At 43.6% G+C, this 236,006-nt stretch overlaps 2 protein-coding genes and 1 long non-coding RNA gene across 15 annotated transcripts; 1 reads left to right on the forward strand and 2 right to left on the reverse strand.

Moving 5' to 3' along the window:
• Window positions 1–257: 257 nt before the first annotated feature.
• Window positions 258–51,534, reverse strand: CREB3L1 (cAMP responsive element binding protein 3 like 1). Of its 3 annotated transcripts, none has more exons than XM_074867752.1 (12): window positions 51,350–51,534; window positions 21,610–21,838; window positions 16,720–16,880; window positions 14,955–15,033; window positions 13,866–14,023; window positions 13,116–13,265; window positions 12,254–12,312; window positions 10,300–10,368; window positions 7,879–7,978; window positions 3,677–3,797; window positions 2,993–3,239; window positions 258–2,592 (listed from the first exon to the last, which is right to left on the reverse strand). In XM_074867752.1, exons 1-12 carry the CDS (start codon window positions 51,455–51,457, stop codon window positions 2,556–2,558), a joined length of 1,518 nt encoding a protein of 505 aa, XP_074723853.1. In that variant the 5' UTR covers window positions 51,458–51,534; the 3' UTR covers window positions 258–2,555. The 3 variants fall into 3 exon arrangements, with proteins under 3 accessions (XP_074723853.1, XP_074723854.1, XP_074723852.1); XM_074867753.1 differs by having other exon boundaries at window positions 3,683–3,797; window positions 13,866–14,026; XM_074867751.1 differs by having other exon boundaries at window positions 13,866–14,026.
• A 2,846-nt stretch (window positions 51,535–54,380) lies between these two features.
• LOC141943107 (uncharacterized) lies at window positions 54,381–67,396 on the reverse strand. Of its 2 annotated transcripts, none has more exons than XR_012628849.1 (2): window positions 67,250–67,396; window positions 54,381–59,454 (listed from the first exon to the last, which is right to left on the reverse strand). It is a non-coding gene; the product is annotated as an uncharacterized LOC141943107 (long non-coding RNA). The 2 variants fall into 2 exon arrangements; XR_012628850.1 differs by lacking the exon at window positions 67,250–67,396 and adding an exon at window positions 62,742–62,868.
• A 28,561-nt stretch (window positions 67,397–95,957) lies between these two features.
• On the forward strand, window positions 95,958–229,717 carry PHF21A (PHD finger protein 21A). Of its 10 annotated transcripts, none has more exons than XM_074867762.1 (18): window positions 95,958–96,402; window positions 128,319–128,359; window positions 132,928–133,063; window positions 137,736–137,768; window positions 139,888–139,974; window positions 201,448–201,648; window positions 205,303–205,557; window positions 207,346–207,432; window positions 209,664–209,960; window positions 211,724–211,822; window positions 212,918–212,969; window positions 213,807–213,886; window positions 214,323–214,383; window positions 216,729–216,751; window positions 223,914–224,069; window positions 225,704–225,779; window positions 226,099–226,202; window positions 228,130–229,717. In XM_074867762.1, exons 3-18 carry the CDS (start codon window positions 133,010–133,012, stop codon window positions 228,382–228,384), a joined length of 1,920 nt encoding a protein of 639 aa, XP_074723863.1. In that variant the 5' UTR covers window positions 95,958–96,402; window positions 128,319–128,359; window positions 132,928–133,009; the 3' UTR covers window positions 228,385–229,717. The 10 variants fall into 10 exon arrangements, with proteins under 10 accessions (XP_074723863.1, XP_074723856.1, XP_074723859.1 ...); XM_074867755.1 differs by lacking the exon at window positions 216,729–216,751 and adding an exon at window positions 216,826–216,989; XM_074867758.1 differs by lacking the exon at window positions 216,729–216,751 and adding an exon at window positions 216,826–216,989 and having other exon boundaries at window positions 207,349–207,432.
• Window positions 229,718–236,006: the final 6,289 nt, after the last annotated feature.

Below are 236,006 nucleotides of genomic sequence, written 5' to 3' on the forward strand. Positions count from 1 at the left end.
AGTGGTATTTCAGAGGGGGAGAAGAAACTGAGGCAGGAGAGTTCTGACTTGTTCAGAACTGCAGAAGAAATCACAGTGCTGCTGGAAATAAAACACGCAAATTTGTTTCTAGCCCCTGACACTGAGCACGAGGTCTCAGCACTGAACCAATTCTACGCGCGGCCAGGGAACGGGACATTGGGGGAGCAGGTGAGGGGCTGTGCGTGTGGGCTGGCGTGACAACCATGCCTCAATGAAAGGACCTGTCAACCCAGGGCTGATGCTGCATCTTTTTATTTTATTTTTATTTTGCTTCACTAAGCAAATGCAGAGCGAGTGATAGGAGGAGGGGAAAAGGTGGCTTGAAAAATCAAAACAAAAAAACCCAAACCAAAACAAACCAGGAGGGTAGAGGCAGCAGCTGGAGTATAACGGGAAAGTGAGCTGCTAACAAGAAAGAAGTTCATAGATGCCAAGCCCGCACTAATTCTTAATAAAATACAATACTGAAAATAGGATCTGAGAGTCTCCAAAATACAATATCTTAAGGGATCGGCAATAATACAAAATAAGGTTCATTATGTACAAACGAGTTCTGCTCTTGGTCTCTGTACAACGGTGGGAGTGGGAGGCACGGGGACATGCTCGGTGGAAGTGTTGGGGTGGAGGAGGGCGTGCTTGGACCCGGCAGTGGTTCTTTGTGCTGGGGTGGAGGTGGAGGATGGACAGTGCAGTGGTATCTGGTGACCAGCGGGTCCTGTGGGAACCTCGAGAAGAGCAGAGCTATGCTGAAGGCCTTCCTCTTCCTCACCCCACGGGCCACGCATGTATGGTTGCAGCTAGCTGTGTTCAAATTTGTCCTAAATGGCTTCAGGGGGCAAAACCAGTTTTCAAAAGGGAGAAAAGAGGGATGTGAGGGCCTTTCCCTCACTTCTCCCTGTCCTTGAGCAAAAGCCATCCCATCCTTCCTCTCCAGGGAGCCCTCTCCACTCCCAGCCTGGGGGAAGAGGAGAGGCTGGGGCAGTGCAGAGTGAGTCCAGGGTGCTTGAAGAGGAACAAGCCAAGGAGGAGCCTGCTGTGAGACCTGGCAGAGCACACAGGGAATCCTGTGTACAAACACGGGGCGACCTGCCACATCCCAGATCTCTGACACTCATGTCCCCCAGATTGTCCTTCTATCAAATGGCAGCTGAGGGAACGGAGCGAGGAGACGCCTGAGCCTTTCAGCAGGGCTTTTGCTGGGAAGGAAGAAGGGTCAGAAATGGGTGTCTGGGTGCTAAAGAGGATGGCATAGGCTTGAGATGAGGTCATTTCAGCACCAGACTTGGCAAGTCTGACCTGAAGGGTGGTAGGGCAAGAGTTTGCTACCTTTGGTGCCAGCACTTAGAAGGAAGAGGTCTAAAACAGTCTTTGGTGACCCTGGCCAATTCCAATGTGCCACCTCTTTCCTGACAGACGTACCTGTCACCAGAGATGCCAGTATGTCCTCAGTGGCTTTCACAACACTGCTGTGCCCAGGGAGGATGTGAGGGGAACGATTGCTACCCGACAGCCCTCCGATGGGCTGCACAGCTCTCCTTGGTGGTTCCTAAAAAGACCCCATTTGGCATGAAGCAGAATTGAGGATGGAGAGCTGGGAGGGGGATCAGGTTACGGGAGCGGGTTTCTCTCGCCCACCTCAAAGCAGGAGGTCTGCAGAGTGGAAAGTGAGAAGGTCACTGCCCTGGTTAGCACTGCACTGTGGGGCCCAAGCTGGGAACAGAAAGGGAAATACCACCCCTGCCAAAGCAAGAGTGCTGAGGGTGGGGAGAAGTGGGTCGTGGGGGAAAATTGTTCTCTATTTCAGAGCTCTGGTTGCCCAGAAGCTGCTGGCTAATTTTTACGGTGGTTTAATCTGTCTGGGATCTGTCCCCCCCACTCCGTTTGTGTGCAGATCTTTGCAGATAGTTGGCGTGGAAGTTATGTAGGCATGTCCATCAAGAGAAAACTAGAGCAAGGGAGAACTAGGTTTTCTCTCAACAGAAGCAGAAGTATACTAACACAGATGGAGGGGAAGAAATGAGCTCAAACTCTCCAGAGCCATCTCTCCAGCACCAGCATCACCCACTCCTAAGCCCCCCAGGCAGGACAGTAAATCCAGCACTCTCTCTCTCTCTCCTTCAGGTGCATCTGATGTAGCCAAGGGGTACACACCTGGGGACAGCACCCTTGATCTGAAGGCTTTGTGGAGTGAGCTGAATAGTTTGGGGGCTTCCCCTGATCTCCCTCTACTCCAAGGTGAGCCCACATCCATAGGGTAGCGCTCATTTAAGCAGGAGATAAGGCCAGGAGAAGAAGACGTCTGAGGGCTTTGCCAGACATTTATTGCTGGTTCTGGCAGTCCTGCCACTCCCCTCAGAGAGCTCAGTACTAACGGGGGGGGGGGGGGGGCGGGGCAGGGGGAAGGGGAGGAGCTGAACCCAAGGCCAGTTTAGGAGTGTCTGAATGCAGCGTCCTCTCCCGCCAAGTCCCATCAGTTGCTCGGTGAGGAGGGAATCCTGCAATCAGACAGATGAGGCCTTGAGGTCCAGCAGCTGCTACAAGTATTCAGCTGTCTCACTGGAGCTTGTCTCCCTGAGGAAAAGAAAAGACAAGGCATCAGTCAAGGTTCATTGCAGCCTCCTATGCAAATTCACCTCTCTGTGTGCCCAGCTGGTTTGCTCTGACCTGGATGGAGCCCTTCCCCAGGGCACTGAATGACCAGCAAGCCTGAGAACACCTGACTCACCCAGTCCTCCTCAGCTCTGTGCCAGTGGGACACAGCTTTATGGAGTCCCAAACCTTTGCTCGAGGAAATAAACTTGGTCTTATGCTCCCTGTCAGCATTGGCCTCCGCCAGCCACTGCTCTTGAGCTAATTGCCTGTTCCAGGCACGTCACTGTCCTTAGCTTGCAGCAGAGGGGATGTGCCTGTTGCTCACTCCCAGACACCATGCTGTGTTTTGGGGCTCAGAGGGTTGCCCCCACCTGCTTACCTCTCATGGAATTGCTCTTTGAGGTCGGTGAGAGTTGGGTCAGTTCGGTTCTGGCCAGGACCCTCCAGCTGGGACTTGCTCAGATATTTGGCCGTCTCATGTGTCCTGGCCAGATGAGGCCTTCCCTCCTCAGACTGCCCTTTTTCGGCCTCCCACCCCTCAGGATGGTCCATGGTTAGGAAGGAGCTATAGCTCTCTTCTAAGGAGCCAGCACCCTCATCATAGAAAAGGAGGCTCCGTGACTGAACTGGAAAAAAGGAGAGCATTGGTTAACAATGAGGACAAGGTCTCCTGCCGTGGGTGTGGGTCATGGTGATGGTTTCAGTGTGCGCTCACCCAGCTATGGCCATGTCCATGTGTAATGGCCTGCTCTGCGGGATACCCACCTCCCCCCAGCTCCAGGAGGCAAAGGACACACAGCCTCTTCAGAAGACAATCAGTCTGCTCTGGGACTTTTCCCTCATGTTCCTTCCTTTGACACTTGTCATGTTTTGGGACAATGGTTAGCAGAGAACAGTGACAGGCCCAAACAAGGTGCTGTTATCAGAGTCTGTACCACTGAGAGGCCAGGAATCTGCCCTTGCCAGAAGCCCACCATATGGGGTAGGCACTGAAGGAAGAGTGTCGTGAGAAGAGCTGGAAATGGTTTGACAGGGTAAAATGGAGGAACCACGTTAGACTCACTCTTACTAGTTGTGTAAATGTCTGGTGCTGGTGTTGCTTTCACTGTCTGTGATGCTGAAGAGAACTCAGGGAGACAGGGCATCAGGGATCCCAGGATCAGAACGAAGCAGAGTGCCAGCACCTAGGGAGGAGATCAGCACAAAGTTAGCATCGCTAGCCATGAGGAAACACTCCCCCTGCAGCACACAAATGCGAGGCTGTATGAGAACATGTGGTCAGGCTGACAACTGGGTTGCTGTGGTCCCTCAGGAAGGGAAAGAGCTTGTTCTGCTAACCTCTGCTGCAAATCTAAGAAGGGAAGTCAGAAGCGTCCTTGTGTTGCTTTATTTGAAGTATTTCTGGTTCAACAGTAAGAACTTGCCCATCCAGTTGATAAGAGATGTGGAAGGCATATCTGGGAAACAAGTTGAGAAAGAGGGAAACTCAACTGAAGGGACAAACTCTGACTTGACCAAAGACAACCTGACCATTGGCTCAGTAGGAGCTGCAGTGGGCTGTAAGAAAACAAGCTCACTCGGAGAAATCTGAGAGGTACCACAGCACATAGCAAAGTGAAGCTACTGTCCATGCAAGGACAGAAAAGACAGCAAAACTGCAGCCACCTAACACCTGATAGCAAGGGCAGAGAGTCCAAGGAAAGGGTTACATTTATGGTTGACATGCACATATGCAGGACCATGTGTCCATGACTTCTGCTGTCAAGCAGACCAGTCAGAGCTACTAGGCAGTGATAAAAGGAGAGAGGCAGATGAAAGCTCCCTGGAAATCCCCCTCTGGTAGATCTGCACCTGTCTGTAAATTCCACCATAACAGTAAAGCTTCAGAGTGAGATGCCAGAGCTGATCGTAAGGGTCTCTATAGCGTTTAGGGAACTACCAGTACAGAGCAAGAGGGAGCACATGGGAAATGATACAGAGCCAAATGCTTATTACCTGAATACCCATGTGCCACGGGTGGTATATAACTAGCTGCTGCCAGCTTAGCGCTCAGGCTGAGCACGTCAAAGAGGTGATGCATCTGTTGGTGATTTCTACTACCTGTGTGTAAACTAGCTAGGTTTGACCTGTGGGGACACTTGGGGGGACAGCCAGCAATCACTTGACTGCTTTTCAGAATAGCCACCTATTTCGGAATAGCCATGCCAAAGTAGTGCACAGAAGCTGGTACGTCAAGGTAAATTTGACCACCAGTGGATTCCAGGAGATGTGGAAGATCAAATAACAGCACGGGGATACTATGCTATGTAAAGAGGGATTTTAATTGTCCAGACCCTTCATGTCTGGTTTTAAAGTAAGGAAATTATATGTGAACAGCATAGATGCTGTCTAAGCACATCATACAGGCACATAAGGCATTTAGAACTCTTATTCCACAAAAATGGGGGAAAAAATTAAATTCTGAATAGATGTTGCTTGGAGTTATCACAGCCAAACACACAACTTCCAGAAAGGGGAGCCAGCCCTGTGAAACCTGTTCTCTTCTGAAATAAAACGGCTTTATGGGCTGGGAAAGAGCAGTATACTTAATATCTTGCTTTAACATGGCTTTCAACTGGGGCTTTGCAAACCAGCATTGTTTTTACGCTGTTTTGTTTCAGGTTAACTCTGATTGATGCTCTGATTTGGCTCCAGTTCAAACTCTATAACACTTCATAACAATAACTCTTGGTTTGGCTCTGAGTACCATTCATCTCACAGCTTCTGATCATCTCACCATTTTGACCTCTTAAAAAGCAAGGGAAACTAAGCTAGAGGAAACTACTGCAAAACCAGTTGGAAAGGTGGAGGCAAAATTAATCAAAAAAAATATGTCCTGAGAGTGTACTTATCAAATGGTTCACTGTCAAACTGGGAGGAAGTAGCAGATGGAGTAGCAGAGAGATCTGTTATGGCTCTGGCAAGATTCAACATTTTTAAGCTTGACTTGGATGATGGACTGTATCAAATGTGCAGATGGGAGAGACTACAAGCAGACTGGCTTTTGGTCAGGATTCAAATTCAGAATGATCTTGACCATGGGGAGAAGTGGTCCAAGAGAACAGTGGGCAGATCCATACAGACAAACGCCAGGACCTGCTGAGACCTGTGAGGTGGCAGGGCTGATTAACAGAGGAAACACGTCAGCGACTACATGGCCAGGCAGCTGTTCTGGGGGTTAAAATGGAGCACCGGGTGGGCACAAGTCAGTGTCACTTTGCAAAGGGCAAGTCTCAGCCCAGGCAATATGAACAGACTTTCTGGATGGCTGGCTCTGCACTGGCCTTCAGGTGGAACACTGTGTCCAGCTTTGGGCCCTGTACTTCCAAAAAGATTCAGGGCATTCAGAGAAAGTCTGGATGAGAGCTCCGGGAACAAGCAGTGATTCAGTAACTCAGCCTACAAGGGAAGACTGAGGAAATTGTGGTGATTTAGCAGAGCAGACTGAAGGGAGTAGCTCGAAAACAATAGTTTTCAAATATGTAAAATGCAGCTGCACAAAGGGAGGGTAAACTGATCTTGCTTACAGTGGGCAGAAGAAGTTGTTATAGGCTTAAGCTGTTGCAAGAAGATTGAGATGAGATAGCAAGAAAGCATTATCTGGGAAAGATAACAAATCACTGAAATGGTTTGCCTTAGGAGGCTGAGGACTGCTCACCACTGGAAGCCTCAAGAACTGGCTGGACAAATATCCAGCAGGAATGACACAGGGCTAAAAAAAGGAGGGTATTCTGCTCCACTCCCATGCTTCAAGGCATGATGATTCTACATATCTGTCATGATAAAGAGTGCTGTATTTGAAAATGGAAAACAGGAACTCAGAGGCCTGTGAGAGGAGCTGGCCAAAGATAGAAAAGCAAATTACAAATTCTTGAAATGCTTCAAAGCTAGGAAGCCTGAGAGAGTTGGTGTGTGGGCTGGGATGCCGTGAAATGAAGGGAGCAGCAAGGAGAGATAAGACATTGTTGGGAAGCTAAATTAGACATTTTATCAGCCTATAGCACAGGGGATGTCCGGAAGGCACCTCTTCTGGACTTGCTCATTCCAGGTAGCAGCAATGAAGAATTGCTGGAGCCAGGGGTCCTCTGATGAGCTGCTGCATTAAGGAGCAATGAGTCACTGGGCCCAGCTGGGTCACACCCGAAAATGTGGAAAGAATTTGGGAATGAAGCCACAGAGCAGCCAACAGAAAAGACAGTCAGTCATTAAAAGCTGGTGTGACATGGGGGCAGCAAAGAGTAGCAAAAGTTTGAGCAGATTTTGAAAGGAAAAAGTGCTGGAAATTACAGAGCAGGGGCTCTGGAACCAAGGAAACTGATTGAACTGAGAGCGAAAAACAACCCCTCAGGACACTGAGGGTGCTGAGAAAGTGGGGCAAGCACCTCACCATCTGCTTGTATTTCATGCCTGTTAACAGTACAAAAGTGATAACTAGATATAGATAACCAACTTTGACAAATTTATCACAAGCAGCTACTATGATAATCCTGCAAAGACATCACAGGGTTGAAGGTTATATTTTTACCATGGATCAGAAACTTCCCCCCCCCCCGGCAAAAAATGAGATGAAGAATAAGCAATTGACTCTATTTATGGCCACACACTGGCATGTCCCAAAAATCCACAGTGAAGCCAATATTGCTTAACCATGATCCTCCACTATGAGAAATGAGAGGCAAACAGGGATTACCAAAACCTACAGACAACCCCGAGTCATTTTGGTTAGTCAAAAGGGCAAATGAAAAGAATTCCAGCTCGATTTAACAAAGCCTGATGTGCAGGCATAGCAAGAACAGATGCCATTTCTTGCTGATAAACACAAGGTAATGCCCACTGGGAGGAACACTTGGCCTCTTTGTCCACCCTGCCGAGTTAAACATTAAGCATTACCAACCTTGCAAAAGAAAACTCTGCCTGTTACAATGGAAGCTCACCGAAGATTTTTGCTGAATGGCTGATAGCTAACGAAAAGCAGACAAAGTGCTGTTTTGCCCAAAGAACAAGATAGTGAAAATGCAGGAATTATTCTAATGCTGTTGCACAGACAACTGACACTACTGATGTCTGTGTGACGCAGGGCCCGGTTCTGGTGACTCTAACACAAAAGGAGAGAGCAGATGTAACTTGCAACAGATCTGGGCATCAGGGAAGAGGGCAGAGACAGGCAATCAACAAAGCTGTCTGGGGAAGCATGGCCAATAAGGAAGATTGAAATGAAGCTTATACCATTAGACAGGTCCCGGTCTGCGTAGAAGCCATTTTGTAAGGTCTGGAGACTTTCCCAGCTACCAGAGCCTGCAGCTTCTGTAACTGCTGGAGCAGAGTTCTGGAATAGGAAACAACCCAAACCAAAACTTGATAAGGAGGTAGCAGCCGATAAGTGATGCAAGAATACCACTAACCCCTTCATATTTTACCCTGATTTTTCCTTCTTGTGAAAACAACTATCTCCCCCTTGCTATATCTTGCCCAAGCTCTCCGACCAAACAGGCTTGGGAAGCAAGAAACAAAAAAGGCTGATATTGAGACATGTGCAGGAACTGCGGTAGGAACGTCCCAGGGTGCTGCTACATTGAGGTAACACCCTCCATCTCCTCAGCAGTAGATCCACCACAACCTTCACTGCAACTACCCACCATTACGAATGCCCCACTCATTTAGGACTCCTGGGTGCCTCAAAGCCTAGCCAGTCATCTCCCAAAGCAATGGAGAGGCAGGCTACCATGAAAGCCAAGCTCTGGGGTGGAGGCTGAACTCTGTAGTCAGGTCAGACCTTGAGCACAGGCCCGCCTGCTGCCACTTCACTCAGGAGACATGCACTCTGTCGCTCAACCTGTGCCCTGAACCATATGGTGGAGACAGAAATAAAAACCAGTTTTGATCCCCTCCAGCTTCTTCAGTCTTGGCAAGCTCTGCAGAGGGATGTGGGCAAAGCCAAATCTTGAGTTTAACAATTAATTCATTCTCTGGCTGCCCCATCTGGAACATGTGCTAAGGTCTCTCTGCCCCATTTAACTGAACATGGGCATCGGCACACATAAACACAAAACAGTGGAAGGTGTGTTAGTAAGACACCAAACCCTTCACTGGGCTGGTGAAGAAATCTGGGATGAGGGAGACTACAGAGCACACAGTTCCCAAGGGCTGCAAATTACTGAAATGCAGACTACTGCGTGTTTCCCCCTGGGAGCACTGACTGTTTTACACAAATATGTTTGAGCTTTTATAAAATGCCAGGTCCTGGAGCCAGGAGATTGCAGGAGAATCCCAGCTTTATCTCTTTCCAAATCCTTTTCTGCTCTTTGTATATGTGGAGAGGAGCACAGAGTGTCCCACTGGCAGTGCTCAAAAACCAAACCCAATTAGAAAGAACACAATGTGTATCTTTAAAAAAAAAAAAAATCTCCTGGCTCTTAGGCCAATCTCCTGATTTTGCAGGGTGGGGCTCATGCTTTTTCAGCAGCAGGGCTGCCCGCTCTCCCAGAAATGCCGGGCGGCAGGCAGGCTGTGCCTCGTGGATGAGAGCAGCTGGGCAGCCATGTCCCTGACAGATGGGAGGCTCTGGCCGCTTGCACACCTCAGCCAGATCATGCCTGGCAGCCCCCACGCCGGCACCCATGGCTGGCCTGGAAGCTGGGACCACAGCTCTCCTGTCATGGATGGCAGGAGGGGTGAGTGGTGGGACTGGCTCTCTGGTTCTCTCCTTCAATTCGAGCTGGGGGTGACAGAAATGGGGCTATAGAAGTGAGTGTCCCCCTGACCAGCCCTGCAGCTGACCCTGCCCTTGCTCACACCTGCTGCACCCAGTAAGAGGGAGCAGAGCTGGGCCCTCCTCCAGCTCCTGCTGCCCATCCCCACTGCAGGGGTGGGAGTCTTCGTTATTTGGGAAGTAAATTCCCCTGGTGATCAGACGGCCAGCTCTGCATATTAGGAGCACAAGCGCTCACCAGATTCTTGGGCGAGGGAGCCAGGGGCCTGCTCTGGGGCTGCAGGAGCAGCTTGTTCCTTTCAGATGAGCAGCACCAGGAGACGGGAGGGAGATTCTCCGGGCTTGCTTTGCAAAGGGAAGAGGCAGGGCAGGGGCTGGGGTACCACATGCACAGGGAGTTGCCCTGGATTTGGTGGGAGCTGGGATCTCCACCTTTATTAGAGGAATGGGCTTTCCCTGTATTCACCAGCTCTTTCTCATGAGAAACCTGAAACAGCCACATTATGCCCAGGGCCTTGTATTCCTCCAGAGAGCCCAAGAGCAGAAACAGTGGTTCTGAGAGACTGGTGTGAGGGGCCTCCCTCGATGCAGCTGCCCTGGAGACAGCCAGAGGCCTGGAGAGCACTGAGGAGGGCAGCATGAGCCCAAAGGGCTGCAGGGAGAAGGAGGAAGAGATGTGAGAAACATGCCTTCCCTCCCTCCCCTTGCTGCGGCGCGGCCTGGCTGTCCCAACACAAACATTCCAGGCTCGCTAACCAAACCCAGCTGCTTCGCTGCTGCCACGGGCCGAAAACCAGCGCCTGGCCAAGCAGCGCTGTCCTGCCAGGAGCCGGGGGAGCCTGCCTTTCTCTTCTCGCCCCGCTGCCCCAGTGCTCCCCTGGCTTCCCTTCCTGTCCACCCCACCCTACCTGCAGTGGGTCAGCTCTAGCCCCTCTCACCTGTTTGCGTTTTCTAAGGTCTCCACTTTTTTCCAGAGTTCATTGTTTTCTGTTGTGTATGTCTCAACCCTGTGGGAATAAAACCCATAGTCCATTAGTTATAAGGGCTGGACAGATAAAGAAAATGTAGTCCTTGCCTCTCTCGGGGTGTGGAGGCTCACTGGCCTCATCCGTCTACCTGGAGCCAGATGTTCCTGGCCTGTCTGGTTGCAGCCAGCCCCAACAGACCAGGAACCAGGGATGAGGTTGCAGGTGGACAGTTAGGTGTGACAGTTCCCCGTTCAGGCTTTCCCGAGGGCTGGGAGAGCCAGTAGCATCCACTTACAGGCAGGTCAAGTCAGGACAGCCCCAAAGTTATGCAGACATTTCCATCGCTTCCAAACCCCCCTAAGGAGCATGGAAAAGGAACAGGGGGACAAATTCAAACCTCTCCCACTCAGACTAAGAAACCTGCGCTGGCTGAAAACCAAGCAGTTCTGTGCAAACGCTGGGCCAGCTCCGAGTGCGGGCACTTGAGGGCAGCAGAGAACCTGCAGGCTCCTTCCCACTGCCTCGGCAGGGAAAGCGGTTAGGCTGCAGATGGGACAAGGGAAGGGGAATGTCTCCAGGCCCCGAGGAAGGCAGGCCAGGGACACAGCCTGATCCTGCTGGAGGTTTCCAGCACAGCCTCCGAAACCAGGCGTTCCGTGTAAAAACTGGGCTTGCAGCAAAGGTGTCAAACTGGATGGTGAAGGGCTCAAGTACAGGTTTTGACAAACCAGCTCTGACAGTAAGCCAAGTTGACCAAAGACTTATTCCATTAAAAAAATTCCCTGAATGCTGCTTTTGGTTCACATTTAAACCTGGCATTGTTTGAAAGCCATCTGTCACAGCAATGCACTAGCGTAACAAACCGCTGAGTACATACAGGCACCAGAGCCACGTCTGGGGAAGAGGCCCCAGCACAGAAAACCCTGGACCTGCCACTTGAGCGAGGCCAGCCAACTCCCCAGCCCCAGCTTGAAGGATCTGGGTGTCAAGGTGGGACACTAGCTGGAGGCAATGTGCTCGGATGCCTGGACACACTCATACACGTCAAGGTGCTGCTTACGGAAGGGCACGAGAACTTGAAGGTGCCTTGAGTCATCTGTTTTTATTCAGCATTTCTCCACACTTAGAGAAGATAAACAAATAGCATCAGGAGGAAGAGTTAACTGAAGTTGAGTTTGAGGGTTGGTTTTTTCCACTTTGCTGATCTCAGGTGGTGTTAATAACAGGGAAGAAGATGGTATTTAAACAGAAATGTGAATTTGCACCTGGATCCCACCGTTCTTCTTTGCCTGGGAATGCCCATCAGGAGCTGCTAGTACAGAGGGGATCACAGGATCAGGCCCTCAGAAGTTATTTTCTACCCTGTCAGTGTCATGTGATATCACCTTAGGCTTATGCCTGCCATACATGCAGGGTTGCCTCAGGGTTGCAAAGGAAAAAACAAAGCTAATGCAGGAAACTGTGGAAAGGGAGGGAGTCTGAGGAATAACTGTAGTGCAAGCTTTTTCTTGCTATCAGATGCTTGTGTGTCCACCCTCATGGGAGGAGAGGGGGAAAGCCGTGGTCAGTGCCCACAGAAGGCCTGCTGCTTACGGGACAGACAAAATAGAAGCAACTTCTAGTGGGGAAACATGACTCTTACCCAAAATCCCACCTTGTTGGCAGCCAAAATGGCCTGTGTTCTGCAGGGGACCAGCCAAACTAAGCAGTTGGAAACACAATGTTTCTAGAGCAATCTTCATCCTGAAAGAGGATTTCTAGGAGGGAGGGGAGTAGGGGCAGGATCCCAAACCAAACTTCTGTGCAGCCAGCCTTGCAAGGAATCGTACTCTTTAAGCAATTCAGAGACAAAAACACTAGAAAGGGGGGCTGTGCATAGACCGGGTTTCTTTTTCAAAAGTATGACTGAGAAGGAGAAACTTACTTTTTCTCTAGACACTCCACATATTCTTTCTTCTTCCTGCGACTCTCCTGAGCGGAGATCTGTGAGGGGGGCAGCCATTAGAGAGGAGTCAGTATCATAAGCCTCTAGACATTTCTTTGCAGGTTCCTCATCTTGTCTGTTCCCTGCATACACAGCACCCTAAAGATAAATGGGGAAGTCGCCTTCCAGTCTGCTATTCCTACTGGTCTCCAGGCCAAAACTGGGAGGGACAGATGCTGTAGGCATGCAGCCTTCTTTAGCCCGTAGGCCACAACCATGAGTTGCAGTATGCCTGACCCCCTTGCTGCTGAGAGCATCTTTAGGGTTGCTTTGAACTCCTCTGACTCACATGGGTACGTGCTGTGGCCATCTGTGCAGATTCTGCCCCAGACCACCTCTGAGTCACGGGGTGACTAATTCAGGGTCTCACCATTTCTCCCGTGAGATACTTTCTAATCACAGTCTGAAGTCTCACAGCCTCTGCCTGGCTAATGAGCTCTGTGCATCACCCATCCTGCACCGCACAATGGATTGTTTCCCTGCCTCCACAGCAAGGCCTGACCAGGCTGGTTTGTCTGATCTGTGATGCCTTAGCTCGTGGGCCCCATTGCAGGCCACACACTCCCCAGAGCTGGGCTAGAGGCCACACTTCCCAGATACGGCTGCACGCGCAGCATGTGTGCAGAAGTGCTCCGTGGCACCATTTCTGTGGGTTGGAAGGCTCATGCCAGTGTACCAAAGGCAGGATCCCACCTTTTCTGAGCTGCACTGCAGCTGAGGAGGCAAGGCTAACTACAGCACTAGTCAGCTGAGGATGCTCTGGGAATCGTGGGGACTGCATGGTTACATTTTTTGCAGTCACCTTGTTCTTGATTTTCCTCCGGACCCTCTTCAGTGCTTTCTCCTCTGCTTTGGTGAGAGGCAGCTTGGTAGGAATGGGGTATCCCTCGGCAATCAAGGTGCGTTTCTCCTCTTCAGTCAAGAGCAGCGGGCCAGAGGTCCCTTGTAACTTCTGAAACACAGAGAGAGCAGCCGTCAGCGTCAGCAAGGAGTTCTATCCCAGTGATACTCCTCAAAGCCTTGCAGAGCAGCTAGGGGCTCAGTACAGATTCTCTTTCCTGCTCTCAACCTGATCCTGGGGGCACAGCTCAGCAGGTGCCTTCCTCTTTTACTTGGGAAGGCATCTGCTCCTTTGTGGTGAGGCTGGCTACACACTTGCACTGCAGAATCCCACCAAATAACTTTTGGACAATGGTTAAAACACACCCTGATTAAAGTGATTCTCAGTTATTCTTTTCTCTTCCATTAACCTCTTCAGAAAGTCCTCCAGTGCATAGGGCACTTCCCAAAGTATGGGGTGAAAGACAGCACTTGCTAAAACAAGGTAGCTACTGGTAGGCATCATGCAAGACTCATTGCACCTCTCCTCACTCCTGTGAGCACCGTCCTGTCCCCACATCCCTGTGCTAAGACATTACATTGCCTTGCCAGAGCATTTCAGCTTGGAGATCTAAACAAGGGCAGGATCCTCCACATGAGCCTTGGAAAGTCTCCAACCCCCTCTGAGCACCAAGGAGCCCTGTGTCCCAGCGATTTCCTGCTGCCTCCTTACGTGTGGTGCTGTGAGGAGAGGTGAGGAGGAGATGGCAGTAGAAGAACGAGCAGCAGGTCGGGCTGGGCTGGAGGGAGGCAGGGAGCGGGGACTCTGAGATCCATCGCTGTCACTGCCATGGCTGCTGGGTGGAGTTGGAGGCATCTGCACCAGGTCATCTACTGAGAAATAAGGAGATCAAGTCAATGGCTGCCATGTCAGCCTGTTGGTACAGGCATAGGGCCCCGAGTAGCAACAGGAAAAGGCACTGCCATAACAGGACTGAAAGGAGAGGGTGATGAGTCTTACAAGACAGGGTGGGTCTGAGAACAAGGCTGGACTGAGGTGAGGCTGACCTCAAATGTGCTAAACTAGGAACTGCAGGAGTCAGGGCGCTGGCAGGGGCTTTGCCAAGACACTGAAGGTATTTACAAAGCAATAAGGTACTCAGGTGTCAACCAAAAGGGAGTACAAAGCCTGTGATGTTTTGCTCCATAGTCTGTTCACAAGTGCAGGAAGCTCTCTAAGAGAAGAGCTCTTCCAAAAGCACCGCAGGGTTCACACACTTGCCAGCACACTTGATCCAAAGGGCCCCCAGTCACCCAGTTGGTTTCCAAGCACTTGAAAACTGTCCCCACTTTGTACTGGAGAGCCCTGGGGGCCTTAATGGAGGTGGGAATATGCCTAAGGAATGTCTCTCTGCGGCAGTGGGAGTTCCTATAGTGCTTTCATTTGTGCATCGGCAGATTTTCAGATGCTTGGGTTTCTTTCAAATTAAACTGGATCCTGAATTTCCTGACTTTCAGATGGTTGTTTTTGGATAACACTGCAGTCTCTCTGAGGATTTTAAAGGCACTCTTGCATATTTCCAACTCTGAAGTAGCCTGTTTTGCCTGGGAGTCCCTGTCTGAACGATTCTGATCAGTGGCTGCTGGTCCAGACACTGATCTAGGTTGGAACAGTGCAGTGCTCACTCCTTTATTGATCTGTGCATCAGTGCTACCTTGTATACATGGTTCTGCTCTCAGGTGTTGTCTTTCCTCCCTGTAATGATCTATATCCGAGTAATATAGAGGGATGTAAGTCAACCAGCAAATTCTATGTTCTTACCTGCAGGTACATTTAGAAACTGGTTCACCTCTTTGGGTTCAGCTTTGATCACAGGTGCTGGAGTCATTTCTATGGGAGTCTGGAAGAGAAGCAGAAAGAGCTCTTGGGTGCTGCCACCTTCCCAACCCAGTGGACTCCCACCAGTTCTGTTCATAGCCACTGCTCCCCAGCTCTCTGTCCTGCCCCATCTCACAGCTCTGCCCCAAAGCAGCCTCTTGCCACACATAACAGAAACCAAGAGTCCAAACATAAGCCCCCGAAATCTGCGTCGCTGGGCACACAGAGTGCAAACACATGTTTGCAGAGGAAAAGGCAGTGGTGGATGGATACCCTGCCAAGCTGTGCACCCAGTACCTCCAAAAGGGAGATGACTTTTATCCTTGGCAATTCTTCTCTCACTAGACCCAGACAGTGCAATTTAAACCAACCCATGTATTACCATGGGAAGTCCATCTTTGATCTGCCTTCATTAAAAATGGGAGTATAGAGATTGCACAGAAACAGAACCAGAACAAAACCCCTGTCCTGCTCACATGATTTGAACCAGTGGCCCACTGGGCAGCTGTTTCCAGTCGGAGGGGACTGAGAGTTAAATAAAGAGTAGATTTATTCCCATCTGGACTATGCTGCCCCTCAGCTCCCCTGGCTCGCCAGCCACCAGCCCACCAAAGGCTGGGGGAGTTTTTACACTAAACAGACACATTGCAAACTCCTCCAGACTGTAAACACAGCTGAGAGAGCACCATGGTATGGCTGCTGAGCACACACAGCAGAGCTTTGAGGGCACAGCAAGTTCAAGCTGTGTAAATAATGGAGGAAGTTTGTGCACAGTTTTGGCTGGAAGTACCCATTTGTTTTAGATGGTTGTTTAAATGGGAAGATGTTCAGCATGAGTGAAAAAAGGAAGTGAACCCCAGAGATGCTCTACTGTTATCTATTGAGTTGCTACAAGATAGCCAAGGTCTGTGTGAGACTGATCAGACCTTCCCATCCAACACAGCTGGACTCAAGGCCAGCCAACTTATACCCACATACCAGTGGCAAAAGTGAGCGTCCTTCAGACAAACAGACTTCTTAAGAACTTAGAGATGACCAAAGGACTTGGCCCTTGTTCCTTCCTGCTGCTTCAGGAAAAAGCAAGCAGGACCTGGAGTGGGACTTCCATTTCCAGTGAGCAGCTGAGAAAAGTGAGAGGCCATATGATAAGCCCAAGGCCATGAAAAAGACAGTGGCAGAGCAGGGGTCTATACTCGGGAATAGTGGGGTCACTGGCATCACATTAGTTGATAGTGTTCTCTGAAAAATGAAAATAAGCCAAGAGTGGCTATAGAAATACTGGCAGATTGGAGGGGACAGGCCTCCAGCACGTGCCAGCTTAAAAGCCTTTGGCTTTTGTGCCAAGGAAACATGCTTGTATTTAACTTACATTGGGATTGTTATATTGAAATTTAATTTACACTGAGATTGTAAGTGCTGGAGAAAACCCTCCTTCCACCATTTTCTCTGGAAGGATCAGCTGTCTTGTAGCTTCACTGCAGGAATCAAGAACACAGTTCTAGCTAGCATCAGGCGTGCTGCTCCTCTGACTGCCATTTCAAGAGGAGAATGACAAGTAATGCAGTTTCTGGGCTTTGTATCACCTTCTCCTGTCTGTCCAGTGGCTAAATCACCTAGCACGACCCTGCAGTCACATGGCTGGGTCCACATCACCAGGGGTGCCACTGTGTGAGAGCCCAGGTTCCCGATGGATCTTAGATGGGCTCACCTCCTCGGGGACTGGCAGTCTCTGCAGAGGGTTGAGGTTCAGCACTGGTATGGAGCTGGCAGCTAGCTGGGACTCAGGCAGGTCTAGAGCCAGGTTCTGTTCCTGTTTCACCATGATGGAGCAGAGCTTGGGCCCCAGCGACCACACTCCATTCTCCAGCTCTGAAACATGCACAACGTGAGAGTCAAACTCTAGCAAGAACAGGACAAGAAAAAAAAAAAAAAGCCATGCAGACAGCTTCCCCCCATCTGGGGAGGCTGCCTTTCCAAGTTTAGTACTGTCACCACACAAGCATGTGCAGGCCCACAACACAGAGTACAAAAGGGAACAAACCCCCAGCGTGTGGGGAGCAGACAGGACAGAGCTAGAGGCATTGTGTCTCTGCTCCACTCTGACTGTGCAGCCCGAGCGCTGGAGGACAGCTGCAGGGTGTCTTCCCCCAGTGATGTCTCAGTCTCATCCTCTGGAGCTTATTTATATTTAGAGCTCAGCAAGAGGTGGATGCTGGGCTCTTGCTCCTTAGGCGGCGTGGCCAGCATCACAGAGCTGCCAGGTGTGTCACCAAGAACAGCACCATCTCTGTGCTAGAGAGCTGGTGAGAGGGCAAGCACGATGACAGTGAAAGGCTGACAGTGCTGCCTCGGCCTCCCGCCGATGTTGTGCCAAGTACCAGAGCTTTGTTGCCTGACAGGAGAGGAGGAAGGTCCATTTCTGTGGAAGGAAGTCCGATGTGGCACCTGCTTGTGAGGCTGGTCCCAGGGCTGCTCCCCTCAGCCTGACCCTGGAGGCTCCCTCTTCCACACCACGCTGCTCAGGGGGACTGCTGCCTATAGCCGTGCCCCGCTGCCATTGCTGGCAGGGAGAGAAGCAGCAGCAAGGGAAAGGAAGTGTCTGAAAATAACTGAATGGAGCCGTGTGGGCACGCTCCCCTCACCCCCTGCCTGCTCTGTCCCGTGCACGTCTCTGGTGGGAGCCTGGCTTGTCACTGGAAGCAGAGATCCCGGGAGATGGGATTCAGGCAGTGGTGGGTAAGCTGCAGCTCAGACAGGAAAAAAATCTTCTAGGCACGAAAGCCGCCTGGGCTCTGCTCTAAAGTTTTGGTCCCCTCGTTGCTCTTCAAACATTTCAGCTTGCCAAAAAGCTACTCCTAGCTGGCCTGGAGCCTGCATCCTCCTCCCTAATCCTCATCCCTTCTCTTCCCCTTTGTATCTGACAACCAGAAATGCATTTGGCTTGACACAGGACAGACTATTGCTAAGTTTGTTACCAGATAGTGCTCCAGTTGGCTCAACATGAGGCCACAGTTGGGCTCACTCCCTGACCCCTCTGCACTGCTCTCTGCATACAGCACTCACAGACCCAGGGATGTTGCCTGGGTCTCAGTCTAGAAGATGTCCTGGCAAGGGGAGTAGGGAAGAAAGGCCCTTCTCAGCTCCAGAAAAGCCTGCACAAAGAACAATACAAGCAAGCAGCTGTTTGTGTGGGAGCTGCCATCTGAACTACACTTAAAGGTAACTTAACATCATCTTTGCCCAACTCACTCTCTGTTGCCCTCAGGAGAGGACAGGGCAGAATCCTGCCTCTGGCTTTCGCTTGGACACAGTGGTGTTAAAGCCTGGGCAAGAATTGTATCAGTTAACACAGTGTCACCTTACCAGCGGAATATGTTGTCTTCCTGTCTTTGGTCTAGCACTTCTTATTTTGCTGCCTATATAGGTCTCTGTAACAGAGGCTTACTCCTTCCAGCTCCCTGTGTGACTGGACACCTTCAAGCAGAGACACGAGTTCCTGTGGCTGCTCGGTGTGCGTATCAGCGGTGTGCACCGCTCGCAGTGCTGCTGCATCACTTCCTAGAGCTTCCCACAATGGCGCGGGGCCAGCATCCTCAGCAGCCTCTCAGGCAGGGCTGCACTGCACCGCTGTGATAACGGCGAGGCTGCTGAGCAGACACGGACTGAATTGCATTTTCTCTGTCCTGCTAAGAACACCAAACCCACAGCTGGCAGTGAAGCCCCAGAGAGAAGCCCTTTCTGATGGAAGAAGGCAAGGTGTTACACAGACAGCCACAAGTGTTCGCAGCCAGAAAACTTGGACTGATTTCTTCTGCCTAATCACAGCCTGTCACAGAGATGAGGGACTTTGAGCAGTCTTCCAGTCTATCCCACTGCTCTAGGCAAGTTCAACTAACCCTATTAGATGGTTGTCTGACTTGATCTTACCCCTCTGCAAAGTGACAGAGTCCACAGCTGCCCCCATTAAATCTCTTCTACGGTTTCACTACGCCCACTATGGGAAGGTTTTGCCTACTGGCTAATCTGAAGTTCCCTTACTGTGATCTTAAGCCTCATCTTCTTCATCCTCTTTTTCTGTTGCAAAGCTCTGCATTTCTCTTTTTCTCAGAGGCGTGCGGCACCCTCTGTCTGGGAGGGCTGCTGCTGAAGCAAGTTACCAGACAAGGGCGAGCAGACCACCAAGGGCTCTCCCCATTCAGACTTGACTCAGCCAAAGAGCAGCCCCCAGTGCTGTCAGGCCAGACAGCCCAAGGAGCAGACACCCAAATGAGTATGCACTGTCCTCCCATTTCCTGTCTGCGTGCTGACCCTGCTCTCTTTCCCACCCTCGGAGATTTATCTGGGGAGCGATTGGGTTACAGAATCAGAAACACATAAACCATCAGAGGGTCAACGAGATACTGAGGAGGCAGCATTTTGTGTGGACACATCGATGTTCTGCTGCCTGAGAGGACGTTTCAGAGCTATGGCCAGCCTGTAACCACTGCAGATTTCACTGTATGTTGGTGGGTGAGGCATGCCAGGAAGCTCATCCTCAGCTCTAGATACTCTGTACGCAATGGGAAGAAGTACAGCTGAAAGAAATCCATAGCTGCCCTGGTTTGAGGAGGTGAGGCAAAGAGCAGTGAGGAAGCAGGACCTGTACAGGAGTGCGGGCACTAGCCCGAAGCTGGTCCAGCACCCGCTGCTCTGCACAACCCCGGCTCTCCCTGCTCCAAATCATGCCCCACAGAACTGAGGGCCAGTACTGAGTACTGAAGCAGCCAGTCCGTGTGCACAAACCATCTGGAAAGCAGACTCCACTGATAAGCAGGGTCACAATGCACCCAGTGGCTTGCCCCAGCTGACCCGAGTTAGTGGGAACCATGTGGGAAGGGGCAGGATTTGGAAGTGTTTTGGAGATCTGCAGAAAAGCTGGGAGAAAACTGATAAATAGCAAGCCTCAGCCAACTCCAAGCCTAGACGGAGCCCGGGCATTCCTGAGGAGCTCTGCAGACCAAGCAGAGCTTGCTTAATGTTAAAGAAAAGCTATTCCTGGGTAATTAATTTGAAGTGAATGTCTAAAAGGACGGAGACTGGATGGAGCTGTGCCAAAAGGACTGCACAGTGTTGCAAATACTGGACCTGACTCAGGGCTACACTGGAATATGACTCACATCTAATTACGAGCCAAGATAGCCCTGGAAAGATGGGTTGAATTATCCCACTCCAGGACTTGGTGCATAAATACCCCCATACCTGCCACATTAATACTAGGCCTTACTCCCTATATAGAGCCGATCTGCACTCTCAGAGCACAAGCGCCAGGTCCATCTCAAGCTCTCCTGGGTTATGTGCTGTACACCCTGGCCTCTGCCTAAGGATCAGTGTCACACCCTGATCTTGCCTTGGAGACACTGCAGCCGAAGCAGGGGCATGTCCAGACACAGAGGAGAGGAGCAGAAGTGGTGACAAGTGTCTCAGAGAGGAGTCCCTGAGGGTGCTTCATGCAGGCAGACTTCATTTCACTGCTTTCTACAGACTCATGCTTTTTGCTTCTCTCATTCCCAAGCCTCACCTCCTCCTATTCATTTGCAGGGGAAAAATAAAGATGTGTTTATGTGCTCATGCTGGTTTGTTTTTTGTTAGTCGCCCGGTTGCCGTTTTGGGCTGAGTGCCCTCCAAGACTGTACTGGGGTTAAAGCTAAGGGAAAAGAAATGTAAATGGAAAGCTTTTTTGATACAAGGCAGAGCTTGCTTGGCCTGCCATGAGCCTCTCTCCCAGCACCTCTCTGAGTGGCCCCTAAGGAACATGGCACTGATGTCTGTGCCCTTTGCAGGGACCAAAGAGGCAGCAGAGGCCAGCTCCTCTCCTCCTGCCTTGGCGTTTGTACCAGAGAGCTGGGATCACTCCTGGCCGTGAGAGGGAAGTCTCTGTCCCAGGTCTCACTCTCGCTCAAAGCAATGCCTTTCTTCTGTGTATACTGAGCCTGTGCCACTGCTTTTTCAGGCAGCCTGGTGTCCATCAGCTGTTGGGACACCCACACAGTCCCACAAATTACAGGACTCTCTGCAAGGACGGCTCTAAAAATATCCAGCCATCATAAATTATCCTGAAATGAATTGTTTTAAAAATAGGTTTTGAAATGACTGTTCCTCTCTGTCTCCTGCTAAAAGATCTGCTGGTAAAGAAGCCACTTAGCTTTCCACATGTACCAGCACTGGTTGCAGCCAGAGACTCATGCTTTGTCTGTTCAAGCCAAAACCCTGCTGCCTGACGCCAAAACAGACCTGGGTCTAGGGCATCCACACCCAGGTTTGCAGGGTCCTAAAGAAACATCGCCTATTGCTTGCTAGAAGCTGGCAGCACACCGAACCACAACCAATTATCATCCTCGTAAATAACAGTTAGCCCGGCAAAGGAGCAATGTGACTGTAAGAGCACAAACTGAAGGGAAAAATGTGGACTGTACTTGACAATGGCAGATCAAATTCTTCCTTGGATTAGCCATGCGCAAGCCCAGGGGAATAGCCAGTTTGCCCTTATATATGGGAGCCAGCCAAAGCCGCTGCTAACAGATGTGCCCGAAGCTGTGCAGTGTGCGTGTCTCATGCTCACCGTTAGCATTATCTTCAGTCTTGACAGCCACAAGGGGGCTCTGGGGAGCAGAGTCTCCACTGAGAGAGTAGCTGTGCTCTGCCTGGATGCCTGGAGTGGGTGGATCCAGGTCCATGTCCAGCAGCGGGTTCTTCTCAGCCAGTACTGGGTCATCGAAGAAACTGCTGAAGAGGTCGTTGGAGAAATCCTCCATGTTGTCAGAGAAGTGATCCAGGTTCTCTGAAAAATGCTGAGGAAATACAATGGGAGAAAGACTGTTAGTGTCAACTCCCAAGAGGATCTGAGAGCGTTCCTCTGCACTGAGAGCCAAACCTCAGCAACAGCCCTTTTGGATGGTGTGGTGGTTTAGTCCCTGCCGGGGTCTGAGACCACGCGGCCACTGCCCCTCCCCCACAAAGGGAGTGAAATACAAAGCCCGGGGGCTGAGATAAGGAGAGGTTTGATACAACAATTGCGACAGCAACACAACAAACAACAACAATAACAATAACAGTGATAACAATGAACAGAGCAAGATATCTACCAATACAGCAGTGAGAACCGAGCGATGGCATAACACACGTGTTAACCGACCGTCTGGCTTCAGCGCCAGGATGTGATGTCAGCATGGTATCTGAATAACCCGGCTAGAGCCCCCCCCCCACTGCTGGGGAAACTTAACCCTACCCTGGCTAAACCAGGACAGATGGGAAAAAGCAGTTCCTATCCCTTGCCTGCATCAGTTTGATAAAAACACCTTGAATTAAGACAGAAAGGGCCGTGGTGCTGTACATCTCCTCTGCCTATTTATCTATTCCACAAACGCTTGTGAAACTCTTCTACATTCTGACATCTGCCCCTTCCTCTTGGGTACCTGTCTTCGGCTTCCTAGCATCATCTCACTGGGACAACTAGCCAAACAGAGCACATGGCAAGAAATCCCTGCGATGACAAAATGCAAGTGTGGCAGAAAATCACAGTCTTCAGCACCTGTCCTTGGTGACAGGCACTTTCTCATGTTCTCTGCCAGCAGCAGTAGGCACTCTGATGCCCCAGAGAACATCAACCCGGCTGCTGATTTCTATCAGAGAAAAAAAGATCAGTTGGATCAACATAACAGGAAGGCCCCCTGTTGTATTTAATTTCCTCTGGGATTTCACAGTCCCTCTGTGGACCATATGAGGCTGTCCTCAAGCCAGATAATGCCTGTGAAATTCGGCTCCCCGATGAAGTTTAAACACTACAGATGGGCTGTTAACAACAAACAATCATTCCACTAATCATTCCAGTAACAGTCAGTAAATCTGGCCAGTGCTGCTGCAGAGCTGGGCTCCTGATGCTACAGGGAACCTGTTTCCTTTGAGGCATATCCTCCTATTCAGAAGTCAAATCACTAACTTTTCCATTTGCTACAACAAAGCATTGGTTGGGCAGGGAGAAAAATGATGGTTGCCAAACACCAGCTGAAAAATTATCCCATTTGTTGGCAGATTGAGGCTACTGGCTCAGGGAGAGGAAAGAAAAGACAGATACATTCAAGTGACTATATTACACAGACGGAACTGTGTAACTTAAATGAACTGGAGAGAGCTCAGCAGTCAGACTGGGTCCCCCCCGCCTGGAAAAGCATCTGGGTGGGCAGAAAGGCATTGAAAGCAGCATACTGAAATACCAAGAGCAACAGGGTATGGATGAGAGAGAGTGGGAGAGAGCACGCAGGTCCTAGAGCGGAGACATGAATGCCAATGAATTCCAGCATGAGAGCTGAGCTCAGGAAAGAGCCCAGCTCCTAGAGGAGCATGAGGTGCGTGCCCTCCGTCCTTCCATCAGCACTGAGGGAGGAGTTGGCCAGAGGACCCCGGATGCTGGAGCCTGCAGGTTCCTGCTCCCACAGGAAGGTGTATTTGTTTTACCAGAGCACAGTATCACTCTGTCAACATTACACCGACTGTCAGAGGGTTGGGGTGAGGCTGGGGAGTGAAGTAGGCTCCAGCTGAACAGACTCACACTTCCCACCAAGTGGGGGAGGGAGACGGTGAGCTGCAGCAATCTCCAACATGCCAGCGCCCTTCACCCTCCAATATCATCCCTCAGCCACTCAGGTTAAAAACTCAGATCATGCTGGAAGGCGGAGGGGGGGAGTCCCTGCCACCTGCATTCTGCCTGACATGAGGTTTCTCTCCCTTCTCTTGCCCTGTCCTCCCACTGCCTGGAGTGACAGCCTGACCCACCACCCCCTGAGGCTCCCCTGGGAGGGCAGACACTGCATGTGCAGGTAAGGTGAAGGCACACTCGTGCTAAACCCCAGTGTTGAGGCCCTCTCTGGGATGTCTGGGCTGAAGTTTTCTCCATTTGTTCCCATACCGGAAGCAGAGTTGGCGGGGTAGCTTGGTAAAATCTACCCGGCCATTTCCAAGTTGCCTAGAAGCATTTCTGCACTTGAATCAAGCGACAGAAAACACCTCCCATCTGTGCTGAGCATAACTGTTCTTCAGAGGGAGCTGAGTCAGCAGATGGAACTGGGTTAGATATTTATCTAAAAAGCACTGGAAAACTGAGTTTTATCCTAACCTACAGCATGGAGGGGTAAAGCGTTTGGAGTCCTGATCATTAACCCCAGAGAGTGCCTGCTCATGTAACAGCTGTTCTTTGTCTTGCTTTCTCTAAACAACACAAGCAAACACAGGATATGAACACAATAGCCTTACGGTAAGGGTGAGAATGTAACCACAGAAAAGTGAAGGGATTCAGAGTTCTGGCTGCCAATGCACCACAAGGCAGCACAGCAGAGCCAGGATCCAACAAAAGGCACTCAAATCATATATACTGTTGTAACCATCAAAACTAGAACCACCATCTAACCCTGGGAGAGAAGCAGAGCTGGATGGATGGACAGCTGTAGGGAGAGCTGTCTGTGACTCTGCCACGTGCTTCAAATTTCTTTCACAACTCTGCATTAACAAAGGCAGAGGTGGGAGTGAAGAGAGTCAAGAAGATGCATTTATGCAGTAGTTCCACTCACTATCTTTTAGCAGCACCCCACCCGTGCTTAGAACAAGTATCTCTTGGTCAGTCAACAGTCTTCCCATTGTAGGACAAACCTACCTGGAGGGAAGAGGCGGAGGTGCACCTCTGGTTTTATTCTGAAGCCAGAAAGTCTCCCCAGCAGTGGCTAAGGGGTGAGAGATGAGTCATGAGTGCAAGGGGCCGAGTATCAGAGCCTTAACACGGGCACCAACATTGGCAGGAATAATTGCAGATTTCTGATTCTTCTTTTAGACACCACACAGCAGGCTTGCTGGAGGACCTCGCTGCTTGGAAGTGAGAATGAAGGCAACACTGTTCTCCCAGAGATGCAGGAGTTTAGGTCCCCAGGAGACCATTCTCTCCCAAGAGATAGACACCTACTGCAGAGCAGGGGAAAAACACAGGTGATACGCAGTGATACTCACACCCTCCCTGGGAATCCAGAAATGTTGGGGCACATACCCCTCTCTGGGCTCCTGGGTCTTATTCTCCAGCACAACTAAATACTGGCAAAGCCTTCTTATCAAAGCAGCCCCCTTTCAGCTCTCACCAGTCATACACATACCAGTCCAACATCTCCAGACGCAGATGGTGGAGAGAAGGGAGCTAGCCTATGAGACTGGGAATAACTATGGTTATTATCAGAGGGGGCACAAAGGATCAGACACCCTCAAAGAGGGAGAGCACCTAGAGCTGTCCCAGCTGGATATTGCTATTTTACTCAAAGAAGGTGGCAAGAGGCAGAGAAAAGCAGAAGGAAGGGTAAAGCAAAGACAATGGCATGGCTTTGTAGATGGCTATATTCACACCAGACAAGCAGGATGTGAAGCCACCACATCCCAGGAAGACTGCTGTGTCCCTTGGGTTGGCTCTGTTCTCTCCTGATGCCAACAGGTATTGTTAACTTTAGATTTCTGATTAGTAAAGACAGCCATGCGTGAAACCACATGGCAACAGGAAAAAGTGCCCTCTTGCCCAGATCCAACTGTGATGGGCCCAGTGAGGAGCAGCCCAGAGCTTATTTCACAGAATCACAGGATCACCTAGGTTGGAAAAGACCTTGAAGATCATCCAGTCCAACCATTGACCTAACACTGACAGTTCCCAACTACACCATATCCCTAAGCGCTATGTCAACTTTACTCTTAACACCTCCAGGGATGGGGACTCCACCACTGCCATGGGCAGCCCATTCCAACACCCAACAACCCCTTCTGTAAAGAAATGCTTCCTAAGAGCCAGTCTAAACCTTCCCTGGCGCAATTTGAGGCCATTCCCTCTTGTCCTATCACTTGTTACTTGGTTAAAGAGACTCATCCCCAGCTCTCTGCAACCTCCTTAGGTAGCTGTAGAGGGCGATGAGGTCTCCCCTCAGCCTCCTCTTCTCCAGACTAAACAACCCCAGTTCCCTCAGCCACTCCTCGTACGACATGTGCTCCAGACCCTGCACCAGCTTCATTGCCCTTCTCTGGACACGCTCGAGTAATTCAATGTCCTTTTTGTAGTGAGGGGCCCAAAACTGAACACAGTAATCGAGGTGCGGCCTCACCAGTGCCCAGTACAGGGGTAAGATCACTTCCCTGTCCCTGCTGGCCACGCTATTTCTGATACAAGCCAGGATGCCATTGGCCTTCTTGGCCACCTGGACACACTGCTGGCTCATGTTCAGCCAGCTGTCAACCAACACCCCCAGGTCCCTTTCTGACTGGCAGCTCTCCAGCCACTCCTCCCCAAGCCTGTAGTGCTGCTGGGGGTTGTTGTGGCCCAAGTGCAGCACCCGGCATTTGGCCTTATTGAAACTCCTCCAGTTGGCCTCAGCCCATCACTCCAGCCTGTCCAAATCCCTCTGCAGAGCCTCCCTACCTTCGAGCAGATCAACACTCCCACCCAACTTGGTGTTGTCTGCAAACTTACTGACGGTGCATTCAATCCCCTCATCTAGATCATCAATAAAGATATTAAAGAGAAGTGGCCCCAAAACCAAGCCCTGGGGGACACCACTCATGACCGGCCACCAACTGGATTTAACTCTGTTCACCACAACTCTTTGGGCCTGGCCGTCCAGCCAGTTTTTTACCCAGTGAAGCGTGTGCCCATCCAAGCCGCGAGTAGTCAGTTTCGCCAGGAGAATGCTGTGGGAAATGGTGTCAAAGCCTTACTAAAGTCAAGGTAGACAACATCCACAGCCTTTCTCTCATCCAATAAGTGGGTTGCCCTGTCATAGAAGGAGATCAGGTTTGTCAGGCAGGACCTGCCTTTCATAAACCCATGCTGACTAGGCCTGATCCCCTGGCTGTCCATTACATGACTTTTAATGGCACCTGAGATGACCTGGTCCATGACCTTCCCTGGCACCGTGGTCAGACTGACAGGTCTATAGTTTCCTGGATCCTCCTTCCTGTCTTTCTTGTAGATGGGTGTCACATTTGCCACCCTCCAGTCCAATGGGACCTCCCCAGTTAGCCATGACTTCAGGTAAATCATGGACAGCGGCTTGGCAAGCACATCTGCCAACTCCCTCAGCACCCTTGGGTGTAACCCATCCGGTCCCACAGACTTGTGTGCATCCAAGTGGTGTAGCAGGTCTCTGACCACCTCTTCTTCAACTGTGCTGACATCAGTCTGCTTCCCCTCCCCATCTCCCAGCTCGTGAGGCTGGGTGTCCAGGGAACAGCCAGTTCCACTGCTAAAGACTGAGGCAAAGTAGGCGTTGAGCACCTCAGCCTTTTCCTCATCCTTAGTTACCATGCTTCCCTCTGCATCCAGTAGGGGAGGGAGATTTTCTCTAATCCTCCTCTTGCTGTTAATGAATTTATAGAAAGATTTTTTGCTATCCTTAACAGCTGCAGCTAAGTTGAGCTCTAGCTGCGCTTTGCCTCTCCTAATGTTCTCCCTGCATAACTTCACTACGACTTTATAGTCGTATATAGATATAGATTCTCCTTTTGTTCTTGAGATCCAGCCAAAGATCCCTGTTTAGCCAGGCCGGTCTCCTTCCCCTCCTGCTTGTTTTTCGGCATACGGGAACAGCCTGCTCCTGTGCCTTTAAGACTTCGCTCTTGAAGTATGTCCAGCCTTCCTGGACTCCCATTTCCTTCAAGGCAGCCTCCCAAGGGATTTGGTTAACCAGTCTCTTGAACAGGTCGAAGTTAGCCCTCCAGAAGTCTAAGGTGGCAGTTTTACTAACCCCTCTCTTTGTTTCTCGAAGGATCAAAAATTCGATCATCTCATGATCGCTGCACCCTAGACAGCCTCCAACCTTTACCTCACCCACAAAGCTCTTCCCTGTTCACAAGAAGCAGGTCCAGGAGGGCACCTTCCCTGGTCGGTTCACTCACCAGCTGTGTGAGGAAGTTATCCTCCATACATTCCAGGAACCTCCTGGATTGTTCCTTCTCCGCTGTGTTGTGATCCCAGCAGATATACGGGAGGTTAAAGTCCCCCACAAGAGGAACGGCAAGTGACTGCGAGATTTCTCCCAACTGTTTGTAGAAAGCTTCATCCGCCTCACTGCTTTGGTTGGGAGGTCTATAGCAGACTCCCACAGCAAGATCTGCTTTATTGGCCCTTAACCTGATCCACACACTCTCAACCCCGTTATCACTATACTTGATTTCCGAGCTATCATAGCATTCACTTACATACCGGGCCACTCCACCACCTCTCCTTCCCTGTCTATCCCTCCTGAAGAGCTTGTAGCCATCAATTGCAGCACCCCAGTCGTGTGAGGCATCCCACCACGTTTCTGTTATAGCTACTGTGTCATAGTTCTCGTGCTGCATTATGGCTTCAAGCTCACCCTGTTTGTTGCTCATACTGCGTGCATTGGTATAGATGCACTTGAGATGAGCTAATGAATCCAACACCCTCTTGTGAGCATGGGCCCCATTCCCTACCAGACCCTTCTCAGGTGCTTCCACGGTTCCTGAACATCTTTCCCTTCTCTCAAATGAAGTGGCAGAGGGAGAGCCCTCACCAGTCCACCATCCTTCAAGCTTTGGCACGTTTCCCTTAAGCTTGTTCCTAACATGCCCAGTTATCTCCCCATCCCCCCTCATATCTAGTTTAAGGCCCTGTCAATAAGCCCTGCTAACTCCTGCCCCAGAATCCTTTTCCCCCTCAGGGACAGCTGCATCCCACCCGTCTCATTTGTCGCCAGCAGACCAGGTGCCTTATGAACCTCGCCATGGTCAAAGAACCCAAGATTCCGATGGTGGCACCAGTCTCTGAGCCACATGTTAATCAGATACGTTTTCCACCCTCTATCAGTGGTTTTCCCTTCCACTTGAGGGATTGACGAAAACATGACCTGAGCTCCCGAGCCTTCAATTAGCCACCCCAGTGCTTTGAAATCCTTTTTGAGTGACTTAAGACTTCTACCACCTCATTGTTACCTGCCTGGATAACCAATAAGGGGTAGTAATCTGAGGGCCGCACCAGACTAGTGATTTTCCTTTTAATGTCTCTGACCCGAGCCCCAGGGAGGCAGCAGACCTCTCTATGGTATGGGTCTGGTTGACATATGGGCCCCTCTGTACCCCTCAGAACAGAGTCACCCACTACAATTACCCTCCTTTTCTTCTTACTTGAAGAAGTCGTAAGTCTTAGGGCTGAGGGACAAGCAGTGGATGACTCACCAGGTGGGTCCTCATTTCCATCTTCAGTTGGCTGGCTGTCTAGTTCCAACACCTCATACCTATTGTATAATGACAGCTGGGAAGGTGAGGAGGGTGGAGGAGGTTTTCTCTTGCCTTTCCAAGCAAGGACCTGACTCCATTCCCCCCTGCCCTCCACATGCCTTCCTTCTGCCTGGTGAGAGGAGGGGAGGGAGTCATGTATTTCTTGTAGAGCCTCTACCTGTTGTCTTTGACTCAGAGTGTGGCTCCACCAGTCAATCTCATTTTCGCACTCTTTGATTGTTCTCAACCTTTCTACCTCCTCCCTCAATTCAATCACCTGCCTGAGCAGATCGTTTACTTGATCACACCGCACACAGACGGTGTCTCTGACTTCTTCCAATTCAAGTGCCAGGCTCAGGCACTCTCGGCAAGCAGAGACCTGCACAGCCACCTGTTTGTGCAGGACCTCTGTCTGAGTTCCCACATTCTTCATCACTTTGCCGCTGGGTCGTGTTGTGACCATGGTCCTTGGCCGGGAAGAGAACCAATCCCTGTGTGCTGTTTCCCACACGCAGTGCTCTCACTTCCATGCAGAGCTGTTCCTTCCCTCCTCTCTCTCTGGTACTGATCAATTGTTTGCAGGGACCGAATGTACCTTGTCCAGTGGCAGGGTCTCAGCCCTGCCCTACAAGCTGCCTAGATGCACTCCCAGTCAAGTACTATCTGATCACCCTGAGCTCGGTGGGCAGTGACCTGGTCGCTCCCACAGGGTTCTTATCACCGAATTAACGGTGGATGGTGCTGGTTCCGCTCACGCTAACTCAGAAGCCCACCCAGCTCGTTACCGAGGGGTGGGGTGTGAGCTGGTCTCCTCGGCGAGTGACCGTTGGTGTGTTTACACCTCGTTCAAAATAGGCGCCACCGGCCCTTGGCTCCGCCCACAGTCCACACCTCCTCAGCTGCCCGCCCACCGGCTTGCCAGTCTCCTTACAGCCGGCTAGCCGCCTTTGTCTCCAAAAAGATTCAAAAGTCCCCCCAAAAAAGCTCCTTTCCAGTCCCTTTTGCCACAAATCCCCCCAGTACAGGCTTACCTGCACTGGAGCTGGTCTCCTCGGCGAGTTTTTATTTATTTCAGATAGATGCCATCACAATCACTGCTAATTAGTTTAGATTGAGCCTGCTAACCCAGAATACGAAAACCCTGTCCCACCCAGCCTCGCTGGGGGAGCTGGACCTATCTGGCAAAACTCAGAGAAGGCTTCAGCCATGCTCTTCCTTAACGCATGTGAGAGAGAAGGCTCCGGGGAACTGCAGGTCTCAGGGTACAGTGTCTCAGGGCTGTGTGGATCATGGCAGGGTCAGTGCTCCAAGTTTCTGAGTGGCAAACAAACAGGTTTATCACCTGACCAAATGGAGGGTAGCTTTATCCTGGCTTGAAGGTCACATGCCGAAGGAGGTGCTGGGCAGCCACTAGCCCTCCCTTCCCACCCAGACTGGGGCCAGCACAGCTGAAGGCTTTCATGCACTGCCACTAAATGAAAACTGTGCTGGGTTTTGTGAAGACTTTTGCCGACGCTGTGGCAATGAAAATCTCAGCAGCCCAGAAGCATGTGTTGGTGGAAGGTCCAAGAAAGAGTCCCCAAGACTCAGATGTAAATGAAGGTGGGGTGGACAGAGATGCACAAGCAGGGGAGGCTCATCCTCTCACAGCCTCTTCAAGGCCTAGGCTCTTTCCTCGAGAGCACCTTCGAGCCAGGATGAGATCAGCCAGCTCCCGCTCCTCAGAGAACTGGTTAAGAATTTCTGATTGTGACACTGAAGGACTCTGCAACTCTGCTGAGATTCTCCTTAAGATATCTCAAGTAGCTTTCATGCAGATGGGCCTGGCTTGAGCAAGGGCGACCAGTCAACTGGGAAACGTGATCCTTTACCATCCTGGCCCAGAGGGAGCGGGTGTGAAGTGTACTGGGGGAAAACAGCTTCCAGATGGGATACAAAGCTCACAGCACAGTCTCATTTTGCATTATTCGCTCCTGCTATCTCCCCCTCCCTTTCACACCCTCCTTCCTTCTCCTTCTAACTATGCTCCAAAGCCAAGAAATAGCACGAGATGTGTTTCCAAAGCTGTATTACCAGTGAGCGGTCAGGGAGGGGGCAGCCAAGGGACAGAAACGCAATGGTGAGGATGTGCCGGATTTCTTGATCCAAACCCGGTTTCTGGCTGTCTGTGCCCCCACCACGGTTCTGGGAGGACGGGGAGGCAGCGCCTGAAGGGGATGAGCCAGCTTGCGCAGGTACCGGGGAGTCAATGACCGCTGCATCTCCAGGCCCTACCGAGAGCCTGAAGCTGCTCTGATGCCACAGGAGAATCTGCTCGGGCTGAGGCCACCTCAGCCGCGGGGAGAGAGTGTGAATCTGTCAGCTGCTGGCTCCTGCTCCCTCCCACTCCTGGTGATCGACATAGGCACTGACTCTTCCAAACATATTTCCACCACATGTTTTCATCCTGACCTCATGCTTAGGGTTGTCTAAATAGCGCACTGTATGTGCGTGCGTGCACTTCTCATTCGAACACCCTTTCCTGTTGTACAACAGTTATCTTGGGAGCTAATGTAAGGCATCCAGACATCCAAATGCAAGCTCTCTATTCCCCCCCACCCAGAGCTGGTGTTAGATTTCTGGGGGCCTCAAGCAGAGACTGAGGCATTAAGCCTTTTCCCTGCCCGGGTGTGCATGGGATGCCTTAAGGTGCCACTCTTGTAGCCCAGTGGCACCATGCATGGCTGAGGAGGGGACAGTTTCCTCTCCCTGGATCCACTTCTCCTCTGTGGTCACCCTGGCTTCATCTGTCTCTCCTTTTCCCTTTCACGCTTCCATCCTTTGACTGTGACTTTCCCCTTCCCACCTCCAGCTGAGTTGTTTGGAGACAATCTCCCTTCAGGATCAGCCTGGTTCTCACAGCCTCCCTGTTCCCACCACAATGGTCTCGCTCCAAAGAGAAAGCAGTGAGGGGCTAATCCAGCTGGGCGGCAGCCCAGGCCCAGGAGACGAAGGGCCTTTGCAGGTTGGAGGTTCTGCTCATGCTGGCAGGCAGTGCAGATGGGGAGGGGATTCTTCTGAGTTTTCTCTTTTCTTTTTGAAAGTATTTTTCCTCTTTGCTTGCCAAGATAAATCTCCTGTCCCAGCTGTGACATCTGCATTTCCCTTCTCTGCTTTCACTAAGGAATGAAGCCCCCTGCACTCCAGCTGCACAGTCAAGGTTTCCTTTACATTCCAGGAAAGAAGAGCCCATACACTCCAGACAGTCCTTCTGCTCTCTTTAAAATGCAGTGAATTTTAGACCTTATGAAAGTGAAGATCTTGACGGCGTTAACAAGATCCAGGCAGGATGGACAGATGCTGTGCACACTCCTCCTCACAGTCTAGTCGGTGCATGTGCACCCCAAGGAGCACAAGTGATCATCCAACCACCTCTTGGCTCTCTCAAGCCCCTCTGGTGTCCCTCCATCCTGATCCATATTGCTCTTGGTCTCTCCCCTCAGGTACTGCAGCTCCCGCCTGCTCCATGCCTGGTCTGCCCAGGCCCCCGGTCTGCCTGGAGAGCTTGCCACTGACCTGCTACCCCCTTGCTGCTCCTGCTTCCCTGCAAGGCATGGCCAAAGCACTTCAGGCCAAACCATCTGCAAACCCCACTGCTATTTCCCTCCAGCAGCAGGACAGCATCCTGACCAGCAGCACCCCTTAGTCTTTCTGAGAGACCGACGGCAATGCCCAAGTCACCCATGATTATTTTCAGCATCACGACCTTGGACTGTATGGTGAACCAAACACTGCCCCGACACCCAGCCCCGACGCAGTGGAGGGTTTGACTGAACCTGATCTGAAAGCAGGCCCAGAATTTATTGCTGTCTGCAGAATGACAGGAAGATGGGGGCTTACGGTCACTGGAAACAAGGCAGGTGAGCTGCTTCCCCTCACACCAGGGGCGCCATCATCTCCCACCCCACCGGGACTGCAGCCCCTCAGGCCAAAGCCGCCACACGCCATTACGCCTCGGCAGCCGCCGCCATGTCCCCGGTGCCTTGCGAAGTCCCAGCAAGGCTCAGGCACAGCTCGCCGCGGAAACCTCCTTCCACCGCGCATCCGTGCCAAGGACCTGGATTTACAATTTCCAGCACTAGGCGCCACAAGACCTAGGAGGGACGACAGAGGCTCAAGACACAATCAGGGGAAGGCGATTGCGGGAGCGGCGCCAAGGCAAGGCGCTACCCTGAAGCGAGGGAGCAGCTGCAATCGGGGCCGCCGCGCTCCCCGCCCGGGCCCTGGGTGCCCGCAGCCGCTTCACCCCCCGCCATGCCGTCAGGCGGAACGGCCCGAGCCTCCCGCGGCGGCTGCGGAGCTGCCGCCGGGTCTGAGGGGCGGCCGGCGGCGATCGCCCCCCCCCGCCGGCGGCGGTTAACGGTCGCCGCGGCACGTTTCCAGCGGCCGGCAGCGGCGGCCGCCCATTGGCCGACGGCGCCGAGCGGCGGCCAATGGGAGGAGGCTGCCAGCGGCGCGCGCGGGCGGGCGGGCGGGAGGAGTGCAGGGTTAGGACGGAGCGGACCGCGGCCCGCCGCCCGCCGCCCCTCACGGCCCGTCGCGCCTCACGGCCCGGCCCCGCCCCGCCGGCTGCCTGCCCGCCCGGCGGCCCGGACCCGGCTCCCCCGCCGGGCCCGGCTGCCTCAACGGCTCGGCGGGACGCTGAGGCCGCAGGGGACGCGGAACTTGAGGGGCAGAGCGCGCGGGAGGGGGGCTGTGCCCGTGGGGAGGCCTCGCCTTCATCCCCTTCATGGCTCCTTCTCCTCCTGGGATGTCTTAATGAGTGCCTCAGAGGACATCGTCCCAGCCTCTCCGACCTCTTCGGGTACATACTGCTCCCACGGTTTGCAGCAACCTCCGTGGCAGGCTTTGTGTTCCCCCCTCTCCCCTCCAACCCTAGTTGGGGGGGCAAAAAAAATATCAGCTGACAGAATGGGTGATGTTGTTAAAAGCATACGCACAATACAGACCACATCAAAATTCTGTGGCTCTGATTGTAGCTGTGTAATATCCAGCTCAGAGTTTGCGAGCCTGCTGTTCACTGGGAAGGAATCTTGGGAGGCACCCAGGCGTGGGGGGAGTGGGCGAGTTAAGTCTTTAACTTAAATGTTTTTGCTCCCAAAAGGAAAAAAAAAAAAAAAAAAAGGAAAGCTGAAATCTGCCAGCCTGTGACTGGGTTTCCCAGCGACCCTGAAGGAGTCACTGAAGGCACCTGCTGCCTCAATGGCAGAAGAGTCATGGACACTGGTGTACCCACACCTGGGTTTAGTGTGCCCAGCATAAATGGGATTAGCAGCCGGCACGGGCAGTGGTGATGTGGGAGAGAGCAGAAGCGCCCTGCAAGGGCAATGACTGTGGGGTAGGGCAGAGCCCAGGGTGGGGTGAATCAAAAGACAAGCAGCATCATGGTATGGCTGCAGCGGTGTGGCCACCCACATGACCTCAAACCACCTGCGGATGCCAGGGTGCAGAGCAGGTACGTGTGTGCTAAGGCTGAGGGGAAACATGTCAGCGTTCCCTAGGGCAAACTGGGCTCCACTGGCCCTGGGTGGAAAGCAGCTACAGCCAGTTTGCCTCTTGCACGAGACTCACTGAATCTGCAGAGACAGAAGCACCTCTCCTCCCAGCAGCAGCACCCTGGAGGATAAAGAGGAATGCCTCTGCTTTCCAGTGAGCTTTTGCTGCGTGTATGCTACATAGGCAACGAATGTCCCAAATTTTTTTGGCTTACAACTCCCTTGCAGCCGACTGATAAAAAAATTAGAGCAGCACTTGAACTATATGCACAAGTGGACACAACCCTCTCAGGATGAAACATTTAGATCAACTGCTCTTAACCTTCATTTAGCAGAAGATTTGGGGGCTATTTTTAGGGGTCTGTGAAAGACAAATAAAAAGTTTGTCCTTCAAGGCCTTTCTTGAGCTCAGAGAACTGAAGACACCTGCTTGCTACTAAACAAAGCTGCCTTTATTTCTGAACTGTCGTGGTGGCAGCTGGGCTGTGTTCGAACAGAGATGCATGGGAGGTGTTCTCCGTGGGAATGCAGGTACCCCTGGGCAAGCTGGTAGGGGTCTCTTCCTGTTCTTTACTCCTTCCCAAGCCAAGGTCAGTACAGTCTCCGGGCAGAGACTTCACGTGAGCAGTAGCTCTGAGAAAAAGAAGCTGTAATTGTCATCATTGCCCCCAGGTCTCTGCCCTCTTGTCTGAATTGGTGCTTTACCTCTTTGTGTTAACTCGGCAGCCTCAGCTGAGCTTGCAGCAGGCTCCCAGTGACACCCTAACTCCACACCATGTCAGGGGCCAGGAGTCTTTCAGCTGCTGTAGCATCGGGGGGAGGGGGTTCATGGGAACTTTTTATCTCCTTATGTGTGAAAATATAACCCATCCTCTTTGGGAAGGCCCTACCTGCTATGTTACCCCAATCCACCTCCACCCGGATGTGTGCTGTGTGGAGCCCAACCATATCCATCCCTTCTCAGTCCTCACAGAGGCACAGCAGCCAGAACACAACTGGGTTTCCATAGCCATGACTGTTGGCGTGAGGCACCCCTGCACAACCTAGGGATGCAGCTGTGGTCCAACCCTGCAAATCTAGAGGCAAATCTACCCTGAAAAAGCCTACATGGATTTAATTGTGTGTGGCATGTCTGCCGGGACAGTTTAGGGAAAAATTCTGCTTGATGGAGAGGGACACGTGGTGTGATGAAAGGCAGCAGGCAGGGCAAACGGAAGAAAATACTGGTTTACTCTGCATGACCCTCTGAGAACTATACTGTCATGCTGCAGTGAAGCCGGGTCACAGTATTGCCAGAAGACATGAAATACAGCATGAACGTTCAATACAATGAAAAATAAATTAGAGAGGTGCAACTGCTCAAGCCAGTCACCAATGAGTGGGATGAGAAAGTTTATTCAATAACCAAAATAAACCGGAATAAACGCCACTCCACCAATTCTTCCATCTTTCTTGGAAGCTTCTGGCCCTGCCCAGTATGGGGTTGGAGCCACCAGAGGTGGCAGATCTCTGCTCTTACACAGCTTGTCACCCCAATGCCATTATGGGCCTTTTTTCTGCATCTTGCAAGAAAGGCAATCTAAGCAACGAGAAAGGCGCCCTGGGAGACAGAGGAAATCTGCTTTGGGAGGTAACCAGAGAAGGAGGAAAGGTCTGTATTATATTTACAATCAGCTTAATTTGTCTCATTGAAACTGTTTCTCTTTAGTGCTCAGAGAGCAAAATCGGAGATAATTCACATTTTGTCCCCTGGCAGGTCCCTGGAGACCCATAAAGAAAAGCAGGCCTTGGAAGAGGAAGATAGCTGTACTCTGTTCAAGTCCAAAAGCTGAGGCATGCAGCTAATACCAAACATTACTGGTGGCTTTCATTCTTTGGGCCTTTGTAAAGGGCAATTACAGAGCAATGAAGTCTGGACCAGCTGATTCGTGACTCAAGGATGTGAGGGATTTTCACGCAAAATCTTGAGAGAGCAAGAGCTGGGACTCTCTTCAGTGGCCAGGCTAGGAGGCAAGAGCTGGGTTTTGCAACCAGCAAACTGAATGGGGTCCGGCACCAGGACTGTTTTCAAAGCAATTCAGCTTGGAATGCAGATTTCTGACCTGCTGCCAATATCCCAGTGGAAAATCTGTGCCCTGAGCAGCAGATAGGAAATTAAACTTCAGCTCCAATGCTGAGGGTATCATTTTCACCTCAGCGGTGGAGCTGCAGAAACCAGAGCCTCTGGAGAATGGGGAAATCCTTCCTAGCCCACAAAGGGCAGTAACACCTCTCAGACCATTCGTCACTACTGGAGCAGCCTGGATTAACACTATCCTGGGGAATAACGAAGGTGTGATGTTGGTGAACAAGGGGGCAAAGCCCTGTGTTTCCAAAGACGAGGATGGAGATCTGACTGGTCAGAGATAATGCAGTCGCTTCAACCATGGGATGAAAATCAAGGCTGAGGGAGAAAGGCAGCCTGTGAAAACCCTTTCCCAACACCCAGCTCTCCAGCTATCCCCCCTCCAAGCTAGACTTCTCCACAAGGTTCAGTGGCCAAGTACCCTGTAGGTGGTGAAAAGAAGTAGAAACGTGAAGATACCTGGAATCATCTGCTCAAGTAAAGTCAGAAGCTTCTGGGAGGAAAAGATCCCATGTTCCTTAGGAGACAGGAAACCTCTCATGCCCTGAAAACCTGCCCTGAAAGCTCCTGTGTCTGAGATCAAGCAGGCATCTGCACCCCACCATCAGAGGGGTGTCTGCAGAAACCGGTGGATTTGGGAATCCATTCTCTGGACATCCCTGGAGCGGTACAAGGAGACGATGGATGGCTTCATGGGTTTTAGGGCCTGGAGGAACCAGTCTGGTAATCAAATATGGTTCCTTACATAGCTGAGTGCAGCAGCTATATTCATACAACTGAGCTGCTCAGAAAGAAACATCTCGTCTCAGTTTAAAGGCTTCAGTTAAATCCACCCCTTTCTATAAAAAAAGCTGCTGTAGAAGCTAACTACAGTCAGCAAACATATGAGTCATTGCAAAGAGAGACTCTAGCTTAAGCCTCTGAAGTGTTTCCTCGGGCTTTTTGCTTTTAGATGAACAAGTCCTTACTACCAGAGGTCTTCCTGAGAACAAAACCAAGTTACCTTTTAATATGTGGAGTGTGGTATGGCATGGCCATGCTACCAGGTTATCCTGCAAACAGCAGAAACAACACTGGTCTCATTGCAGACAGGGAGAACGTGAGGACTTACTTAATGATGGCAGGTTGTAGTCATGTATCTCCACATTAGCAGCAGATTCCAAGATTAAATTATCTTTCTATATAATTAATTGCTAGATTTTAACATAATCAAATCACAGGTGGAAGTGAGTGATTCCTGTGGCAAAAGAAGTTACAGCCCTGCCATGGTGGCCAGTGGTGCAAAGCAATAATGAAGGCTGTGCGAGTCCTAGAAAATCAAGATAAAATCTACAGTGGTTTGGCTTCTGGGCATCCTTTCAGACATGGCCTTATTATGCAGTTTTGTAATCCAGGACCAGAAGCAACAATAACCTCTTGGTATCCATCAAGGTTTTATGTGCAACAAAAAAGAAAAAGCACCAGTGAGATCTTCCCCTTCTGTCTCTTAATCCTGATGCCAAGTGAATTTTCCTAAGTATGGAGTTCTTCGTATATGTGAAACCCTTCACAAGTGCCCAGGGTGTGTCCCAGCACAGATACACCCAGCCCCTGTTCCTGCCTGGATGCCCACAGCACCAGACCTTCTCATGCCACCCTCTTCCCTCATGCCTCTGCTGACTGATTCTCCCCTGCTTCGCTCCTCCACCACCTTCCTCCCATCTCCTCTCCCCGAAAGGGTGCACACATCTGGCTTGCCTTTATTGTGTGATAAATCTCACCCTGCATCTTGGGTTCATTTTCTGAAAGTTTTGAATGGTGTCTTGGAAATGCTGTTGGACAATAGGAGCTCTTTGAACCCAGGCCAGCTGGATGGGACTCCTTGCATTGCAGCTGACATGCAGGCTTTGGCGGTCTTTCTCGACTCTTTCCTCTCTTCTCTTTACTTTACAGCATTTGAATTGTCCTCAAACTTTATTTTTGGAGTGGGCAGTGTGTTTCTGACTCTTTTCATCATTATATTATTATTAATTATGGTCATGACTATTTCTCTTTCTCCTGGCACTCCTGCATGGATCTCTCCTCTCTCCCTTAATGTCTTGGGTAAGACTACCTTGGCCGCAACCCACTTCAGCAGTGACTCAGAATCCCTGGCCTGCTCCCAGGAGAGATGCAAGAGTTTTGCCAGTTAGTTTATAAAGAGGCCATCGTTTTCCTCAGCTACTCTCTCGCTCAGCAGAGCTGAGTCGGGTGGAAAAGCTCAGCTCTGTGGTTCCAGTGAGTCCATCCCTGGTGGACAGGCCGTCCCTGGGGTGTTACGAAAGCAGAACCCTGCTCCCTCCGGGTGCAACCAGGACAACCTCTGAACCAGGCGGTAGAATTCTCCACTGAACAAAATTTTGATCCCTGGGGGTCATTGCACTAAACTTCCCTGTTCCCAAGCCCCTGGAGGAAACAAAGCTAAGCGAGGCATGTGGGCAGGATGAGGCATCATGAGGGAGGGAGCACTGTGTGCTGATGTCAAACTGTTGCCTAATGCCTCATCACACAGCTACCCACATCTCTTGAGTCAGCGGAGAACAGCGTACTCTGAAGCAGGCCCCTTATATTGCTGGGTTTGAGGTTTGCTTGCAGCAGTGGTACTCTGTAGAGAAATCCCATCTTCATCCTCCGGCATCTCAGACTTTTCCATGTGGGAGAGTGGGAGTTGCTCTGTTTCTGAAGGCAGGAGGGGACCTATGGCTCTACTTTTTGCCCCTCAACACATTGAATTTATGTAGTGAAAAAGACCACTTTGCTCCTGGGTGGCTGCTGTAACTTAAAGACGTTCAGTGTGCTTTTATGGAGGTGGACGTGCCAACCCTCTTCATTTCATGTGCTGGGAAGGACTCAAGACAAAAGAGATGGCTGGTTTGATGAGGCATGGCTGTCTCCTACAGACCATGGAGGGAACACGAGTCTGAATCCTTCCCATTAGACCGCACTGCCTCCTGGCAATGGCACTGAGTGATGGAGGGAAGGAGGTCACAGGCCTTTCCTTAGCAAGGGTGGGCGCTTGGCAGTGTCGGGCCACGTCCTCCCCAGCTGCCCTTCCCACATGCTGGGAAGCCCACCTGCTGAGAGCCCTGGTGCTCCCCGGTGCTGCCGTTAGCGACGGAGAGGGACTGAGATCATCGGTTGCTTTTTACTCACACCTACCAAAGGGAAGAACAGGTCTCGGGCCAAGTAAAATTCTTCATCCTCCCATTCTGCTGCAAGACCCAGCAGGGCAGGGAAGCCCACGAACGGCTGGGAAGAGCGGTCCCGCCAGCCCTTTCTGTGCTGGTGTTGAAGGCTGAGCCGATAGCTGAGCTCAGCTTGAGCGGCCCAGGCACCAGGCAGAGGTGTCACCCTCTCTCCAGCCACGCAGGGTGCAAACCACAGCTGGTTCCCCATGCAGGGCTGCCCCTCCCCAGACAGCAGGCTGGCCGCGGCTGGCCCCCGCACTGCTCTGGCGGGGTGGCATTGCTTCTTCAGCTTGAGGAATGCAAACCGCCCGAGCTGCTCTTGAGATTCGGCCAGGAAAAGTCCACAAATAGCAACAGGAAATCAAAATGCCCGCTCCAGACATGCACCAGATACGAGGCCATCCAGCGCGAGGAGAAAAATCAAACGCTGGATGATGGAGATTACATCATGCTGTGGATAAACCTGTGAGCCCGTCCAGCTGGGGCCATGCCAACAGGTCCAGATGGCTCAGGAATGCTAACTGCATAGCTACCTCTCTCTTGTCTTTGCTTTTTCTTCCCTCTTTCTTTCCCTGTTCTCCATCCCTCCTGGCCTCTTTCCCTCTTCCCTTTCCCAGAATAAATAAATAAATCATCTGGAAACTATACATAATCCAGTTTCATCAAAAATCAGAAAGGCATCTGAGACCAGTGGATGGGGCACTGGTCTGGACATGGGTCTCTGGCACTTACTTGTCGATATCGAGGCTGCTGGGTGACCTCACCACACTGCGTAGCTGCTGGGGTTGACATAGTAATGTGTGCCTTCAACTCACCTGGGACTTCAGCCCCTGGCTACAAAGGAGGAGGTTGCCAGGGCTGCTCCCCTGGAGCCTGAAGCACACAGGAAAATTAAGAAATGAGCATTGCTCCTGCTCTGCTGCAGCTCACCCCAGCTGCTTACAGCTGCCACTGACTGCTCGCTGTGGCTGTAGTTACAAGGGGAGGGAGAAAAGAGTTTTGCTCTAGCAGCTAGCAGCCTCTAGCTACCACCTTGGTACTAATTAGCAACAAAGAAAGGAGTGTAGCACCCTCTGTTCTGTCCCCAGCAATGACCAGAGCAGCATCTGGTCCTCGGCTCTCTCCCAGTGTGATAAAAACAGGGCTCAAAGACATGTAAGGAAAGAATGAAAGGTGTGTGCTTTGCCAGTCTGAAAAAGGGCTGCGGGCCATTTGCTCATTATTTAATGCTAATCCAGCTGCTGGACTGCTGCCAACTATGTTTGACAAATCCTGAAGAGCAGGAGAAGCATTGGAGAACAGGAAAGCAACCTTTGAATCGCACTTCCCAGTGGACGATGGCGATCCTAACTTTACAACAGGCCAGGCAGACTTACTGCAGGGAAAAGGCACCTCCGAAGAGAAAGAGAAAGCGCAAAACCAAGCGCTGAGCAGAAGGAGGGACTGACATGGGTCTTGAATGCCCTGCTAGGGCACTCTGGTACTTCCAGCTTGTTACCTCCTTCTCAGATACAAACCAGATGAGACAGGGAGCCTGGGAACTCGGCACAGCCCTGACCATGCAGCAATTTCAGGCAGAAATGTAACAGGGTGCTCTCAGCAAGTTGCGCCAAACCCAGGGAGAAGTTAGGTTTTGCGACTGAGCCAGGATCTGGTTGTGCAGTGGAGGATGAGGTATGAGTACAGCCCATTCACCGGATTTATAAAGCACAAATTGTTTGGTTTTCAGTAAGGCCCAAAGAGGTCAGGCCAGCAACTGCATGGGCCAAGTACTTTAGTTTAAATCCTGATGCTGACCAACGCAGTCATTTAGACTGACACAGAAAGATTACTCTGGATTAGCTTGAAGTATCTGAGGTCAGAATCAGACACGTGCAGTCCCCAGGGATAAGGAACAGGAGAGGTGTGAAGCATAGCTGGGACATCAGTGGAGGAGGGACCTGTCAAACTGAAAACGTTGCAAATATGTTGTATAGCTGCAAAGTCATTCAAAGAGACTCTAAATAGCTCCTACGGGCATTTCCTGGCAGATATCTACTAGCAAAACCCCACCCCAGTCTAACTTTTCATTAATCAACGTCACCCATTGATGGCACTGCCCCATGTCAGTAAGAATAAGGATGCGTACCATTTTATAACGAGTAAAAGCTTCATCGCTGCAAGTGTCACCCTGAGGATCACACCAGCAGAACTGGGACTAAAACACAGTTCTCCCATTCCTGACAACCTCACTGCACCACTGTCCATAAGCAGAGAAAAAACACAACAAAAACAAACCCAACATCATTCAACTGGCAATTCAATATTTGTAGCTCAACAGCACCTCATCAACTCTCAGAGTCTGCCACATTTGCTTGGAAAGAAGAGCCAGATTTCCAGCACTCCCTGGGCAAAGAGCTCTCAGATCGAGAGACTGAAAAGGCTTTGAAAGAAACCTTCCATCAACAATCTTTACAAATGTCAGAGCTGGTTTCCTCCTCCCTGAGCTGCCTGGCTTGCAGTCCCTCCCCCAGGACAGCAGTGAGCTCAGCCGAAAGCACCTGCCCAGCTCCTTCCTTCAACTGTCCTGAATTTATGGGACTAATTTAACATCAAGCTGCTCTGACATGCAACAATTAACTAATGAGGCTCTGGACCCGGGTCCTCTTCTTCATCCTGTTCTCCCTCTGCCTCAGCTACCCCTTCTGGAGGGAAAAGCTCTCCTTCCAGGAGAGGGGGGGCTGCAAATAGTGCCGAGCCAGGAGCAGGTTTGCAAGGTAGATCCCCTGCACCTCGGCCAGGAGAGACGAGTTATTCTGGTGCTGCAGTGCTCCCACCCGGACATGCCATGGCATTGGGAAGATAAGCCACTGCCCCTGTGACACTGTGGTGGGGAGCTCAGCACACAGGAATGTCTTTGGGCATCGGTCTAAGGAAGCTCACCTGCAGGAGGGGTGCTGACAATCCAATATGAGTTTCCAAACCCAATGTTGTAACGTGCTTGGTGTCAGGCCCAAGCTGTATTTCTCCTGCAGCCTCGGCTGCCAGGTGCCTCCCAAGGGAGCTCTGACATTCCTCTTGCAGGGGAACTCCTGACACAAATCGCTGAGCTGAACGCATTATGTTGCATCTATTCTAGGAAAAATGTTAACTGCGTTTTGAGCAGGCTTTGCTAATCGGGTCAGCCAGACTGACCTAAACGAACATTTTTCCTAATCAAGACAAAGTCATAGTGTAAAGAAGCCAAAAGCAACTTTGCTGAGGTAGTCAAGGGTGAGTTTCCTCTGGAACAGGCTGGACAGTGATTGTAATGAATGATCTCACGTAAGGCATCACCTTTGAGCCCTAAAGATGGTACTAATTACCCCAGCACTGGTTTAAATTACATACTAGCTTCAGGGAGAATAGCCATGCACATTGCTTCCATCCTATATGAGGAAATTCTGCAATCTTAGAAAGTGAGAAGATAAAATAGGAAGAGAAAGAAAGGAGCGAAAGAGTTTGTGGGTATCTGCAGTTCCAACCTTCACGAGATCTTGTTCTGGCTGAACAACCTGTCAAGATCAGTGTCAGGCATCTCTCACTTGGACACTGATCAGACCAGAGCAGCTCCACATGATTTCAAAGGCAGACAGCCCTGGAGAGATTTAAGAAAATAGGAGTAAGAGGAGAGATGCAGAGAAAGAGAAGAGAAGGTGGGTAAGGAAGTCAGAAAGGGATGGGCGAGAGGGGAAGGCTGGGGTGTTCAGGTTGGCTCAGAAGACTACGGGAAAGGAAAACCTTAAATGATGTGACCCGACAGGAAAGCAGATGCAAAAAAATTTGTTTTCTGGAGCAGCTGGGAATAAGTTAGATAGATGTAAACACTGCATGGCAGACATGTGGGGAGCAACTGGGCTGAAAGACACAGCCTGCCTTTCAGCATGTGACTTGCACTTCCCAGCCACTCTGGCCGTGCCCTCGGCTCTTCACAACCTTTCAGCTATTTCTGCTCTGAGGGACGATGCAAAAGATGCAGGCACCAACCCCAGAAAATACCTAATAACTCACAACACAAGTTGAGCTCCGAAGACAGGAAAGAGTAAGAAAAGGGCTCCGTGCAAGCACCTTCACTGTCCTATTGCCAGCCTGAAAACAGGATTGATTACTTCAGCCAGAGAATACCAAACTACGTCAAAGTTGCACGTGCAGAAGTCACCCGCTGCAGCGGGACAGCCGTGGTGCCAGCATGGGGGTCAGCCAAGAAACACGGCTTTTGTTCCACCCTTGCTCTCACTTCTGATCTCCCACGTGGAGACATGAAGTCCCAGCAGTTCGGATGTGTAAAGGAGAATAAATACAGTCCCCAACAGCAAGCTGGGATCAGTGGGATGCAGTAATCCCAGGACTGAGGTTGGCCTGGAAGTGAGGACTAACACACTTGGCTCCTCCAACAGAAACCTCTCCTGAAGAAGAACAATGCTAGCCCCAAGACTGCCTGTGAAGCATAGGTGATTGCACCTGACCTTGCAGCACAGGTCTGGAATTTCCGTGGGAAATCTCCCAGCCAAATCAGGCCAAGAGACATCTCTTGGCCATTTCTTAGCTGAGCTGTAACGGTCTGCTTCATCCCTGGTGCCCTACCTGTTCCCCTGTAACTCTGCTGCAAGGAGAGTCACCAACTGACTTCTGTGAACCATCTGATTTCCTGCAGTGGACTGTCTACAACAGGACAAGGACACACAGGCTTTAGTGGGTTGACTCATCCCTTCCTTGAAATGCACTGGTACAAGCCGAGTCTTGAGAATCAAATCTTCACATTAAGCACAATCCTACCTGTGGCTATGAGAAGAGGACCTGCCATATGGCCTTCACAAAGACAACTCCAGAGAGTTAAGCGTTTTCATTTGCTTCCTTTAACACTGAGAATTCTTTAAATAGTAAATAAGTAATGCACTAAGTGCTAATTAAATACTACAGTCTTAAAACCTACAGGGAAGTGCTGAGAAAAAATGGAGCAAGTGCAGGAGTAGACCTTTCTCAGAGGAAACACAGGAGTATGTTGCAGAGGTGTCAGCCAGGCTGCATTTTGAATAGTGGAGCTGCACCTGTGACTATGAAATCCCTACTTCTAAATTTTCCTTTAAGGGCCTGCTTCAGAAAACACTCTTCTTTCCAAATTTCTCTCTGTTAACAGAGACAGCTCCCACTCCAGGCTTCAGCGAGACCAGCACAGCCCCAGATGGGACCAGCGCAGTGCTGGATGAGACCAGTGCAGCATCAGATGGGCTCCTAGGCAGCAGAAGACACTTTGCATCAATGAACCCAACACTTGTCATAGGATTCAGAAGTCGCCATGCTTAGGCACTTGTAGTGGTACCAGGAGGAGGTTCAATGGGCCAGTCTCAGAGGCTTTCTACAGTCTCATCTGTAGAAATGAGACCTCAGGCTTCCTCTCTCTTGTGAGAAAGTGGTGGTGGCATTGAGTGACTGCCTTATGCCAGAGGGGATGGGGATCACCTGGCAGACATGGCCCGAGCTTTACACAACTCCAGCATCTCCCAGCTGGTGCTGCTGACACCTCCCTCAGCGGGAGTGGACTGTATGCACAGATGTACTTCCACCTCCTGCCAAACCCTCCCTTTGTTTACTCTACAAGCACTTCACCAAAGTCCTTCCTGCTTCTCCCCACCAAGATGATGGCTCTGTCTCCTGTGTTTAACCCTGGTTTGGATGCATGCCTTCCAGCACCCCTCCTCCACGTTGCAAGCTCTCTTCTAGCTTTTCCCACTTCAACTGAGATGAGCATTTAGGCCAGTGGATCCCCAAAACACGCAGGCAGTTGTCCAACAGATGAATGTTTTTATTTAGGAAGAGCATCCCAACTGTTTATCAGTTTCTTGGCAGCTAGGAGGTACACAAAAATGATCCCCAGTCTCTGTGGAGAAAGTGACCTAGAGTCTTCCAAAGGAAGTTCAAGTCTCTCCTCCTCTTCGTTACCAAAATGGAACTATGTTTCCTGGTGATGACACTGCGGTGATGATGCTGTACGCTCAAAGACCCATGAACTTCTGTGTTCAGCTCTGGTTTCATCCTGCTGCTAGCACTTCTGCAGGTGTAAGTCTCGCTATGAGACAGTAAGGAGCAGCGTGGACATGAAGTGGAGGACCCACGAGATGGATCCAAAGAGACTAAGGAAATAGGAAAATCTGGGAACTATTATTTTAGGATTCATTTCCATCAGGCCAGTTCTGATGGCCCCACCAGGTCTCTCTGTGCTCCAGATCCCACAGGAATCTCTGACTGGCATATTCCAAGCAAAATTTAAAGAAAAAAGTCATGCCTTACCCAGCACTCGGCTGACTAACCAGGAATGTGTCACTGACCAAATTTTACTAGGTGTGGGAATAGAAGGCCAAAACGCTTGCTGCATGTGTCCCCATGAGGGACTACTATCGGTCCCCGAGACCCAGCCTCCCATTACAGCAGAGCTCCCCTGTCTAGCAACCGGAAGGGATGAGAACCGGATGACCAAAGCTTCTTTGTCCTCACTGTGCGCAGAGATGGTGAGAGGGAGCTTACGCAGCACAAAAGTCGCTCAGACCAAAGGTCAGTCCAAGACCTAAGCACTACCGAAGTGCTATTTATGTCCCTGTAGTAGGCATAGGAGGAACAGAAGTCTGTACAGGTTTCTTCCAAGAGTGACGGTCATCCATGGTGAGTAGCCTCTCTTCATCTTCAGGGGAAGCTCCCTTACAAGTTGCACCAGCACCACTCTCAGCCTGCTCACTACATACAGTCCTGCTACTCTCTTCCCTTCTGTGGGCTGGGACAGTATTAAAGGAAAGAGCACACGGTAGACATAAAAGCCAGTTTTCACTCAAGGAGCAACCCACAGAGACAAGCAGTTCTCCCATTCTGCTGTCCCCCAGTAGGCTCCAGAAGATGTTGCTTGTTACGTTGCCTGGGCATATAGGATCAGAGAGTGAAAGAGCACCTCACTGTGCATTCCCCAGAGGAGCTGGGTTAGCACAACTGAGGCAGCCTGAATTGCCATTTTGCAGCTTCTAACAGTGGAGACCTTGACTATCATGTAGACTGTTTTTTTGCCTTAATGTCTCTCTTTTAGAAGGAGGTAAAGAATATGCTTTGAAAAGCATAGAATCAAAATAGAACTGTGTTTACATGAACAGCCAAAGTCATCCTTGAAGGTATTTTTCCTACTGTAAAACACAGAAGCATAGGGAAGAAACAAACCCTACTGGGTTAAAAAGAAATACATGACTCCTGTTTGGCTGGTTTATTCTGGCTTCATTCTGACACCAGAATGTCACAAACCCAGTGAAGCACAGTGGTGAATCTGACACAAAAGATAAGGCTTTTGAAGAGTTTCACAGCACTGATAAGAGCTGAGAGAGAAAGTAAGAGCTCTCTGAGTGCAGCTGTAATAGACTGTAAGGGAAAAAATGGGTGCTTGCAGGAACGACCAGAAATGCTGGACTGGGCAGGAGACAGCCAGGTGACATTGATAAGCAGGCACTGCATGAAGGATTAGCTTCACTTATGGTAGGCCCTTCTGGCAGAAAAAGATGACCAAAGTTGCCTAAGTTCAAGAGCAGCAGGTGGCCTCCTGAGCAAACAAGACTGATAATGCTGTTAGTAGTCATCGTATGTAAGTCTGGTTAGCAGAAGCTACGTGAAGTAAAAGGAAGCATTCTGTGTCCCTTGGAGATTTCCCCTCTGAGTACCAAGCAGATACCACTCTCCTTAGGATTTTCAAAAAAAACCCCCAAACCCATCATATAATCACAGACTCATGCAGGTCGGGCAGGAGCTCACAAGGTCTTTAATCCGATCTCCTGCTCAGAGCAGGACCAGCACTAAATACAGGTTGGTCCAGGGCTTTGTTCAGATAGGTCTTGGAAACCCCCAAGGAAGGAGCTTCCACAGTGTCTCTGGGCAGCCTCATCCATTCCTAATTCTCCTCACAGTGAGAAATTGTTTATTTATACCCAGTCTAAACCTTTCCCATTCCAATTTATGACCACTCATCCTCCTGCCATGCACTTATGGAAAGAGCCTGGCTCCATCTTCTCAGTAACTTCCTCCCCAGTGCAGGCGGGTTGCTGCTAGGTCCTCCTGGAGCCGCCTCTCGTCCAGCTGAGCAAGCCCAGCTCCCTCAGCCTCTCCTCACAGGAGAAATTCCCCAGCCCCCAGCTATCTTGGTGACCATCCCCTCCGTGTGCTCAGATTTATCAATGACTTTCTGGTACCAGGCGGTCCAAAACTGGAGACTGTATTTCAGACACAGTTTTACGATTGTCAAGGGGGATAATCGCTTCCCTCTGTCTGTCTCCCAACGCCCTCCTGTGTGAGCCGCTGGCTACCTTTGCTACCGGGGCACAGCGCTGCCCCACGACCCTGGGTGGGTCAGCTCATCCGTCCCAGGGGCAGGAGTTGGTATTTGTCCTTGATGAATTTTATGAGGTTTCTGCTGACCCATTCCTCCAACGTGGCCAGGTGCCTCTGAGTGGCAGCCTGTACACGTACTCAAATTAATATTTTTTTTTTCTGTTCCAAGTACACATACCTTTTTGAGGATGCATCTACAGACATGCCTTCATTACATCTTTGTCACAACTTTAGATGAACAACACAGAGAACCATTTTTGAAGGACCAAGATGACTCATTAGGAGTGTCAAAGTCCAGGAAAGGAGAGTAGTTCAGAGACATGTAATTCTTGCCCCAAAGGAGCACAGCCTCTGCAGTAAGGTTCATCCATCTTTTCTTTCTGCTTCCTTTCTGAACAGAAGAAATCATCCGCAGAAGAAGTTTCATACTGGCATTTTATGGCCAAAATTCCTGGCCTGCTCTAAGAAAAATGCTTGCTGAACAATATCTGGAAAAGTTTGCCCATCTTTGAAGCAAAGGCACTGGCAACTTTGTGAGCTATTGTGCACGGTGATGCTTTGCACAGTTCAATGTAAAAAGAACTTCTCAGCACATCTCAAGATCCCAGGAGATTTGCTGGATTTAGTAAGAAAATGTAAGTGTATTCCTTCCCCCCATGTTGTCATGCAGAGTGCGAACAAAGAGGCTGATGTATTATGTTCTGGCTCTTGTATCACCAACAGATTTGGTAGGCTAGAAGTGGCTACAGAATCACAGAATCTCTTATACTTATCATCTGCTGGAATAGAAGGTATCAACTTGACTCTCACACTCCAGCAGAAGTTTGTGGTGCTGGCAGTTGGGAAAAAAATCCACAAAAATACCCCAACACCTTTTCTACTTTTAAGCTGAGCACAACAGTGCCTGAGTCACTGCAGCCTGGTTAATGTGAAGGCAAGGGCAGGCTACTTCAGAAACAGCTCTCCAAGCAGAAAGGCCATTTAAATGAGGCAGGACAGAGCCAGCCTGTGCATGGCCACTGCACACTTTAAACACACTGTCCTGGCAGGTGGCACCAGATGGCACTCTTACACAAAAGCTTCATTTTTACAGGGTCTGCTTGCCGGCAGAATTTGTATTTAAGCTATGAAGAGGTACCGCCTATATTGGTTGGGGGTTCCCTGGCTTCTGACAGCAGCCCATCTTGCACCGAGGTAAAAGGGCTGGTGCCAATACATATTATTTTCACTTCGGTATGGGAATAAACGGTCCTGGCATAAAGCACTTCATATCAGCATAGCTCCATCCACACGGGATGTACATAGAATTAGGGAAAGCAGAAGACTCCTAACAACGGGTCTCTCGGATATGAGTGGGCAAGGCCTCGCAGTGCATGTGAGCGCTCAGTCTTGGGGTGATGTGCTGCTGGAAGGTCTGCCTGAACACAGCGGGACTCTGCTGCCGCCCGTAGAGCCCGACCGGAGTCAGTCCTTGAGGCACAGTGGTATCTTAGAAATTAGGAGCTGGCGAGGTTTCTGAGAGATGGGGCTGCCTGCGCGTGATCTCTTTCCCAGACTCAGTGCGTCTCCACACACCAAGTGTGTTGCTCTTAATGTTTATGCAAATTCTGCATCTCTGCTGTCTCCTCCGCAAGGGAGGCAGCACAAAAGGCTTTAGATACCTTTTGCGTAGCAAAGGAGAGGTGGATTCATCAGGTGTTTAACGGCTGCAGCCCTCCCCTCCCTGTCCCCTGTTTCGGTGTCAAGGTGCTGGCATCTTCCCTGCTCCGGTTGCAAGGGTAGTCAGTCCTCGGAGACACCCACAGTGCTACGCCGGGAACGCGGGAGGTGCCACTATTGTGACAGGGGAGTAACAAGCCGTGGCTAAAATCTCTCTGTCTGGGACAAGCACGTTCCCACGGCTGCAGCTGCTCAGAGGCCGGTGGAGCCTTGAGTGCAGGCAGTGCCCTGCTGCCCGGCGTGGGATGATGCCCTCACCCCAAACCACCTCTGGGGTGGGGCCCTTCCGCTTCTGCCTCCGGGCTGGGCCCTCCCTGGCAGAAGGGGGTGCAGGATTCGCAGCACAAACTCCCGCAGAAAGCTCGGGCAGGACAGCCAAGAGCCTGTGCGCGCTCCTCTGGGGAGAGCGGCTGGACTGGGGACTCGCCTGACTCCTCGGAGAGGCTGGGCAGTTTCCCTGGAGCTGAACAATGCCTCTTTGGTTTCTTGGGACTGGCAACACATTTTCCTCCCAAGTCACTCTTCCCCCTCACCCTCCTCTCCAAAGTAAATCAGCCCAGCCTTAACGCCAAGCAGGAGATGCTTCATCTCCCAAATGCCACTCGGAGGAAAAGTTACGAGCGAAGGAGAGCGGAGGCGCTGAGCCCGAGGGTCTCCCGGCTGTGCCCCCGGGGCTGCCCGGGCTGAGCCACGGCAGGTTGTGCGCTCCCCGCCCGGGACCGCACGCTTCTCCCCCAGCCATCGGTCTCAAAAAAGCGCGTTGTAAGAAAAAAACCAAACCCAAACCCTGCGATTCCCCAGCGGGGTTTCCTCGGGGTGCCCGCGGCAGGACGCCCGCGGGCGGCGGGGCCGGTCCCGGGGGAGCGCCGGCCGTGTGCGGCGAGGGGCACCCGGGTCACCTGCACCCCCGGGGCACCCCGCGCTGGGGGTGGGGGGGGGGGGGGCAGGACCCCGGCAGACGCAGCCCCAGGGCGGGCGGGGGTCCGCGGCGAGCCCGCCGGGACGTCCCGTCCCCGCTGTCGGGGCTGCGGCCGCCCCGCCGGGGAGACGGTGCGGGGGGCGGTGTGTGTGCGGGGTGCGGGTGCTGCGGCGGTCCCTTACCACATTGCTGAGGAAGTCCGCCTCGCTGAAGTCGCCGAGGTCGAGGAAGCCGGTGCCGGCAGCGGGGAAGAGCCGCTCGGCGGGGAAGGGCTCCAGGATACTGTCCATGGTGCCCGCGGCGCGGGGGCTCGGCCGCCCCCCGCGCTCCGCCGGCCGGGCTCACTGCGGCGGCACGCTCCCGCCCGCCCCCCGGCGGCGGCGGCGGCGGCGGCGGCAGCAGCAACAGCAGCAGCGGTCCATGGGGCGGCGGTCCATGGGGCGGCGGCGGCGGGGAGCGAACCGCCGGCCGGGCCGGGGCCGGGAGCGCGGCGCCGGTGCCCGCCCGGGGCAGCTGTCAGTGCCCCCGCTGCCGAGGGGCGGGGCCAGCCGGGCGGGGCGGGGCCAACCCGCCCGCGCCACGCCCCCTCCCGCGCGCCGGCACCCGGCGGGGCGGGGCTCCCCCTCGCCACCCCCCCTCGCGGCAGCGCTCCCGCCCCGCAGCGCCCAGCGGTCCCGCGGGGGCCCGAGGGTGACGCTGTGGCCCCCGGCAGAGCCACTGGGGTGTGATGACTGGGACAAACCCCCCCTGCAGGCGGTGTCGCCGGCAGAAAGGCAGTGGCCGGTCTCCGGGGGCCCTCGGGGAGCGGAGCCGCAGAAGAGGGGTCTTGCGGGGGGTCGGTGCCCCAAAGATCTCCTTGCCCCCTCTCCCCACAGCGGGTTTGGCGGTCGGCCTGGCTGCGGCTGCTCTGTAATTAGAGTTGGGCACCATTAAAGAGCTTCAGGAAGATTATATGGCTGCAGATAAATAGGATTATGGATCCCTGTCCTCTCTGATCCTTACTCCAACCAACACTCAGGAAAACCACTTATAATAATCCTGTTGAAGAAGCCCTGATGTTTTATTAATCTGTCCCTGCTTTCATGGCTCCACAGAATACGGACTGGAGACCCAGCCCCTAGCACAGGCTTCCTTGGTCACAGCCATATGGAGGAAAAAAGCCCCAAAGACAGCGCTGCAGCTATCCTGGAAGAAACCTGGCTGAAAGTTGCCAACAGCAAGGGTCCTGGGGGAGAAGGGCTGATGTGAGGCTGGCTGGAGCCTGTGCTTGAACCAGACACCGGGTTTCCATCCATCCGGGCTCCTGCTCCATGCTCCCCAACGGGTCTCAGGACTAAGAGCACAACCCAAGGTGGCAACTCATTGCACAAGCAGCCCCGTGCTACCTCCTGCACACAAAAGCCATTATACTTGCACACACAATGGGCTCTTTCAGTTACATTTACTTTTACCTTACGTTTCAGTCAAGTGTAAAGAGCCTTTGGGTAAAAGGTCAGAGACATAAATTCAGGCAGGATGGAGTTGTGCTGAGAAAATAATGCTGTTCCTCCTTCCTTAAAGGTAAGGAAACCTCTTTGTCAGTGTGGGTGTCAGGGGATTTAAAGGGGGGGACACAGAAACCTTTTCCACTGTAAGATGGGGAGAGGAAATATGTCCAGACCCTTCAACAAGAAGCAAACCTCTATCTCCAAGCAAGGGGAAAGGCATCTTTCCTTTAACACCCCAGGCAGGAGGGCTCTCAGCTGTGAGGAGCAGAAGGACTGAGCCCTGTGATAGCAATGGGGTGACAGCCCAGGGACACGGAGCACGGGCAGAGCCACAGCAGGGGCAGCTTCACCTCCCGCCACTAACCAAACACGGATATCGCTTCCCTAACTGCGAAGACTCACCGCTGAAACCAGGAGTTTCTGGTTCAGTGCCTCGCCCAAGTTAACAGAAGGAAGCCTCTTCTCAGGACACATGCTGTATTTACCCGCAGCGCCAGGCCGAGGAAGCCGAGATGGTGTCAGCTCCAGCGCAGCACGGGTGGCAGTGTCATCAGAAAAGGTCAAGCAAAGTAAACCTCTCTTGTTTGCCTGCACTCTGAAGGAAAAATGCTTTGGCACATTCAGATAGGGATTGTGAAGTGCATTCAGGAGATTAAAATATCTCGGAAAAAATGAAACTGCCTGCTCGGAGACTCTGCTTCTATTTCATACTTCTAGTACTGAGCATAACTGTCTGGCCACAGCTCCCCTGTCTATTGCTGCTGCATCTCTGCAGGCAAGGAAGGATTATAACAAACCTCCCTCTTTGGTGTTGTGCTGCAAAGCTGCTCTGTCCCGTCTTGGAGAGCTCTGATAGGGACCCCCATCCCTAGCACCGAAAGGGACATTTTCCCCATGTCGGGCACAAGTGCAGTCCATTAAAGGCAACACAAACATTACCTCTGAGTTCAGAGAGTGTCACCGCTGACCCTCTGGAGCCGAAAAGGAGAGGTATTTCTGCAGGTGAGCAGTTTTGTGCTCCAAAAGAGACCCGGGGACAGGGAAAGTGTCGATGGGGTGAGGGAAGGCGATCACAATTCAGGAAGACTCGGACATGCTGCTGCAGCTGGCAGGGGGTCTCTGCAGCGAGGGGGGACAGGACAGGCTGAGCGGCACTGCCGCAGCAGACGCCTGGCAACTACAGCGCTTGCAACACCTGAACAGTGTTAACAGCATCACATGGCTGTGAAAAAGGCAAATGCCACACCGGGATATAGATGCAGGAGTCCTCCTACAAAACCTTTACGGTGTGAAGTTCCCCTTCTGCTCTGCAGAAGACCGGTGCAGAATATGGCGTTAGCCAAAATACCCTGCCTATCTAAGTGCCAAACCTTGAGCAAGATAGGGACTAACTGGGCTGGGTCCAGAGGAGGGCAGTGGGAATGACTGCAGAAAATGTGAACCCTAAGAAAGGACTGGGGGAATTGGGCTTCTTTGGTCTAAAGATGATTCTCACGTCAACAGACTTTCAGCACTCAAAGAGCTGCAGGAAATAGAAAGGCAAGAATTGCTCTCCGTTGCCACACTGGAGGGGACAAGCAGTGACAGACAAGTGCCTGGGAAGTGGCAGTGTCGCGCTCACCGGAGCATCTTTAAAGCCAAGTTCTGCAGCCGATATGGCAGATCAGGAGGCAACCTTGGGGCAGGGGCTGAATCACGTGATCGCTCAAATTCCTTTTCAACCCTATTTTTTCCAATTTTATATTTAGATTTATTTGCAATCTGATCACAGCAGGAGACTGAAACAGCAGCCGAGTATGTTTAGATTGAACAAGTCTCACGCTGACAGCAGATAAGCCTTCCTGGCCTCACAACATTTGGTACTGCCAATGCACATGTATGACCAAGCTCATTTGATCAGTGCTGAGAAGTGAATCATCATCCTGGTTCTCGTAAGAAAGGGATCCCGCTCTCCTGTGCTCCATCCTGCCTTGCCTTGCTGCCACTGCCTGCCTTTACGCCTACGAGAGGGAACCGCAAGTCTCTCATCGTGCCATTTTGCATTCACTCTGCCTTCACCCTGCACTGCTGTGAGCAAGACATGCGGGACGAGGGACGCGGCCCCTGGGCTTGAACACGTGCACAGCGATCCAGGCCATTTTGCAGCCCACAAAGCTGAAGCTTTTGGTTCCCCCCTGCCCCAGACCGAGCCAGGAGGTTTCACAAACTCATCGAGGATGAGTGTTTCTCGAGGAATGTGGGGTAAATTGCCTATGTCGGTGATTTTTGGTTTGCTGCCTGCCTGTTGTTACAGGAGGGGTCTTCTGCCTGGGGTTTGCCCTCATTTGCAGCCGGGTGTGGGGATGATTCACGCTGTTAGAGCTGCTTGCTTTGCAGGTCAGGCTGGCTCTTTAGGAGTGCCACCACAGCAGAGCTTTTACTTCAAGTCTGGCAAAAGATACCATTTGTCCTGTTTATTTTTCCAGCTTTGGTGTTCATATGGATGGAATAGCTGGTTTCTGCCACAGGTCATCTTCCTAGCCACGAAGGCTTCCTGGAGCCGTGTAGGCTCCATACTTGGGCCCTTCAGTAGCTCTTTATAGCAGTCCTGCCTTTATTTCTCTCCGGCTTTTCTCTGGATTCGCTTATCTCCCAGTATATAGCTTGTGGGTGGTTTTGCTCGCTCTTTTGTACAACACAGACAGGGGGGGCAACTGCTGCATTGCAGGTCCCCTCTGCTCTTGAAGTCCCACTGAGAACAAGGTGAGGATGGAAACTGGACTTTCAACCTAGTTCAAAGAAGGGGCACTGCAGCCCCCAGACAGTCCCTGAGGAGTCAGGCTGTGTGCCATGGCACAAGTAGTTACATATCCAACACTCGGGCTGCGATTTCTTCATTTAGGTTTTGTGGGTACAATTCAAAGCCTGTGAAAAAGTCAAGATAGAGGGGAGGAATCCAGTAAAACATCCTCTAGCAAAAAGTAACTTCCAAGGAAGGACTTGCAAATGCTGGAGCTTTTCTCTGCCCTCTGCTCCACAGCCCCGCTTCCTCCGGGAAATCTGGCTCCCTTTGGATTTCCTTCTAGCGGCTGGTTTAAACTCTTTCTCACACACACTTCTCCATCCAGCCAGCTTCATCTGCTTTCCATTGCCTTCTTTCCGGGTGCTGGGTCTCCCAGCCAGGTACCCAGCACACCACCTCCCACCGCCAGTGAGCAGCAGCGGGACAGGGAGGGGAGCCAGCAAGGAGATCACACCTATCTCAGCTCCCTGCTAAAACCAGAGAAAGGGGAACACACCTGTGAAACCAGAGTGTACACAGATCTCCTGCCACAGCTGAAAGAGGAAATGAGTTGTGTCCTGTGTGTTGCTTTGCATGCAGCTATACAGAACTGGTGCCGCACCAAATTAAATGCCTGCAAGCAGACACATTTCATCGGTCACCACCAAGCCCAGATAGGGGCGAGCCATGCTGGAGCACTTGAGCGAGGTGCAGACACACACGTGTGCGCGTGCTAATGGAACGTACACCACAACTTGTGCTTTTTTCCCCCCTCTTGCTTGGGAAGTAGCAGGGAAAGTGAAGAGCATATTAATTGCATGTTTGCATATGGCAAGGATCCATGAATGCTGTGGTTTCAGTGAGCACCCTAATGCTATGTGGGGAATGAAAGGGAAGCCACAGAGCTCAGCGCTGCAATTATTATTCTTTCTGGGGTGAACTTTGGGCCCTCGGATAGATCTAAATAGGCCTTGCAAACAGGGAGTGAGTGACAGGCAGAGAAGCTGGGAATGCAAGACCTAGGGAAAGGAAAGCCTTGAATGCAGGACACCAGACCCTAGGCATATCCCTCCGTGGAATCCATTCAGCCTTCTGGGAAAGTGGCTGAGCTGCCTGCGGCAGGATTAGGTATGTCAGAAACGAAAGCCCCAAAACAGTAAATGGGTATTATAACAAAAGATGAGAACTGAAAACTCACCACTTTGAAGCTAACTGATAAAGGGGGAAAAATTTCTTTGTACCTCCTTCACTTCTTCATGGTGGGCTAGGAACGTTTCTTTGCCTTGTCACACACAGCCTGCCCTCCCTGCTCTACACCTGGGAAAGAGCAGAGACTCTCCCTGCCTTTTTTTTTTTTTTTTTTTTTTGTTCCTGTCAATCTCCCTGGAGAACCAGACAACTTTCAGGGTGACTAACCGAATGAAGAGTAACTTCAGTATGAGGGCATCTCCTTCCAGCAGTTTGTTAGCATTTGAAGATGCTGCAAATAACTCCCTTTCAGGAAACTCAGGTGAATGGGAAGCTGCAGGACAGCAGAGGAGGGTGGCTGCCTCTGCTTCCCATGCACTAATTTTTATTTGCTCTACTCTACTAGGCCAGCTTGCAAAAGGGACCCAGGCAGCCTTCAAGGGGCTGAAGACAGCCTGAAGAGTCATTCTGAGGGGGCTGTATTGCCTCATTTCTGTTTCCTACATCTCAAACCTTTTCCTAGGAAGGATGAGGGGTATAGCTGCACACTCCGTTTGACTGAATTTTACCCCAAAAAGATGCCTTGCATCAAGGAACGGGAAGCAGATGGCTTTGGTGCAGAAGGGAGCTGAAGAACTGCTGGAACAGGGCTAGCCAAGTCGGGGCAAGGAGACTGCAACAGCTCTGCTTTGCCACACTGCATGTGCCATACGGAGTCAATCCCAAACCCCCAGTTACCCGCATGATGACTAGGGGACAATCCCCAATGATTTGTGCTGCTTGACTCCTCAAGCACGGTGGAGAAGTCAGATGCTCCCACCTTGGCTACGTCCAACAGGATCTGTCCTGATGGCAGCCAAGCAGATCCGGCGCATGCAGGCTGATCGGGGGCATGGGGGGACAGCGTTCCCTGCCCTGCCAAGGGTTAAAAGCAAGGTCCGGATCCACAAGCAGTCCTGTAAGGAGAAAAGCACAACCCAGCAATTCAGGCATGTCTCACCCCTGTTCAAATGACATTGTTTCAGTGCTGTCTGCCTCGCCCCTCAGTGGTAATTACAGACTTTCACTACAGGGGAAAAAGAGACACGGCGGAGGAAACCTTCATTACAGACTTATCTCCTAGAGCAAAAGCAACCCCAGTGTAATGTCTGGGGCGCGTTGCCAGGATCAGCCACCAAAGCAAAATGCTTACATTTAGGACAAAAATAAAAGGGGGAGAAGTGTTAAGTGATTTGGGAAGATCAGAAGCCCACCGGGTTGGCTGCTGTACAGTGCTGGGTGTGGGGAGCACTTTGGAGGAACTGGAAAGCCGCCCTGGTTTTAAGTGGTGCGGTTTGCATCTTACATTCTTCCTTCCTTCCTCCTTCTCTGCATGCTCATGTCCCCTGCTGTCTGTGTGTGTCCCTTTGTCACCCCGGGTGAACACCAGCAGGCCGGGAAGGGATGTTTTTTCCCTGGGCCTCCCAGCTTGGTATTCCTCAAAGGGGCAGATAAAGCTGTAGGTGTCCTTGACTGACCCCTCTCCCCTTTGCACACCTAACTTATGATATACACTCAAGAATGGAGTTCTTCTCTCCAAAACTGGTGGCTCCTCCGCACCTCGTCCATATCATGGGGTGTCAAAGTGTCAGCTCTGTTAGAAAGGATGCAGGAGGGGTTTTCTTCCCAGTAGGACATGCCGCTGTTACATCCCACAACCCCTTCCTGTTGCTGTGGTGCATCTCTCGGGGTTGGCGTTGACCTGCCCACAGGTGGCTGACACCTCTGGCAAACGTGGTCTGATTCCTGCCGCTTTCCTCCTCACCCCAACTTTCTGTCTGCAAGTGACATCACAGGTCCAAGCTAAGTTGCTCTTCTTACCCCTGGGCATTCACACGCGTGAAACTGGGAACAGTCATCGCAGCACGGTTAGCTCAGCGTTTGTGGGAGAGATCATTTCAGCGACAGTTTTCCTGCAGAGCCCATTTTTGCTGCCGGTGGTAACACCTTGTTCTTGCAGGATCTGGGGTTTGATGCTGCAGTAGAAAGATCCTTCAAACCAATAGGCCTTGTTCCCAGGCAGCTAACGGCAAGGATGGGAGAGGACCAGGAGGAGAAAAGCATTCAATCAGATCGCTATTAAGATGTGTCTAGGGAACTGGCTGAATTTTAATTGTTCTTTCCTAGCCGGTGAGTGAGCACAGGAAAAGATTTACCTTCTGGCCTTTCCATTTGGGCATGTTGACATTTCCAGGCGGCACTTTCCTCTGATGGAGACGTTTGACGTCAGGTGGGCTGATTAAAGCCTGCAGTGCCTCTGACTCATTTGGCCACGGCCTGCGCAAGGGGATTTGTAACGTGTCTCTTCTCTTTCTATCACTCGTTATGGTTGGTTTTAAATAAATAAAGCTAAACTCAATTCACAACTTCAGGGAAGATGCAGCTCGGCTCAGGCTCAAATACGCATTGCCATGGCAACAGATGCTGTCACGCACACGCAGTCATGTCACTCTCCCCCTGCCCAAGCGGCGCACGGGGCTGGGGCTGGCTGCAGGAAGGCAGGGTGAAGCTGGCACTGCCTGTGCTGCTTGGGCATGCAGCCGCTCTTGGGAGTGGCCTACGCTGGCCTTGTGGCTCTCCCAGCCTCAGGAGAGCTCACCTGAGCCAGCTAGCCGCCCTCTTGCTGAGCAAGAACCACTTTGGGTAAGCGGGGTTTGCAGAGCTCCCTGCTTGACCGGCATTTCCAGGCTGAAAAGCCCTAGTGTGGCTTTTTTAACCTGCAAAAAGGAAGAGAGGGACTTCCCGGGTCAACAAGTCTCATACAGCTGCAGCCAAGCATGTAACGCAACCCTCTTCATGCACTGATTGAGCTCTGAAATAAAGAGATAAAAATTATCAGCTGCCTTCCAGAAGCCCCACTGAGCAAACCTCTCATGCTTGCTAGATAGATGCCTAGCAAGCAAACAGAGATGCAGAGAGATGTGGTTTCTCCAGCTGACTGGGGGGTAGATAGATGAGGCAAGGTAAAGCAAGGCAAAGCAAGGCAGTAGAGTCCCTGGTTCCTCCGTCCCAGAGTACCTGTCTCCTTGGCATGCCAAGCATGGTCCCTTTGGTGCTGCCGTGTCCTGTACAGCTCTTGATTCATCGGGAGCTTGAGTGTGGCAGCAGCCCAAAATGTGAAGCATGAAACGTACCCAGAGGTAGCAGCACTAAGGAAAAGGCTCTTTGAAGTGCTCAGGAACTCACCGCCCGCAGCACTGTGCCTGTGCATCTCTAACAGCCACTGGTGTACAAGAGAAATGGGAGGTTCTGGTTTGTGTGGCAAACGGGGCCAACAGCATTGCCAGGTCTTTCTTCCTCCAGACATCTCAGGACATTTACTGGTTTTCTTAAAGCCTGAGCACCTGGAGTCCTGGCAACGTGGAAGCTTCTCACTTCTCCTGCCTTTTTCTTAGGTGACTTCTGATGGTTGCAGGGAACCGGCTGAAGGGGCACTCCCCTGGCTAGGACACAGGTGGGCAAACCTAAGAAAACCATCATTTCCTGGTTTCAGTCCTATTATTTTTAGACCACCCCCATTGACCAAGCTCTGAATTACGGTTTTCGTTTTGGATCATGGGTGAGCACAACACACATGGGGAGGTACTGGGGTGCTCTCCCGCTGACCTGAGCTGCACCAAGAGGCAGCATATACGTTGGATACTTTGGAGGGGGCAGAAAACAACTTGAGCCAAGAATGCCGTCTCCTCACATAGATCACTAGGATTGGGGAACGATTCCTAGATGAATCGTCATTTTGTAGGTTTAATGCTTCCCAAGCTGGGGCACCAAGTCATTTTTCTACCACAGCTGATTTGAAATTAACCTTACCTCCTACCATCACTGGTAGGTACCCTGCCGCATCGGGGAAGTTAATAGCATGAGAAGAGTTTGAACATATGAAATGTTTCTATGACTGCATAGATAGAGCCACATTTCCATGACAAATCACTGAAATCTGAGAAATCTAATTTACAACACAAATTCCTCTCTTTTGTGTGTCTTTCCCAACTCAAATTCAAGTCAGAAGCAGTCTGGGTTCTGCAGTAACTCTAATCTAGCAAAACTGTGGGTGTAAGAGAGATGAAAAACAATTGCATGAGGTCTCCAGGGCTGGTCCACAATGACTCCAAACCCTAAATTGCTCATCCCTTGAGCATGGTTTACGACTGCAACAGATCCTGGCGGAGCTGTGTAACCAGCACTTAAAGAAAGGGGAGGCAGCAAGCCCTCCTGAATCAGTGGCATCTGTTCTGGGAAGGGCTGACTCAGAGACAGCCACAGCAAGAAGGTACTGAAACCCACTGTCTCCTCCTAGAAACAGAATTGAAGGTCACAAACTAAAGACCCCTGCAACCAGCGCTGGCCTCTGATTAAAAATAAATCCCTTTCATGCACAGACAGTGGTTTGAGAAGGGGACATACTGAGCTGTGGTGAAAGCTTGGAGAGCTGATGGCTGGGCATCTTGAAATGGAAACACAAATGGCATCAAGTCAGGTACAGCTCTATACCCTCAGACATTGGCATCAAGGTACAGGCGTGCTCCCTCCTCTTACACGTAACTTCTTTCACAGTAAAACTGATTTTTATGGTGCTTTCATCTGGGAGCAAATGTGAAAGCAACTCAGTCTTAGGAATGACGGAGATGAAAGGCTGCTTGGTGTCCTACCCATGCCACCTCTGGAGCCAGGAACATCATGGTCCTCTGTGGACAGTTGGTGCTTTGCCGCAGTACAAGCATCAGCATAAACCCCCCCACAGTGGGGGCTGCCACTGTCTCTCGCCAGCATGATAAACAAAACCAGCACCATGGTGTGGTCCTGCTACCCCTGTATTGTACTCTCAGGCTTATCAGACACCAGAAATATTTGGGCGCTTACAAGGCTCACTTCTTCATTTAAAATGCACTAGAGTAAATATTGGTAAAATACATTATATGGTTGGCTGACGTAACTTACTGCTGTCAGTTATAACTGAGAAGGAACTGCGAGGAAAGGATCCAACATTTATAGGGTGAAAACATCCTCTGTTATACCAAGCAAGGGAAGAGTATGGCTTGCAGCCCCCTGAACCCTTTGAAAAAGACAGGTTTTCATAAAGTACCTGAAGCAGGGGATTGAAAATGGAGAACTGTTAAAAAACCTCAGCACCCTAAACTCCAGACCAAACCAGAAATGTTCCTCATGAGCAGGTTAATATATAAATATACTTCACATCATATCTGTATTTCAGTGGAAGACCATTAAATTCCTGGGAAGCACCCAGTGCCAGCCCCTGGGATTGAGGCGAAGAGAGGCTGTGCCCTGAACAGCAGCTCTTACGATCCCATCAGAGACAGAAAATCTTGCAATATCCTACACAAATATTAATCCTGCTGCCTGCAGGTAGTTTTGCCTGGTCTTTTGCTGTCTGATCAATCCCATGTAAGTCACTCTTCCCTCACTGCAGGCTGCCATCCTCTTCTCCTTGACCAGATACCCAGTGGATTATTTTTGTCTTGGATCACATAGTCCCAATGTTACAATTACATGCTGACCTCAAAAACTTGCTTTTAAAATTACCCTTCTTTAGCAAACCCTCTGTCTAGTGGGTTGGGTGGTTTTCTTATTTTTTATTTTTATATCTAAATGGTTAAATAGTGGGTGTGGTTGAGGAAAGAGGAAGAGAAGAAAGAGAAAGAAGCAGACAGAGCAGGCAGTAGCAGGGAGGGTTGTGAGGGTCACAAGTGTCCTCCTCAGGATGGGGAAGTCCATGTGCTCCAGAGAGGAGACACTTGGGCTTCCTCTCTTTCCTCAGCAGCATCTTCTTCTGGAGGGTCGGTTCTCCTTGCTGACAAATGTCATTTCACCACAGAGACAGTGGCAGTCCGTCTTCCTCATCGCTACACCTAGGGACTTATTCCTGCAGCCACTACCTAAATCCAGAGACCCAACAAACCAGTGTCCTTCAAACATGGTGTGTAAACTCTTACTGATGTTAAACATTTTCTAAACAGAGGAGCCAGAAAAGCAACTCAGAAGTGCTCTGAAGGGCTTAAAGGCAAACAGGCCTGGACGGGGATAGGCAGCCACGACTGTAGAGGTGTATTCTCAGTAAAACCCATGTAGGATGGGTGTTACCTGTCCATGTTGCTGCTCAGCTGACAGTTCCATCAAATCCCTGCAAAACTTCACAGAGTGCACAGAAACCTCTTCAGGAGAGATGAGCATCATCTTTAAGGATGGAGAGTAGGAGGGAATAGGACACCAGACTGTCCTAGTGAGGAAAAAAAAGGAAGCAACTCACAGGCTGACAGGAGAAACTTCAAATCTGCAGCGACATCTCACACCCAGGGTGCACACACACTTTTTCAGTTTGCTACACACAGGGGTTTCCCTCCATGCTCTAAATAGCTTTAAAGTCCTGCTGAAAGGGTTTTAAGGCTGGCTGGAGCCACAGTGAATTGGCTCCAAGTGATACAAGGAGCTTTGGCTGGGCTGGGCTGGTTGTGAAAGCTGGCCTTTCGACGGCCTTCTGTCGCCTGGCCAGTGGCTGCTCTTCCAGCCACCTTGTGCTCGTAATGGTCTCCGTCTTCAGGCACGCATATTGCTTCCACACTGTTCTGCATACCTTATCTTCCTGTAGCCCTTTCTGCACACTGGCTGTGTCTCAGTCCCGACAGGGTGAGCTTCCATCGTGTCAAACCTCACCAACGAAAAGCCAAGAGTAGTACTTGCAGAGGAGACCTGCAAACAGTGCCCTGAGCTGTGGATATTTGAGAAGAAGGCATCTGTCACTCAGGTGAGTGAGCCTGTACCCCTGCTCTGGGTGGGGGTTCAATTGCATAAGACAGATCTGAACACTGTCAGACTGGACATGATCTCAGCATTTTTGGTAAAGTCAATGTTCCAGACGTTTGGGAGGGGACGGGCCTTTCCCCTTCACTCTTCCTGCAGCCCCCCTTGGACATAGCATCTTTTCCTCTTCTCCACTTCTACATGGTTGTGTTGGGGTGTCACAGAGCTGGCCTCACCCATGCCTGCAGTGCCTGCATCTTATGGTGGTTGAACTTATTTTTGGTTTGGTGAGGGGGTTTTTTGTTTGATTTGTTGAAATGCTTTTGAAGCCTGTGAAACTGAAATGGATGTGACACCTACTGGAAGAGACTACAGGCTGGTTAGCACAGCCCAAGCTGGGGCAGAAAGTAATACCAGAACTCCAGTTAAGTGGTACCTATAAATGCTGGCAAGGGACACGATGATGATGAATAGGCATCTGAGGACTCACCATTTCTCTCATTTGGATTTAAAAAGCCAAATCCACCTACCAACATTTGCTGAATAGTGTTTGTTTCACTGGTATCAGTCAGCAAAGACATCAGTCACAGCTATTCATCGCTGAAATAAAAAAATTCGAATTCCAAACTCTGCTCTTTTAATGAGCTCTGATAAATTTGCTCCCTTTTGCAGTCCTGGGGTCAATCAATTAGCAACTACCTAGGGAGAAGCTTAATTAAGCTCAGGTAACACAACAGAGGTTTCACCCCCTTGCCCTCCCTCTGTACACATCCTCCTTTACACATCTGGATAAAAGCTTCGCTGCAAAGCCTGGAGAGAGCAATCACTTCAAGCAGAGTCCCTGAGAGCACGTCTGAGCTCCCAAAAAGCATTGCAAACTCTTGCATCATGCAGATGCAGGAGAAGCCAGAGCGGCTAGGAAGTGAGAAGATCCACTCTGGCAGCTGCTGCCACGGGGATAGGGTGTCACTGGGAACAACAAAAGGTGTTTTTACTGAGGAAACGTGGTGCCATGAGTTATTAATCTTCTAGCAGAGGCAGGAATCCTAGGGCTGCTCTGATGGTGCTGCTCTTGCAGCAGGAGCGAGCCAGCCATTCAGGACTAGTCTGACAAATCTGGCTCCAGCTGCTCGGCTTTATTAACGACAGAAGCCCTCGAGGGGTGGGATCCAGAGGCATCACAGAGATTTTTTTTCCCCTTTCCTAAGCACAAAAGACAGAAGTGGAATGTAGCTGAGGAATGCTTTGCCCTTGGAAGGGATGTAATAAATCTCCTTGGATGTGATATTTGGTTTATTTTGTGGGAGTCATTCAAAAGGAAAATGCAGATTGTGGGGCTTAGTGCTCAGCCTATGCTGGCAAAGGATCCCCGACAAAGAATGTCCATTGGCAGGGAATTTCCTGACTTTGCAAGTGAGCAAACGCCTCTCTCTCGGTTACTCTAAAAGCTGCCTTGCTATTATATAAAAGGTTGCTAAAAGGCAGACTGTGATCGGTTCTTCTCCAGATCCACCAGAAGAAGGACAAGTAATAATCAGCTTGATTTGTGGGAGGAAAGATTTGGGCTGCGCTCAAGAAAGTGCTTTCTTCCCAGGAAGGTCTCCTGGGCCGCAGGGGGCTGCTGGGGAGGCTGCGGCATCCCGATCGCTAGAAGCCTTTCACGCACGCATCAGGCACTGCTTCTGGGTGACTCCACCTTGGAGAGGGGGGGATGGATGGCTTCAGAGACTTCCTGAAGTCCCTGCCAGACCTCTGGTGATTATTACTGTATGATTATTATTTAACAGTGGGAGTGCTGCCTTTGGGATAGGCGCTTAAGGAGGATTATTCCTGCACTGAAGGTCACTGGACCGAGGGGTAGGTTAGCAGGCAGAGGTCAGGGAAGAAGAAAACAGAAGGGAAATGATGCGCAGATGGACTTGATCTACTGCAGCAGCATGACAAAGAAAAAGCCCAAAGGTGACTTTGGACCTACCACAGAGCAAGATGAGGCTAGGCTCACTGACAGAGGTGGGCAGGGAGGAGGGAAGAGAGGAAAAGGGGGAAAGCCAACCGTATCCTGGGTTGCAAGAGCAGTGTGGTGAGCAGGTTGAGAGAGGGGATTCTCCCCCTCCACTCCGCTCTCATGAGACCCCCCTGCAGCACTGTGTCCAGCTCTGGGGGCACCAAGATAAGAAGGACATGGACCTGCTCGAGCGGGGCCAGAGGAGGCCATGAAGATGATCGGGGGGCTGGAGCACCTCCCCTGTGAGGACAGGCTGAGAGAGTTGGGGGTGTTCAGCCTGGAGAAGAGAAGGCTCCAGGGAGACCTTACAGCGGCCTCCCAGTGCTTAAAGGGGCTACAGGAAAGGTGGGGAGGGACTCTTGATCAGGGAGTGTAGGGATAGGATGAGGGGTAACAGTTTTAAACTGCAAGAGGGTAGATTTAGATTAGATATAAGGAATAAATTCTTTACTGTGAGGGTGGTGAGACACTGGCACAGGTTGCCCAGAGAAGCTGTGGCTGCCCCCTCCCTGGCAGTGCTCAAGGCCAGGTTGGACGGGGGTTTGAGCAACTGGTCTAGTGGAAGGTGTCCCTGCCCATGGCAGGGGGGTGGAACTAGATGATCCTTAAGGTCCCTTCCAACCCAAACCTTTCTATGATGACCTCTGGGGCCTCAGGTTTATCAGTGAACTCCTTGGGGAGGTCACGCCGGAGGCCAGTCTGATGGCAATAAGCCATCTGGAATCCCTAAACCAGGTTTAAAGGGGACCTGGTGGAAGAGGAGCACGCTGCATGGAGCCAACCACAGCTGCCTGTAGCAGTTCCACCCTTAAGGGAATCACCACAGTGGAAGGCAGAGGGGGCTGTCAAATATTCAAGATATTTTTAAATGGTAGAGACTTAGTTACTGCCAGTGGTGGTAAAGCCCCAGCTACAAAAAGCCCAATGCCCTTCCACCCACCTGTTCAGACAGGAGTGGGGTGTCCTGAGCCAGCAGAGCTGCCGTTAGAGCTGCAGGACGCCTGGGGAGAGGTGGAAGTGTGGTGCCTACACACAGAAACTGCCCAGGCTGCGCCCTTCTAAAAGCAGCTGAGTGGTGGCATCGCTGACGGAGGCCACAGCTCAGAGGAGTCAGCCACAAGCCATCGTCTGGTCACTCTGTTTATCGTCCAGAAATGCAATTTCGCTCACTCCGTCACGTTACTAGAGATTCCCCTTTCTCGTGTGTTTGTGAGAAGAGATGAAGAAAAGGCTACCATTAATGAGGAGATGTTTGTTAAGATTTTAATTTCCTAGAAGAGGGGGTGTGTTTGCAGCGCTCAGTGGAGAAGATAAGGCCCCCACCATAGATTTTAAGAGTCCTTCAGGTCCTTGCCTGCCATTGTCACCTGCTGGAAATGACATGTTTTCAATGTTTCCTTTCTTGTCAGGGACCACAAGTATCTTCTGCTCTGCTCCCCATGTTTTCACAGGGAGAGGAGGTGCCCGTGTAAAGTGAGTGACCTTATCAAGAAGTTAGCAGGCTTGGGTTATTACCAGAGCTGGACTAAGCACTTTGCTGCTGTTATCATTGCTATTGATTTTACATTTATAGAGAGCTGCAAATTTACACAGTGCTTAATAAACACAAAGTTTCCTGGACTACAACTAGTGATAGGAGAATTGGAAGGCCTTTTTTAAAAAAAACCCCACAATTTAAAAAAAAACAATTACATGATATTTCTACGTTATTTTTTCCACTACAGTAACAGGCTGAAGATTAAAGGAGTTGCTGCCACACTCCTGTACGGCCACACACATCAGGACGTTGCGAGAGCAAATGGATCTAACAGCCTCCCAGACAGAATGGCAATTTTATACCACTTACCCCACTGACATCATCCAAAGTTTTGGACCAGCAGGCGACCTTGGGTTCTACTCCTGCTGTGCCACTTAAAATCTCACCCAAGTTTTCCAAAGATGCAGCATTTTCCTCCTGCAAGAGTATGGCTGTGAGTATCAGACTGGGCTAGTACATGGGATATCGCTGGACTGAGAGGTACCTGTGAGCAGAAAAGTCAAGTAATGTAAGATAGGTGAATTAATTCCCTCAGGGCACAGCACCATTATCAGCACATATATTTTGACTCTAGAGAAATTGTTTGTTCATCAGGTTAAAAATGAAAACCTTTAGGCTTAAATCTTTGTGGGCGTTTAAAGAATGTTTTTTCTAAAGGGACCTCTGAGAGCAGGATTAATGTCCCCTTGTCCCCCCACTGTACATCCAAAAGTATCACTTTGTGCAACACTTTGTGGCAGAGACATAAAAGAAGGAAAAGGAACAGCAAACAACCACAGGGACAGGGAGGTTGGAAGATGCAAGGAGAGTGGAAGTCATGCAGCCTTGAAGAAAGGGAACGGAGCACACGCTGAACCCAAATAATCTCTGACGAATTAAAGAGGTGGGTTGAACGATTCCTGGATGAAAGCACTGGGTTAGGCCTCAGGAGGATCCGAGTCATCACATATTGGTGCTCAAAGGGGACTAGAGACAGCAGTGAGGTTAAGGCCAGTGTTTGGGAAGCACTCAGGTGAGTGGAAACAAACACCTGAAGGTGATTTTTGGAAAATAAAACAAAACAAAAAAGACTTTAAATGCAGTGATGACATGTGCCCAGGCCGTGCTATGGCAGAAAGTCTGGCAGGAAATTCCCGTGAGGTACACGCTCCCTGGAGGTGGGAATATCCTCCAGGAGTTTGGGTCCTCTGCTACGAGTTCTGTCTTCAGCTCCTCACAAGGAGTTAAAGTTCTGCCACTCTTCGCTCACTGCTTTTGCTCTAGGTCTGGCTGTAAACCGAGGCATACTGCTCACGCAGTTTACCTTGGCAGGCCACGAACGTCCTACTGCTGGCTACAGGGTGTGGCCGAGAGTGCCCAGGCCCTTTCTGCACAGCTTCTCCAGATCCTCGCGAGGCTGGCGTGGACGAACAGCCCAGCCTTGGAAAATATTATCATCTCCCGGAGAACACTGGTTCTGAGCTGTACACAAAGGAAGCCACGCTGCACTCGGGGAAAACTGAAATGAACAGCTGCGTGAAACTCCCTGGGCTCTACACATGGAGAAAATCTCGGCTTTTGAGTTCACCTGAGAATATTCTCTTACATCTTAGCCCTGACACTCTGCTTTCAGCCCAGTACCTGCCTGTGTGCCATAGTGTTCCCTGATTTCTATTTTTGGAGTGCTGGGCACATGTGGATGAAGCATATTTATTTGTCTCCCTCTTCCACCAGACTATCCCAAAATACCTGACAAGGCATTAACGGCTTGAGACTCCAGGGTCCCACAGCAGTATTTTCTCACCAAGTATTGCTTCGAGCGAGGACGCTGAAGCAGGTTTGAAGCCCTTTGGCCTCACTTCAGGCACACCCAAGCACAGCTCTGCAAGGCCACCTGTCCCGGTTATCTTCCTGAACCTCTCACACAGAGGCCAAAGGCATTGTCTGGTTCTACGTCAGGATCACTCAGGGAATTACATACTGATATGTATGATTTTTTCCTCTCTATGCTGCTGCAGCTCTTAGCAAAACAATCGTGAGGGCTAAGCCACGGTGGTTCTGCTGTGCAGAGTGTTACCGCAGAGTCCTTGCCAGTGCTCTCCACAGAACATTTCAACTTCACTTTAACCCACCATTGCTCCATCTGTACATCTCAATGCATCTGCCACGCACATATAATGTGATTCAATTTCATCTTGGAGTTTTTCTACATGGGCCAGTAGATATCAGAGTCTGAGTATACGAGTTATTTTCAGCTCGTCTGTGACATCCAATTCCACCCACCAGGCTTGCAGAGATATATAAATCATGGAGGTGTCTAAAATAACAGGCCCTGAGGAAACATCTGTCACCTCCAGAAGCTTGTGAGGGAGGAGGATGAAGCATTCAACTCAGCAACTTACTGAATTTTCTTTTAGCTCCAAGAAAGCAGAGCAGCAAGACTCTCTGACACAGCCCAGATGCCTTGGCAGTTACATTTTCACATTGCCTTCACACTGCATTTGACCTGTGAATGTAACGCAGGCAATACAGAGATGCTCAGCAATTTGGATGACATTTGTGCCACCTCGCCTTTATCTTCAAAAGGAACTGACTGCTTCAATTCCTTTTTGTTTCTGGATTTTTTCCCCAAAATTGACTGGCTGTTTGGCCTGAAAGAGCTCAAACAAATGAATTCATGACAGTCCTTGATTAGGACTAAACTGTGATACAGGAAAGCTTTGCTTGTGTTTTGCTTCATTTGTATCTCTGTTCCCCCAAGACTCCCTGTTTCCCTAGGCCTCTTTGTCCTTTTAGGTAACATTAAGACGCTTGTTAGGCTTCCTACATAGATCACTGATAACCAAGACTCAAGACCTTCAATGGACCCTTAGACAATTCCTGGAATGTGCAAACTAAGATAGGAGGGACTCAAATAAAAGGATACAGAGACCCTGTAATGAGGAGGATGATTTTTACTGATTTCAGAAGAAGATGACACATGGACTTTACTTCACAGCACATGCTCTAGAAAGAAGGTCAACTAGTGAACACCATGAGGAAGACTATTTACTTCTTCCCTCGACCACCAAAGACCCCCAATAAAACTTAAGACACATACTCAAAAGGGTGTCAACTTATGTAAATGAATTCTGAGAACTCATTATCATAAGACAACCCTTCCCAGGAAATCTAATGAATATATATGATTTTTATGTGTGTAAACTGATGTCCCTTACTAACTCGGGAGAGCCCTTATGGAATCCCCAGGGCGACCCCAGCTCTGCTAATTAAGAATACCTGCTTAACAGTAAAAAACTTTACTGTTGAGTCAATTTGTTTCAGGCCCTTTGCACCCGATCTCTTAATCAAAGGAACACAGAATCTGCTGTGCTGGAACCTACTGATGGCTGCTCTAGTCCTGAAACCTGCCACCTCCCGCGCTGGTGAAGAACGTGGGCCAGCGCCTTGCGTATCCTACAGCTATTAACCTTTTTACACAAAAAATCAGGGAGCTGAGAAGTTATATTTGCGCTCTCCTCCTCTCTTTTGAAGTGATCTCATCTTCTCTCTTGGATCTCAACTCCGCTCGTTTTTTGCTGCTCTTCATAGTGGAGAAAACAGCAATGGGGCAGCGGAAGAAGAAGAAAAAAAAGGCAAATTACACTGTATGGAGTGCTACTTCCAGGGTGAATGTTGGCAATTTGTGAAGCATGTAGGTTTTGGAAAAAGGAAAGCAGAAGACAGATGGTGCTGCTCTCCTTATGCTGGCAGAGGCAACCACTGGAGAGGAAACAGGGCCTGGCTCGGCTCGCAGGGCTGGGGAAGGCAGGATCCATCTTGGCTTGCCGCACTCACCTCGCTCTGCACCAGGCACCTGTTCTCCCTGCCCCGGGGGTGCAAATCGCGGAACCCAGCCCCCTCCCACCTCACCTGACAAATATTTACGGTGCGTGGAAATGTTACCGCGGGCGAGCGGGTCCAGCGCACGCCGCCGGGCAGACCGCGGCCCAGCTCAGCCCAGGGGCCTGGCCCCTGCCAAGAGGCCGCTTTGCCCCGGGACTGCGGGCCGGGAGCTCGGCCGGCACCCCCTGCTCCCGCCTCCCCTGCCGGGGCCCAGCTCCCTCAGCGCCGGGGCCGCCATGAGGCACCGCCCGCCCCCGCCCCGCACGCGCTGACGCGGCCGCGGCGCCGCGCGCGCAACGCCCGGCCCGGCCCGGCCCGCGGCGGTGCTGCCCCCTGGCGGCGGGCGGGCGGCGCTGCCGCGGCGGTGCCCGCGGCCGTGCCCGTGGCGGTGCCCGCGGCGGTGTCCGTGGCGGTGCCCGGTCTCCGCGCCGCAAGCGCCGAGCCGCGGCTCCCCGCCCCGCACCCCCTCCGCCCTTGTCTCTGCGGCACCTCAGCACCGGGGAGGTGATGGCAAACCTGAGGGGGGGGAAGAGGGGAGACGGCGCCGGGCGGGCCCGGGCAGCACCGGCAGCGCGAGGCCGGCAGCACCCCACACGGCCGCCAGGGGGCGCCGCCGTCGCGGCCACGGGGGAGGAGGGCGGAGCCGCGACCACCGCCATGAGCCCCGTCCCGCCGGCCGGTTCGTTCCTAGAATAAAGGAAGGGGGCCGGTTCCCATTGTTTTTCCAGGAGGAAAGAGTTGGCCAAGTCACGTAAAGCTGCGCCGCCTGCCTAAGGCCGGGAAGAGCGGTTTTCTCTGAAGGGCCCGAAGCGTTTGAGCTTAGCGCCTCGGAGGTGAAGAGCCGGGCTTAAACCTGCCACAGCCCTCCTCCCGAATTGGCCGTTTCAGCAGAGAGATGCTCCCGCCGGGGATCTCCTCCCCTGCATTTCAAAGCAATGTAATGGTAGAAAAGTCCTCAAATGCTTGCTCGGGCTTAGGGACCAACTCTTCAGCTCAAAATTTACTGGTTTTTACTAAGCCATCCAAGAGGGAAATTGTCCTTGGGGGACGCAGGACGGAGGTGATAGTAAAGCTGCCTCTCATAGCAAGAGGTTTTTGCATAGGGGATCCTATACATCTTTGTATCATTGTACGGATATATGGGCACCAGCCTTATATGAATGCCAAGACATGTCCAAGATGCAAATCACAGAATCATCTCGGTTGGAAAAGACCTTGAAGATCATCCAGTCCAACCACTAACCTCACACTGACCGTTCCCAACTCCACCAGATCCCTCAGCGCTGGGTCAACCCAACTCTTAAACCCCTCCAGGGATGGGGACTCCACCACTGCCATGGGCAGCCCATTCCAACACCCAACAACCCCTTCTGTAAAGAAATGCTTCCTAATATCCAGTCTAAACCTTCCCTGGCGCAACTTGAGGCCATTCCCTCTTGTCCTGTCGCTTGTTACTTGGTTAAAGAGACTCATCCCCAGCTCTCTGCACCCTCCTTTCAGGTAGTTGTAGAGGGCGATGAGGTCTCCCCTCAGCCTCCTCTTCTCCAGACTAAACAACCCCAGTTCCCTCAGCCACTCCTCGTACGACATGTGCTCCAGACCCTGCACCAGCTTCGTTGCCCTTCTCTGGACACGCTCGAGTAATTCAATGTCCTTTTTGTAGTGAGGGGCCCAAAACTGAACCCAGCCATCGAGGTGCAGCCTCACCAGTGCTGAGTACAGGGGCAAGATCACTTCCCTGTCCCTGCTGGCCACGCTATTTCTGATACAAGCCAGGATGCCATTGGCCTTCTTGGCCACCTGGGCACACTGCTGGCTCATGTTCAGCCAGCTGTCAACCAACACCCCCAGGTCCCTCTCTGACTGGCAAATATGGAGGAAGATCTTGAAGGAAGAGTTAACTGAAGTTGAGGATTAGCTGTCCAAGCTGGCTGTTTCCTACTGAATAAAGCTGACTCTTTAAGTCAGATGTAACAGCAGTTCATATGGTAGAGCTGGTTTTCACCGACAGCTTGGCTACTAACCAGTATGTTGTGAGCAGCGTGACGTTTCATGCCAACTACAAGCTTGCTGAGAGGCTGGGAAAAGACCCGGGCACTGTAACCCCAGTAACCACGACTATACTGGTCGGAGTTGCTGGCAGCTGGCTCCGGTCTGTTGCCACTGCCCTGGCAGCAAGGTGGCCGTGCAGTGAGAAGCACTCCTGCTCGCTGTGCGCCAGTATGTTGATGGTGTCATGTCATCTGTTCCCTGCAGGAGCTGGGGGGTTGCAGTGCAGAAGGATGGGATAAGTGAGGAATTCATTCTTTCCACTTTTGCAGGCTTTTGCCTCATGTTCTGAATTGCATCAAATACCTACCTTTTGCCAAACCACCTAGTATTTAAAACAAAATGCAAACAAAGCTAGGAAACAAAAGATAAGTGCAGAGTTAACCCAGGTTAGCTCCCCGCCCTTTTAAAAACTAACATTTATAAGGGGTTCATAGCACTTGGCTAAAGGGAAAACTCTATATTCAAGAAGTGATCAAACTTGTAACAGGTAGTGGATAATTATGAGAACATGAAAACTTTCACAGACATTAATATTCTTGCTGACAGCAGACTGAACTGGCAAATATATATACATTTGGCAAAGTGATGCAAGCGGTAGCAGATCACATTAATCAGATGGATAGAAGAAGGAGGTGCATAAGGACATCCTTACAGATTCTTCACACGTGCGAGGGCTGATCGCCAGTGCCATTGCTGTGTCAGTACCTTTAATGTTTTATCTTTGATGTTGGCTCAGCACACTCTAGGACCTGCGGTCTCTGCATAGCAGTGGCTCCTTAGGCTGCCTTGGGCTGCCAAGCTGTCTCCAGGTCATGCAGAGGAAGGAACATCCACAGAAATGGGAGTGGAAGTCAGTGGAAAATCTATAAAGGGATGCTAACTTATGAAAGATCTGCTAGAAAAAGGGGTTCAAAACATGTCAGTGAAGCTGAGCACAGTAAGTTTGTGTGTTGCATTTGGTAGGAAACTACACAGAAAATTGTCTGTGGACTGAAAGCACAGAAATATAAAGGATTATAAAAGGTAGGTCAGGGCTGAGCTGTCTGCTCCGTGGAGGGCATGGGCAGAGCTTTCCCAGCCACAAGGCACTGCAGAGACTGCAGCGAAGTGCAGCAAGTGGAGTATCGGACACGGAAGACTTCAGTCTGAAGTCCAAATCGTGGACGCACAAGCTGACAATCTGAAAGAAAGAACCAGGAAGCTGCTCAGGAACAGCTTGTCCTGGAGCATTTCACCAAGCATAGCATCCCTTTTCACAGATATTCCATGAGCACTTTCTCTCTCACACGTAGTGCATGCTTATTTAAAGGGGGAAATATCTGAACAATTGGCCAGTTCTTCAAGAGATGGCAACAAAGTTCAAACAAATTATATACTGAGTAAAGATGTAGATTTCACTGAGCTTCTAGTGACTGTGGATTTTGATTTGGTTAAAAAGTTGTCAGAACCAGAATCTGGAGATATTTAGCCCTGGAAGTTGTTTTTTTTTTCTGTCTACCACAGTACCTGATTATTGTTTCTGATATTATCATCTGCTTTAATAAGCAAATTCCCTCAAACAGCAGTTGGCCCTAATATATCCCTCTTCTATTCCCATCTCTTCGGCCACATATTGCTTACTGTGCTAAGTGCTAAATGGCTCTTGGAAAGTGCTAAGAAGGTGTTGTGAAAGGGCTAAGCCCAGTTTCACAAACAACTGTCTGTACAGAGAAATAGTCCCATCAGTAGGGTGGTGCCAGGAGGCCCAGCAGCAGTCTGGTTGAAGACCCCTGTTTTGACAAGGCTGGAGAGCTGTACTTCACGGTTGCCTTCTTAAGATATTTTAAATGAGACATTTCCACCTTGTCGAAGTGAAGTTTTTTTGACCTTAACTGAAATGAAACCACGGGATACTTCATCAGAAATATTTGACAAGATCAGTATGCTCCTGCTAACCAGGTCAAGTTCATCTGCTCTGCCTGCTCCACCAGAAACCACCTCAGTCAGCAATCTCAGCACTCGATAATTCTCAGAAGTGAAGAGTGGTTCCTCGAAGACGATGGAAACAAAGCCCCAGGCCCACTGGCCCCAGCGTGAACTTGGCTTCTGAGGCCCCAGCCAAAGTCAGAAAGAAACCCAAAGCATCCATCCTGCAAAGAGGCACTGAGTCGCCAACGCAAATTCAAACATTCCCCAACTAATCACCGTTGTCCATCCATGGGCAGAAAATAAAATGGACCAATATTTTTTATCTTCTCCAAGAAGGGGCAGCATATTGGGGCCACCAAAAATCATTGGCCACTGTATAAAGTTCAACCTGCAGGTAGAGAAGCTTCACCATATGAGAAGGCACTTACTTGCAAGAACGTTTCAAGAAAGGAGATCGGACGGGGCCTTTTAAGTGAAGCAATTTCCTAAGTGAACCAGCTCAGTCTGTGGTCGCAGCTTGTTTATCTGCTTAACTGTTGGAAGATGTGGGTCTGGCCCTGCGTACACATGAACTGGGATCACAAGACCCCTCTTTGCCCCATTAGTCACTGTCACTTGGGGGATCTCTGTTATGCTGGGCTGTGGCATGTGTGTTTAATCCAGTGAGTGCTGGCATGGACTGGCTTCCAGACCAAGTAAGCAGTCACTCTGGGACCAATGGGTAAAGTTACTTGTTTTAACTCTAACTCAAAAGGTTTGCAAAAAATCTCATGTCTTTAGTTAGTGATTATTTTGTTTATAGGATGATTCAGATACTATCAATTTCTGTATAAAATAGATGTAGTATCATGAACATTGAGGGCTGCCTTGCTAATTGTTTTAATTTTGCAATTAAATTTTTGCAGTTTAATTACTGCAGGTTAGATGCTTGCTAATACATTTAAACCAGTCCAATGAATTGGTTTTTTATACTAACAACACATTTTGAGAGCACATGTTTCCCTTAAGAAGCATAGCATCTGCAACTGTTTTACTGAGCTATTTGGGTTCGGAAATGTGTTTATTACCAAAAATGCCACAGAGCCTGTTATGTCCTATGTAGTATTTGCCATGTAAGCTATTTATAAGGCAAGTTATAAATAAGGAAAGTAATTCATAAGGAAAGTTAGTTATTTATAAGGAAGAGCCAGGCTCATTATCTCATTTTATAGTTGGAGATGTAGCACAGGGACAGGTGAAACAGTTTCCCCAGTGTCATGCAGCAAGTCCAATTAGTCCCAGCTCCCGCTACCTGCCCACCCAGCCTTCTGCCCGCTGAACCACACACTCCTCCATGGTGCTATTTGTTCTTCTCCCCCCTACTCCACAGCAAACAGAAATGTGGTGAGCAATGAGCACCCTAGTACGTACATGAAGTTCCACTGCCAGTTTCGTTCTGATAGTCATAGCTCGCATTTCTGGCATAAATCTCAGGCTTCTTTAAAGTCATGAAAAACTGCTTATTTTTCAGACTCTCTCTCTCCTGTTCAGACTTAAGCATACATAGTCTTAGGAAGGAAAGAAATCTGTGGTAACTGTATAATTGAATGAAGTTCTCAGTTAGTAAAGTTGAAGAGTTTCTTCATTTTATCATTTAGGGCAAGCAGAGCTTGTTGTGTTGCATCCTTCCAGCTCTGGGTCTACTGCAGAGAGGTCTACAGCTTCCTCAGTAATGATCTCCATAGAGCTCCCTAACTTCCCAACTTTTACTAGAACCCTATGTTTTCTGATTGATTTTCAAGACCAGTATACATCTGCTAATCCCATTTCATCCAGAAGAAAGGAGACATTAGTCACTAGATTGGCCGGTGGAGGTTAACAAACCCATATTTGCCACTCACCGTTGGCTATGCTTTCCTTCTCCTGGTTGAGAAACAGGGTGACAAACTCAGTGGGTTCCAGAATTGTTCTGCGTTTTTGGTTGTTTTATTTCCTCAATGAAATTCAAAGCTCTGGTATTCAAAGAAAGTGCAGCCAGCTCTAGGGAGAATCGAAAACGCAGAGGAAAATGTCATTTTTTTTCCCAGCTAAATGACAACAGAGACTAGCAGCTACTGAAACGCAAAATGTCCACATGGATGTAGGCAGACAAGCAGAGACTGCCTGCACTGACAAGGGCTTAGGCACTTTATATTACCTCCTGGAAGCCTCCTGGGATCTCCTCACCAAGATGTTCACAAAGAACTCAACAGGAGAGGCCGGGGACATAATTCATGGCCTTTTTCCATCAGCTGCCACAGGGTTTCTCTGTAACTTGGTAGGTAGGAGGAAGTTGCTCTGCTTTCACTGTCAAATCAAATGTTGGCATCTCAGGGGTTTACAGCAAAATAGGTAATTTTGTCTTCATTTTTGGGGTGGCAGAGTTCAGCTGTGGCGGCTCTGAGCAGATGCCTTGAGCACGTTTCCATCTGCACCCTACATTCACTGCCCACTGGCAGGCCTGACCATACCTACAGCATCCCTGGATGAAGTTGGTCACAACATGGTGAAAGACACTGCACGGCCACCTCGGTAGCTCCACGACTTCATTCCCTTCTGCCTAAATGGCCAGGGTTTTCATATCTTCCCAGGCTCTCTGTTTTGAAGCAGAAACCTCTTCTTGTCCTGCTCCCAGCAGTCAGTGAGAACATTTCATCTTTACAAGCCAACAGCTATCACATCATTCTCCAGTCTTGCCCTTCTTAAACAAACCTTCTTAATCTTCTTCGCAGGAAGTGGTTCCAAAGCCTCTTCTCAGGTTTGCTGCTCAGCTATGAAACCTGCAGTTTGTGGCTGGCCTTCCCCATGCCAGGAAGAGCAAACCGGTCACCTGCTGCATTGTGCACCCAGCACCCCACATGAGCTCTGCCTTTTTTTTGGAACAGCATCATACTGTTGACTCCTATTCAGTTCATGGCTCACACCCTGAGCTGCTTTTCTGCAGTACTGCTGCCTGGCCACTTATTCCCCATTTTCTCTTTGTGCTTTTGATTTCCTCCTCTTAAGTGTAGCACTTTGCACTTTTCTTTACTGAGTCGTTGATTTTCTCCAATTTAGCAAGATCATTTTGAATTCTCAGTCCATCCGCCAAACTGTTTGCATCCTCTCCCAGCTAGATGATGTCTGCAGATTTTATGAGTACTCTTTATTCCCTCGTCACAGGTTGTTAATGAAAATACTGCATAAAATGGATTCCACACAGATGTTGGAAGGACCCCGTTCAAAAACTCCTTTAAGTCTGACAGAGAACAATTGATAACTGGGTTTTAAAGATATTTTTTTAACCAGTCATGCACCTACTTTATGAGGATTTAGTCTAAACTATATTTTCTTTGTTTGCTTAGGAGAATGTCGTATGGAATAGTGTCAAAACCTTGTAAGAATCAAGATGTATGGCAACTGTTACTTCCTCCTTACCTGCAAAGAAGGGTGTATAGAGCCCACACTGACCTAAGCCAAGAAAGGTATTTTTACACAGGCTTGAACTGCTTTATCAGTTTCCAATCTTCAGTTCAATCGCTGCAATTTTGTGTTTAGCTGTAGCCCGAGTAATTGTCTCCAGTATCTCAGAGATTAAAGCTCATTCAAAATTTCAGCAAGCTTCAATAAAACATTTTCCTCCCTCGCTAGGACAATATATAGTCAGAGATCGGGGATTTTTTTATAATTCCAAATTCAGTGAGGGAGAAGTTGGCACTAATACATGCTTAGCAGTGAAAAACTCCTTTGCAAACCCACGAAGATGTAGGTAGATTCTTGAAGATATTTCCTCTTTGTAAAATCCACATTCAAGGAAGCACACTGATGTGTGCTAATCGTTGTGTATCCCATCAGTCTAACGATTTTAATTTATGTACTGTTCTGCACTACTATGAAATTCCTGATGCAATCAGTATCATTGCAAGAAAGTAAAGCTGTTCTTACAGATGAGTTACAAATCCTCATTAGCCATCAGATGTTACATTAGACAAGCGTTTGCTATATCCTCAATATATTATGCACTTTTTAGTGCTGTTTATTGGTCACCTCTGTACTTAATAGCTTCCATCACCCCAGTATCTAAGCAACTTGATCCTGCATACCCTTGTGTTAAATAGTGGCCCACCTCTCAGAGATGCTTTTCTTTTTAGGGAAACTAGTACTTCATCTGAAGGAATGAATGGTTATGATTCTGTAATATTGGAAGTGACTAATCCAGTGTTGTAAATGGGATAAAGGGAAATGGAATGTATTTTGAGAACAAACAGTAATCATTGACATAGTAATTTGCATCCCTAGATGTTATAATAATGACTAAGTATCACTTCCCCTTGTTTGCATAAGGAAGAGTAGGCAGAGAAATCCAGTGATTTGGCTAGCACACCACCAGCAAGCCACTGAAAAAGAGAAGATCTGAACGTAGATCGCTTTTCTTGCAGCTTATTTTCCTGTTCTCTGCTACTTGTTTGATACACAGTGTTACAAAAGGTGTGATCCCTTCCGGTACTAAAAACTCTGTAAGATCTTCACTAGTTCGTGCCAGAAATAGCCAACAGGAGTTGGTCAAGACTTGTGTCAGATTTGGGAGAGACGGGGCACAGTGCATTGCCTTCAGAAGAGCTGGTTTGGATGGGTGACTTGGGATTCCTGACAATTTACATATATTAAGTGCCAACAGCCTCAATCTGTGCTGTCTTGCTGATGGAGCTAACATATTTTTGCTGCCTAAGGAAACTTTCTGCTCTTCAGAAATTGATTGCAATTGTAAGGACCAAAGTATTTTCAGTGACCCTTCTGCTTCACGACAAACTTATGTGGATTTAAATGGGGAGTACTTGCTATGAGTGGATCCTAAAAGTGTATTTGTACAGTGAGCAGCTCTGCACAAACATTTCTAGACAGGCAGTCCCCAGGAAGTCAGAACCACTGCAACAGAGGGATGGAGTGTTCGCAAGCTGAAAAGCAAATATGTTTAATGTCTTAATTTTTTTAGAAGAAAATGAAGCACCTGAGGTATGATTTGCTTTGTACTAAATAAAGGGAGTGCAAAATACCATCAGTAGGACAGGTGACAGCATTCTGAATTGTCTTTGGATTTCACATTGGCTGCATACCACAGGACCAGGGCAAATAGCAGTTAATACAACCTTTACTTAGCTTCTCCTGACAAATATAAAGTACAGAGTGAGGCAGTCTCGCACTGACATATGGCCAGATATAGGCAAGACGTACCTAGAAAAGGTAATCACTCTTTATCATAACTATTTATTTTCATGTGGTTATGGGTCCAAAGAGAAGACCAAAATGGGTAGATCTTACAGACTTCACAGTCCAAGCATCTGATAAGCTTTAACAAGGGTCAGTCTAGCACTTCTTTCTAGTTCGCATATCTAAACACAGGAGTTAAACTTTACAGAATACGCAAGGTAAGAGTTACTGGGAGTGTGTAGGGCTCAGTTACTGGAAGCAAAGGGCAGAGGAGCAGAATGTCTTGCTGCTGGACATCTCTCGGGCCAAAGAGGAGTACGAGAGCTGGTGAGGACCAGGCTCTCCTGCCAGAGGGGTCATCCTGGCTCATCTGTGGGCAAGCACCTTCATGTGTTTCAGGGTTGGTGGAAAAAAATGAAAAAACCCAACCAGTTACTAACCCCCCTGCCTGACTCTCACCTGACAGCTTTGCAGGTGTACTGTACCCTACTCCTGCTCTTTGCCTTTGTCTTACAGCAAAAGTGCCGCCGAGGTTGCAAGGTCTCTCGTGTGCGAATAACCCTGCTGTGCTGTGGGTTGATTGGCACCATTTGGGCACCACTGCGATAAAGATGAAGAAATATTTGTTTACATTTGAATAGGAGATCGGAAACTCAGTGATTCTGACTCACTTCTACAGTGCCAGATAACTAGGAACACCCTTATCTTTTCTACTGCATTTTCCAGCTGTTTTGGAGGGGTTTTTTGTCTCTCTCTCCCCCTGCCATGTCCAAGTGTTTTCATGACTCTTAGTTCTTCTCTGTGGTTTTGCCTCCGTGGTCTCATTTCCCTTCCTTTACTTTCTTCCTACACACTTCGCTTCTTCTTCAGCCTTCCTCGTGGCTTGTTCTCCTCAAGTTCTCATTGTAAGTCCTTTTCAGGCTTGTCCCTCTTATAGGCTATCCCAAGCCTGACTTCTCACAAGGAGAAGGAGAGAGGGAAACATTTGGGCTGGAGGGGGGCACTGGCAGGAAAGAAAAGCTGGGCGCCAGGGGAGCAAGGAAAAGGATGGAGGGAGAGGAAGGCAGGAAGGGACACTCACCGGGATACAGGCAGGAACAAAGAGAGGAAAGAAAAACATCAAGGAAGGATGAGGAAAAAAGATGGGAAGCTAGGGAAGAGCATATGCAAGAGCAAGAGGAAGTAAGAGGATGTGAGAGAGAATATGCATTAGGAGGCAGGAGAGAAGGGAGATTTCATGGAGGGGAGTAATTAAAGGTAGAATTACACTTGCAATGAGAAAAGCACTTAGGGCCGAAGGGAAAGAAAGGGGGAAAAGAAGGAGTGAAAAAAAAAAGAAATTCAAATCCTAAAATAGGTGAGTCCATGAGAAAAAAAAAAAAGGAGCTAGAAAACAAAAGACAACAGTAATTCTAAAAGAAGGTGAAGATTGTTTGAAACATAGGGGAAGACAGAAATATGGGATGAAAGGAGAAGAGCCTCAGAGTATTTCAGAATTCCTCCCTAAAACAGCTCTAAACGGAATCTTTATAAAAATATCACAACAACAATAAGAACACACACTTTCTTAAGCATTGAAACATTTTCAAGCACAGTCAGTCACCTTTCCTGATCCCAGCCCTTACTTCACTGTAAAATCCTTGACATACTGTAGAGCCCTTCCCTATACAAAGGACATAATGTAAAGCCACACACTTGTTACTGCAACAGCAGTAGGGAGGCAAGAAGATCCCTCCATGTGTAAACCCCATTATCCTCCCCATTACTTAACATAATTTGCCTCAGGCAGCAAGTCAAATCCTCCAAACATTCAGTGCGGTGAGAGATAGGGAGTGAGGAACTCACTGATCTTCTCAGGTGGATTTCACAGTCTGGTTTTCTCTCTTTGTTCTCACTTTCTTCCTGGTTGTGTTGTTTTTCTTTTATCTTCCCCTTTCACATTTTTCAGCCCAATTTCACTTTCTGCCTGCTGTTGTCAAGCAACTTACTCAGTTTCAGATTGCATTTTCCTCACCCACCTTATTCTGGTGCCCTCTGGGGGTCCTTTTGTTGCCCATGCCTCCTCTTCATCTCTCTCTCCAGGTGCCCACCTCTAGAAGCCATCTCCTACCTGCCGCTGTCAACACACGTGCCCTGCACATAGCACCAAGACTGGGTACTCTCCTTGATGATCTCATGCAACTTCCCCAGGTACCTTCAGTATTTCATTCCTTCTCATCAAAGGGAAATATCTAAAACATTACAGTTCCCCTTTGAACATCAGTAGAAAGGACTATCCCCCTCCCTCATGTGTAGGCCCATGACATGTTAATTCTCTATTCACTTTCAACAACCTCATGGTCTCTGGTCCCCTCTGCTTCATAGTCAAACATCCCTAATCTAATTTGACCTTCTGTTCTGATCCAAATATTTGATCCAAATTAGGAGAAGTGCAGGTTCCTTTTTCTCTTTTTACCCTGTTATTGCTGGCAGGTCTTCCCCCACCCTGGGGTGCTCTGCCATGCTTTTCAACTGTTATGAATGGTAAGGCTGGAAGATCAGGAGCCAGGCAGGAAGGACAGTGCCTCACCCAGACACTTTCTGAGCCTCACCGTAGCTTGCAATGCAAGCCCCCGCCTTGCTCTGCAGCACAGAGACTAATGCACAGCAACCACCCTCTTGGCTTTGACCATGGCGGTGCTTGCCATACCCAAGAGTGCTGCTCAGCCCAGTGTTTCCCACCCCTCGGCCAAGCCCCGACACTAGGCCTTGGGAAGCCCATATAAATTTAGACTTGGATATTTTCCTACACTCCTCCCATCAGCTGCATAAAGGTTGCCAGAAGTACTGTTTGAACCAGGTGTTTCACAGGGGATGAAGGCACAATGGATCCTCCCAAATTAAGAAGCCAGCGACACAGTGGAGATGGTGATCAGTACCATGTGTGCCTTCCAGCTGAGTTGCCTGGTACCCTTCCAAATCCAGACACCCTGAGACCTCCAAGCTCTGCTCTTCTGACACCCACCATATTCAGGTATCCTGGCAGCACCATGGAGGTGCCCTTGGGCAACGTCTTCTCCACAAACTGAGGTTCTCTGGTTCTCTATCACACAATCCCGGACTCCAAAAACTGGCATGCCTTGAGCTAACTCCCCATCCAGTTGGTTGTATCCTCAATACCAGCATATTGAGGCCAATGGACTGGGGTCTGGAGATCTCCCTGAATGTCAAGTACCCGCTGCGTGCCCCTCAGAAAATCAATGCACTGCAGCGAATCTGAGATGTCCTGTCAACACCAAACTGAGGTGTCCTACATCACCCCAAATGGAGGCTTAAGGGACACTTCTAAATTGTGGCAGCCTGGGGTCTCTTTCCGGAGGCATCATCCATATCCCTGGGACTGAGGAACCTCAGCTGGTCCCAAACGAAGCATCCCAGTCCCCTTGTAATTGAGATGACCAGTCCTCACCTTAAAATGCTGAGGAATCTCAGCCTCCAAATTACTCTCTTCTGGGTCCCACTGCATGGCAGCACCCTGGACCACTCCAGATGCAGGTGTACCTCCCAGGCACCATCCTGCCCCAGCCCACACACTGTTGAGATATCCCAGACCCCCACAGACAAAAGTGTCACAGGGACCTTCCTCACCCCACACCACTTGGAGTCTCCCTCAAAGTGATTGAAGTGCTAAGGCTTGGACAACAGGCCCAAGCCAGAGTTGACCTATAGATGAATCCTGTATATTTTATAACTGATAACCATTGTGCTAGTAGGTATTGTACTAAGTTATAACAACCCACTTATGCTGATGTAAAAAGTGCTAAAGCGTTGAAATACTGAAGCCTGAACAACAGGCCCTGAGCGGAAGCTGCTAACCTAGTATGTAATCATTAACAAAGTATGTAAGTTCACTAGTGAAAGATGCGGCTTAGAATGTAATCAGTAGTGAGGATGAAATGCTGTGAGAATGTGTATCCAACTTCCCTTGTTCAGCCTTGTTCAAGGCTGAGAACCCAAGTGTTTGGTCTTGTTAGAAACTCCCTTGGTCTCCCCCCCCCGAGCCCTGGTCAGGCTTTGGATGGAATCCAACAGGAGAATGAAACCAGAAATTTTCTGCTCAAAACAAAGGTGCCAGCTATTCTGGCTTGCCAATCTCTGGTATATAAGGCTGGACCCGCTCACAGCGACTTTGGATGCCTCACCTATGGGTGGACGCACCGCGTAGGATTTCCCACTTGCCAGGACAGGCTCTCCAAATCCTCACTGTAACCGGGGCTCCCCAGCGTCTGCGGGTCTGGATGATGGTAGAGTATGCAAGTGGTGATGGATCTTTCTTAATCACTATTCTCTCTCCTGTGTAGTAATGTTTTGATGCATTACCCTGTATTTTCCTGTTTGTTGCTTTAGGTGCACTATTCTGCCTTTTCTTACTGCATGTTTTCTGTATTACTCTGTTACATTATTTGGTTATCACCAGTAAAATACACCTACTCTTTTCACTCTGGTGTCTGAGTTTAATTGGTATCCTTAATCAGCAAAACAGTGATACAACCTGAGATGCCCCCAGCTGAAGAAACAGAAAGGAGCTTCCTGCGTGCACTGAGCTGTGGCAACGTGGCAAGAAGCAGCCAGCAGTTGTAGAGGACTCCTTATTACTGCATTCAGTTTCTTCTTCCAGGTGAAGATAAGGACCATATCTGAATAATCCTAACACTGCACGCTCTGTTCTGGCATAGGCATATGCCCTCTGCAGATGTTAAGCCCAGGGTTAGGGTGGCAGTAGCAGTAAGACATGTAATGGCAAAGGGCACATTTTCTCACTGCATGCAGGTTCAGACAGAGATAAGGGCTGGAGTTTGTTAATGCCGATGCTGTATATTATGTTTTCAGGGGTGGAAATAGTCGGTCTTTTGCTTAACTGTCTGCACAGTGCCCAGAAACCATGATTCTCATCTGAATCAGATGTTGGTGTTGCCGTGCCATGACAAGCATTGTACATCTGGGACAATCCCACCTTGCTGCGGAGGATCCCCCTGCTTCCCAGCACAAGCTCCTGTGCCTGTATCATTTCAAAGCACATCTAGGGGGCAGCTGTATCTTGAGCCAGAGGATGCAAAATGACACTATTGTTTATCTATCTAATCACACCATTTTAGCCTCAATATTGAAACAAAGAAGGAGCCTCTAAACTTTTCAGATGCGTAGCAGAAAAGCAGGACAGACTGGCCTCAGAGGCAGATTCCCCACCAAGCAGTTCACACTAGCAACCAAAGGAAGAGACACAATGAACTAGGAAGCCAAAAATCAGCAAAAAAAATCTCTACTGCTTCTGCAGCTGCCTGATGGTGAAAAGGAGCCATCTCGATGCCAGAAGGAGATAATCCGCTGACAGCCGGTTATGCTAGTAAAGATAAATAAACACAAGCTATTCGATCCTCTCTAAGGACTCCACCGTAGAAGGGGTGTAACTTCCCCTTAGCTCTTTACAAATAGCAGAGAAACATTTGTTTCTGGGGAATAATTAATTTCTTTCAGTTCTGGATGAAAGTAGAAGTGCTGAGGGGCGTGGTGGGCTGGAAATAGTCTTTTAGCACCTTCACTTACTTTGACGTTTTCCTTGAATTTCTCCCTAAATCTGTAGAGAAGGCATTTCTTCTCCATGAGGGCAGGCAGAGTTTGAGGTCTCTCATTTTATCCATCAAGGTTAATATTCCTCATACAGTCTTCTCATCTCTGCCAAGAGGGATTCCCTAAAGAATCTTAAACTTTTGAGTGAATTCCCCAGAAATATCCATTGATATAATTACTCCCTGGCCCTGTAAATTCAGTTTTGATCGTACTCTAGAAAGCAGCAAGCATCCCATGCAAGTGAGGGAAGACATGGTTCATGTGAAAGCAGGGAGTTAAAAATATTATTTTGCCGAGTCTCAATATTATATGTAGTAGTGCTGTCATTGCCATGGTCTAAGGATAAAGAAGGGCAAGTCTTGAAGGTAATATGCATACGTATAATGAGACCAATCAGTATTGCTGGAAAACACAAACAAGCTTTTAGGCACACAAGCCATTCTTTAAGTCCAAACTGGAAGCTGCAAATTTCATATACATATTTGTAAACAGAACTTCATTGTTGTTATAGCATGCATTTCTTCCTCTCTGAAGTGCTGTTCTGTAGGACAGTTCACCTTCCCGACTTCAGATGTCCCCTCAGGAATGAGGGATCTGCTGCTCCTCTAAGTTCACATGGTGCAAGGAGAAGGGTTTGGAAAGAGGGGTGCCTCTTCAGCCCTTGCTAGTAACATCTGAGGTGGAAACGGAGCAGCCCCTGCAGCTCCCAGCGGCCATCCCTTTTCTCTTGTGTGCCTCAGCAGAAACAGTAGTACTTCATACACATTTGCCAAGCTGGTTACAAACAGATGTCCTCACGCCTGGAAATAAAGCCTCAAGACTGTGATGCTTTCTGAACTCTTCCCTCTCCTCTTCCTCCTCCTCTTCCTCCTCTATGTAGCAGTGGCCTCTAGTGGAAGCTGCTGGGTGGGTTGACCCTGGTTTCCATCTCTCCAGGGAAGAGGGTGGCTGCGATGGGAGTGTGCTGGGGGGCGGCCGCAAACCCACCGCAGGGGCCCAGCAGAGCCACACCGGGCACCGGTACCACCGGGCACCACCGGGCAGTCCCCCGGCCGGCTCCTGCCTGGCACTGGCTGCCTGAGAACAGTATTTCTGGCGGCAGAGCAAGGATGCTGGTTTGGTTTAGTAGGGACATGTAGCCTATTTCCTCCACGGCCTTCACACAGCCCCCTTATGTGATTCCCGTTTGAACAGTGTGTTTTTATTAAAAGATAAACTGCCTCTCATTCCAATAAATGCAATATGAATGACAATGTAAGACCTGCTTTCATTCTCAGAAGAAAAAAAACAACCCACAGTACAAGAAGTTTCACTCTATTCAAGTAAAGAGCGAAGCCTATATACCATTGGCACGCATGAATAGAGAAGAAGGTTCTTGCACTGATTTTTTTTCTCCTCCACCAAAATATTACTACTTCCTTTATTGCTGAACTCATTAAAGTGACAATACTGAAGGAGACCAAAGATGCATCATCTAGCCCAGCCTTTCTCTGATAATGTCCCAACTTGGGTACTTAAGGAGAACTGTAAGAAATGGGTTGCATCCAGAAGGATCTTCTTCCTGGAAGCCTCTGGCAATCAGTGGTAAAAGGGCTTGCTGAGTCAGATGATGCATACTTCAGTAGATTTGTTTCATGCCTTTCTGGACAGATTTATACTTTCAGGCTCCATGAAACCTTGCAGCAATGAGTTCCAACTGTAATTATACACTGAGCAAAAAAAACCCTGCTTTTTGTTTGTTTTAAACAGTGCCTAATCCTTTCACTCAGTGCCACTTACTCTCGCATCTTGAGGAACGGTGAACAATCGCTCCCTATTCTCCTTCTCCATGATGCTCTCCATCTAGCAGGCCTCTTATGTTCCCTCTCAGTATTCTCTTATTTCATCTGAGAAGTCCTAGTCCCCACGTTTTTTTTTCTCAAGGTGAAAGTTATTCTATCCCTTCTGTTGCCTTTCTAATTCTAGCATATCTTTTTTGAAACAACGTCCTTCAGCTTGCTCTGAGGGGGCGGACACGCATTGGCTTCATAAATAGGCAAAATACAAGCTTCCATTGAATTTTACAGATTTCAGATAACTTTGAACTCCTTGTTTAACTAGCTGGCTGATGGCAAGCACTGAGTTGATGTTTTCAGGGGCCCCACTGATATTACCAGTGAGACTAAGATGACCTGGAACTTTGCAACGTTTTCAAACTATGGTAGGCTTTTATTCAAATTCACTGTGGTGTTTCCAAGTCCACTGCAAGAGCAACTAATCAAATTATGTCATGTTTCCACTTGATCGCCTAATAGAGTTTTGAAAGAAACAGCCTTTTCATTCTGTCCCTCCTAGTGAGAGAAAAATATGTTTATGCTTACGTGTACTATTCATATAGGGAAGCGATGCCAATGAGATTTGTGAATATATTGACATTATCTAACTGTCTTAGCTGAAAAGCATGATGTTGGTATATCTTACTGTTATTAATCAATTTTGAACACAAAGAATGCACAAACAGGCTTAATTGCTGAATTCCCTAACTCCTGAGTGATATATTTTGCAACTTGCCTATCACTCAAACAACAGAAGACTTGGGTGGAAGATATTAAAATCCATTATAAATAAAATATCTGTGTAGACATCTCTCTACATACATGTGTCTCTGAATTTATGATGCGGTAGCTGTATTGTAAGACATAGCTAAGTAAAAAGGGCATTGTCTCACTGTGCTGATGCCTTCCATGTCCATCAGGTTTGTTGACTCTTTTTTGATCTTTACTTTGCCCCTTCCCACGCCGTTCAAAACGCAGCCGCATTAAAACTCTGGATTATCCGAGAAAGCAGCAAGACGAGATGACGCAGCCAAAGCAGAAACCCAGAAATAGCCAGAGCTGCCCAGGAAGCTCGGGGAAGAGGGTGTCACGCCGTCGGGAAGGACTGGTGACTGCAAGGGCTGTGAAGGGCAGGGGGCCACAGCTCCTCAGAAGATGCAGTGTGTGGCACGGTGCTGCATGAGCACAGCAGCGCTCCCACCAGCCCACGCTAGTTCAGCACCGGTCACCTCGGGGCTATCTGCACCCATGACACGCTTAATCCCAGGTAATCTAGAGTTGACTAACACTATTTATTGTTAGGCCATGAAAACCCACTCTGAATCCCTGCACTGGCACTGACCTCTCTGTCCACTGAGTCATTGTTAACTCTCTTATTCTCGCATGCAAAGCCAGGCGCAGCTCCGCTCCTGGATTCCCCTTCCACATCCCTCCTTCCTAACAGTCGTTTCACAGCTCCTCTTCTCTCCCCCATCCCTGTGCCTATGTTGGGCTACTTTTCAGCATAGTAAAGTCAGGACAACATGTCATAAATACACAGGATTCCAGTAGTTTAATATTTCCCCTAGCTTACTACTTCTGCACTGCTTTCAAACACTGATATTCTTCTTGTTACATCATTCTATAGGAGAAGATGCTGCTCAGCTGGTAGTCCCAAACTGGCAGCTCAGATACATGCCTGGTTAAATACTTAGAGAGAACTGAATTGCTTTTTAGGTGCTTCATCCACTCAAACCCCAGGCTCTTTATGTATCTAGTGATATGGAAGGGTTTAGGGGCTAAATTTATGCAAATATTTTTGAAAACCACAATCAGTATTTATATTTCAAGTACTTATTAGCATCCTGAAATTATCATCATCATCTAATTGTCCTAAGGCACGTTGGTTCGCAGCCTCTGCCCTGTAGTGACCTTTTACGTTGTATGTTCCTCAGGGCAAGCTCTGCTTTATCATGTGTCTCCTGCGAGGTGCCAAAGAACTAAACAAACATGATGGCCTGTCTACTGGTGTTGTACTGTTTATAGGAATGGACTTTTTTTTGTTGATGCTGTTTGCCGCAATGTCTGATTTCTCTGCATGCGGGAGGTCTACCTGTTGAGATGTCTAGGTGCCTGCGTTACAACCTGGTAGTTGCTGTCATGGTCTATGGCTTGTGTCCTTGGTCTACCACTCTGCACTTCTATCTGCTTATCGCGTTAGTGGCACAATGAAACGCTCTGTTATAAAAGTTGTCATTTTCTTTCAGTGGGTCCTTTCTTTCAGTGGTTTCATTTCCATGTACAGCTTTCCAGTTCTACTAAACTTTCTCCCCTCTGAGCTCCTCAAAAATAAAAGTGAGAGAATTCTGCTGAAGGCAGCTGGAAAAGGGTATTTTGATGGAGACTAGATATCCCTAATGCCTAGTGGTCCAACAATCTCCAGCTAAAAAATTTAGCAGGGTTACTATGTTACAAGAAAGCAGCCTGAATTTCGGGGCATGACGTTGTTTAACAAAAAGGGCAATGAGCCAAAAAGAGCTTCTTTTACCCGATAATGGAGCTGCAATTGCTCCTAGGATACTTCATACCGCTGGCTTAAAAATGAGAAACTGTTCCCTGGACCGTTTGCATCTTGGCACACAATTTCTAGCTCATTGTGATTCTAAACAGTGTACGGGATCCGTAAGCGTGCTTAGTCAGCCTGGCCAGCCACCTGAGAGCCATGAGCAATGTCCCCTTTATGACTGCTCGCATCTACTTAAAGAGAAAAGATTAACAAAGGGCAAGGAAACCCATTCCCCTCGATTCCCGGAGACAGTATCGCTGCTCAGATCTTCCTTCAATCTGGAAGCGGCCAGACCACCAGACTCTCTGAAAGCAGATGCACCTCCAGAAGCAGAAAGCAATGGCTTGTGAAGGGTAAGATACACTCTGGCCTCCCCAAATTGCAGATCTGATACAGAATTACTGGTTGAAATAGCCAGCATTTTGCTGGAGGTCAGATCAGATAAGGAGCCGCCAGGCTTCTTGACTTTACATACCAAAACGTTAACATGACTGAAACCCTAAGAAGGGAGCCAAGGAAGAAGAAGAGCTCTGGGAGCTGCTGGCAGGTTCGAGAGGATGGTGGGTCTCACAGGTCCCCCCTGCTCTCTGGTGCAACAGGCCAGGCTAACCCCTCTGAACTACAGTCCTCTACTTTCTGTATGAAATAACCAGTATCTCCGGTAAGCAAAACAGTAAGTGATCAGGGGAAGAGAAAGCGAGATGGCTTCATCCTTTCAAGGCTAACCTCAGAAAAGCTTGCATCCCCAGTGAAATCCCACTACAGGCATGATGCTGTGCTGCGCTGACAGGCCTTCTCTGGCTCTGCTGCTGGGTGCAGCCTGGAGAACAGGAATTTTGCATGGGGACCAGGGCAGCCCGAAGGCTGAATTACCTTTCCTAGAACATAGATCCCAGGCAATGCGCTCCTATGACCGTTTTTAGCTCACCCAGTCAACCGCTGCCTCCCAGGCAGAGCATCAGAAGAGCAAGGTTTGAGGCCGCACTGCTCCTGGCTGGACCGACCGACAGCTGCCGAGTGAGCAAGTGCTTTCGGATGGGGCAGGGTAAGCAGGGGTCTGCTTCATTGGCTGCTGTAAGCAATACCTCCTATGTAAGGCAATAATCCATGGTCGAAGTCGGAGGTTGTTGCGTTAAGCAACACAGTTTGTACTTCTGCTGCTGTCCTTAACGGCGAGTGTCTCGTGTGTGTCATGTTTTCAGGCTCTGGCCTCAACCGGTGGTCTAAACCGCCTGCTTAATTTTCCTTATCGCCTGGAAGTGAGTGATGCCCTATCATTCCCTGACCCTGGGAAGAGGAAGGCATTTGCTTGTAGAAGCAGCTCTTTGCCTGGATCCTGCTGGAGAGATAACCCCGTGTTCAAACACCGATGAGAAAAACAGGCAGGTTCCCGACTGTTTTCTTAGGCTGGGGTATGTCTTGCCTGAAACGGTCTTATGGCTTTCTCTTTTAGGCACGGCTGCACAGGCTATCTCCCCTTATTTGCAGCCATCTAGCATCCCTGCCAAAAGCACACTGAAAAACAGCAATAGGCAAGTAACTAACTCCTGGTTTATTTTTTAAGGTAGTTTTGTTGCTGAAAACCAGGGGAAGAGAAAGTGCTGTGTGGCTACTCTGCTGTCAATTTAATCTGTGACCTGTGGTTTAGGAGCCTTTGCGCTTGCTGTTAATTCCTTTTAACGTGAGTGGCTACAAGAGTGTTTCTGCGTGTTAACTGATGTCTTCTTGGATTTTGCTCTAAGTATTCTCAGCAAACAGCACTGTGAGATGGGCTGGCTATAGCAAAGTTAGCACATTATGATGTAACTTGTTATTTTGAATGGTTAGTACAATAATTGTCAGTAATGACAACTGATTACTCTTGAGATGCCCCTGCATTACGACTTCACATGGGTTTCTTTCTCTGAAACTCACCCAAACTGGTGAAATAATATTCAATGAGAAACATCATCGAGCACCTGCTTCCAAGTTCTCATCGAAAGCCTGTTGATTTTTGTGAGTTTTGCACTAATTTTGAAAAGGCACCAGACTTGCCTTGTAAATGCTTTTAGGAAACAAACGTGGCAAAGGGTGAGGACTGGGTGAGCATCCAGGGGGATGTGATCAAGCAGAAAGGGGAAAATCTCAACAAACCGAACCATGACTCCCGATGAGCAGCACAAACACCACATTTGGAGGCGGAGGTGTGGAGGGCAACTTTGTGCACAAAGACTCAGCAAGCAAAGGAGGGAATTTTTTCCCTAGGCTTCTAGCAAGATTTCCTTTCACTGCAAGGAAAGCATGCTAGGTATCTCTGTATGAAGCCAACAAACCAACCCAGCCAGTTTATTCAAGCATTTAACTGTGCATCTGATGGTACTGTTGCTTCCAATTTCGTACATGAAACCAGTTCTGATGCTACTAGAAGGTGAATGCTACACCTGTGGAGGCCCTTTTTGCTGACGTGGAAGTGAAGCTAAGTAGCACAGAGGCTGGGATCACTCCTCTTCATCGTCACAAGACTGAACAAAGGAGTAGTGCGTGTGTGCTGTTTTTAAAGGAAAAACTTTCCACTTGTCTGTGATAATCAGGATCTGTGGCTTAAACAGCTGAGTTCAAGGTATAAAATGGTCCGAGCCACTCTACCCGGCTGTGACTCGAAGATCACTGTGGGTAGCGCGCCCTGAATATAAGCAGTATCACAACATACTCATCACGGTCTGAGTTCTAAGGCAAACCATGTAAAATTTCTTTGCACATCTACGGTAACAGCTAATGATTATTTTTTTCTTTGAACTTTGTCCAAAGTTCATCTCTAAAACAAACTTTAGTCAAACTGCGCGTATTGACCCCTCAGCAGAATAAACATCCCGAATCTCTAGTAACGCTTAATCACTCATTCTAGCTTCTTTTAACTTGCTTGTTAACCAGAAAGATAAAAACCGGTGAAATAAACAGGTTTTACTTGGTATTTATTTTTCTGGCGCCTCTATCAAAGGGCAAAAGCAACTCTGGTCTGATTGATTTCAGAGTAAGCCGACTCCTCTTCTTGCTTCAAACCCTAACTGAAGGTAAAATCCAGGCTGCTCTTTGGGTTGTAACACTTGGCCTCCACGGCTTGAATTGCCAGTAGTAAAAGTTTATATGGAGGGGGAAAAATCTGAGCATTGGGGCTGGGATTTTCAGAGGGGTTTAAAAATTGGTTACGGACTGGAGATTAGAGGGATGAGAGAAGGGAGGGGGCTGGACGGTGCGAATTGCAGCAAACTAATGTGCAGATCTGACAGTAACCAACCTGATCCCAGTATGACTTGATCTATTGAGTGGCTGTAGGAGTAGAAAGAAGTATAAAAAGCAAATAAACATTTATTTAAAACTGTGTAATATTTTTACTGTACTAACCACAATACTGCCTGTCACAGTTGGACACATTAGAAAACCTACTGGGATAAGATTTTTTGGTTAGTCTCATGCACGTGACCTTACCTGTTAACCCATGAACTGTGCACCTATCAGTCACTATTTGATGAGCACTCTGATATTTTCTGTGATTTTTTTAGTACTCCATTAACCCTGCTGTTCAGAATCACACCCGGCTTGCAAAAAAAAAAAAGACTGCCTCAAAAAGCTGAACAATGTGACATTAAAAAAAAAAAAGGCAGGCATTTTTGGATGACTATTTGCTTCATACCTTCTTTTTGTGCCTTTAAGGTTTGTGTCTTCAAGCTCATATCTACAAACCCACAGGCTAGAAACTTAATTAAAAAAAAATAAACCCGTGTTTCTTGCATAATTGTATGAGTCCAGGAGCTACAACTTTGAGAAAGGCACCAAATGTTGTAAAGTTCACAATTAAATCACACAGAACTTGGCAACCAAATGATGGAAAAGAAGTGGAAAATTAACAGTAATTAAATAAACAATGGCTTGGTAGGCTAATTTTTTGACAGCTGAGAGGGAACCTTGCTGTAAATCCCTGCTCACATTGAGCACACCAGAATCCTCCAGATGATAAAACTGTGCATTACTGCCCAATTACGACGAGTCCCTGAGTTACTCATCATGACTGCTTTATGGATTTAGTTTCACAACATAATAATGAGTTCATCGTGGTTTCCTGAAGCATCTGCAGAGATAATGCAAACACTTACTTTTCTTCCCAACTTGTGAACATTTTGAAGAAATAAAGCAATGCGAGAGGCTGTTAAAAAAAAAAATAATCAGTTTTGCACTGCATCAAACCCCAGCTTTCTGTGAGAGCTCATGCAAATCCCGCAGCGTCCAGAACATGTCCCACTGTTTTAGCAATGATGGCTCCGATACACAGGTGAGGTTTTAAGTATTTCTGAGACTCTGGAGACTTTCGGAAGCCGGAGACGCACAGGGGGTGCGTGCCATGCCTGTAAGTTAAGCTAGTTTATCGCAGATAAGGACTGATCCTCCATGGGTTGGCTGCTTGTGTTTGGGCAGCCCCCAGTAGCCTTTTGGCTGGAGACTGCGGGGGCCGAGGGTCCCCAAGCTGCCTTCTCACGCAGCCACCAAAACGTACGTGGGTCCGAGTAAGTGAGGAGCCTCGCACGCTCTAGTATCTTGATCCCGTTATTAGCGCCCCCCCCCCCCCCCCCCCTCAAGTTGAATTCACGTTTATTTGCCTTTCACGTCAACGGGCACCGCAGAACCGTTCAATTCATGATCTGTAACTTCACCGCTTTGAACCTGCCTGTGAAACTTTCTGTCTCGCCACGGTTTTTTCTTTTGGGAGGGGAATTAAAAGAGGAAGGTATTAGAAAAAAATAATAAAAGGGGAGCAAAAAAAAAAAAAAAAGGCAGGGAAAGCTGATGTGCTGCCGTTCCCCGCTGCTCGCACGAAAGCAAATGGCAGCATCACCCGGCAGTAGAGTAGTAAGTTAATAAATAAATAAGCAAACCCCATTGCACGAACGGCAAGGCGGAAAGCAGCGGCGGAGCGAGGAGGAGGAGGAGAGCGGAGGGCAAACCCTCCCCGGCCGCACGGCGAGCGGGTGCGCTATTTCTGCGAATAACATGGCAGGGCCGGCGATGCGCCCGGGAGGAGGGGAAGGAGGGGAGGGGAGGGCGGCTGTTCGCGGGAGGCCCGGCCGCGCACCCCGCCGTGGTGCATCAGCGCAGCCCCTTGCATGGGGATGAGGATGCCGCGCTTCCTCCCGCCGCAGCGGCTGCTTCCTGCGCCCCCCCCCCCCTTAGCCTCCCCCCCCCCCCTTTTCCCGCGGCCCTGTTGCATCAACTTCCTGTGCGCAGCCCCTCGCGGCGGGGCCCCGCGCGGCTCCTCCCGCCCGCCCCAGCTTCCTGCGCGCGGCCCCGCGCCCGCACGGGCGCGCGCCCGCCCCCGCCGAGCCCCGCGCGCCGGCCGGCCGGGCGGGGGGAGGGGACGAGGCGGGGGGGGGCGCCGGCCGAGACCCCCCCCCCCCCCCCCCCCCGCCCCATCTCCTCATTCCCTCCCTTCCTCATCCGCCCCCCCCGCTCCCCCGTCCGGTGGTGGCGGCGCGGCGGCCGCCCGCCCGCCCGGTGCCCCCCGCCGCCGCGGCCGGCGGCGCCGCTCCGGCAGAGTTTGGTGCCCTACTTCACTCTACTTTAGTTTCACTCACTTCACATCCGGGCTTTTTCCCTAGGCAATGGGGGCCGCAGCACAGCCCGTTCCTTAGGCAAAGGGAAATAAATTCGCCGCACCGACACGTCAAGTAGTCCCCCTCAGGAGAAGCCGCCGAGCCCGCCCTCCCGCCCTTCCCGGCTCCCCCCGGCCCCGGCCCGGGCCCGGCCGGCGGCTCCCCGCCGCCGTCGCGGGTGGGGGGGAGCGGGGAGGAGCACGAGCGGGGGTCCGTCGGGCCGGGCTCCCCCCTTCCGCCCCCCCCCCCCCCCCCGCCGCCTCCGCCACCCGCCCCGTTCCCCCGCGGGTCTCCGGCGGCGGGCCGGGCCGGGCCGGGGCGGGCGGGGGCGCGCGCGCGGCGGCGTGTCGGGAGCGCGCCGCAGGCAGGCAGGCAGGCAGGCAGGCAGGGAGGCCGGCGGCGGAGGGATCCCGGCGAGCGGTGCTGCGGCCGGGCCGGGTGAATGGGATTGAAGAAGAGTTCAGCTTCTCGGCTTGTTTTTGTGTCACAGTTTCTCTCCTCCTGCGCCTCTCCGGCTTCGTGCCTCCCTCCCCGCCCGCCCCCTCCTCCCCGCCGCAGGAGGAGCCCCCCGCGGAGAGGGGGAAGGAAAAGGACCCCACAGAGGCGAGAGCGAGCGAAGAGGAGGAGGAGGAGAAGGGAGCAACCTACCATCTTCCACTCCCCGCTTAGCTTAAAGAAAGTGAGAGGAGGAGAGAGAGAGAGGCGCCCAGAAGAGGGGGACAGGGAGGCCCAGAGGAGCGGCGGCGCCGGCACCCTCCCCCTATGAAGAAGAGTCCTCCCCCTCACAGAGAGGTCCTGCCAGGGGGACCCCGGCCGGCCCGCAGCAGCACCGCCGCCGCCAGCAGGGTGTAGTATCCCACCTTTCGGATTCGCCTCCTCCTCCTCCCTGCCCCCCCCCGCCCCCTGGGCGCCGTCCCCCCCCCCCCTTCCCCCCCCCCCCCCCACCCCGCGCCCCCCCCTCCCTCCTCCTCCTCCTCCTCCTCCTCCTCCTCCTCCTCTTCCTCCTCCCCCCCCCGCCGCCGCGGGGCTGGGGGCGCCGAGGATGGCGGCGGCTCGCCCCGCACTCTCCGGCCAACTTGGCGATGAGGAGCAGCAACTTCGCCGCGGCCCCCCGGCCCCTCCCTCAGGGGGGGGCGGTGGAGGGGGGGGGGAAAGAGCGGAGCGTCCCGGGGCGCCGCCGCGGCCCCCCCCCGCCCCCCCTCCGGCCTCCCCGGCGGGCGCCGGCAGAAGTTTGCGAGCGGGAGCGGGAGAGGTGGAGGAGGGTGACACTTGGGGTAAAAGGAGGAGGTGACACATTGGGGTTGGGGGGAGGAGCAGGGGAAGGAGATGACACATTGCACTGGGGATGGGGTGGGGGAGGGAGGCTTATCCCCTCCCCTCCGGTTTCCTTCAGGATGATTATTTCCAGGCCCTTTTCTCTCCGTCGGGTCCTTCGCCGCGATGCTGTCGGGGAAGTTTTATTATTATCTGGGAAATGATGCTGCTTTCGGTGATGGATAATTCGTAGTAAAGCCGCTGCTGCGGTTTTTTTTGTGTGTGTGTGTGGTTGTTTTTTTTTTTTTTTTTTTTTCCCTTCCCTCCTTCCTTTCATTCGTCTTTGTGGCCCGAGCAGCGCCGGGAAAATTCCGTTTCTTCTGCAACTTGTTATTCTGGAGCCGGGCCTGCCCCCCTCGCCCTGGGGCTGCCCTTCCCGCACAGGTACGGAGCTCGGGGCCGGGGCGCCGCCGGGGTTTCCCACTCCTGCTCCGGCACGGCTGCCGGCATTGGGGACGGCTACTTCTTTATTTTTGTTTTTTCCCTCCCGCCTGCGTCTGTGTAGGTGGAGTGGGGCTCTATGTGGGACTCTGCCATTTGGTCTAGTCCTCTTGTGCATGTTCCTTTCTTCACTCGCCTTCCTGCGGGATTTTTTTTTCTTGTGGTGGTGTGTGTTTTGTTTTTTTCTTTTCTTTATTATTCCGATCTTCGCTGTTGGTAGAGCTTTTCCCCCAGCTACCTCTGCAGTTTGGTGGGTGCTGGCAGGATTGTACGCCGAGGTTTTTAGGTGGATTCGTATTGGATTAATGCATGGAGCTCTTCATTCAACTTCTCCTCAAGTGTCAAAAAATGAGGCTATGAACAGATGTGTTTCAATATGGAGAGATTTCCAAGTTCCTAATTCTTGGGGGTGGAGGAAAGAGTGCCATTGGAGAGTGGCTTTTGTTTTCGATTGGTGAACAAATGTCATCACATTTCAGTCACGTGCTGTAATATTCTTTGTTCAGCTATCAAAGTATGGTATCTGCTACACCTGTTCCCACTTTTTAATTGTAAGTAACGGTGATTGCTTGCAAATCTTTTAATTGTGGATAGGAGCACTTCCCCTCTTTCTCCCCCTCCTACCCCCTGGATGTTTGTTTGGGCCCAAGTGCTGAGCTTGACAATGAACTTTTGTTCACTGTGGAGACTGCATGTAAAAAGGTCCCACTGGGGGTAATAACTTGTGTGTCACGAGAAAGTTGTGTGCTGTGATGTACGGTGAGGTCTGAGCATAGAAAAATCAGGTGGGGATGTGTGCTCAGCAATGGCAGGGCTCTAGTAAGGGGTGGGTAGGCTCCACTGGGCCACTGAAGTTTTCTTAACTAGGTATGCTGTTGCTTGTTACCAGGTTAAAGGACAGATACTCCTATACAGCCGTATAGAGAGATAGATGCATCTTTTTGGCTTAGCTGTCGATTTTCAGGTATGGGAAATAAAAAGGATTTTGGCTGTCTGTTTACCTTTTTTTTTTTTTTTTTTTTTGCCCTTCCCATTGTGCTCACTTCCAACAATGTAGGCACCTGCTTAGTTTCAGTTTTGTAAGTCAGCTTCCTCTGGCTTTCCTGTGCTTGCCTGGAGCTATCTGGTGAGGCTGGATGTGCTACAGAGCAGGGGAATGTTTAACTTTGATGAAAAGAGCCATATTTTGGGGCTTAATTCGTGAAGAAAATAACATGCTTCTTCAAAGCCTTGGAAAAAAAAAAACCCAACCAACCCTAAAAATCTAAAATTCGTGACTTCTGCCTGGCTAACATGTAATGCTAAAACTTTTATATTAAGCTTATTAGTGATTGTGTATAATATAACTTTAAATAGTGATGTTAAATTACTAGTAAGAACAGGTTCTTGAAAGAAAGAAACAAAAATTGTGCATAACTACCCATTTTAGATGGAAGAGTTAATTACCACACTTTAGCAGAAAGATCACAGGCTTTGGGAATTTTATTTATACCTGCGCACGTTTCACGATAGCTAAATGAAACTTTCTTTGGGGGCATTTTTTATTTTTATTTTGTAGAAGGGAATTCTGTAGCTCAGTAAATGAAACTTTGTACTAAAAAAAAAAGATGAAGTGCTTCTCGCATGTTTTTAAACCTCTCAACCTTACTGTGGTAGAGAAATTAGATTATTTTATGATAGTTACATCAGCTAGAAGCTTGAGCTGACACAGAGGGAGTATGAAGCGACCTCTTTATCCCTCGATTTCGTGTTGCATAGTAGCATGTATAGAGTCTCACTTCAAGGTCTTAAGAGACCCGTTGTCCAGCAGTAGGTAGGTGCTTGCTCAGTGAGTACTTACCACCAGCTGGATGTCAACTCTGGCATTACCCCCAGTTTTTAGCCATGCTGACCTGAGCGACAAGGAAGTTGGAGTGGATCCCATTATGGGTTTCAGTGATTTTTCAGTTAACTAGTAAAGCTAACGTGGTGTGTAATTCAGAATGCCGTGTTAAGCGATATTTTGTTTTTAATAATTATTTTACCATTAGTCATCGTAAGATTTCTACCTGAAAGCTTGTAATCTTTGCTCTTCTCTATGTGCGTCCTGAACTGGATTTGTTGTGAGGCAGAAGGCGGCATTTGAAAGTGGTTTTCTTCCTTTAGGGGATGAAAATGTAAAACTTTCCTTCAAAGAACTTAAATAAAGCAAAAGTAGGAAACTGAAACTTATGCTGCTCAGAGAAAAATGCTGTTGTGTTTTCTAGCCTCAACAGTAAGGTCACTGCTTTCAGTTTAGGTTTTGTAAAGATTTCTCTTCACCCTAGGCCATTCAGCTTCAGCTGTGTTTCAAGTATTGGGCCTAAATAGCTCTTATTCCAACACTACTTCTCTTTTTTAGAGACGAGGTTTTGTGTGTGTCTGTTAAACTTCACTGGAGAAAAATTCTAATTTAAAAAAAAATTAAAAAATCATTGGACTAGATTCTGTAAAAAGGAGACAATTTGCATGCATGTTTGGTTTTTTTAGGAAAATTCTAATGGCTCCTTAGAAAGTTGTGGAATTCTATGTGCAGTTGGAAAGCTTTAATAGTGAGCCCAGCTATCACTTGGGTTGTTCATGCAGTTTGTTTATAATGGTCATAATTGCATATGAACGCATTGTAGCTGTTTCGTTCCTTTCTACTTACTCTCGGAGCCATGAAGAACTTCATTCCGTCAAATGAATTGATACCATTGGAATTCATTTACAATGGAGATTTCTCTTTCATTTCAACACCAGTTTGTAGGAGCCTCGATGGGCTATCTTATTTCCTATGTTATGGGTATATTGCGCGGGTACCAGAAACTCAAGATGAACATCATGTGAGAAACACATGTTGGTGACTTAACCTTTTTACTATTGTTTCGGGTTTTGTTGTTTGTTGGTTTTGCTTGTTTAAAATCTTCCAGAAAGAACTTACTAGTGTGAGAGGGCTTTGCTTTTCGGAGGGCCATCACAGAGTGATATGAGCTGTAAAGCAGACCAGCCTTCAGGAGAGGCTCCTTGTGTAGAAGGGGCAGCGCTAAAAACCTATTATTATGCTTCTAATAGTATTTCTTCACTGTCCCCTTCAGCCTTTATGCTCACAACTGTGCAGTCACATGCGTAGCTGTGTACTAGAAGTGTAAGACTCCACAAAAGGCCTGGCTCCTGTACGTTTGTGAATTGCCCTTGTTCAATTACTCTGTGCCAGAAAGCAGCTCACATCCTGTTTCTGATGTATTTTAACTGCACAAAGGTTATTTAGGAACAAACCATATACTGGAAAGGTGGGGCAGTGTGCAGAGGGGTTTTGAGATGTCTGTGAATGCAAGGGGCAAGATATTTACTTCTGTACCCTGTAAATAGAGGGTGAACTGAAGGATAGTTTTTATAGGTATCTTACATTAATATTTCATGTTCAGTATAGCACAAAGCCAGCGTCTGGCTTGTGCTGGTGGTAGGGATATGCATTATGCAGGCAAAAAAGAAGTTTATTTACATTTGGCAGGGGGAACTTTGTATTTTCCTTTCTTCTTTTCTTATTGCAAATACAATCTGGTTTTGTGTTGTTTTTTTTTTTTTTTTAAAAGCCCCTGTGTTTTTTTTTAAATAATTTATGACTCCTGCACCTTACCAAGTTCCTCACTAGATTAAAATCAGTAAAGTATGATTTTAAGTTTGTTTGACTCTGCCTTTGTTACGTCAAAAACTCACAGAAGCAAAGTGGCAAGTGTAGATACTGAATGGCTATAAAATGTACAAAAATCACAAGAGTTTTTAAAAATGTACTTAGTGCTGAGAAATGGTGTACTCGCGTGACAATCGGACTTTACAATTAGAATCACCTGTCCTTAAAATAATTTTTAAAGATGTAGAAAGTTCTGAAAGGTCCCTTCCTTTGGTCCAAGAGGATTGCCTACTGCCCTAACAAAGCCCCAACTTTACCACAGAATCTTTTGTTTTAATACTTTGATCATCCCAGGCTTTTGAGGAAAGAATGCACTACTTGACACAGGCTTTTCTGCAGCATTTATTTTCTGTTGCACTGTTAACGTAATTTTATTATCTCTGTTGGAATTATCAAGTACCCTGTGCCTTAAAAGCTGTTTGCCTAAATGATTTGACCTATTATTTGTTCCCTCTTACCTGAGATTTCTTGTTCACTGTCATTGCAAACGCTCACTCTTTGGTTAGAGATTGTATGTTCAAAGCATCCTTTAAAAAAACCCACAGCAGAAAACACCCCCCCCCCCCCCCCCCCCCGCAATACTACTACCCCCCCAGCCCATGCCTAATGTTTGTTGTTACTGGTGGGAATGCATTTTCAGCTAGCACATGAGGAGTGAGGCTCTGCTTAATGTGAACTCCGTGGCAGGCTGTGTTCACACAGCTTCTATGCTTTTTTTAATGTCGGATTTCTTAAAATGTGTGTTTTCCAGATTCTGCCCTTCCACCTGACAGTACTGTGCCTTTAGGACAAAAGGGAATGTTACCAAGTTCACTTGCTACAGAAATCGTGTTGCGTGCCTCTTAAGCGAGGGGCTCTACCATTGCGTGTGGAATTAGAAATATATTTTGAAAATGTAAGCGGTGTGTTTCTTGAATGGGAGTACGGATACGTGAATGGTTAAAAGAGATGAGGGCAGATTTGAGCCTGTGACTCTAAGATGGCCTGTGCTTAGACTCGGTCTCCAGGCCTGCGAGAGGAGAACTCTAGCAGAGCAGCCGAGCTTACTGTTGGTTCGGTTTCGTTGTTTCTGCCTGTGAAATACAAGCTGTCAGTATGAAAGGGAGAAGGAACATTGATTCCTTGCCTTGTTCCCCTCCAACCCTGCAGACCCAAGCATCGTTAACTGTGTGGGTCCCAAAGGCAGTGTAGTTGCAAACAGTTAATTGAAGAGCTCAAGTGGTATCCTATTGAAGCTTTAAATTGTTTTAACAAAACTTCTGAGTAATCGGCAATAATTATTTTCTGATAAGCTGGCTGATAGTAACTATGGCAACAGCTGTCTTTGGCCTATGGACAGTATTGCTGTATTGACAAAACCTTTAGATGCTCCTGAGGCCTCTTGCCTCTATAGGGAAGTGCATGAGGATGACTTTCAGGTGACTGAAGCATCACTGTTTGTTGTTCTGTTGTAACGGGATGCTGGCTTTCTCTTGGGTCAGAGTCTTGGTCCTTTTTCTTTTGCATGTTTTTGCGGGTGCTGCCTGCTAGCCTGGAAACGCTGCAAAGGCTGTCTTGTTCTACAAGGACTAGTGAAACATATAAGTACCTAGATGGAATTATATATGCATGTTGGGTTTTTTTAAAATAATAATAATAATCCAGAGCTCGTGGAAAACGGAGGGAAGAGAAAGGAGGACTTACTCATTTTGATCCCTGGTTGTTTCCTTCCTCGATTAAAACCTTCTTAGAACAGACTGGTAGGGGGAGCTGCCCTTCCCTTTAGTGAACTGAAGTACAGCGTATTCTTCTCTGAGGCCTACGCTGAGATACAGCTATTTAATTTTCAGCTAAGCTCTGCTTTTTGAAAGAGAGGCAAGCTTCTGCTTCAGTACATTGTAGCAATGGAGGAAGAGAGTGATTTGTTTCCAGATTACTAAATTCTGGACAGGGGGATTATGCCCCTCACCAAACACACTTTTCCTATTGATATTCAGAAGTACACTCTTCAATGTTAATAAATGTAGCAGTCGGGGGGGGAGGGGGGTGTAAGGAAAAAAAATCTTACTGCAGTTTAGTATAAAGATGTTAAAAAGCTGTAGCCTATTCTGCATGTTTGAAAGTAGCTGGACTGCTGATTATTCTTTGGGAATTAGTGGTTAGCTGTTTATTTTTACTGAGATCTTTGTCCCCGTAACTTTGATGTGTGAGAGCTGGGTATCAATCCAGCTTACCTGATGATTACTGGCAGCAGGCTCCCTGTATGGTATGTGTATGTTGTGTGCTGGCCCGTGGAAGTGTGCAATATGGCCTACATCTGGTCTCATCTTCAGTAAGAATGTGGCTCGTGGAAACTACAGGCCCCAGTATGCAGTGCTGTGTTTTTATCTGAATAGCCTGCCTGGATCGCGATATACTAATGCATCCTGGGGCCTGTAGTTTTCATGAGCAGAAGTTGGAGATTCGGGGCTGTAGTGTTCCAGAGGCCGAGTCGTCGATACCTGATGCGGTTCTTAGTTGGTCAGCTTAATCCTGTGCTGCTGTTACTGTAGAGTAGCATGTATTTTTATTTAAAAGTCAAAAACAGTTTATAGTTGGGTAGTATGTTCAGGGAAGAGCAGTCGATGAAAGAAGTCTTCCAACTGCCTATGTGTTTTTGTACAAAGAATATATTAATAATTGCACTAATACCTTGCTTCATCTGTGATTGCAAGTATCCTGGTTGATATTCTGGATATTTTTAATCTTTTGAGGCAATGTTATGGGTGGAAACATTCAGCAGAAGGAGTTTAGCTCCATTAACTGGCAGTATGGCCACCATGTTTTCCTTTAAAGTTGCGGCCCAACTGTCACCGTGGGTTTCTGTCAAAACAAAATGGGATTTGAACAGCTTTTTACCTGCTGAGATCTCACTTCTCTGCTCTGTGTCTTGAGGCCGAGCGATGATTGGCTGGGAGCTGGTCTGTGGTCCGTTAGTGACAGCATCGCTGGTTCCCACGGAGACGCAGGGTCTCAAACTCAGGTGTTGGCAGTTGCAGCCAGAAGCAGAGCACATCGGGTGGTTTTTGTCCGGTGTTTGAGCCCTGACCACGACATTTGAACTTGCATCGAACTCGCATCAAAGTAGGTGAAGGGTTTCTGGAGTAGGGATTGAGGAATAGTAACTTTTAGAATGCTTATTTTTTTTATATCCATAAGAACTGTCTTTTTTCGTGCAAGACGTTAACTAATAACGTTCAGTGGGATTTGCTAAACTTAACGTGGACGTTAATTTGATTTCAGCTGTTAGGCCAGTAGCAAGTTTAGTATTTGCTGTAGTCTTGTGTGCTATGTTTTGGGTACTGCAGTTGTCTTAATTTTTAAGTGAGCAAGCACTTAACTTTAACTGATCCCAGTCAACTTCTTGTTTCTTCAGTTTGTGTGAGATAATAATAAAGAAGGTTTATATTTATGTGCCAAACAATATGGAATAAGCCTTTTTGATGTTTTTTGAAAAATTAGAGCTCCGATCCTGCAAAAAGTCACATGTATTTTACATTAAGCTCTGCAGAGGTCAGAGGGAATATCTGAATGCCTAAAATTGGAACCTATATAAGTAGTATCAGGATCAAGACCTCTGAACTTCTAATGTTGGAAAGTAGCTTCTTTATGTTCATTGTAATTAGCTTCTATCTAGGTCTGTGTGGCAAAATTCTTCTTTTAGTAAGTGTCTGGAAATTCACTCAATATAAATTTAGAGTTCATATTTGCTTCATAGTTGTGAAAAAACAAAAAACAACACAAAAAGTTGTTCTTCACCTGCACAGATTATAAATATCACAGATATTTAGGTGGTAATAGCTTCTTGAGTCAGGGAATGTTATTTTGTCAGCACTGATGCATTGTACACACTGTACATTGCTGACACTTTCTGTTTAAAACTGATACAAAAAGGTAAATCTATACAGAGAAAACCTTACATATGCTGGAACTGTAATAGAGTTTGTAAACAGTTAGTAATATAGTTTTCTTTAACTGTTCCCAGCTCCTTCACAGCCCGTGTGGAGCAAATTGCTGACAGGACACATGGTTAGCTGAAGTAGTTACTATTAGTATATTGACGTGATTAGAAAGGCTGTCATTGTTGCTGTGCGAGGATGAAATTCCCTTTCATTGGCTGATTTGGCCTACACAACAGGCAGGAGAAGAAACCAAGATAAATCTGTATGTAGTGGAATGATGATGTATCTTGTCTTTCAAGGACGTTTTACCCTCTGTAGAGAGTCTGCGACAGTGCCCTTTGTAACGCTGCTGTATCAGGGTATTCTAGATAAGGAATGTGGGTAATAGGGATGTACAAAAGGGTTTGATGCATAGTTGTAAAGAAAAACTCCTCTATAAGTACTTCTTATCTCATAAGAGCAAATGTGTCCTGATCTGGGAGGAAATCCTGGCACTGCTCTAGTGGATGGGAAGCTTCCCAGTTGAATTGAGAGTACCAGAATTTCATTCTTTTCCCCCAAAAATGGTAGTTTTTAGTGGATTTTGCAGGGCTGAGGCACTTGACAAAGTTTGAAGAATCCGGCATCTGTTTAAGATGCTGCTGCAGGCCCTGGAGGGGATCTTGCACCAGGTTCGTCGTCTCCTAGTGTCTTTGCTGTTCCTTTAAAAAGTAGATAGTATTGAGCTCCTGTAACGCTTTGTAAGAACTTGGAATCTATTTATTCAGGCCTTTTTGCTTAATTTGCTAACACGACAAAATTTTACATGAAAGCTAGAAATTAGTCCTTGATGTATCCAAAGAATGCTTTTTTTGTCTCTGTCTCTTCCTTCTTGCCAGTGTGACAAAACTGTCCCAATTGAGATGTTCAGTCTGAAATTCTAATAACCTGACTTGAGATGGATTAAAAATCAAGACAGACAAAACCCCAAGAAAAAAAACCACCCCCCTCCCCAACTAACAAACCTTTTTCATAACTTTATGAAAGGACTACAGTGCCCTATATTACTAATAACAAAGCCTTTTGCTAATTTGCATCTAGCTGGAGCTCCAGATACCTTACTATTTCACTGCTGCTTAGCTTGCAGTAATTGCTTCCGATAAGCATCTTTATCATGTAAATCTATTGTTGTCTGTAGTATGAATTTGCTGTATTAAGGATGCTCTTGTCAGTGACCCCAAACGGAAAGGATGTGGCTACCTGAGCTTCCCTTATTACCCTTTCAGAGAGTACATTCTGGTCAGGAATAAATTGGGAAGCACTAGCAAGGTTTGTGCTGTTTCTGAACACCACATATCTGTCCTTGAGTCAACTGCAATTCTCCTCCCAAGCGGATTCCCACCATACCGTACCCCTTATTTTGCATTCTCGGAGAACCAGCTGAAATCAGTGGATTTGTCACCATGAAACTTGTTTCGGAATCAGACACTTAGTTTCCATTTCCCATGTTCATTTTGGCATGTTTCACCAGCTCTACTTTTTCTTTGAATTTCATGCTCTAAAGTAAACATGGAAATCTACCCCCGTCACATAATTCTCATCCCTGTATGGCAAGTCCTTCTTGGCTTAAAACTTGCAGTGTCTTCTCCCGCCTTACTTCTTGCAGGAATTCTATTTGGGTGCCTGGTTGTTGATGCAGAACTCTATTAGATTGTGCAGTGTTTAATTTAATCAAACGGTTTTTCGTGTGATGATGAGCTGCAGTTTTTGCAGTCAGTCAAAACCTGATGTCGTTGGCCTGTTAAATGCATGCTCCGGGTTAGTTCCTTGCTGTAGTAACAGTATCTTCTCAGCTGCAGAGTTGATTACATCAGCATAGGTCTATGACTGTGGGAATACCCACTACCTCAAGTTGTTTTGCACTGACACTGTCATTCCTGCAAAATTGTGTGAGCTAAAATACTGATTTTACAGTTTGCTCCTTTGTGATGTAAGATAAACATCTATGATTTCTCAAAACTTGGGACCTTCTTTCTGGTTTCTGTTTTCTAACTTAATCTGAATCTGCACTTCTGTGCCTATGATTGTTTTTATCCAAAATTGCTGATTTTTCCTTATGCCAAATATATTGTGAATATAATGGATGATTTCATCATCATGTCTGTAAGCTGTCTTACTCTAAGGTTTTTGAAAACTTAAACTAAGGAAGGTGACAAGTATCTGTTAAATTCCTGTTTGTTTGTGTGTAGATAGTACTATATAGGAGAGGTGCCTGTTATTTTTCTCTTGGGTATATTAAACTCCTGCAGCTTCTTCAGAAACTCTTATGTAATAGGGGAAAGGTGGTAAATACTATCTGCATATTTTTTCCATAATTTTTCCCATTTTCCCACATATGCAGGATACATTTTAAGTCTTCAGCTATGAAACCTCCATTGTGTTATGGTTAGTTTTTGTTTTCTCTACATTGCTTTCCAGGCTGTGGTCTTTGGTGGTCCAGTAGGCAGTAAGACTCATATTGGCTTCTTGGGGATTAGAAGTTGTATTAGAATTGGACTTTAAAATCACACAATAAACTTTCATGTATGTTTCTGGTCCTCATATGGCTTCCCCCAACCTGCCTCCCTCTACTCTGTAATAACCAGAGTCTAAATTGAGAGGAGCTGGCATTTTTCTCAAAGGCATTTTAAAAGGAGGGGGGAAAAAAAAAAAAAGCCATCCTTGAAACAGCAAGGAGAGGAATATGTAAGGATGATGTAATGAGAGGAGTGCATGAGAATTTCTCTGTGTGTTTGTGGAGAGAGATGTGTTTAAACACCTTTTCTAGCACAGCAATAGGACCATTAAAAATCAGGGCATTACTTTTTAGATAACAGAATTTGTTTAAAGAGTAACTTTGCAAAGAAGTTACTGTAATGATGGGCACTACACTGGTATCACAGTACTACCGTGATTGTAAACATATTATTGCAAGTGTCGGTCTTGATACTACTGTGGCATATGCAGTAGTAGTTTAGTGCCCTGCACTGTTTTATCTCATCCTAGTCTCTGCTGTTCTGGTAAGCCTTCTTGCCACACGGTGCCTGTCTCCATCTCCTAGGACGGTGTTGGAGTGGGGCTGCTGTGTGCGTGGAACCAGTAGGTCCCAGGAGGGCAGGTGAAGGCTGTGGTGAATTGGTGTGAGAGGAGGGGATGTGGAAGAGGAGTGTCCCTCAGCAGCACCTTACTGCCTTCTCTGGGTGAAGCGCCCTGGGGATAAGTCCTGGCTCATTGGGAACAAAAGTAATTTGAGGGAGAGGGAAAATTGACTGCCACCAGCAGCCTCCTTCAACCTGCCAATCCTTTTGTTTAGAAAGTGTAATCATACCATGCTCCACCATACCCTTTCACTCTGTCAGCATTGTGGAAGTAGAAAGTGGTATTGCTTTTCAGTTGGTTATAGCAGCCACTAAAAATGAATAGATCTGCAATTTAGTCTTCCTAGTTTAAGTAAACAATGTTAAAAATCCATGGCAATCAGTGCAAGTAAAAATGTTTTGGACGCTTTGTTTTTCTTGTAGCTGAAGTCTCCTTGTACAGCAGTCTTGCACTCGGCTTTTGCATTAAGTGCTAATTGTATGTGGTTCCATGTTAGATTGGCACAATGATTCAGTGTTATGTTTATGTGATATAGTGTGTAAATCTTTTTACTTATATTGAATAATCATGGTTTTGAGAAGAAAGAACTTCTATTAAGTGTATGGTTACTTGAATTCTTCCTTTCAGATTAGTGACTACCATCAGTACTCCCACACTGAGTGTGACTACCCCAGCTACAAATACCATTCTCCAGATGCTACAGTTCCCATTTGTGTGCTTTTGAGGAGAAGGAAGAAAAAAATAAAAAAGGCTTTTAAGGGGTAAGGAGGGAGAATATAATAAAAGGGGAAGGGAAGACAGAATTTGAGGTTGATAACTGCCTATATATTTACAGGGAACAGCGAGAGTGCCAGCTGACTGGAATGTAGGGGAAGGAAGATCAGAGCACATCAGTGTAATAATTTTGGAGTGCTTCCTGTTGACTTGTTAATACTGCATGGAATTTGGCCCAGGCAATCTGCTGTTGTGAATCAGCATAGTTTGAGTATAGGTGTGCCTGTTGTTAGTTGAGAATCTGCTCCACTTGAAAGATAACAGGTCAGTCTGGTAAGTAGCATTATTCCCATGTTTTGGATTAGAAACTGAGGCAGAGAGAAATTGTTTTATTCTGCATTGTGATAAATTTATTGAAGACCTTAACTAGGAATGGAGGACCTCGCTTATGTGTTTAATCCAGTAAACTGCCTCCTTCCTGCAGGTCCTGAACGTTGCTACGTTGTAAACAAAAACGAGCCTAAAAATGATTTGCTGATTAAGTATGGGTGGTGTACAAATAAGTAGTGCTTGCCCCAAAGGAGGTGAGATTCTTGTAAGACTGGTTGTACAAAATAAATAGGGTGCTTTGTTTTTGAAGTTTTGGATATATTTTTTTTATTAGGTTATCTTGGGCTGAAAGAAAAGGAGAAGTTTGAATGGGGATGGGAGACCTTCTGATGCATAGGGGAGGTAATGATTGATAATGTGAATTTGAAATCCAGTGGAATCTGAGTTGCATGGATAAGCACTGATGCCAAGAAACAGTCCTGAGTTAAGTTCTGCAGAACCTGAAGAGGTACAGAAAGATGGTGGTGGTTGTTGCTACTGAAATTTTTTTGGTCCACTTTTCTAGCTCTGTTGCATCATACTATAATTAATAGAAGAAATCGCATATTACCGTGTAGGCATGATTATGTTTTTATAGATACTGTTACATGGGCACACATCCTAAGTGTATCCAGATGGTCAGAGTTAAGGTTAGTGCTTACATTTACCACTGAAACATCTCCAGAATGTACTTTGTCTATGGCTGCTGTGTGAATGAGGTTCCAGTAACTTTACTGAATAACATCACTGTTTCTGTGTCATACTTCCCGAGTCTGGTACAAAGGACTTAACATAGCTAGTTGCGTGGAACGGTTCAATGCACAGCGAAAGTAACACTGAGTTACTAGTGTCGTCAGCACTCAAGTCTTAACCGCTTGTTAAAACTATTCTGTGTACAGCTTATGTGAGCGGAATTCTCCAAGTCTCCCAAGTGGGTTCTGTTCAGGGACAGATACCTTGTTCTGTTAATTTGGACAAATGCCTTTTCCAAGTGGAAAATCAGCAGAGTCAGCAATACCCAAATTTCTGCATCTGTCCCAGTTGGCTGGGTCCAGCGTTGCTTCCACTAACTCTTTTAGTGCTGCTTAATAAGGACACTATATTCCAATACGAACATGAAAGGTATGGCTCCCTTTTTGTTACATGCCTCGCTGTCTACTGTAAATAGGTCACTTAAAGGTGTGAGTCTGATGTTTAGCACTCCCATGTGTTTGATTCTGTGACTACCCATGGCATTAGGCTCTTGGGCTCTGGTGGGATATTGAATCATGATCTTTTAAATGCATGTCTCTTGTTCTGGAATATCTTGAGGTACAACCGTTAATGTCACTGTTTCTGGCATCTGCTGGTGTCTTAGTGTATTTGTGGAGCTTGGGAGCTTTGGTATACGCCCCTCTAAATGTTTCATTAGAGTCGTTCATGTTTTGAGACTCTGGTTCTGCATAGGCCTGGGGTTGACTTTCGTCAGTAAGCTGGTTTAGTAGTCTCTTTACTGAAGTGTTTTTATGTTGCGACGTCACAACTCTGTAACTGTGGAGGCAGCTTCAAGGCCAAATACAAGGCAGCTTCAGTAACTACCGCATCTCATACTCTACGATGTGACTTCTGTGAAGCAGAATTCTGGTTTTGGTGATTTCTCGATTTATAGATGGATGTAATGAAACTTCCTGGAGTATCTTCTTGTGTTAACAATTCAGTGATTGGCGTGCTTCTCCTGTTCATGTGGTTTGTCCCAGTTATATCATCACTGCTTAATGAAATGATGTTTCTAAAATAATTTTCTGATATATTGCCTTCGCATTAAAGACCTGAGATCCAAAGAGATAGTGTTGGATGGCACTGCATTTTTCGGAGAGGTGACTTTCAATTCTTGTTCTCCATGTTGCCAAAGGAAGCAGTTCAGCTTTGTATGCAAGTGTCACGGAAATGTGGAGTAAACCAACATGAGAACTGTGGTGCACTGGGAGGGTCAGCCTGCCTCATCACTGAGACCAATGGCTTGAAAGTGCAGGCAAATGGGCGTAAATCTGGAGACATCCATACAGTTGTCCGGTTCTTTCTCCGTCTCCATGCAGCCTAACGTGTGAGAAGAGGATGTATCAAAATCATTGCCTGTATTTTGGAATATATTGGAATCAACTGAGTTTTCCTGTGTAACAGTTGAAGTATCAGCACATACGGGGGAGAGCAGAAACTCCCCGTGAACTCAGGAGAAGAGCAAGAGGATAAGCGTTTGTTTTTTTTTTTTATTGTGAGAAAAAAACATGAATGAGATTTGAGAGGTTTCTTGGTACTGCTTGGAGTGGAGCTCTTTTATACCTTGCTTATACCTACAGTGAGAGATGGGGCACTTACATAACTGGAAAGTTTTGTTCTGATCTGGAAGACAAATTTCACATCTGTGATGGGCTTTACTGGTGGGATGGAGAAGAGAGAAACGTTGCCCTGTGGATGATCAGCAGAAGCACTGGAGCACGAATAAACTTGGTGTACACACACACGTTATGATTAAATCTTGTGGTTCTCTTGGGGATACCAACAAATTCAACCTGAAACGTTCAGCCTATGACAGCACGGGGTGAGAAAAAGATCTAGTAAATCTGAAGTTCCCAATTACAAATAAGAGTGCCAGTTTCTTTGAATTGTTAGTTTGTAGTGCTATTTGTTGTCAGCGTAGTTTGCACAAATGATCTTTAGGATGACAAGGGCATTATGTTGCTGTTTTCTTTCAGCAGGACCAATTTCAATGCTATTACTGGCTTAGATATCAATTCCCCCCTCCCAAAACAAAATGAAAGAACCTCAAACCAACCTGTGTGATTCTGTAAGCAGAAGGTTATTTAAATAACAAAATGATACCACTCCCTATGTGAAATGAAAACAAAACGTAGCGCAGCCTGAAATTCTTACTCTGTTGTCTTTTTGTGTGATTTAAGAGATTTCTCATGTAAACTGGATTGTGGTCAGCTTTCTCACCAGTGTAGCTGAGCAGTAATTTTATTGAGGCAATGTCTGTGTCTTCATGAAACTGATCACAAAGCTTCTGCTCTTTTTTTATACTTTTTTATCCTTGATACTTGGTTGTTCCTGATAAGGATGATAAGCTTATTGGGTACATCCATCTTCATCTTACTGCCTACAGCAATACCGAAAGGTGGTGTATACCGGACGCTTGCGTTGCTTCCAGACCCGTTGTAATTTGGGCTCTAGAAAATGGAACTTCTGTGTTTCTCACAGATTGAGACCTGCTTGTTTATCCTACATGGCTTTCAGCTTGGCTATCTTCAAAAGCTCATCTGTCAGAAGAGAAGGAAGCTGACAGTGATGAGAAAGCAGACATTCACCAAATTGTTTAGGCAGTGCTTTCTAGCAGGATTAGCAGTACTTCCTAGCAGAATTCTGTTCGATGTTTGTCCTGGGCCTCAGCTTGAGGTTACGCATTTTCTGCGACAGTAGTACTTCTTCAGCTAGACTTCCTTATTAAAAAGTAGAGCATCCAGTACTGCTCCAGGGTCAGACAGGACCTGATGACTTTGGCAAGTACTGTTTTCTTGGAGAGGAATCAGACATTCATCTACATGTTCCCTTTGAATCCATTGGTTCAGGAGATCTTTCCTCTGGTCAGCTGGGAGGAAGCCAAATTGTTGCCAATCTTAAATGGGTCTTGGCAGTTTTTCCAGCAAACATCCATAGCTTATGTTTAGTGCTGCTTTCCAACTTTCTGGGTCTTTCTCGGTTAGGAGAGACTAACTGCCTGAATCTCCTTGGGTTGGCATCCTGATTAGTGAGGGGCTTATAGGAGAATTTTTCAGCAGTCTGGGTTCTGGAAACACCCCACACCCTTGAACGTTTGATCATGTCTTTATTGCAGTGTTGCATTATATTACACAATACGCATACACCAGTTTGATTTCTGCTTCAGAAGTTATAATTTCTGCTTTTAACATTACATGCTTGAATTACGGCCCGATTTATTTACCAGAAGATCCAACCTCCAAAACAACCCAAGACATATACTGGTATGGCTGCTCAATGTGATTAAATGTAAGAACTAACATACTGTGCTGGACCAAATGTCCATCTAATCCAGCATCTTGCCTTTATCAGTGGCCAGCAGCAGCTGACTGAACAGCGTAGGAAATGGGTGAATTCTGTCAGCTGCTGAAATATTAACAGTAAATTTCTGACAGACACTTGTTTAGCCGCTGCCTGAGATGGAAGCTACATTTGGGCTATTGCACTGTGAATAACAACATCAAACGATTTATAGGTGAATTTGTTTGCTGCCTTTTGGAACTCATTTATATTTGTGGCTTCCATAGTGTTCCACAGCAGCAAGTTCCATGCAGTTTAACTGCATTTTCTGTGTGTGTGATGGGTTGATGTGAGAAAAATAGTTTCATTTGTTTTAAATGTGCTCCCTAGTTGTCATTCCTCTCTGTACCATTTCTGGCTCTCCCCTTTTTGAGGTGGAGCAGCCAGGATTACGTGCAGTGTGCATCACAGCAGAATGTTCCCTGTTTGTTCTCTGTTCTGTTTCTAATACCTTCTGAGATTTTCTCTGACTTCTTTCTGCTGGGAGTTGAACTGTTTGCTTGCAATAATCTCAAAATCTTTTTCATAAGTAGTAATGCTTAGTTTAGATTCATTGTTGTGTATTTATAGCTAGGGTTATTTTTTCCTCTGAGTATGTTACTTTGTACTTGTCGAGACGGGACAATAAAATGACAGATGAAAATCAATCATTTGGTATTATCAGATCCCCTGTAACTCTTTGAAGTTTGCTTTAATTTTAACTATCTGGAATAATGGAAAGCATCATAATGTCTGCAACCTCCCTTTTTGCCAGATCAGTTAAAAGTATGTCCACAGACTCAACCCTGATCCTTGTAATGGTAACTCCCCTGCTTTTTGACTGGTTAGTGTTTTCCTTATTTTCAGTCTTTTAATATATTCTTAAGAAGGGGAAGGCCCCCTCAGGGATTTTGCTCTAAGGTGGTGTGAGGTGTACAAATGGGTTCATCTGCCTTTTGTTTTTGATGCCATGTGGTGTATGAACCTTTTGCTGTTCAAGACTCACATATTCCAGTGTCCCTTTTCTTTTGCTTTGAAGTTGGATGTCCAAAAGCTTCATTTCATTAAGATTGCAATCTTCTTTATGAATGCTTAGAAGAGAGTGTTCCTCAGAGATGTGATGATTTTTTTTTTTTATGATAGTTTAAATGGCCAGTGCTTTGTAAGCTTCGTACCATGAATTATATCCCCTCCAGTAGGAAGTGGCGTTCCCTGCCTATTTTTTCAGTTCTTTCCTCTTCCAGTTTGTGGAAGTCCCTGTCTTGCCTTTTTAATAAAGTCTGTCATGTTTTTGCTATGACTAGCTGTGAGTTTATTTTTTGAATAAATAGCAGGAATCAACTGCTTATCTCTTTTTGTTATCTTAGTAGGATTTTCATAGTTTTTATTTGAAACTCTAGTTCAAAAGCCAAAACTTCTCACTCACCCAGCATTGATCTCAGTGAGGGATACTATGATCAGTTTTAAGGCAGCTTGACTGTCAGGCAAAGGGCAGGTGTTAACTTTTCTAGGTTTAATCCTTGTTTAACTAGAACATCTCAGTTTGATTTTGGGAGGAGTTTGTATTAACTAGTTGAGTTTTTAGGAATGTGGGAACAGACACTTTTCAGAGAAGAAATATTGCTAGAAAGTAATGCTTCTTTTGATTATTATGCTTCTACGTGTGAAATTACCTCTCCCTTGCTGCTCTAAGTATTGATTGGGGTTTAAATAATTAGACTGACAGAGTAGTACATGTGTTCGTTCTTACCGTATCTGAGGGGTAGGAAGAAGGGCTGTGACGGACACTTCTGTCCAGAAGACTTCTAGCCTGGAGGACAAGAAGACTAATGCTTCATGTATGAACATGCAGATGTGACATCCAGGCTGTAACAATTTACCTGCTGTAGGAATTGCATCCTTTACTTCAGCTTTGCTCAGTGTTTATGGATTGTACAAATTTTCAGATATTTAGGTGGTTTAGATCATTGTTGGGGGAATCAGCCCCCTTTCAACTTCCTTGCTATTTGTGCATTTGGTAATTTGAATTATAATTTTACATTATTATATTCAGCTCTTAGCAGCTTGTGCTCTTGTGTGGGTGCATACTTGTCATGCTTTGCAGGTTGTGGAAAAATTTATTTTTTTGGTTGGTTAGTATTGTTGTGGAATTAGAACAGTCGCTAGTGTACTGTGTGACTGCAGCAGGTACTTAATAACTGCAAAAAGTTTAATTTGTACAAATGAGTGTTATCTCGACTCCTTGTATAAGAACTTCTATGCAGATTTTGAAAAAGTAAGATTGATGGCTTTAGATCTTCATGAATGAGAGCTCTCTGAATGATGTGTTTTGTTTTTGTAGCATGTGTAACCTAAGCAGATGAAGCTTGCTTTGATTCTCTGTCTCTACCTGGACAAACCATTATTTTGTGTATTAATGAACTTTATTGAGATGCTTCTAAAAAACTATAAGAAATGAATACTTGCATTTTATAAGCCAGGTATCGCTATTGTGTGTGTGTATTTGGAAGATGAAACTCTTTAAGTGACTTGACAGAGGCTGTTCAAATAAACTAGTTCTGAAATTGGCAACATGTGCTACTGCAGATCCCAGGATCCTTTAGTGTGTTCACTAAACAACCATCCTGTCCTCTTCAGGAAAAAAAAAGTACTTCTTAGCATTCTGCCGCCTTCCAGGACTAAAGCCTGTAGTGTGTATGAAAGGATGATATACAAGCCACTTCCCCCACAGAACCTGTGCCAGATATTATGTGCTTGTTAATGCAACTTGAGAAAATAGAAAGGGCTGAAATAATTGAAATTCTTAATGTTTCTTCAATACATGGTTCGAAAATATACCATTTAGCACAGTTTAAAATGACAATAGGGACTATTATTCACTAGGAGTGACTTCTGAGACATTAAATTCCTCTTGTTTTAGAATTCTTTAAAATGCTCCTGTTTGCTTTGGGAACTTAAATACCTTCTGCCTGGTACAAGGATCTATGTTTTCTTGTAGCAGAGGGGACTGAAAAGAGTGTGGAGACTGGTATCCTCCTGCTTTTCCTCCCTTCTAGGGCAAGTGTTTCTTAGAAGACAAGGGACTGAAATAAACCCTGTAACCAGGTATATTGTGCAGAATAGAGAGGGGGAAACAGCTGCTCAGATTTTGAGATCAGAAAACAAATCTGTAATGGGGAAGAGAAAACAGGCCTTTCCAAGGTGCATATATATAAACTTGTTCTCACGCATCCATCTTTTTTGTGTTGGTTGTTGTCTAATAGTGAGTTCTTTAGGACTCTTGTCATAAATGTTTTATGTATCAAGTGTTTTCAGGGTTTCCATTGCAATGAGCTAGTTAAATCAGTGTTTAAATAATTATATATAAAAAATAAAAACAAAACCACATTGCAGGTACTCTGGATTGTTTGGGAAATCTTTTATTTTTGAATGGCTGTGAACCGTTCCCTGGAAGGAACAAACTGTGGTGATGATTTCGGGGGAGTGGAGTGGTTTTGATTTTTTTTGGGTTTCTTGTTTGTTTTTTGGGGTTTTTTTTGGTGTGTGGGTATTTTTTTTTTTTTTTGTTAAAAAGTACAATGAAACCATTTTTTGCCTTCAGTATTCAGGTAAGGTGTGTATTTCTGTACTTACCTCTAATTCTTAGCGTTCTTTAAAGTTTGTGTTGGTTTTGGATGTGTTTTGGTTTTTTGGGGGGTTTTTGGTGTTTTTTTGTTGTTTTGTTTTGGTTTTTTATAATGTAGTATTCTGATATGTTTGACCTCCAGAATATTACCCCTTTTTGTTTGGGTTGGTGAAGATGAATTTGGAGACTACTTCTATCTATACCATAGTTCATGCTGTTGTGTTTCCCCAGTAGTTTTGTGTCAGTGTTGTATGACTGTGTTGCATCAAGTAGTTTACCCAAAATGTCATTCAGGGTAAAGCTATTAGAAAATGTGGGGTTTATCTCAGTGTTGTTCCATCTTGCCTGGATGGGAAAGTTCATGCTATATAGAGGCAAAACTTTTTTTTTTGTCCTGAACCTGGGTGTTGCAAAGCTACAAGGTAGATTAGAAATCCTAAGAGCAGAAAAATGCTGAATTAGGTAAAGTAAAGGCTTAAAGCAGTTGTCAGAATGGGATTAACCTGACAGAGAAATAAAGTTCTCTGTAAGAGAACACTTCGAGGTACTTGGGCTACCACTTAATTGCACTTTTATTTAATAGGTTTGTATGAAAATGAATAAGGGAGTTAGGAATTGGTGTTGAAAGAGAGAGAAATATGTGAATATTGACGCAGTGTTGGACTTGTGTATCTGTTGAGAGAATGGGAAAATCTGAATGTTCAGAGCCCAGCAGGAAGCAAGCAAGAAGGGATTTCTTCCCCTTAGAGGTATGCTGTGAAAATGGTGATGCAGCCTGGCAGGCTAAGTCCTGTTGCATTCAAGGAACAAAAAACAACAGCTGACGATGGCTCAGAAGCTGCAGGGTAGCTGGTGTAGTAAAGAAGAAGAAAAATTAGGGCCAAATCTTGCACAGTAAACTGTGATTCCCTCGTCTTTTTAAATACAGACACCATAGCTAAAGGAAGCAGAGTAAAAAAGCTGATGCTGGAATGATCTGGTAGTTTAAATCTGAAGGGAAATGGGGAGAAGGGGTGGACTCCTGCTCATCTGCAGCAGCACAGCACACAGAGCCTACCTGATTTAGGCCTAGCGACAGTTGCGTTGGAGGCCTTGGGAAGGCAGATAGCTCGGCAAGCGTGTTTTCTCAGTGTGACGTACTTGGGAGTGTGTACAGCCTGCATGCTAAATGCGAGTGGCTGGATTTGACTTTGCTTATAACAGTTCTAAGAATGTAATGAAATCCCTTCTCACTCACGCTTTTATTTTGGGATAGAGGGGGAGAGAAAGGAGCTTTCAATATCCTGTTTAGTTCAGAGTTTGAAACAAGTGTGTTTTACCTAATTCTGTTTACTGCCTTTTTATTTAGACTACTTGTAAAACATGTTGATGTCTTTAAGTGCTCTATCATAATTTATCGGTACACAAACCTAGAAACTCATGAACACCCTAATGCTGTTTATTTTCTTTATTTAATCTATACACGGAGCATACTGTACTTACTGTTAGAGGGTCTTAAGATGGGCTTCCTTGTTTGTTTGTTTTTTCGTGGGGCTCTTTGCTCAGGAGATCAGGAATGCCAAAATGACAACATAGTATAATGAAATAATAGCTGGTGAAATAAAATGAGTTTGACTAAAAAGCAAATCAAATTAAACTGTAGAATGAGAATGTTTTTTACTGAGTGTTAGAAGGCTGTACTTAGAACAGGTGTTGTATTTATTCAAGAGTAGAGGAAAATGTGATACCTTTCTGGTAGCAGCAGAGGGTCCCAGCTGCCTTTTACAGGGTTCAGAGCACCCAACAGAATCAACAGAAGTCCGAGACTTTTTTGCATAGAACTGTGTGGAATTAAATTGCTGGTATTTTTTTCTAGAAAAAAAAATAAATTCTAGCAGGTGAGAAGCATTACCTTTTTCATCTTGTTCTTAAAATCTGAAGACAGATTAAGAAACAATTGGTTGTACTTTGATACTTTTGTCATGTGAACATCTGTTCACTAACAAATCACTTTCATATTGTCTTCTGACAATTATTCAGAAGCCTGTGACATAATAGAGCTAGTGATCCGTAGTGTTGTAAAGGCAAGAATTTATGTATAGTTTCTTGTTCTGAGCAATCTCACTTCCTGTGGAAACAAAAGTTCTACGAAAGATAAAATGAGCTCCTGTATTATTTTTTTTCAGTATCATAAAATACAGAACACAATGTATATTAGCAGCTAATTTTCAAATTCATGCTGCTGTACTTTATATACATGAAATAGTTTATTTTTAATGCATGTGCTAAAATAATTAAATTGAAGATGCGAGTTTATTATAAGAACTGTGCCAGACAGGCAGCGCAGACCAGTACTTGTTTCAGTATATCGACATGAAAGTTGACCCATAGCAAAACCAGCACAGGTTGGTTTAATTTTAGTGTTTAAAGTACGTTTTAAATGATGATTTTTCTCCTTGACCTTTTTACAGTCTTTTCCCGGACAATATAGTAAACAAGTAAAGAACTCTTATTCCCTGTGCCATAATGAGGATAAGCAGAAAATAATAGTGATTTCTATTCTGCCTGAGTAACAAGCAGAACATACAGAATTCAGATGCCTGGCAAACTCGGATGCCTCTTTTTCCCCAGTCGTTCTGTAGGTCTTCCAGTCTCAAAATGAAAAGAATGTGTCTACGTGACTGGATCACTGAAAACATAACTTGTAAGCCAAACTTCTAACCAGGTGGGGAAAGTGAAGGATGGCTCCTTGATGATTGCTTTAGTTAAAAAGGAAAGTAGCCAAGTGCTCCATCTCTTGCCCACTGTAGCATGCTGGAACTCCATGACTGCTGAAGGAGGGAAGGAGGGCTCCCTCCTGCTGCTTAAGTTTGTGCTTGGTGCTCCCCAGACCCATCTGTGAATCGCTTCAACTTTCTGTGGAGTGTGACACCCCCTCACCCTCCACTCCCCCCAGAAAAAGTGTGGGGACTGCTGGTGGTGGGACTTCACAGCTGGAAGACAACATAAAGGAGAGCACCTTGGTCAGATTAGCTGCCTGTGGGAGTGTTGCAGCTGCAGGATAGATTAAACTAGAGAAACTGGAGGTAGAACTATGCACTCTGAGCAGAACTGGGATTTAATTAAACCTCTTGATGTACTGTTAGTCTAATCTTTCGTTGTGCATGCTTGAAGAACTATCATTCAGTTAGCAGGTTTCATGGACACACTGAGGGAAGAGCTTTACTGAGAGTACAGCATCCAATTTTTGAAAGAGCCTTATAAATATGGAAGTATAAAAGGTTACCTGTTGTTGTAAGGTGCCCTACCATACAATCACTAATCACAATTTATCTGCATTTTTTGATGTTTGCTTATTAGTGCATGCGTACCTAGCTTCTGTCTGATATTTGTGGGAAGGTAACATCAGTAGAAACTTGTGTAGCTAATATCTGTAAATCTGTCACTAGAAATTTCCCTGTTGCTCCCTGTGATTCTTGGCCTCTGATGCTTTAAACTGAAAGTCCTTGTGATTGCAGGGTCTTTCTTTCATTGTAAATGCATGTTAGATTTTTGTTCAACAAATTTTCACATTTCGGTTTTCTATTTCTTAATTTTAAAATGCATTGTGTAATTGTGTCTGTTTCCTGCAAGTTGCCCTTCATCAAAATGTTTAACACAGATTTATTCCCTTAACTGATACTCCCTTTAAGTGGTTTTCACTATATTTTGTAACCATGGAAATGGTGTACAGATAATATTTATAAGGTAGAAGGAAAAACAGGGTGTCTAATGGGACCCCTGCTGTTCTGAAATCTCTTCAGCAAAAAAAAGTCCAGACTCCTGGGATTCTGTATAAATGTAATAGGAAGTCTTCTGTAATGCAGAATGATTTTCTAGAATATATGTATTCACTTTAAATAAATTAGTTCATATGTTCATGTTGGATAGTCCTTTAAAAATTCATCTTCACCTCGGTTCTCCCAGTTGTGTAACCACAAAACTTTGCTCTTCATTGAAACGCTAGATTTGAGAAAGCTTTAATTGATTTGCAGTCACTCTGTGCTAACACCGAAACTGAAAGCATGTTTTTGCTTGCTGCTGCTGTTCTTAAATGCTGATATTTTGGACGAGCACTTTCACTGTTTCCTCTCTAAAGCCTGGAAGAATGAGCAAAGTACTCATTACTTTGAGTCATATGTACTTCCTTTATCCTGCCTCCCCTCTCCAGGAGCAGAATCTTTCCTTTCCTTAACCGCTGAGGATATGTGTGTGTTGGGGAGTGGGATTGGTTTGTTTTGTTTAATTTTATTCCTCATCTTTAGTGTTTTGCTCTTTTAACTTTTTTTTTTTTCACTTGTTTGGCATTTCCCCCTGCTGGCAGATTGAGTTAATAGCACTTCTTTCTGCTGTGGAAATGGAAGGCTGTAGTTGTCCTTGAATGTCACTGTTTTGTGGTTGAGGTGTTGGCTGCTTTTCTCATTTTTTTTTTTGTTCTCTGAACATCTCTGGTACAGAGGTAAAATTCAAAGAATCGTTTGAACAAGCAGGGGATGTGCACATACCTGAAGTTCTCCCCATGAGAAGTGCAGTAGCACTTCCAGTGATAGTCAGAGATACCTCTAGTTCTGCATTTCATGCCTGCAGTCTTGCAGCACTACTCAGATCGTCTCCTTTTGTACTCTGGACCTCTTCCCAAAACTCTTAAGGCACTTCTGCCTCACTAACGCATCGTTCCCACAAGCCAGTTCTTTCCAAGATAAAGTGGATTGCTAGAAGGGGAAAATAGTTTGGCACTCAATATGAAATTTCTCCTCATGTTTAAAAGAATAAAATTTGAAAAAATTTTGAAGTTTTTGAAAAATCAGAGATCCCTTCGTTCTTAATGGAATTTGGTGGGGGGGGACGGGGACTTCAATCAGTATGGGAGTTGAGTTTTTCTTAAGTTTTTTCTTATTCCTTACATCTTCAGTTGTTAAACCAATTACTAGGATTTACTCTGTGTGTTCTTTCTAGAAAGTAGTCCTCCTTTTCACAACTCCTTCTCTGTCTCCTTTTCCCCAAATAGTCCTTTGCCTCTGAAGTAGAAGGGAAGGCAGAAACTTCTCAGTTAAAAAAAAAAACTCAAACAAACAACCGGAACACAAACCTCTAAATAACTTCCCTTTGAATTTCTTATAAATTTTGAGACAAAACTGGGAGTGGGCTAGTATAGCTAGGAGGGGATGACAACTGCTTTCTATTGACCTTCCATCTTTTTTTCCTTCCCAGCTTTATGTATACTTTGTAAATAAGTTGAAAATAATGAAAAAAGAAAAATTGCAGTTTTAAGACTTAACAGATGAACTGACATTTTTTGAAGTTTAATTGATAAACTTTGTTTACTAAAGAAACCAAACCCCAAACCCCGTTTCCAGCAACCCTATGAAATGTGGCAGAATTCAGCAAAAATTTTTTAGAAACAAACGCCAAACCCTGCTTTCCACTGATTTATATCTTTACATCATGTAAATCTCTTATTTTTTTTCAAAAAATTCCCTAGCTCCCTGCTTCAGCTGTGAAACTTTACTGTTGCACTGTTACTAAAGCATAAATTTACAGACTTAATTAGGATTGGGGGTTCCTCTTAGTGTATTGTATAGATTAACAGTCCTTCTAAATAATGAAGTAATTAACTAAAATAAAAGTTCAGGTCCCCCAGCTTTTTACCTGAGCAGGAATTTAGCCACGCTGTGTAGAAGGTGGGTTTGTGTTTATCTAAAAACTGATGAATGGTAACTCACTGAGCAAAGTGAGGCTTAGTGTTCTTGTTCATATTTCTCTGTATGCAGTACCAGAACTTTTGAATGAAACAATGCTGTAAAACATCCCCATACACTGGTTTCTGGGTACAAAAAGCAGAATTGTACTGATGATAATTTTACGAATGTTAGAAGGGGTTAGATGGGGAATCCACTGGGCCCTTGGTATTAAGTCAGGAAGAAATTCTGCTGGGCTTACTAATGGTCATAGGTTAGAGAGGCAGGCATTCTGTAATTTTCTAGTTTAGTTTTTATTTAAAGAAAAAACCCTGTTTCCCTGAATGCCTTATTTATTGTATGGAAGGAAATAGAAAAGCAGAGAATTGAATTTGTTGTGTGTTGGTTTGTTTTAAGTGGCAGCACCTTTCTCTTTTTCCTTTAGAATGAGGGAAAGTATATGTGTTTGAGAAGTGGGAGGATGAGTGTTTTATTTTAAAGATGGCTTAAATGGTTAATCCTTGGTGAGTTAAATTATGCAAACTTTTTCCCTTTCAAGTTAAGTGGCTTTAGGACATGCATGCTTCTCTGATTCACGAAATATGCTGAGACTGTTCAAAGAAGAGGGGTTTGTGCGTGGGCAAAATGTGCAAAGCCACATACCTTAAATCTGCTCAGGTGAGAGGCATTCCTGAGATTTTAAAACATACTTGTGCTAGCTTTCCACTAGGCCAGATGTGGTTTTTTATTTTGCTAGAGAGTGTGATCTCATCCCCCACCCCACTCCCTAGATGCCAGGAAAGACTGCGTTCAGGAAGAGTTACTAATGCCCATTAGAGCTGTAGTCGTAGGACAAGCAGAGCTAAGAGGGTAATCTTTGTCAGCCTGCGTGCGTTTGACTGCCGTGGCAAGTTTTGGCTGATACTTTAAAAATCAGCTTATGAAGTGGTTTTGCCTTTACAATAGAGATGGTCTTTTTAGCTGTAATGAGTCTTTTAGCTCAGTTTCTATATGTTAAATATAGTACTGCTTCTGCAAAGACGAATGATGGTGTCACACACTCCCATTTAAACTTAGTTTGATGGTTTTATAAACTGTTTTAGAGAAGGTGAAGCAATCTATTCCCAAATGAAATCAGCTTCTGGTGTCTTAAACTCCAAATTGCATCTGTTTCATGGCTAATCATAGCAGCAGAAGGAACTCGAAGGCAGAACTGAAGTTTGTAGTCTGAATCTTGTGAGTTGTCGGCATCCATCAATAGAAAATCCAGGCTCCTTGACCATTTTAGTGGGAGTTATTTACCAGTATTGCGTGGGGATAGGGAGGAGGAAGAGAGAGAAGTTATAAAGGAGTTGTGCAGACAGACAAACTGGAAGGCATGGCTAGTACACTTCAGTGCAGTCTCAGTTATCTTGGGCAATCCTGTTGGCCCCTTTACCCCCTGCCTGGCACGTGTTCCTGGGGCTGACTGGGAGTTCTCCCAGCAGCAGCATAACGGCAAGATCAGATTCCCTGTGCTGGCACACGGGAGGCTTGTTTTTAGTCGTGGAAGCAACAGCACCGGCGCTGCTGTCAACGGTCATGGAAACGTGAGCCTTATAATAATGTCATTTGAAATAGCTTGTATACCCCCTGTCTGGGCAGTGTTTGGTCTGTCTTTTTCTTGAGATTGCAGAAATCCTGTCCTGTTAAGGAATATGAATTGTTTCATTTCTGACTTGAAAATCACAGTAAAGTAACTGTTATGAGTTGTTTTCCTAGAAGATACTGATAGAATGCTCTCTATATACATGATGCATTTCAAATGTAGGAAGGAGAGCTTTTGCTTTGAGGAGTTCACATCTAAAGACAGAGGTCCAGAGGAAACTGTTAATCCCTTCTGTGTGCAGTGTATTTTGCACCAAAAAACCCCCTAATTTTAATTAATGCTTTACCCTTAATACTGTCAGGCAATGCTCTGAAATATGAAAGAATGTCAGGTTCACAATTGCCTGTGCACAGCAATTAGTCCTTTTTCATGAGTCCATCCTGTGCACTGAACACCATTGAGTTCCTATTGGCAAAAAGTAAAAATTACATAATTAAATATTATAATGTGATATGTCACATAAAGTTCCTGATTAAAATTACATGGTCTAACAGTAAACATGCTAGCTTCTAGAGTTAGGAAAAATGCTAACTAAAAATGGCTAAACATGACTTCTCATTTGGAAAAAATGGGAGAAATGAATCTCTGGTTACAGTAGCATAAGCTTTATTGTATAACTTAAAGGTAGTAATAAGTACCTCATTGATGTAATCAAACATCTTAATGTACAGATGCTTAGCATTTAAGTAGTCTTAAACCTTCAGGTGCTCTATGTTAAAATGTTTAACCACCATGTGTAGTTCTTCTGATGTCCTCAGGGGCTACCAAGCCTTAAACACAGGAGTTTTGTGTTTGACGTCTTTGTTTTCATAACAGTCCCATGAAATTAATAACTCTTCTCCTTATTTACAAACTTCAACAACAAATTTAAAGTTGATCTGCAGAATATGATTGTTTTGGTAATGGTGGTGTATTTTTCCTTATGTATATTGTATACAATTGTTGAAAAGTTTAAGAGCCTGGTTGGTTGGGGGGGGGTGGAATTACTTCAAGTGTATGTATATATCAAACTACCCTTCCTGTTAGTAACATTGACATCAGATTCTAAAGTCAGTCTCACTAAGAAAAATGTATTTCTAAAACTTTGATGTTTTATTTGATTAATGCTAATTTTAATGGGTTTTTGTTTTTAGCTTGTAGTAAACATAGGTAGGCATTGCTCAAGCTTTTTTTCTGTTCGTATATATGTTTTCAGAAGAAGGCAGTGTTTTTAATATAAAGCAGAGGTGGGTATAGAAATATGACTCCCAGAGCTGGGGTTTTAAAAACCCCTAAATATTGCAGAATTTACTGTAATAATCTGAGAGTTAGCCATGCAGACTCCTATCTGGGATAGGTTACAGCATGTGTTTCTAGAGTCTTCAGAAGGCAACCTCGGTAAAATGAATAGCTGAGATTTCATGATACATTTCTACTTGCTGAAGTTTTTCTTAAGAAATCCTGCAAAATGCTAAACTCTTCAGACCTCTGTTGATATGAGTGATTGTGAGCTGTCTAATCTTAACTTTCTAATCTGTTTTGTAGTGAGAGAGGCGGTGTGAGTTTGTGTATGTACTCCTGCTGTGAACAAGAACTAATCTCATTTCATCTATAGAGGGATTTTATCTGGTACCTTTTTCATTAATACTATTCTGCGTTGGTTCCCAGTGCAGAGAATTGTCAAGAACTAAAGCTACAGATTTAGTTGGTCATAAACTGTTCTTTACTATATAAATGTTAAGAGCAATGGAAAACCTAAGTCTGTTTAAGATGCTTGAAGTTACCAATCTTGGATGTTTGTTCTTCATTCCTCTGTCTCAGTTCCTTATCTGAGAAAACTTGTAGGTATCAGACACAAGTTTTTCTGTGGCTCTCATTAGCGTGTATGAGGAAACCAGTTGTTTATTTGTTGTAGAGCTTAGATGTTGTATTAAAAACAGCATGCAAACTGGAAACTCAGAATGAAAAGAAATTATTCAACTGATACTTCATTCTTTAAGGTTGTCCTCGCTGTTAAATGAGGCAGAGATGCCAGTAAAAATACTATACTTGCATGAGGGTAGAATTAAAGTATTTTGTATTTCCAAAGGCTTTGCTTTCAAACATTAACCTGTTCTAAACACTTCAGAAAAAGCCTGTAGTAAATTATGTACAGAAGAGGATGCAAATGTATTTCCATTCTCTGTCTAGCTCCTCTGTAAGTGACTTCTCCAAGGCAACACAGCAAATCACTCGGATAGTCACGATTAAACTCCTGGTGTTCCTAACTTTGTCCCCGGGAGCCCCTGGGTTCTCAGCCCGGGGTTGCAGCCCTACAGTGTAGTTAAATGCAATCCGAAGGTTTGTAACTGTGCAGCTTTTTTGTGCACAGTTCAGCCTTGATGAAGCTAGGGTCCTGCTATGGAGGCGAGTCTCTACGTAGGGGGAAATAAGGAAGGAAGGAACGGTTAATCATGCTGTTATTTTTAAGTGACAGTTTTCAGTTTATGTGTGTACTTGTGCTACAAGTAAATGGATACTTTTTAAAATAAAAATCACACTTTTATTCAAAGCCTGTATTTGCAGATGCATAGTACTGACTGTTTTGTTTAGCTTTCCAGAGTCATCTACAGCAGTGAGATTTTTTTTTTTAAAATTATTTTTTATTAATAGCATGGAGATACAGTTGTAGTTGCTTGTTGAAGAGGGATGGTTAGTGCTTGCATGATGAAAGAGCTTCCTTTATAGATTTTCTTTTTAACCAATTAAATAACTGATTGATAGTGGGAGGTGGTGGTGACAACTAAGGTTTTAGTATCAAAGAAGAAACAACTAGAGTTTGAGAATCACACCTGTCTCTTGAGCACCCTCAACAACAAGGTTATTTCAAATTCTGTATCATCCAGAGAAATGTGCTTAATTTGTATATAGCCTCAAAACAGTCCATACTCCCCAGTTCCTAACCTACCACTTTAACACTTGGATGTTATTTAAATTAACCTGAAATGGCTCTAAAATTAATTTAACTTCTGTAATATTTTGTTGCTCAAAATGCACAATAACATTTGAGACTAGGAGAGCGATGATACAGTCACTACCAGCAGTAGACTTCCTGTTTTCTGTTCTGTTCTTGCTGTTCATCAGTACCCTGGTTCTGCTGGTTAGTAAATGTAAACTCCTCCACTTGCGCTGGTCTCTCCACTGAGTGAGAGATGATTATGTGGCTTTCTGCTGCTCTGTCTATTCATCAGGCTGGGGCTTAAACTTCAGCTCTGTGATGACTTGTGTGTGGATAGAAATGTTTCTGCAAAGATCTTGTTAGCTGTGAAGTTGAAGCTTAAAATATACTAATATTCTAGTATTTCACTAGAAAATTAGAGTATTTTGGAAGCTTTTTTTAGCTTCAGGAAAAGTAATTGAGCAAATGAGTTATTACTTATATTTTAGCTATCTTTTTAGGACTATGACTCAAGAGCTTTTTATGATTCATATGAGGATGATTTCAGAGGTACTACCTTGCTCCTCGGCTAAACGTTGTTCTTCCCATGACACAGGCAGCGTAATGGGCAGTGTATCTTCTCGGCCTCCACAGTTCATGACCTAGCATATTAGCTTAAACTGCCATTGATTTCAGTTTACATTAGTACTCTGGGATTTGAGCTCCAGTGACTGCACTGACACACCACCTGCTCTACCATCTTTGTTGCATTGCTATAACCACTAGTAGAGGTGGTGGGCAAATGTCTGGGGTGGATAACCTTGTCATATTTGGTTGTAGCAGCTGGCAGGGCTTGTGATTTGGATGTTAATAAATGTGATGGAGAGGAGGTATTTCCCCCATACAGGCCTTGCTCAGATCTAGAAAATCTTGTACCTATCGTCTCTTCTTCCCCTGGTGACAGTAATAGTTTGTATTTTAATCCAGGTTGGATTTGCAGCTCTCCTTAGTTTTCCCTGCCATGTCAAACAGATTTTCTTTCCAGGTGGTATTTTATAGTTAACTTCAGCATTTAAAAAAAAAATGCTAAAAACCAAATGCCCAAACCCAAAAAAAACCCCAACCAAAAACCCCCTCCTCAAAACCCAAACTCCTACCCCCTCCAACTTTCCAAATATTTGAATTTTATTTTTCTGTTTCAAACTGTAGTTAAACTGTATGTAATCATATTTTGTTGTTGTTGTTTCTCTTTTGTAGGAGGGGGTAGAGAGCTGAAGGGAATAACTTTCTCAAAACCGGTAAGTACTTCTTTCCAGGGCTAAGATGGTTTTACCTAAGAATAGATGATACGAAGAGCTTGCATCCATTCCTGGAAAAGTTTGATGTTTACTGAAACTGAAATCCTATCCTTAATGTCAGAAATCAAATCTTAAAAAGTAAGTGTTACTGATGGAAGCCCCAGTCCTATAAATAAAATCACTGTAGGGCTCAGATTTGGACCCAAGAGTCTGTAAGTACAGTGGATGTTTAAATTCATCCACTCAAAAATAATAATGTTAAATTTTTTTTCTGTGTAATGTGAAAAACAAATTTATTTGAAGGGATTTTTGGCACAGAAATACTTCTGCCTAAAATTCTAAATTATTCAAGAGTCCTTCCATACACGTAGAAGTCATTCATGGCTTTTGTGTGGCTCCTACCTTTGTTTTCATATATATATATATATACACACATATATACACACACACACACCTTGTCAGCTGTGTTTCTAGTTTAGTTTCCAAAATAGCTGTAGTTTAAATAGCTTTGTGATATTTTAGATGTTCTGATGTGGATTGTATTTAATTGAGATAATAATAGAGAAGTGCTAATGCACTTATGTGATTACTGTAGAATTTAAGGCTTCATTCAGTCTCTGAATATTTATATAGTATATAAACATCTACTGCCTTAACTGTGGTGCATTGGGGTACTTATCTAAGTATGAAATTTTAAGTCTTGAAGCAACCACATAAGAAATAAGGGATTATTTATAACAAATGTGTGCCAGCAAGAAAATGAATGGAAGACTGCTGCCTCCAATAGCTGAAATCAATCCAAAGAATGGCAAATTTACCTCTTGTTCTCTGTGCTCTGTCTGGCTGAGCTTTGGGAGTATGTCTGGATGTACAAGAGATGCATGTACTCCACAATCCTCTGCTTTCCTTTTGGAAATCACTGATTCCAGCATTGAACAAGGCAGTTGCATGATTTCCTTCAAAAACTAATGGGATGAAGGATGTTTGCAGACCAACCCATCCATGCAATTTCAATCATCTACAACCTTTTTAATTAAAATAATTCCACTGTCATAAGGGTAGGGTGGAAAATGCAGTATGTTTTATGATTAATCCAGGGATGGCTTTATACATCTTTGGATGTGGTATTCTGGGTTGTTTGTAATGCCACTGGACTTAAGTTTTTTAGAATCTTCGTTTGAAGTTCAGTGTAAAAGAATAAAGGTTAAAAATATTGAAGACTTTTGCTCTCATAAAATGTGTGGCCACTTGCTTATGTAGTTCTGTACCTGCTTTCAAAGGAAATGCTAGCTATATTTAACAGCTACCTTCATAATTTCTAGACAATATTCTACATAAAATAGAAAAATACAGTCTAGGATTTGTTGGATGGAAGGAATGATCCCTTAAAAAAAAAAAAAAAAACGGATAATTATTCCTGCTTGGGAAGGGAAGGTACAAGTGCATGTTCCTAGAGTGTTTCAGTTCTAGGGGGGTACAACCAAATAACAACTGTATATATTTCATATTCAGCAATCAGCAACTTGACCAGATTTTTAAATGAACATCTTAATGTTTTCTCCCACCCACCAATGATTTGGATTCTTAGAACACTTCAGAACCTCGTAATAAATTCTTCACCGTCCTTTGCCTGTTTCCTTGTCTTTAAAGTGGTGGTGATGCATGCCTCAGCAGGGATGGCATGCCAAATATACAGTATTTTATTTGTAATTTAACAAAGTTCTCATAATTGCTTAACCAGCTTCACTTTTCACTAGGGAGAACACTGGTGCTACTAGCTGACAAATACAGCAACTGGCAGAGGTGATTGCAAGAGATCGTTCTTCACTGTGTAGCCTTCGCTGATGAGGCAGTGTTAGTTTCTCTTTACATACCAGACACTTAGTTTTTGAAGCGGAGGTTGCTTCCTATGTTTAAAATGTGCTTCAGTGTAACTTTGCTGGCAGAAGGTAACTGGAAGTAAATGATACTGCAAAGTGAGTTGCTCTGAGGCTATAATGGGAATGCTGGAGGAGGGGAAGTAGGAAGGAGTCAAGAGTTAGAAAACCTATAAAAAAAAAAAAAGAAAGGTCAAAAGTTTGTTAATTTCTCTTGCCTTTTCTTGGAAGCTTCAGTCTTAGGAATTGAAAATTCTTTGGGATGTTATAGTATGGCACATACTTCAAACTTTATTAAAGGAATATATTTTAAGGAATCTTAAAATCTGCTAACTTTTTAAATTACAGTGAAAGGAAAATCTGAAATTGTAACAGATATTTTGGGATGGAACTGAATGATTGGTGTGTTACTAGAATTGTTTTCGGTTTTTTACTTGTCACAATATATGTTCCTCAGTACAACAGTGAATTACATCTGTTCATGTCTTCAGCCTGTAAACATGGCTAGGCTGAGCAACCAGTTGCTTCTGCAAAGCGCTATCACTTTTTTCTTAAACATCTTAAAAATTAATTTTGAAAAATCTTTCTAGCTGTTCAAGTCATCTATGAAATTAGGTTGGATTAGTTTTTATGAACCATCAATACTACGATTTCTATCTGTCAAATTAAGTTCTGCATTAATAGTAGTTGCTCAATCTCTGTATGTTTTTTTACAGAAATACAGAAGTGTCATTTTTCCCGTGAACTGGGCTTTACCATCACATGTATTAAAATTATGGATATTGTTTATATTCTCAGTTGAGTTAACTGTCTCTTCTGCTTTTTTGCACTCAGCTTTAATAGTATGTAGTTATAGAGTGATACTAGCCATTCATCATGAGTGCCTTCTCATTCATTGAAGACACACTGAGAAAGAAACTATGGCCACGTCTGCCTGCCTTTTTCCTCCAAAATTGAATTTCCAAGGCTTCTGAAAGACTTGTTGCCTCTGCAGCAGGTTCCAGTTTTCATTAGCCAAGTCTCCCACGTGGTTTTCTGAACCATGGTTTCTTTTAAAACTGCAATGGTAGGAACTTAATGCAGGCTATAGTTGTTCTTGTCAGTGAGTGGAAGTAATAATCCGGGATTCTGTTTTCTCATTACTGTTTGTGGTAATAGAACAGGGAACTATATGTAATTTCCATGTCCCTTGATACAAATTACAATTTTATAGAGAGTAGTGCTGCAAAGGCAGCTGTTTTTGCTCGTCTGTGTCACATGTGGGAGAGGCCCTTGCAGAAGGTCATTTCATGTGTTGACTAGAAAGTCTGATCAAACCTTTGTTATTTAAATAAGTAACTTTAAGCTAACAGCAGACAGCCCTGACAAAGAATGAGTTTAAATGTAATGCTTTTTAAAACCCCTTTATAGTCTTCTCTTTTTGTAAGGTATTTCTGTTTGGAAAGAGAAACAATTAATTTAAATAAACAAAACAACACACTCTCTTTTTTTATTTTCTGGAGTTCACAAACTTGTCCAGCACTTCAGTTTACTGTAGTGAGACAGTAAAATAAAACTCACTCACTTATGGGAATTACTGTCTTTTTACAGCCTACATGTCTAATCCAAACTGTCAGTATCCTTTTTGAAAACAATGAAGTCCCATTATGAAGGCCTCTGAGCTGGCTACAATACCTATGCAATAATTGAGAGCAATTTTCAAAAAATAAAAAGAATAGGAACTATTTTAACACTCCAGCGGTTCTTTAATGTGTGGTGTCTGGATGGAAAAGTGACTGGAAAGATTGCTATATAATGTTTTCCGATGGCTTTTATGTGTATGTATTTATAGATGTTTTTACACCGGTTCCATTGTGATTTGAGTTATATGGGATGGAGACAGGAATCTTAATCCTGTTTCAGAAGCTGATACTTTTAACATACTCCTGAACAAAAAATCTCTTGTCCAACTTTCAAGGCTTTTAGAAGCATGGCTGATAATGCTTTTCTATGTCAGAGGTTGGGGGATTTATTTGTTTGTAGTACAAGTGAAGAAGGTAAACTCACTCATATTCTACAAGTAGAATTCCAGGATTAACAGGATTTTAAAATTAATGGTTTTGAAGAAGTCCTGTGCTGCTTTATATCAGTCTTGTGTTCCTTCAGAATAGGTTTCAACTGAAATGACTAACTCAGCACAAACTTTAGGCAGTGAGTTATTAATATATTAAACGTTGTTCTGTCAAATTGCATGCAGACCATCCCATCTAAGAACAGCTCTATAGTATCATGGAAGTATGTTAATGCTGTGCATTCTGTTTAACAATTTATTGCTGTTCGGGTTGCAGAATTTTAGTCTCCAGAATATTTTCTCATCTACACAGATTTTTAAAACATTCTTGGTAGTTAAATTTTCTAATTTAATATGCAACTGCAATAGGATATTGGTAGGAAATAGCAGCCTGCAAACTAAGATAAGGGACAAGTATGTCAACTTTGGGATATGTGGGAAGTAACAAATTTGGCTAAATGACTGCAAGGCAGGCATTTTGTACAGCCTGTAGATCTCTTGTTTTCAGAAGATTGTTTGTGTTTAGGCTAGAAAGCTGCAGTTGAATATAGTTCACTGCTGAATTCCTACTCCCTTATAATCTTTTTTTGAATTGACTCCTCTCCTTGACTAACCAAAACAAAATCTTTATTTTTCAATAGCACTGGTCTTAAAGAGGAAACCAGAAACTAAAGGCACTAGAATCAGCAAAGACACTTCTAGAGAAAGTGGAGAAGGTAGAGAATGGAGCTGCAGACTCTACAGGAGGCTCTGAAAGTGGAAATTCAGGTTCACCAGGTAATTTGTATGTTTTGTTGCTTTATACTTTCAGGTAATAGCAGCATTAATATTGCTGATAGTATTACTACTAATGGTATCGTTAAGTAATACCACTACAACTATAGTAATAATTGTTTTATAAGCTTGAAACTACTTCAGAATTTTGTATTCTGCATTTTGACCCCACCACCTGTTGTTTTTTAGCAAATGTGAAAAATCTACATATCAGGCTGTGGGTGAGGATTTTTTTTAATATATTTTGTAGCAGTGATAAAAACATTCTGAAAACTCTGTTCAGCAACTTCTGTCTGGAAGGTTTTTCTAATGTTCTGAAGCCAATTTGGAATGGAAGAGTATGGTGGAGGAACTTTCAAGCAAAATGTGTGTAGTGCTGCATAGTCTCATCTGGTGCTTTCAGAGTGTATTCTACTTTAGTACCTTCTAAACCTGTAATTGTATAGTTTTGCTAACCAAAACATTGTAGTGCTTGGGCTCAGAAATTTTTACATGCTGGGTCTTTTTACTGGTAGCCTGTTTGATACTATATAGCAGTAGAGTTGCAGTTTGCCATTCTGTTACAATACAAATGAGAAATATTAAAAATAATAATAATAAAACCTAATTTAGCAAATGTAAGAGGACATATGCGTGTTAATTCTTGGAACAAAATTGTTACAGCCATAAACAGAGTAGCTGCCAACTTGAAATGTTAAATTTGTCAATGAGACCTTTTCTAGATAGTTCTCCAAGTATTTCTGTTGGATATCTGAAACTCACAACTGTTACACAGTGGATAAAAGAAATATATGATAGGTTACACTGATCAGTATAACCCATCATACAACATTTGGAAAATGTTTTCAAATTACCTGGTGACTTGTCTAAATAAGTCTTCTAGATTACTTGTTCAGTAGTTGCTGCAGCGATGAGCATAGTGCAGGAACTTGAATGGGTGGATTAGTAAAATGAAGCTATGTCTTCTTTGACAAAATACAACTTCCAGCTAGGGAGAAAAACTTGGAAAAGCTAAAGATGAATTTCCAGAACTACAGAGAAGTATTTAGCTCTCCTCAGAAAGTCCAAGGCCCTTGCATTCAAAACTTCAATGAATTTTTGTTATGGGCGTAAAGAAATTCAGACATGACCCATGGCATTTTGCTGCAGGTATTAAAATGTTTAAGGCCAGTAAGTTTGTTTTTTTTTTTTTTTTAAGTACTATCTGCTGTGTGGTGATCAGAATGCTAGTCACACTCGTGTTTGTATAGCAGCATTTACCTCTTGTATGTATCTTCATTCCCCTTTATGCCTAAGCTAACCAAAATTTTTAAGACTCTGAATTTTGAATAATCTTTAGCATCTGTTCATAATAATGATGATGATGAACAGGGATGAAGACTGGAAAGTGTCCAAAAAGACTTTTTTTAAAAAAAAAAGCAACTTAAAGGTTTTTTTGACCTTGTTTGCCTTAGATTTGCCCAATCCTCATTAAAAGTGAGCTCTGCACTGAAAATCAGCTTCAATTAAATTTGATTTTAGTTGGTGAAACTAGACAAGCCATTATATCAGAGGACTGTCTTTTTTTTTTTTTCCAAGATACTGTATATTCTCATAATTAAGGCTAAGAACAAGTCTTTACAATGGAAAATAACACTTGCAGCAGTGTGTTGGATGCTTCAGTAAACTCTTCTTGAACTGTGCACAAGTGGTTACTGCTGTGCTTGTCAAATGGCCACTGACAGAAATGAAACTGGTTTTGTCACAAAAAAAAAATCTTCAAATGAAATGCTTGAACTGTTTTGTATATCTTTGAATTCAGTAACTTAGAGATTCGAGAGAACCCTTCTTTTGACAGCGCTCAGGATTTGCGGAGAATTGTCTCACTTGTCATCTTATCTAATATTTCTTTTCCTGAGGACTCTCTAAAAAACCTTGCCAATGCTCATACAGTCATAGTTTGTTGTCCCCTTATAAGTGGTGGACAGGTGTCTGTGATGAGTGTAGAGAGTTCAGCTCTGCACTGAGCAAAGCCTCCCAGCTTCCTGATGCAGCATGTTCCCTGTGACTGCTTCCATAGCTGTAGAAAGGGTCGCTCAGTATGTGACTGGATTTTTGTTTGTAGAATAGCTCCTTGTTTCCTGCCTATTCCAGTTCATCCCCAGAACTCTGTCTGAAGCTTTGATGCTGATGCTTTGGCAAAGTGTATCTTAAACTATCAGTAAGGACCCAAAGGAGGTGTTTAGCTGTTTAGGCTACTCTTTTCTTTTCTTTTTTTTTTTTCTTTTTTTCATTTTGATGATTGCAGGATCCTCCATAAATGAAGTCTGACCAGTTCACTTGCTGTATCAGAGTACAACTTGAATATTCAAATATCTTCCATGTTAAAGCTATATTGCTCGTCCTGAGAAGAGATGCATCAAATCCAAGTAGTTCATTCTGCTACTGTGTTGTCTTAATTAAGGTTGTTTTGAAACAGTGTGCTCTTCCTAGTTTTGATCACAAGAGGTGTTAAGGAGTTATATTTAGCTATTCTCACAGAAGGGTTGGATTCATGGATGACTCCTTGAGCTGATGTGTGGAAAGAACCTAAAACATCCTTTTCCTTCTCTCATTTCATAGCAAAAAGCTCAGTAGGCTTTAAAATGTCTTAAATTTAGCTTGCATTTGGGGTCAGTGCAAAAGAACTTTTTCTTATGATTGGATGATGCAATATTATGTGATCCATAAATTTAGCAATACTTTATGAACAGTTTAAGTCACTGACTGTATTGTCTTATGACTGAGTCTGTACAAGCACTTAATATAAAAAATAACAGATTTGTTGCTTGTCAAACTCTGATGTGGCAGAAAGCACCGATGAAAAATTAGCTAAGCATGTAAGCAAAAGGGTAACATAGCACCTTAGCTCTGTGAAACCGAATGGCAGCATGACGAAACAATAATATTCAGTGTAGATAAATGCCAAGTGATGCACTTTGGAAAAACAGTCACAGTTTTACATCTGCAATAGCAGGCTGTGAATTAGCTGTTAGCATTGCGGAAGGGTTCTTGCAGTACAGAATACTTGAATGTTGTGTGCAGTTTTAAACTTTGTCTCCAGATGATAGAGATGAACTAGAGGAGTACAGGGAAGAGTGCTAAGAGTGAACAAAGCAATGGAATGATTTGCACGTGAGGAGACTTTCAATGTGAAGAAGCGATGACCGATGGGGGAATATGTGGTGTGAAAAAGATGTAGGAAGATGATGAATAGAGAAACGGCCAGAATCATAGATCTCTCGAGTTGGAAGAGACCTGTAAGGATCATCAAGCCTAACTTCCAACTCCTTTTGACTCAAGTCAATACTGGTTTTCCATAATCTTACTTGCTTCTCATGCTTGCATTATCAGGAGGCAGATTCAAAAGAAGAAGGAGGTCCTTTTATGAAAGAGTCCTGTAGTTAAACTTTGGAACTTATTGTCACAGAACCTTGAGTGTGTTCCTCGGTTCAAAAAGTAATTTTGGTAGATTAATGGGGGGAAAAAGTGTGTTACTAGCTATTAAACCTAAGATACAATCTTTGAAAACAACAGAGATGCAAATTTCTGAAAGATGGCAGATAACGCTCCATGCTTGTCCAGCATAGACATCATTCTGATGCTCTTCTATTGGCTAGTACTAGAAGGAAAATGCAGCAGGTAAACGTGTGGTCTGATGCGGAATTATCTTTGTGTTATGCTTTTTTTTGGATTAATACCATTTTTAGGACGTGAAATAAACTTTTAAAGAGAATTACTTGACAAAGTCTGAATTCTGAGTGGTATCAATGCAGGTGGAATGAAACATGTATTTCTCTTGTTGTTTTGTCCTTCTGTTTCTTACTCCTTTTCCTGATTCTGATGAGCAAATGGGCAAGGAAGTACAGCCTTTACATTGTTCTTTGCATGTGTGGAAGGGATGTGGTGATGTGATGAATAAACATGGCTGCAACTAAAAAAAAAAAAAATTGGGAATTTTTTGTTTACATTGCCTCTTCATTCTGGGCTCTGGTTTTCTTTGGTGACAGCCTGGTAACTTTTTCCTTGCTTAGCAATAGACAGCATTCTCCTGCAGCTGCCTGAGGGAAGTGAAGGAGGAAGAATAGTGAATGGTAACCATCTGTCTGTTTTTTCCTTGGATGTGGAGGGCATCTCTTCTACAATGGTCTCAATCTCTCTCTGAGGGAGAAAAGTGGCAAAGATATTTCTGAACATGGGTCTTCCATGTGGTACCAGCCAAGCCAGCACACAGGCGGACCCTTAGTACTTGAAACATTCTGCTCTTGAATATACAAACAGCTTTTGTGCCCACAGTGGTTATCTGTGATTTGTGTTTCTTGTGACTGCAGGCAAAGAAGGCAGCAGTTCTAGAGGAGACACAGCGATTAGATTATTTTCCCCAGCTGCCTTAAATTGTCCTTAACAGGCTTCACTTGTTCAAGAGCTGTTTTAGGAGAATGAGCAAAAGTGGTGGCTTGGTGGTGGTAGTTTTACTATATTAATGAGAATGGGATTGGAAATTATATAATACTGGATTCCAGGGCTTGCCATTGAAATGCTGTAAACTGAATATTTTGCTTTCACAAAGGTTCTTCAGAAATGTCGAATTTTAAACTGTTCAACAAGATCCATAATGAAAATCTTCATTGTATTGTTGCATCTTTTTTTTTCCCAGAAATTGGTTGCCCAAATGAAGCAAGATCCACAGGTAACTTTATTTTCATATTGCATTATTTACCTTTAAAAATACAGGAAATAACAATGCATGAAGCTTGGGTATGTTAGATATTTCTTGATCATGTTCTTCCTTGCTAACACAGTGTTTAGAAGAAAACTATTGTGAACAAGTCTTTAAACAAGGACTTAGATTTAAAAACCAAAACTTTTGCCTTTATGGAGCCTTTTGCCTCATATTCTTAATAGTTTAATCCTGTGACTCTTGTGGTCTATGGTGCAGTTCAAAGATGCAGTAAGTTTCTGATTCTACTGGAAGCTGCTTTTTATAAAATCTGTTATTACTAGAATTTGCTTTTTTCTTTTTTGAGTGTGAGAAGGTTCGCAGTTGTACAAGAAGAGATAGGGTGTCCCATCCAAGAAATTTTATCCAAATAAAGAATGTAGTTTAAGGCTGTGTTCAGATTGCCTGTCCTAGGTATCCAATTTTAGCACTGTAGTGTCTAAAAAGTAGGCACTTGGCTCTAGGATGTTTCAGAGCTACTGAAGTTGGATAACTAGACTCCTTGCGTAGACAGCACAAGTCATCCCTTTCCCAATGACCTTGTAAGGAGACTGGGTTATCTTGTACAGCAGTTAAGCACTCCGTGTGTGTGCTGAATGGGGAGTTCTGTGGAGTTCTCTAACCAGTCTGAAATGTTGAGTAGAGGGGTAAAGGCAGCTCACTTGAGGCTTGCTATTAAGTGCTCCCATCCCCATACAATACTGAATGCCATGTAATATTCTGAGCATATATTTTTCTGAGCTCAGTGTGTTGGGAAGGCAGCTTTTTGTAACAGTCAAGTAGTTAGACCCCTGATGGGGAGGGATAAGCAGGAAGTAGGGTAGTATTGGAAACTCTGCTTTCTAGAGCTTCCTTATTCTGACGGGATTTGGGTATGGGCTGCTACTTTTACCTGTTGGGCAAGCCTGCTAATGATTACCCTGCAGAGCAGTTTGCTTTCAGTTCGTATCTGCTGAAAGCCAGGTCGTGCTGCAAGCAGCCATGCAAAGGTTCTGGACCCAGAAAGAGAAAACCTGGTCCCTGCTTCCAATGCTCTTACTGCATTTTTATCCCAGATTGTTAAGTGGAATCTAGAAGAAGGGAGGATGACTGCTCAATATCTGGTTTTGCTAAAATTCTGTGTATATTGGACAAGACTATTTACAAGCTGATAGTGCAATGCATTTCAAAATTATATGGAGGAATATAAAAATAGGGACGTTGTCCTGAGCGTGAAGCTCCTGTAATGATATTAGTCCTGTGTTTTAATTTTTCCGTGTGGCACAGCAAGCCTGCGTAATCTAGTGTAAAGAGTTTGCAACACAAATGAGAACAAAAAAAGTGGAAAGAGAGAAAAATGCAGGGAAGATTGCTTCCCTGTCACGTTTCTGCAGAGCTTCATAGTCTTTAAACTGAGGACAGATTTTTTTAAGTGGGAAAAAAATAGCCCTGGTAAAAAACTGTTTTCTGACTGTGTCTTTATAGTGATGCTTACAGCTTTCAAATCTTAAAGTGCTATTGTAAGCAAAGTGCTGATGCAAATCACATGCTAACGCAAATGTAATTCTCTTAAATACAGTCTAAGGCATAAACATACATAGAAAAGAAGACTCAGATATCTGTTTGCCTTCATTTAACATCTGTCAATTAAGATTTAATGGTTATGTTTGCTCTCCACAGTCAAATGTATGATAATGTCTTTACATAAGTAGCATAGGTGAGAATGCTTTAGGTAACATACCATAGCATGCTATTGTATACAATATGATACTGTTGTATTACATATGAACGGACATTTCTTGTTTAATTTGTAAGCTTGATGAAATGTGCAAATGCGCTTTATAATGCAGTAAGCACTAATGGATGTTTTAATGAAATCTTCATTCCAAACTGGGTTGTCTGAGTGCTAGAAAGGTCCTCTGTTGTTGTTGGACTCAGTGACTTAAGTAAGGCTTTGTTGAGCCTCTTGAATTTTATTGGCTGTACATCCAGAGGTGCTGTATTTGTAGTGCAAACACTATGCAAAAAAAACAAACCAACAAACAAAGAAAAAAAAAACCCACCTTCCTGCTACTACTCTATGTTAACAAATGGAATATCTTTCTCACAGATATTTTTTCTTTCTAATCAGAACGCTGATTTGAAGAAACAGCTTCATGAACTTCAAGCCAAAATCACAGCTCTGAGTGAGAAACAGGTAGGGAAACAGAGATATATTTTTAACACCTCATTCTAAAGATGTCTCTTTTCCCAGCTTCCAAGAGAGCTGCTAAATTTTTAAGTGCAAAATAAGTGTGGGCAACCAGACATTTTGGGTTTTTATTTGATTTCTCAGCAAAAGATAGGATGAGTTATTGCAAGTCTATCAAACAAGCAAATAGTGTAATCAGTGAAAGCTATAACAATTTCTCTCGTGTTGAAACTAATGTTTTATATTAAGGGAACTGGGAAAATGAATGAATTTTGTCACTTCCTTTATTATTATCTTGAAACTTATTCTAAACCAGACCATTCTGGTTTAGGCAAATCTTTAGATTTTTGTCTTAGTTGGTCCACACCCTACATATGGATGAGTATGCTGGAATTTTTCTTTGTGTCTAGACCAACTAAATTCATGTCAGTTATGGGTACCTAATAGACAATCTGGAAATTAGTTGTGTGTCTTTACCATGATAAATTACACCACAATTGTCTTGCATTTGCCATTTAGTAGGAATTCTCTTTGACAGGTCTAAAGTATGAGTAATAATTACAACTGAATGCTTAACAAAAATATTGTGGAACTTGAAGATGCATCTTGTAGGTAACTAGAAGAAAAATAAGTAATGCTGAGAGATCTACAAAACTTGTTCTCACTTATGTTTTTGTTTTAGAGCAACACACACAAAAAATCCTCATAGACAATTCTCCCCCCTGCCCCCAAACTAAACTGACTTAAGCAGTCCCTTAATTCTATTGCTATTGTGTCAATAATGGAACCAAGGTAGGTCAACAGATGACACCTTTGAAGAGGGGAAACTTGGTAGAACATGTGCATAGATAAGAATATAGTTCTGCATCGGTGTCACATCTCGATACCTGCATTCATCTGTTATCTGCGTGTATGCTGAGAATTACCTTTCCTGAGGACACGGGCAGACAGTGATTGACATTAATCTAGAAATTTTGTTTACTAAAAATTATAGTATGTTTTAGTAGTGGAACAGTGAGTCTAGGAAGGAACATGTAAGGATAATAAAGAAAATGATTTTTTAATGAGAATACTAATTCAACAAAAACTGAGGTTTTGCTGATGTGATGGCATGCCTCTCTTGAAGGTGATTTATTCTCTAAAACCAGCATGAGCCTCTGCATGTGGCTATGTCTCACAGCAAGCAGCTTCAGAATTCTCTGGTAAGCTCTGGAGGCCCATGGTAATTTCAAAATTAGCTTGCCTTGATGCCACGAAGCAAGTCATGTTGACTACCAGGTCACATGATCAGCAGGGATAGGCAGTGAGATAGCGAGTGGAAGGTAAGAAAGAAGTAATTATATCTTATTGTAACTTAAATTTGGATTCATAACCCTTTAAAGTTACGGTACAGAGTGGTCTATACTAACATCACCAGAAATGCAGCTGTATCTTTTCTGCTGAAAATTACAGCTCAGAGTACTAAAGTGCACTTGTTCATGCCATGGATGTGGGCTAAGTGTCCAAAAGACTTTGAAAAATAAGTTTCTGACTTAACTTCCACCACACAGCAAATACAGTCAATATGAAGTCACAGGTCCAGTTTCCTTCTTTGTATTTTTATGGGTTTGAAATAGAACAGTGAACTTCTCTATGATTGCTGAAGTTTAAATATTTTGTTGTATCTACTACTGGACCACAGAGCTGCCAGTGTCCCAGATGATAGTGTTGTTAAAGTAGTATGGCTGCTAAAATGCAATGGTCATGGCAAATGTGAGTTCTAGGAAAAAAAAACCCCACAACTTTACAGTGCAGGGAAATGCTCACTCTCTCTTATTGGTAGGAATCTGTTGTGTTCAACATCCGTGGCTTAGCAATGCAGAGTTGAGCAGTATTTTAGAGACTACAACAAAGCCCTTTTTTCTGTTCTCTTTAATTTTTCTTTAGGAAAAATAATTATTATCAGTTGTTTTATGGGGAGAATATTATCCAACAATGTAATTTTCACACAGCATGGAGAAATGTGCAGTTTTGCATAGTAAATAAATGCTTTACATCATGCAGTACATTTCTTAAGGAGGAGTGCGATGTGTTATCTGTACTCTTGTTTAGAGTGAGTAAGTAATCTTGATGTCTATCTGATGAATAAACTCCGAGGGCCTAACTGTGGACAGTTATGGGAGGCATAATTGTCACTGTTTGATAAGCTTTTAATGAAGTGTGAAAAACAAAAGTTCCAGCTTGTGTGGTGTCCCTACTTGGAGACAATGGTGTGGAGCTGAGACCCTGGTGTTAGAGAGGCAGAATACTGCAAATATTTCTGGCTTCTGAAATATTATGTCAGCCTAACTTACCCTTTTTCTTTGCTCTCTTATTTAATGAACTTGCATGAGGACTTGTGCAAGAACCAAGTCAGTGGTAGGTTAGCTAAAAGCTTTTAGCTGCTTTAAGACTTTTCTCCATTTCTGAAGCATTGTGAGAGTAGTGCCGACACTTGCTGCCAGTCGCTGCAGTGATTCATAGTGGCCTAGGTTTCTTGCTGAGAATTAATAATGACAGCTCTGTTCAGAAGTTTGTGAAATTGAAGAGATCTGGCAAAGTACAAAAAGAAAGCAAGTAGGCTGTGCAGCGTGCAGACTTAAACCTAAAGACATTTGTTAGCTGATGTGAGGTTGAACTTTTACAGCTTAAGGTATGTCATATATTCATATGTTTTTTGAAAATGTGAAAGAGGTGAAAATAAACGCTTTGATTTTTTTTCACCTGAGAGATGACGGAGCAATGTATGCTGATTGCGTTATCACGTGGAAGAAAAACTTCAAAAAGGGAAGAAACTTATTTGAAGATAATTTGCACTTAGAGGGCAGTAAACTTGAATCCTTCAGACTATTATTTTCCTCTGCTAGTCGTCTTATGTTATTACCATGGAGTTCTAAACTGTGCTTACCTTATTTTTCTAATCTATGGGCCATAATGTGAATTCAGTTTAACTGTCTTGCTCCTCAGCTATAACTGTGAGTGCTGCAGTTCGGAAACCCTGAATGCACTGGTTTTAAAACTGGCTTCCTCTTTCTTCCCCCACCCCTCTCTTCAATAAAAAGAAGTCAAGAGTAACTTTTGCAAAACAATTTTAATTGCCGAATCTAAGCTTGGGTTGTAAGTACGAATTAATTCTTGCTGTGTAGCACTGTTTTTTTTTTATTACATTTTCACATCTTTGTAAGAAAGCTGTAGTCTTAGCACACTTTCTTTCACTTTGTATTCTATGATAGTGTCTTCCTTTGGCATTCTCTTTTGTAGACTTTTACCCTCACCTATCGCTACTCAGCTTTTGTCTGTTTTAAATAGACACCTTACAATAAAAAACATGAAGAATGTGTTCTTGAGTTTTTCCACGAGGAAGTTTACCAGTGTGTACTTTGGGGAGGTGGGGTGGAGATTGTTACCAGTGACGCTAGTGAAAGACTGAGGTAGATCAGGGCCAACATAAAGGAGCAGGAGGGATGTAATGTTGAAGTAACACCTTTTTTCTGCTTCTTTCCCTCCATAGTTAATTAAAAAATTATAATATGATCTTGCAGATATATCATAATTGAGTATGTATCATAATACTACTTTTTTCCAGTGACGGGGAAAAGGTCATGCTTATTTGACTAAAGAAACGTAAAGAAGCGGGCAGCAAACAAATGCTTTTTAGGAATGTCATGTCAAATTGTCAGATACAGAGGAATTTCTACACCTGTTCTTATCACAATTTCTTGGAAAAGTTGGAGCAACATTCTCTCTTAAATGTGGAAGAAAGCTTACAGAAAGAGTCTTTTGACCTTATGGTGAAAAGGTGATGGTGATAAGCATATAGTAAAGAAATTGCATGGCTCTTTCTGCTATATTTGAAAATAAAATGAAAATGTCTCTTATTGTAGTTGCAGTGAAATTAATTGAATCTTCAAGAAAACAGTCTTGTGAAAACTAGACTTGTAATACATTTGCCTTTGACATGGAAAGAATAAAGTGTGGATCCCTTTGTTACTTTGATTTCTCAAGAGCTGTATACACTTGTAGGAAAAAGTACTCAAACATAGTTGTTAGCATAGGGATACTTGTGGTTTTATTTTTTGTGGGGGAAAAAGTTTAACATACTTTACTGTGAAGAGCAGGTGAAACTAGAATATAATCAGAAAAAATGCACACTATAAAAACAAGATTATCTCTATTATAGGTAAATCTAGTGACTTTTGCTTGTATTTAAAGCTTACAGCAAATTGAAGTAGTTGAGGTTATTCTAAATCGTGTATGTTCAGAGTGAGTCTCGTTTTAACCTTGCCACTAAATAGCAAGTAATGGGAAAGGGGATTGGGGGGGATTTAAAGAATAGTAGTGTAATTTAACTATGGTTTTGTATAGTTGAACAAATGTAAACGTGTGGTTTAGACTGACAAAGGAAACTTGTTATTTAAGTCTTCAAAAACTGTCAGGAATAGGTTTTAGCATTAATGTTGCTATATTTATTACAGGTACCATAACTGAGTAATGAAAAGATTGGTAATGTGCATAAATTCATCCTGTGAGACTGTTCTTCTTGAACGCTTGTCAATCATAGTAAAGGTGAATCTTTATGGAGGCTTTTTGAACACATTATCAGAAAATTGTACCCGAAACGTGTTCCATCATATTCTGTAAAGAGGAAAGGAGGTGTTATGGTGAGAGGAAAGTAAGTGCAAAACTGGGTACAGTTAACAGGCAAAAAAGAGTGCTTCGAAATGCTTCTGCATAAGAAGGTAGGCAAGATATGCCTGTGTGTTGTAGATACACCTAATAAATACCATGAGAACTTTAGGGCTCAAAATCTGAAAATAAATAATGAAGTCACTCACTTTTCCTGCCAGTTTTGTCTGGAGTTTCTAATCCCTCCTTTCCCCAAGATCCATCAAGGGCATATTAAAATGCCAGTTATTCTGTCAGTAATGGAGGAAGTGTGCAAATATGCCATATAAATGTGTAGTAACTAACAACTTGAGGCAGGTGATGCTTAGTTTCAGTTCCAGTTGTTTATCCGGAACTGTATGTACTACCTATCTTTTTTAAGTAAATGGCATGAATGATAAAGATATGCTAATTTTCATGTAACTGCAAGCATCCATTTATGCCAACTGTTTATAAAGCAGTCTTAAAATATATGACAAATAATTTTGCACCCTCCCAGAGTTTGGTTTAATAATGCAACCCTGTAGTGATACACTTAGCTCTGCCTCCTCCCATAACTGACTATTTGTAGATTTCTTTCTTAGGCAATTTGAATTAGTCACTCATTTTTCCTGTCGAAAAGATACTGGTCTATCAGGATGTAAGGAGAAGTTAACTGCCTCTGTGAATTGTTGGACCTTTTTGAACCCTCTGATCAGTGTGAACAGCACCTGTTCAGAAGGTGAATGTTTGTTTGAGAAATCTGCATGAACTTACTATTTTAATCTTTGGTATTTATTTAATTTGCATCCAAATATTGTGTGAAAATGTGAATATAATGACTTCTCATTAAGTTATCATCTTCCATATTCTCAAGATATAGTGGCTGAAGCAAATTTTGAATGTTGTACAGATGATTGTAGATAGGCAGAGTACATGCGTCTCTCCCTGCTGCCTCTTTTGCCCTGAACTCTTCTGCAAAACTGATGTTATAATCATTTGCATGTAACTGAAATATTGCTAAGCTTTCTCAGACCTTTTGTAATGCTTAAATCATGATTAAACCCATACTGGCATCTAAACTTGGATTTCTCATTCTTCTCTTAATGTAGCTCCACCTAGACTTCTCAGTGTTGGTTTGTGAACTTAATTTTTGCATATCTAATGTACATTAGCACCAGAGTAACTTAATTTAGGAAATGCAAGTGACCATTTTATGATGTCATTAAAAAGAAGAAAAGCCCTTCGCACCTTCCCCCTGCTACCCTTCCTTTAGCACTGATTTTCTGGCTCAACTTTTAATTTTTGAGTTCATGCTGTATTTTAGCCAAATTTGGATGCAGCTGGAGAACTTTTTTAATTGAACCTAGTTGAATACATCTTTCATCTTCATAGAAGCCAGGAGGGCATAACTCCAAAATAGCCTGCCCTGCTTGAAAATCAACATTGTAGACAGAAAATGGGCAGTTAAACTACAGTATTTCCTTGAAAATCCCCTACTGATGGTGAGAGCTGGTTATTAGGTGCTCCTGCATGTTTTGACTTGCTGGATAACCACACACATCGGTAGTTATTTCAAGGCCTACTATTCCCTTTTCCCTTTTATACTTGGAGGAAAGACAGGCAAAACATCAGATTGTGATAACTGAGGTTTCAGATGTTTTGTATAGCACCCTTAAAGGCATCTTAGTTGGAGGCTGGGAAAAGGGATTAAATCTACTAATGAATTTTTAGAAGTGAAAAAGGATTAAATAGCCCATTCTGCTCTGTTCTGCATGCCTTAGAAGAACAACCTCATGGCCACAGAAACAGTGTTTTGATTTATCCAAATGTTTTAGAAGGGGAATCAAATCCAGGGATCTGCTTTTCAGAGCCTTATGGATCTTTAGCTCCTATTGGAGTTGGTTGGTCCCCAGCTATTCTGAAAATGTGTTGAATTTTCGAAGGGAGAAGTGTGAAAGACAGCATGTCTAATGCTTAGAATACAGGCAAAAACTTGGTTTTGCTGTTTGTTCTCTGGTGCCTAGTACTTGATTTGAAAATAAGCCACTTCCTGAGATTGTGCTTTTTTTGCACTGAGTGACTGAATGTAGTACAGCGATGGCCTAAAATATTTTATTAGTGAAGATTATCTTATTTAATGGTACTATGCAAAAAACAAGACTAACTAGGGTAGTCAGCGTTAGGTGGCAATTTTCCATTGGTGGGTTACATGTTACACCCTCACAGTGCATTGTGGAACCATTTAGTTCAGCTCCTCATCCTTATTTTTGAAAAGAACTGAGGTGAATGTAATATATTGCATTGCTTCTATAGTGCCAGTTTGGAATTGGTTTCTCTTAATTGTACTGGCCTTTGCAGGTGGGCTGGTGGTCCTTTGTGGTGAACACTGACAAATAAAGAGGAAATATGCCTTTCTGGAAGTGATTTAGAGGGAAGATGACATACTAAGGAAGCATGAGAGGGCCAAATGCATGTACAAAAAAGTTTATTTTAGAGGTTGACTTTTCTATTTGAATAAATGTTATCTGCCCTTATTGCTCACTGTGAGGTTTTTTTCTCATTTTATTGTGGAGACTGTGATAGGCTTGGGCCTTGAAGAGGTTAAAGAGAGAACAAACCTTAAGAGTTAAAAGGTAAGAATGCCCTTAATGGGGTTTCACTAAATCTCTGTGCTTTCTTTTCTATATTGACACTGTTGTAGGAAGAGAATGCAGTCTTCATTCTTAGGAAACATTGGTGTCTTCCACCCCTCGCCTTACGCGAGTCACATATTTAATAATTGTCATTAAAATCCCCATTAATTGCACAAGTCCATATTTGCACACTTGACTCACATCAGCACAAAAACAAACCAAAAGCTTCCCCACATTAAAATAAAAGTAACATTATCACAATACCGATGCAAAACCCACCCCTCGTCCCTCTACCACAATTACGACAGAAACTCCCATGATCATCCCAGTAACAGGGTTCAGTCCGCGTTTTGCCTGTTACCTCTCCCAATCACTATCCTTATCTTCTCACATTGCTCTGCCCCACATTGGGTGCCACAAGGAACCACTGAAATTACACCTGGTATGCATTTTCTGCCCATAGAAGTAATTAAGACTGATTTATTTTCTTCAAATGTGGGTCAAGTTAATGTGAATTCTATCTGTGGGCATTATATATAGTCCGTTTCAATATTGTACTCATTTCTGGGTTAACTTTTAAAATACTTGTTCTGACTTTTAGATACTCCAAAAAGTGTATACTCTCTTTAGAGCAACTTTTCCCCTGCTGTTGCATTGCAATAACTGGTTAACACAGACACCTGACGGGGTGTCAGGGAAGATAGGTAATGGTAGAGGCCTGATAGCGTGTAGGTTTTCTTGGTGTGTTTTTTGTTACGTTCATTATTCTCTGAGCTTTTCTTACTTACTCGTTCATGCTAAATCCGTCAAAATTGGTATTGATGTGCAAGGTGTCTTTCTCAACTTTCCCCCCGCCCCCCCTTATTGTAAGTAACAGGTAGATTTAGGCAGTGGCGTGTGTAGAATTTTGATGGAAATTTTGCTGGAATGAAGTTTGAGTTACTGTGGGGATCAGTAGAGAGGTGGAGAGACAGTACTTCCCAGGAGGCAATTCAGACAAGGGAACCTAATTCTTACCATTCTGTGTCACCTTTGTGAGGGCCCACCCCTCACTCTACTGACTATAGCAAACTTGTTAGGCTTCAGCCAACTCCTGTGAGTTCATTACCTGTTTTCCCTACAACATTTATTTAATGTGTTCTATGGAAAAGAATTATTCTTCTATTCTTTCTTGTTTTAACAGCAAGAAATTCTAAGTGTCTTCTTCCAGCAGGCTTTTGAAAGCTAGCCGGGAGAAAGCTCTTGAGTTGTGATGAGCATTTCTTATTTGTCTTGTAAAATCCCTTCAAGGTTAGGTGAGGTGAGTTAGTAACAGTTAAGTAGTTGTAATTCCTTTTTTTTTTCCCCTCTTCTTTCTCAAGATTTCCTCAGTAAAGTGTTGACAGTGTGTCATAGTAAATGGACACTAGTGTGTAAAAGAGTTGGACCCAGGCTGCCCTATGAAGCAAGGAGAAATGAGCCAGCTTTTTCCTTACCCAAAAAGTAAAACCTCAGTGATGATGTTTGTACTGCTTATAGAAGGCAGAACTTGTTTACCCTATTTTCCCTTTAAAAATAAACAGAGAAAAATTGCATGGGAACTCTAATATGTGATGTGAATTTTTGAGACGTATGCTGTAGAGCTGCTTAATATCCTGCAGAACAGCAAGTGGCTCTTCTTTTATTTTAGACCTCTGAAAATTTGAATACTTGGCAGTATTTAAGCCTGTAGAGTCTTGCTCCATATCCATGCACACTCTTTATAAATTGCTTCATTTTTGTTCTAGTATGGCAGCTTTTCAGAGCAGTGCTTTGTCCTTTAGAGTTGTGGCCAGCCCAGAGCAGTGTGGAAGTGCCTGATTGTCAGCAGCTTTTTAGTGTCAAAAGCTCCACACACACCTTTGGGCTGGTAACAAATGCTTCAGCCATCAGCTTGGACAAAACTATGTTCTCGAATTCTCCAACTCATTCTGAATTTTGTCATATATCTCAAGAAACAGAAATACCGCATTCTCAGAGTAAATCATTTGGGGGAAACAGTTTTACAGGAGCCCAGAACGCTAAGCTCCTAACATTTGTCTGCTGGGCAGTTAAAATTGTGTGGCCTAAAGATACTATGTTCTCTGTTTGGAACTTGGAAACAGAAGAAACTTTTCAATTTCTATGCTTTTTCAAATAACACTGACTTGCTGTCTGTCCAAGATTCAGTTCTACCTGCCGTGTAAGAACTACTTTCTGAACATCTTGTCTTCTGTAATATGCAAGAATCCTGCACTTGAAGGTTGGTTTGATAGGTATTTCTTCCATACAGTGAGACTCTTCAGAAATGAGTTATTGGGATGCTTTAGTGCATCAAAATGGTCCACTTCAAATCGATGAAAAGCAGCAAAATCTTTCTAAATGTTAGAATTTCTTCAGCTACCAGACTAGGAGTGGTGCTTTAATATCTTATGGGGAAATGGGTATTATATAAGTGTCAAATAATTCTGTTGTTTAGAGAACTGAATATTATCCTCTTCTTTTGAACTTCTACCCTATTATTTGGTTACTTACCAAGGTACTGTCATTTGGGACAAAAATGAATTTTAGGTCTTAACATAGCTTTAGGAACCTCGGAAGTTACTGTGTAAAGGATTTTGGTGCATGATACAGTGCTGAAGTGCAGAAGATTCATTTTAATCAGATACTAGGCTTCTTTTTCAAAAGCACATGAGACTAATTTATATTTATAGATGCAGACAGAAATGATTTGAAAGATTTTGTCTTTAAATGTAACTTAGTGTATGTTAATTTCCCTTAAATATTCACTTAGACATGACTATCACAAAATAGATTTGGAGTTTATAACAGTTTTCGTTATGGAGAACTGGTGAGAGACTTGATAATTTCTCCCAAATTACTTTTAAATGCATTCAAGTAGTTGTGTAGCATTTATGTGACAGAGTTTCAACAGTCAAGAATGAAATTTCTGCAAAGGTCTTAATTTTTGAGCAAAATACAGTTAGATGAGAAATGCAGACAGTACAAATTCAGTTTTGATCTGTTAATGGAAAGATATTTTTGAGAGGATTTTTAGTTACGATATGAAGTTGCATCTTTAGGAGCTATTATGAGTTTGTAGATCACTTTGGATACTTGAATATTCTCTGCACCTTGGACTTTATCACTATGTGCATCTCCTGTTAACAGGAGTGTTGGGTCAGGCCCTCAGTGAGCATCAATTCAGATTCTAAAATCCAAGGAATCCTATGGCTCAAGTCCAGTTAACTTAATATAAAGCCATTTTAATTTTTACCTTTGTCTCTATTCTTCTTAGTAATCTGAAGGTCTTTAAATTCCACTTACACAGAGAACTATAATGAGAAAACTCTTCAAGAACTCATAGAAAGCAACACTTAGAATGCAAACGTCTCTGGGCACTGCAGGAGTCAAGCAGACACACCAAGTGCAGGCAAGCAAGATGGTCTGTCGGGCAAGCTAGCCTGCGAGCTGGACAGATCTGCAAGCAGAGTGTTTTTTTGAGGTCATCAAAAATTGCGAGATGTAATGTCAGTCATAAAACTAAAGCACTTAAAAGAGAGGAAATAAATAGAAACAGCTATGCTACCTGGGTTTACCTTACTGATGCTCTACAACACGTTTTTCCTGGATAAACCAGGTAAAAACACAGCTGATAGTTTTGTTGTGTGTGTGTTTTTGTAGTTAATGCCAAATGCTTTGCTTTTATCCTTTGCATTAGGAAGGTGCATTACGGTAATATAAAAATGTGCCAGGCTCTGTATCCCTAAACCTGAATTTTTCTAACAAGAACAGAGGCAATAATCAAAGTGTTAAGTAAGATGACCCTGCAGCAGCAGGGGTGTGGCACAACGTGGGACACTAATACAGAGTACCTGCTTATTTTTATGTGGCAACATCACCTTGGGCGGCAGTAGGGCACTTCTAGGTTTAACTCCATGTATAATATGCTGGATTTGTATTCAAATAGTAAGAGACAGTTATTGTCCTCATGTTCAGGAAGAAAGCTTATAACCTGAAATATTGCATTGTTTTTATTCTCTTTTTTAGTTTTGAATATAAATGCTACTTTTATACTAAATTCCTTCAGAACAAGAGTTAGTGTTTATTAGGCTTGTACATCCTCTATGATAATCAGGCATGCTCTCAAAGCACTGGTGCTAGTGTACAGTGCATATTAAGTAATCTATGTAGCCCTTTTAGAAAGTAAAGGGTAGATAAACAGGTTTTGCCCTTTTCTCTTTCTTTATCCTGCTTATCTCTTTCCACTGTATTAAGTGATGTAAACACTTTTTATTCCATTATTTCATAATGGGTTTTACATCATTTGGATTTAGCTATTGGAATTTTAATTGACTATTGGAAGTTTAATTTGGAATTAAACTTGATGTACTTCTCAGAATAATCTTTGTGGGTTCCAAATTATTCAAAAGTTGCTTGAATGAAAATCGCTGATCATTCAAAGCCTTGCAGGTGATAGAATCTCCTTCTCCTTCATAGTTCACTTACTTATAACTTTGAATGGTAGACGTTTTAAAGTATATATAGTTAGTCTATCCAGGAATGTGTCTTTCGAACAGTATGTGTGTTACAGCATTTAGCAGATTGTTAGCTTGCTTTCTGACCTCGCCTGAGTTAGCAGTAGACCCACGTGACTGACACACATAGTCGTTTTGAGCCTTAGCTTTCAAAAATATTTTAATGGGTCAGATGTCTCCAAAATTTCATTACATCCTTTATTTGCCTTTAAAATATTAATGATCTGCTCATGCAATATGCTGATTAAGACTAGAAAATGCTGAGACAAAAAGTTCATTTGACCACTTCTGATACTCAGGGTTTCTCTGTGTTTAGTTACATGTCTCAAACCATATTAAATATTCTAAGACCTCCTGAGTTCAAGTCTCTTCCTTGAAAAGACAAGGTTTGACTAGATGGTTACATAATCTCTCATAAACTTCTGTATGAGAGCAGAAATGGGTTGTGGACTTACACTTGACTCCAGTCTGAGGCATGCAGGGGACTGGGTGGTATTTTCTTGTTTTATTTTTTATTACAGTTGTACCTATAACCCACAGGATAGAGCATTTGTGCTCTCATGGACTGGCTGGCATAGCTAGTAAACGTGTGAAAACAGAGCCCTTGCCCCCTCCCTCCCCACCTAATATTTTGAAAATTAGTTGTATAAATTTTTATAAAGTTAAATTTTCCTCTAACAGTGTCTAATAACAGCATCAAATTTTAAGGCCACACAGAAATGCTGGGCACTGTAATAATCTTAGACTCACTTGGTAAAACTCTACATTAAGACTTGGTGTCGTTACTGTTGCGTCAGGCTGAAAGATGAATGCAATTAACTTGGACCAGAACAGGGACAGGAGTTTCTGAACCAAAACCAAGAGGAAGGCAGGACTGCAGAGGTTCTGGGGGAAGCCCTGTTAGCAGCCGGTTCTGAGGAGAAAGCTTGCGCTAAGGTTGATGTTGTGTTATTGGGGTATTTCTTCTTACCAGCAGGTTTGTGCATGGGCTATGTGTACCTCTGAAGATTTGGTAGGAGCTTGGCCTGTTCTCAGATGGTCTTTGTCTGCCTTACTGGGGCTGGGTGGGAAGAGGCAGTTTGTATCTCTGACTGTAGCTTACTCTCCCGTATTGAAGAAGTCATGACATAAGATGTTTATTGATGCCAAGAGAAAAGTTTGCTTCTGGTGCATGGATTCGGGTTATAAAAGCAGTTGCACCCAAAAGAACCTTAAACTCTTCTGAACAGTTGTAGTCCTGTTTGTCCATCTAATCTCTATTTGCTCAGTGCTTCCCAGTGTCCATTACTGCTTTCATACCTGCTTTTAAGGGAAGCTAACTGGGCCATGTGTTTACCTCATCCCTACTCAGACTGTTGCTATTCCCTGGAGATGAAGCCCTTTTTGCAGCCCGCTTATTGTTTCTGGAGGTCAGCAAAGAGGAGAAACTGCAGAGAGAGGAGTGGGATGCGTCACCTGAAAGGATGGTGCAGCTTGTGCGTATCCTGTTTGTTCTGATGTACACTGCGGCGGCTCGCAACTGTGTAATGTCCCCAAAGCAGGGCTGTGCTTTCCATGTGCTGGGAAAGCTGCAAAGACAGTAGGCATCGAATGTAGTGTCATAAGAAATAAAAATTGCCTATTATAAGGCTTTAGGTAATTTAATGTTTGCATTTAAACTGCTTTGGTACAGAGTCAAATTAAGTTCTATAGAAAGAAAGGTAATAAGAAAGTATCTTTTAAAGTAATCTTTTTTCGACAGTGCATTCTGTTACCTTGCCTGCCTTAAAAATTACAGGTTGTTCTGCAGTCTTTTATTTTATAGGGCTGACCGCATTTCAGTAAATCATTTAATTGCTGTGTGGCATACAATTTATAGAAAGAGTTAATCCCTGTCTATGTTGCCTATTATAAAAGATAAACATTTCTTTAAGAAGCTTTTTTGCTTTTATTTTTGTAATAGGCCTGTGGTAACTCAGACTAGAGAAGTACCTGCTTTTTAAATAAATGTTCATCTTCTACTAAAAATACCCCCAAAACCTGCTTTTTAAAAACTGGTATCTTCTTTGTCTTTTCCTAATGGTACTTGAAAGACCATAAGCAGGTTGCTGAAGAAATATCTACCCAAGAACACCCTGTGGTTGGGCTGCTGATAACACTTTGTAGTGTCATTATCTGGAGTTACTGAAGCACTGTGCAGGAGTGAGTAAAGTCAGGTTGCACTTCTTTACTCTGTCTTACCTCTGGAACCAGTGGTTTCAGCGCTGTGCTTCCAAGGCACCAAATTCACTATGTTTCAGAGGCAAAACTGAGTTAGGATCCCATACCTTGTGGTTTTGTAGGTTGGAATTATATGGCCACTTCGATTAAGCTTCAAATTAGACTGCTGCTGTGAAAGTAGTGACATGCCAGCCTACCTGGTCTAACTGCTTACTCTGTCCATCTCTTGTGCCAGAACTAGTGCTCATGTTGCTGTGCAGTAACTGGAGTCAAAAAGTTGTCTGGCTGAAGACTAACTCAGATGTGCTAGTTTTTGAGCAGGATCCAGTTTGCTCACTTGGCTTGTGTGCAGTTGAACGAATGCTGCTTTTGGCATAAGGGAAGCGGCAGAAAGGAAGGACTGAAACAAAGGAGGGGTGAAACAGCTTTTCATTTGACAGCTGCCTGAATTTATCCTGGACTAAACAGCTGTGTAACCACAGTTTTGAACCCACTCTGTGGCTTGGTAGCCTCCTCTTTCAGGGATGCAGTTACAGTAGATGTACCTGCAGCTGCTGAATGGCAGAAAGGAAGGCAGGCTGTGTCTGTCTTGCTTCTTCCACTGGAATAGCTAATTCACACATAGCCCTGTGCGTGAAGCAGGCAGAACACATGTGACTACACCAGAATGACTGGGATTTAAGTGTAGAGGTTGAAGGTTGTTGCAGTTGCACCTGGAAGATCTCTGTTAAAGCGTTGCATCTTGTTTGTCACCACTGATAGTTATTTTCAGCATAACCTAACACAAGAAGTATGAAGATGAAGCACAAAGAAATCTAAAATGGTTCTTGAGTGTTCTTACAAGAACTGAATTTGAACAACTTGAGTTGTACATAGGAAGAACAGCTGAGAAGGTTTTTTGGAAGCTGTTTGGCAGCGGAGAGCAACCTGAATTCTAAGGCATTATGGTTTTGTTTAGCAAATTTCAAACTGAATTACTCAGAGACAGAACTTTTAAATTCTGCCCAAGAACTTATGTTGCAAGTCCTGAGTGTTTCAGTATAAATCATGCACACTGTCGGAAAGCAACAAGGTGTCTTTGAAATCTCATACAATCAAAGCCTTTGTTCATGTGTTAATATCTGTCCTTGAATAAAACTATTCACAGACAACAGAAGATCAGATCCAAATGATAGCCCACTGTGTGGGTATTCTCACTCCTGCTGCTGAATTATGAAGAAGGAGGAAACCCCTAAATTCTGCCAAAAAGGATGTGAATTTTCCACAGCTGCTTTTGTTTTCATTGGTCTTAACACAGGTATAGCTATAGTGAGATTCTGTCTTCTACCTGGAGCTTGGTTAAAAAGGGTTTTTTATGCATGAACTGTAATAGAAAGAAGGTTTTTTTCCTTCTAAGTTCTGTAGAGTTGTGTCAACATAAATAAAAACCAGCAAAATTATTTGTTTGGTTTTTTTGTGGCTTGGGTTTTTTTTTTTTTTAAGACTTTAAATGTATGTAGGGATCAAGCTACTAAGGAAGACAACTTTTCTGCACTCATGTTTCAAAGTGTAGCTGAGTCTGTAACAGAAAGCTAGCAGTATGACTTACACAATCACTTTCACAATCAAGAATTCTAGAGGGTAACTTCAGTCTAATGCTGTAGGACATCTTTATATTTTGAATCAATACATAGCAGTTACTCTTGATTAAGACATTTATCACTTGATCATTAAAAAAATGCTAAAGAAACTCAAAAGAATGCTAAAGCATTAAGAATATGGACATTCTGATTTAGCTGGTCACAGGTGTGGATTGAAAAAAAAATAAAATTACCATTTGGGGCAGGCATTTGTAAGAGGTTTTCTGCTTTTTCCAAGCAGGGCAGCCTCTGATTTTTCTGCCTCTCTGCTCCCTGCAAATCCCCGGTCATAACTTTTTTATATGGCAGCAGGGTGATGGGTAAGGATGTCTGAGTGGAAAGACATCTGTGAAACTTTAACATGTTGTTCAATAATTTTTCACTGGTGTGCTGATGCAGTCAGGTTGTTTCTGGACAAACTAGCAGCCAGGTCAGCCAGAAGGGAATTGTAAATGACGAAGACTAACATCTTGGAGCTTAAAAACAAACAAAAAACTCCCTTGTCCCCCACCAAGCTACCCCAACCACTACAGTGAAAAAAAAGCTCCAAGAAAATTGTCTCCTCCTATTGTCAACCTAAATCCTCACCCTCTAAAGAGTGGCAAACTCTGAGATGCTCACTGACAGTAGGCAGAGGTAGGCTCCTTTACATGGAGGAAGTAGGAAACATCCTTTGACCCTAGTTTATATCCCAGCCCCCTCCAAGTGCACTGTTAATAGAGTACATAGTTCAATTTTAGAGACACAGACAAACTCCTACAGGATGCTTCTCAGAAGTGAGTTATGCCTCAATGATAAGAAATAAGATTGTTATGACACAGGAATGTGAAAAAGATGGAGAAGCTCAGGCATGGAATACACTCAAGAGCATATAGTGCATGCTTTATTTTTGTAATGCACATTCAGAGCTGATACTGTAATTGGTGTTTTGATGGGGTATGGTAAATGGAAAACTGTAGGTACAAAGGGAGCTCCAGAGGTCATCTAGTCCAGCCTCCTGCTCAAAGCACATATGTACTTCATGAATACAGAGCGATACCAGTGTCCCAAAAGGGATTGATGGCCTGGACTTGTATTATTTGAATAGAAGTATAACAGTTGTTTTCCCATTTGTATTACTTAGTATCCCTGTCTGAACTCAATGCATGTGCCATCAGTCTTAATATGTTCACTCATATATTTGACAATTTATTTTCCTGGGCTAGAAAATTCCCTCCATTGCAGCATTTTAGGAAGATGTTTTGAAAACACGGGTTGGTTTTTTTTTTAATACTTTTCCGGGGCATTAACACTGCCGCAGCTCTGCTAGCACTGATACCAAGAGGAGTGGTGGTGTATGCAAATTTTGTTTCCATGTTGTCTGCTAACTCTTAATGTGAAAGTAAGCAACCAGTGCTTTTCTCTTGTGCATCCAACCATTATCAACTGCAGTTGATACACTGAGCAGGTGTTATGACAAGGAGATAAATGTTTTCATTTGTCCATCGGCAAGGTCTTATTCCAGTCTGAAAAGAGTCTCAAACTGAGTGTTCCAGTGTCGGTGTTTGAGATGAGATCTTTCTTAGTCAAGTGTAGTCTAGAGCTGCTGCTAAACTTGTAATTTTTTTCTTAAAATTAGTGTCTTTTTATGAGGAAGTGAGGAGTCTAAAACTTACTGCATTTTCCCTTGAGTGTTAGCTCTGTTTATTCTCTGTACACATGTGAAAGATAACTCTAGAGCTAGCTCTGTCCCTTGTACAGTTAATTAACCCCCCTGCTGTGCGTCTAGATATGTGCTCTTGCTGTTCAATGACGTGTGTGAATTGACTGAAGAACATACACTCCCATGCAGGCGTATGCAGTGAAAGAGAAAGCCTCCAAGAAACACAGAGAAAGATGATGAGGTAGCATGTGGCTTCATAATCTGTCATGCTGAATGCTACCTAAACCTTGCAAAAATAGAGGATTTAGTTACAACAGGTAACTACAGAAAGGCTCAGCTTACCATTGTATAGTAACAACTAGTCAGTTCTTAAGGTGTTGCTTTAGGAACAAACAGTAATAGATGATAACATAGAAATGTTCTTCACTATTTCAAGCATCTGAAGACTCTTGAGTAACTACATAGTCTCATACAAGTAACTGTTGAAGGACTGACTTGTGCTCTTAAAACACAGATGCTTGCAATCCTAAAACAAAACAAGATGCAAACTCTGGGAAATCAGTAGAACTTCACAATAGTAAAGCTGCCTGTGAAGTTTAATGAAAGAGAAATAAAATTGTTCCTTTGGTGTGTATTTTTACTGCAGAACTAACCCAGCTCATTCTCAGGAGTTTTCACACTCCTATTTCTATACAAACTTCTATACAAATGCACATAGCAAACTTTCACTGAATTTGGCATGGTTTGAAGCTCATCTTTGCTGCTGTAGCTAGGAGTCTGTATTAAGCATCAACAGTATCTTTTTACACTTATCCTTTTAATCAGCCACTTCTCAATAATGTTGTAGTCATTGCACTGTGAGAGTTTTCTAATGGCTTTTTGTAGTTACTTTCCATTGTGTATCTAGAAGGGTGGGCAAGTTCTGAAACTGGGAAAGACACACCACTTAATGCATACAACATAAAAGCAACCTGTGCTAGGGCCTGAAATCCTACCTGCAAATTGTTGGTAGTTTGTTACCTATGAGAAGACAGTAACTGGGATATAGCAATAGTGTCCCTACTCACACGTCAGCTTGAATCCAAACGTTAGTCTAGCAAAGTGCAGTGATAATATGCAAGGTGCTTATCTCGCCTTCAGGGATGTGGTGGTGTAGAAATTAAAGCCCTTCTCATGTCTAGTGTGAGGTGTGAGTTTTAGCCTTGCTTCAAACTCCCACCAAAAACTTTCCCTTTGGTCTCTGCTGTATTGATGATGGGACCACCTAATCATTCATGCTGGGCAGCCGTGTCTGCTGATTGTATCGGTTCCTTTGTGTGCCTTTGGCTATAGGGATTGTCCTGCTAACAGGGCTTGTGACCTAGATGTGGATTGGCCCTTGAACTTAAAAGATTATTCTGAGTCCTGTTACAGTCCTTGCATATACATCTTAAGTGACATAATCTAATTCTCGACTAGGTTTCTCACTGGAGATGTGGAATCAAATGTGAATTTTGCTTAAGTGTGAGGCTGGCAGATGCCAGTCTGTAGTTAAGGATGTGCACTAAATAACGTAAGATCTCTAGTGTTTTCCTCTGACTTACATGCTGCCTTATCCCATCTGCAAATGCTTCCAGATTTTGCACAGTTGATTGAGAAGGAGTCAAAAGAGTTTCAGTAAAAAGAGCCAGGAGGTATTCCCCCAGATGCTGTGAAAGAGGGTATATGAGCGCACTGTGGCTGTGCAGGGGGGGCATATGGATGCTCGATAACGTGAACAACCTTCAGAGCGTGGATACTCACATTTGAAAGTTTAATTTCTAGTGCTGATGAAATGATAAAAAAAGGGAAATAGCGGGCTTTCTGTTTAACTATAGTCCCCAAAAGACTGGTTTAAAATTTAATTACTCTTACAATACACTGATCTCTGTTGTTCACCCTAAAGCATCCCAGCTGCTCACAGGATGATTTTCAGTTGCTTGGGAGGAGGAAGGAACTGAGAGGGTACTCGTGAAAGCAAGCGGGGGGAGAGGGGACTACAGTTTTGGTGATCTTCATTGTGAAGATTATCAAAGGAAGGAAAAAAAGATGTTTACTGTCTGTATTTTCCTCTTACTATTTCACCATATTCTCTCTTCACAGAACACTTGTGCAGCACGTTCTGTTCAGTGAGTAGGTAAAAAAAAATCATAGTCTGAAAGTTAGGAACTGCTCTGAATTCTAATTCCTACTTTCCTGTCATTCACTGGATGTACTTACAAAAGCCTTTTGCTTCTCTGTGCCAGAGCCCTGATCAATTAAACATGGCTCAGAGTATTTCATCAAGTGACTAAGTAACTGAAAATACATTAATTTCTGTTTACAAACTACCTAGAGTGTGCAAAGAGATACATTACTATTAAATATAAGTGATGTTATGCTACACACATGGGCATGGACACAGAAGCACCCTGGTGTCCATATAGACTATAGCTATGTGTAAACATTACTCCGGTAGGTCTTCTAATTTTTCAGAAGATTTCTTTTTCAGGACTGTGTTTTTTAAATCCTTCCTGTATGTGGAAAAAGTTTCAGATATATTCTGGTCTTCAAGGGAAAACATGCATCAGGCAATAAAAGCTTTTTCATTAGGCAGTAATGTTTGTGCAAGTGCTGTGGAGTGGCATTGCTTAAATAGTGTATTTGAGGAAGGGAAGAACTAGAGCTTCTGCAGGACCCCTGCTCCTCTCCCCACAAAAGCAGTTAAAAACAATTCAAAGCTAATTGTAAATTTAAACATTGTAAGATGCCACATTTTAACGGTACATACATCGCAAACAAATGTGCCTTAGTACTAAACAGGGGGGGGTTTAAACTGGGCTGAAGCTCCTTGCAGCAGGATGATCAGTTCAAAGAAGGCTGATCAAAGACTAGCAAACAGTTTTACTTTCTGTTGAATTTAAAGAAGGCATAATCTAGAGAGCATGAATGTCTTGATGCAAGGTTTTTTTGTGCTGCTTTAGGTAGGATGTGATGTTTCTCTTCAAGTATGCTCTATTAAGAGTTGTTGGAATCAATCTGTCCTTGAGCAACTGATCTCGGGTTTGAACTGGATTTCAGTAAGTGTTACCGTGGTGCCCAATGAGAAAGCTTTGTTAATGCATGGCAAAGACAGAAGCAGGTTTAAAGCTGTTAACCACAAACTCAAACTTGCTCAGTTCCCTTGATTTACTGCAAATTCAATTATTAAATGGCCTGATATAAATAATTAAATCCACATTTTAAGGTTCTAAAAGAGATTAATTTTTCATTGTTTTCCTCACACGTAGCCACCCAATCTACAATTTATAGTTCTGAGGTCTAGGAAAATTATTAGAGGATGGTCCTTCAGGATGCTGAAGTGGAATGCTCACATCAGTAATCTTGTTTGGAATGTTTGCTTCTGGCATCATAGCTTTTAGATATAAATATTCATATTTCACCTGGAACAAAAAAACTGCTGATTTTTGAAAGTGGGTCATTTTCTTTAAAGATGAATCTTCTGGCAGTTTTCATTGTGTGTATGTAAAGCTACATCAAAACTGGGGAATTACGTGGCAGTGTTTGTCTGTAGATGTATTCAGCTGAAACTTGGATACCTTGACAGCCCCCCGCATGGAGAGGAGAGAGCTTGTTCTCAGCCATGTGAAGAAGGCTGCAAATGGGAAGAAGCAATGTATTGTGGTGTGGACATTGTTTGCCTTGTTCTGCTGTTTTTTTTATTCACTTTAATTCATTCAGAAGTAATTATGCTGGAAGTCACATAAATGAAGATTTTATTCCCTAGTGCATGAAATGAAAGCACGAAGATTGTTCCAACATGTAGAGTGGTAGAATGTAGAATTTCTACTTTGTAGAATTTACTTCTGTAGAATAACTGATAAAAGACTCTCCAGATTAATTTGTTAATGTTTGTGTGGTGCTTTGAAGTATTAAATTGCCTCATAAGCAATAGGGACAAACCAGGTTACAGCCTACTTTGGTTACTCATACGTAAGGAAGGGCAAATTCTGTTAAAATACCAGTGGTTTGGTATAATGCCATAGTGGCTGGACACCATCTAGATATGTGTAGGTAGAGAACCATCTGTGTAGATGAACCTACAAATATAAACACCTATTGAGGACAAGGTCTTCGGGTTCAGTAATTTCACATGTGAATCTGGAACATACTTTAATGCTTCATTTTGCTATGTAAATGAAGTGTGGAAGGGAAGAAAATAGAGTCAGATCTACACTCGGTAATCTTCACTCTGACATATTTACTTAATCTTATTTACAAAGTTTTGAGCTTCTTCAGAAAAACCTCCAGATTTTTATATCCTCCAGTGGTTCTTTATTTTTGGTTCGTCTGTTTCTCTTTCATGATGGTTTTCCTTTGCTTTGAGAGAGACTCTTAGAATACAGTGGAAATTCAGTAATAGGGTTTTTGTTATCTGCTAGTGAGAGGATGCTCTCATCATTTTGTGTTGGAAGGACAGAAAATGAAAGTGTATTTCTCTGTTGCAAGTTACTGCCCTGTCAGTAGAGGGAAGAAGCATGCTAGTGAGTTATTATTTACAGCAAGATGCCAGACTGTGAACAGGCGTAGTTGAGGAACAGAGTTATCTTCTGTTCTATTGACTGATTTATTTTTCCTAAACTAAATTTGGAAAAATAATAGGTTAATAGGTGCAGTGCATAGAATGACTAACTTGTACATCAGTTTACGCTATTCATTCAGGAAATTTCAGCGTACTCCAGACCACTCATGAACGTCAGAATAAAAATGGCCCAGAAATGATACTCAAAGGTTTTTTTTATTAAAATCCTGACCTATTTACCTGTTGTTGTGTATGATGGGAGAGCTAAATACACAAGTGTCACAATATGGGGGGGGGAGTTAGTTTCCACAAGCACCATTGTATTACACTCTCTCTACTGCGCTTGTGTCATTGGTAACTATTGAACATTCATTTCCAATCAATTGTAAGGATGTCTTTCTGTACTGCTACTGTGGTAATTAAGCTGAGCTAATTTTACAAAAGGACAGTCTAATTTTTTTTGTTAAAAACAGTTGTCTCAATTTCAATTTAGGGGGAGAAATTCTGGGCCCAAAAAAGAAGTCTTGACAATTTTTTTCCTGCTTTTTAAAGGAGGTTGAGTAAAATGACAGAAGATAAAAAATTAGATCAAAATTATTGAGCAATGTCTTTCAAAGTTTGTTCAAATTTGACTTGATATGAAGCAGAAGTACGTAATTTTTATTGAATGAATTCTGCATGCATGGATTCAGCAGTATGTAACAACAAAAGTTTAGAAAAATTTATTTAACTTTTCTAACTTGCAAAAAGAAAGATCTACTAAATGAACCAGGATATTTACATTACATAACGTAAGTAAGGTACCAGTGAGTTCATCTGTGGGTATTCCTAATTATTTAGTACAATGTGTAGCATATTCCAGCCCCTCCCCAGTCTCGATTATCATCTGTTAAAATCAATACATTTTCTGTTCATTTGAATTGGTACAGGATCAAGTCTCCCACAGAAGACACTTGTATTTTCTGAATACTATCATTAAGAAATAAAATAATTGAACTCTTAAGTCCCCCTTCATGTTTTAAACAGTAGATTTACCTCTGTTGTCTGAGAAAAGGAAACAACAGATCTTGAAATGGAAACAGGCTGGAGGAGAACCCAGAAACACGCTCCAGCCATGGACAGCTTGTGCAGAGCAGCCTTCAGAGCAGCAATCCCAGCAGTCATCGTGAACAATATTTATTGATAGCTTACTCTTAAAGATACTGGATAGTAGAAGGGTGACAGTGTTCATAACACCTACACCAACCACAGAACTTTATGACTATTTTAAAACTATTATTGTTAATGAACTGATTTAAGATACACATGTAAGGCATAAATTACTATGTAGTGTATTTCTTTCATTAATGTAAAAATGCAGGCTCTTCGTGGAAGTGGGTGTGTTCTTCAGCTGTTTTATTGGTCTTGCTCTCAATTTTCACCTATTCAAAAATGAAACTCACAAGCACATTTGGAAAGGTGTCAGTTAGAAAATATAGCCAATTCTTGAAGTGCTCTTTGAGGTGAATAGCCCCTGAATTGATGAAAAATTGTCTTAGAATATTGGGAATGAGAAACAAGTGAGTAGCTCAGGGGTTTAGTCCGTATGTAAAAGAGAAAGTAAAAGAAAAATCCTTGAAACACACCATTAACAACAGCCCTAAGCATAGTTAATCCAGGCAATTTATGAAATAACATTATTTGCTGTATTTTTGCCAACTTTTGTGTTACATCCTAGTTGTGTAAAGATAATTTATATTTCTGATCAGCTTTATTGATTCTACTATATTATATGTGTTACAAACATGGGAATTGCTGCCCAAACAAAACTGCTTTTAATACTGTTTTGTTTAAATTGTGGAAGGAGTTGTTAATCTTGCTTTTTGTAGGTCTTAGTTCTCTCTCAAATATATTTTATTTGTAGTCAGCCTGGTTTTGTCCATTTATTATTTGAGAGGGGCCATGGAATAAATGTTCAAAATTAGGACTTGCTGACTTTTGTGAAGGTGCAGGCTTTGAAGTGCCTACTCACCACCTGCAAATGGACAACAGACTTTGTAGTCATTTGGACCATTGTGGAAAATTTGTCTTTATTTAAGTTTCAAATTATTTTTTAAAGATTGCAACAGGTGTAATGGAGTGTAAAACTATAGGCAATCTCTAGAGTTCTTTGGAATCGAATACAGAGCAGACTTTTTGCAAAATTTTTCAGTGTTCATATTTTAGTCTTTTATTGGACTGATACAAATGCAGTCCTATTTGTTTCTAAACATTGGTAAAATGGGTTAATTAAAATTGGGTAATACTTCTTTAAAATAAAACGTGAATAGTGACAAGTGGCTGAGGTTTGGTACTCAGCTGATGGAAGGCAGAAAAAAAATTTAGCTCGTTTAATAGCCTCTCAAAACTCCCAGTTATTTAATGAGATCTTACTAATATGAATAAGTTCAGAAACTGTGTTTTATTCTGCTTCTTCATGATATCTCCAGACCCGTTTTCCAGTATTACGTAGTCATTCATACGATGTTTGTCAGATATCATGTCATCAGCTGAAAAATGCCCCAAAATTACCCCCTTTTGTAAAATCCAGATACAATGAAGCTGGTGTACATTCTGCTATTTATTTCAGCGGGGCCAAAGTTTCATCTCTTGTCCTCTTTCTGTCCTAGATTCTTAGTTTTCTGGGGTTTTTTTGCTACCAACAATAGTCTTCAATTTCTGTATTATTCAGGTGTTTCAGATTTTTTTTTTTTTTTTAGTATGTTAATTCCATTGGTTGTAGTCATCTAAGTCAACACTAAATCTGGTGCTTGCTTTCTGAGCATCTTAAGACATCCTTTTTAAAATTTTTTATCCCTATGGGCAAGCCTCATTTCATGCCATGTCTTAACCACTGCACTATCTTCAGCTCTGTTCTAGACATGTCTATTATGACAGAAGGAATAGAGACTTCTTTCACTTCCTAACATGTAGCTGTTAAAATAATCCTTCCTGCTTGCTGATTTAATTGTCACTCTTATTTTTGTATTCCCCCTACTGTTCACCACCCATATTTGCATCAGATTTGAGCTCCTTTCAGTACTTCCAAAGTTCTATATAATTCTGCCCTTCCTTACTTATGTTCCCTCGTTGAGTTTCCTGTCTCTCCCCCACTCGCTCCACTTCTTTTCTTTAATGTTCCCACACATCCATCTGTCACTTCTTGAGCAGTTGCTTCCATGTCATCTTCCATGTTAACATCTATGCATCCTATGACCTCCCAGGACTCATCTGTAGAAGTGCTTAGCTTGGCCACATTTAAGTCCCATTTAAGAGTACACGTCTTCTCTGCTGCTTTTATGGAGCTGAGTTGTATTTTTATTTTTAAAAAATAGTCTTGCCTGTTTATTATTCCTCCTTCTGTAACTTCTGTTGCTGTATCTATAAACTGTACGCTGCTCATATTACCAACTTCCTTTAAGTGCCTAGACTGATACCCTTCTGCAAAAATGTCTGGAATAATTTAAGACGTTACCAGCAGCAGTTCCATGTTCTACACCTCAGCTAATCAAATGTTTTACAAGCTGATAATGACAAAACTTGGGGCAAAGTGGCCTCAAGTTTTCATCTGCAGAAGAGTAGAACATAGAAGTGGGAGTGGAGAAAAGGAACTTCTAAAAGGCTTGTACACAGACTTACAAGACATTGGAGCCCAAGCTGTCTGTAAAGCAACTAGTATGTTGTTTGCATATCAGTGCTATACAACGGGTTTAAACAGGTATAACTTCAGAACTTGCATTACACTTGCAAAGATGAATTTCTGTATGATGTCTGGTATCAGTAAGGGCCTGGGCGGGAGTAGGAATCTGTACATGCTAATAATACTGACAAAATTTGAAGGACAAGTGAAAAGCTCTGCATTTTATTTTTTTACATGTCTGTGTCACCTATATTGATACTGCAGTCATGGTAAGATTTAGGCATCTACTGACAATTTTATCTCAGTGTGATCTTGATAAGAGTGCAGGTTGTTGGGTCTTGGGGTTTGGGGTTTTTTGGGTTTTTTTTAATCATTACAACACTGTTTTGGCTCTAGAAGGAGGATTCTGTCTGAAAAAATCTGAAGCAAACAGATCTGTCTTGTGTGGCTCTAGAAGAAGACGTAAGAGTAACCCTGATCAATGTCAATGTTCTATAACTTGTTCTTTTGCTGAGAGCATCTGCTTCCAGCTTTCTTGAACTTAACTTTAAGCACCAGTAGGTGCATTGTACGTGGTGATTTCAATACTTCAGAGGAAGTATGTAGTAGGAAAGGTACTCTTTAATTGATCCCACTGAAAATTCTCAAATAAAGGCTGCGTAATAACATATGTGTGTATTGAAATGAAATGATGTGCCTTTGCTGGAAATAGCCACTAAACCGACTGGACTTTGAACTTTTTTGGCCGAGGAGCATGTAGAAGAATCATTAATGCATTCCCAATTAGGTGGAGCATTACCGTCATTAACAGCCCTTCAAGAACATTTTCGCTTGTATACTGTGCCTTAAAAATACCACTACTACTTGTAAGGATATAGTCTGATGTAGTGGTATCTAACCATACCGTTTTGCTAACAGGATGAGATAAAACTAATACTTATCTGACAAAGTAATTTTTCTATAGTCAAGAGAAAATACTTTAAGGACAGAAAGTAAAAGTGCTCAAGTGGAAACAGCGTCAAGACCTAATGTGTTGCAAATACAAAACCAGAGATCACTTATAATTTTTGTAATAAGAATCCCACTCTGAGAGTCATCCTTTATATAATCACTCCAAAATCTGAATTATAATAAAGTATTTTTTATGGCATTTCTGTGCATAACACAGAAATAAATTGGCTTTCATTATAATTTTGATTTTTAGTTTGTATGTAGTTTAAAAATGAGCTGGCAGACTTCTGAGCATGCTTTTCATTATGTTGGTATTTGAGTAAGTACCTCAATGAGTTGGATAGTTTGTGTTGCTTGTGTGATAGAGGCACAGACTGGACTGTGTCTTGTGGTTGTTGCTGCAGGCTTCGGTGTTCAGGTGCATATATTATTTCCCAGTGTCTAGTAGGAGAGCAGTTTAGTTGCTTTTCTAGACAGCTGAATTACAATGCTAAACGTTTAATTTATAACAGACAATGCAAGTGTGCAAGCCAGTTAGTCTGTACACATATATAAATCAGGTAAACAGTAACAGGTTAGTATAGAATTGTGTTCGTTGTGAATTATCTTAAAAACAAATGTATTTGTGCTTGTGCCTGTCACACCTATTACAGAGCGTGGTGAAAATATGCAGAAATCACTATATCATGTTAGAAATCTAATAGAAATGGAGAGGGAAAGCAGAATGATGAGAGACAGCTGCTGCTGCTGCTGCTGCCGCCGCCTGGATTGGCAGCCTATTTATAATCGGGCAGGCTGGTAGCTAGATTACTGTGCTTGGCTGTAACACATCAGATACCAGCGGTGATTGTTTGTATATATATGCTAAGCATTTTAATTTTTAAAGCCATGCATATTTTTCCCATTCTAAAGAAATTAAATAAATGGACCGAACCAAATTTGCAGCATTTTAAATAGTTTTGAATGGTGTAGTACTTTCATATCAGGAAACTCTGTTTAACAGTTTGTTACTGAATTCTTGCATGAATCAAACATGTTAAGGTAGTAGGGCTTGTTTACACGTCCTGAATGCCATCTGAAATGATAATGTTAGGTGAGACTGAGTGTCACACAGGTCTTGGTTGTTTATGAAAATGAGTCTGTAACAGTTACCATCCTGTTTCATGTTTTTCGTTTTTTTCCTTATTTTTAATTGACATTTTAAACACATGCAGTGGTATTACCTTAAAATTACCTTTTTAAATATTGGGGCAATTCCATTCATAAGTCACATGGGGGAATCACAGAGGCAGACATTCATTCCACTTGGAGGTGATTTCTGGCTGGATGTCTGCATAACATGCAAGGGCATAGAGCCTAAGTGACTTTTTTCACTACTCAGATGCAGGAGTTTTACCAATTGATTTGATTTCATGTAAAGGTCAGTTCCCTCCAGCCTCTTACCTTTCTCAGTACCCCCAGTTTCTTTACTTGTAACTCTGGCAAGCTTCAGAAATCTTAAAAAAATATCTTAAATTTTTACATTAGGAATTGTTTTATGCTAAGGTTATTCTAACCAGGCTGATGCACAACTAAGCAGTGTAGAGTATTGCATTACATCTTGACCTGATCTGCTGTTTGGAGTATTCCTGACAAGGAGATAGGTAAAATATTTTTACATATTGAGATAATGTAGGTAACTTTTCTTCTTTATCAAAATGTGCTATGAGATTGTAATTGATTTGGTACCTTAACCCTTGAGAAAAATTAGATTTTCTTCTTTTGGGGGAGAAAAGGGGAAGTAAAGGGGTAGGAGGAGTCTTTTCTTTACATAATGGTGTCCTTACCTAAATAAACATGAATGTATGATCATCATTCTACCTTGTGGCTGTGAGTTCTAAAAGTTCCTAAACGAAATGTGTTTATTTTCAATTGAAATGGTTTACTTTCAGGTTTTTTAATATTCCTTTGCTCTTCAATTTTTAAAAGGACTAAGAGGACTTTGTTTTTTCTGTAGCATTTATTCACTCACTTCATCTGAATCAATTATATAAGCCTAATTTTTCCTCACACGAAAATCTTTCTAAGCCTTTTATTTATTTGTGTCGTCTGTTACTGAATTAATTACATTTTGGTTGTTTCTGAGAACAGAATTAGGGAAAATACATATTCAGGATCCTAGGCCCACTGCTAATTTATATAGTGCCATATCATTTGTGTATTACATCTTCTTTGCTTTGCTTTTTAAAAAATTATTTTTCACATTGTGTAAAACTGAGATTCCAAAAGAAACATTCCAGGTTTTTAATTTCAGATAAGTTTATCAATTGATTTTGCTATGTCATTGCTGACTGGATTGTCTGTGGTAAGCATTCAAAGTGCCTTGCATGGAAGTAAAGCTGGTTTAGCTGTAATTTCTAGGATTTCTTTTTGCATCTTTAAGATAGTTACAGTGTTTACATTTTAATATGCTGGTGTATATAAAATGCCTGTTTCTGTCACTTGCTCAAGTCCTTTATATTAAATTCCTTCATACTTTCAATATATTTTATATATATTCTCAGTGACAATTTCTCCTGTAATTTTATCATCTTGATTCCAACGTCATCTCTTTGGTATCTCAGTTATCATATCAAGATGCATGCAAAGTAAAGCTATAGGCATATATTCATCTTTTGTGAAGAAGACCTGACACAAAGACATAATTTTGTTTTCTCTGCAAATTTTTGACCTTAGCTGTCCGTTGCTTCTTCAGCAGCCTGGCAGAGTGGTGGCTTCCTGCTTTGATGCATTTCAAGAATGCCTTGGTTTTGCTGTTATCGCTGTTATTTGCTGTTCACATTGCCTCTTGTGTCTCCTTATTTCCATCTTTCATTTCACCTGTCATAATTGATAGTTCCTGCTATTGGTTTGCTCAGGGTGAGTTTCCCTCTTTTGAAGGATACGTGTTTGCCTCTAATAACCTCTTCAATCACACCATTAATGATATTGGTTTATTGCTCACGTTTTTGCTTCCTATTCTGTATGGGTTTTTTTCTTTCCTTGTTTTATGGTTTGTATGAGTCTTTTTCACTTGGTAAAATGTTTTCTGGTAAGTATCAGGGGTTTAGTTTCCCCGCTTGTATTTGTAAAGCCTTTAGACCCACATAATTTTTCTGAAGTTTTAAGTTAGCAGTTAGTGTTTGGAATTCCAGGTGTACAACACCTGCCCTTTCCCAAAGGGATCCTCTCTGGGCAGTATCACACACATTTGTGTGTATGTGTCTGATTAGCTATCTTGTGTCTTTGTAGGAGCTTCCAAGCATGATCGGAGAAACTGGTGGAGCTTGTGAACTGAGCCAGGGGGGTAGTTCTGGATTTTTTTCCTCCCCTTCGGAAACCTAAAGTAACACAATGCAGGCAGCTGTGGCGATGCTTTTAAGTTTTTGGCTGAGATTCAAAGGGAGTGCTTTCCATTAGAGCATCCCCTGCCCGACAATCAGATACCAGGGTTGGAGCCAACATCCCCATTTCACGGCCTTCCCCAGTCAGGCTTTCCGCTCCCTTTCCTTTCCTCCGTACTTCGGTGACCACCACCTTGTGTCGTCTTTCTGCTACTGCACCGGCTTTTCTCGTTGGATTTTCTGTCCCTGGCAGGAATCTGTTGCAGCCCAGGAACAAAGACCAGACCAGCTCTGGGCGAGTACACGTATTTTTCGTTAGCCTGTGCTCACATGTCAGCTGCATATATATTTCCGTTCACCGCTCCCCGCTCAGCACCCACGAAAAAGTGTTTCTTTTGTAATTATTTTCCCGAACTTTTTGTTTGCGGGGGATGGAATAAGCGAAAGTCTCAATGAAAGTGCTGACCCAAAGCAATATCAGGTTTTGTTCCAATAAATCAAAATGTATGTGTAAGATATCAGCTGAGAGGAAGTTTGTTCACTGGTTAAGAATTATATTGGAAAAATATGCCGTGCCCTCAAGGGAAGTGAAGCCAAATTAAGAGCAACATGTCCTGCTAGCAAGTTGTTTACCTTGAACTGATACAGCATAGTACATACAGTCCATTTTCCTGTGGTGAATAATCAGAATGGCCAAAGGAGACAATGGTCGTCCTTCTACTTCTGTACGATAGAAATCCATGCAGGAAGGTGTCCTTACTGTGTAAGTCTGGAGCCAGCTTTGTCCTGTGTTTAAACCAAAGCAGAAGTGGACCCAGGCTGGCATTTGGTTGCCCTAATTCTGACAAAGGTGTCATTGACTCAGTGTATGATTCTTCATTCTTTGTAGTGTTAAATAAAGGCCTCTCTTGGTTGTGTATCTGAAGAACTAACTTGCATTTGTAGTTGAAATAAATTATTATAAAAAAGTGGTTAAGATCATGGGCTAGAAGCTGTAATGGGACCTGGCTAATCTTGCTACAGAACTGGACACCCATTTCGTTAATTATGGAAAATAATGTAACAAAATTTTTAAAACAAAATATAATAAAATTGTTAGCCTAGACTGTCAAATGTGTAATGTTATACTCCTGGAGAAAACTTGTTTTCACAAGCTCAGAGACCCATCTGCTTTTATTGATTTTAGTGCCTTTAAAATTAGTCTTTTTTTTTGCTTAGGCCTTGACTTTACATTTGGGGGACCTACACTTGCATTTTTGTTTTTAAATTAATCTGTTTCAGTTTTCCCATATGTGAAGTTAAAGAATAATGAATACTTTACTCTCTACCAACATTACAAGGTTATTGTGAAGATTAATTATGCTTGTAAACATTATATAAAGGCCTGAATATTGCCAGCAGTATTACTGTGCTTTATTAGGTATTTGCATGGTTCATCCTATAAATAAACGTGTAATGTTCAATGATGAGTAGTTAGCAGTTGATAATTTTAAAAAGAAAAAAAAAGATTGTTCATTTAAATTCCTCCTTTTATTTTAAAATGTACCTACTTAACATTATTGCAAATCAATGTCATGCCCTGTTTCCATTTTAATAAATCTAATTTTAATAAAGATAATATTAAACATGTTTTTTTCTGACATCTTGAAGAACTCAAATGAACCACCTCATGGAAATCACTTGGTACACTGCTGGAATTAGTGTGTATGTGTTAAATTGAATTATGACAGTAGTAGTACCGACTGCAGGTAAAGAGCATATTTCCTCATTTATGCGCATTCAGTTAATTTAGTTGTATAATTGCTTCATAAAGAGCTGAAAAACAGTGATGGAGAAACTGTTTTCTATCTTAATCTGTGAGTAAAAAGCAGATGAAGAAGGGCAAGATCTACTAATTCTAAAATCTTGAAGGTCATGTTCGCTAAAAACAGTTCGATTTTGTCTTATCAGATGGCCCTTCTCTGTTTAATACATCTGTTTTAAATGCAAATCATGCCTTGATAAACTTCTATTTCCCTCAGATACACAACACATTTAATATATTTGTAGTAATCTTTAAAATGTATAGTGTTCTGGTACAATATTGATATTATTCTGGCTACAAATTATAGTAAGAGATTAAAAGAATAAAATCTAGTAACATGAAATAGTAATCCTGGAACATAGTAATCTATATGTGAATTTGGATGAATGTATGTTTAGCTTTATTTTTACTTTAAAATTACATTGATCTGAGCTACTTTCTGGTTAGCAAAAGTAGGTAAAAATTTTAAAGACTGTTTTTGTTACACTGTTCATAGATTCACTGCCAGTGAGAACCAGCTTTTTTTCGAAAAAGTTAAAAAGAAATACAAATTCAGAAAATATTAAAACCCAGCTGTTTTAAATGAAGATTTTTCTGTTCAAAGGAAAAATCAAAATCAAAGCTCACTAACTTCCCTGTGCGCCCTGATGGATAAAATGTACCCCTAGGTTTTAACTGATTTAACTCACCTGATAATGTAGGGGTACCTATAGGTCTTTGTGTCTAGGAGTCGCAGAGGGCGACAGCATTGTCTGAGTCGTTCTCTTTGTGTTCATATGATCTGTTTTGTTTATAAGGTCACTAGTGGATGTTGGCTTCTTTATCTGAATACCTGGAGAGAGAGGTATGTTAGAAGCAAAGGTCAACAGCATTGTGCTTCTGCTGCAAGGGAGCAGCAAAAGGTAGTGGTTTCTTGTTACTATTCAGCTGGTTGTTAGATTACCTCCTTTCCTTCTCCGTACCACATGTGTGTTTTATTCCAGCCACAGCTGAACCAGCAGGGCTGAAGGAATGAGTAGCCTCCAGAAAGGTTGAATTTATCAGTAATGTAGTAGTGTGTAATAGTAGCATGTAACCACAGACTTGCCATCAGCATCCAGAAGTGAATGTGTAAGTCTCCGTATTCGAATTGCACTAACCTGATAGTTTACATTTTGCTGTTTGATTTTCAAGAGGGTGATTCTATAGTGCAAGACTTTTTTAGTGAACCCTTCTGTCATTTCAATATGTTCGATAGGTTTGTGTGTCTTTTTTAATGTATGGACTTAAATAAAGACTCATTTTTGGGGGCTTGGTATGAATGACAATTTCATATTTTAGTCACAGCATGGTTTTGTCACACCTGTTTGTTCATACCACCCTGATTAATATTCAGCTGATGTCATTTTGATGTAACTTGATTTGAAGCTGAAGTCCTAAGCTCATCAGAAGGAGCTTCTAGTGGCAAATGAGAATGCTGACACCCCAGAAATGCTTTAGAAAGTTTAAAAAAACATGAGAAGTAGCTTTTCTCTGTAAATTCAATAAATTAAAGCAAAAGCCAACTATTAAAATGAGAAATTGCAGGCCCTCGGACGGTGTAATGTGTATCTCATAGTGTGCACACAAAGGAAATATATTCATTTTTAATCATCAAGGACACAGCTGATACCATGTGAAGAACTTTGAAAACAGGTATTTAAAAAAACAATACTATGTTGATGTATCCCAGGTCAAACTTCAGAAAATGTCTCAATGCCCATTGATAGGCCTAGACTTTCAAAGCGTCATTATTTCCCTCTAGGAGCTGACTTCCAAATAGGTAATATCGGCCTCTGTAGATTTCTAAAAGTCTAGTTTGGAATTATTGCTTAGTCTCCCTGTTCTTTCGTAGCTTTAGCTGAGATCCTGTCACAGTCAAGATGTGCTTGTGCTACAGATCCATGTGATATGCGTTAGTTTTGCAGTTGTCACGACAAGTCTTGTAACTTTTGCCCGTGCCCTGCACTGAGCTATGTGACTGTAATTTGTCATCTCTGTAAGAAGCAGGCTTGGACACCCGCAGGTTATTAGAGATGAAGAAAAGGAAAGCATTATGTTATCCTGCTGCCATGCATTCGGTTACTGTGCTTATTGCTTTCGCATTGTCTAACTGAAGTTACACAGAGCATCTACATAGGTGCATAAACATTTATTACCATTATTTGGGGAACTGTAGTCATTTCTGCTGCAACTGAAACTAGTGATACAGTTTTTACTCTTTCTAGCCTCAGCTGACAGCAGTTAAACCCAGGTAAAGCTGTTCAAGTTGGTGATGGCATTGGCCGAGTTGACTGTACAGCTGAATCCTTGAGGTTACAGTTTTGCGTGGTGTGACAGTGCATTTCAGAATCCAAAATGTGCAATAAATGTATTATAAATTATCAAAAGGCAGCATTTGGATTTTTCCTAGTCCACATACATGTTTGGGAGTTTTGTAGCTGATTTAAATGGATTCTGTATGCTGTGCTGTGTGTACCTGATAGTGGAGTTCACTTCAACGTGGAAATGATCTTGACAAGCTACTTTTAGAAGAGGTTTAAAACATATTAATGAACATGAGAGCCATTTCAGAAGAAGTTTTGTACAGATTGAGAAGGGACAGCAGCTGCTGCTCCTCAGTTTGAATGGCAGAGGGAGTCATCGTGACCTGCTAGTCAGCCACCCTGTACAGACAGGCCTCATAATTTTATCAGTAGCTTCTCCTTAAAGCTACTGCTCATACTTTGGGTTTCTGCATTTGGAAAGAAGGTTTTCGGAGGGGGGGAAACGGCAGTTAGCAGCGTGTGTTACTGGAGAGTGCTCAGTGATTCTGTTACAGGCAAAATGCAAATGAGAAAGCCTTTGGACTCATCTGACAGCGCTTATTTGCTGGAAGCTGTCACCTTTTGTAGCATTTTTTCCTCTCCTTAAGAAATGGCGGGAAAAATATTTGTAGAATTAGGGTATAGATACACCCAAATAACAACCTAAGTTTTGTTTTTCTGAGGCAGCTGAGGATAGAAAATTGTTTTAAAGAAAAAGGCTGCAAGACTTAATTGAACAGCATTGAACAGCATTAAACAATTTAACGCTGTGTGTATTGCAACACAGTCTTCTTCTGCTTGTAGTTTTTAGAGAGTGGGTTTTGCAGACCAGAATTTCTGAGATGTGATGTTAGAGAAGAACCCAGTTCTCCTTGGTACACTCTGTATGCATTTTTTCATTACTTTGTATACAGTGTTTCAAGAGGAAAGTAAAATAAACACGCCAGAAATATTTGATACAGAGGTTAATAAATGAATCCAAACAAGACCTAGGAATAATATTGACTTAATTGGTTCTTCTAATGGAGCAGATAGAATCTGTAGATAACATGTAGCTTTTCCAGGTAGAGGCTCAAGACACAGTCCTCCCACTAAATCAAAATGCAGCAGAAGCCCTTGCATGTGATTCTTGGTGGAATCTGGGTAGCAGTATGCCCCCGGGATGTCTTGCAGAGCTTTGTTCACTCCAAGCGAGGGGACGTGGCAGCGACTGAATGATGGTAGAAGGTGGAATTTTATAGTTTATGTGCAGTGGGGTGGAAGAGAGGGGGGTCCCGATAAGGCAAACTGTATGGGAATGCCTCATATATATGGTATCTGGTTGTTTGAAACGCAAAATTAAAATAAACATGCTGGTGTGGGGACCAGCATTCTCTCTCAGGGGAAGTCCCTCCTCTTTGTTCTCCCTCTTCCCTTTTCACTCCACCCCTGGCAATGTTGGTTTTTTTCTACGTTGTGGCTAAGAAGGGGAGATAAGAAGTGTCCCTGGCCCAACTTTACATACTACCAGGTGCTTAGAAAGCTCTTGGGAAAAAGAGACGTACTTTTTATTATCTTGAGCTGAAAGTGGAAATGAATGTCATCTGTCACTTTTTGGGCAAGTACTCCAAGCACAAGGACATGTGCAGCCAAGCACTGCCAGAGTAATGTGGGTAGATGCCTGAGCGTGCAGAAGAGATGGGATTTCAGGCAGTCTTTGTCTTCAGGATTCCCTTTAGGCAGAGGTGGACTAATGGGACTCTAGGTGTTGTAAATCTTTCTTTCGTGTTAACCCTCCCTAAGCACTGCATAAGGTACAGAAGTGCCCCATCCGGGTGTCATGAGTGTGCCTGCACGTAGCGAGGGTGATGCGTTCAGTTCCACAGTGTGGAGCTATGCTGCAGTAGCCAGTCGGGAGAAAGGTTAAAAAACTAAGGAGGAAATAATTTGGGACTCGGTGCCTTATGGAGCTAGAGAAGTGGCTTTTCTTGTAAGACAACTCGTTTGAATCCAATTCAGTACTAATGGTTATTCCTCACATTTCACATGCAAGTGGTGTCAAACAGACTTTGCTAGCCTATTAGGTTTCTGAGGCCTATATACGATGGTTTCACCTACATTATTTTACTTTCTTATCATACTTTGCTTTCTATTAGCTTAGAGGAATCAAAAGGAAAGAAGGAGATGGGGTTGGTGAATTGCCATTGCTTTTCAGTTTCTCATAGGTGTAAAAAGTGAAGGCTGAAAACGTCTTTTGTACGGCGTTATTACTGTATTATTGAGTATGAATTGTGGAAAGTGAATTTACAAGAAGTAACTTCTTTCTCAAATTAAATGCTTTCTTTTATTTAACTGTTGTGGCTAGTGTGTTTTTACTGTTTTATTTCCTTTAAAAGTATTAGCTTCCAGGAAGATTTCAGACAAAGTTAATATTAATGAATAATTCTAAAAGAAAAGTTTAATTATTAATAACACCCCAGAAAGTCAGAAATGCACTGGAACAAAAACGGTAGCTTCCTGAAACAAGATTGTTGGAGTAAGGCTCTTCAATCAGTGATTTCTAGCAGTATCCAGGAAGATAATTTAGCAGAGTGTTATGTTCAACATCTGGCATTCTCATTTTTAAAACCTCTGTTCTTTCTGTTTCCATGCTTTCTTAAAAAAGTGCTTCTGTTTTAAGCAGAGAGAGATGTTTTTGACTGGAGATGAGACAGAAAAATTATTACATTTCTGTGTGATTCCATGTGTTCTGATACATTTTTTTAATTACTATGTTGTTATTTTTAGCTAAGTTCATCCTTGCACTTTCCTTATTTAAACTTCCTTTTTGCGTTATTCTAATTTTATCTAGATTTTTTTGTAGCATATTCCTCCTTAAGTGTTCAGACCCAAATTGAAGGGAAGAAAGTTTAATGTTTTCAATCTTTTTGCATTCACGAAGATCAGTTTGGCTCAGCTCTTCCAACTGTTAAAGGCTTATTTTTGCTTATTAACGTAAACAGCCAGAAGACCTAGCTAAGATTAAAGTCCTAGCATATTAAACAATTGCACTGACGGGGATTTTTTCCCTGAAAACAGTGCAAAAATGTCAGGAGAGATGAAAGGAGTTTTTTTGCAAGTGTGTGGATACATTTAACTTTTTTAAAATAAAGTTTGGGAGCAGCAGAATAATCTCAGAACTGTGAAGTTAAGACAAATTCTCTACAGTACTGGAGTTTCTGCTGACCTGTCAGCCCCTTGGGCTTCTGCTCCCAGAGAGCTGCAGGGACAGTGGAGGGTGGCGTGTCTCAGCCTCCACACACGGTGACATACGGTGTGTGGGACATAATCAAAATACATGAGAAGCGACTGAAATTTCCAACACCTGTCTTCTGTTGTATGTCCTTGTAATTTCAGTTATGGTATTTTTGTCAATGATGATTTTTTGAAGAAAATATTCATGTGGATTAAATCAGACAGTTATTTATGAAAGAAAACTAGGAGGAAAAAAAACCCAACAGATTTTGCTATTGGCTACCATAATAAATATGCTACTTTCTGTCCTCATGCAAGTGGATTACAAGAAGGTTTGAAACAAGGACTTTCCGTTAGCTCTCAACACAGCTCTGTCTTGACTGAGTTAATGGGTAGTGGGAGAAGTAACAAAAGCCATTTGTTGGTGTTTTTGCCAAAAGCTTGGCTATTTTTAAAGTAGCATTGGAATGTGCATTGGATTTCCTAGAATCTCCTCCTATTTGAGGAGAGGCACCTGATTAGATCTGTGGTTTTATACAGGATAGTCAAATATATGGATCTGACATGTCGTCTTAAAGGCTGAACTGGGTGAGTCTTTTTTCTTTTGTATTAGGACTGTGTTTTATGTCTGATATTGCAGAAATACCCTTGTGCAAACTATGTTAATTCATTTATAAGGGAAAAGAATTAATTTGTCACCCTTACAGGCTGAATGGTTTGTGGCCAAGTTCAATAATAAAATGTTAGAATTGAACAAAAATATGAATAGCCGTGAGTGTTCCTTGCCTTATAGTTCACTGCACCTTTCTTAAGGCCATATATTTTTTAGAACACCCTTTTTCTCCACTTCTGCTTAGCAGAGATTTGTGTCGAGGAGATGGATTGAGTCAAGCTCTGAAACATTGAAATCTGCGATGCTTGAGAGTGCTGGAGTACCTGTCGGACAACTGATAGTGGTACACATCTCTGAACAGTGCTTGTTAGAGGCCTGGCCAGCAGCAGAGGTGTCTGCTGGTCTTGAACGTGAAAACCTTTTTTGTGTACGTGGATGTGGCTAGACAGATCACTGTTACGGGCATGTGGAAACTAGTATTTGTTTTCAGGCATCTTGGACTTTGTATGTAACACAGAGCAGATTTAAATTGTATTATGTCATAACTCACAAAAATGCAGAACCAGATTTCTTGTAATGTTAGCTTACTCACATTCCTTATATATATGTGTGTGTGTGTGTGTGTGTGTGTGTGTCTTGGTTATGTTGTTCTCCTTTGAGTACAGATGAAACTAGACTAGTCTTTGCTTTAAGTTAGAGGAGCCTGAAAGCCTTTTGCCAGCCATCTGCTTGGCTGTAGCTCTGTTAGCCACGAGGGCGGTTAAGTCTGAGAGTGGGTGTAAAGTTGTGCCTGGCAGCGAGTAGTGCCCGAGCTCGTGTGCCAGCTGTGCCACATCTGGGCAGGGACCCCTGCCTTAGTGCAGTGCCTGGGCTCCTGGTCTGCTGGCTGATCCCGCAGGTGGTGGAAGTCTCCAAAGGCTTGTCCGGTCTTTAGCTGGAGCCTTTGCAAATACCGTTATGTGCGTTAGGAGCAAATAATGTCACGCAAGGGAAGTTTAGTGCTAACGGTGGGGTTGAGTCTAGGAGCAACTTTGTTCACGTGAGTGAAACCTTTACAGCGTAACTGTAGTGCTTCAGGTTCACTGCAGACAGGTTTAGATGGGGTTTGAGGGCGGAAAAAATTCCCGGGAATTTAAGTTTGAACAGTGGTGGGTTTTTTGGGTTTTTTTTTCATATTGCTGGTAACGTTCATCTCCGCCGATGCCCCCCCCCCCCCGACCCCGAGAACCGGGGGAGAGCGGGCGGGAGGCGCGGTGCCCGCCGCCGCCAGCCCCACTAGATGGCGAGCGTGCCCGCCCCGCGCTCCGCCGGCACCGGCACCGGCACCGACCGGGCACCGGCCCCCACCGGGCTCCGACCGGGCCCGGGCCCGGGCCCCGGCCCCGCGGAACCCACGGCCGGCACGGCGTGGGGCGGGCGCAGCCCCCGCCGCGCTGCATCCTCCGCCTTTGGTAAGGCAGGAGGGAGAACAGCGGTGGTCGCACGCCATCCATACCTACACCGCGCGTAGTTACACTTGCAGCGGCGTTAGTGTTGTTTAACCATTTGTGTAATCGCGAAGCTTCTCACCTCTGATTTGTTAACCATTTTAGAAAGTGAAGGTAGGATGGAGCCGTTCTTTGCTGAAACGGGAACTTCCTCAGTATCTTCCAAGAAACAGAAAGTTTTATAATAACTGAATTGACAACTAGATGGTTTGTTAGCTATCGTGGTGGTTTGGCCACTAGAAAAGTGAAGTGGAAGAGATGCTCCTTATTTATTTTGGGTGCGGTTTTTTTGTACTGTCCATTATTTTTATTTCTGTGTGAGAGAGATAAATTTGTGAGGTTTTGTTTTGGGATGTTTTGTTTTGCTTTATACCAGTTTCAGCTCATTTTAAAGAATGCAAAATTTTGTGCAAGTTTTTTTGTTTGTTTTTTTTTTGTTTGTTTGTTTTGGGGGGGCGATTTAATGTGAAATACCTATTTATGTGCATTAAGTAAGTCATTTCTTGGAAGACCAGTTCTTGAGGATGTCAGGGTTCCTGCTATGAAAACAATTTCCATGTTCTGTTAAAGTAATTTTTAGTCTGATCGTGCAAACACGCTTGATGAGTGCAAGTTCTTCCAGATGCACGGAACAGCCAGTACTTTGAACAGCATGAGCTTATCTTTAGTGCTTGTTTTGCACTGACAGATTGTTAGTGCTTAGCTTTCTTAAAGGACCATTCCGACCCTAATTAATTGAAAATTCATACAGAAACATTTGTGGAAGAAAGTTTTTGAGAACATATGTTTTTCCTGTGTGCACATACATAGTATAATTGAGTAAATTTAGAAAAAAAGTTCAAAAGCAGCAAACAATAGGCAGAAGTGTTTGGTACTGTAATTGGGTTTTGAACAAGATAACAGCAGCAAAAGTATTTAGCTGTCTTAGAATACTTACTCGCTCGGTGTTGTTAAGACTTTGCATAACTGAAAACATGAACGTTGATTTGATACCTCTGAAAAATGTCAAGTCCAAAAGAAGGAAGCATTTTACAGATGCAACCACTTAAATGTTTGGGCATATAAAAGCTTGATTTTAACTATTTTTTGTTTTATAAATGTTAATATCTTTTGGTTTTAATCTGTTTGTGAAAAGCCTGTTAGAAGCGGGCAAGTTACCTGCTTTTTATTCACTTCATCCTATTCTGTTCAGCAAACTTTGATTTGTTTCATGTGTGTTTATTGGATGTGCTTCTTATTTACTTCATTGTTTCTGCATCTTCAAGACTGATAATACTGGTTCAGTTCTAAAATTATCATTTACCAGCTGCTAAAAACTGTGCTGCTTTAGTTTCTTATGCAGGTGATTTTCTGTATGTCAGTGTAGTCATAAAGTCAAGATGGTGGAAAAGCTGTAAAGCCAGTGATCCTTGGTAGTTCTCTAGTCTCATGGACTTTAATAATCCAGGAGAGATTATCTCCTATTTTGATTTCCCCCGTTAAGTGTGTCAATTCTGGCTGAAACTCTGTATGTTAAAATGTGTATGTTGAAAATATAACAGTGTTAGAAATTTTAACACAGGTTTCCCAATAGTATCTTGGGCCCTTCAGAAAGTTAAGTTCAGCAAAACTCAGTGTTAGGGCTCCTTTGATGCTGGAGCTAGTCTATAGGAATTATTTGCAAATACTTTAGTATTAACCTGAAGTCAGTCAAAATGGTATTCAAAGTTAAAAATATTTAGCTGGATCATATGGCAGAGCTGTTTTAAGGGGATTGCTTTATGAGATAACCCCTTTGTTCTCCTTTGTGTTCATAATCAGCCAAGCAAGATGCATATATACCCAGGGAGATCTGTGAATCATTTCACTGTGGCAAAGTTTGTAGGAAGTGGTAATATCTTTGATTCAAAGAAATTATGCCCAATCAGTAACGCAAGCCTTTTATGGTTGCAAAATGGAAAAAGCACGTTTCAAGCTACGAACATGCTGAGAACAGTCACTGAGTTTTAATTGAAAACTGTCGGTCGGACAGGAAGAGGTGGGTGGTATTTGTGAAGCAGAGTGAATGTCAGCAAGGGCAGAGGTGCTGCATTGTATTGCCTGTGTTAGCATCAGGATACACATCTGTAAGTGATTGCTGCTGTCAACAGCAAGTTGAGGATGAGTGTGGTTGCTGTTTTTAATGATGGACAGATTAAATTATATTATCAAACAGTGGTATATGCATACAAGTAATGGGGCAGTAAAAGAGGAGACTGGGGAGTTGAGAAAGAGATGTTCTATCTAGGGAGTCAGCCCAGGGTTTCCAATTTCAGCTGTGTAAAAAGTCATCTAAACTGTCTGGAATTGTGAAGACAGGGCACATGCTGAGCACTACTTATTCAGCCATCCATCTCTCTCTTTCTGTTGACTACACATGGAGGCAAAGGATGATTTATTTTTTAATTACAGTATTAGAAGAGGTGAATATCACTCTAGGTACACAGTGTAGATGGTTTTTCTGAAAATATCTGCCCTGTGGTCAGCTAAGGTACTGGAAGACTGCAAATACATTCCCTGCTACTTCTAAAAAAAAACACAAAAAAAATATACTGTGCATTTAGTGTTGATGATATCCAGAGCATGAGGATTCCAAGAGGACAGAATTAATACACATGGATATGTACCCTGAACACTTTCTTAGTTTCAGATACTTGGGTTTCACTGAGTTTGATAGTCAGCAAGAGCATCAGGCAGTCAGAAACTCCTTGTTAATAAAGATTTTTGTTGCTGAATTTCCTTAAATTTGGTGTTTGTACATGGTTGTTTTTTTTTTTTTTGGTTAAGAAAGAATTCCTTGTAGGGGTCAGTAATCAGTTATGCTGTTGTGGTTGCATGAAGTGGATAGTTGAATGACCCCATGGAATAGCAGATGCTGTGCAGTTGGTGAAAACAACTTTCTTCCATGCTGTATTGCTGCAGAGTGGAAGTTCATGCTTTGAAATGTCTGGGGTATGTGACTGGCAATAGGGTCCGTGAGAGGAATCCACTGGCCTGGTTATTTATACCAGTCTTGATACTTACACCAAATGATGATTCGAATAACTTTAACCATGTGACATCAAGCAGCTTCTTCATTGCTACACTACCATCTTTTGCAACTTACAGCTCCTTCCTGCTGCTATTTCCAGTTCATTCTGTTTTTCCCATTAAACTGTTATAATTTGAGTAAGCGTTAGCACTTTGCAAATTCTTTTTCATTACGCTGTTCCTTGTCTTCTGCTTTATATATGAAACACAGGTAGCAGTTACATGATGTGACTGCACAGCCCCAGCTGTATAGCCCAAGTTTAAGCAGTGTAGTCCAAGTTTAAAGCTAATTATGCCCAGCTGTGTCCTTAGTCACACTTCTCCATCCTAATTCATCACTTCCAGTTAATTCCCACTAACTGAGCAGAGTCATCAGGTATTTTAATTTTTATTACAGATGTGTAATTTCAGCCCTCAGCTCTTTGCCCCTCAGTACCGAGGCAGTCTGGTCATTCTGCAGGAGCTCCTTGCGAATCCCCGGAGCACTCTGCCTGAGGTGCTGATACCACCACCACAGCGTGTCTGCCCAGCTCTGCTCACCGTTGCACGCCGTTGCACGGGGCAAGGGAACACGGCAGAGCAGGCAGCTTTTGTTCAGCCTCGGCCTGCCACGCCACGTGCCAGCCGTGCTCCTGTCAGCAACCATGAGAGCCCTCTCAGCATTGGGCTGTGAGGTTCGCAGGGGAGACGGCTTTGAATGGGAAGGCTGGAGGTGAAAGAGGAACGAAGAGGAGTGCTGAGGAGTGGCTGATGGGACGTAGTAACCTGGCTGTCTCAGTGCCACTGTCAGCCCCCCCTAGGCACATTCTCTAAATCCACCGTCCCCAGGTCCTAGCTCGTACGTTAAATAGGGGGAGAGGCTCTGGCAGCAGCACCAGGTACGAGGGGTGGTGGCTTTCAGCTAGCAGCACCGGGTGCTCCTTGGGTGCTGAGGTGGCACTTCCAAGCCAGGCTGACGAGTCCTTGTGTAAATAGTACTGGTTAGCAGTGCTGCAAAGGGGAATGATTTATGAAGAGTGAGTGTCTGCAGTTTTTAATAAAGTGTTTAAAGATATCTTCACAGACCCAGATTTTAAGGCTCTCTGTTCCAATTTTAAATGTTACAGTCCCTCTAATTTTGGATTATTTTGACTAGGCACAGCTGTTAAGCCTTTCTCTCCTCTTCTGCCTCTCCTCTTCCCAAAGAACATAAGCCTCTAAAAGTCCACAATTATCTGTCTTAGTGTGAGCCTTGCTGGCTATCACATATTTAATGAAGGCTATTAACTACCTGGTGATTAAGTTGAAAGAAAGAGAGTAACTTGAAATAGGACAGTGACTAAAAAGAAAGACAATCCTTAGCTCGTATCAGAAGATTTAAACTCCACACATTTTCAAAATAATGTGCCTTAAAATACACATTTAGTAAGAAATTCTTTAACTTGATTTGTTTTGAGAACCACATCTATGTATGTCACATCTGAAAAGCTTACAAAAAGCTTTTACAGGTGTTTCTTCAGAAGGCGTTTTACTCACGTTGCCTAAACTGGCTTGCCTGACAGTTACCTGCCTTCCCAGCACGTTGAGTTCCATGCCTTTGAGAAGTAAGCTCACCTCACCTTTTTCACAACTGACCGGTTAAGTTACTAAGAACACACGCTAAATGTTTTTGCAGTTTTGTTAGTGTTACTAAAATATCTCACTAGTTTCACTTCTTCAGGTAGGATAGAAAGTATTTTTTCTACATCTGAGTGACTTTTGCAAAATGTCATAGAAGACCAGGTCAGGGATAAACAAAACAAGCCATATCGCAGAATATAACTGATGGTATTAAACAAGCCATACAAAACAGTGGGATGATAGATTTACCAGTTTATAATGAGTTAAGTAAATTAATAAAATCATGTTATTTTTGGGACCTGTTTTTGTTTTTAATGTCTGATGGTAATTTTTCAGTAGTCTAGTTTTAATGAAAACATTTACTCATGTAAATGAGGGTTTCGGTTTGTTTGTGTTGACATTATTATTTATTTTTGTAGAGAAAAATCCCTCCTTTCTTTATCATCTACTTTCAGAAATCTTTTGGAATGTGCTGAGGAAATGTCATCCTTCCTTTGACATTCATGTTTTGTTTGGGTTTTTTCTTTCATTTTAGTTTCTATGAAGTAGTGTAAACTCTAGCTTAATTTGATCTGGCATCCCCGCAGTTGAACATTTGTAAGTATCTTGTATTGTGGCCCATCTGGGTTGTCATAGAAACCGGAGACCTCCATCCTCCTCCTTGTTGTTGGAAATGGAATGCAAACAGGGCATCAAAGTGACGTTTTTCTAGTACAAGTGAGAGCCCCGTGAAGAGCCAAACAGAAAGGTTTCTTATTGGTTTTATGTTCTTGTTGGCCTGTTGTAACAGTTGTTATAGTACACCCTGTTTTCTCTTGAATATCTAACAGCTGGGTAATAGAAAAAATGTGAGCATTATGAAAAAGCCAAGCTTGTGTGGTTAATCTTGTCCACAGCTTTTTCCTATCTTTTCTTGATGTATTTGTCTTGGATTGGGCTGCTAACTAGTAAGGAGGTGCGGAACATGTTACTGTAAATCATTTGTGCTGCAAGGGGCTGAAAGAACCAATTATGTAGCACGTACATGTGGCTTAACGTTTCTCTGCACTGATCCTCCGTCCTCTTAAAAGAAAAAACAGCCAAATAATTCTGGCAAACATGTTAAAAGTTTTCACTTGCAAAACAGTGGAAATGCCAAGTGATCATTCTTCAAAACTGTATGGATTTAACAGATATAATTGCAAAATCATACCCAGTTTCCCTTCCCCCACGTACGCTCCAGCTGTGTACTCAGCAGTTCTGCCGGCATGCTGGTGAATGGTCGTATCTCCTCCCCAGGACAAAGAGCCTTTGAAATCGCCGCTGAATGCTAACCAACGCAGCCAATTGTACATGATTGTGGATTTCCAAAATAGGTTGAGAAATTATTTTCTAAATAGTGAGTTGCTCATCAACCGAGAGACAGGCTCCGTCAGCACAAAGGGGGCACAGGAACAGTTTGATTTTGTGTGTGGGAGAAAAATCTTAGTACAGTCTGTTCATGCTGAGCATGCTGTTGCTGGCCTAAAAGCAGCTGCCTCTATAGCCTCCGCTGCTGGTGCGGTTTCTCGAGCAATGTGGGTCACTGGGCAGGCTTCTCATCTTCTTTAAATTGATTAAGGAAATCAGTTTCTGCCCCTGTGCAAAAGATGGATCCTCCAGTTCGGAGAGCAACGCGTTATGAGAATCTGTGCTGAAAGTGTTAAAGCTTAGAGCAAAAACTCCTCTTTCGTCATTGCTCTGGTAAACTGGAAGAGGAAGACGAGGAATGTGGAGGCAGAATGCTACAATCCTGCATTATTTGTCTAGCTCATAATAAATACATTCGAAATGCAGAGCAGGAAAAGGCCACTGAATTATCATTACTATTTGCATAGTACTAGTATGTGTTAAATATTTCAAAAGATTTTTGCAGACGAGGTTTTTGGCCTGCAGAGCATACAAGCTAATTGTGCAACCTACCAGCAGGGAAACAAAAGAGGAAAAACAATTAAGAATGTGGGTCTGTGGGGTTAAATCGAGCGTGGTTTACTGGTCAGTTTTTGCATATGCGTATATGAAGTATGGACTTTCTTTCTTCAGTGAGCTAGTTATTTCTAATACCTTGAAAAAAAATCTCAGAGTATGCCCTGCACTCCTTGTGTCACCTCGGCCATCCCTCTGGGCATAGGCCTGACGTGTCAGTGAGAAGGGACTTTGAAAGGGGCATGCGTGACCAGAAGTGTGCCCTTTTTCCCAAGTCAATCTGATAAAACATAATGCTTGCAAACCTTGCCTGCCAGTGAGAAAGGACTAATTTTTGCTTGTCAGACTTCACTACTTCTCTGTTCAGCTTTACATTGTCCGTGAGTGCCCTTTGCTTGTGTGAACCTGTTTCTTCCTACTCCTTTCTATGTTTCCTGATATTTTTTTTTAGCTTGTTTTTTGTTTTCTTCTGAGCTTCCTCACAATCAATGGCAGCTCGACTGTCTTCCTATGCAAACCAACAAACATGTTTTGGATTAAGTGTGGTGTTGGTACAAACATACGATCCTCCAAACAATTACCATGAAAATCCTACTCTGCTCATAATGGATACTGCCTATACAGTGCAAAGTCAGGTATTTCTGTTTGCGCATTAAAATCTATACATTGGGTTTTTTTTTTTTAATCTCTGCAACACCTATCACATTGATTTTTTTTTTTACAAGTGCTTAATATTTTCTCAGCCTTTGGTCATGGTGGTTCTTTTTTTGAAAGTAAAGTTAGATCACTAGTTACTATATACTAGTTTCATGTATTTACTGGTATAGGGCTCTGTGCATGTAGTACAGATCTTTTAAAAGCCTCACTCCTTTGCTTACATCCTGCCCCAACTCCAGATGAAATACAATAGGGGATAGTTTTATCAAAACAGACAAATAAATATGCCCTATTTTCTTGAATATGTGCCCTGTTGTATTTGTTAGAAAACAGAAAGAAACTCTGAAGCTTTTTTCCCAAAAGCACCCCTGCATTTCAGCATCAGTTTGGTTTATTTAGAGGTAATATGAGGGAAAATGGTATCTCAGCTGCTTCTTTCCTCTAATGGCCCCCCTACCTCAGAGTCCACAGAACCTGCTCCGTAATGTTGAAGCTCCCCTTCTGCTTCTCATTTTGTGGAGGTTATCTGAGAAAGAGGGTTATGTGAGGGCTTAATTTTATGGACTGGAATTTATAAGGGTATGCATTATGTGTATGGAACTTTAATTAGACTCTGGTTGCAAAGACAGTGCAGCTTTAAGGTAGTTCTGTAGGTTAATAATGGAGCTTGAGATCCCAGTACGAGTAAAGTTACCAGACCTGAGGACACAAAGCAAGATGGCTTGCTTTAACAGCCTGTGTTTCAGTTGCTAGGTTTCTGTAATATTTCAGCCTTTCTCAACAGCACAACATGTGTTTCCTTTAAAAAAAAATAAAATCCATCAGTGTGAAACCATGGGGAGGAAAACTACTGTTTTGTGATTTACAGCTCTTAGAGACAGGTGTGATAGGTGTCTTTAGAGATACCTGAGAGAGATCCACTGGTGCTGGTTTTAGAAGTCCATACATTCTGAGCTAATGCTTCCAAACATAATCACAGCTGAATTATCATGCAAGAAATGCTGAGTAAGGGCCAATGAAATAATACTTTGAGTTTCACTAAGAGTGTCTGATATGTCTGAGTGCAGGTTTAGCTGGTCAGACCGGTTTGTAGCATGAAATGTGTTCATCTGGCAATATATTGCATGTTCTCTGCAATAAGTAACAAGTCAAGCATATGGTCTGAAAAATGAACTTGCACTTCATTATGTGGTGAAAATATACAGTAGTTTTTATTTAATCCTTTTTTAAAAAAGTTAATTTGTCTTTTAAATCTAATATGGGCCTGCAGAGGCAAAGAAGAAATCTTGGTCTTCCCTAAAAACACACTTATTATGTATGTTTAATATTGTATAAAGAGGAATTATGAGAGAGATTATTTTCTATTTCTTACCTCTCTTTGACAGAGAATTACAGAAATGCATCAAAGGCTTCTTCAAAGTTCATTTTACATCTGTAGCATTTACAGTTTGTCTTTAAAAGTTTTAACAAAATACTAATAACAAAAATACTCCCCCCCAAAAAAAAGAGTTTTACCCAGTTGCACTAGGGCTCTTTTCCCACCAATTAAAATGGGGTTCCCACATTTGTATTTGTGATATCAACAGTCTCTCAGTTTCCAAGGATTATTACAACAACAGTATAAAAAGCCTCAGCAATTCTGTCCCAGGGGCCTTTCACCAGACTGCATATTTCTGTATGTGCTAGGTTAAAAGATCTGTTCACCCACCTCATGGCCCCCCAAAACCCTGAGGAGATCTTCTTTATTGACATAATAAAAAACGAAAGTACTTGCATTATTTTTGACAGATCTTCTATAAAAGGAGAATGATGAGCCAGTGTAGAGCAAAATATTTCCTTCTGAAATATTTCTAAGAGGTGTTGGGGAAAGAAACAACATTACCAAAAAAGTTCTGAAGGTGTGCGTTTCTCAGGTGATTAGTTAAAAAAAGGTCCCATCAACTGCAGTGTTGCACTCTTCAGAGGTGAACTTGGCCCACTTGTCAGAAGACAATATTCGAAATGGTGTTAGCAGCAGTGGCTGACGGCTCAAGGAAGTGGAAGCACCTCTGCAATGCTTTATTCTGAAAGCAGTTTGAACACTCGATGCTTACAGCCAGGAATTTTGGAGCTTTCAGTCATGATTCTAGTATACACTCCAAAAAAGATGAGAAAGCAAGTTATAGAGGCATTAGGCATGATTCATGTGTACATAAATTCAAAATTCTTTTTTACAGAAGTAAGAGCTAAGTGTGGCAAAAAATGTGGTTCTGCCTTCTTTGACAGTGCTATCTTGACTGTCCTGGCAAATTTTAATCCTGGCTCAAATAAGATTTCATTGCGTTACAGCATTGAAGCACTATAGATACATTTTTACAAAACAAGAGATATCGATGCTTTAGATAATTTTATTCAATGTGCTAATCATGTTTTTTTCAAATTTGTTAGGATTGAGAGTGAACATCATCTTTAGTGGAGAAATTATATCTGACAAAATTCCATCTTGCATCTAAGTTTGTATCAAATGCACCCCAACAACAGCATTCATTGTTCATCCAAGAAATTATTGTTACTTGTGCAACAAGTTACTTGTTTGCACTTGGAGCAATCCTATCTTAGAGGGAAGAACTAACTGTCCTCTGACTATTCAGCTTTCCTGAGGCAACCTCAGCAGCTTGACAGTTCGTGTCCAATCACCGTGTTTGATCACACCCTTGAGTTCTGAATTTATGTCATATATTATAGGCTTAGATGGCACAAGTTAAATTGCATTAAAGACTGAATTGGCATATTTAGATTAAAATTAAGAAAATTTGGGAAAGAAGGTCCAAAATCTATTAGAACATTACTTAAACATAGAAAGTGGGTCTTATTTTACAGGTCTTTAATGATGACTCTGAAAACCAAGTCTCTTCAGGGTACTTTAGGTGGGTTCAGTAGCAGTGTTTACCTTTCTGTTATAAGAGAAGGGCCACCTCTGTTTCCTTTGTACTGGAGGGGATCTTTGACAACATTCACCAGAACTCTGAAATACAATTCCTGTACCATTCTGAACAGGGACGGTGCAGGATGCATAGCTTGGCTTGTAGCACAAACAGATTTTGTTTCAGACACTTCAGAGTTCCCAAGACTTAGAAAACAGCAGATCCTTTCAAAATATTAGCTGAATGTTGGGAAACTTACCTTAAAAGAGAAGTAAGTTACATTTATTTATGGAGATGCATGCAGATGCGAGTATCACAATGCGTTAAACAACAGGAGAGGGCTGGGAAAGGATAATGGAGGTAATAGCAAAAAGAATATCACCATCACTCACTTATATAGGCCAGTTCTGTATACAACTTTATGTTGTGAAGTCATTTGAAACAGTTAAAAATTCCAACGGATAGTATAAAACGTCATTTGAAAGTGCAGATTTTGTAGTGTTTCATTTATTTTTTAAATAATTTGGATTCTTTTCCAGATTATTTACAATCCTTCCTTCCAAATTTGTTTCCCTTTTATCTGTGTAAGCATGTGCCGACAATGTTACTCAGTATACACAAATGCTAATCTACCTTCATGCACACAGAAAATAGCTTTCCTGGCACAGAGTTTAAAACTCCCATAGAATACATTATTAATCGAAGAAGTCTCTCTTTTTAGAAAAGCCTATCATTTATGTGGTCACCATTGAGAAGGTTATAGATAAATATAATGCTGTTTGTTAACAGTGTGGTCTTCGGAACATACAACAAACAACCCCAGATACTGAAAATGCATTTTAAAAAGATTTAAATTTCGAAAGTAATTTTCCTTCTCTGTACTCTGGTTGCATACACTAACATGATCTAATTATAATGTAACGACAACTTCTTTTCTATTGCTCTGCATGCTTTAATGCTCTAAATGCATTTCTCTTGGCAGGTCTCTGCAGTGAGGTGAAAGCATGGTAACTATTCAGTTCCCTACAGTGAATAATTCCCTGGCTCTGCATTTGGCTTTCAAATGCTAGATCATGTATCTATGAAGTTCAAGGAGTAGAGTTGTAAGGGAAGTGGGTAGGGTGAGGCTGGTGTCCATCTGTGTATAATTTAGCTGAATACGACTGCAGCTCAGTAACAGAGCTTCAGCCCAGCTTCTGCTAACTCTGCAGTGCTGAAGTGTTCCTTTAGTTACACGTGCTGGTCTTGCAGACTCTGCTGAGCCTTATCAAACACAGCCAGTTGGTGCTGCTGGTATGAAAGCACAGGGGAGCTCTCATGTGGAAGGTTAATGGAGTGTAATTAGAAAGAAGAATGAACTGCTCAACCACTCTATCTCACTCTACCTGCACTGAGAGTGACAAGTGCTCTGATCTTTTATAAACCCTAGAGCAGAGGTTTAACAGTCTAAAATTATGACAGTATAACTGTCAAACAAGCAAGCACACTGTGAAGAAGTAGTATGAACTTATGGATAGGAATGTTTACATTCCCTTATGTGGTCTCTGTTAGTACTTTTTTTCATGCTGGATATTGTCCATATTGATATAACAGGTGCATCAAATGCATTTTCCTGAGGTGTCCATCAAAGTGAGAAAGATCTTTCTGTTCCATGCGTGGTTTCTTCATGTCTCTGTATCCCGTAACTGTTACCTTGCAGGATGAAGTGATGGCACCATCCTAAGGCATTTTGATAGCAAGGAATTAAGCTTTCATAGAGAAGAGTTTTGGCAGGAGCAAGAACAGCTACTGGGGTTTATATGCCAGGAACTAACCGAAATTTGAGATTACATACATAATTTGAGATTAGATACTAATGCCTGATCCTGTTAATTAATATAGGTACTATGTACATCTGCTAAAAACTATCATGCTCATGAAGTGTTTTTTTCATTCATCTAGCATGCAGATTTTTTTTTTTCTTTTAAAAGAATACTGATAAACTTTAGTTGTGAAACCACATCTAGGAAGTAGAGGAAAGACACCACATGTCAAATCCAGAAAGGACATGGGGATTAACCAGTTTAAATTTCTGCATGTTAGAGGCCATTATATTCTACCCTGGTACTCCTGTGTAACGTCTTCTGACTTCAGGGAGACTAGGCCAGTTTGGTTACAAGGTACTAAGTTTTTGTCTTCCACATCCAGGAAACAGGTGGTGGATTGGGCTGCCAGTTATTCTGAAGGCCCTTGCAGTGTCAGCAGGTTGATTAGGGGAAATTTGCCCAGCTAATCCTAGCAGGCAGTCCACTTCCTGCATTGCAGTGGAAGGGAAAAAAACAACATCCCAGCAAGTCTGACCTGGGGAAATTTTTTTTCATTCCAAGTCTAAAATTAATAAGAATCTAAATATGTAAAGAAGGCATACAATAAAAGGCATCAAAAGAAGAAGATAAGCTTGCTTTGCTTAGCTTCTTTTCTCCAGCTGTGGCCAATATCTTGTGTTTCAGAGGAAGGTGAAAAAACAACCTTGAGTATATTTGGTTGTTTGTGCCTCTGGACATGATCATATTTTGAAGAGTAAGGCTGTCTTTATGCAGAATTTCAATGATGGAGAAGCGTGCTGGGAACAGTGCTGGCACTTGCACTGTCCCTGGTAAGGGACAAGAATGAGCAGAAGCTTCCCAGATCAGAGATCCCTCCCCCCTTCACATGTACTATACAATCTTCTCCAAAAGTTAGATTAAGCATTTCCTTTAGAAAGCTGTATAACCTTGTCCTAAAGATGTCAAACGATGGTAGGTTAAGCATTACCACTCATATTAGGCTGTTGCAACACTTAACCATTTCTGCATCTTACTTGAAGGTTGAATTTGTCTACCTTCAACTTGCAGCCACAGAATCATCATTTTACGTTTCTCAGAGAAACTAAAAACCCTCCAACTGGCAGATTTCTTTTCCATGTTGTCCTGGTTTCAGCTGGGATAGAGCTAATTTCTTTTTTCCTTCCTTCTTAGTAGCTAGAATAGTGCTCTGTTTTGGATTCAGTATGGGATTTGATGTGAGAAGAATGTTGTTAATGTACTGATGCTTTTAGTTGTTGCTAAGAAATCAAGGACTTTTGAACTTCCCATGGCCTGCTAGGGCGCAGGTACACAAGAAGCTGGGAGGGAGCACAGCCAAAACAACAGACCCAAATTGGCCAGTGGAATATTCCATATTGTCTAACGTCATGCTCGGTATATAGATAAGGGTTGATCGGGAAGCTCACTCTGGCTTCCAGGATTGTGGCTTCAGGATTCTCCCTTCTCTGGGATCACTAGCTGGGAACGAGTTGGCCATCAGTCAGCAGGTGGTGAGCCAATCACATTGTGCTCATTTGTATTTTCTATTATTTTCTATTATTACTATTATTATCATCATCATCATTATTATTTTATTTCAATTATAAAATTGTTTTTATCTCAACCTACGAGTCTCCTTACCCTTACCCCTCCAATTCCCCCCATTCCCAGGGGTGGGGGAGAGTGAGTGAGCGGCTGCGTGGTGTTTGGCTGCCAGTCGGGTTTAAACCATGACACATGTATTAATATCTATATTCAGTGAGAAGTCCCCTCTCACTAAACTGGAAATGCTGAGCCCCAGTAAGCCTCACATTACACAGCGTTGTTTGTTGGGCCCTTGATTATGTGGTTTTCCTTTGAACTGTCTCCAGTAGCTCTGCATTCCTCATGAAAAAAGTAGCTTTCCATTCTTTTGGCAAAATGCCTGTGCTTGAGTGTTTTTAGGAGGGCTGGAAGTTCCCCAGATATTCAGTTGTTGAGTAGTTTTAGCCTTATTTAGCGAGGTGCTTTTTGCGCTGAGATAAATAAACATGGGGACAAAGTCCCCCTCCCCATGCCATTTAGGTAGGGAGGCTAAGGAAGAACCATTGCTTTGTTTTTCAGAGTCGCTGTTGACTCATCCACAAACCTTGATACAATTGAGGACCAGCAATTTGGGTCTTCTGCAGTGATTTAATTTGATGTCTTCTCTGTGAAGGAGGCATTTTTCTTTGTTTTGATCGTGCTTGGTTAACTGAAGAGAATACTACAGCAGGTATATTTAGCCGGACAGAATGTTTGTATTTGATATACTGCTCAAGCGACTAGGAGGAAGAGCAAATCTGTCATTTGAGTGAGGGGAAACTATGACTTTTTGCTCTGATAACTCATTCTGCCTATGAAGTGGAGGTCAACAGTGAATTGCAATGTGATGTTGTTAGTGAAGGGTTTTAATTGAGTTGGCGCTAAACAGTATTTGGTTGATGACATAGGGGAAAAGCCTGTCTGCGGCTGTTAGTTTGTGATGTTTGTAAAGCAACTGTGGAAATGAAATATTAGATGCTGTTAACAACATCAGAGTAGTCAACAGGTGGTTGTACAATATAGTTTGGGCATGCAGATCTTGCTGTTCACAAAAGAACAAGTTTTCTTTCTGTGGTGAAATAAAACTAGTCATCTTGCTTGATACTTCTGATCATGCATGAAGCGCATGAGCATGAACTGTGTGTGTTTCCTTTCCTGAGGAGGAGAGGAGGTGTGATTCAGTCGTGAGAACAGCTGTAGGATGCACAAGCTGAAGCTGATTCATTTTTAGCCAAGGGACTGTGTTACTGTGCAGTAGTACGCTGTAAAATTACTTGATGACTATCCTTTCCACTCGGGTTATTCAAAAATATGAGGAGTTACCAGATTAGAAAGTAGACTTCTATTTAGGTTGATCGTTTCTAAAACGTGAAATAAGTTTACTGATTTACATTGCTCTACTGTGCTTGCTTAATTCAGAAAAATTCAGTTTAAAGGATGTCGCATTATGAGGTAAATCAGAGGTAGGAGAAGAGAAGCAGCAGGATTTCCCTGGCAGAACTATTTAGCTTAGGCAACTGGCTACCGTGTATAGATGCAAATGGTTTTCCCATGGTGGTGGTTGTTCCTGTGTGTTCTCCTGCATAGGAATATCCGCAGTATTTTTTGTGTTGAGATTTTATATCCCAAGTTTCAGTCCATGACAGATTTTACAAGACCACATTATAGACTTCTGGAAAACTAGATTCAGTCAGAGATCATAAAAACATACTTTACGTTGAAGTACAAAAGAACCCTTGTTTCATTTTTGCACAATATAGGTGGCTTTTTTTTTCCTAAGGAGATCTTTTTTCCCTGAAACAGGCAAATGGGGGTAGAACAATACAGAGATGGGCAAGATAAAATTAAAATGAGCACCTTTTCCATGGTAGTCAGCAGTTTAATTTTTCCATTTCTTTGGCCTTTTTGTCTTGTGGTGATTCCTACATCCTTTTACCAGTTTGTATTTGTACTCAGAAGTATTTCTGGGAAGCAGAAGAACCTAAACCAAAACAAACCTTGACAAACTTTAAAAATTTTAATTTCATTCCTTTCATTCCATTCCTCCTTAATTACATTCAAAGTACTGCACTTAACTGTTTTTCCTGTTCTGTTTTGCCTGCTGTCATACACTTAATTCTCCATTCATTAATTGCTTCATTGTTTAATGATTGTAGCTGTTCTTGCAAGTTTCTTTCCGTTAATGTAAGTGCTAGGGTAAGAAGGTAGATATTAGATTTATTTAATATATAAATTGCAGGAAAATGTTGTATGTGCTGCTCCTACTGGTTCAGTCTCTCTTCCCGACTTTGTGCAAGAGTAAAAATTCTAAAATGAGAAGACAGTGATGCATAAGGCATTTCACGGTACAACATTCCCTTCCAAAAATTAATTGGTCTTGTGGTGCTGCAAATGGTAAAAGACACGGTACTGAAAATAAAGCAATCAAGAAGTCACATAAAGCAGAATGGCACAGCAGCTATTTTTGGTCATTTTCATTTATAAGTCTAGCTATATTTTAAAATAAAATAAAAAAATCATAAGCATTCTCCCCCGTTAAGAATGAAGGAATGAACATTATTTTCAGAACTTACATAATTCACTTCTGAATGATTTCTAGCAACTTCAAGTAGTGTTTATCATAAAGGAAAAATCTCACATTCTTTTTCGAAGTACGTATGCTCATGTGTGAATTGTGTATTTGTTTCCAAATCACACCTGTAGTAATTATTTTATATAGTCTAAAATATAATGAGGTGTAATAAGTTTACCAGCATTTTTAATGACAAAAATACTTTTCACATCATGCCAATGTTAAATAACAACATATATCTGACAAAGTGTTGAAGTAGAATTTTACGGAATGAAGATTTATTTAAATTCCATTATACACAAGGTACCGTATTCAGTAATTGTATTAAAGATATTAAGACTGCAAAGCAAACTCATGAATTCAGGGCGTACCAAAATTAACTGTATAGTCTTGGTCCATCTCTAGTGCTCATCAGTACCATAAGTGTATTGCTCAGTTTATCCCATAGGACCATCATGGCAGAGGGAGGAGAAGCGTTCAGTTCTCCTAACATGCTCTGCAACCCCTTTTAGACACGCAGAAGAAGAACTTGTATCTTTGTGCAGCTTTTAGCCATGTTTTTTGTGGGCTGAACGCCACACATGTTCTTTGGGACAGTTACTGGCGTGTTGGCAATGCAGCCATGACTGGGTATGGTTAACATATCTGTGTATTTAACAAAAGCTTAAAAAAAAATAATTAGGTTTTTAAACTATACAAAGAAATAGTGCACATTTCAGTGACAATGCCCAGTAAGACATTCAAGTATGAGGTGGAGGTGGTCTTCCAGTCCCACTGCTACGTCCCCTTTCAGCACACAAGCACCCCTGTCCTGAGAGTCTTTTCTGACTGAAGGATATAGGTGCCAGTTTGATCACCTTTAAGAAGTAGGAAATTGTACCACACGTTTTTCTTGGAATAAACTTCTTTCTAATTTAGTTGGCTTAGATTTTTTTTGTTGATAAAAAGATCTGGGTATGGGTGAAGCACAGCCAGAAGTGCAAAATTCCATAAAAATACAGGATAACCACAGAAATAGCTAAAAATATTTCTACAGTCCTTTGATCATTCTTTCAATGGAATTTATTTCAAGTTGTTTTGTACAACAGGTTTTTTTTTTCCACACTGGTGTAGATTCTGCGTCATCAATTTCTATAATTGGATTTCACTATTTTAAATTTTAGATACTATCTTCAAGCAGTAGATGAGTGTACAATTATTCTCCTTGCTTGTAATTTTTCCACTCCCAAATTCCACTCCCAGAATGCATCCTCTTTGCAAGTTAAAGACTAACCATGCCAGGGCTCCAAAATCTTTTAGCTTCTTTCTGTCATGGAAGTTTTGGTATCTTTATGTTTTGTTGAAAAGCAGAGGTATTTGACTTCTCTTCAAGTAGCAGCAGTGGTGGGGGCTGGCAAGGAGAGGGGAGGGAGGCTGGAAAGGAAGACTGCAGAGCAGTGAAATTCCCTCCATCCTCCCCACTCCCAAGTAGGAGCTTATTTGAAATCAGTACTTTCTCTTACATTTGCAGCGTTTGGCAGCTTTTATATGCCAGAGGACATTTCTTGGTCATTGGAGGAACAGGTAGCAGAAGACCGTAATAGCTGATTTCCTGGAATTGGTGGAGCAGGAAAACGGGTCACTAGCAGGCAGTTGAGCAATTCAAGCCACATCAGCTTTGGTTTTGTGATATAAATGGTATGGGTTGCAAGGCTGTTTAGTACTTTTACTTTTCTCTCTCATTTTTAGAGGATTTTTAAATTTTAATTTTATAGATTTTTGAAGGGTAAAACCAGACCGTCCTTCAGATATGTATGCTTTTCTGAATGAGTTTCCTGGATGAAGAAGAAAATGTCACCAAATATAACAAGGGATCTAGTATTTTAAAAATTGCTGTACTCGGAGAACTACTTTGTTAATGATAGATTGATTAAATGGAAATAATGCTTAGCTAATAATGTTATACTTAAACCTTACTAAGCTTTAAGTTTGCTCCAAGGACTTTCCTTATCTTATAGCAACGTATTCATGATAGTTTTTTATGTGCACACAGAGAAGACACCTTTTGGCACAGATATATGGCCAACAAGACGTAGAGGCAGATTTTCTGCTTAATCAAACCAAAATAATCTTCTAATGCTGTGTTAGGATCTGTCCTGTGGCATGAATGAGAAAGTGGTATTGCTAAATGTCACAATATTGGTTACAATTATTACCTTTAAGAAAGGGTCATTAAGATGTCTAGGGCTCTGTGAACTCAATGGTGTGAACGGTTCTTGATGAGATCAGTGATAAAGATGTCAAGACAGCAAGAGCTATGAGATTACGTAGTATGCTTACAGGGCACCGACAAACGGATTTTGAAGTAGTCTGATAGTAACCATTGCAGAGGGCTAGCAGTTACTTTTTGGGTAGAATACAGTTTGGAAGAAAGGATGTGATTATTAATTTCTTTTGTGTTGCAGATGTAAAGAGAGGATTGGCATCCAGCTTTGAGGAAAATTCAGTAAACTTGAAAGACAAATGCTTTTCATACATTTGCAGTGTTGCAGGAAAAGAAGCTATTTTAGAAATATGGGGAGAGTTGGGGAGAGTTAGAGCTTTCTGACATGCAGAAAACTATTATGTTGTGTTTATGTTTGAGTTAATCTCAATTTAAAATTTTGAAGTTGTCAGAATTAAATATTCTTAATAAGAATGGGAAAGGAAAATGGCAATGATTACATTAGGAATGCATCCTAAGAGTTCTGTGGTACTTTTAAGATAACCTCAGTCTCACTGGCACTAAACCTCTAAGGCATGTAGCTAGGGCTTTATACCAGCCTTGGCAATTTTCAGTCATACAGATTGTACTTTCTGCAGCACAAACCACCTTCAAAATTGAATAAGAACAGCCAAATAACTGAAGAACAATTTTAAAATACAGTTTTAATGAAGTATCAAGTCTGACAGTAGACAAGAGTTTCTTTCATGCTGCCCTCCTGTTTAAACCCCTACAAAACGAGGCTCTGCTAACAATGCTGCAGACAGACGCGTGCCGGGGCTCTTGTGCGGCCGCGGTGTGGTGGTTCCAGCTGGACGCCGTGGAGGAGCCCAACGGTGTCAGACCAGCGGCGTGGGCAGAGGAGGATGCAGCAGAGGGTAGTGCTGGAAATGGGAGTAGATCTGCTCGTAGCTCCTGTGTAGGTGCAACCCTGAGAGTCTCATCTGGTTCTGCTAGTTAAGCTAAGTAACTTCGGAATATGTTGTTCAGAGTCTCCCTCTTGATAGCTACTAACAAACAGATAATCCCAACAGTCTTGCAGATAGTAAAGTGATTTCTGTAGTTTCAGTGTGATGTTTGTACTGACAGTTGGTAGAAGCAGCTTAATAAACTCCGTGAGCAATTGACATGCGCTGCAAACTTGAGTTTTACTCTCTGAATCTTAAAAGCATTAGATGTTTCTTCCAATTTAATATCTGCATAATGGATATGGATGGCAGGATATGCTGCTGCCAGGCAGCTCTCAGCAGCCTCTAACAGGCAAGCGTAGACTTCCAGAGCAACAGCGTTTTTCCACTCACGTTATCCATCTTGTGCCAAATATGCTGAGCCTCAGTTTTTGCACAAGGCACTAATAAAAGTTGTGCTTTGGCCCTGTTTTTCCCCAGCTCTGCACGCCGTGGTTTGGGTCCGGGGGTGGAACAGGCAGCATGTGAATGCGATGTGACTCACCTCACTCCTGCTCCCCTGCTCCCGTCCTCTCTGTCTCTCGCTCTGCCGTAGCGCTAGGGCAGAGGAGTCCTCTGGCCTGTCTCTCCCTCTCCTCTCCCTTTTTAATTTTTTTTTTTTAATCCTTTCCCTAATGTTCCTCCCTTTGTAAAGAACAAGATGGAAACGAATTTTTGGGCCATTGCTGCTGATTTCCTCCGGTTAGGGAATCCGTAGAAGAGCACCTTTATCACTGAATTTCATAAAGGCAGCTGTGGAAGACAAAAACTCCCTTCCTGTTCATGCCGGGTACAGTAATTTTTTAGCCTCCTGTGCAGCGTATATGCAGTCCATTTTCTGGCAGGTATTCCATGGGCATGTCGCATTATTTCCTCTCCTACTTTGTTCCGTTCTCCTCTCCTCCCCCTCTGGTTACTCTCTGGAAATGTTTTTTCAACTCTTCTATCTGCTTGCTGACATGGCACTTTGGTTTGCATGTTAACGTGGTTGATCTTTTCAGAAAGCTGTTTTAAATGATTGCTCAGTTATTACATGTACGAATGAGCTGATAGACACAGGCCATTTAAAACTATGTAAAATATCTGAATTAGAAAAATGCCTTCTACACTCCTATTATTTCCTCCTTGCTGTAAAAGAGAACAAACAATTTACAGCTTTTAGGTTTTGACAGCTTTTAGCACTTTTCTGAATGCAGTGTAAAATAGTTCCTTCACATGTCCATTACCAACTCCTTGAATTTTCCATGAGGTTGGGCCTGTTTCTCTTGTTTTTGAAGCTGAGTGCGTGCCCAGCCAGGGCTGTGGCTTTTGTAGAAGCCAGGCAGTCCTCCTTCTGTACACCTCTGAGTCGCTGAGTTCAGTCTTTTGCAAAAAGGTCAGTCATGTGAGCTCACACATTTCAACCTTATTAAACAGAGGTGGGTTTTTTGTTGCTTGCATGTTTTATTTGGCTTTATAAAGTTCCAGTTCTCAAATTTGCCAGTTTGGTACCCTGTGCCTTTTGATATCTTCTTCTGGGCTATCTTCTTCTGGTACACATTCAGTGGGTGAGGAACCGTGTGGTTTTAACTCATCATAAGGAAGATACTCAGAATCAAAATTCTACAGTATGTCCACAATAACTATGCAGAGAACAGATATTTTGTTAGCTCAGAATTTCATAATCCTCTGTGAAAGAAATTTGAGGAAAGAATTGTTTCAGTTGATTGTAAATTTTTTTGGTGTGTTCCTTTTTTTCTCCATCTCTCTGTTTTGTATTGTGACTTAATACTAATGCATCAAAGCAAAAATCAAAACATTTGATGTTATCAGAATGGTTTTTTTCTTTTTCTTTCTGTATAAGTGGAACTACTTGGGGCAGCCCGCTGTCAGCACCTGGCTCTGGTAGAGGTTTCCTGACCATTTCTGTTTCCACTAGAGCTTTCTCAGTCTTGCCCCTACCACGTCTGTTGACCTTATTGTCCTCTTCCAAAGGCAGCCTTGTTGTGTAACTGTTTTGCAGTATGTGTACACTCTTGATCAAGGGGGCTTAAGTACATATCTAAATCTTTTAAAAGCTGTCCTAATTTGAGGTTGGTTGGAGTGTAGGTAAAAATGTCCATTTTCTATCATGCCCGCAAAAGGTAAAAAAAGTCTTGTGGTGTTTTCACCCTTGGCCACACTAAAGTACATAAATTGTGAGCCCTTATTACCCATGCGGCAACATGGTATCTTACCCTGCAGGTTACCTGGTCTGCTCTTAACTGTGTTGAGTTACTGTCTAAAGATAGACAATGACTACCAGAAGAAACTCGTTTTTTAAATAATTTCGAACTTTTATGGAAGCTGTAATGTAATAGGAGGCCTTTAAGCTGGGGGAAATAAATCTGTACCATTTCCTTTCAGCATAGATAGCCCTATCTTTCTTTCAGGTGACAATAATTTTGAACAGACTGACCACACACATCCATGCCCTTCCCGTTCCCCACTTTGCACCCAAACTGGCTGTCTCTCCACTCGGTTTTGAGTGAAGGATGTGAATTCCTTTTTCATTACCATTTAGGAATGGTGTATGTTTGAAGGAGTCAGAAGCTTTGGAATCTGGATGCTAACATGTCTCAAGTGAATAGAGGTTAATGAGGTCTTGCAGTGGTTTGTGAATAGGCTGAATTTTGGTGGGTGGGCTTCTGCAGAGATGGCAAGGTCACCCGGTTGGGCAGCAGTACTCCTCTGTGGCCTATTTTGTCACTGTGCCTATTAGATAACACCAATATTTAAAATTCCAAAAAGAGAAATCCCACTAAGCTTGTGAGCAGTTATTTACATTAAATAAATGTAACTTTAGCTGTTATTATCTTCTCTAATGTGCAGCTAAATAACTGTCATCATTTCTATTTATGTTTTTGTTTATCTGGTAGAAAAGAGTGGTGGAACAGCTTCGAAAGAATTTGATAGTGAAGCAGGAACAGCCAGACAGTAAGTTTCAAATACAGCCCTTGGCACAGTCAGAAAACAAACTACAGACACCACAGCCGCAACCACTACAACAACTACAGCAACATCACCATCAACAGCAGCAGCAGTCTACTGCACCCTCTCCAAACGTGATTGGATCACAGGTAAAAATCTCTACAATAATTCTTTTCCTTGCTAAAAGTGAAGTTCACAAAAAAAAAAAAAGAAAAGTACGGAGAGAAAATTGCAAACTTTCAGTTATGCCCGTTAGTGTAGCAATATTAATTTCTCCTTCTATGCATATGCAGATGTGGGTCTTGTGGGGGGTTTTTGGCAATAATCTCCTATCTAAGTCAAATTATGTAGTGTTTAAAAGTCAAATCATAACCTCACGGAAAAGAAAGGTGGCAGTATCACCTTTCTTAAAAAAAAAAAAAAAAGTTTAGCAAATGAACCTGTCTTTTCCATAGGTACATAAGTGATTGTTTGTCCATACCTAGTAGGTCTCAAGAAACAGTAAAGACTTTATACACACTGTATGATGTGTATGATTAAAATACTTTATTTTTTAAAGACTGACAGTGTCCACTGTATCTGTGAACAAAATGTAAGAAAAGAGTTGCCTCTTCTTCCTGTTTGGTTCTTTTTAAACAGATGTAACTCTTATCAGATAATACTTACCTGAGTTTGCAAGGATTCATCTAAAAGTGTTAATCGCAAAGTTTGAGTTCTAGAAAGTAGTGCCTTTATTGGAAAGGTACACTGAATTTCAGTACAGTATAGGATTAGAGACATAATCCCAGAACTCATCAGAGAAAGTGGTCTGCTTCTACTGAGAGGGGAATTCCAAGTTTTTCCTATTCAAATATTTAGCATCCCAAAAGTGTTCCAGTAAAACAGCTAGAAAGTGCAGGGAAGTGTTTTGAAAAAAGAAGTGTATGTGAGGTCTTTTTTCCTGTTGATGCAATCTCAGCAGCTCATGTTTATCTGGATAGGCAGATGGCAGAATTCACCCATGGAGTTTCCTTTATGCACATTGCAGTGAATCACACCATAGCTTTGACCAATTGTGATTCTTGTCTTCCCTTTTCCTGGAAGTAGAGGAGGGAGAAATGATTGGGCTTTAGTTCTCTCATTAACTCAGCAAGTTGTTTTGGATGCGCTCTAAAAGTGTATTTGTGAGGCTTAAGTAATAATTCTACTTTTGAGAAAAGAGTATTGAAGAAATGAAGCAAACTTACCTAAGGAAAAGACATTTCTGAGCAGCAACATCAATATCAAAGCTAAAACAGAACAAAGTAGTAAAAATAACTGTGCCCTAAATGTTTATAGGCAAACAATGGATCACTCTTTGCTGTATCACTGATCTCTGTTTTTCAGTCAGGAAACATGACTGCAAAAGCAGTTTCATGTGTTTCTCCATATTCCACACTTTGCATTCATGCATTAACTTCCAGGTCATCTCCTGGCTTGTAAAAATTGAGGTTTTATTCAAAGTTAAAGAGCCCTCTAGTGAAACAGTCAAAAAAGTGCTACACTCTTCTGACTATACAGTTGTACTTGGAAAGTAATTGCAAACTGGAAGGCAGGTTGTCCTCTCATTTGAAAAAAATAAGCCAGTTTTTATCCTTAACACTTTTCTGTTTTTATTTATGTTGGTATAATTCTGAAGTAACCTCACTTGCTTCTGACATGTTTTGCATCTAAGGTTGTGCCTCTGGCCTGTTGCCCCTCAATCTGTTTCAGCAAAGAAAAGTCAAATATTTTGTCACACTAGAAAGTTTTTTGGTGCCTACTTTTGTAAATAATACGTTTTTCAAGGCTGTGTCAGTAAAGAGAATGCTTCCAATGGTTATTTTCAGAGTAATTCAATTTAGGAATCAAGGTATATATGCTGCCTTAATAGTGACATTTAATATACTTACATCGTCCAGTAAGGAGGGCTTTTTAAGTTTTCACAAAGCACCCAGCCTGATAAAAGGTCATATTATGCAATGTTATTATGTGAAATAATGCAGACTTACTCTGAATGCCACTTCAGTATGAATTCGTGCATTGAAAACTTCTATTTTAGAATAACCGAGGTAATTAATGCTCAGCGAAGTAGCAGGAATATTCAAGCTCTGTGATCTGCTGACTGAAACTATACTCTTACTACTTACAGACTTACTACAAGCCCTTGAAAGAGTCACAGTCTTTTCTTTAAAATATTTGTGGATGAATGTAATGCTTGTGAAAATTATACCATGTTACATTTCATTGGAAAAGCTTGAATAATGTTACTGCATTGGGGGAATGGAGCCTCTTGCTTTGGAGAAGGTGCAGCAGAGGCCAATAAGCTCTTGAATCCTAGATAAAAAGTTGAGGGAATTGTTCGTGTTGCAACAAGGAAAAGTTAATTATGTCTGGATTTTGCATAAATATATAAAATTGAAGAATGAATTATCCTTTGATTTGGTATGATACTGTGTTTGAATTGTTTTCACGTTTGTGTGTAATTAGCAGGGGATATAGGTTAGGCATTATGAAATTAGAGGTGTGAAGGTAAACTGCATTTTTGTTTAAGGAAATAATATTGGTGAACATACTGAAGAATCCAACTGAAAATGTATTTATATTATTTTATGAAAAAGAAGAGAAAAGCCTTGTGTGATTCAAATCAAGCAGTCTAGATCAGGCATGTTCAGAACATGAAAAAGATTGCCTGATGCGTGGTGCTCCATGTTTTCCTGTTGTAGAGCCTGGCGCTGACATCAGGACGGAATGGTGGTTATTTCATTCTAAGAGCATTTGATCATGCCAGTAGTTGTTTTGAAGATGCAGTGCCATTGGTACAATGGATTTTCTACACCAAAGAGAAAAGAAATAAGCTCACTTGCCATTCTGTTGAGTGTCACTTGTCATGAGTTTTCTGTGCACATGGTGTTCTGGTTTTATATGGATACTCTCTTGCCTTGTTGCTTTTTGAATGAGATTCATAATTGACCGTTTCCCTTAACATCTTAAAAGACAGTACATTTTAAAACAAAACTATGAAATTACAGTTGTTTTAACTTCGGAATTTGTGGGCATAGTGTATTCAGGCATTTCAGATAAATGCTGGCATTAAGTGATTCAAAACCACTCTCTTTAAAACAGGCCAAGAGCAATCATGGCATCACATGTATGTTCCAAAACCAGCCCACTCCACACAAGTTGAACTTAATTGCCTGCAGCTGGACAGACTAACAGCCAGCTCTTATAACTTCAGGATAGCCCTACTGATACTCTTAGGAAAGAAAGTTAAGGGCTAAATAACTGTATTTGGGATACCCAAAATCAAATAAGTTTTTGCTCTTAAAGAAACCAGTTTAGGAATGTTTTTTCCCTCTTCCTCTGATTGTGGGGATCTCAGTAAATAAAGTGTCCATTTGAAAATTTGAGTTTTAATTGGTGAGAAGCTAGTTTGCTGGTATGTTTCATAAACCTTCACATTATAGGTTTGATATTGCCAGTACATGTTTGGAAGTAATAGAAACGAAAAGATCCAAAAATGTGTATACTACTGCTAACACTTGATTGTCATTTTCTCGGGAATTTGTTTTGAATCAATCTGTAATGCTGCAGATGATTAAAATAGACCAAACAGGTGCCTTGAATGAGAATGCTTCTAGCTATCCAGTTTTCAGAGACATAAGATATGTGCTTGTCTGAACAGTAGGTAGACTCAGTGCTGCCTTTTTTTTCTCTTACTGTCTATTGTTTCTGACTAACCAACCCACATCCCGTCTGATACGAAGTGTCTCTGTCTCTTACAGTGTATTTTCTGTTTCCCTTAGAAAACTGTAACTACAGCTTCTATGATCACCACTAAGACACTACCTCTCGTCTTGAAAGCAGCAACTGCGACCATGCCTGCCTCCGTTGTGGGTCAGAGACCTACCATCGCCATGGTTACTGCTATCAACAACAACCAGAAAGCAGTCCTCAGCACTGATGCGCAGAATGCACCAGTCAACCTCCAGACAACAAATAAGGTCACTGGGCCAGGAGCTGAGGCAGTCCAAATAGTGGCAAAAAACACAGTAACTTTGGTAAGCGTTTCATGTGTTTGCCCTGCAGATGTGTGTAGGTTTGGTTTACAAGGGGGCTACTGGAAAAAAAATTAATAAACAGTCAGGTTTTTGCACAGAAAGGAGAATAGTAGGGACATGTCATGAGTCTTCGCTAGTTGACATTGTTAAAATGATAGTCTGAGAGAAAAGCGTTTACTATCCACATGGGTTGTTATTACTGGTTTGCTTTACAGAATTAAATCAGTGCTATCATCACCTCTGTGTAAAGTTTACCCTGTTAGTAACTGTTAGTTACAGGGAAGTAACAATTATTTCACCCCTGCCTAATCTATGTGGCTGTGTGGTGCAGAATTCCTACTCTTTTCTTTGGTAAAGGAGATGTCATACTTTCTTCATTTGATCAAGTCTGGGTTTTCATATTAGATTTTTTTGAGTCAATCTCTCTCGTTCCATTTGGGTGATAAAGTCTCTGGTGCTAGACACATCACTTAACTCTGCCCATTACCACGCCTTCATTCGCCACTTTTTCGTACACATACACAGATCCTGTTTCTTTAGCATGTATTTTGGAAAGTGCTTTGATTACATCACACAGTCTTTTCCAGAATAGTTAGCCACCTAGAAATAAAAGAAACAATGTTTTGGAATTGCGTGATAGAGGCTTCTTGGTCTGGAAACCAGGTATTGTATAGCATCATGACAGGGAAATTCTACTTCTGGAGTAAAGGCTAAGGCTTCACTAAACATAAATTCAATTTATCTTTATTAAAAAATACAGTTTAATAATGCAAGTGGAAGTAATTTTGCTTCCTAATGAGGCATATGTTTGCAATCAGAATGGAGAAGACTATTTGAGGGGAGTTTTTTCTGCTGTTCTCTTCTCCCATGTCATCCCTTGCACCACTCTCATCTGTCCTTTGTGTCTGTGCTTCATTTCTTCACTGAATAATTTACTTAGGTTTGAGGAGGTGAATCTGTTTTAATAATAGTCTGTGATTGATGTTTCTGTAGCAAATTTCATCAAAAATCTCAGAATATTTTCCCAAGCATTCATTAATCAGTACAAGACCTTTGTGAAGTAAATTGCAATCTTAGTGGGTGGACAAAAGTACAGAAGGGTGGAAACTAACATGGACATTAATTTCAGATAATCTCACTGAGTACTCAGGGTAGCTAGTAGTGCTATTCAGAGGTTGATCATGTGGCAGCTCCATGCAGCTGATTTCAATGAGACAGGGAAGTACTTAGGTCGCCTTAAAATCAGATCTTAATTGTTTCAAATGAATGGCCTACTTCTGAAAATTTCAAGTTGTGTATTTAGAGCCTTCATAGTGTAATTAATATTGCTAAAAGACTTGTAACTTCCAGATCTTCTTTTGTTTGCATGAGATACTCTTTCATTCTTCTGTATGCCATTCAGTATGAAAGGACATGGTTCATGTAGCTGGACATCAAAGTCTGTTATTATTTTCTGTCTGTTGTAAAGCCAGTTTTTAACTATCAAAACAAGTAGGAGTTTTCATTATCTTCAAATGAAATAGTTTTAGATTGCAGATCACTGTAGTTAGTACAGTTGAACTAAAACAAAAGATACCTTCGCTTTATGAAGCAAGATGTATAAGAACTGGAAAGTAAGATTAGCTCTGTCTTTAATACATTTCTAATGAGGAACCTGTTACTGTGAAAAACTATTTACAGAGTGGAAAACTGGGGACATCAGGTCTGAGTATATATTCAAGATGTTGATTTTGGTGAACAACTTCAAAGCTATTTTCCTCTTACTGAATTCTCTTTATGTTCTTATAGCAGGTTCAGGCTACACCTCAACCCATAAAAGTTCCACAGTTCATCCCTCCTCCCAGACTTACTCCTCGTCCAAATTTTCTTCCACAGGTGAGTGTACAGAGAACAAGCAATAGAAGAAGGAACTTAAATTATAGCATAGATAGGAGATACGTTGTATGAGGGTCATTTTTGCCAGTCTTTATTTGTGACCTGGTGGAGGAGACAATCCTCAACAGGTTTGTGGATGATGCCCAAATTTGAGGGTGCAGTCAGTACTCTTGAGGGCAATGGTGACATTCAGAGGGCCCTATTCAGGCTAGAGGAATGGGCCAGTAGGAATCTCTTGAGCTTCAGCATGGAAAAAAAGCAAAGTCTTGCACCTGGAATGGACTAACCCCCTGCATAGGTACAGGCTGGAGACTGGCTGGCTGGGGAGCACCACTGCTTAAAAGGTCTTGGTTGACAGTATCTAAACTAGCGGTGTGCCCTGGCAGCAAAGCAGCCTAGTAGCATACTGGGCTGTACCAACAGGACCACAGCCAGTAGATTAAGGAAAAAGGTTATCCACCTTTCCTCAGCAATCATAAAATGGGATCTGATACACAGCATGCAGTTTTGGACCCCCTGGTTGATAAATTTGAATGAATCAAGTGGAGGAAGGCCACTAAGATAGCTGGGGGGCAGGAATATATGACCTGCAAGGGGAGGTTGAGGGATCTGGGCTTGTTCGGTTTGGAGAAGAGATTTTGGGGGCACTCACAGCAGCCTTATTTCCAATTTCAACAAAGAAGTTAACAAGAAGATGGAGACATAGGTACTTAGCAGGAGAGTTATAGACAATGATCATAAATTGGAACAGGGAAGATTTAGACTGTGTGTAAGGAAACAATTCTCTCTTTAAGGACAGTTAGGAGTGGAAGAGGCTTCTCAGAGATGTTGTGGAAGCTCCATCCTTGGAGTTTTACAAGACCTATCTGGACATAGCCCTGAGAAACCTGGTCTGCATTTAGTGTTGGCCCTGCTCTGAGCAGGAGGTAAAATTAGAGACCTCCTGAGCTACCTCCCAACCTGCATGAGTCTGTGATTATGAAATTCGCATATGATGATCATATATGATCCTGTTTGTATCAAATGAAATGAACACATGGAACAGGTGTCAGCAAAACCAAAGCATCACCCAAGGCCTTAAATTGTTCTAACTGTTGTCTGCTGCTCATGAGCAAAAGAAAAACAAGATGTTTCTAGATTATTCCCAAGTATTTCTGTATTGCCACAGAGGGTTGCTTGTGTTATAGTATAAGTAAAACTTGTGTTTTACTTTTTTTTCATGGTTTGGGAAAGACACAGTTTGCTTCTTCATTTAAAAAGACATCCTGAAGGAACTATTTCATTTGTAAGGAATAGGTGGTGCTGTGAATAAAATTCTAAGTCTTTTACAAAGGGCAAAAGGAAAGTATAGGCTGGTATCTGATTAAGATTTAGGGATGGCGAGATCTGTTGGAATGTAACCTAGTTTCCCATGATAAAATGCATTATGGAGCATTAAATGTGGATAGGACAATAGGTATCAAATAAGGAAAAAGACTTTATTTTCAGAGTAATGTAATGTACTTCTGTACTCTGTAATGATGTGATAAGTGCAAACTTAACAATGGGCAAGAAACAAGCAAGCGTTGAAGAAACATACAAGTGGTGGAGTATTGGAAGATGCTTGTGGCTCGCTTCTTTCTTGTGAAAGAAGAAAACAGTAATGACTGCATTTACCCGTAGCCTTTAGCACTTCCAATGAGGGATTAATGTATAGTCTTGACAATTTTTTTGCTGAGCAAGATTGGTTGTGCAGGTGTCTAAATAATAAATGGAGTTGGCAAAGGTAATGGGGATTTGCTGAAAAATTAAATTATTTCTTTCAGGGCACAATCAACTGTTCATGATTTCTTGGAGGCTCAGTATAAAGCCCTGAGACACACTTTTAACATGAGAGCCTCAGCTGTGTCTGTAAATATTACATGAATTTTTTGGCTTGCAAAACCAGTATGTTGATTTAGATACAAATAAGGCATTTGGCAATAAACATGCAATATAAGTGTCGTGCATCCAAATACCATTTCAGGGACAGTGACTGCATATGCAAATGTTATGAATGGGTTTTATGCAAGTGGGTTTGAAAATGTGGCTTTTCCTTCTCATAGCATACTTAGGACACCATGCTAAAAATGACAGTCTTATAAAAAATCAAGCAACCTTCTGCGGATTATTGAGGCTGAATTGAAAGACTTGGTAAAAAAGTTCATCCAAAATAGATACACAAATCTCTGTTTTTTTGATTCTTTTTGTAGGTTCGACCTAAACCAGTTGCCCAAAATAACATTCCTATTGCCCCAGCACCTCCTCCAATGCTTGCAGCTCCTCAGCTTATTCAGAGGCCTGTGATGTTGACAACAAAGTTCACACCCACCTCTTTACCCAACTCTCAGAATTCCATACATCCAGTTCGTGTAGTTAACGGGCAGACAGCAACCATAGCCAAAACTTTCCCTATGGCACAGCTCACCAGCATCGTGATAGCAGCACCGGGTACCAGGCTCGCTGGACCTCAGACTGTACAGATCAGCAAACCAAACATTGAAAAACAGGTACAGATAAGTGTCTACTAATGCACCGTACTGGGTTTATCGCTTTACTGTGCCAGTTTGGAGAGGATGACAACCATGGAGAAATTTTCAGTGGGTACTGGAGATATTTGTGTACCAACAACAGTACAAATTATGGAATGACTTGCAACTCTTGGGGTAGAAGTTACCATTTTTTTTTAATATGGGCCATTGGAATCTTTTTCTCATGCTTCAGTGTTTTTATGCTCCGCCTACTGTCTTAACTTCAGTAGTTTATAAGCAAGCTACACAGCAGGGCTGTACTAGTATCTTGGACTGAAATCCATGTTCATATCAAGCTTTTAAGAAACACTGGAAAAATATTTTCTATGTTTCTGTTTTTCAAAGGGTGGCTACATGAAGGGCAAAAATTACACAGAATCATAGGGGTATTTAATACCATAAATGTAGCCATTTCTTCCTTGATCTTGCAGTCTTGTGATTGGAGGCAAAATAATATCACTCAGCTTCTGAAGACTGATAGTTCCCCATGACTAAATGGGATTGATTGAGTGGAAGGGAGACCCTCAGAAACAGAGAATTCTAGATGTTTAGCTTTAAATTCTCTCTCCAGAAAAGACTTTTCTAAAATGAAACATAACTTTAGTCAGTGTGGATTGCAACTGAAAGTCCTTGCCATTCAGTTCAAGTAAAGCAGTCTTCTGTTTCATTTTAACTCTTTCATATATTATATGTTACTAATAGTATGATATTGTATACTGTATAATACATTGTCTACAATATATAATATTTATGTAATTTATATAAATACTAGTAGTATGTATTTCACTTCTAACTCTTTCATAGTCTAATGTGCCTTGAAGTTACCTTCTGCTTTTGAAGTCACCTATGAAGGCTGTGAAAATCATGTGCATGAAAGATATGCTCTTGCTCAATTCTGCTTATGAATTCTCATGAGTAGGTTCTTGTGTACCTCAAGGCTGTTCCACAAGTTACTCGGCAATGCATGCTCTTTTTGTATGATTTGAAGTTGTACTTCTACAATATTATACTTTTGATGCCTATTCCTTTTGATGTCAGCAATATTCGTTTGCTCTTCAAATAATTACTGGCAATTCAACTGTTGAAAAACATACAGAAGAATGGTGGTGGATTAATAATACATGAATTTTTCTGTATGTTTTCTCCATATCATAAAGGGGAAAAGTTTGTATCTCTGTAGCCTACCTCACTCAGTTTGTAGCCTCAACAGCTGTGCCACAGGCTGAGGATTGTCATGCAGGGTTTGTGATACCGTTGTAGAAGATTATGACTTCAGAAAAGAAAAAAGCTTCAGAAACATCTGAGGTTGTAGGATTCAGAGAGACAGTTTTTGACCCATTCGTAATTCTATGAAATATGAAGACTGAGGAGTGAGAAGTACAAAATGCATGCGCCATGCAGAATGGTTTCTACCTGGAAGTCTTCCATAGGATGCTTTTTCTTCAAGTGTCTGTTAGTTTTCCCATACCATGTAGTGATTTCTGTAATGGAGTTAACTCTTAAGATGATTTTCATTGCTTGCGTGGGTTAATGGAGTCGTGGTAAGGCTGTTTCATCCTTTGTTAAAGGAAACCACTTTATTTAATATTCCTCTCACCTCAAATTCCTCAGTTAAGTCTTTGTTACTACACGCCAGCTTTAAACTGGTTTTCTCCTGTATCTGCAAAAGTATTTGTTTTATTTTATCAGTCAAAGTAAAAAAAGTCTTGTCACTGAATGAGCGAAACACTGTTTCTTTTCAGACTATTAAACCACATGTGGAAGCAGAAGAGAAGCAAACAGAAAGTCGTACAGTTACTCCACCTGCTGCACCGAAGCCAAAACGAGAAGAAAATCCACAGGTATCAGAACACACCCAGAACTTTATTTTAAGAAAAAAAGGAAGCACTCTGTCCTTCAGAAAATATTTTCCCCGCTCTGTTCCTTCAAGACTCCTTAACTTTAACATTCCATACATTCCTGTTGGACAGCAGTAGTTGATAAGGCTACAGAATAAGAAATCTAAATAAATGTAATGCATTGCATTTTTCAGTCCTGGAATGCATTTGAGTCTTTTGTAAGTTAGAAGATCATAATTCCCCTCTGATACTTCCTTCAACCAGAAGGCTTAGATTACAGTGTTGATTTCCATTCCTTTGAGGTTTTAGACTTCTGGAGTTATTTTTAACGCTGGAGAAACATCTTTATTTTGCTTTATAAAATATTTCTGCTCTGGTGAGCAGGATGGAAAGAGTCATGTATGTTCACATTCTGCCCAGGTTTTATTCCAGTTTAGGTCGTTGGTTTTGCAGGAAAAGAATGGCCAGAATGGCTGTTTCTTAAAGCCTTTCTTGGAGCTTTGGAACTGGTTACAGCTAAATGCTCTGCTACATTTGTTTTTGTAGATGAATTCAAACTGACTACTGTGTGATCATTAACTGTTGTCAGTACAAACTCTGTTTGTTACATGTCTGTGCACTTCCTGCATTAACATTAGAATCCTTTAAGAAAGCCATAGCCCTTATCGAACGGCAAACGTAAACCAGAGTTGCTCCTTGTAGTTCACAGTATATGGAGAATGATCTTCAGCTAGCAATATTTTGCTAGCAATTGTACCGTGTTGCTATTACTAAGAGCCAATCACATAGTCACTCCAGTGTTGGACTGTAAGTAAAGAAACTGCTTTCTTGTTCCCAGCTCTGCCAACTCGGTGATCATGAGCAATTGGCATTGCCCTGTATCTCAGCCTAGGTTCCCATCTACAAAATGGGACTATTGTCTATCCTCTGTAGAGCAGTTTGACATACGTGAATGAAAAGTGATTGCTAGAAGCAAAGTATTACTAATAACATTTTTGTTGCTTAGTTACCTATCAACTGACTTTAAAGAGCCTAAGTGACAGAGCTCATCGTTAACTGTTGGACTTGTCATGATCTTTTTTTTCTTCCCCCTCACAGAAACTTGCCTTCATGGTGTCTCTGGGACTAGTTACTCATGACCATCTGGAAGGTAGGAAAAATGTCTTACACTGGTTCTTAGGCTCCCTGTTTCATGGCCATTCTGAATTGGAAGTATGGATCCAAAATATTTCTCTATTAAATGCAGTGTTTTCTTGAACAAAAGTACATTTGGGATGTCTGAACTCTTGATCTGACTTAGTTTGTTGTGCATACTTTTGTATTCCTCTTATTACATTGAAATAAGGCGGTTGCTTATGCAGCGGAGATCAGTGACTGGGAAGAAAGTGGTGGTAGGAAAGAAATTTGTAGCTCTGATGGTAGGAAAGAAATTTGTGACGATCCCGTTGCTTTCTGGACAACCCCTGTATCTGCAAAGTCACACCATAGACAGTTTTACTGTAACCCACATCTGGATTTTTCATGTATTTCATGGGACTGTAATCTGTAGTGAATGGGTTAATAGATTACAATTGGGTTTATAATTTAAACTCCTTAATCCTATACAGTGAAATAGAGCCTAACATTTCAATGGCTTGCATATTTCTGTACTGTATTTATGTTTAAGAATCAATAAGGTTACCAGAGGCTTTTAGTTTTAGATCCCCATTACACTGACCATGAGTTTAAAATGTCCTAGTCGTGGAGTGATTGGTGAGATGAAGGCAGTCATTTCATTTATTAGTTGAGCACTGTGTGTGTATTCCTTGTCAGCTCTTAGTTTTCAAATGTTCAGAAATCAGCAGTATAACAAAGTTGCCTATATTCAGCATGATTGGTGTTCTGTAGAAATCTTCACAGGTCTCTTCACATGCAAACTGAATTCTGAGGACTTTAAATAATTTCTGAGACCCATTGTTTTCTAACCTGAATGCTTTGTTTTTACAAGAAATCCAAAGTAAGCGACAAGAGAGGAAAAGAAGAACAACAGCAAATCCAGTGTACAGTGGAGCCGTTTTTGAGCCTGAGGTATTAATTTTTTGCTGGGGGAAGCTGGTGTTTTCATTCTGAGCCTGTGTGTCTTTCTGCCATGTTGCTACCTCGTAGGCTGTCTCAGTCCTAACTAGATGGGCAAGCTATCATTTATAATTCAGAAGGCCATTGCAATGATATGACCCACAGATTTTTAAATACTAAATACATTGGGATGTTCTTCTAATATTTACATCTTTTTCTTCCTTCTCCTGTGTAAAGCTGATTAGTCTTACTATTAGGTCAGCTTGTGTATCAGCCTGAAGCAGTCCAGATGTCAGTGGTGTAAAAAAGCTAACCCTTCTGAAGCTGTGCTTCAGAAAACAGAACAGCCAGTAATCTCACTTAGCACTACTGTGCTGTTCCTCAGCTATTGCATATAGTAGTTGCTAAAAATGTTAGCCAACAAAAATTGTTATATTCTTCCCTGCAGCGCAAGAAGAGTGCAGTCACGTACCTGAACAGCACAATGCATCCCGGGACACGTAAAAGAGGTGAGGTATACTTAGACCTGTCTCCCTGCTGTATGCCTCTTCCTCCATCTTGCATTTGCAGTCCCCTTGTTGATTTGAAGAGCAAAACAAAGGAGGACTCTACAATACTTCATTTGTCCAGTAAACTTCCATGTTAGACAAAGATCATGACTTCTAGGGATTAGCATAGCAAGTTGTATTGGGCAGCTCTGTGTTTCATTTCAGTTTCACTCTTCAAATAAAATAAGATACAATAGATAGAGCGAAGTGAAAGGTGCAATGTTTGAACATCATTTAGTGGTATAAAGCTGCTGTCAAGATCCTCTTGTTAATAACTAAATTGTATTTTTACTGTCAAGAAGAAGGTGGTAATGGAAAAAGTGTCTGTGTCTTGAATAGGAGAGGAAACTTAGTGTGACAAAAGCCTTGTTCCCCACTGGGTGTAGAGATGGGTCCTTTAAAAGAATTTGTCTTGAGCAAGAAAGGCTATCGTGCTCATACTGAGCACTTTTCTGCAACCAGAGTGCCACTTGTTCTAAAATGAGATACGATCTTTCATATAGGTATGCAGTATTATTCAGGAGAAATCCTTCTTTAGAACAGGTGAAATTTTAAGACTTAGATTATGGTGAAACAGATGAGTCAGAGCAGCATAGGAGAGAACGTGATACAAATTTTTGTGCATGGCACTAACCACACATATATGACAATCTTTCCCTGATTTTTGATGATTTTCTGCAGTCCTTAAAGACTCATAATACCTTCTCTACTCCTGAGTTTTCTGTCTAAAAAAAGTAATCAATCAGATTAAAAAAAACACAGTTCCACCTAGCACTGACCAGTTTCATTATCTTCGATTTTTGGCTGCAAGGTCAAATATTTGAGATGTGCTCTCCTTGATGTACCTCTTCAGTCCAGCAGGCAATGTGGCAAAGCTGACACTTCTGCAGCTATACTGTTTCTAAATAAAAGACATCAGTCTCTACTGCCATCCTCGAATAACATTAAATGTATTTTTTAAAATTATATGATGTAGATTTTAGAGAGAGAGAGTTTTGCATTTACTCTGGGGATAAGTAAATGTTCCTTCTTCTAGTAATGATTTCTTAATTCTGTTTTATAACTCATTGTGAACAATTACTGTATCAATGAAAACAATTGCATTCTTTTGTACTTGATAGTCTCTTAGCCTGTTTTTGCTACACCGACTGCTATTATACCTCCTTTTTTTTCTCACACCCTGTTGTGAGCCTGTACCTTGCATCAGCACCAAATCAGTAGCACACATTTTCAATTGACAAAAGATTTGGAGGTATACATTTGTTTTGTGATTTAGTAAAGCAATATATTAGGTAAAAAGCTTATGCAAGCATGTGCCCTTGAGAGCTTTACTTTAATTCTAGATGGTGCTGAGCATGTCAGAAATTTCAGCCATGGACATCACTATCAGAAATCCATTTCCAAGGACATACTTAGCCCTGGAACATATCCAGACCTTAAATGCAAGGTTTAGCATGTTAATAGGTATAGACTGACAATCTGTAAACATAAGATCTGGGGAATTATTCCTAGATCCTAACTTCTTTATGTTTACCTATCCATAAATTACCCTGGAGAAGGGAGTCAGAAATCATGGTTACATACTGGGTTTTTGCTGTCTTGCTTTACATGGATGATTTTATGAAAATTGTTACGAACACATTTTGCACTTCTGCTAGTCTAAAGGAGCACATAGGAGTTGTGAATAATCAAACATACTTAACCAAGAAAGTCTAAGAAAGAATACAGAATTTGAGGGGGATTTATAGTGGAAGACCAGTGGTAGGTTACAACTGGTACTGCTGGTGTTTTGGGTCAGACAACAGGACCTGTTCTTGAGGTAGCCTAATTTAAAAAATGTACTGGTAGAGTAGAAAGTGCTGATCTGTAGGTGAGTGGGTTTAAAAAAAGGGGAAGAAAAGGAGGGGGTTGGTGAGTGTTGGCCTCTGATAAAGGACTTAACCTTTGTGTAGATTTATGCTGGCACTAGAAAGATAGGGAGGTGTGGGGTAACAGTAGAAAGGATTTAATAGTAGTTATTGTAGCTTCTCTCTAGCTTTGATGCCAACATGTTTTCCCTAAAAACTGAATAGCCTCATTTCTAGGAGTGGCAAGTGTCCCCATGCTGCTTTTGTGGGAGTGATTCTTTGACCCTCTACAGAGCTTATTTCTATTTCCTTCTGAAATACATCTTTTAAATGTTCTTTCCTTGCAAAATTCTACTTAAAGATTTCTAAAAAATGTTTAAATCTTTGCTTCTGTCCTTCCACTTGTAACTTTTATATTAACTTCCTCTCTGTGCTACATCATTTCCTTTTTCACGCTAGCCAATGAGGACCACTGGCCAAAGGTATGTAAGATCATTTTTCCTTTTTTTTTTTTTTTTTTTTTTTTTTTTTTGTGTTCCCTGTTGTTAATATGTAGGTCGTCCACCTAAATACAACACGGTGCTGGGGTTCGGGGCTTTGACCCCCACGTCCCCTCTGTCCAGTTATCCTGATTCCCCCGAAAATGAAAAGACAGAGACCACATTTACTTTTCCCGCAGCTGTTCAGCCTGTGTCCCTGCCTAGCCCCAGCTCCACAGACGTAAGTAACTCTTGGGGTGGGGGTTACTTTTAGAAAGATATGCAGAAACAACCACAAGGAAAATCATTGCAGATTTTGTTTCTTTAGGCTCACTCGTCATTTGTCCTGATTTAGTGCAGTGAAACAGTCCAGCATTCTTTTAACACCCTTCCTTTTTCCCCCTGCACCTATGTTCTTGTCCTGTGGAGATTTTATTTATAACTCCTTCAGTGGATTGAAACATTGGGAGGCACCAGGCATGCTACATGAGCTCATTTCCTTTGTGTGGTGTCTGAGATCTTGTCTGACTGAATTGAATCTGTCATCCATGAAAAAGGGGGAAGGGGAGAATGAAAAGTATTACTTACAGACCATAATAACAAAAAGTTGTGGTGTTTCGGTAACGAGAGGAGGGAAACAGCCTGGGTCACGCAGAACAGCCGACAGCAGCGTTTGCAGCACTGGTTTGGCAGTTCTGGTGTACTAGTGTAGCTAAACACATCACCTCTGTGCTCAGATTGCAGTATCTCTTTTGAGTGAAATCTTGTCATGTTGTTATCATTTATAAAGAAGCGAGTGTCCTTATTTTAAGTTAATTCAGAGATAAGATTTGCTACTCAAAACACAACCTTTTTTAAGTTGCTGAGAACTGTCCAGTTATTTCATTGTTTCTATTTCTTGCAAAAACATGATGAAAAAAATGACAGGTCATGCGTAAACTTTAGAAGATAAAGAGTGTGGGAAGAATTGGACTGAGTCGCTGTTTAGGTGCAAAATGGCATACTGAAGGAACTGTACGCTATGGTTTGTCTGAAAGTGTACTGTGACTGTTCAGTATGGGTGAAACAATTCATTGCACAAAAATTCTCAGGATTTGTAGTGTACTTCCAGTAAAGTGCTTGCATTTTAATGACTAGTGCTTACTGGGCACAGTTTAAAAATAAAAAGGTGCTTGCTTATTTCTTCATACCAGTGCTGCAAACTCCGTCTGCAATGTGAGTCAGAGTGGTCTCTTTTTTTTTTCTTTTTTAAACATATTATCACATATAATTGAGGCCCAACCATTTGAAATGGGCTTTAAGGAAGAGTTGGGCTGCTTTTATTTTCATCTATGCAGTTGCACCACTGTAAGTACATAGACTGAGAGACCAACTCTACTGACCACATACAATAGGGAATAGAAGCCAACTTTTTGCCTCTGAACTGTATTTGTTCTGCAGAGGTAACAGGAATAGAACTAGTGCAAGTGTGTCTGAGTCACTGAAATAAATAGATGCAATTCTGATACCCAGGGAATACGTATGTGAAATTAAAAGGTTCTCTTTTATATAGTCATTTTTGAGAGCAGAATAGCACTTGACTGTAAAAACACTTTCCTGACAGTCAAATGAATGGGACTGTGGAACAGCCCCGCAGGGAGGAGGTGGGGCAGCCCTGTCTCTGGGGACTTCTAAAAGTAAGCAGCACAAACAACTAGCAAACATGCTGTAGAGCACATTTTTTACATTGGCCCCAAGAGAAGGAGTGGATAATGTGGTGGGGGTCTTTTCCATCTCTGATTTGTGTGTGTATACTGCTGAGTCTTTTCCCACTGTGTAAGAGCTCTCAAAACAGTATTATGAGTTGTTGCCCTGTTTTCTGCAGTGCCTTATGGCAGTAAGCTAAATCAAGAATAGTGAATTTCAGTAGCATTCAAATCTAGTGCTGAATGCCCTGAATTTTCTGAATTTGGATAGTATTTAGGCCTAGGTTCTGGCTTGCTTTAATACTCATTAACTAATGAAAGTAAAAGTATTTTAAAGGAGACAATGGAAAATTACACAGCAGGTAATTAACATTCTCTCTTACCTGAGCATATTATAATACAGAGCAGTAGCACTCTTTCCCCTTTAGAATCATATATAAATCTCCTTTCACATGTTTCCAGACAAGTCATTTAGTTTATACATATGAAACAACACTAACATTTTTGTGGGTTTAATTATTTAAAAGAATTTTTATCCTGAAGTCCCATTCAATGCATATTTGCTATTGATTGGGCTAAATTGGTAGACTTTTCAGAAATACTTGGTATTGCTGTCCAGATAAAATAAAATACATATGAAAGTAGAAAACATATTTCAAAGTGCTCATAAATTATTTTTTTTAATTAAAAATAGACTATTAAACAAAATTTGAACCTTTGGAGACAACCAGATATTGTAAAGGAAGTAAATATGAGATCTGTGCTTCTGTCATTACATGTTATAATTCTTACTAATCAGAAAGAGAAGAATGATTTCCCATTGCCATCATGAGCTGGAAGGTTAATTCTGTTAATATGTTCTCATAAAATTGCTGTATAAGCTTGTGCAGTCACATCCCTTTTTTGTGACTCGTTTTCCCCCATTTATACATTTTGCATGGTGCTTCCTTTTCCCATCTGAGTTTTGAGAACTTAGCAATACTTGTAAAAACCTTTAGCATCCTTGGCTGGGAAAGTGCTATATATTGCTGGAAAAGTACTGTATATTTAAACACCAACAGTACAAGTTGTGCTGGAGGTGAAGAAAAAGAGGAAAATCAGGTCTTTGGCATTTAAGGAGCTTGCAGCTTAATTAGATGTAGAACACAGTATATACTGAAATGCTCATGCCACAGTTTATGACCAGTGCTGCCACTGAGAAGAACTGTCCTGCCCGTCACCAGCAGTCTTTTCTCATCCCTTAAATGCCTCTTCTGTTGTTCTAGCACAGATATATCTGAGGCCACATTGTGATCTGCATAAGAGAACTGGCATAGCTAAAAATTGTTAGTGCTAGCCAAGATCGTGCCCTAATCCAGTTAATTTTATAGACACACACATTCTTGTGCCAGCCTCATGCAGGGGTACAGAAATAAGTGTCTGGACATAGAGAGAAGGCAGGATGGCTTCTTTTGGCAGTGAGGCCAGCCCATGTCATGTTGAAGCGGGTCTTCTCTGTTAGCGGATGACGTAAATATAGTAAGGTCTCTCTAGTCCAGATAGGACAAAAAATGTTGTCTCTAGTTACAGCCTCCAGCTTTTGGGGACTTGAAAACACATGCCTAAGTAAAAGGCTATTTCAGAAGTCTCAGTTAAAACAATTGAGCAGTTCCTCAGACAAATATAGAAGAAATATTTTTGCATTACTTTGCTGAGAAGATCTAATTCCTATAGGCTTTAGAATGGAAATCTGATATTTAGCACTCGAGTAATCTTTGTCTTTAGTCAGCCTATGAAAATTACAGATCAGGCCAAGCACTTGGCACCAGGCACCATTCTATTTGGCAACTGGCTGTGAATCACTTGGTTATGTGTGATTCTCCCTCACACAGTAGTGGCATATTCACCTGGAAGATAGTAATTGCCTCTAAAGGTCAATTACTCAGCAGTAAGAACAGTGTAAAAATCTCTGTTCTAGTGATGGTCCATGTCTGTGGTCACAAAATGCCTTTTTATTAGTGAACTTTTTATATGAAAATAGTGTTTCAATTGAGAGGAGCGTTAGAGAACATTCAGATTGCAAAATCAAGCCCACAAAAGTTAGGAAATGCAAAAATTATTATTACTTCTGACAACTTAATTCACTTGCATCATACATTATGATCATCTTTATTTATATGGTCAAGAACAATTCCTGTTGCAGAATATTTAGTTTTCCCATGTTGTTCAAGTGAAACATACACATAAGTATAGATATTACGTATTCAAACACACAAACTACAGATACTTCTGATTTGATACTGTATTATTCAGTTCTGTTGCCTAAAGCCAGGCCCTGCTGCTCTAGACACTTTATAAAAATAAAGAAAACTGCTAGCTGTCCAAAAAGCTTTCATTTATTTTCCTGGTTTCTCGGTGTGGAGGAAGTAGAGCAAAAAGTGACGTTAAATCACTTTTTATGGTCTCCATTCTGAAATTATTCTTCAGTCTCTTCAGCCTGTAGCATGTGTTAGAGCAGCCTCAGTGAGCTCTGCTCTAGCCTAAGCTGGCTGCCTACAGCCTTCACAGAGCTGGTCCAGAAGTTGAGATTGAGATTGAGGGGTGCATGTCACAGTATCAAATCCAGCCCCCCTTTATGCTTATATTTATTAACTGCCCATAAAACCTGGGGCGTTTCTTTGGAATCAAACAGTGGCTGGGATTTTTGTAAGGTCGACTATTAATTCTGAGGAAATGCCCTGAATTTTACATTACCCAAAATAGGACTGTGGCTTCTGTGCATGTGTGTTGTCATCTCAACGCATTCAGCCGCACTGCACACTGACCAGCTGTGTCACTTCAGGTTTCGCAGCATTCAGTTGAATTTAGAAGGTTCTGGCTCTTAAATTTCTAAGTGCGTCCCCCTCAAGAAACAACTGTATGTGTCTCTTGTGTATGTCTCTTTCTGCAGGGTATTAGACAAAACAGGTTTGGTTTTCAACACACCAATAATTTTGCACCAGAGCCACTTACCAAGTGCCATCATGTAGTCTGTGGCAACCAAAGCATCTTAACACATGTAATTCTCTAGAATGAGAATTTTCTTCTAAAATGTGAGAATTTTCCTCTTAAATTTTTTCCTCCGATTGCAGAGGATTTTGTTTTAGCTTATATGACATCTCCTGCCTGCCTCCTTTTCCTTGTACTCATGAGGAAAATAAGTTCTTCCCAGCCTGGTTACACAGATCACTTCATAAGAGGCATGAAATGTCACTCATTTAGTTCTTCATTTAACGCTGAGGAACTCTGGTGTTAAAGGATGAAGCAATACCATAACCCAGTGTCATAGTTTAACCCCAGACAGCAGCTAAGCACCACACAGCCACTTGTTCACTCCTCCCCTCTCCCAGTGGGATGGGGAGTTGAATCAAAAAAAAGTAGAACTCGGGGGTTGAGATAAGACCAGTTTAATAACTAAAATAAAATATAGAGGGTAAAATATAATAATAACAATAATAATTATGAAATATAATAATACTTGTAATAAAAAGGAATATAAGAAAAAGAGAGAAATAAAACCCAAGAGAAGACAAGTGATGCACAACACAATTGCTCAGCACCTGCTGACTGATGCCTGAGCAGCGATCTGCCCTTCCTGGTCAACTCCCACCCCAGTTTATACACTGAGCATGATGTTCTGTGGTATGGAATAGCCCTTTGGCTAGTTCAGGTCAGTTCTCCTGGCCATGCTCCCTCCCAGCTTCTTGTGCACCTGCTCACTGGCAGAGCAGGGGAAGCTGAGAAATCCTTAACTTAGGATAAGTGCTACTTAGCAACAACTAACACATCCGTGTGCTAATAACATGATTCTCACACTAAATCCAAAACACAGCACTGTACCAACTACTAGGAAGAAAATTAACTCTATTCCAGCCAAAACCAGGACACCCAGCTCTCAGTGATCCCTGGGAGTTACGGAACCAAAACATGGCACTGAAAATTCACTAAAGATTCATCCTTTACAAAACATGACATCAGTGCTAACCTTGGGAATTAAGAGAAGAATAGTCTTACCTTCAAAGAAAGGCCTCATCAGCAATAGAGCCGGGAAATAGAATTCTGAGCAGATTGCTTGTGTGTCATTACTCTAATATGTTTAATATTTTATCCATAGTAGAGATTAGTGTCATTTCTCTTGCCCGGCAACTTAATGTGTAAGTGCACGGCCAAATCTGCTATCACTCCAAATTGATAGAACTTACCCACACACATGAAAAGACCGTATGGAGCAAAATGAAACCATGCACAGGCTGTTTTTTCATACAGGGGGAGTGTACACGCGCAGTTTGACTCAACATACACATCTTAAGATCACGATCTTGCAGATCTGGTGTATGTGTGAAACTTTAACCGAAGTCAGTGAGAAGTGTGTGTTTCAGACTCCAGGTGGGGCCTAGGTTGCCAGCACAGCCCACAGGCAGTGAGAGGAGAGGGCTGGGGTGCCCCTCTCCTCCCCTATGGATGCTGAGCCATCTTTCTTTCATGCCTCTTTGTTCAAATATCTGAAAAACAAAGAAAAACAAACAGAAACACCACCACCACTCCAAGCATGAGATGGGAGTAACAGGAGGAGAGAGAGAGAAGAAAAAGTGACAAAAATCAGACCTACCTTTCTGGGAAGTTAATGGCTGTAGAAAAAAAATTCTCTCTGATGGTGATGCAATAGTAACTATACCTAGTTTTTTAAGAGACACTACCAGTAATGTTTTCAATTATTTCTTTTTAAAAATCCTTAGTTAGAAAATTTCTCTTAGTATTCCTTCGTCTTGGCTCTCAGCTTATGTTAGTGATGAGACATAAACTACTCTCTATAGAGAATGAGAAAAATTTGAGTCACAGCTTTTTTTGGTGCAACTTGAGCTAACCTAAGTAAAGTAAAAAGAACTGTCTCAGAACATAATTCATTCTGTTCTTTCTCATTTACAAGCACAACACCTTTTCCTTCCAGTTTCATTTTTAAAGGTGACCTAAATATTTGTTCTTTTAAGTCACTCAATTGGGGTTTCTGATGCTTTGTTACTGGCAAGAGACAGCCTCATCAGCATTCCTGAAGTGGAGTTGGGCTTACATCCAGAAATGAGAAGGGTTAAGAAAGTGGGTAGCTCATCACTTTAGGCAAAAAAAACCAGGGTCAAGGGGGAACCTTAAAGAGGAAAGGCTACAGGGTAGCAGCTGTTAAGAGAAGCTACGGTAATAAGTATTTGCTGTAACATTTCGCCTTGGGAGGGCAGGGGGAGTGTTTGGGAAGACAGATGTCAGTGTTTGTGATATCCTGCCTGGTTTTCCTGTTTAACAGCCTAAAAAGGGCTTGACCATTTGGAATCCCCTTAGAAATAGTTTGTGCTGTAAACTTTGCATTCAACTAGGATGTAGATGTCAAAGGTCAAAGTTCACTTTTTGCTTTCTCTCTCTCTCTCTCTCTCTCTTTCTGTCACCCACACCCCTTCCCCTCAATTTTATAGGGCGATATCCATGAGGATTTTTGCAGTGTTTGCAGAAAAAGCGGGCAGTTGCTGATGTGTGACACATGTTCACGTGTTTATCACCTGGACTGTCTGGACCCGCCTCTGAAAACCATTCCCAAGGGCATGTGGATCTGTCCCAAATGTCAAGACCAGGTATTGTTTGTCAGACAGGGAGAGTTATATACAATGCACTACAAAGATTTTGCGGTCTTAAAGGAAATACCCAGATCATTTGGCTTACTTAGATCAAGACGGCCTGACACTGAACAAATCTATTTGATCTGTAATAAGGCTTGTGTGAATTTGATCAAATTACCTCTGATGGAATGCGTGCAAATACAAAACTAGGTCTTGCTCCCAGATTTGGGGTCTTTATTTGTTGCCCTTGTGTTTTTACTCTTTTTCTGGGCCAAAGCACGCAGACTTTTGGGAAAGGTTCTCTAGGACCCACAGAAATCTTGCTGTTCATCTTAAGCTTGTTGTATCTTCAAAAGTTATTAGTATATGCTTCCGGACAAATAAATAAAACATTTGCACAAGCCTACCTCGATAGATAGATCAAATATAAGCCCCTGTTTGCTCATATAAATCAAACACCGGAGAGGTCATCTTCAGTGATCTCTTTAATAATATCATCTAGCATCACTATAATGAGGATAGGCGAACAGTTTGGTGCTTCTTTCCAGATCCCTCTCTGAAAGTACACAATTGAAGTGAACAGATTATATTTTAATATTTTGTTTATAATTGCATTGAGATTACAAGACAAAGAAGTAAACTATCGTATTCCTAACCCTTACATGGAACGCCAGAAGTTGCAAAGGATTGCTGATAATCAGCAGCCTGAAGCTGTTAGTGTTCTGTCTAATGTAGCATATTGTTTGGTTGCCCACGTGACCTTCGGTTAGCCAGATGGTAACGTAAGAAAGCAGCCTGATGTACAGTATGCTGTTCAGAAGGATGAAAATGTAAAATTCGAGTGACTTGGCCAGTGGCAACAAGAGAGGAGGGTGTGTTACCACTTCCCTATTCCTGCTCTTGCCTACTCTCACCTTATCCCTCCTGTTTATTGCTGTGATAGGTTCCCACAAAATTAGGGGGAAAAAATCTTGAGTAATTTTACTGTAAAGTGACCGAGTCCTCTATCTTCTGGGACACCCCTCTGATTCATTAATTAAAAATACATGTCTTTCCTCTCAAAATAAAGTTTGTTAGGAATGAATATGTAGGAAGGATCTGAAGGACATAAATGGTGCTTACCCTTATAAAGAGAGTTTGACAGCTCTATTAAGATGATTCTGATAAGAAGGGGAGATAGGACAGTTTCGTGTTTTACTAGCCAGGAAATGTGGTGTTTGAATGTATGGTGTGGAGACTGTTTTGTGCCATGAAAACTTTTCTCCCAGAATGACTAAGATCAGCAATTTGTCTGAACTATGAAATAATGTTTATGTCTCCTGGCAAGTTTGAGTTCAGATATATTATCCTTTCATTCCTCTTTTAAGTTGTTCAGTTTCATTAGTAGACTATTTGTGGCTATGGAGGGAGTTTGAGAAAATGCTGACATTTGTAAGAAACAGGCCTGCTTTGTGGGAGCCACAATACAGTTGTGAATAATTCCCTCTGTTAAGTCTCAGAACAAGTCTGTGAAGCTTCATGTTAACAGGGCTGAGGCTAATGATAGCCATAAAAGAAAATCCTCGGTCTTTCCCTCTTCCTCTCTCTCCTTTTTGCTTTCTTAGAGGTAGGTTGTGTACCAGCTAAATCTCTGAACACTTTTCTTTCAGATGCTAAAGAAGGAAGAAGCAATCCCATGGCCAGGAACTTTAGCAATTGTTCATTCATATATTGCATATAAAGCAGGTAGGAAAATGGAGAACAACACTTTTGTTTCACTTTTAATAATGGAAGATGTTATTTCAGGAATGGGGTAGAATGGAACTTCCTTTACAAAAGGAAATTAAAGGGGAAGAACCTTAATCATTAGTGAAGTGAAAATAGTATTTGTTAAGCCTTCTGTGATGCTTGTGTATGTAGGTGAAGTTTTGGGGATGGTTTAGTGCACAAGTTGTTGAATTGACTTTAAACACAATTACCCTCTTTACATGAAACAGTTTAGACCCTCTATCCGCTGTTGTAACAGGAACATTTTAAATATTTTGATTAATATTCTGTTTTGCAGCAAAAGAAGAGGAAAAACAGAAACTACTTAAATGGAGTTCAGATTTAAAACAGGAAAGAGAACAACTAGAGCAGAAGGTCAAACAGCTCAGCAATTCTATAACGGTGAGCATTGCCCTCCCTAATAACTCTGCACCTGTGTTCTGGTGCTAGAACGCAGAGAGAAAACTATAGAGTGACTCCACGTACTAGACCTGTCTTCCGCTGGATTTACTGAGAATTGAATGAGCGCTTTTTCCTTTGCTTTTTAGGACTTTGGGGAGCAGGAATGAAATACAGGCATCATATACTTACGTTGAGTCACTTACACATGATCCATGCTGACCGTATATTGTAGACGTACAGTGATCTATAATATCAGCAGGTGACAAACATGACCCAGAGCATTATTGTCTGTGGGCAGTAGATTAAGTCAGATTCTCCAGTGGCTCACTTAAATAAGAATGGTTGGGCCTCTGTGTGTAATAAGAGTCTTGGTGTGCTTTCCAGACCTTCCTAATACAAATGTTTACTCATGACTGACTCTCAGGCTCTTGACACATTGCCTTGGCAGTCAGCAGCTGGACACTGTGCGTGCCTCTGCATCATATTAATTAGATGATGGCATACTTCAAACCAGAAGCTGTAGTTTGCACCTTAGTTTCTCTCAGTAATTGGAGCATACATATTAATTTTCTCTCTATTCTCACCTTAATATGCAAATCGGGCTCTTGAGTTGCCAGTGTAAAGTTTGTGCCCCTCTCTGAGTGTAACCCTAGCCAGTAACACAGCATGAAAAACAATGAAATCTCTTGTGTGGCAGCATCTGTAAAGCTGGATACGATAAGTACGGACTTTTCTTTTCAAATACAGATGCACTTTCTGGTCTGCCTGTCTTTACCTATTAGAACAAAAGTAAGTGTCGCATGTTTATAGACCTCTAGAACCTGATGATACAAGTAAAACGATGGTGAGCAGACAAGTGGTGAGAGATGCTAGTTAGCAGTTCTGGAGACTGTCATCTTTTGGTTAGCAGTAACCTGAGCAGCACTAGCGCACTGTTTCTCAGTGATGTACTGAGGCAGATGCAAGCCCTTAACATGAGGGATTCACAGTAGGTAAGGAGAATGCTTTATTTTCTATGATCAGGTAATTGTTCATACTTCCATTGGAACTGCCAAAAAAAGACACATTAGGTCTAAATTTTGTGGTGCTTTCATGATGCCATGAGCTGCCTGTGAAAATAGTAAAGCTGAAACCAACTGTGTCTGGAGATCAGCGTGGATAAAAGGTTTAAAAAATGTAGGAAGGTTGCCATCTTCGTGTAAGAACCTGAATGTTACAGACATAGCTACCATCTCCTCCTTTTTGAGAGTTTCAAATATAGATATAAGCAGTTTTTCACCCTTGAAACATAATTTGTGGGCTTTTTTTAAAGTTATCTTACCCTGACTCTTAACTGATGAGCTAGCTAGGTTACTACCGCTTCTAAGAGAAAGAAGTGGTCACAAAATAAGATTTTCAAGTGAAGAAGGGCTTCTTTTTCTTTTCAAGTGCCCCTTTATTTATTGAGAGGAGGAAGTGATGTTCCTGCTAAAATGTACGTGAAAGCAAAGGCTGTATCCCATTAGTGGCATGCACACACACTGTCAGCAGTCAGCTGCAGTAGGATGCCTGAGTTTGCAGATCTGAGCTAAAGAAATTTCAGCAATGCAATACTAATAGAAAAAATAATAAGAACATATACTTGGAAGTTTCCCTTCAAAGGGAACACGAAAGGATGGAGCTGTGTTCATTTGCAAAACACCTTGGGATGAAAGGGGGCCATACCAGGTGACAGCTACGCACTGGCAATTTAATTCCTCAGCCTGCAAACAGGAATTCTCCTGTGAACACAGCCCTGAGACTCTTTTTCTTCTAGGCTGGGAAAGTGAAATTGTAGCTGCAGTCTTTTCTGCATGCTTACATTTTGATCTGTGAATATCGTGTTCCTTCTCTTACCTTCTTTCATTCATAAGCTTGAACTTATTACTGCTTTTCTGTTTTGCTGCAGAAATGCATGGAAATGAAGAATACCATCCTTGCAAAACAGAAGGAGATGCACAGCTCCTTGGAGAAGGTAAAACAGCTGATCCGCCTCATCCAAGGCATCGACCTTTCAAAACCCATAAACTCTGAGGTCAATTCAGTAGCCATCTCCAACGGCATGGACTCCACTAACAATACTAATGCTGCCACCTCCACCTTAGCCCCCTCCCCTTCCCAGAGCTGCATGGTGAACTGTAACAAGGGCGATGAGACTAAATAACACAGTGAAGTTAAGAAGGAGCCAAGGGAGGTGGCGGCGAGGCGGAAGAGCAAAATAACGAAACTCTAGAAAAGCAAAACCGGATTTCTTCTGGAAAGTGCAGAATTCTTTAGTTCTTTGGTTCCAGAGAGAGCGTGAAGATGCTTGTGCCAGGCGGCACCGGAGTTTGCCAATTGATCCTTCTTATTCTGTGTGTAATGCAAAGTTTGGATCATGTTACATGAATAGTGCCAGCTGGGGGTTCTTTGCCAGCACCATGCCAAGTGAAATAATATATTTACTCTCTCTATATTTTACACCAGTGTGTGCCTGCAGCAGCCTCCACAGCCACTATAGGTTTCTTTTATTTTTGTTTGGGGTGAGGAGCAGGGATGAGGGAGGAGAGCAGGTTTCAAATCCTTATTTGCAGAACAGTTTGTTTAGCTAGGGGAAAACAAAAACAAGTCCAAAGAGCCTGTGGGCTTTTCCTGTTTCTAAACTCTCAGTACTATTAAACCAAAAAACCAGAAATATAAATTATCAAATCCCAGTGCCCAGAAGGGACAAGTCTATCAAATAAGCAGTATTTACTATTGTTTAGACAGGAGATGTACAAAAGGAAAGGAGATGGACTTTTCACTGAATAACCAGCACATGTACAGGCTGAGGATCTACTGTCCCAACAGCTTTGGGTTAATCCTGTTTCTTCACATTAAACAACAGACATGCTTTGCAGAATTGGTTTGGGTCCTCACACTCATCCAGAAAGCCTATGTTGGGAATGGGAAAATAGAGGGCCAGAATCCAGGGTCAGCTTGGAGCATTGGATGGAGGTGTCCCAAGAGAAAGTGTGCATCGATTACTTGAAAATGAGATCCCAACCCTTTTCTATAAACAACAAAGGTATCCTGAACAAAGTAGCACATGACCCAGATGTGTGAACTGAACAGAGAAATGTCCTTTTCTTTCACTTCCTTTCTCTTCTTTTGGTAACAAGAACTAAATAAGGAATAGAAAAGCTGTTTTTCAGGCTGACAGTCTAATTAAAGAGGTAGATGGGACCTTGCATGGTATAGATTAGAAGTAATAGTGTCAGTGAGATACAGTGAGTCTTTGTGAGTCCTTGTGTCATCGTTTTGGGCACTGTTTTTTTATGCAAGGGCAAAATCTTTGTATCTGGGGGAAAAAAAACAACTTTTTTAAATTAAAAAGGAAAATAAAAGATATTGAGGTCTTCCTAGTGTTACTTAAAATAAGATCAAGGTAAGAAACATTGTAAAAAAAAAAATACAAAAGTGCTATTTGTTTCCTAAACAAGTGATTTCTATTAAAAAGGTGTCAGAACTGGAGAAAATGCTGTGTACTTAGAATTTTTTAACACAGACTTTGCTTATTTATGATGACATTCTGCTGTGTTTGTGTTTTAAAATCCAATGGGACAGTTTCCATAGATTATACCATACATGCTACTGGCTAAACTCTAAAGAGAATCAAATCCTACAGTGCTGATCTCACCGCACCTGGAGGATCTGCCAGGCTTGTCTCTGCTGTTGCCATATCTCCCCCATTCTTTCATGTGTTTGTAACCCAGAGAAAAGCAGTTGGCAGCGTGCTTGTTTAAGGCTTTTGTAGTTTTGTGATACGGACTGATTAGAGCTTGAGAATGAAAGACAGTGAGTTGGCTGGACTGAAATCGCCCTCTGTTATACCCTCTTGTTTAAGGAGTTCATCTCTTACGTATAATCTTTTCACTCTAGATAGCAAAGCTTGCCTTGTGCTTCCTGTAATTGTGAGGTCTGTCTCAGTTTAGAGTGTTGATTCTGGTCACTTAGGGTTGTGTCCCAGAGCTGCCTAGTTTCACTACTGCACATAAACATTTGGGCAAACGCCGTTTCCACTGGAAGTACTGGGAAAAGTCCCTTTACTTCCAGTGGGAGCAGAGTTGAGCCACTACACACACAATGTGAGGCAGAGGCCCCGGTGTGGTGCCCTTGAGAGCGTGCGTTGGGTGGTGAGCCAGACCTGCTCAGCTGTTTCTAGTGGAAGATAGAAAAGCTTTGGATTTCAAGGATGCATTTCTGAGCAAGAAGTGAATACTCCAGACACTACATAACCTGAGAGAGTCTCTTTGCTGCCACAGCCAAGTATGCTTCTGTGGGATTCTTGGAGCTGTTTTCTTCCCTCTCCTTTAGGTTGCCCTTCTGCCCTTTATTAAGGACTTTTATTCCTCCTGCAGGAGTGTGTACTATTTTCAGCTCTGAGTTCAGAACTGGTATCCAGAGTTCTCACATTTGTCTGTAGTTGGGAAAGTGACTCTTACGTGCACTTCTCAGCTGAACCTGTGATAACCTCGACTCTGTCTTTTGATGTTTGAGTTCTGTTCTGGAACTAGCAGAGCTGGAGGGGTAAGATAGCTCAGGTGGCAGGGAGACAGCTGGGCAGGCGATGTCAAAACTGAGCAAACTAAAAATGGCCTTGCATCAACCCAGTTACCAGTGGGGGTCATTACCACAGCGCAGCACTGGGCCAGCAACGCGTAACGTTTAAACAAGGGACTGTATTTCAAGGGATAAAGAGGAAAAACTGATTGTGAGCCTTCTTTCTTTAGAATATGAGCCAGCAGCTAACGGCCAGATACTCAGGAGAAACTGCCATTTTGGCGAGGTTATTCTCTAGTTGGCCACTTGGGTAATTCTTAACATAATTTTCTGAAGCATCGAGTACGTTCCTGGATAGGTGCGCTGAGTCTTTGTGGTTCCCGTGTTCTTATTTCTGGTGTTACCTTCAGAGCTCTCTGGGAAGCACCACACTATTTGGGGATAGCAAGCTATGCCTGAAGACTTGATAGCCCTTGTGTTTTCTTTGCCAATTCAGGAGGGGATGGAAGTGAAATTCACTGGTAGCCATATTTAATTTTGAGTGCAGTTAACCAGCCAGGACATGTTAAAAGAGCTGTTACTGCTTTTCTGAGGCATCTGCTTGTCTCCAGAATCCGAGTAGATAGGTATAGACTTTTCTGTCCCTTTTGTTACAGCATTTGTGTTCCAGACTGTAAAAGGATGCCTTTAGTTAATCATTACCTGACAGAGAAATTATCTTAACTTAGACTTTTTGATGCTGCTAAGTAGTTTTCCCCCTCTCTCCCGCTGATCCTGTTTGGATGCTTTCCCTCCTGGCTCTGCAGCAGCATCAGTCAATAGACAAGGAGCATTCCCAGGGCTGCACTGACACTGGCAATGATGCTGCTACATAGACACAAGTAAATTGGGGTTATCTCTGCCCAATTAGCAACAATAGGGTGGAAGAGGAGTTGGCATTTGCTAAATACAGAGGAACATTTTTTTTTCTAGCTGCTTTAAGAGGTTCCAAGCAAAGGAGAAATTTAAACTCTGACAACTTACAGCTCAAGCTCGTCTTCTAGGTTTGGATTGATCTGTTTTTTTTCTCATGTAATATTTGAGATAGAGTGAGTTTGTACTAAAACTTCTGCTCTTTGGGAAGCTGACATAATGACTGGCGTTTTGTATTTCCAAACCACCATCAAGATATTAACTAATTCTTATGTCATTGCTTGTCATTGGTGGGAAATAAGTGGCTTTTAAATCTCTGTTATAGAGGAGGAGATGAGACCACAGAGGAAGCTTATACCAGAGACGGTCCTGGCTCTCAGCCCAGTGCTAAGGGCTTTGAGAAGTCACCCTGCTTCTTTTGTCAGAAATAGAGTAAGCTTTGCAGAAGTAGTTTTTTCCCTTCTCCTTGCAATCTCTTCTTTAAACAGCTGGAAAAGTGTGTTGTGGTCAGAGTGAGAAAGTGAGTGTGCAACCTGGCTAGAAGAATTAGTATTATCCTCATTGCCTCCATTTAGAGCCAGCAGTGGTTTTAGTGCTGTACAAAACATGATAAAGGCAATGCTGCTAGGGATGATTGGCAGGTAGGGCGAGTAGCACGGATGATTCTTTGAGGACATCATTAGCCAGGAGTTGCCATGCTGGTGGGATGAACTAACGGTTTGCATGAGCAAATCAAGGACTTTGTTGCAAGCAACTTTCTGTCAGTGGGGATATGAATTAAAAGCCACTAACCTAGAAATTAAAGAGGTGATAGTTTTATGGGCAGATCTGTTGGTTTTGTTGTTGGTAGGAAAAACAGTATTGTATTTTATCATTCCTAGCTGACCAGGCTTAAGAAAGCGAATCTGTATTCCAGCTGTCTAGAAATGTGAACCCTAATTGTGACCTCCTTTGGCTTCAAATCGACTTCATCCCTGTACTGTTGCAGAGACAGCCCCAAAAAGCAGCATGGTCAGCATTCAGGAGAACCCAGAGTGAAATCTCCCTCTTAGCCCCACCAAGCTGTGGCAGCCCACAGTACAGGGAGTAAACTAAAACTCACTTCTCATGTGGATACAGTGGAAAATATTTGTGAATTTGCAGTGCACACGTTTCTCTTTTTTTCCCCAGCTGGGTTGCACCCTGCCCTCTTTGCTTCTGAAGCACTAATGTTGAATACATGTTTTTTACTAAAACATGTTTTTAAAATATCATATTCAGATGTCAAACCAAAATTCACTCTTTTACTGAGGGCCTCTCTCAGTGAGCTGCTCAGATAACCACTGAAATACCGATATTACACTTCCTTGTGGACCATGCCCCTTTGGGCAGAATTTGTTGTGTCTTTTCAGAGCTGTTTTGACCCTTCTTCACCTCCATTTGTCCTCCCTTGGGATTCTGAAGATCCAGGGCAAGTTCAACCTTGCTGGGTTACTGCAGAGAGTTTTGTGACATGTAGAAGAAGAGTCAGGAACCTGGAGAAAGAGGAAGATGTGTTGTCGAGCAGCTAATTCATTTGGCGCTTAGGCTTGCCTGGCCAACAAACTACCTCAGCAAAGGCCATCCCCAAGCACTATGTGGATTCTGTAGTTTCTGGCATTCAGAAGGCAAGAGGTCTCCCAAGAACCCTTCCAGCAGCCAGCTAGGTCCTAGTCTCTGAGGGCATGCGAGCGAGCCTCACAGTGACACACTGGTGGATTCTTGTTTACAGTGGTCAGACCTGGACCAGGGAATGCCCTAAAAATCAGGTGGGATCAGGAAAACACAAGAGCTGCAGACATCTTGTCTCCAGGTGATTGCCGTCTTACTCAGATCCTTCTTTAAGCCTCAGTCCTGTTTGTAACACCTACAGAATGGAATGTAATACTTGAAAAATATGACTCTCTTTCTCCTTTACCTTTAGCTCCCATTTCCCCAGTGTTTATCTTTTATCTGGGACAAGAACTTTCTGCATCATTGTGTCTTGTATAGGCTGAGCACATAGTTGAAACTTGCCAATAAAGAAAATTATTTATACCATGCACTGGTAAGCTTGGTAATTACAGACCCATGAAAAGACAAACACCTCTCCTAGAGGTTAATTTAAGATGTGGGCTTGTTTCAGAAAACCAAGACCTTACCTGTGTGAGGGTCTGTCTCTATCCCCTGTCAGTATTACTAAACTACCTGAGTAGTGAACAGCAAACAGGCTTGCCGAGAGCATCGGTGCTGTGAAAATCGCTGTGCGCTGCAAGTCCCTGGAGTGTGTCGCATGAGAGCAGCCAGGCCAGGGCTTCTCATCCCCCCGGGCCAGAGCTGGGTGCTGCAGGGACAAAGGAAAGGGCAGAAGCCTCTTTTGAGAAGCAAGGGCAGTGAGGAGGGGTACAGGGCTGGAGACTGGGGAAAAGAAGAGAAGAAGTGGGAGGAGCAAAGGAAATGAAAATTATGTGAGGTAAAGCAGAGCAGAGAGAAGAAATGGAAAGAGATGGGAAGGAGGGAAAGTGAGGGTAGGAAAAATCCAGGAGTGAAACAGGGCTCTCTTGTGAGAGACAAGTATTCCTGAAGTTACAGGCTCTGAAAGTTCAGTGGAAAGACTAGAACAAAAAGGCTCATTATCCTACCTCGATTTCTGATTTGGGGTGATCTGTATTCCAAAGGGACCAAGTACGGTGGGAGAAAAGAGCTTCTTGGCAGCAGAGTGGGAATGAAGTGGCACCAAGTCATCCCTAGCTCTGCTTCTGCTGCTGAGTGATCCCATCCTGACCAGAGCTGCCTTTGACTTCTCTGCTATGTGGGATAAGGCTGATCAAGCAGACCTTGGGGCAGCCAGAGCCCGCTCCGATCTGGACCACATTAATTAAAAATTTTCTTGGCTAGAAATACTCCTGAGACTAGCTAAAGGTTCAGCTCTGCCAGTGTGGTCATGCCTTCCTAGTTTGAGTGTCACCATCAGCCTAGTTGAAACCAGCATCAGCTTCCAGAGGCCCTGAGCCCCGAGTGAGTGGAGGAGATGACGCTGGGCAGGACCTGTGACTCAGGTACTTCTCAGCCATTTCTTGGAGTATCTGTGCAAGATTCCTGCTCGGTCACATCTGGCAGTCGTGTGCCAAAACCCCTCTGTGCAGTAATGCCTCCCTGTTTTCTTAGGATCTGGTTTCTTTAGGGACACATGCAAAGGGGCACTTCACCCATGCAGCTAGGCAAGGCCATGTGGTAAGCTCAGCATAACCCGTCAGGAGCCGAGGGTAGCATCAAGGCTACATTAAGCAGTAGCCCAAGGGGCGCCCTCCTGGGAGAAGAGCTGTCGCAGCTCTCGTGTGCTAGCAGGGAGTAAGCTCTGCGTCTGTTCTTCTTCACTCTGTAGTACCCAAGCGGGTGTCAAATGCTTCAGACAGAGAAACTCAGCCCAGTCCCCATCTAGGAAGGAAGAAGTACTTAAGGGCATGTTTACTATCATCAGGAGTGCCTAGGGAACTCAAAAGCCTTGTGAGCTTGGCTCAGTGTCCTGGGTGGAGAGGTGACACGGAAAGGCAGCAGCAGCGAGCAATATCAGTCTGCTGGCGCTCAGCTCAGCAGAGTTTTCACCACCTGGGGAATTTGCATCTTCTTCCTTTATCCTAAATTTACACCGGCAAATGTAGACCTCGACCAATTCCTGCCCCTTTCTCACCTGCCTCCTTTTAGCTGCGTCGCTGGAAAAGAAATGAACTACTGTTGCCTCTGAGCTTCGAGAAAGCCCTTTTCTTAGTGAGCAACCAGAACGGTGCTGGAGGTGTAGCTCAGGCGGGGAAGGGAGGCAGTGGCAGACGCAGGTCCAGCGCTGGCACAGGCTCAGTGCCAGCCTTGGTTTTGGATCCCGGGCGCTGAGGGTTGATACTGCAGCAGCACTGGGAAGATGCTGCGCACGTGCAAGCAAGGGCAGGGGCTCCCCTTGCTCTTTGTCCTGATCTTGGCCTCCCAGGTGGGGCGTGCCAAAATTGAAAGGAGGGGAGGGCACTTATTTAAAAAAGAAAGCAAGCAAGCCCTCCGTGCCTTGCATTCCCTTCTGTAAAGTGGGTACTGGCAGTTCTGGCATGGCAAGAGCTGTTTTTTGTGGGCTGCGGGCACCTGGGAGCAGGTGCTGTTGAAAGAGGTACAGTCGTGCTCCGTGGTGGGTGCGGCAGGAGGCTGCGTGTTTCTGCTTGTTCTGGGCTAATGTGTAATTTCTAATGATAGTCTCATACGTTTCTTTAATTATCACTGGCATCAAAACAGTGACTGACTCTAGAGCCAGGAGTAGTGTCTTACCCGTCAGCTCTCCCTTCCAGAAGGTACGTTGTCTCGGAGTCGCTCCTG

Source organism: Strix uralensis, chromosome 4, assembly GCF_047716275.1.
Source record: "Strix uralensis isolate ZFMK-TIS-50842 chromosome 4, bStrUra1, whole genome shotgun sequence".
In the NCBI taxonomy this organism is placed as follows: domain Eukaryota; kingdom Metazoa; phylum Chordata; class Aves; order Strigiformes; family Strigidae; genus Strix; species Strix uralensis.

Coding starts and splice junctions, on each gene's coding strand:
- CREB3L1 (XM_074867751.1), bottom strand. CDS start 51,457: ATGGACAGTATCCTGGAGCCCTTCCCCGCCGAGCGGCTCTTCCCCGCT. Junction 16,881..21,609: donor GACTGAAGATAATGCTAACG/GTGAGCATGAGA, acceptor TGCATGTTTCAG/AGCTGGAGAATGGAGTGTGG. Junction 3,798..7,878: donor AGACCGGGACCTGTCTAATG/GTATAAGCTTCA, acceptor TCTCCTCCCTAG/GTGCTGGCACTCTGCTTCGT.
- PHF21A (XM_074867755.1), top strand. CDS start 133,010: ATGGAGCTGCAGACTCTACAGGAGGCTCTGAAAGTGGAAATTCAGGTT. Junction 137,769..139,887: donor AAATGAAGCAAGATCCACAG/GTAACTTTATTT, acceptor TCTTTCTCACAG/ATATTTTTTCTTTCTAATCA. Junction 201,649..205,302: donor CAAACGTGATTGGATCACAG/GTAAAAATCTCT, acceptor TGTTTCCCTTAG/AAAACTGTAACTACAGCTTC.